General features: G+C 41.9%; 3 protein-coding genes, 8 long non-coding RNA genes and 2 pseudogenes across 20 annotated transcripts in view; 7 read left to right on the top strand and 6 right to left on the bottom strand.

The window, feature by feature from the left end:
* Positions 1-16568, top strand: part of GHR (growth hormone receptor) — a 139700-nt gene extending 123132 nt beyond the window's left edge. The window contains 4 exon segments of the mRNA NM_001003123.1: positions 7617-7782; positions 10730-10820; positions 14982-15051; positions 15579-16568. Of these exon segments, the coding sequence (NP_001003123.1) occupies positions 7617-7782; positions 10730-10820; positions 14982-15051; positions 15579-16550 (1299 nt within the window). The 3' untranslated portion in view covers positions 16551-16568.
* Positions 6251-7220, bottom strand: LOC119871551 (annotated as a pseudogene).
* Positions 16569-52914: 36346 nt separating the features above from the next.
* CCDC152 (coiled-coil domain containing 152) lies at positions 52915-85800 on the top strand. Of its 3 annotated transcripts, XR_005358521.1 has the most exons (9): positions 52915-53429; positions 55103-55208; positions 61807-61875; positions 67400-67464; positions 70892-70994; positions 73242-73369; positions 75289-75372; positions 84507-84721; positions 84851-85800. XR_005358521.1 is itself a non-coding variant. In XM_038535206.1 (8 exons), the coding sequence occupies exons 1-8, from the start codon at positions 53343-53345 to the stop codon at positions 84576-84578; spliced, it is 714 nt and encodes a 237-aa protein (XP_038391134.1). In that variant the 5' UTR covers positions 52915-53342; the 3' UTR covers positions 84579-84740. The 3 variants fall into 3 exon arrangements, 2 of the variants coding, with proteins under 2 accessions (XP_038391134.1, XP_038391132.1); XM_038535206.1 differs by lacking the exon at positions 84851-85800 and having other exon boundaries at positions 84507-84740; XM_038535204.1 differs by lacking the exons at positions 84507-84721; positions 84851-85800 and adding an exon at positions 76461-76721 and having other exon boundaries at positions 52917-53429.
* Positions 76719-87792, bottom strand: SELENOP (selenoprotein P). Its single transcript, NM_001115118.1, is given in 5 exon segments — positions 76719-78181; positions 81901-82018; positions 83306-83518; positions 84256-84471; positions 87745-87792. Coding segments are annotated over 4 exon segments (1182 nt in total). The 5' UTR covers positions 84459-84471; positions 87745-87792; the 3' UTR covers positions 76719-77533.
* Positions 87793-100655: 12863 nt separating this feature from the next.
* On the bottom strand, positions 100656-134306 carry LOC111095619. 5 transcript variants are annotated; one of them, XR_005358514.1, is made up of 6 exons: positions 134133-134306; positions 123034-123450; positions 116165-116282; positions 115523-115600; positions 110195-110293; positions 100656-102602 (listed from the first exon to the last, which is right to left on the bottom strand). It is a non-coding gene; the product is annotated as an uncharacterized LOC111095619 (long non-coding RNA). The 5 variants fall into 5 exon arrangements; XR_005358516.1 differs by lacking the exon at positions 123034-123450 and adding an exon at positions 121245-121405 and having other exon boundaries at positions 134133-134304; XR_005358515.1 differs by lacking the exon at positions 123034-123450 and adding an exon at positions 117201-117321 and having other exon boundaries at positions 134133-134302.
* Positions 124490-138635, top strand: LOC111095620. Of its 3 annotated transcripts, XR_005358519.1 has the most exons (6): positions 124490-124561; positions 127259-127463; positions 129515-129677; positions 136510-136644; positions 137093-137420; positions 138280-138635. It is a non-coding gene; the product is annotated as an uncharacterized LOC111095620 (long non-coding RNA). The 3 variants fall into 3 exon arrangements; XR_005358520.1 differs by lacking the exon at positions 137093-137420; XR_005358518.1 differs by having other exon boundaries at positions 136510-137420.
* Positions 138636-149269: 10634 nt separating this feature from the next.
* LOC102153493 lies at positions 149270-174404 on the bottom strand. Its single transcript, XR_005358511.1, has 6 exons — positions 173231-174404; positions 156072-156204; positions 154396-154623; positions 151678-151891; positions 150696-150812; positions 149270-149529 (listed from the first exon to the last, which is right to left on the bottom strand). It is a non-coding gene; the product is annotated as an uncharacterized LOC102153493 (long non-coding RNA).
* LOC119871550 lies at positions 159986-170575 on the top strand. Its single transcript, XR_005358512.1, has 3 exons — positions 159986-160191; positions 168538-168742; positions 169642-170575. It is a non-coding gene; the product is annotated as an uncharacterized LOC119871550 (long non-coding RNA).
* A 5872-nt stretch (positions 174405-180276) lies between the features above and the next one.
* On the top strand, positions 180277-187046 carry LOC119871549. Its single transcript, XR_005358510.1, has 2 exons — positions 180277-180624; positions 185212-187046. It is a non-coding gene; the product is annotated as an uncharacterized LOC119871549 (long non-coding RNA).
* Positions 187047-194506: 7460 nt separating this feature from the next.
* LOC100687791 lies at positions 194507-201381 on the top strand (annotated as a pseudogene).
* Positions 201382-208347: 6966 nt separating this feature from the next.
* On the bottom strand, positions 208348-214802 carry LOC119876202. Its single transcript, XR_005358509.1, has 2 exons — positions 214459-214802; positions 208348-209866 (listed from the first exon to the last, which is right to left on the bottom strand). It is a non-coding gene; the product is annotated as an uncharacterized LOC119876202 (long non-coding RNA).
* A 5560-nt stretch (positions 214803-220362) lies between these two features.
* Positions 220363-246580, top strand: LOC119871546. 2 transcript variants are annotated; one of them, XR_005358507.1, is made up of 5 exons: positions 220363-221413; positions 238892-239026; positions 240244-240472; positions 242978-243191; positions 246529-246580. It is a non-coding gene; the product is annotated as an uncharacterized LOC119871546 (long non-coding RNA). The 2 variants fall into 2 exon arrangements; XR_005358506.1 differs by lacking the exon at positions 220363-221413 and adding an exon at positions 236157-236433.
* LOC119876201 lies at positions 224592-234647 on the bottom strand. Its single transcript, XR_005358508.1, has 3 exons — positions 234444-234647; positions 225903-226107; positions 224592-225003 (listed from the first exon to the last, which is right to left on the bottom strand). It is a non-coding gene; the product is annotated as an uncharacterized LOC119876201 (long non-coding RNA).
* Positions 246581-272842: the final 26262 nt, after the last annotated feature.

Genomic DNA, 272842 nt, shown 5'->3' with positions numbered 1-272842 from the left:
GATCAAGATCAACAATGAGCTATGGCTAAACATCCTCCCGTGATTTTAGTTGCTACTACTTACAGGATCCTCATTAATGTAAGTTCTTCAGTGACTCCAGGAAGGAAACAGAGGAAGAGGGTTTGTCCCCTAGAGCTTTCAGAAGGTGATTTTGTTACATATCTCAGAGAGGAAGAATCCAGCTTAGAGGTTTTGATGCAGGCAAGCAGCATGGTAGTCGTTGACCTCTGAACTGTTCACCTCCTTGACATATGTATGGGAACTCGGCACTTAGATAAATTCCACATGGCACACAACAAGAAGAAAAACAGGATTATCTTGCTGCTCCAAATATAACTAATTCTAAATCAGTCTAACCACAGAGTCATAGCCCTGGCCAAGTCGTTTCTGGCCAGTCATCAGGTCTTGCCCCGTGGCTTTGCAGATTCACTCCCAGAATTTTGAGACAGCAGGCCTTGTCCATTCAGTGATCGGCTGAAAAGGAAGCCAATTTTGTCATTAAAGTTAAGTTTGGAGCAGCTGTGAGCAGTTAAATAGTGGGCTTTGAGGTGCTGTTTTCAGAATCATTTTATTTATTTATTCATGAGAGACACAGAGCGAGAGGCAGAGACATAGACAGAGGGAGAAGCAGGCTCCCTCTGGGAAGCCTGACGCGGCACTTGATCCCAGGACCCCAGGATCATGACCTGAGCCAAAGGCAAACATTCAACCACTTAGCTACCCAGGTGCCCCTCAGAATCATTTTAATTTAGATATCTGTTCCATTAACTTGGTGCAAAAAATCCCGGTCGGCTGTTGAGTCAAATAAAACTTTCTAAATTCAAGTTTTCAGTGAAACATTTATTCAGCAACTGATATTGAAATAAGTACTGTGCAGAAGGCACTGTGCTGGGTACTCCAGGGCAGAAGTTCTCAGAGTGTGAGAGTCCCTGAGACCCTTTCAGGGAGTCCACAAGATCAAGATTGTCTTCACACAAGTACTAAAAGGTTATCTCCTTGGGACGCCTGGGTGGCTCAGCAGTTGAGTTGAGCCTTTGGCTCAGGGCGTGATCCCGGGGTCCCGGGATCGAGTCCCACATCAGGCTCCCTGCATGGAGCCTGCTTCTCCCTCTGCCTATGTCTCTGCCTCTCGCTCTGTGTCTCTCATGAATAAATAAATAAAATCTTAAAAAAAAAAAAAGGGTTATTTCCTTTTTTCACCATGAGATTTGTATCCATGGTTCAAAAGCTATGGTGGGAACACTGCTGTCACCTGAACACAATCAAGGCGGTCATTCTAAACAACACTGACAGTCACTGTGCTTGCCACCACCGTGCACTTACAGTAAAGGGGAGAAAGCCAGCTTTACATTAGAGTGGTCTTGAGGAAGCTGCACATTTTATTAATTTTATTAAATCTCAACCTTTGATGACATAGCTTTTGAATATTTGTGAACACATGTCAAGTACACATAATACACTTCTGATGCATACTGAGCTATGGATGATTGTCTTAATAAAGCACCCAAATGGCTGAGTTGCCAGCTGAACCAGCTGCTTTTTGCATGAAACACCATATTTACTTGAAAGAACAACTGATAAATTAATAGATGGTTATTCATAGTGAAGTTGGCAAATACTGGGCAAACATTTCTTGAAAAAGAATGAAGTGTGCTTATTAGTTTAAGAAAAACAATGACAGTGGTTGTTACCAATGAAATTTGAGCTTTCAAAGGAAAATTAAAATTTTGGAAAACTTGGATATGCAGTAGTGAGCTTGATAGCTTTCCCAGTCTTTGATGACTTTCCATATGAGATCCATGGTGATATTAGCTAAAGTGGATTTTTATATTGTATAATAAAATGTGTGAACATTTAGAAAATTTGCGCAACTCAATGAACCAATATTTTCCAAATGACTAATACTTGATGTAACGAAAATAATGGGTGGGGAGGTGATCCATTCAAAGTACTAGATAGAAAGGTGGATTTGGGGATGCCTGGGTGGCTTAGTGGTTGGGCACCTCCCTTTGACTCAGGTTGTGATCCGGGGATCCAGGATTGAGTCCTGCATCAGGCTTCCTGCAAGGAGCCCGCTTCTCCCTCTGCCTGTGTCTCTGCCTCTCTCTGTCTGTATCTCTCATGAATAAATAAATAAATCTTTTTTTAAAAGGTGGATTTTAATGTAGCAGGATAGGGAAGATTCATTGATACAGTTTCCGATTCCACATTGCAACTAACCTTTAAGTAACTACCATGTTTACCATCCTAGTTCAATTGGAGTCCTATCTGACTGGATTAATACAGCATTCCCCCAAGCAGGTCTTATGCTTCTGGTGTTTGATGCATATGATCTATTCTTCACACTGGAGCCAGAATGATCATTCTAAAACACACTCCTCACTTAAAATTCTTTGAATAGATACTCAAAAATATGCACATACTTAAATCCACCTTCTACCTGTATGATTCTGTGAGTCTTGACAGACCCATAGACCTTTGTAGCTAACATCACAATCAGGATACAGAACAACTTATCATAACCTTCAAAAAAATTTCCTCATACTGTCCCTTTGTAGTCAAATCCTCCCCAAACCTGAACCCTTGGCACCCACCAGTATGCTCATCTCTGTAGTTTTGCCCTTTCCAAGAAGTCATTGGAATGGAATGATATAATAACCTTTTTGATTCTAGCTTCTTTCACTCCTCACAATGCATACAAGATTCATTCATATTGCTGAGTGTGACATTCCTTTTTATTGCTGAGAGTATTTCATTGTACTGTAAAACTGGTCATGCTCACTTTCTCTGTTTCACATAGTGGTTGTGAGTATTAAAAAAAATACTCCATTTGGTAAAAGCTAGTGGAAAAATAGAAAGCACCGTATTAATGTCAACACATGAGGGCACTTAGCACAGTCTTTCCACCTTGACCTCATTTTTGCATTCCACACTTGGACATATCCACAGGGATGCCTCAGTGGCATCTCAAAAAAGCAACATGTTCAAACCTCCTCCTGCCTCCCTACTCTCCCTCTCTCAGTAAATGACAACATGTCCATACAGTTGTTCAAATTAAAGAGAATATTGTCCTGACATCAATCAGAAACTTGCTCTTATACCTTATATCCAAATAATCACCAATCCCTATTGATTCACGCTCTGAATTATATCATGAACTAGATATTTTTTAAGAGTGTAAAGGAGTCCTGAAACAAAAAGTTTGAGAGTCTAGGAAAAGCAAAGATGTGAATTCATTAGCATACATGGATTTACCTTCATTGGCATCCATAGATTTACTGATCATAGTTTAAGCCCTGAAAGTCCAGTGATAGAGCTGTATTTCAGCTGACGCACAGATACGACACTCGCACTCTGAGCCAGGTCCATGGGAGCATGGGACCATTCCAGGTTGCATCCCAGCTTGACTCTGCTGCACTTACTGCATCTCTGCTAAATCTCATATCTATGTGAGTCCAAAAGGGTCAGTTAACTTTTACTTCACCCACCTTCTATAAGTGAAGTTACATCATCATGGCATTTCTTACAAGTGTCTCAGAGTTGTCATGAATACCAAGGGCTTATCTGTAAGAACTGACCTCTGCTGAGAAAATTCACAATCTAATTGATTATGAGCACAAGTGCCATAAGCTTAAGAACAAGTGAGGTTCATAAATGGGGCAGCGGGAAGCTAGTGTTTGTGGCTTGTATTGGGGATTCAGGTTACCACTGACAATGTGGAATTTTCTATTACTGTGCCTTTAAACAAAACAAAACAAAACAAAACAAAACACGCCTGGGTGGCTTAGTGGTTGAGTGTTTGCCTTCAGCTCAGGTCGTGATCCCAGAGTCCTGGGATCAAGTCCTGCATCAGGCTTCCCATAGGGAGCCTGCTTCCCGCTCTGCCTCTCTCTCTGCCTCTCTCTGTGTGTCTCTCATGAATAAATAAATAAAATCTTTTTTAAAAGTACGTTTTTAATATAAAAGTAATACTAATGATGATATAATTGTTTATAACTATTTACCTGCTAAATCAGGTTAAGGATGTATTGTTTTTTAAAGAAGGAATGGAAAAAAATAAAAATAAAAAATAAAGAAGGAATGGGTGCTATAGAATTATCCATATTGGTTGGGCCATCTCCTGAGCACCCACTGTATACTTGGTACTATGCTGGGCTTTGGAAATGCAAAGATAATGAAGGAATTGTTTGCTCCAGGGAATTTGTGGTGTAATATAGAAATTTGAGCAACGTAATATAAGTATAAGAAGTAATATAAGATGTGACTGTCAGGATGGAGTAGGAAAAAGTGCCAAGAATGACTTCTTAGAATATAAACATACTGGGGTGCCTGGGTGGCTCAGTCAGTTAAGCATTTGCCTTTGGCTCTGGTCATGATCCTGGGGTTCTGGGATCGAGCCCCATGTCCTCTGCTCAGTGGGGAGTCTGCTTCTTCCTCTCCCTCTGCCCCTCTCCCATTTGTTCACTGTCTGAAATAAATGAATAAAATCTTTAAAAAAAAAAAAAGAATATAAGCAATACTTGCACTGGGATTGGCTGAGAATAGACATTCCCTCAAAGGCAGGTGGCAGGGTTCCATGCAGGTAGTAGGAGCCATGTAAATGAAACCGAGTTTGGTGTGACTGCTTTGGAGGGAAGATAAAGAGGAAGCCATAGACCAAATCACTGAGGGCCTCTGTTTGGTCTTGTTATTAGTGAAATCTGTAATGAAATAATATTGGTTATAATAACAGAGAAATTTGGGCCTCAAAACTGGACACATATGTTTCAAAAAATATATTAGGGAAACCAATAAGTTTAAAATTCAGAATCTTGCCTTTTAAAAAGTATTTTAGGCATGCAAATATATCACGTATGAAGAAGTTTCAGGGGTGCCTGGGTGGCACAGTCAGTTAAGCGGTGACTCGGTTTTGGCTCAGGTCATGAGATCCAAACACTCTGTGGTTAGCACAAAGTCTGCTTAGGTTTCTCTCACTCCCTCTCCCTCTGCCCCTCCCTCCCGACCTTGCCCATGCATGCCCCCTCGTGCTCTCTCCCTAAAATAAATAAACCTTTTAAAAAGAAGAAGAAGAAGCTTCAATGAAAGATACAAACTAAACATCCCATGTACATGTGGGAAAAAATAGGGACCTTGTGACTACAAGCTAACTGAGGTGAATGTATATTTATTTTAGAAGCTGCAGGCCCAGCCTCTAACTTAAATTATGAGAATCTTTTTAATGTGAAAAGTCTATGCTGTTGAAAATACACGTTTTCCTAGTTTTCTATAAATGGTAGCAAGGTGTTCTATCTGAAAACATCCAGCTAGACCACCTTGAAAAATCCATATTGAATACCTGCTTTGAGTGTTTGACTTGAAGGAAAGCACTATCATTAGTGGGGTCTACCTCTTTGATAGCTTTATGTCTTAAGGGTCTAACAGTCTTACTACCCTCCCCCTGGCAGGTAAAAGAAGATCCTGACCGTAAGGGTTGTGGGACCTTGGTTTTTATTACCAAGGACTCAGGTGACATTTCTTTATAAATTTTTAATAGCAAACCATTTGAGGTACCTTTAAACTTTCTAGAATAAGCAGAATAAATATGCAATTGCTACTAATAGAATAATTTAGACAACTATGGTTTTTCTAGGACACTTTCCAATTCTGTGATCTTATGAAGGACTACCCAGAATTTCCAAAGAATAGATTGTGTGTGTGTGTGTGTGTGTGTGTGTGTGTGTGTGCGCGCGCGCGTTTGACTATAATTTGTTTTGGTGTGGAAATATGGATTTTTTTTCTGTTCTTATGCCTTCCTACAAAACTGTAATATCCAAAGGGTAAGCAACATGTCTGTAATTTTCTTTATAGTCCCACCATTCTCCCACTATAATTCTATTATGCTTTGTTTGTATAGAATATCTGACAGCCCAGTACAGATAGAGCTACAGTTATTTAAACAAATCTATTTTATGTTTGGGTTTGTACCAAAACAACTTTGAGGACTGTGATCTATGTAACAAAACGTTTCTTTAGAAAGTTATTTGCCTCCATCTTTCTTTAAGTAGCAAACTCCGCTAGTGCACTATATTGTTTTTTTCCTATTAGAACCTTTTATTCTGATTATGTTGGTGCTTCAAGAAAACAGCTTAGCCCATACTTCATTGTGCCCTGAACTTATGACACCAAGTTGTATTTGGCCAATTAGGAACAAGGTCAAGCTGCATTCTTCTTAGGTCTATTCAGTTAATAAATGGCACTTAACTGATGGTTTTCATATAATCTCTAACAAAAACTCATAAGTTGCATTGATTTTTCCCCAAGAGGTGAGACACCAATGTAATTCAGGTGAGCCGCTCTGAAAAGATTCATCAGCTTCCTGTCCCACTCTAGCCAGATTTTCTGGAAAACCATGGGAAAAGACTGAAATTCTCCACCAATCTGGGACTGCAAGTGAGTTGTCACAACATTCACTGGGAAAAACAAGATTCCCAACACGGCACCCAACAGACTTCCACAGATAAAATCTGTGACCAAATGAGTGCTGTGAGTTGTTGTGGTAGGCAGATATTCCTTAATGGGACCTAGAAGGCCAAAGGAAAGGACATTCCTGAATCCATTATGGAAAAGAACAGGTACCAAGCTTCTATAATACTAATTCCATGGCATTTGAGTGCCTTGAAAGCCTGGTAAGTGCTTGTAAATTTGTCATGATGCTTGTGATCTTGAAGCAATATCTGAACTCTTTCCAATGGAATGAAAATTGCTTCTGTTGTACCTGCAAGCACGGTTGCCACACTGTGGGTTGCAAACTCAGAGGTACTAATGCTTTCAGAGAAGGCAAGATAAATCCTCATATGGACCAGACGTAAGTGCCAGCATAGTTGTCTTCTGCATCAGTGGGGGAAGGATTCCGTGGTACAGTTTTCAAAAACCATCCCTCCCCAACTGAAGCCCTGCATCCCAGGTTTTGATTCCATACAGCTTTCCGAGTGGGAAAAGTGATTGCTACGTTGCTGAAAGCTGCACAGTGACCACACAAATAATGCTTCATTTCACCAGCATTTGTAGTATGAGGTGATAGATCTTGTTGGGAAGATGTTAGAAGGGGTAGCCTCTTGTCATGAGCTTCTGAATCCACCATGTTGCTTAAGAGCTTTTTTCTTCATGAAGGATATTTTTAACTTGTAACACTATCTGGGCCTGATGTTTGGGGGGGGTATTTTTTTGATAAATTTCTCCGTTTCTCCCATTGTTACTGGTCTGTTAGGTTCTTTCTTCTAGGAAGAAGAAAACTTTGATACGGGATTTCCTGAAATATCTAGGCTCCATGAGAGTCTTGCCACAAAAAGAAAAATAAAATAGCCAATGACAGCCATCTCCCTGCTAAATCATGCCATTGCAATGGGCACCCAGCTCTGTGCCTGGTTGCCACCAGCCAGCACATCGGAGAGCCTGTGAGCAACGGCCAGTGGCCACACGGGCACTGACCTTGTCCAAACCCCCCCTCAGTGCACTGGAAAATAAGATCCACTTTTCAGAAGTTCATTTTGAATACAAATACAGAAGCACCTTAATAGAGTTTATCTCATTGAGTTGTTGTCTTACTAACCAATAAGTTTTCTATTTTGTCTTGAAAGATGGACCCTGTATTGTCAACATCAGTTCCAGTTTACTCGTTGAGACTGGATAAAGAATATGAAGTGCGTGTGAGATCTAGACAACGAAACTCTGAAAAATATGGCGAGTTCAGTGAGGTGCTCTATGTAACACTTCCTCAAATGAGTCCATTTGCATGTGAAGAAGGTAAAAGATTTAAAATTGCAGCCAACATGGATTTTGTCAATAGAGTAATACATTGCCTACATTGTCAGAGTGTTGGTCAGACCATGATCCATTAGCATCAAAAGTCAGGGTGAGAGACCTCAAGTTCACTCTTTTTAACAGATCTTATTCATTACAAAAGCAGAAGGAGAACTTCGTGTGTGATGATTTAATTCAGGAAATGTCTGGAGGTAGATGTAAGCTAGAGAGGGGAGGACGCACTAAGATATTAATGGGATATCTCTGGATATCAGACTTTCAGATGATTCTTTTGTTTATGTTTCTATATTTCTAAAGATATCTATAATGAGTTTGTTTTGCATTTATAATCAGAAAAAAATGCTTTTTAAATGCATAGTGAAGAAATACTGGATCCATATGGATAGATGGATATATGACATCTAAGAGAAAGCCTAATATTGTGTCAGCATACGTAGTCGATGGCAGCTACTTATTGGTTTCAGAAAGGTTAGGCACGGCTTTTACCTGGAGATAAGCCTGAAAAGTAGTATGCTAGTTATGTGCCAGAATGACATGGAACATTTGAAGATCCTACATATGAAAAATACAAAGATAATTCAAGTTCAAAGAAATGAGATCTATGAATTGAGAATAAAAGAATTAGAACTTTTGATACAGAAATAAAGAAATCTGCTTAACAATGAACAGTAAGTATATAAAGTTGTCACTCCCATGTGGGAATTAGCTGTATTGCATCTATAGTGAAGAACAGAAGGTTTACAGGGCTATGTATGAGGAGCTGAGGCTTGCTGATGAAACAGTCACAAGCTATAGAGAAATTAAATTTCTCTTTCTGCATGGATGCTACAGGTAGAACCCATGATACTAAAGAGCACTTAAATGAAAATGCCTGTAGCATCATTTTTTCCTAAGTTCTAGTTAACAGGCTTGTTCTTTTAAACAATATTTGACATAATGAAATTCTGGTTTAAAAAGCACATTTGCCACACACTCTTTAAGCTTTTTATGATGTCATTTAATTCAGTTAGGCATAGATCTTTTAATTGGTTTTTCCTTCCATGTTTAAAAAAAAAAATAAGTTCTAGCTTTGTTGTATTCCTGAATATGTTACTGATAGAAAGTTACAGATACCACAAGATACAAAATGCCATTCTCTGCTCCACTAATTCTCTATAGTATCCATAATATTTGCCTTGGGGATTTTGATAAAAATAAAATAAAAATAACAAAGGAATATTTCAGCATAAAAAAATCCTACTTTTAATGAAACAACAATAAAGTGAATTTCACTGGTCTTTTCATGTAAAGCAGATAACCCTGATGAAGAGGTGGAGAAAAGAGAACCCCCCTCCTGCACTGTTGGTGGGAAGATAAATTGGAGCAGGCACCTAGGAAAACAGTATAGAGTCTTGAGAATGGAGTATTAAAAATAGAAATACCATTCAATCCAGTAACTCTACTACTGGGTGTTTCCCCAATGAAAACACTAATTTTAAAAAGTATATATACCCCCCCGGCCTCATTGCAATAGCCAAGACAGAGAAGCAGCCTAAATGTCCATCACTAGGCAAATGGATAAAGAAGTTGTGACACATATATACAACGGAATATAGTAAGAATGAAATCTCACTATTCCCAACAACATAGATGAAGCTAGAGGGTATTATGCTAAGTGAAGTAAGTCGGACAAAGAAAGACAAACACCCTGTGATTTCACTGATATGTGTAATCTAAAAAAACAAATCAAATGAACAACAACAAAGCAAAAACAGAAACAGACTCATAAATACAGAAAACAAACTGGTGGTTGCCAGAGGGGAGGGGAGGACATGTGGGGGAGGATGGATGGAATAGATGAAGGGAATTAAGTGATCCAGATTTCCAGTCATAAAATAAATAAGTCACAGGGATGAAAAGTACAACATAGGGAATGTAGCCAGTACTACTGTGATAGCGTTGTAGGGTGACAGGGAGTGACTACAGCTATCACCGTGAGCCCTGAATAATGTGTCAGATTGTTGAATCGCTATGTTGTACACTTGTAATTAATAGAACATTGTATGTCAACTATGTTTCAATTAAAAAGTGGGTAATACTGGGAACCTACTGCAGGCACCTGGTAGGCACTTGGTCTTAAGCAATGAAATTTTATGAACAAATCCCCCCAATTCTGCCATCAAATAGAAGTTGGGGCCCCCAGTAGTGAACTTCTGTCAAGGATATTGTGTAAACTGTAAAATTGATGCCTGCATGTTTAAGAAGTTTTTCATGAGTCAAAAATAGAAACTCTGCTGCCCTCTTTTTGATGGATCCTCAGTCTGGAGGATAAAAAAATATATATTACCATATGAAATTTAAAAAAAAAAGGTGAGAGAGGGAGAGGGAGGGAGGAGGAAGGGGGGAGGAGGAGAGGGAGGAGGAGAGAGGAGAGGAGAGGAGAGGAGAGGAGAGGAGAGGAGAGGAGAAAGAGAGGAGGAAGGAAGGAAGGAAGGAAGGAAGGAAGGAAGGAAGGAAGGAAGGAAGGAAGGAAGGAAAGGAGGGAGGGAGGGAGGGAGGAACTAAGTGGACATTATTTGGGTAAAGTCGTATGTTAACAAACAGCATTTTTTTTCTAGAGCTGAAGCCATTAATGATATACCCTGAACACATCAGATGCTTAAAACAGTTGTTGTGGATTTTTTGATATAAATATGGATTGTGCTTCAACTGTTTGCTTTTTCTTCACTTCGATGTTTTTTCATATATGAAAGGATTTGAAGAAGTGGACAGAGATGTTCTTGGAATAGAAAATACTCCCACGTCATTACATTCTGTTTTAGTGGTTATCAAGAGAAATCACTGACTTCACTAGATGAATACAAATTAAATATTTTTATGTAAAAAAGTGAAATGTAAACTTCAAGTATTCCCAATTCTATGAGTGAGATAATACTCTTTTGTGTTTCAGACTTCCAGTTTCCATGGTTCTTAATTATTATCTTTGGAATATTTGGGCTAACGATGATATTATTTTTATTCATATTTTCTAAACAACAAAGGTAGGTGTGAAATAACCTATGTAGATGTTTTTGCTAGTGTTTAGATTTCCAGATGTGTTTCCATTTGTTACTTGATATCTTTTTTGCAAATCAGGAGTGAAAATTTTAATTAATGCAGTAAAATGTTATCTCTAGTTATACATTTACAGCTTTTTTGTGCCCATCATAGAGAATTCATGGGTGTCTGGTCTATCTGGGAAGATGTATAGCATATTAAGAGGCTAGGGGCTGCATACCTTGTGATAGGCACCCCTTAACAAAACTGTTATCTCAGAGCTGCCCCTTGATCTCTCCAAAGTCCTAAGCAAACTGGCCCATTCATTCTAGGACAACAAGGTTATCCTACATTTGTAAACACAGCTAAAATTCTAAGTTTAAAGAAATTCTGTTCTATATTCTCTTGTTGCCAAAAGACTCAGATTCTAAAAAAAAAAAAAAAAAAAAAAGACTCAGATCCTAGTAATTATTTCTGCAACTGCTGCTTAATCTCATTTGAGTCCCTTAACCTCTCTGGGCTGTATGTTCTCATGGGTAACAAAAGCATGCTAGATTATATGACCCTTAAATTTCTCTTGAGCTATATGAGCTGTCACTCTATTTTTCTTCCTGAAAGAAATTCCACACACAAAAAAATAAAAAATAAAAAAAGAAATTCCACACAGACTACAGGAAATTATAATACAAAATATAGGAAAAGATATTGGTACTGATTGTAAATTTTCTTACATTTACAGTATTTTTAAGTCTTTAAGATTAAGAGGTTGATCTTGCCCCTTCTCCTAGAACTAGGGTAACTAACCCTCCCAGTTTGCCTGGAACTTTCCTGGTATGAGTACTGAAAGTCCTGTGCCTTGAAAAAGCCCTCAGTTCCAGACAAACCAAGATGGTCAGTCACCCTACCTAGAACGGAAGGCACTTTCTGCAGCTGAGCCAGGAGGCATCTACAAATCAAAACAGGATCTATGTAAATACATTACAAAAGCTTTTTAATTAGAGTTGCATCTTCAGTTCTATAATATAAACCAAACGGACAAAATTCATTATGCAAAATTTCATTTTGCATCTAACCTTTGAGCAACATTTTTTTTACAAGCACAAGTATTATACAGTTTTCAATTGTTTGGGGAAAAAGTAGTAAATAAATTTATAGAATTTTAATTTATATATTTAAGTTATGCCAACAACAAAGGAGCCAAATTATTCTGTTGATTTGAATTTATTGATTTATACAGTTGATGGGCAATTTATACATAACTACAGTAGACAGACCCAGTATGTATATAAAGTAATTCACTCTTAACAATAGCTGTCAAAAAAAAACAATAGCTGTCAATTTTTTTTGTTTTTTTAATAGCTGTCAATTTTTAGTCATTGTGAAGACCATGTAAATTTGTTACATTGTTTAATTATATTAATTAACAATATTTCAAAGAAAAATAATTCTCTCAACAAATAGAATTCTAAAGAAAATATAGTAACCATTGTATAAGAGTGTTTTCTGAGAATAATGAAGTTCTTAACTTTGACATTTAGTCAGAATTACCAAATTATAAAATTGTTCTGAAATCTTTATCTCTCAAATTTCCTGTACTAAATTAAGTCCTTTGTAGAAAAGAATTAGTTTTGTTCTTTCATTTACCCATAAAAACGTTGTCATGATCAAAATGTCCATGTTCCAATGAAAGTAAAAAATGGAAGAAAACAGTTGTCAGCAGGTGTGGAACAAACATGAAGTTCTAATAATTAAAATGATTAAAATGATACTCCAAAGAAGGAGGGACTTATGTCAGCTTTCCCCAAAATGTTAGGGCTCTAAAGGGCATCAGGTCCTACATGTTGTTTGAAGTGTTGAGTCCATGCCACTTTTCATTTTCCAGATAATTGAGAATCAACTGTAGCAAGATTTATAATGTAATTTGGATTTGAATAAAATGAGAGCAAAGTCCCATAGTTTCACGCCAGTTCAGCTGCACTTTGTTTTCAGTCATTCCCACCATCCGACTCATCCCAGCCTTCCAGCTATTACTAATCAGGAAACTGGATCAGCATAAAACAGAAGTGGCAAACTGGCCACCCAAAAGCCAAACCCTGCCTGCAGATCCTAATGTTTTGTTACTTGATGTTATGTTGATTTGCTACAAAATGTTGACAGACTAGGGAATTCCCACATAAAAATCCAGATTTCCAGGGCATCTTTAAAAACTGAAAGATCTAGGGAGACTCCGTTGATATTCCTGCATGGCAACATATGCTGAAGCAGGGGGCAACTATTCCTTTTGGTAAGGGCATGTGTTCTGTCACCATTCCCAACCCTCCCTATGACGTGACAGCAGGCCTGCTTCATTCATTTGCATGACCTGCTTGAAGCCTAAAGGCCACCAGGTGTGTCATCCTGGCATGAATTCATTTAGAGATGCAGGACCAAATAACACCACAGCATGACAGAAGGCAAAGGACCTGGGTTTTGGAGTTGGGTACTTTGGATTTGAGCCCCAGCTGTGCCAAGTATTAGTGTATGATTTTAATGCATTCCTTAAATTTCCTAAATCTTTCCACAAATAATGTCATCTGCCTCCCTAGTAGTTGTAAGAATTAAATAAAATGTTTAGTGTATGGCTGACAAACTTGTTTTATAAAGGGCTTCTTAGGCTTCTGGGGCCATGCAGCCTCTGTCACAGCTACTCAACTCTGCCACTGTGGCATGAAAGTAGTCATAACACTGTGCAAACTAATGAATATGACTGTGTTCCAATAAAACTTCATTTATAAAAACAGAGAACAGACCAGATTTAGCTGTCAGGCCATTATTTGTCAGCCCACAGGTTATTGCAAAATATATCTTATTGTGTCTGGTTTATCAGAGGCATTCAAAAAAATGGTAGCAGTTATTATTGATAATTTATATTTTTTCTATATCTTCTATTCATCAGTACAAAGTTGTTTTAACACTGGCCTCACTAAGTAAACCTAGTGGAGGCTACCTACAGCAATTTAAAAAATGGAATTCAGCTTATTCCTTGGTTAAGTAAAAAAGCAGATGGAAATATTCAGAGAATGGGTTCCCTATTGAATAGACTGGACTGTCCATTCACATTAGGTTGAATATCAGCTAATCTCCCAAAAGCAGTTTATCATCCCTGCCCAACAGTGGCATCTCTGACTCATAAAAAACAAATGAGTTGACTGGAATAGCTAATCTCTGAGTTTTTTTCCAGAGCTACAATGTTCATTTTAAGACATAAATTCTAGTTGCACTATTAACAAACTAGATAAGTGAGGCATTCAAATGTATTCAAGATGTGTTTAATTGAGCACCTTCTATGTGTCAGGAATTGTTCTAAGTACTAGGGATATGATAAAATGCAAGACAGGTAGAAGAGACATTGAAATGAATTATGGTCAAAAAATAATTTAAATATTTAGAACAGAAAATTTAAGGGCATCATAGAATTGGGTATTTAGATCCATACTGATCCATGCTGATCCATACTAAAGATATTTCAAATTTAGTATTTCCCAGCCGAAATGAACCTGGCAATGACACCTGGTTTATGATATCAATCTTAGATAATTTTATTTAAGTGAGCCATGGTGTAAACTTAGCTTAGTCCATCCTTTTTTGAGGGTGCAAATAATTTGCATGTTCACTGGCTCTTTCTTTCTTTCTTTCTTTCTTTCTTTCTTTCTTTCTTTCTTTCTTTCTTTTTCTTTTTCTTTTTCTTTCTTTCTTTTTCTTTTTCTTTCTTTCATTTCTTTTTTCTTTTCTTTCCTCCTCTTCTCTGCCAATTACTGATGAGATGTCCATTAAAATTACCATCCTTATAGATGGAATGGAAGTTGACTTCAGATGGAATCAAATTTCTCATTCCCAAATACTAATGCTGATTCTCAATAAAGACATAAGGGGAAAAAAGATTTTAGGAAACCATGTTTTATTTAAATTGACTTCACATAAGGGCTTTTTTTATTGTTTCTTTTTTTTTCTATAGTTTTTCCCCATTATTTACTACTTAATATTTTCTTTCTCATATTCTGCATATGTGGAGCACCAGAATATTTGGAATAAGTAATAATGCTACCAATATTTTATTTCTATCTTTTGAAATAAGAGAATGTATAACTTTACAGATAAGTCAAACCTAAATTTCATTTGTTTTCAAGGATTAAGATGCTGATTCTTCCCCCGGTTCCAGTTCCAAAGATTAAAGGAATTGATCCAGATCTCCTCAAGGTACTAATAAATTATCTAAGAGATCAATAACACTAATCAAATGCTTCCTAAAGACCATTTGTCTTATGTAGAAAGCTTTTGCAAGCTATCTGTATCACATTTCACTTTTTAACCCCTCTGGAGAAAAGTGTTTCAAAGTAATATATCTTAAAATTATGAGAATGTTGGGCAGCCCTGGTGGACCAGCGGTTTAGCACCACCTTCAGCCCAGGGTGTGATCCTGGAGACCCGGGATTGAGTCCCACTTCAGGCTCCCTGCGTGGAGCCTGCTTCTCCATCTGCCTGTGTCTCTGCCTCTCTCTCTCTGTGCTTCTCATGAATAAATAAATAAAATCTTTAAGAAAAAATTATGAGAATGTCTTGTATATTTAAAAGTTCTAAAACATTTTTTTTAGGAAAAGTTCTACACTGTGTTTTTGATTATATGGTTTTGTTACTATTGTTCTTATTGCAACCATAAATTTAGTCTCTGAATGTTGTTTGTGTGAGTTTCTTTTCAGAGATTTCATTTTCTCTCTGTTTCCTAGGAAGGAAAATTAGAAGAGGTGAATACAATCTTAGCCATTCATGACAACTATAAACCTGAATTCTACAACGATGACTCTTGGGTTGAATTCATTGAGCTGGATATTGATGACCTAGATGAAAAGACCGAAGGATCAGACACAGACAGACTTCTAAGCAACGACCATGAGAAATCACTTAACATCCTTGGGGCAAAGGATGATGACTCTGGACGTACCAGCTGTTATGAACCTGACATTCTGGAGACTGATTTTAATGCCAGTGATGTGTGTGATGGTACTTCAGAGGTTGCTCAGCCACAGAGGTTAAAAGGGGAAGTAGATCTCTTGTGCCTTGACCAGAAGAATCAAAATAACTCACCTTCTACTGATACTACCCCTACCACTCAGCAGCCCAGCATTATCCTGGCGAAGGAAAACAAACCAAGACCACTTCTAATTAGTGGAACTGAGTCAACTCAGCAAGCTGCCCATACTCAGCTAAGCAACCCGAGTTCACTGGCAAACATTGACTTTTATGCCCAGGTAAGCGACATTACTCCAGCGGGGAGTGTAGTCCTTTCCCCAGGCCAAAAGAATAAGGCAGGGATATCTCCATGTGACATGCCTCCAGAAGTGGCCTCACTCTGCCAAGCTAACTTCATCATGGACAATGCCTACTTCTGTGAGGCAGATGCCAAAAAGTGCATCACTGTGGCCCCTCACGTCGAGGCTGAATCACGTGTAGAGCCAAGCTTTAACCAGGAAGACATTTACATCACCACAGAAAGCCTTACCACTACCGCTGGCCAGTCTGGGACAACTGAGAGGGCTGTGAGTTCTGAGATGCCTGTCCCAGACTATACCTCCATTCACATCATCCAGTCTCCGCGGGGCCTTGTGCTCAATGCAACTGCCTTGCCCTTGCCTGACAAAGAGTTTCTCTCATCATGTGGCTACGTGAGCACAGACCAACTGAACAAAATCATGCCGTAGCCTTTCTTTGGTTTCCCACGAGCTGCATATTTAATGGTGAAGCGTGGGCTAGGGCGTGAGTGCTTAAACCAAAATAATGTTTAAACCTTTTCGGGGGGGGATGGGGGAGTGGATTCTAAATGCCTTTTCCTGAAATGTTGAAACATAATATTAAAAAAAAAAAAAGAAAATAAGAAGGCCGAATCAGATGGATATTCCTATTGTGAATTGTAAATATTTTAAAGAATTGTCTCAAAGACTGTTTAGTGGCAGTGATTGTCTTGTTAATGTGGGTGTTAATTTTGTGATACTAAGTATTGAATGGCTGTTTTTAATGTATAGTAAATCATGCTTTTTGAAAAAGCGAAAAATCAGGTGGCTTTTGAAGTTCAGGAAAATGAAATGCAAATCAGCACAGGCTAATTTTTTTTTAATGATTGGGAACTAAAATTATAGGTAAGAAGGCAAAAAAGTAGTTTGGATATGTAAAACATTTATTTTGACATAAAATTTATAAAGATATTTTTAATAATTTACACTTCAAGCACGGCTATTTTATATCACACTACACACTGTGTACTGTAGTTCATGCAGACCCATCTAAAGAATGTAGCAACTACAGTCTAAAGCTAGTTTTACTGCTTTGGTCAGTACACCTAAAGAAAAACAAATTAACAAGTTAGTTTTTTACCAGGCCCTTTTTATACCTCCATTCTTAAACAATCCTAAAATGATTGTAGTTACCTGCATTACTGGAACAGGCTCACCTTATTTAAAAAAATTTTTTTAAATGTGTTCATTGAGAAAACTTTTAAGATGGATGTGCAGGTCAACTCATCATGAACCAAAACAACTCTTTCTTACCCACATTTTGGTTCATTGCAGAGAGCTCCACACAAGGAGAAGTAGGAAGGATAGCCAGTCAGTTTGGCAGGCTGCTTGGGTGCTACTGTGGCACGTACAGTGAGCTCTTTAAGGCAGGCCGACCACGAGAGGTAGGCCCCAGAAGCTCTGCAGTAGCATCTCTTCAGATACAACTTGACTTTATTACGTGGTTACCTAAGAAGGGAATAAAGTACAAGAAGCATTTTGTAAGTTGAAGCAGGTCGAAGTGAAGTTAACCAGATCATGGAATAAAAAGGTCAAGAAACAGGTTCTTGTTTCACAGCCAATAACCAGACACATATACCCACTACTCCTGGTAACAAGAAGCAGAAGAAACAAGATTTTTAAATCCCCACAGATAAGTCAAAATTATCCTAAACCCATAGCAGAAACTTTCTCCCTCACCAGACCCTTTCTTTGGTTTATTTAAAGTAGCAATGAAGACGTCTCCTCATTTTGTATTTCCCCTCTGAGTGGCTTGGCCTCAAAGCGGGTAGTCAGAAGAACAAGGGGGCCGAAGTAATGTATAAATTATTATCGTTCAATCCCTTGGTAACCTCAGCACCATTCTTAGGAGCGTTGGGATTGGTCCCCAAAAGGTTTGTCAAAGGAGAATCTCATCTCACTGAAGAATGCTTCTCACCTTAAGTATTTTTTTTTTTTTACATTTAATGAAACTTTAAAGTTCGCTGTAACTTAAATAGTATTTGCCATTTAGCTCAGACCTTTTTAGGAAACAGGCTTAATGGTTGGTAATTTTAAATTCCCTCTTTCTTGCAGGAAGGACAGTGAAAAGCTAGAACTGGGTGTTCCAAGTTCAATATGTTACTTTGTAATAGGTGTTTCATAGATTTTTCTGCTACCTTGCTGCTATGGTTTTCTCTAAGAGCTACATCATTTAGTTTCATATACAATTTCATCAGTGTAGAACCTAATTCAACTTAAAACTGTGTGCTTGGGAAAACTATCTTACTATTTCACAATAGGCTGACAACAATTTCTATAGCCAAAAATAGCTAAATACCTCAATCGGTCTCAGAATGTCATTTTGGTACTTTGCTGGCCACACAAGCCATTATTCACTAGTATGACTAGTTGTGTCCTGCAGTTTATATTTAACTTTCCTTATGTCTGTGGATTTTTTTCCTTCAAAGTTTAATAAATTTATTTTCTTGGATTCGTGGTAGCATGCTTCTTTTGTCAAACACCCACCTGAAGATCACCCTAAGCCAGACTGCATACTCTTCAGTTCTTCTCACTTGAAGGGGAGCTTAGCACAATTGGCTTAAACACATTGGCAATGGATGTGGAGATTTTTGCGACGTGCTGGCAGCTCCCCACCTCTCCTTTTTGAGGAAACAGGAGCCTAGCTCAAAAATATTATTCTGGCTTGCCTGGACTGTGCCTTTCTCCTCAGGCTGCAACACCCCATGGGCGGAGGCTTTTAGCGCCATGTTTTGGATGCGTCCGAGCTTGCATGACACGGGCGGTGGGGGTGGTGAGGGGGAAAAAGTGGTGCTTGAACACTGTCTTTTAGCTTCATCTCTAGCTGGAGCTGTTGCTTGGGAGGAGGGAAAGCAGCTCCTCCTGTACCAGGCACACATTAGCAACAGTTGGTCAGACTGGCTACTTGCCATCATGGGAAGCACATAAGTCAGGCCTGTGTGTGGGAGACAGGGCGGGGTGGGGGCGAAGGGGTCCTGAGGGAGCGGTAAAGCCATGAAGCAACAGTTCCTCCCCAGGACAGGTTCCAGGCAGGTTACCTAACAAATCACAGTCTCTTGTGCAGGCCCTAGGTCTGAGAAGCGAGAGTCTGTGAGGACACCGAGAAGCCCACAAGAACAAGTATTTATTGCTGCAGCAAGTTGAGTGCAAACTGCCACAACTCTTCATTACACTAGAGGGTTTACATTCAATATGGAAATAAAAATTCTCTACCTGCCGCATCTGCCCTTGGAGCAACTATTACCTGAAAGAACCATGGCTGAAGCCTCAGGGTTTCCTGATTTGGAAATAGGGTTTAGACCATCATCTCTCTTCTGTCACTAAGATATTGGAACACACACTGCCTTAACTTACAAAACCAGCAAAAGCTCACCACTTTAAGCACTAAACATTTCTTACAAATGCTTTACAAAAGTCAGCCTTGTGATATTACAGGCTTATCATTCATCTGAGGTGCTTCAAGGTATTAGGAGGGGAGGGGGAGGAGGGCCGGTTTACTTCTCCCTTGGATTAAAAGAGCACAACCCTTACTGATATGTTGAAGGTGGCCATACATGTGCTTCTGTACGTAAACTTCTCAGTGGTTCTACTACGACATGCTAACACTGAGGTCTATTCACAAGGTATAGTATTTACATATTTACATAGTTTTACACCAAAATACTAAATGTTCATGTTCTCTCTGTGTAGGATAAGAAATGGGGGGAAAGTGCACATTACTTAAGTCCAAATGCTTTAGTTTAGAATCCAAGACTCTATATAATTTGCTCAGCCTTCTTTGCTAACTTAATATGTAAAGACTGTATAAAGGGTACAGCTTCTGAATAAGAATTTGACCTTTGGTTAACATTCAAGCCCTGTTCTTTGAAATCTAATAAGTATTATGCCAACTTTATTAACATAGGCAATTAACATCTCTACTCTTTGCTTATACCTCTTCCTGCACCTGAAAAGCTCCCAATTAACCAAACCTGCCTGTCAGAATTTTCCTCATCCTTCATGGCCCACCTCAAACGCCTTCTTTATATAGCCCCCGATTCCCTTCAGCTTAAGTGATCACTACCCCCTCTTAAACCATTTTTTTTAAAAATATTTTATTTATTCATGAGAGACACAGAGAGAGAGGCAGAGAAATAGGCAGATGAAAGAAGCAGGCTCCATGCAGGGAGCCCGACGTGGGAATCGATCCCGGGACTCCAGGACATGCCCTGGGCCGAAGGCAGGTGCTAAACCACTGAGCCACCCAGGGATCCCCCCTCTAAAACCATTTTTAATGATGCTATAAGCATCAAAGTGTTATAAACACTCTGGTCATTAGCTCACCTAACAACCACATAAAATGGATTTACCAACATGTATTCTGGGGCATAACTGTTCTCTGAAATGTTCTTAAATGAGTAGTTCTGTGATCACATAAGTTTGGAAAACATTTCATACTACACTTTCCTTTGGGAGGGCCAGTGTGCCTCTTGACATTTTAAAGCTTCTACAACACGCAAACATATACACACACCTGTTTAAATTTAACACATCACTTCCTACTTTATTTAACAGCGAAAAATATAATGATGAAAGAGTGCCCATTATTGTATCTATTAACATTTGGGGAAAGCTGCTCTGAGAATTCATAGATCTAACATGAAATAAAGTTATAACAAATTTCAGATAAATGTGAATCTGAACAAAGCATCTTTCTGTGATGCCATTAAACTTTCTCCATAAAACTTCTTAAATAAAAGGCAAAGCAGCTATATCTTTGAAATAACCACAGATTCTTTGCAACTCAGATAACATTACTGCTTTTCACATATAGAATGACATTTCCTAAGAGCTCAGAGGTCGTGAACCTTTGTTGTCTGCTCTGTGACAATGACTATCTCCCTGAAACACTGTATTTCTCATCTCCTCAGTGGAAGACTGGAGGAGGAGGATGAACACGTGGGACTTACCAACATCAATAAATTTGCAGTCTCATTTGGTGTACCTAGTTTTGTCTGAAAGGTTTACGACACTAAGAAATTCTTATATCACTCTCTGTGAAGAGGAGCATATTTTGCTGTAAAGCTACAGAATAATATGTATCTGTTATTATGTGAACAAAAATAATTCACGCTTTACTGCTGTCTGCTGAGTTAAAAAAAAAAAATACCGAACAGAACTTCAAACATAATAGACTTTTGTACAGTAGTCCCAGGAAGCCATCTTTGTAGGATGTATAGGAAAGCAATTTTCTATTGATTTTTTTTAATTGTACATGAATTGTCCTGTGGGCATTAGGAGATTTTACTAGCATTTTCTGTGAGGATGAAATAATCTGTCATGAAATTGCACTCTGGCTTTCCCAATATTACTGTGATCAAAAATCCAAAGTAGAAAAATTTGTATTGTTAGCTTTTTTTTTCTTTTTTAATGGTACTGAATAAGAAAAATGATTTGCATAGTATTTTGATTTCATAAGACACTTTCATATATACTATTACATTTAAACATAACAAATCTGTGTTGTAGGCAACTCAAGATACTACTTTAAACATTTTACAGCCTTATAATTCCAGTGCACCATTGAGTCTACACAACCTTATAATGACATTTTTTTTATAATGAGTAGACACCATTTCTAGCTAACATTTATTAAAGCACTTATCATGTACCAGACACTGGTCAAAGCACTTAACGCACATGAATTTAGTTTAATCCTTACAACAATCCAATTAGGTAAATTCTATTATTCCAAGTTTACTGATGTGAAGACTGAGGCACTTAGTTTAATGAATTTTACCAAAGTGACAAAATTAAGAAATATTAGAGGGATGCTTGGGTGACTCAGCCAGTTCAGTGTCTGACTTTTGGTTTTGGCTCAGAACATGATCTCAGGATCATGGAATGGAGCCCCATGTCTGGCTCCTCAGTCAGCAGGGAATCCTTTTGGCATTCTTTCTCTCTTTCTCTCTCAGATAAATCAATCTTTAAAAAGAAAAGAAATACTAGAGCCAAGGTACAAACACATGCACTCTAGCTCCAGAGCCTAAACTTAGTGCTCACCTCCTTCCAGATGATAATTGTGTCCAGATTGGATGTACATAATGAGACAAAGGTCAGCCAACTACTAAGCACTTAGTAATCCAAGCAGATAGTTCACATTCAGAATTGTTAACCTTTACATAACACAGCATCATCCCTCCATGCCCTCAGGGATCACCATCTAGATTTAATATCTAGGGGAAAGTGAGATCAGAAAATGCTATTTCTGAGTCTTCCATATGACCATGGTGACTTCATCTTGGTGCCACTCCCCTTTCCTCCAAGTTTGCTGCTGGCCAGTGAATGGAACTGGACCACAGACCTACTCCTTTCACTAGTGATACCGTGGATTGAGGTAGGTCAAATTTATTGGTACTCTCTGGTCCCTCTGTTTACCAAAGCACCTCCAAACTAGGCTGTGCAGAGAGGTGTGATTCATGGTTCCCTTTTAGTCACTGAATGTGGGGGGTGTTAAGAGAGGACGCAAACTCCAAGCATTCCTACCCTGCCTATGAACTCAAAACTTCCAACTGACAAGCCCTCAGAAGATGATCACAGGCTGGTAGGTAAAATAAGAGGTTATGCAGGCCTCCTCAAGCCTAATCAATGTGTGGGCAGCACCTCTCCTGGGAGGCCAGGGATGGCATGTATCTGGGGGCCACTACAGGTAGGGCAGGGCCTCAGACACCATACCTGGCAGAGTGACATGGGAGAAAACTAACAGCCTGCCTTCCATGGAGCGAGTTGTGGCCTCTCCCTGGGCCTTGCTTTTCCCATTTGTTAAATGAGTGTTCTGGGCAGATAATCCGGAAGTGTGCTGTTTTAGTACAGTGACCACTAGCCAGCCATACATGCCTTATAAGCATAAAATACACGCTGGATTTCTAAGACAGTACAAACAACAAGGAAAGAAAGAACATAAAATATCTCATTCATAAATTTTTATTTTGATTACATGTTAAAAATGATAATATTTTGGACATACCAGGTTGTAAGAAATAGAGTACTAAAATTTTTTTTTTAATTGTAATGAACTGGTGAGAATTACAACATTCCCAAGGAAATCTTATTTTATGGAGCATGTGAGCACATGGAAAAAGTAAACAAGGTTACTCTCATGTTACTCAATAGGGTTCCTCTCATGAACACGCCCAAGCTGTTACTTTCCCACCTTCCTTCCCAAGGCCACCACTTGGGAAGAAGAACCCAACTTTCTTCAAACCATTCAAGTGTGACAATCTCATTTCTTTAGGAAACTCTGCCCTGTTGCTCACAAAGGTTGGTCTCATACCCCTACCTCCACCTCCAATAACTAGGGAGACAATACAGGGTCAGTTACCTTCCTTCCCAGTCGAAAGGTAAAGACATGTCATCATCACAGTGTCAATGAGAGGCAGAAGCAGTATTGTCCCTCCGTCTACAAAGCCAGCCTTCTTGCTGAACCATAATGCATCCGTCATGCCTCCCTGGCTCCAGGGACAAGCATATTCACAGATAATCATCTAGCAGCCAACATCATAAAGAGGTTTTAAGAACAGTTACTGTGTGCCTAATGTGCACCAGGGATTTTCTAGATGAAGAGGATGTAAGTGCAGCACAGGTTCTGCCCTCAAGATCACACCTGAGACAGGTTCAAACAGAAAGACCGCCATGGCACAGTGAGAAATCAGTGTTAGTGCTCTACGCAGAACTATAACAAAAGCACAAATAATCTGGGAAATAATCAGCCTAGAGCATTGGAGAAAGGTTTTGGTATAAGCTAAAGAAAAAAAAGGGATAGCTGTATCCTAGCTGTATCCTGCTTACATTTCTGCCTATTGGATGGCTTTTCTTCACTATTATCTTTCTAGGACACTCCTGATTGCGACTACAAATGTGGTTGGAGATAGTATAGCAAACAAAACCATTTGAACTGGATATGAATTTTTCCCTCCTTAGTCAACTGGTTATGAGAAATTGCCCATGAGATAGGGCACATGGGTGGCTCAGTCAGTTAAGTGATCAACTGTTGATTTTCACTCAGGTCATGATCTCAGGGTCGTGGGATCACGCTCCCCAGAGGACTCCACACCCAGCATGGAATCTGTTAGAGATTCTCTCTCTGCCCTGTTCACATGCTCTATAAATAAATAAATATATAAATAAATAAAATCTTAGAAAGAAGGGAGGGAGGGAGAGAAGAAGAAAGAAGAAAGAAAGAAAGAAAGAAAGAAAGAAAGAAAGAAAGAAAGAAAGAAAGAAAGAAAGAAAGAAAGAAAGAAAGAAAGAGAAAGAGAGAAAGAAAGAAAAAATTTGCCAATGAAAGCATACATGTAGTCTGAGAGACTGAGGGACAGGAATTGGGCAGGAACAGAAGTCATAGAAGTTTGAACCATCAGTTCATGCAAATTACGCTCCAACCCACTTTCAGACCACTTCCATTTGATGGTGCATTGCTTCTGCACACTTCCAAACCTAAAACATGATTGAACTAGTTAACACATAGTTCATGACTGGCAGTTTAGTTCCATGGCCATTTGATGAGCCATAGGCATTCAGACTCCACCAAGATCCAGTATCAAACCAGAAACTGTTTATCAAAAACTAGAGGACATGGTTTGCTCCCAAACCCTAGGCGTCTGTACTCGGATTCTCCTACTGGCACTATTCAGAAACTCCATACACCATCTCCATTTGCCACAGAAACTTTGGGTATTTTTAAATCTGCTGTAACTCCCAGTGGGCAGGGCTGTTTGTACAACATCCTGGAATTGCTGAAGTGCCGTTTCTCACTCTGGGCCCACTAAAATCCAGCAGCCTTACACAATACTAAATAAATGTTTCAGAACGGACATTCAAATGCAATACATGCTGTCTCCAAAATACAAAGGATCCTGTCAAGCATTTTAGGGTTCACGGTTCAAGGTGCAACAATGAGTTTTATATTTTCAAAGGGATAGTTTGACATATTCCAGACCATTGAACCCCACCCCCAAATGTCTTACTATTTTTAGACCATCCAGGCTAAAGGACAATACAAAGTGATATGGTAAGGGGCAGGTAAAAAGAATCTTTTCCTAACACACATTTTCATCCTGAAACTGTTCTTAGGCTTCTTGACACCATGAATGATTATTTGATGTCTTCATGTATCTTTTACTTCCTTCCGTTTGTCTTACCTCATTGGTTCTTTGTTTTAAGTTAAAACTCTTGGTTACAAGGAACAGAAATCAAAAGCTGGCTAAAAAAAAGAGAGAGAGAGAGAGAGAGAGAGACTTTATCTATAAAGGCAAAGTGGTGTCTCATAAAATCCAATAACAGGAATGAAGAGTCTCATGATGAACTGAAACAAGAAACTGAAAAGGTGTCAAAATCCTGAAAGAAATGTCACTCCATCATTGTTTCAGTCTCCCCCTCTCTGTGTCTCTTTCTCTTTCTTTCCCTCACTCCCTTGAAAATTTGAGTTTCTGTTCCCCAGTGCAATCAGAAGAAGGCAGCCTCCATCAGGTCCTTGATTGATATCACTTCTTTTCCAGCCAGCCAGAAAGAATAACTGAGGATGTTTGAATTTCCATTTTAGATATGAGGAGAATGGACTTTGCTCAGTTTGAGTTAGGTTTCCATTTCTATCCATCCGTGTCAGGTTTTGTTTTGTTTAATTTTGTTTTGTTTTCTGAGAGGAAAGGGTCACATACCATAATCAGGGATGTTGAAATTTTCAGAGAAAGCAGGTTGGGTTGACATCAAACAAAACTATCTACTAGAATTATTATTTCTCAGTGAAAAAGTTTCTTTCATTCTAGATTTTCTTTTATTTTTTATTTTCCTCACTGCCTTTTGGTATTAAACAAACATCTATGCCCAGCTTCTTTTAAGTTTACTACATTCTGAATTGACCTTTTGAGATTTACAGAAGGAATCTGTTTTTGGAAGAGCAAATGATTACTAGGGTCAACATACGGAAAGAGGAATTAGCCACTTGCCAAGTTTGGGCTACTGGTACTGGACCACCAGTCTAGAAGAAAACAGAATCCAGCCAGTTTTCTCTGGTGATGCAGTCAAAGGGCATTGATCAAAGCATGTTTTTGTTATTTACATCTGTTCAATTTTAGTTGACTGAAACATTTGATAAAATCGGTTTTTTTTCTGATTAACTTTCCAGAAGTTAAATTCTTTATTTAAGAACAACCTTAATTTATGTGGTTGAATTTACCACAGTAAATTCTTCACCTACCAAGTGTTCCACATCACTACTTAATGTGGCAAGAAGAAAGAGTTTCAAAAGGACTCATAACCCTTACAAAATCAGCATAGTGACACATAAAATCAAAGGAAAGGTTCGTGACTCTCAGCTAAATATTGAGTAGAAAATAAATATTTTGATAATTTGGGTGCATGTGAGGGAATTGGAGTGTTTTAGCTATCATCTCATCTTTGAAGAGCATATATTTGAGAGGTAAGATGCAATCACAGATGAGGAGGATGAAAAACTTAATCTGGCCTGTGGACTGACCAACACATCTTGGACATGCTGCCAAATCTGGACAGTTTGAATCTCTGAGTGCCCAGTGCAGTGGCTGATGCCAGGTAAGTCAGTGCTATGGGCAAGAACTCAGAAAATACAGTAAATGGGAATATTTTTACGATATTTTACCTGTATTTTTATTAACTATAAGTTCTTACTGCAATTAGACTAATTAAAAGCATAGATTAATGTATGTCTTGTAATTACTAACTTGAATATTTTCTTTCACCTGATTAAGTTGACTGAATTTTGTAGTCGTAAAAGTATGTAGTATTTTATAGTTAAAAGTTTACATTTTTAAAGTGACAAGTAAATATTAAGGCAAAGTTAACATGATCACATCTTACACATGAACATTAATTTCATTTGTTTACTGACTTTAGCCAAGCGTTTTCTACTTACTTATGATGTGCATAAAAGAGGAATTATGCTCCTATCAATGCTGAGACAGAGAACTTAATGAACTTGCCTAGAGCCACACAACTAGTTAGACTATCTGGTACTATACTCACATCTTCTCACAAAAGGTTGTGCCTTCTTTACTCATTTAAACTGTATGGACTTGTATGCTGAGACTGGAAAAATTACAACTATCCTAATAACAATAATCAAATGTGAAAGTGTACAGAAAATATGTGATATCTAAATGAATCATTAATTTCAAAAGAAAATACCAACCTACAGTGATTGCATTACAGTTACGGTTATTAAAAAGCATCAGTCCAAATATAGGCATAATAACATTGTATGGAATGTTTGGTCTCTATTGTGATTTTAAATTTACAGGTCTTCATTCCTTTTCTTTCTAACCAGAATATTCTATATCTTAGTAACACTGTTACTGAAATAATGCTGATAGATAAAATAGATGGGGAAATTTGACTTTATTCTCTAGAGTAATTTAAATAGCAAAAGACTTCTTTAAAATTTAGATAGACCTTAATCTAGTGCATTTATGGAAATAGAGTGCTAACAAATTTTGCAGTTTCTTGTACTTTGTTGAACTCAGAGTCAATGTCTATTGTCTATGCTTTTCCAGTATCTTCTCTAAATCTTTACATTGGTAATGAATTTTATCAAATTTATTTAGCTACAGTTATATATTCTTTCTCATGGGTCTGACTGACATTTGTGTTTTCTTTCTCTTTTTTCATCATTGTACTCCTCACATGTTGGTCTATTTTACTGCCCATTTCAAATAGTCACTCTGGGTTTTATTAACAATTTTAATTGTTAAAAAAAAAAAAAAAAACCCTAGAAGAAAACGTTGGAAAAAACTTTCCCAGCGTGGTCTTGGCAATAATTTTTTGGATCTGACATCAAAAGCACAGGCAACAAAAGTAAAAATAGACAAGTGGGATTATAGCAAAATTAAAAGCTTCTGCATGGCAAAGAAAAAAATCAACAAAATGAAAAAGCAGCCTAAGGAATGGGAATAGGTATTTGCAAACCATGTATCTAATAAGAGGTTAATACTCTAAATATCTAAGGAACTCATACAGTAACAAAAATACAAATAACCCAATTAAAACATTGGCAGAGGGGGGTTTTCATGTCTATGTGGATTCTCCATACAAATGCCTATTAAATTTGGAAAAACAAACAAACAAACATGAGCAAATATCCTAAATAGATACTTCTCAAAAGAAGAAATTCAAATAGCTAACAGGTGCTTGAAAAAGTTCTCAACATCTTTCAACACCAGAGAAATGCAAATCAAAGCCACAATGAGATACCACCTCACACCTGCTAGGATGGCTATTAGTCAAAAGACAAATGATAACAAGTGTCGTAAGGATGTGGAGGAAAGAAACCCTTGTTCTTTTAGTGGGAATGTAAATTGGTGCAGCCAATATGGAAAACAGTATGGAGGTTCTCAAAATATTAAAAATAGAACTGCCATATGATCCAGCAATTCAACTTCTGTATTTGAAAGTTATTGAAATAGGATCACAGAGAGATCTGCCCTCCTATGTTCTTTGCAGAATTATTCACAGTAACCAAGCTATGAAAACAACCTAAATGTTCATTGATGGATGAAGGGCTAAAGAAAATGTGAGATATACACACATGCAGAGGACTATTATTCAACCTTAAAAACAAAGAAATCTGCCATTCGTATCAACATGGATGGAACTAAAAGAAATTATGCTAAGCAGGGATGCCTGGGTGGCTCAGTGTTTGAGCATCTGTCTTTGGCTCAGGTCATGATCCCTGGGTCCTGGGATCCTGCTTCTCCTGCCTATGTCTCTGCCTCTCTCTGTGTGTCTCTCATGAATAAATAAATAAAATCTTAAAAAAAAAAAAAAGAAATTACACTAAGCAAAATAAGACACAGAAGGAGAAATACCACATGATCTCCCTTATATATGCAATCTAAAATAGTGAAACTCACAAAAGCACGGAGACTAAGGGGTTGGGGAGAGGGGAAAACAGGCTGATATAAGCCAAAGGTACAAAGTTTCAGTTTTGCAAGAGGAATAATTTTTAGAGATCTAATGTACCACATAGTGATGATAGTTAATAATACTGTATTCCTTACTTGTCATTTGTTAAGATGATATATCTTGAATTTTTTTTTAATTTTTTTTTTATTATTCATTTATTATAGTCACACAGAGAGAGAGGGAGAGGCAGAGACACAGGCAGAGGGAGAAGCAGGCTCCATGCACCGGGAGCCTGATGTGGGATTCGATCCCGAGTCTCCAGGATCACGCCCTCGGCCAAAGGCAGGCGCTAAACCGCTGCGCCACCCAGGGATCCCATATATCTTGAATTAAATCTCTACCCTCCCATTCCTCACACACAAAATGGTAACTATGGAGAGATAATAGATATGTTAATTAGCTTGATTGTAGTGATCATTCCACAATGTATACGTATATCAAAACATCAATTTGTATGTCTTAAATGAAACAATTTTGGGGGGCACCTGAGTGGCTCATTGGGTTAAGTGTCCCACCCTTGATTTTGGCTCAGGCCACAATCTCAGGGTCATGAGATCAAGCCCCGTGTTGAACCCTGCTTAAGATTCTCTCTTACCACATGAGAGACTCCTAACTCTGGGAAACAAACAAGGAGTGGTGAGAAAGGGAAGTGGGCGGGGGGTGGGGGTGACTGGGTGATGGGCACTGAGGGGGGCACTTGATGGGATGAGCACTGGGTGTTATACTGTATGTTGGCAAATTGAACTCCAATAAAAAAATAAAAATAAAAAATAAATTAAAAAAAAGATTCTCTCTTACCCTCTGCCTGTGCCCCTGCCCCACTCTCTCTCTCAAAAAAAATTAAATGTATACAATTTTTATATATCAAATATGTCTCAGTAAAACAGTTAAAAAATAAGTTATTTCAAGGAATCTTGGTGAGATATGTGTTCCCCCGGAATGCAAATACCAGCTATTCTTGAGAAAGGATAGAAATGAACCAATGAAAAGAACTGAAAGTCCTGAAATTACAAATAATTCCTACCCCTTTATTTAATCCAAAATTATCTCCAGGGTCTTTTTGATACCCATACCCTCCATTTTCCTTTCTCTCTATAAATAGCAAGTCTATTTATTATCTCTTCCCTCCTTTTCCCTCTGTGGTTTGCTCACTACCACCATTGCTATAACATCTGTATTCCTACTTCTTTTCTCCTCTATATCCTTGAAGCCAGAAATACCTATGCAGTTTTCAGGTTTCTTCTCTCTCCTTCACATCTATTCCTTATTTTTTTCTCTGTCTCCTGCTGATTCTATAGCAGCCTTGGATTTCCTTCAGAAAATCTGAACTTTTGAGACAGAGACAGACCACTAGAGTTCCTTTTGTTCAGGAAATAATGGTTCAGAATGTATGGTATGTGACTGTCAAGAAAGCTACCTCTGGCTCTTGTATGTTTTTGTGATTGCTGCTGTTTCTTTTTCACCAGAGATATTTTATTTTCTTTGTCTTCTTTCTGTCTACATTCAGAATGATTAAAGATGCTTATAGTTACTGAAACACCAGTCTCTAGATGATTTCAATTTTATATAAAAACAAGAGATGACAAGAGTTAACTAGAATGGTTAACTAGAATGCCTAAATTGTGGAATGCTTGATTATGCTTCCTGTTGAATATTACTAAATACCCTAGTCTACTACTCTGATGTCTCAAAAAGCATCAAGGTCTTTACCCGGGATTTCAATTCAAATTATGTTCCTCTATGTACATACATGTAAGTGGCCTACTAATCATATATATCCTGGACATCTTATAAATTATTGCTATTTATGACAATACTTAGTGGCTAATGGTGCAAGTTCAAAATTGGTGCAACTTTTCTAGATGGATATTTGGCAATATTTATCTTGAACCTTAGCAACATTCATAAACTTTCCCCAGCATTTGCACATCTAGGAATTATAGAACTAATCGAAAAAATATATAAAGAATGATGTGCCTAAAAGTCTATCACATATATTTTGTAAAAGTTAGAACATTATAACCCAACATTAGTTGGATATATTTTGATACACCCATAAAATAGGATGCCATGCATGCAACTATTAAAATTCATATACTTAAAGGATAGAAAATGCTCATAATAAGAGAAAAATAGAGTGTATAAAGCAATATAGACAATATAGTCTAAATTTGGTATAATATATGCATATACATATACACAAGTAGTTGTATATATTATATAACATGTATATGTTATATGGAAGATTTATGGTATATACATCAAAATGTTTATAATGGCTATCTCTGGCAAGTAGGAATATGGGTGTCTAAATTTTCTTATTTTTACTTTGATATAATTTCCTGCATTGTCTATAATCAAAATTTATTATTTTAGGGTCATAAAATAATATGTAGCATATTTTAAATTTCCTACTGAGATGTATTCCTATCATACACCTCTTTCTCCTAAAAACCAAAATGCAGGGAAATGATCTTGAGAGTTCCAGTTTGTGGCTTTTTCTCAATCAAGGTTTTCACATTTTGTTGTTCCAATTATTTTAACTTTCTTTGAAATCTTATATGCACAAACTTATTTGAAATACTGCCTTCACTCATATGATCAGTGCTTTGAAAGGGAAAACCCAAATTATTGCAGAATTTAGGATTTTTCCAGCAATTTCAATTATTGGGATTGCTCAGATCATTGGCACACAAATCTATAATTATTCACAATAGATGAAATATTTGTAAAATGAAAATGCCATCTATAGGCCTGCCCAGGAATGTGACTTGGAAGTCTCTGAAATACCCATTAAACTATCCTCTTAGTAATATCCTCACTTCCACTACTTTAGTTCAGGCTCTGATTATCGCATGCCTTAGTCTCCTAAATCATTCCCCAGTTTGCATCATATTAGGAAAGCTACCTTTCCTCTAATTTGAAAAGGATCATTTCGGGATGCCTGGGTGGTTCAGCGGTTGAGCTTCTGCCTTTGGCTCAGGGCTCAGGGCATGATCCCTGTCCAGGGATCGAGTCCCACATCGGGCTTTATGTGGGGAGCCTTTCTCTCTCTCTCTCTCTCTCTCTCTCTCTCTCTCTCTCTCTCATTAATAAATAAAATCTTTTTAAAAAAGCATCATTTCTGGAAAATGGCAATAAATGAGGGGAAAAAAATAGCCAAACTTCTTTCCATGACAGATACGTTACACTCTCTCATGTTTCAAATAAGAGCAATAGACTCAGACTTTGCTGCTTGAAATATCACTCCAAACCTTGGTGGTTTAAAACAACAATCATTTATTAGCTGGCAGGTTTGGTGGGATTGGCCATTTGGGCTGGGCCCAGCTGGACAGTTTTTCTGCTTGTCTCAGCTAAGGCTTATTCACTCATCAACTGTCAGCAAGGCTGGGGCTGGGTGGTCTAGGATGGACACACCTGTTGGGCACTTGGTAGGCTGTCAGCCAGAGAGGCTCTTCCATATGGCCTCTACAACAGGGTAGTTCAGGCTTGCTTATATGGTAGGAGTAAAAAAAAAAAAGAGAGAGAGAGAGAGAGAGAGAGAGAGAAAGTTGCAAAACCTCCTGAGGACTAGGCTCAAAATCTCACAATATCCCTTCTGCACTGTCACAAGGTTGATCTAAATTCAAGGGAAGAAGAAACAGACCCACTTTTTGAGGGCAGGAGCTAAAATGAATCTTTGGCCATCTTTCATCTACCATACTAAGTGATGAGCCTTACTAATATACATTAAAAAGTAAGGAAGTGTCAAATAACAAAACAAAAAAATTTAGTAATGGATTTGATGTTCTTTATTCAAGAAGAAACAATCCATGGATTGGGGGAGTACAATGTCTCCCAAGCAGTGAAACACTCTTCCCAAGGTATTTTGGGCAAGCTCAGGTTTTATAGAGCCTTAGAAGAAACAACATGGAGGCAACACAGGATTGGCCAGGAGGTCAGAGATTTCCTTATAAGGCCAGCAGGTCCCATTTTTCTAGAGTAAGGTAAGCCAGCTAAAGCTGAGTTGGAGGACTCTGTATGTTAGGTTTCCTCTACAGATGTTTCTTGTAAGAGCAGGCTGAATTAGGTTTACATTTGTGACATGAGCTGTGCCCCTAGGGCAGTCTCCATTTTGTGGGTCTCAATATATAAATTATCTTTATTTGAATCAAAGAAAGTCACACTCTTAGCTACACAATCATACTCCAATGGTGACCCAACAGTTACTCATTAACTCTTTTTTTTTAAGATTTTATTTATTTATTCATGAGAGACACAGAGAGACAGAGGCATAGGCAGAGGGAGAACCAGGACTAGGCTCAAAATCTCACAATATCCCTTCTGCACTGTCACAAGGTTGATCTAAATTCAAGGGAAGAAGAAACAGACCCTGATGCAGAACTCGATCCCAGGATCCCAGGATCGTGACCTGAGCCAAAGGCAGATGCTCAACCACTGAGACACCCAGGTGCCCTCATTAACTCTTATGTTTTCTCAGAAGCATTCATCTGGTGATCCCTCTCCTCTAATCATCCCACCCTATGCCTGTGATTCTGATGCTCTTTTTCTATGTTCAGCCTTTTACTTCCTGACACAGTCTAAGGGTTCTGATTGGTTGGGTAGCCTCAATCCATATAGAACGCACCAATCAGGCAGATCACGCTAGGCCACCTTCATATGGCACTGGCTGCTTAAAGATTTCTGATTCTCAAAGAGGAGGGACTCAGCAAGAACTCTTTGTGGAGAGAAAGCCAGAATCTCCTATTGATATTATGCTTTCACTTATTCAGCCAGAACAATTCTAACCCATCCTTCTAAACTAGGTTGAAACCTACCAGAACTCTATTCATTGTAAAAGCTTCCCAATATCCATTGGCAAAATCAGTGTCTTCCTCCACCGTGGTCTTGGGGTTATCTCAATTTGTGGACTAGTTACATTTAATAGTAATATAGTGGACAGAGTGCTGGGAAGGGTGAGGAAGGTTGTAGAAACATTTCTGGTAGGTAAAATGGGCTCAGATTGATATTTTCTGGAAGGTTGCCTCTTGGGGAGTTTACCTTTAAAGGCCTAAAAGTAGAGTATTGACTTAGCCTCATAGTTTTTGAAATGCTGACAGAAGGCAAGTCCTATTACACTGTTGAATGAAACAATGAGGCCACTGGACTGAGGAGGCCTAAGATTTGTTTCCCTCTCTCTTTTTATCCCCTTCCCATAACATTCATCTATTTTATTCCTAATTTCCACATGAGTGAAATCGTATAGTATTTGTCTTTCTCTGACTGACTCGTTTCACTTAGCATAACACCCTCTAGCCCTCCCTCCATCCACGTCGTTGCAAATGGCAAGATCTCATTCTTTCTGATGGCTAAGTAATATTCCATTGTGTATAAATACCACCTCTTCTTAATCCATTCATCAATGGGCACAGGCTCTTTCCATTGTTTAGCTATTGCTGATAATGCTGCTATAAACATCAGGGTGCAGATATTCCTTCAGTCTGTATTTCTGTATCCTTTGGGTAAATACCTGGTAGTATAATTGCTAGGTCATAGGGTAGTTCTATTTTTAACTTTTTAGGAACCTCCATACTGTTTTCTAGACTGTTGCAAATAGGCATTTATTTGGGCAACGAAGGAGACACAGAGTCAGGTAGAAACCTGAGTTGCTGTCTGTGGAAGTGGGGTTATAAAGGCTAAAGGTTACAAGTGTAGCTCTTAATCAGGCCCTTTATGAAAAACAGAGACTGAAAGCAGGTAAACGGGGATTGGCTGAGTTAATATGTTAGTCAAATTGCATTGGCTCCTTTCAAAGCGAAGAATGCAAATGATTGAGGTGTCATGGTGAGGAGCGAGTTAAGCCTATGCTGAGGGTTTGCAGCTGGCAAAATCTCATGGTTCCTCCAAAGAGGAGGTGCATAAATTTCTCCTCCCTTACCATCCCACCTCTAACCCCATTTTAAAAGAGACTCTCTTAGCTAGGCTTGCGCTAGGCTTGCTTGCTCTATTTTGAAATCTCCTTTGACATACTCAGTAGAGTAGCTTTGCTAGAGTCAGAAAACTCCTCTTTAAAAAGTTAATATTGTTGAGGGGGAAAAATTTTCCCTTCTACTTTTCAAGGTTGTGTGGTCTGGTTAAATTGACACGAATAACAGAGAAAAGTTATTTAAATTAGGTTTGTAGGTACCAGAGCCCTGAAAAAGGCAGCCAGACAATTGAGGCTTATAGACCTTATAGGGGCCTGGGCCTTCAAAGTGGGGAAAAGGCAATTTATGAGGTGAAAAGAAATGTTTGTTAATCAGGGGTAGCCCTGTCAAGTGGTTAAGTCTCTCCAAGGAAGTTATCACTGGTAAAAGCTTTCTTCCTGGTACAGGCCCCCTCTCTGATGTAAAGTTACCCTTACAAAAGTAGGGCAACTTCTGTTTTCAGAACTTTTCCTGTGTCTATGGTTTCCTAAAATAATCAGCTCAGAATAACCCATATGCTGAAGAATACTATGCATAGCATAATACCTTATGTTATTGCAACTTTTATCAGGACTTTTGGGTAGACCTCTGTCTCCGCTATATTCTGATTATTTGGCCCTATTTAAAAGTTTATCGAGCAATGTTTAAACTTGCTCAATGATTTCAAAATTACAATGGGGGGAGGGGCAAGATGGCGGAAGAGTAGGGTCTCCAAATCACCTGTCCCCACCAAATTACCTAGAAAACCTTCAAATTATCCTGAAAATCTATGAATTCGGCCGGAGAACTAAAGAGAGAACACCTGGAATGCTACAGTGAGAAGAGTTCGCGCTTCTATCAAGGTAGGAAGACGGGGAAAAAAGAAATAAAGACACAAAGGCCTCCAAGGGGAGGGGCCCGCGAGGAGCCGGGCTGAGGCCGGGGCGAGTGTCCCCAGGACAGGAGAGCCCCGGCCCGGAGGAGCAGGAGCTGCACCGACCTTCCCGGGCGGAAAGGGGCTCGCAGGGAGTTGGAGCAGGACCCAGGAGGGCGGGGATGCCCTCGGGCTACCTGGGACACTAACAGACACCTGCGCCCGGGGGGAGTGCGCCGAGCTCCCTAAGGGCTGCAGCGCGCACAGCGGGACCCGGAGCAGCTCGGAGGGGGGAGGGCGGAGGAAGAGACTCCGTGCGGAGGGAACTGCGCTGCCGGGAGCAGCTCGGAGGGGCTCGGGCGGAGGAAGAGGCTCCGCGAGGGGATTGCACGGCCGGGAGCAGCTCGGAGGGGCTCGGGCAGAGGAAGAGGCTCCATGCGGAGGGGGCTGTGCGGTTCCAGGAGCAGCTCAGAGGGGCTCGGGCGGCAGCTCCGAGGAGGGGGCTGCACAGCGGGGAGCGCGAATCCAACAGCGCAGGCCCCGGAGCACAGGGCGCCGGGACACAGCCCAGGATCCGGCCTCCCCCGGGACAGGCAGAAGCCGGGAGGGCCCAGGACTGCAAGGACGCTCCTGCCCCGAGCTGAGCAGATCAGCGGCCCCGCCCCGGAGCCTCCAGGCCCCTGCAGACGGAGAGCTCAGTAGTTACTGCGGGGGCTGAATCCAGGGCTCCAGAGCTGGCCCCGCCACTGCGGTTGTTCCTCCTGGGGCCTCACGGGATAAACAACCCCCACTGAGCCCTGCACCAGGCAGAGGGCAGAGCAGCTCCCCCAAGTGCTAACACCTGAAAATCAGCACAACAGGCCCCTCCCCCAGAAGACCAGCTAGACTGACTGACAACTTCCAGGGGAAGCCAAGGGACTTAAAGTACACAGAATCAGAAGATACTCCGCCGTGGTTTTTTGTTTTGTTTTGTTTTGTTTTGCTTTTTGATTTATTTCCTTCCCCTGCCCTTTTTTTTCCTTTTTTGTTCTCTTTTTCTTCTTTTTTTCTTTTTTTTCTTTTTTTTCTCTCTTTTCTTTCCTTCTTTCTCTCCTCTCTTTTTCTCCTTTTCCCAATACAACTTGGTTTTGGCCGCTCTGCACTGAGCAAAATGACTAGAAGGAAAACCTCACCTCAAAAGAAAGAATCAGAAACAGTCCTCTCTCCCACAGAGTTACAAAATCTGGATTACAATTCAATGTCAGAAAGACAATTCAGAAGCACTATTATACAGCTACTGGTGGCTCTAGAAAAAAGCATAAAGGACTCAAGAGACTTCATGACTGCAGAATTTAGAGCTAATCAGGCAGAAATTAAAAATCAATTGAATGAGATGCAATCCAAACTAGAAGTCCTAACGACGAGGGTAAATGAGGTGGAAGAACGAGTGAGTGACACAGAAGACAAGTTGATGGCAAACAGGGAAACTGAGGAAAAAAGAGACAAACAATTAAAAGACCATGAAGATAGATTAAGGGAAGTAAACGACAGCCTGAGGAAGAAAAACCTACGTTTAATTGGTGTTCCCGAGGGCGCCGAAACGGACAGAGGGCCAGAATATGTATTTGAACAAATTCTAGCTGAAAACTTTCCTAATCTGGGAAGGGAAACAGGCATTCAGATCCAGGAAATAGATCCCCCCCTAAAATCAATAAAAATCGTTCAACACCTCGACATTTAATAGTGAAGCTTGCAAATTCCAAAGATAAAGAGAAGATCCTTAAAGCAGCAAGAGACAAGAAATCCCTGACTTTTATGGGGAGGAGTATTAGGGTAACAGCAGACCTCTCCACAGAGACCTGGCAGGCCAGAAAGGGCTGGCAGGATATATTCAGGGTCCTAAATGAGAAGAACATGCAACCAAGAATACTTTATCCAGCAAGGCTCTCATTCAAAATGGAAGGAGAGATAAAGAGCTTCCAAGACAGGCAGCAACTGAAAGAATATGTGACCTCCAAACCAGCTCTGCAAGAAATTTTAAGGGGGACTCTTAAAATTCCCCTTTAAGAAGAAGTTCAGTGGAACAATCCACAAAAACAAGGACTGAATAGATAGCATGATGACACTAAACTCATATCTCTCAATAGTAACTCTGAACATGAACGGGCTTAATGACCCCATCAAAAGGCGCAGGGTTTCAGACTGGGTAAAAAAGCAGGACCCATCTATTTGCTGTCTACAAGAGACTCATTTTAGACAGAAGGACACCTACAGCCTGAAAATAAAAGGTTGGAGAACCATTTACCATTCAAATGGTCCTCAAAAGAAAGCAGGGGTAGCCATCCTTATATCAGATAAACTAAAATTTACCCCGAAGACTGTAGTGAGAGATGAAGAGGGACACTATCTCATACTTAAAGGATCTATCCAACAAGAGGACTTAACAATCCTCAATATATATGCCCCGAATGTGGGAGCTGCCAAATATTTAAACCAATTAATAACCAAAGTGAAGAAATACTTAGATAATAATACACTTATACTTGGTGACTTCAATCTAGCTCTTTCTACCCTCGATAGGTCTTCTAAGCACAACATCTCCAAAGAAACGAGAGCTTTAAATGATACACTGGACCAGATGGATTTCACAGATATCTACAGAACTTTACATCCAAACTCAACTGAATACACATTCTTCTCTCAAGTGCACATGGAACTTTCTCCAGAATAGACCACATACTGGGTCACAAATCGGGTCTGAACCGATACCAAAAGATTAGGATCGTCCCCTGCATATTCTCAGACCATAATGCCTTGAAATTAGAACTAAATCACAACAAGAAGTTTGGAAGGACCTCAAACACGTGGAGGTTAAGGACCATCCTGCTAAAAGATGAAAGGGTCAACCAGGAAATTAAGGAAGAATTAAAAAGATTCATGGAAACTAATGAGAATGAAGATACAACCGTTCAAAAACTTTGGGATGCAGCAAAAGCAGTCCTAAGGGGGAAATACATCGCAATACAAGCATCCATTCGAAAACTGGAAAGAACTCAAATACAAAAGGTAACCTTACACATAAAGGAGCTAGAGAAAAAACAGCAAATAGATCCTACACCCAGGAGAAGAAGGGAGTTAATAAAGATTCGAGCAGAACTCAACGAAATCGAGACCAGAAGAACTGTGGAACAGATCAACAGAACCAGGAGTTGGTTCTTTGAAAGAATTAATAAGATAGATAAACCATTAGCCAGCCTTATTAAAAAGAAGAGAGAGAAGGCTCAAATTAATAAAATCATGAATGAGAAAGGAGAGATCACTACCAACAACAAGGAAATACAATTTTAAAAACATATTATGAACAGCTATACGCCAATAAATTAGGCAATCTAGAAGAAATGGACGCATTCCTGGAAAGCCACAAACTACCAAAACTGGAACAGGAAGAAATAGAAAACCTGAACAGGCCAATAACCAGGGAGGAAATTGAAGCAGTCATCAAAAACCTCCCAAGACACAAGAGTCCAGGGCCAGATGGCTTCCCAGGGGAATTCTATCAAACGTTTAAAGAAGAAACCATACCTATTCTCCTAAAGCTGTTTGGAAAGATAGAAAGAGATGGAGTACTTCCAAATTCGTTCTATGAGGCCAGCATCACCTTAATTCCAAAACCAGACAAAGACCCAACCAAAAAGGAGAATTACAGACCAATATCCCTGATGAACATGGATGCAAAAATTCTCAACAAGATACTGGCCAATAGGATCCAACAGCACATTAAGAAAATTTTCACCATGACCAAGTAGGATTTATCCCCGGGACACAAGGCTGGTTCAACAATCGTAAAACAATCAATGTGATTCATCATCTCAGCAAGAGAAAAACCAAGAACCATATGATCCTCTCATTAGATGCAGAGAAAACATTTGACAAAATACAGCATCCATTTCTGATCAAAACTCTTCAAAGTGTAGGGATAGAGGGAACATTCCTCGACATCTTAAAAGCCATCTACGAAAAGCCCACAGCAAATATCATTCTCAATGGGGAAGCACTGGGAGCCTTTCCCCTAAGATCAGGAACAAGACAGGGATGTCCACTCTCACCACTGCTGTTCAACATAGTACTGGAAGTCCTAGCCTCAGCAATCAGACAACAAAAAGACATTAAAGGCATTCAAATTGGCAAAGAAGAAGTCAAACTCTCCCTTTTCGCCGATGACATGATACTCTACATAGAAAACCCAAAAGTCTCCACCCCAAGATTGCTAGAACTCATACAGCAATTCGGTAGCGTGGCAGGATACAAAATCAATGCCCAGAAGTCAGTGGCATTTCTATACACTAACAATGAGACTGAAGAAAGAGAAATTAAGGAGTCAATCCCATTTACAATTGCACCCAAAAGCATAAGATACCTAGGAATAAACCTAACCAAAGATGTAAAGGATCTATACCCTCAAAACTATAGAACACTTCTGAAAGAAATTGAGGAAGACACAAAGAGATGGAAAAATATTCCATGCTCATGGATTGGCAGAATTAATATTGTGAAAATGTCAATGTTACCCAGGGCAATATACACGTTTAATGCAATCCCTATCAAAATACCATGGACTTTCTTCAGAGAGTTAGAACAAATTATTTTAAGATTTGTGTGGAATCAGAAAAGACCCTGAATAGCCAGGGGAATTTTAAAAAAGAAAACCATATCTGGGGGCATCACAATGCCAGATTTCAGGTTGTACTACAAAGCTGTGGTCATCAAGACAGTGTGGTACTGGCACAAAAACAGACACATAGATCAATGGAACAGAATAGAGAACCCAGAAGTGGACCCTGAACTTTATGGTCAACTAATATTTGATAAAGGAGGAAAGACTATCCATTGGAAGAAAGACAGTCTCTTCAATAAATGGTGCTGGGAAAATTGGACATCCACATGCAGAAGAATGAAACTAGACCACTCTCTTGCACCATACACAAAGATAAACTCAAAATGGATGAAAGATCTAAATGTGAGACAAGATTCCATCAAAATCCTAGAGGAGAACACAGGCAACACCCTTTTTGAACTCGGCCACAGTAACTTCTTGCAAGATACATCCACGAAGGCAAAAGAAACTAAAGCAAAAATGAACTATTGGGACTTCATCAAGATAAGAAGCTTTTGCACAGCAAAGGATACAGTCAACAAAACTCAAAGACAACCTACAGAATGGGAGAAGATATTTGCAAATGACATATCAGATAAAGGGCTAGTTTCCAAGATCTGTAAAGAACTTATTAAACTCAACAGCAAAGAAACAAACAATCCAATCATGAAATGGGCAAAAGACATGAACAGAAATCTCACAGAGGAAGACATAGACATGGCCAACATGCACATGAGAAAATGCTCTGCATCACTTGCCATCAGGGAAATACAAATCAAAACCACAATGAGATACCACCTCACACCAGTGAGAATGGGGCAAATTAACAAGGCAGAAAACAACAAATGTTGGAGAGGACGCGGAGAAAAGGGAACCCTCTTACACTGTTGGTGGGAATGTGAACTGGTGCAGCCACTCTGGAAAACTGTGTGGAGGTTCCTCAAAGAGTTAAAAATAGACCTGCCCTACGACCCAGCAATTGCACTGTTGGGGATTTACCCCAAAGATACAAATGCAATGAAAGGCCGGGACACCTGCACCCCGATGTTTCTAGCAGCAATGGCCACGATAGCCAAACTGTGGAAGGATCTCGGTGTCCAACGAAAGATGAATGGATAAAGAAGATGTGGTTTATGTATACAATGGAATATTACTCAGCTATTAGAAATGACAAATACCCACCATTTGCTTCAACTTGGATAGAACTGGAGGGTATTATGCTGAGTGAAGTAAGTCAGTAGGAGAAGAACAAACATTGTATGTTCTCATTCATTTGGGGAATATAAATAATAGTGAAAGGGAATATAAGGGAAGGGAGAAGAAATGTGTGGGAAATATCAGAAAGGGAGACAGAACGTAAAGACTGCTAACTCTGGGAAACGAACTAGGGGTGGTAGAAGGAAGGGGAGGAGGGCGGGGGGTGGGAGTGAATGGGTGACGGGCACTGGGGGTTATTCTGTATGTTGGTAAATTGAACACCAATAAAAAAATTTAAAAAAAATAAAAATTACAATGGGCTAAATCTCTAAAGATGTGACTGCAATTGGTAGAAATCAAAAATATAAATCTCTTGGTTTGTTACTATCTTTCTATGTAGAACGGAGCCCCCTCTACCTACACTCACCCTCAGAACAGGAATTTTACTGATTTGTCCTTCCTCTGGTACTCCCTGAAGAGGGAGAAGGCAAGCTGAGGACAAAGCACAAGCTGACACCCCGCAATCCACGCCCCACACCCAGGTGAGATATATGTGACATTCCTCAAGTACTCCTCACTGCCCTAAAGGTAAGGGAAAGAAAAACAAATGGTTAACTTACAGAGATCACAGTCCTGCAAGACATAAGTCTCCCTCAGTTTACAAATGTCTTAGTGGTTTACAAGAAAAAAACATTCTTATCAACAACCTAACTTCCAGAAGGAAATGTAAATAAAATTAAATGTCCTTATAACCTGCAGTCCATTGACATACTCAAGGCAGGCAGAGTCGAATGTACCTCCAGGAAGCTCCCAACTGTCTTCATGTTAATGCCTTACTAGAGGGAAAAACAATCTTGATGTGGCAAGGCCTCCAGTATCTTGTAGGTCCTCTCTGGCACATGAAAAATTCTTTTGAAAATCTCCCTCTTTCCTTACCTCCCCCAGCTCCCAAATATATAATCAGCCATCCCTCACAACCTCAGTGCAGAAGCTCTTCCTGCCATGGGTCCTGTTCTTGTGCTTTAATAAAACCACCATTCTAACCAAAGGTGTTTCAAGAATTCTTTCTTGGCCCTGGGCTCCAGGCCTCACCCCACCAAACCTCACCTACATTCCAAAACTCCATCACTCCCTAGATCAAATAATGGTGTCAGCACTTATGATGACCTAAGTTACACAATATCTAAGCCCTAAATACCCACTCTCTGACCTCCAAACACCCATTCCATCACCAAGATTTAACCTCTACGTATTCCTTGAGCTTTATCTTTTAAAAGTTCAGACTTTTATTGTCTGATTTCCCAAACTTCTTTTCCATAAGCTCCAGTCTCGCCAGATTTGTCTTTCTAAAATATAGATGGGATCATGCCAATCCTTTAGTTGTAACAGGTTGCTGACCTTCCACTGCCCTCAAGGTAAAGTTTACACTCCTTAGCCTGATCTTTAAGGCCCATCACAAAAGTGTCCTACTTCTAACTCCTGTCCCAACCCAGCCAATCCTTTTTATTTTTTTAAGATTTTTTTTTTTTGATAGAGAATGAGAGCCAGAGAGGTCACAGAGGGAGAGGGTGGGGGGGAAGCTGACTCACTGCTGAGCAGAAAGCCCGACTTGGGGCTCCATCCCAGGACCCTGAGATCACAACCTTAGCAGAAGGCAGACACTTAACCAACTGAGCTACCCAGGTGCCCCAACCTAGCCAATCCTTAATCAAAAGTCTGAGCTTTTAACTCTGGCCTGAAGATTTTGATGGCCTGAGTGGATTCTATTTTTAATGAAATGACTTAACGATCTTACCCCTTCCGGTATCCTGATTTTGCCTAATGCCATCAAATCTGACCAACAGAGAGAGCAAGGTTTCCACCCCTGATCATAACAAATTTTTGGAATAACCAAATTAATCTGTATCCTTTTGACTAGCTCACTGACGCAATAGTTTCCGAGCTCATTTTAAAGAAATTGTTTGCACTGGTTCATGGCTACAAAACAGTGACTGTAAATAACAAAGCCAGAGAGGGAACCCAGTGCCTGAGTTCCTCTCAGGAGGCTATGCAATGCGCGGAAGTGGCCGACAGGAGGCACTGTATCCCCTCCTCCTCTGCATCTCCAGCATTCTCTGCACACAAGGCTTCAAGTCCTGAACTTACTTCCAGCAAAACAAATAAGCTACAGGGGAACTTGAAAAATGTAAAAACCTGTGGGATGACAGTGCAGGAGTCAGAGGCAGGGCCAACTTCATGGATAGGTGACCTGTGTAGGGGCAAGGGCCAAGCCCCATGTAGAGACCAGCCTGTTCCTGGATTAAGGCTCTGCTATTCTGTCCTGAAATTCTTGGTATTTTTTAACAGGAGCCCCACATGTTCATTTTGCACAAGGCCCCACAAATTATATAGCCATTTCTGGTCAAAAGACTTGAAGCTTGGCACTTTCAGCCACAGTTAGCCTTTCCTTTGGAAAGAGGTGATGTTGAATTTTCATCAACTTTTTTTTGTTGTTGTTAATCTAGGTGTAGTCATAAAATCTTTCAATAGAAGATATTCTGCCCATGTCCACTTCATTTTAGGACTTGCTAACCCTAGGCAGCTGATTTTCTCTGATTCCTTCAGTAAGCAAGAGGATCCAGGAGGGATTTAATTACCTCCATTTGTTTCCTATGTGCTTATCTTCCCGTTCTTCTCCCTGTTTTTGGCAATATTATTTTCCAGTATTTTACAACAGCTGTGATGGAATCAGCTTCATTGTTGGGAGCTGGTTTTGAGCGTTTGGCCTAAAGATCCAGGTAGAGAGGTTGGTGCCTTCAGCCCAACAGCTTAGAGGTACTTAACCCTTCAACCGAGAGAGTCTGTGAGGCCATTGTTACTTAGGTCTCTGTGGTAGGTTCCTGAAGCTGAAATTAGTCATGTTGGTTCTCCACAGTATTTTATTTCCCATTGTCCTGTTTGTCTCAGAACAAGGCTTTGAGAGGGTTCGACATACTTTAGCAAATAAATAAGGCAGCTCCTGATAGAGACCTGGTTGCAAGGGTAAACTACCCAGTGGCCTCCAGACCAGCTGATGAAGGTGTCAAAGGGACGGGTTATGGCTCTAAATTCTCACCTTAAAATTCTAACATAAACTCTGTAGGGATGACTAGATGAACTTAAAAGGAACTGAAAATTGCCTTTTGCAGCAACATCAATTAAGAAACAGACACAAAGTCCTCATAATACATGCCATGTAGCAGAGGAAACAGTGTCACTAAGCAATCTGAGAATCACGCAATGCATATGAAGCCAGTAGAAAAATTGTTTTGTAGGGGTTGTAAATGATATTCAAGTATACTTATCTCCTTAAATCTCTTCAAACTGTATGCACAATTGGCGTATGATTAAATTGCTACTGATGCAATTTGGTAAAATGGGAGATAAGAAATAAATCATAGAATGCCATCACCCCATAACCTAGCAAGATAAACAAAACCTAGATGAAACCAGCGACAAAGTTCAACAAGAACCAGATAAGAGAAAAACTATAACTCTATACCATAAATTTTAAAAGATGACAGCCAAGAGAATAACACAAGCAGGTTAGTGAGGGCTCCTCTACTCACCCTCACCACCCACAAACATAACTGTCGAGTCAGAAAAGTCCTGAGGCTTCCATTTATGCCTTCTAACTATAGAGAGAAATAGACTAAGTGAATACTTCCTCCTGATGGGGTAGGGTGAAGTGGGGAAGTAGAAAAAGCTCCTAGGTGAAATGAACAAAGGAAAACACCTGAGCTGAGTCTCTGAGGGAACACAAGCTCTGGGCTTCCATGAGCAGCCTGAGAAAGAATCTATGTCATGCAGATACTCTCCCACAGGGTGAAATAAATTCTTCCATAAGTGAAGATTGAACACAATCTCAGAGGAGATGGCTAAAGCTCATTTTTCCAATAAAGGCTGCAAACAGCTTCGTCAAAGTTGTTCCCACATTCTAGATACAGGAAAATGGTTAGAACTTTTCTCAGTCTTCAACTATAATTCAGAGGCAAGATAGATTAATGAACTAATTTAAGGCAAAATAGGAGATTTATATTTGAATGTATAATACATATTACTAGAAATTATAACTCTTCAATCTCCATCAAGCTGAAAGCTCCTCTTAACCTAGTCGTGAGATTCAAAGAGTAAAAAGTGCCCGTTGGGGAAGATCATGGAAAAGATGAGACTGCAGATATGACCCATGAGCAGGACCTGCGTACTTAGAGGCCCTTCACCCCTCTCTGCTATCCTCGAAAGATGAATTCCATTTGCCTTTCTCACTCCTGGAAGCTGCATAGCCTTGAGGACACAGCCTTGAGATAGTGACGTGGTGTTAGGAATATCTGCATGGTATACATGACTGAACCTAGTTATGGTCTCTAAACTTCTAAGGTTCATTGGGTGGGTTCAGAGATCCATTCATCTTGCTGCCACCTCATAAGTTCCATTTGCTTATACCATCAACCTGGAATGACTTATTTCTTTCTTTCGTCTCTTTCTGCCCTTGGAATAGGGAGTGGCTGGTTTCAGATTATACCAGGGAAGATCCCTGGACCATTACATGCCAATATTGCCCTAAAACTCAAGACAAGAACCAATTCCCTTGTAAATAGTGGCCATGAAGAATTCCCATGGGAGATCTAGAAGTAAGAGAAATAAGTGAAAAGTAAGAATAAGAAAATGGATCAGGAAAAGTGAGCATTAAAAAGAAAGTGGGCAGGGATGCCTGGGTGGCTCAGTGGTTGAGTGTCTGCCTTCGGCTCAGGGCCTGTTCCTGGAGTTCTGGGATCAAGTCCTACATCGGGCTTCCTGCATGGAGCCTGCTTCTGCCTCAGCCTATGTCTCTGCCTCTCTGTGTCTCTCATGAATAAATAAATAAAATCTTTATTTTTTTAATACTTTTTTTCTTTATTTATTTATGATAGTCACAGAGAGAGAGAGAGAGGCAGAGACACAGGCAGAGGGAGAAGCAGGCTCCATGCACCGGGAGCCCGACGTGGGATTCGATCCCGGGTCTCCAGGATCGCGCCCTGGGCCAAAGGCAGGCGCCAAACCACTGCGCCACCCAGGGATCCCCTAAATAAAATCTTTTTAAAAAAAAGAAGAAAGTGGGCAGAGAAGGGATGAAGGGAATAAAATTTCCAAGGTACATTGCTGAAGGTAGATGGTAGGTTTGCCTGGACAACCACAGCAAGGCTAAGTTAAGAAGAAGTTATATAGGGCAGTGTTTGAGTGCCAATCTATCAGGAAATGTAACAGAATGCAGAAAACCCCTCAGAACTCCTTTTCCAGATAACTATGTGTGATTAGAGGGAATCTTTTAATAATTAACTTGGAGTGGAATCTAAAAGCCTCTAAGAGGGCAGCCCCAGTGGCCTAGCGGTTTAGCGCTGCCTTCAGCCCGAGGTGTGGCCCTGGAGACCTGGGATCAAGTCCCACGTCAGGCTCCTCTACCCATGTCTCTTCCTCTCTCTCTGTCATAAATAAATAAAAAATATTTTTAAAAATAAATAAAAAATAAAAGCCTCTAAGAGATGGTCCTCAAGGAGATGGGATCAGATTAAGAGTGTGACTGAAAATTTGGGGTCAGGCTAGGAGGGGAGGGACAAAGAGGAGGGGCTGAGAACTTACAAGCAAAGAAGTGGCTTTTCACTTTCTCAGCTTGAAAGTGAAATTCAAAATCTCCAGCTAAACTGTCAAATTCTGCCTGAACTGCATCAAGAACATATAATAACATTTTGCAGAAAATTATTAGAGGGAAGCTACCACTTACAAAGGAAAAGAGAAAAAAACCTTCCCAAACTGTCTGAAAACACCAGCTGTATAAATCGGAAACACAATTCCTATAGGGAGATGGCTGAAGACCTGGGGAAAGAATTGGGAAGAATGACTTCCTTCTATCAAGGGCAGATTATCGCCAGTGAGAAAACACCCTAGACGGTTTAGGCTTTATCCTGGGATCATGTCCAAATTCCTCTCTCCAAATAAGGGAAGGATGAGCATGAGTCCAAACAACATGGTTCCGTAGGGTCATAGACCTGGTGTGTGTGGGATGGCTTTTGCCTAATTGCTGAACTCCGTGCTGCAGCCAGGAAGCCACGGGACAGGGACCCAAAGTTGCAATTGAAGCCAAGACAATATAGTTCAGAAGTAGATAACTGAAAAACGAGAATCTGATAAAGAAATAAGAGCAAGAAGTGTGTTGAAAGAACAAGCAGGAGGTAAGAAAGGCAACCCTGGCATTTATCTGTCGTCCACAGCTAACTTTTTGGTGGACGCTCATTTTCATCTCATCTTCTCAGAGTTCCCTTGACCACCATATCTAAAGCAGTTCCCATCCACTTCTTAAGTCAATATACTAGATGTTTCTTTCTTTCCTCTTCTTAAGTCAATATCCTAGATGTTTCTTTCTTTGCTCTTATTATAGTTTTTATGTATTGGTTATTTGCTTGTTGATTATCTATTTCTCTCTCAAAATTGTAAGCCCTCTGGGGTCAGAGACCATGCCTGATTTGTTTACTCCTTTCTCACAGATCCCAGAACAGGTGTGATCCCCAACAAGTATTTCTTGATAAATGGTTGAGTCAGGGCTCATGGTCTTAAGAAGGCAATCCTAAGAGACTTATGGTGCAAATTAGGACAGTATCTCACTTCTCTTTCTCTCTCCATAGTGTCTAGACCCTCAGTAGCTGGTACCTTGCAAGTACTTAACAAATATTTTTGAATGAAATAATAAATGAAGCTGTTTGTAACCTAAAAAAAAAAATCAATGTATCTCTCACATTAAGAACCTTATATGAATAAATCAGTAGCCTTGTTTTTTTGTTTTTTTACAATTGGGTAGGTTCACATGTTTTTTTTCCAAATCAGGGTTTTTTTTTTAATGGATTCAAACACTACTTTCTTTATATTCCCTTTGGTAGTATGCCACAATAATGTAGTTTATTCCTGTCTTAAGTTTTCTAGGCAGTTTCTGAGCAAATATTCAATGAATCCCGTTTCTCAATTGGATGATACTTGATCAATAAAACTGTGAATACAACTGTGAAAGACATGCTGTCTTTAAAAATGAAATCAGGAGAAGCTCATATAGTTTCTCATTGACAGGCATATTTTGAACTCCCTAGACTCTGTGGGGAAAAAAAGCTAGTATCTATAAACTGGAAGAGAAGCTTATGACTTATTTTAAACTAGAAAAATCTAAATTTTTCTGACTTATTTCTGGTGTATTGGTTCATTTCTATTCTATGCTAGGCACTATGGAGAAATATATATATATTTATATATGTATTATATATGTGTGTAAAATATAGAGTTTCTTCCCCCAAGAAGCTGACCAAACAGCAGAAAAGATAGCAATTCAAACAGCCCTAATAAATGCCACAAGAAGGCCAGCATGGTCCAAAGGAGAACTGGAACATACAGCAAGGAAAGGTAGGTCACAGCTGATTGAAATGAGTGAATGCCTTAAGGAGATGGTAGCATTTTTGGTGGGTCCTAAAATGGGCTTACTTCAAAAACGATTATGATGAGTTACATGGAACACTTAAATGTGCTAATTGGATAGAACCAGCAATTCAAAAGGCCATTTTCAATATCCCTATGTGTTGTTATTAATGTCAAGGAAAGCTTACTGAGTGGTCAGAAGTTAAAAATTTAACATATATATATATATATATAAACATATATATGAATAAATAATATACATATTAATAATATATATAGTGTGAAATTAATGAGCTAAAAAACATAAGAAAATGACATTTTAAAAAAAGCATTTTGATGAGCAATATTTTCTCATAAGACCAGTTTAAAACCCTAAAATTTTAGCTTTGTAATTTAGTTCACTGCTCTTATTTTAAAATTGGGGGGGGGGGGGGAGCGTGGGGGGGGTGTAAGTTTGGGAAGATGAATCAACCTTCCCAGATGACTAACTGCAGACAGCCGACTCCACCCCACATTTCCTACTTTCATCTAGTTCTCTGGCCACCATGCTAAACTACCTTTCAAATAATCAAAGTATGGATTATCCTATTACAAGTCTACATCTATCTGCTTGCCAAATTTCGGATTTCACAGGAAACGAAATTAATAAAAATACATCTCTCCTCTCCCACTCAAATAAAGTAGATAGGGCAAAGTTGGCAGTGGGTAGTACACTTTCAAGCGGTTATTGGCCAAAATTTTATAATTGAGCTAATTAATATTTTTGAGCACTTACTTTATGCCAGGAAGTGCTTTCAGCACCTTTTAAAATGCATCAACTCCTTTGATGATCACAGCAGCCCCATGAGGTTAGGCATTATTCTTCATGGCTATTTTACAGATACGCAAGCAAGTGGAGGCAAGTACACTTACAAACTTGCCCAAGATCACCCAAGTTGGTAAACAAAAGGGTTGGGGGGGGCTTGAATCCGCGCAGACCCTATGCCCTTAACCATTAAGTCACCAAGATAAAGCTTTGTAGATGGGGGCCCAGCTCCACTGGGTGATCCGGTGATCCGGCCTGCAGAGCCGGCAGCCTATTCACGCTTGCATCTCCGCCAGCCACGTGGCACAGTCCCTGGTACCTTCCAAGCCAGCTCCGTAGGTAGGCTTACTCCAATACACATGGCTTATTATTTATTTAATAGGGCTGACTCACTGACCAAAACTTAAAGCCAGGGGCACCTGGGTGGCTCGGATCTTGAGTGCAGGGTCCTGGGGTCCGGCCCGCCTGGGCCCCCCGCTGGACGGGCAGCCTGCCTCTCCCTCTCCAACGACTGCGCTCTCCGGCTCGCCCTCTCTCAAATAAATAAAATCTTTAAAACAACCGAAAGCCAATGTGACGTATTCTTTGCCTGGGGAAATCCTCATGGAGCCGGCAGCCACTGGGAGTCTGGGGGTCGAGTCCTGTCCGAGAAACCAGAGAACCTGTCTCAGGAGCACCGGAAGTGAGGGGGGCGCGGGCCCGGGAGCGAGGGGACAACAGGAAGTGCAGCACAGGCCCAGGCACTGGTAGGGCCCGGAGACAGGCCGGCCCGCTGGGGTGGGGAGGACTGGCTTCCGGGGAGGGACAGCTTGTGGGGCGGACCGGGCCCGGGAGGAAGCGACGCTCGGGACTGCGGGGACGCTTGGGAGCGGCGGCAAGTACGCTCCGGACTTCTTGTCGGTGGGTTCGAAGTTCCCACTTTGTCCTTGGAAATTCTTTTCTTCAAGCGTCCTCACAGTCTCCTAGCCCCGGCGGGGTTCTGAGCCAGCCGCTGCCCTCGGGCCCCGCGGTGCACATCCCGCCGAGAGTGGGGCTCCCCTGGCCCCCCGGACGCGGGTGGGCGACGCAGGGCCCCCGGCTTGGGACTGAGCGCGAATTCACGGAGGGCGGCGGGGAGGGGCGGGAACGGGGGCCCGCGGGGCGCCGGCGAGCGGGGAGCGGGGAGCCGGGAGGGAGCCGGGGAGGCCCAGGTGCTACCCCGCGGAAGAGCGAGGAAGACGCGGCTGGCGCCCACCCAGGCGAAGGTCGGTGCTGGGCCACGAAGGTCACTAGGCCGTCCCTGCTTCTCACCAAGGAGTTGGACCAGCCCCGAATCACCCCCTCGTCTCCGAGGTTCACGGACCAGGAAGGCCACGTCCGCTGCGAGAGAACTTGACCAAGGAAGCTGGAAGGGAAGGAACGGAGGATAAGAAGACACCCAGGGGTGGACCAGCGGGCTTTGCAGCCTGTGACAGACGCCTGCGCAACGGAAAGCGCAGCAACAGCCAGTGGAGTATTAGCGATGGTTTTATGAAGAAAGACCCTCCGGAGAGTCTCGTTAGAGGAGAGGAGTTGGGAGAAAACCAAGCTGAAATGAAAATGAATTCAATTCAAGGGGATCCCCGGGTGGCCTGCAGCCCGGGGTGAGATCCTGGAGTCCCTGGATCAAGTCCCACGAGTCCCACGTCGGGCTCCCTGCATGGAGCCTGCTTCTCCCTCTGCCTGTGTCTCTGCCTCTCTCTCTCTCTCTGTGTGTCTCATGAAAAAAATAAAATCTTTAAAAATAAAAGAATGCTCTGGCTTAATTTTTTTTTTAAATGAATTCCATTCAAGAGCTGGCATCTGAGACAGAACCGTCGTAAAACCCTTTTTACTTAAAATGTTAGGAACTGAAAAGAAAAAAAGTCGAGAGGGGAAATTTTGCACTACTTCAGATTATCCTATAGTTCTGTTAAAGAGTAACAACTTCTCAAGTAGTGATGATTTTTGAATTTTACGCGATAGGAATTTTGCTGTATGTATCATGGGATGCAATTAAAGCCATTCACCTGTCTGGAAGATCAAGTTGTGGCTTCTTAAGGGATTTTGTAGAGCGTTTTACTTGAATGTGTGATGGAGAATAATAATATAGTAAACTGAAAAATACAGCTAAAATTCGTTCACTTAAAAACTGCTAATAGTTGTTGATGTCATAGAACATCAAAAAGAGAAAGGAAATGAGATTTCTTTGTGAAATAACAGATGACCAAGCAATGTCTGTTTTGGTGTACCTCATTTTAAAGAAGAATGTGACCCCTGAAATTACTTTAGGAATTGTACTTGCCTTTTTCTTTGGACTAGCTGCCACTACCACTTTCACGCACCAGGCATTGACACTTGATCTTTCCCAATCTAGGATGCCTAAATTTCAAATTTATATTTTCTTCTTCCAATTTGCTTGTGAAAAGCCTAAAGACAAGTGTCTCATACTTTTAGATTGTGTTAATCCTAATTCTTCTAGACCCTCTCCTAGCCCCAAATATAAAATCTGGTAGTTTTGTGAAAGTCAATTTGTTTGTTCATCCTGACTGGATGAGTTTGCCTCTGGAATTCTGTAGAATTTCTTATGATTGGTTCCATAGGACTGAAACTCATTTTTCATTTCAACAGTTAGCTGGCTATTCCCAAAGGAATTTGGGGGGCAGGAGGACACAATTCAGTCCACAGCAATAAGCACGCTTCCAGGAAATCCAGCAAAAAGTATCTGTGGCATTATAGCTAACAAACATTTTAAACATCTTAAATTGAGAAGACCTGTATTTTAAAGTCACACAATCAGATTTAACAACACACCAGATTTTAAGTCCAGTTATACTGATGGCATAGAGATGAGTTGAACGATGGCATAGTTGTTTGGATTTTTTTAATTTTATTCACGAGTGACACAGAGGCAGAGACACAGGCAGAGGGAGAAGCGGGCTCCCCTGGCGGGGGGGGCTGATGTGGGAGTCAATCCCAGGATCACACACCCTGAGCTGAAGACAGACGCTCAACCACTGAGCCACCCAGGGATCCCATGATGGCATAGTTTTTTGTGTAATAGGAACAAATAATTTCTACATATGCATATAACATTGCACTAATTTTAGATTTGTTTAGAGAAAACTTGACTGGGGTGGTATGGAGAGGAAGGAATAGGGAAGGTTTAATGCATTTGTCTGCTATTAATAATGAGTATACAGAAATTTTCAGAGTGCAATGGAGCTCAAGTAGGTACTCTATGGGTGGAATACAGAAACTTTAGTATTTGAGTTCTTACCACTATTGTGGTGCTTTAGCTTTTGTTTATTTCATCCATTTCTAACCCTATTTATTCTTCACTAGTTTAGACATGAATCAAAGCAGCGAAGGATGTATGAAAAAGATTAGCAGTGTGAATCTTGACAAACTTATACATGACTTCTCACAGATAGAAAAGGTATGTAAAGATATAAAACAGTTACAGTAAAAAAGGAAAAGTGAAACAGCTTTTACCAGTGGAAAGAGCTGGGAAGAAAGAAAAATGTACCAAAAAATAATCAAGGTAAAAATAATGGAAATCTATTTTGCTAAGCCCTTTTTCATTTTTAAAATCCATATTTGAAATATTTCATTTTGGATCTTTGTACTACTATATCAAAATGTTTCTGGGACAAGGAAACAGTGGATATACTTTGGCTGAAGTTAAAAGAAAAATACATCCTTAATGTTCAAAATGTCCATAAACCCAGGAATCTTTTAGTAAGAATTGAAATATTCGTACTCAATCCTCAACATCTTACCATTATGACTCATATTTTTTTTTTACTCTGTCCTATTCTGTTCCCTTTTCCTTCTCTTTTTGCCTAAAAACAGACCCATTTGAAGTCCCCCCCCCCCAACTCTGGACAAATTACATGATAGACCAAACCCACAAGTATGTATTAGTGTTTTCCCCCCTTGTCTGCCTTGGAGATGAATAGGAATAGCTGTTGAGAAGATGTAGGTGGGTAAATGAAAGATTTGTGGAGTGGGTTTGTGAAGCAAAAATGGGAAGGGAAATAATACCTACCTCTCTTTAACATTTTTCTCCATTCCTTCTTTTCCTCTGTACGGTATAGTATGGCCATAATAAGAAAATTTCATGACGATGGGTATTTGGAGGTAACATTATGAACTTTTTTAAAGCAATGAACCTCAGTTTTCTTAACCAAATGACTCTTATTAAAAGAGAATAGAGAAAGAAATAAGCATTAGTGGTAGGAGAGGAATTGGTGCAAAGTTTTTGGAGATTATTCAGAAATATCTACTTTAAATATTTTAAATAAATATTAATTTTTTGTGATGTGATAATGGTATTGTGATTATATTAAACATTTTATCTCATATCTCTTAGAGATACATGTAGATGGTGATATTTATGGATGAATTAGTATAATGTCAGGGAGTTGCTTTGAGATAAATTCAGAAGCAGAATAAGGAAGTGGGTAGAGATAGAGATGATACAATTAATTTTTGAAGCTGTTCAAAAGGCATATGGCAGCTATTATACTATGCAGAAAGATACCAAAAAGATGTGTGAAGAATGCTTATTTATCATTCGTAATAGCTGAAAAGTGGAAACGCAAATTCTCAATAGGGAGACTAGTTAAATAAATTACAGTATACCCATAAATGAAACTCAGTGGAGCTCTTAAAAAGAATGAAGTAGTCCTACATGTGCTTATATGACATCATCCCCAAGATAACAGTTCTAAACGGAATATCCAAGGTGCAGAACAGAGTATAATATGATCTTTTCCTATAGTTGATAGTCATAAAATATTTTGGAAATATATAAAAGGAATTGTTAACCATAGGACTGAGAGTTGAATAGTTGGAAAGAAGGGGATTCAAGTTAGGTCATATTTTTTATTTTCATAACTCTTTATAGGTCTGTTTTATATTTTTGCCATGTTACTTTTAAAATTAAAATAATTTAGGAAGTTGACTTACATAAAATACATGCCAGACTTAGTATTAGACTTTTAGGTATTAAATGGTTTATGTTTTCATTAGTCTTCATTTCAATAGATTAAAAAAATCAAAATAGCAGTGTTACTTTGGTAATGATGTATATTATTTCTTCTACAGAAAATGATAGAAACCAGTGGAAAGAATAATATACTAGATATGCAGTTGGAAAAAACTAACTATTTGTTAAAAGTAATGCAAACAAAGGAAGTCTCAATTAAAGAAGGTTAGTACTTTTGCTGCCTAAAGTAATACTAATTCTAATGAGAGTGTTTTTTGATACAACAGTGATTAGTATTATACCATACATTTGTAAAATATTTTAAATTCGTGTAGAACTTTCCGGGTTATTATTTCATTTTATCCTTATATAACCCTGGTAGACAGAGAAGACTGGTATTACTAATCTACCTCAGTAATGAAGAAACATAGGATGAAATAAGCTAATCTGTCTGAGGCCACTAAACTAAGAAATGGCAAATCCAAGGCTCAGTCCAGGCCTTCAAAACCATGGGAAAAACTAGTAGTTGAATTTCTGCCTCATAATTACACCAAAAGAAATTTCAATGGGTCCTAGTCTGAAGCTCTCCTCTCACTTCTGAGATAGCCAGGCCATGTGTGCCTCTCATCTCCCAGCAGCCATACTGGCCTCACTTGTGGTCTATTCTTCTTTGCCCACCTGCTGGCCTGCTGGGACCCTGAGAGCCTGGGCTCTTTGCAGGGTAGGTGCTGCTCTTTGAGAATGTCGCATTGCTTTGAGGCACAGTGGTCTGGAACTACACACAGACAAATGAGCTTCAGCTGTACCTCCAGCCCCAGGGCCCGGTAGTGCTTGGCTTTCCCATGTAACCAGTTCAGTGCATCTGGATGGAGTCAAGAGAACCTGAATTCCCTCAGGTTCACCATGAAGTTCCTGGTGTGCCCTGACAGTGTGACTGTGCCTGACATTGAAACCCTGCTGTCCTGGGCCCAGCTGTACCTTGGATGCCCCTCGTACTCCTGCTGCTTGGGAGGTCACAGTGCTATATCCTCTTGGGGAGAGGGGTGGTTTCCATGATGGAGTTTTCTCTTAAATTTGCATGGAGGAAAGCCTGATGTTTAGGAATGTTCCCCAGGATGGGCACTGACTCTGTTCATCCCAACCACCCTTTTTCCCAGACCAACACTCCTCACTAATCAGTGCCCTATGTCAGGAGAGGTGGAAAATCCAAACATATACAGATATTTCCTTGCTATGTCAATTCAGAGGACCAAAAAACAATAGGGGCAGTAGCAAAAAGAACCCAGATCTTGGTTTCTAATACTATTTTACAATAGAAGGAAGCAGGGCTCCTTAGAGAAATGGCTGATTCTAGGACTAGGGCAGGAAATATATTGAGATGAGCCTGAAGCATCTTGTAGTACCACAAAGCAGGAAAATGCTCAAAAAGATAAAACACTCTACAATGATGGGGATATGTCAAAGGGACACTAGAGCGAACTGAAAGGGTTCTCTATGGCCAAAGCTAGAACAATTTGATCAACAAACTAAATAGTAATATTGGGTTGTAACCCAAAGTATATAATAAATATCTGTGAGCCCATACTGATAAGGATAAATAAATAAGTAAATGAGAAGATACCTCTTTTCTGCAGAATTCCAAATAACTTATGTAAATGGTTTTCCCTCAAGGAGGTAAGTCATAATGCCCCACTCATGAAGAGTGGGTTGTGTATAGTGATTTCCTTCACTGTGTGAAATATACAAAGTGGAAAATGGGGTGGTGGAGAATAACTATACAGTGGAGAAACCTGACATGTGTCACTAAAGGCAAGCAATCAAGGTCAACTTGATGTCATGTTGATAGTATGTACCTTTGATATGATATGATACACATGATACTTCACGTCTGTGATCTTCCTCCCAAAAACCCATTGCCCTGTCTAATTATGAGGTAAGCAAAAGACAAATCCCCATAAAGGGACATTCTACAAAATACCTGACCAGCACTCTGCAAAACTATCAAGGACATCAAAAACAAGAAAACTCTGAGAAACTATCACAGCCAAGAGGACCCTAAGAAGACAAAATGAGTAAATGTGATGTGGTATTTGTGAATGAGATCCTGGAATAGAAAAGGAACATAACATAAAAAAATAAAAATAAAAAAAATAAAAAAAACTAAGGAAATCTGAATAAAGCATAAATTTTAGTTAATAATGTATCAACACTGGTTCATCAATTGTAACAAACATACCATACTAATATTAGATGTTAATAGGGTAAACTCAGTGTAGGATATTTGGCAGTTATCTGTAATACCTTCCTGATTGTTCTATTCATCTAAAACTATAGTTTATCATAAAGGTGAAAAAATGAAACCACAGAAAAAAATAGAAGATAATATGGGTTTTTGTGGATTTTTTTGTGTGTGTTTGTTTTTTAGTACAGATAAGGCCTTTCCAAATGTGACATTCATCAATAGGAACCTGATTAAATGAATTATGACATATTTATTTAATGAAATACTAAGGAGCGATAAAAAGAATAAAATAGCTCCATGTGATATAGAATAATCTCCAAGATACAGTAAATGAAAATAACAGTGTTCACAACAGTATGCTATCATTTTTATAAAAATATTTTTGCATACACAGAACATCTTCTCCCTCATACATTTGTATATCTCTGGAAAGATAAACAGCATCAGCATCCTGGTAATAGTGTTTGCTTTGGGGGAAGGGAAACTGGTCTAGGGGCAGAGATTGGAGAGATAATCATTTTTTACTATTTTATTGTGTTTAATGTGTATTTATTATTTGAGAAAATAATCAAATGCTTTTTAAAAATCGAGTTTTACTTATTCTCAATCTAATGTCCTTTTTACTGGATAATACACAGCAGAAGTAAAAGAACTAATGGGAATGACAGCTTAGAGAGTCAAGTATGTACTAATTCATTTAGAGAGGTAGAACGAACTACATATATGATTGGATTTGCTCAACAATAAAGAACAAGACCATGATATTGTATTGGCTACATTTGATATAAGATAAAGAATTTCTGTGTCAGTTCAAGATGATAATAATATTAGTATTGAGGGCCAAGCGCTAAAAAAAGCCTTTTCATGCATAATTGTATTCAACATTTCCAAGTGCTTTGTGAAATAGATGTCAATACTCAAATTGCTAGTTAATGGTAGAGCCTAAATTTGAGCTCAAAATAATCATTTATTTACTCAATTATACAATATAAAAAGTAGCTTAATATTCTGAACTCTAACTTTTAAGATTTGGAAAGGATAGTATTCATTGTAAAGTCCAATAGAAATGGCGTGGGAAAAGATTTACACAGAATTAAAAACCTTATTCTAAAATAATGAGCAGTATCCTATCGTATGAACGATTTTTTATTGAACCAGTTTCCTTTGGGGAAAAAGAAAGTGTTGAGAGAGCCACCTTGTGTTCATATTTTGAAAATATGCATTTTTTAAAAATTCTGTATACTTTCAGTTTCAGGGCTCTGTTTTCAATTTGCTGATTACAGTTGATTCTTGAACAATACAGGTTTGAACTCCATGACACTTATATGTGCGTGTTTTTTCATAAATACAGTGCAATACTGTAAAGGTATTTTCTCTTCCTTGTGATTTTCCTAATAACATTTTCTTTTCTCTAGCTTACTTTATTATAAGAATATAGGCTATAATACATAACATAAAATATGTGTTAATGGACTTTGTTATTAGGAAGGTTCTGGCCAACAGTAGGCTTAGTATTAGTAGTTAAGTTTCTGAACTTTATTTTTGTCTTAAACTAAACTTTACATCCAATGTGGGGCTCAAACGTATGACCCTGAGAGCAAGAGTCACATGCTCTACAAACTGAGGCAGCCAGGTACCCTAGTAGTTAAATTTTTGAAGAGTCAAAAGTTACACGCAGATTTTCGATTGCTCAGGAGTTAGCATCGCTAGCCCCCATGTTACTCATGGGGCAACTATACTGAGATAGCTTCAGCTACCATATTTCACAAATTGCTGGATTTATTCCTCTAAAAGGCACAAAGAGAAGAGATGGTAGAGTCTATGCCTCCTTAATTTTTTTAAAGATACTAAGTACTCCCTATACTCATGGTGGGGTTCACACTTAACAACCCAAGATCAAGAGTCACATGCTCCACTGACTGAGCCAGCCAGGCATCCCCTTACTTTTCTAATTGTAGCAGCTAACATAGTAACATGTGAAGTAGGCAATGTCAAATATAAGTTAACCATCATTCTATTACTGGGGAATACCGAAAAAGAATAAAAATGGAGGGTGGTGAGATTTTTGAGTGGGTGGTGGGGATGGTAGAGGAGATACACAGTGGAGAGAAAAACCACAATAGTAGAATTTTGTATCTGCATAAAGCTTTTAACTTCTACAAAATACTTTCATTAGTTGAAGAAAGTATGTGAAGACTCAGTGCAGGACCTCTAACTGAAGGCAAAGTTTTGCATTCTCCCCTCACAGTATTGGTTCTTTCCTTTAGTCAATAAATAAAAATATTTCTGAACACCTATGAAACAGTCACCATATTAAGTATAAGAAATATCAAAATTAATAAGATATGATCTTTACTTGAAAGAGTTCACCATCTAGTGGGAGAAGCCACAAATAACTAAAATGAAATGTGAGAAATGGAAAGAAGAGATATATACAAATTGTTGAGAGGAGAGAAATAAAAACAGTAACAATGTTGAATATTTGTGAGTAAATTTAGAAAGTGTTGTGTTCTCTCACTCATTTGGGGAATATAAAAAAAATAGTGAAAAGGAATAAAGGGGAAAGGAGAGAAAATGAGTGAAAATATCAGTGAGGATGACAGAACATGAGAGACTCCTAACTCTGGGAAACAAACAAGGGACAGTGGAAGGGGTGGGTGGGGGTTGGAGTGACTGGGTGACGGGCACTGAGGGGGGCACTTGATGGGAGGAGCCCTGGGTGATATGCTATGTGTTGGCAAATTGAGCTCCAATTTAAAAAAAAGTATTGTTTTCTCGTTTGCTTGTCAGAACAGCCTTATTATATATGAAAACAGTCTTACATGTGAGGAAGGATAGGTATTACCCATACTTTTATTTTGCAGATGAAGAATATAAAGCTCAAATAGGTTAAGTTACTTGTCCATTGTCATAGCTAGAGAGTGAAAAAGAGGAAACTTTATTCTAGTCCCTCAGACTCCAAGTTTCATGGTTTCATCAAAATATCATATAATTAATTCCTGAGAAAGTATTGAATAGCAGATTAACAGCAGTATTTGAAATGAGAAAAACCTATGTTCAAGTCCATACCTTCCATTTACTAAATCCGGAATCCCGGGCAAGTGACCAAACCCCTATGGATGACTGCCCCCTTTGTAAAATCAGGCTAATAATACCAACTTCTCAGCAACCCTTTGAATACTAATTGGGGTAATGTTTATAATGCACTTAGTATAGTGCCTGGCAGAGTAAATGTTCAATAAATGGTATTATTATTATACATAGATAAGTTTTTATTATTTGATACAAATATGGTATTTAATATTTAACCATCAAAACAGATGTTCAATTAGAATGAAAGCCAGTCAATATGTCATACTAGTGCATCCTGGCTAAATATCTATCTTGGGCCTTTAAAACTGAAAAAAAGAGAAGAACAAGGCTCCATATTACTAGCTATTAAGCCAAGCACATAAAGGTGAAGTTGTCCTAATAAAAAAAAAGAAGAAAAAAGGTGAAATTGTCCTTAAATTTTACAAGTTTTAATATTTTAAAATTATTCTTTTGTGACATTTTCATCACTATATATTTGCCTAGTATAATTGTAAGCTTAAACTAGTGCAACCTGTGCTCCCTAACCTTCTAGTAAAAATGCAACAGCAATAACCATCAGCAAGAGTCTTTCTCTAATACTGTTTCTACCCTCTCTCCAGGGCCTCCAACCTACTCATATTACTCTAAAGGAGTGCTCCTTAGCTGGTCTTCTTTGTGGTAATAAAGTAGTTAAATCATAGACTTTATTGCTGGACTGCTAAGGCTCCAATTGTAGCTCTACCACTTATTAGTTATAAATGTGATCTTGGGCAATTTACTAAATTTCTGTGTGTCAGTTTCCAAATATATAAAATGAAGCAAACACTAGAACCTACATAATAGGGTTAGGAGGGATAAATTATTCAATATTTGCAAAGCACTTAGAATACAAATATATGTTATTTTCAGACCAGAGCTTTTCCACTTACCCCTTCTTGCTTCAGTTTACTAGAATATTACCTGTCAATCAATGACTTGGCAAATGTTTATGGAATGCCACTACTCTAAATATTAGGGAGAAATGGTGAACAAACAGAAAATAGCCCCTGATATCCTGGAGCTTACAGCCAAGTGGACTGCTTGGATTACAGAAATTTCCATCTGTGTTGCTACCGACCAAAGGTTTAGCTACTACAAGTTATAACCAAGAATATAATGAAAGCTAATATTCACATATCAGGGGATAAATGCTTGGAATGCAGGCACCCAAACATGCCCAAGTGTGCCTTCCCTTCCAAGGGAAACTATTGCTAAAGCATGTGGAGCGGGAGATCCCTCCTATGCTGAATTTATTGTGCGTAGAAAACTCATGACCAAATCCCAGAATGCATTTGATTTCAAGGGTAATTAAAAAGTACTTATTACATTATTTACTCTGAGATAGGTGGTTGTTTTATTAAGCTCTCATAATTGTTAATTAAGTATTTTATTTAAGTCTTTCAACTTTGAGAGAATAGTTCCAAAATGAAAACAAATAATTTTTGAATAAATATGTCTTTCATATTTTAGAATGTGCTACTCTTCATAGTATGATAAAAGGGCTACAACAGACCATTGAGTCTCAACATAATTTGAAAGGTAAGTTAGAAAAAAATCTTTAAAATTATGTAATATCTGAGTATCTTTAAAAATAGTTTTTACATAATTAACAGTAAGTTTCTTTTAAATCTGGTCTAACATTCATCTGCTAACACCAGGACTCCTCACTACCAAATCCTACTTTCCTAAATTATTATGAAGTAAGAAATACCACTGAATGGAACAATTCAGTCATATTCTTTTTTTTTTTTTTTTTTTTTTTTTTTTTTTATTGGTGTTCAATTTACTAACATACAGAATAATACCCAGTGCCCGTCACCCATTCACTCCCACCCCCCGCCCTCCTCCCCTTCTACCACCCCTAGTTCGTTTCCCAGAGTTAGCAGTCTTTACGTTCTGTCTCCCTTTCTGATATTTCCCACACATTTCTTCTCCCTTCCCTTATATTCCCTTTCACTATTATTTATATTCCCCAAATGAATGAGAACATATAATGTTTGTCCTTCTCCGACTGACTTACTTCACTCAGCATAATACCCTCCAGTTCCATCCACGTTGAAGCAAATGGTGGGTATTTGTCATTTCTAATAGCTGAGTAATATTCCATTGTATACATAAACCACATCTTCTTTATCCATTCATCTTTCGTTGGACACCGAGGCTCCTTCCACAGTTTGGCTATAGTGGCCATTGCTGCTAGAAACATCGGGGTGCAGGTGTCCCGGCGTTTCATTGCATTTGTATCTTTGGGGTAAATCCCCAACAGTGCAATTGCTGGGTCGTAGGGCAGGTATATTTTTAACTGTTTGAGGAACCTCCACACAATTTTCCAGAGTGGCTGCACCAGTTCACATTCCCACCAACAGTGTAAGAGGGTTCCCTTTTCTCCGCATCCTCTCCAACATTTGTTGTTTCCTGCCTTGTTAATGTTCCCCATTCTCACTGGTGTGAGGTGGTATCTCATTGTAGTTTTGATTTGTATTTCCCTGATGGCAAGTGATGCAGAGCATTTTCTCATGTGCATGTTGGCCATGTCTATGTCTTCCTCTGTGAGATTTCTGTTCATGTCTTTTGCCCATTTCATGATTGGATTGTTTGTTTCTTTGGTGTTGAGTTTAATAAGTTCTTTATAGATCTTGGAAACTAGCCCTTTATCTGATATGTCATTTGCAAATATCTTCTCCCATTCTGTAGGTTGTCTTTGAGTTTTGTTGACTGTATCCTTTGCTGTGCAAAAAAATTCAGTCATATTCTGACAGGGACATCAGAGAATGTTTTATAATAGGCCATAATTCTCTTTATTATTTCAAAAGTTTAGAAATATATTTATTCTTGGGAGTACTCTTGGTCTTTAATGTCCTTCTGTTCAGTTTTGAAGGGTAGTTATCTACTAGTAGTTACATGATGAATAAATACACTATTCAAACTGCAGTGATAGTTTAATTTTTTATCATAAACTGAGGCTATGTTTGTGTAAATGAAGCAAACACCTTCAGCTTACCTTATTTTTGCTAGTCATGCTAACCCATATGTGCCTATTCATTGACAAAATGGACAAAGCAACCAAGTGTTTTGTCCTGTTCTGACTTAGCTACAGTGCACTGTTTATGGGATTTTCCTCTACTATATTGTAGATTAGATGAAATTGCCTTCAAAGTCCCTCCCAACATAAAACACCAAATAAGAATGTTTAATTTTAGCCCTCTATTTCTATCATAAAGAAAGTACTTTACAAGTGTAGGTGAAACATAATAATGATCTTACATACCATTTATTTACTTTGGCATAATATTCCTTATTGTCTTTATAATATTCTCATTGAAATCTATCTTTAAGAATTACTATTAGTTCTTACTTCCCCTCCCATTGCCTTACCCTAAGATATTTCTTCAAGTGTTGATGAAACAAATATAAAAATATATTAAAAGACTTCACATTTACATTGTCAAACAGTATCTGCAGTACAGAACAGAAAGGATTCTTTCTACCAACAATACACCACTAAAAGCTGTTCTAGAGATCAAGAAGGGTAATAGATAGAGAATACCATCTCCAATGCCTTTTATTTATTTATTTATTTTTGGCTTAGTCCTGCAGACTTCTGACCCTTATGTCCCATAGATTTTTCACTTTTCTTGGCTCTAGCAGTCTGTTCATTGTTTTCAGCCTTTGAATGCCATCACACGCCTGGTTTGAGCTCTCATTTTGCCATCTCAATGCTGATGGTTCAGAACAACTTTTCCCTTCTCTGTGACTAAATATACCTAACTGCACTTAAAAATTTGTGAATGTTCATTATCCTTACAATCCTCTTATTCTAGGAGCCAAATGGTATTTAACTTGGTTCTTCCCAAGATTTTGTTCAAATAAAACATCGGTCAGATATTAAAGTTATTTTGAAGTCCCAGGAAGTTAATGTTAAAATATTCATTACTGAATTATAGTTATTTTTTGTAAAAAAGATGTATTGACCAGTGGTCAAGGATACAATCTTTTCACAGATATAATATCCAGTCTTTGAAGTAATGTGTGTTTGGAGTTTAAAGCATGGATATAGGTCCTTAGAAATAGAGTATGATTCATCACAACATATCAAAATGATAGGGATTTCTCCTATCTTATATTACTGTATATTATATGCTAGTTTAGGAGAACCCCAGTAATTCATTGTATGACAGATAGTATCATTCTTCCATCTAACCTATGGTTAATTACTATCAGGGCAAAGAAAACAAGATTCAGAGATTTTTGTTCATGGAAAGAGAATTCAGGAATTTAATTTAGGAATTCAAACACATGGTCAGAATGTCATGGAGAAGAGAAACATTAAATCAGCTGTAAACACAAAGCACCTCTAAAATCAGTAGAATTCAAGCTTATTTTTGCCAATTATCTCTAGATAATTTCTTACAATTTAATATTGCTTTTTTTTCCTGTCTGAACTAAACCTGAATTACTTGAATTTATTTAGACCTTTATACTCTATCAGGGTAAGTTTTCAAAAAGATTTTATTATGTATAGTATAACTTTACTATACAGAATCAATCAATCATAGTAAGCAAAATGATTAATCAAAATTGATCACTCACTATAATGTTTTTAAAAAGATAATAGCTATAAAAGAATTATCTGAGAAAGGAAGCTAATCAATGATTAGTTTACTCCTAAAGAAAAAATTATTGCTCAAATTGAAAGTAGTTTGAAAATTTAAAAAATATATGACACAAAAAATATTTCAATTTATTGGAGAAAGAATGGCATGTTAACATACGGTACTGGCACGACTAGCTTTCCATCTAGGAGAAAAGAAAGTTGGACTCTTTCCCACTGCATTAGAAATAAATTCCAGATGGATAAGACTTCAATGTAAAAAAGAGCAATAAAAACTTAAAATTCAGGATAGAACACTAGCTGTATGCAGGATTCAACCTAGAGTTGTGAGGTATCTTTTTAACCAATATGGAAACCTCAGATACTATATAAAGAAATAAAGACTTAAATGACTTTCTTAACAACAACACAACAAAAGTACAAACAACAGGAACACCTGGGTGGTGCAGTCAGGTAAGCCTCTGACTCAGTTTCAGCTCAGAGCATGATCTCAGAGTCTGGAGATTGAGCCCTCCACTAGGCTCAGTGCTCAGAGTAAAGTAGGCTTGAGTTTCTCTCTCCCTCTCCCTCTGCCCTTCCTTCCTGCATGCACATGCACTCCCTCTCTCTCTAAAATAAATAAATAAAACCTTTTAAAAAGTACAAACAAGAATAAAACAATTTTTCATGTTATTTTGTCACACAAAAGTAAAAAAACAAGTAATTCATTTGAAAAAGTGTTTTCAAATACCAATGTAGGTTTTTAAAAAATTTTATTTAAATTCAATTTAGGTCACATATACTGTGTTATTAGTATACATTGGTAGGTTTATATACTACCACAAAGTGGGATTTATCTCAAGTATGCAAGACTGGTTCAACATTCAAAAATCCATTAATTAAAAAAAAATCCATTAATTTAATCCAGAGCACCAACAGACTGAAAAGATGATCTTATTAGTAGATGCAGAAAAACTATTTAACAAGATCCAACACCCGTTCATGATTTAAAAAAAAAAAAAATCTCAGTAAACTAGGAATAGAGGGCATGTACTCAACTTAATTTAAAAAAAAAATCTATAAAAGCCTACAGCTAATACCATACTTAGTGGTGAGAAATTAGAGGCTTCCCACTAAGATCAGAAATGAGGCAAAATAGCCTCTCTCACCATTCCTTTTCAATATTGAACTAGAAGTTCTAGTTAATGCAATAAGACAAGAAAAGGAAATAAAAGGTATACAGATTGGAAAGGAAGAAACAAAACTGTCTTTGTTCATAGATGACATCATCTATGTAGACAATCCCAATATTTGGGGAAAAAAAAAAGAAAAACCTGGAACTAATAACCAATTACAGCAAGGTTGCAGTATACAAAGTCCATATACAAAAATCAATTGCTTTCCAATATACAGCAATGAAATTTGAAGTTAAAACACAATGCTATATACATTGACAGCCCAAAATGAAATATTTAGATATACATATAACAAAATATGTATACGATCTATATAAGGAAAACAAACAAAAAAAATCTGATGAAGTAAATCAAAAAAGAACTAAATAAATGGAGAAATAGTCTATGTTCATGGATAGGAAGACTCAATATTGTCAAGATGTCAGTTCTTCCCAACTTGATCTATAAATTTAGTATGATCCCAATCAAAATTCTGGCAAGTTATTTTATGGATATTGACAACTGATTCTAAATAATTCAGAACTAGAAATATTGTTATCCTGGTCTAGTGTCTGATTCAGCCTTGTCACTTGTCCCAGTTAGTCACTGAACTCAAGCCCTGGACTCTATTTCACAATGGTTTTGAATTACAATCTGGGTGCACCATGCTACTCCTGGCCTAATTTTAGCTCTGAGCACCTTTTATGTCTGTCTTACATACAGATCCTAGCTTTGTTTTGAATCCTCATCACACCTATATCAGAATGGGCTCTTTCCTGGTCTAAGTATATCTGCTTTTCCTTAAAATGCCTAGAAGTTAACAAGAATGAGTACAAAAACTTGTCAAGCACCGCTCCTTCTTTATTATCCTGAGTCAGGAGATGATTTTTGGTTATACACAAAAAGATACCAACTATGGTAGGTCTGAAACAACAGAGCAAATTAAAGATGCAAAACATTAATACATTTCATTCATTTTTTTTCTTATTTAAGTTTTACATGAAAAGACATTAAGTGAATTTAACTATGCTCTCAATAATGTTGCTATAGGATAAAACCTTCCTCCATTTTTAGCTTAGATATCTAGCTTAAAATATCACTTATCTTCTCTTCTGGCAGTGGTTTTATTTCCGTTACCCATTCTGTAATACCAATTAGACTAATCCTCAAATATGGATCAATCTAACCATACACCTGCTTTATTTATAATGTTACAGTTACTGAAGGCTATTGGTAAAAAGTCATATTAATTAAAAAATGCTACGTACTAGGATGCCATCTGGTGATTTTTACACAGGTGAAAATGAACAACTAAAAAGAAATGCTGATCTTATGAAAGAAAAGTTAAAATCTTATGAACAGGTGAGTTTATGTATTTTTATAATCAATGAAATTCCTGTAGAGCATTTGTCTTCTCAAATTAGAAAACAAGGGGAGTTGTTCTCATTTAGGAAGACAGCCAAAATTTGGAGAGGAAATAGATATGTATATATGTGTGCCAGGATTTTTTTTTATGATAGGCACACAGTGAGAGAGAGAGAGAGAGAGAGAGGCAGAGACACAGGCAGAGGGAGAAGCAGGCTCCATGCACCGGGAGCCCAACGTGGGACTCGATCCCGGATCTCCAGGATCGCGCCCCGGATCTCCAGGCGCCAAACCGCTGCACCACCCAGGGATCCCTGTGCGAGGATTTTTTAAGAAATAAGAGTTTGAAGGATTCTGGTCTCTTTGCGGACTATAATACACTAATATATCACTTACATTACTTTTTCTTTTCACAAAAAAGAAATGCAACTCTTTTGTTACATGTTTTTAAATTACATTAATAGAATTTTTACTGTAGCGTATACCCTATTTTTTTCAAAGATTTTATTTTTAGTAATCTCTACACCCAGTGTAGGGCTCAAATCCACAACACCCAGATCAAGAATCAGCATGCTCCACTGACTGAGCCAGCCAGGCACCCCTAGAGTATATTCTATTAACACTTTTAAACTTTTTATTATAGAATAAATAAATCTTTAATCTTTCTAATTTGAGTAATCCATTGCAATTTATCACATCATCCAAATGAAGGGAGATTTTTATGTGTATCACCAATTATTTTATCTCCCAAAGGCTAGCATACTCTCTGTTACTTTTTCTTTTCTTCTGTAGAAATGGCATATGGCAGCAATTATAAAACAGATAACACAATGCCTAGAACATAAAAAGTACTGAGTAAATATCAGTTCCCCCTGCCCTTTGTGAGGCATATTATGATCATTTTTTTCATCTCCCAAGAGCCAATATGTCAAACTCTGACAGACCTAAGATTTCTAAAACTCAAATTGGATCTGTATCAGCCTGAGAACTCCAGCTTGAAGGATCATTTCCAAATTCAACATGCTCCCTCACTTGAGATAATTTAAATATCTATGGAATATATCCCACCCTTTATTTTTCCTTTCCTTTATGCCTTTCTTTTTCTTTCCCATTCTTTTCATACTTGCCTTTAAAGCTCAACTATATATAGTTGAGGGTATATATATTCTGGGGCAGAAAGAGAAATGGGAGAAATTTTTGCCTTTCTCTTCTAAAATATTAAGCCATAGAATGTTGCTTTGCCTAGGGTACTATAGTTTTCAAAGTGGTGGAAATTAAAGAGAAAACACTATAATCCAAGATTCAGAAATTCTTAATTAGCAGCTGTTCAAAGCAAGCTAAAAATAACCTCAATCCAATGAGAAGTCTCTGATACAAAATGTCCAGGCACATCTAAAACATATGGAGAACTGTTCTCTAGGAAAAAACTCAAGAGGTACTGAATGGCCTTATTTTTAAGTCTGGAAGAGGTTTTGTAACTTGTATATAGAAGATCCTTAAGTATAAAAACAAAAACACAACCAGAGGGCTACCCATTGAAATTTATAGTTCCCAGAAGGAAAATGAAAAGAAAGCAACCAAGGATAATTTGTTGCAACTTGGTCCCCTTAGAAAGAATCAGATTCCTCAGAACTAACACAAGCTAAAGTTGGGGGGAAGAACCTAGTCAGGTATAGCGGGCCTGAGCCCATACATTAAAATAACCTTTATGCCTGGAGGCTAGAGTGAAAATCCTGTCTTTCCAAATTAATGGAAGCTTTCCATTTCAGTGGTGGCATCTTCAGGCAGCAAAATCAATGAGGAATGAAAACAGATTTATCTCTTGGGTTTCGCAGAGCAGCAAATGCTTAGTGCATCTAGTTGAGTTGGGAGTAATTTATAAAAGCCACTCTGTAGCTGCCCACCTAGAAATCTAGATACATGCATGTGAAAAATGGCAATTTATGAGATTCACCCCTATATTCATCTACCAAGCTTAAATCAAAGCCAATGATTAGATAGGTTTGCCTATTCCTACAAGTTGCCAGGCAGGATGAGTAGCACAAGTAGGTATCCGCAGTATAACCTCTTGAACTTACATCATCTCGGCAAATATACCTCTATTTTTAGTTATAGATATCTAACCTGCTCAATACCCCCTGAATACCTGTTGAAAGCTGGGAACAGGGATGCCTGGGTGGCTTAGTGGTTGAGAATCTCCCTTCAGCTCAAGGCGTCATCCCGTGGACTTGGGATTCAGGCCCACATCGGGCTCCCTGCTTCTCCCTTTGTCTATATCTCTGCCTCTCTCTCTCTGTGTGTCTCTCATGAATAAATAAATAAAATATTTAATAAGGAAAGAAAGAGAAGATAGGAAGGAAGGAAAGAAAGCCATGAACACTTTCTGAGAAAAAGTGCTCAGTGGTACACATGCATACATACCTGTGTCTAAGTTTCATACGATTTCAGAAAATTAATGGATCTTTAAAAACTCATTTACTGGGTCTAGGCTAGGAGATTTTACTTAAATAATTCTTATTGGCATCTTATTCATTCAACAAATATTATCCAGAGATATACACTAGGAGTTGGAGATACAATGGGGAGTAAAAACAAAGTCCCTGCTTTTATGATGTTTACTTTAGAAGGTTTTCTTGAACCTCTTGCCTTCATTAATGTACCTTTATTAGTATCCTACTTTACTTATATTCTTTCTTCTTTCCTTTTTCCTACCTACATCTTAGGCTGTGAGTGGTTTCTTTATGTAGAAACATCCCTCTGGAAAAATTGTAAATTTTATCTTTGGGGGCTTTCACTTCCCAGCACATCTCTGAATGCCTCTCTCCCCATTAGTGCAATAATCACTTCTGTGCTTCAGCAATCTAAGAAACCAATCTCAGGCACCTGTTGAGAACTTCTCAACTCCCAAATTCATCCTTCTCTAGCCTCCTCCTCATAAAGCTAACCCTTACCATGGATAGTGTTTAACCTCCTTCTGGGAATTAGGAATGTATATATAATTTTCAGAAACAAAACTTAAGACCACATTCACAGGATTCATCCTATGTTAGGTTAGGGTTGCCAGTTACCAAACAGAACCTTCTATTGGCTCTAAAGTATAGCATTGGCTTTAGTGGACATATTTTAATGCTATTGTGGCATTTATTCATACAATTAACAAAATATTTTGAGCATCTATGATAAATAGTGATGACGAGTATTCAGGAAGCAAAGATAAGACATTGTCTCTAGATGGTTTCTATCTCCTTGGACCAGAAATTGATCCTTCTTAAAGCTGATTATTCAAGCAATTGACAATATCTTTCCCCTCTAAATATGATTACATATTAAAAATTAACATAAACTTTGAGAATTTCACCTTTCTAATTAATGGAAAGTTGTGTACACATTTAATTGAGGAATGAATATATATTTTAATCTTTAGGAATATCAGAATAATATTGCCAAACTTTTGAGTGAAATGAAAATCAAAGAGGAGGGACATAAGATAGAAATAAGGAAACTTCATCAGGACATGCAGGAGAAAAGTAAGTTTTTTGTTTTTAGCTGACTGAATATTAAGACATAATTAAATAATTTAAATGCATGTATGGACTTCTTTCAGTAATTGCCAATATTCTTGAATGAACATTGCCTTGATACATTTTTTGAAAGATTTTATTTATTTATGTAAGAGAGAGCAAAAGAGCACATGCATGAGGAGCGGCAGAGGGAGAGGGAGAAGCAAGCTGCCCACTGAGCAGGGAGACTGATGTGGGGGCTCAATACCAGGACCCTGGAATCATGACCTGAAGCTGAAGGCAGGCACTTAACCGACTGAGCCACTCCAGTGTCCCTGCCTTGATACATTTTAATTTAATTTTGTACCTTTCTATATGTTTATTCAATATAAATTACAACATTTCTAAACTAGATTTATGGTTTTTGCACTTAACATTACTTAATATGAAGCAGTTAATGTCCTTACAAGATTATAGTGAAATGTATAATTAATAACTTTGATATTTATACACCCTGCATATGGAATATTATTTCAGTAATGAAATTTCCTTCTCTCACTAAAGCAGGTTTTATGAACTTATTTTGAATTAACTGGTTTCATGAAAATAATAAAAACTTTTCATAGTATGGCTCATACTTCTACATCTATAAACTTCTAGGAGAAAGCATAGGAGATAATCTTTGTGAACCTGAGTTAGCCACAACTTCCTAGAAAGAATTAAAAAACACAAACAATAAAGGAAAAAATTCTAAACTGAATTTTATCAAAGTGACTAACTTCTGTCTTTCTTTTTTCTTTTTCTTTTTTTTTTTAACTTCTGTCTTTCAATATGGTTAAGTACTAGGCCCTGATCCTATAGACTCAATATGGCTCAAATTCATTGGGGAAAATGGAAAAAAGAGTCTCAGCAGAGAGAAAATAAAAGCCAAGACATATAGAGGGGGAGACATAGGACATTCTAGGGAATAATAGTCCATTTCCTACCTCTTCTTTGCTCCCACAGAAAGGTTAGCAAGAGAAGCCTAAAACCGTGGCTAGGGCTGGATTCTTTGATCCCTTAAATTGTAAGATAAAAAATGGGAAGTGATTAAAAGTTCTTGAGAAGGTGATGGCCATACTTTGAGGTGTGCTTTAGGAAGACTAATCTGGCAACAGCATGTAGGGTGTAGGGACTTGTGATTAAGAGCCTGGACACAGTCCAAGTGAGGAAAAACCAGGCTTGAAACTAAATAAGTAGTAGATTAGTCCTGGATGGAGAACCTTTGTTAGTGGAGCTAATCAATAATTGATTTTCTTTTCTTCCTATAGTCAGAAATTTCCTTGAGGCTCCCATCCTGGATGACATGGTGTCATTAATAGGAATAGGAAAGTTGAGAGAAGAGGAAATTTGATGAAGCATAGACATGTGGTGTGACTATGACAGAGGCCTAATCATGTAGAATAGAGTTTAGCAAGGGTTTCATGTAGCTCTAAAATCATCCAGTAATTTGGAGCCCTCTGTACCTAGGAATCCAGGCTTTGTGTCTCTCTCTAACCTCTCTAACCACTAAGTCTCCTATTTATTCTCTCTCATATATGTGTGTGCGTGTGTGTGTGTGTGTATATATATATGTGTATATATATACACTACATATATATATATATAACTGATTTTAAGAATACAGGTCAGTTTATTTGTTCAAAAGCACTTCATGGGACACCTGGGTGGCTCAGTGGTTGGGCATCTGCCTTTGGCTCAGGGCATGATCACCTCGTCTGGGATGGAGTCCTGCATTGGGCTCCCTGCATAGAGCCTGCTTCTCCCTCTACCTATGTCTCTGCCTCACTCTCTCTCTCTCTCTGTCTCTCATGAATAAATAATTTTTTTTAGAAAAGCACTACATGGGGGTGCCTTGGTGGCTCAGTTAGTTAATCGTCTGCCTTTGGCTCAGGTCATGATCCCAGGGTCCTGGGATGGAGCTCTGCATTGGGATCCCTGCTCAACAAGAAACCTGCTTCTCCCTCCCCCCACCCCAACCCCTCTCCCCAGCTTGTACTCTCTCTCTAATAAATAAATAAAATATTTTTTTAAAAAAGCATTTCATGGGTAATCTTTATGTCTCAAGCATTTTGCATGGGCTTGTCAAAAATATATAAAAGCTACCCTGCATACGAATGGTTTCTAAAAGATATGTTTTTATTAATAAAATTTATCTTATAGATTATTTAAAATGCTAAGAAATACAAGCTTATAAGCTTTTTGAAATGTTAAGATGAGTTTATTTTTGTTCAGTTGAGTCAAATGAAGAAAAACATAAAGAACTGATAGAGAAAAAGGAGCTGGAAATTTCAGAGTTAAATGCAAAGTTAAGAACTCAAGAAAAGGAAAAACAAAGTGAAATAATCAAATTACAATTAGAGGTAAGTGCACAAGTCTGCTAAATTTGAAGATGCATCTCTTAGTCGAGACTGGACTTTGGGTTTTTCTCATCACAGTGAGATAAATTTCAGGAGTAGACCCAACTCACACACACACACACACACACACACACACAGCCTCACTCTCCATCACAAGCAGTTCTCAAACATCAGATAATGGTAGCTACCCTGCCTTTCAGCACTTGGCCGGAAGGTAGGACTCTTCAGTTGTTCAAAGGGTCCTGTTTTCCACAGAGGGTACTGTTTCCTCTGAGACTGGAGATTTGTGATTTCCCCACACTTTGCAGCTGAGTCTATGTAAGCTTCATAGGACTACCATTCCAGCAGTGGAGATAATGTTTCTAGTCCTTAACATTTTTCTCTCCTCAGCAGAAACTGTGATACCACAGTAAATCAATTAGAAATTCCTTCAGCTTTTAAAAATTGGTAAGTGGCTCCCTAATAAACGTATAGAAAATACTTATACGGGCAGACAAACCAGTTTTTTTTAATGTTAAAGGGACTTCAAATAGTGCATATCAAAGGCTACAGTTCCAGTTCTAGGTTCCAAAGCCTTTTCAGGAGGTTGTTTAACCTATGTCAGAATCTCAAAGACATAGATGTTTTGACAATATATTTGTTCTTTAAAATTTTTTTCTTGCTTCTAATCATCTCCACTTCCATCATTCTTCCATTGCTCTTTCCCAGCCTGACTCCCACTTTACTTTATGTAGTCAGAATTCACCAGCTTCATTAAGATAACTTCCTATTCATGTTCATGAACGTTTGGTATCTCTTGGTGAGGTACAATGGTGAAATCTGTAGAATCTTTGAGCAAAAGGGGACTGATGTTGACTTGGGAGGCATTTTGCTGCTGCTACCATCTCTGGTCAAGTATGCCCACAACCCACAGAAAGGATGGGCTGAATAGCCCACTGAGATACAATAGGCTATGTTTCAAGATCTACCCACAACCCACAGAGAGGATGGGCTGAATAGCCCACTGAGATACAATAGGCTATGTTTCAAGATCTACCATCAACTTCCAATCCATTTACTGAAAATGTGCATTTTGTTTGATATCTGTACTCTGTCACTGGAGCCCAAGTCTATTGTTATACTGATACATAGAACGCTCTTCATTGTTCATCTTCATTGTAGATATCCATTTCCCTCCGTAAACCAGAACACAATCCAATCTCACAGTTTGTGTTTAGACCACAGAGAGACTACACTGAACTCAGCCTGTAGGGAAGAATTATAATGGAAGATTTTGAAGAAAAAAAATATATATATATACATATATATGCGTGTGTGTGTGTGTGTGTGTGTGTATGACCTGTAAGAATGAACTGTGAGAATTTTTAAACCTGATTCAGTTTAATGTCAAACCAGTAAGAGTTCAAACTAAATCAACAAAATGGTATACAAATTCTACTACTTAGCCTCAAGGGTTTTACAGAAGGGTATAGGAGTTCTTATCCCATGACTGTTGACTACACTATGTTTTCTTTTTATAAAAGGACATTCATGGTAACATGAAAATATTTTTATCCATCTTTAAGTTAACTAGATTCCCAATCCTGCTTATCTAGATTCTCTACCTAATGTCTTAACAAAAAGATTATGCTGACTCTATCCCAGAATCTCTAACGTACTGCCCAGGCATTTGGTACTTTTTAAAAACTCTCCAGGTAATTTTAACATGCAGCAAAATTACTCTTGATTGAGTGTTCTTTGCTCTTTCTTAAAAACTGTTTCTTAAAGAAAGACTTCTGTATCTTATGTTATACAGAGAATATACTTAAATTATAGGTGTGTTAAAAAAATATAATGGATTATGCTAAGAGCTATAGAAATAATTGTTTCTAGTTGTCTAGCTAGAATGTTCTCAATTAACTTTCTTTTTAAACTTGATTCAGTTTGATGCCAAACTAGCAAGAGTTCAAACTAAATCAAAACCATATCCAGATTCTACTATTTTGCCACAGAGTATCTACAGAAGGGTATGTGAGATTTTCTTCCTTAGCTATTGCTTAAGAAAATAATCTTTTTAATGTGTTTCTATAAAAGCTATCTAGTATTTACTATTAATGTACTTAACAGTTTTTCTTAAAATATATCACACAATCAGAAAGGTACTGAGTTTTGAATAATCTTTAAAGGTCACTTTCAATTTGAGGTGCCTGGGTGGCTCAGTTAAGCATCGAACTCTTGATTTCAGCTCAGGTCATGATCTCAGTATCATGAGATTGAACCCTCCATCCAGCTATGCACTCCGCATGGAATCTGCTTGAGAGATTCTCTCTCTCTCTCTCCTCTCCCTTTCCCTCTCCTTCCCTCTCCCCCTCCCAACTGCATGCAGGTAGAAGCATTCTCCCTCCCTCCCTCTCTCTCTCTCTACCTTTCTCTGTGTGTGTGTGTGTGTGTGTGTGTGTAAAATAAATAAATAAAATCTTTAAAATTCACTTTCAATTTAAAATAATAAATCTTAGCAGTAAATTAAAACGTTAGAGAAGTTCTTTGACTCTGGACCATCTAAGGAATTCTATAATATAGTCTGAACTCAAGTTGACCTACTATTCTGAAGTTATTTAGGCACTCAGATAATAGATTTTTGTTCAGATCCTCCTTTATGGTTTATAACTTTCAGCTATATAGAGAGGAGGGAATAAATCAGAAGAAATGGTGCTAATATATATTTTGATATCCTTATTCCAGTTTTACTCCATAAGCCTCCTAAAAATAAATTATAAACCTTTCAAAATAAGCTTTTATTTATTTTTTAAAGATTTTATTTATTTATTCAGGAGAATACACAGAGAGGAGAGAGAGAGAGGCAGAGACACAGGCAGAGGGAGAGCAGGGTCCATGCACAGAGCCTGACGTGCTACCCGACCCCAGGTCTCCAGGATCACACCCCGAGCCGAGCCGAAGGCGGCGCTAAACCACTGAGCCACCCGGGCTGCCCCTAAGCTGTCTTTTAAAATATCTACTTAAACCAGAAATGCAGTTTTTGTTGTTATTTTATTGTGTCTTGTATTCAATCTTACTATTTCTGAATAGCAATAACAAATTTATTTGTTTTATTTAGAAGCTTCAACATCTTCAAGAAGAAAAAAACAAAGAGATTGCAGTTCTCCGTAATACCATTCACGATTTAGAGCAACGCCTCTCTCTTGACAAAGATTCTCAACTTAAACCTATTGGCACAGGTTCTTACCTTAAGCGTAGACGGTTTTGATTAGGGCAGTAAATTCATTAGTTGCTACTCAATTTCTCTAAAAGCAGTTGAAAATTTACCTCTATCATTAACATATTGCCTAAATAATAATGAGAACAGAGAGCTTTAAACTTTTTAAATTGAGTTTATTTAAACAAATCCACATTTGGTCAATTATGCACTACATTCTTGCTTAATAGTATTAACCATATAGGAGTTCAGGTTTATAGGACTTAGTTTACCTATTGAACCATCATTGACTATGGAAATACTTTCTAAGCAATCAAGATATAGACAACATTCTTTTATCTTTTCCATTACAACTTTCAAGATAGACTATCTCAAATTTTAAAGAGGGTGATACAATGCTAGATAAAGAAACAAGATATAAAGGCTTCATGTATATGTGATAGTAAAAACCAAGATATGACTCTTAGATATACAAAGTGTAAATGGATATTTAAAATATTTGTGTCAGTATTTCTGGAACCTAAAAGATAGAATTCACTGAGTTCTTTAAAGGTTTAATCAGTTAAAAATGTAAGATTAAAAAGACTAAATGTTTTTTTGAGAAATAAGTAAAGAAAAAAATGGAAAACATGTCTTTGTTGTTCTTCCTCCATTCTAAATTGCTAACTATCCAACAGAAACCCCTAGGTCATAGTTTATGTCTCTGTTTTCATTAATGCAAGTAGAATGCTGGAAAAAGAAAAAGAAAGACATATTAACCAAATGCTGCAATCACCTTTTATAATAAAATAATGAAAATATGGTTTGGGTCAAAATTTCTCTGACTTAAACTTTAAAATTTGGAGGCCAATATAATAGATTTCTTTGTACAAATCCGATTCTTATTTTTGGATCATTATTATTGTGGTAGCTTGTAAAAAGCTGGAAATGAAATTGTCTAGGCTGACTTGGGGAATATATCCTATTTAAAGTATTTAGTATGTAAGTCATTTTCACATTTTGGTCTTATATTTTCAGCTTCAATTGGTGCTGGCTTCTGTGGGCCTGAGCTGCTGACTTGCTTGTCATGCAGCTGGAGGCCAACGTCACTGTCAAGACTCAATGACGTTCTCCTCTGCCCAAAGTCCCTGTCAGCTGCATAAAGAGGGGAGGGTTTCTTTACATTGTCAGGTGATTGCAGACCCTGTCTTTTCAAATATCAGATGTCGTCAGTGTCAGCATCAGCTGCTAGGGGCCAACCCTGAATCTCTAGGCAATTTGCAGAGTAACTGGTTTCTACATCCCTTTCGTCAGAGCTGATTTTGTGGAACAGAAAGTTGTAAACTTTCACTTCCTGCTGGCATATCTCAGTTGTCTGGGTGGCCCTGTCTCTGGTGGTCCTTGTGCTTATGGTGGCGATGAAGGCCTTGAGGTGCAGGATGCTCGGAAACATCTGGTTCTTCTGGTTGCTGATTCTCTGAAAGCTCATCATTCCCATGAGGCATCAGCCGATGCCAATGCTTGTGATGATGATGATGATGATGGTGAAGGTGGTGGTCATGGGGATGTGGTTGGGGAGCCTCAGTTGTGCTTTCCACGGTGCCTGAAGATACCATTTTACAGACCTCTTCATCTTCCAGGACCTAGAACAAATTTATAATTACTTATCAACAAGTGTATAGATTTAGCAGAAGTGCACAAAAAATTATCTGTAGAGCTAACATATGTAAAATTCAAACCAGCTACTTAGGATTGAACTTGCTTTGTTTTTCTAACCTCTTATTAATGAGATAAAAACTTGATATCAGTTTCAACACCTAGCCTTTTTAAAAAATTTGGTTCCCATTATACCTAATTATAAAGTGCTTCTTGTGCAAAGTTTGCATTTAACCAAAGAATCCTCAAGCATCTCACAAAAGAATTAACATTAATGTTTTGCAAGTAGATAAAATAGAGCATAAGACAATTAAAATTCAGCAGTTCACCTAAGTTTCCATACTGGTTAAATCAACAGCTGAATTCAAATTTTCCTCACCAAGAGAATTTCCCAAATTTTTAAGAATTCTGAAGAATTTAAGAGATACGTAAGGCTTAAAACGAAAGCAAACCACTGAACTTACATCTGCAAAAGTAAAACTAAAACTGGCTAAATAACTTACATTAAACAAATACCAAATCTTAAAAGCAGTAGAACTACATGGAACCTTTTACACCTGTGTCAATCTACTCTTCTGTTCAAATTTAATGTTATATCCTGAAGCAAACCAATTCTCTCTGAGAGCTCAAAAATGCCAATAAACTCTCCTCAAAATGGGTTGTTTTTCATGCCTCAGCTTATGTCAGGAAATGTTTTGAACTTCACTAATTTTGCTACTGTGTCTCTACTGTAGAGCTGTCAGCTGCAAGTAGCAAATTACTGCCCATCTTCCACTGAGCAAAAGATTCCATTCTGCATCAATCTGTTAATTTGCTGCAAGTCTTTTTTTTTTTTATTATTGTTTCGTGTGCCCATACATCATAGGCTCAAAGCTTACAGATACAGCAATATCATATGAAACTTCTACCTAGAGTGATTTGTAAGTAAAGTTAGAGAGTATTTGGTCTCTCAAACTGATTTTCTAAGTGGTATGATTCAGTGTTTTGAAAAGTTAAAAATTCTACTGGATTTTGCGTACAATTATTAAATGCTATATTTTTTGGTTATTTCTGAATTACTTTTGAAAACTTAATGCAATTTTTAAAGTTTTTATTCAATTTCCAGTTAAGACAACAGTGTATGTTGGCAAATCAAACTTCAAAAAATATATACAAAAAAAAAAAAGACAACAGTGTAATATTAGGTTCAGGCATACCATACAGTGATTTAACACTTCCATACAACACCTGGTGCTCATCACAACAAATGAATTCCTTAATCCCCATCACCTTTTTAACCCAATCCATCTGGTAACCATCAGTCTGTTCTCTGTAGTTAAGAGTCTGTTTCTGGTTCTTGGTTTGCCTCTCTCTCTTTTCTCCCTTTGCTCGTTTGTTCGTTTCTTTTTTCTTTTTTTTTTTTTTTTTTTTTGCTTTATTTTTTATTTTATCTTATTTCTTTTTATTTTTTCCAAGTTTTTACTTAGATTCCAGCTAGTTAACATACAGTGCAATATTAGTTTCAGGTGTAGAATTTAGTGATTCATCAGTTACATATAACACCCAGTGCTCATCATAAGTACCCTCCTTAATCCCCATCCCTCCATCCAGCAACTCTCGGTTTGATCTCCACAATTAAGAGTCTGTTTCTTGATTTGCCTCTCTTTTTGTTCTCCCCATGTTCATTTGTATTTCCCTGATGATCAGTGATGTTGAGCATTTCTTCATGTGTCTGTTGGCCATCTGTAATATGGCCATTTCTGGGCTGAAGGCAGCGCTAAACCAGAACCATTTCTTCTTTGAAAAAATGTCCATGTGTACTGCCCATTTTTTAATTGGATTATTCATATTTTTTGGCGTTGAGTTTTAGAAGTTCTTTATATATTTTGGATACTAACCCTTTATTAGATATGTCATTTGCAAGTACCTTCTCCCATTCCATAGGTTGCCCTTTAGTTTTGTTTCCTTCACTTTTGAAAATTTAATAATACACAAAATTTGATAAACTTAGTAACAAGCTGATAAATGTTTAAAATGCACTACATAATGCTCTAAATGTTCAGATTGATAGTAGTCTAATTTCAAAAATCAATTACTATATTTTGTTGATCCTACAATGTATTTTTTTTCACATTTTGTTTTTAAAATCAGAATGCATCCTACTGTTGATGGTGACATTGCATCCTACCTTTACTGATAACATTTTTTAATAGTACATAAATTAAGGTGTCATGATTGATGGCATCTAGGACACAATGAAATAGGAATACTCTTAATTTTTTTTTTGGTATATAAGATATATATGGTATATTATTCCTATTCACAAGTGGTTTGTAAATTTTAAGCATGTTATGGGAAGTGTTTCTGCATTTGTTTCAATATAACTGAGTATAATTATACTATTAGGCACTTGCAAAAATGCCAAATACTAAAATAAACCCAAAATATGAGGAATCAATATAGCTAGCATTTATAAGCACTTAATAGAAGTTAAACATTGAGTTAACTCTTTATTTGCACCTCAGACTTCCCATCTTTAAAAGCGGTAGAATAATTTAAAAAATAATAAATAAATAAATAAATAAAATAATTTTTTAAAAAGCAGTAGAATAAGTTTCACAGGATTATAATTAAGATTAAAATGTGGAAAATTATATAACTATAGTAATTAATCTGTTGTGCTTCATAACAACTAAATTAGTTAATTAATTCATTAAAAATTGAGATTGCTTTTTTTACAACTGGAAAAATCTGAAGGATGTATAGCTCACAAACAAAATTCAGAATTATTTTTAAACCTGAGTTCAAATTTTGCCAATTTGCTCTATTAAGGAAAACTGTTTGGAATTATTTTCAACATTGGACAGGGGGAGGCTAGTTAATATAAATTAAAATCCATTCCTTGAGTATCTTTTTATAAATAGTATTTTAAAAGAGAGCTTCTCCTAACAAGGAAGAAATATTCTCACGGTTAAGAGAGAAATATCGGTAACGAGTAAAAAACCTATTCCAGGGCAGCCCAGATGGCTCAGTGGTTTAGTGCTGCTCTCAGCCCAGGGTGTGAACCTAGAGACCTGGGATCGAGTCCCACGTCGAATTCCCCGCATGGAGCCTGCTTCTCCCACTGCCTGTGCCTGTGTCTCTTTCTCTCTGGGTCTCTCATGAATAAATAAATAAAATCTTAAAAAAAAATCTATTCCACTGTTAAATAAACATGGCGATTCTAACTACAGAATAGGCAGCCAGTGTAAGGGCTTCCTGGAAAAGCTGATAGTTTTACATCCTTGATAAATTAAGTAGCTATCTGGGCCCCAATTCCATTTTGGGTAATGCCATGAATAAGCTTTGCTATCACTATGCTCTTGTGTGAACATATTCAGGCTATTACAATAATGTTATTTTATGTTGGCTGAATTCTTTGACCACTTTGAACACATGCAACATCATTTGGTGGTATTTGAAATATGCAATCTACAAAATCTACACTGATTTTGTCTTCAAACTCCTCCTAGATAAAAGCAGCAATACAGATCTTGTAAAGATGTCTTACAGTATGTTACATAATAGAAAGAGGGGGTAATTATAAAAATTACTGTTGTCGTTTATTTTTCACATACCAACAGAAACATTGATTAGCTAACTAGTCATGAAACACTAACTTATTTAGATATCTCTTAAAAGATTTTCTCTTTTCTCCCAGTGAAAATAATTGAGAAAAATAAAATACCGTGAGAGAGCAGTTTCCACATTTCTCTTCACAGTAAGCCCTCTTAATGGCTTCTTCTACATATGGAAAAGTTAGGAAGGAGTAAGGCAAACCAAGATGATATACAAGACGGCCACATCTAAAAAGAAAAAAAGAAATACAATATCATTACAACATTTTCTGTATCATGATTGTACTCAAGCAGTTTGGGTTAGATATTGTTGGTTTAATGGTCTTTTTTTTTTTTTTTTTTTTTTTTTTTTTTGGTTTAATGGTCGTTTTAACTAAGACCCATTCACAACTTCAGTAAATTTCCTTGAATGGGGTCTCAAATGAGCTCCCTGACACTGAATACCAGCTTAGGTCACAGCACAACGACAGTAAGTCTAACCCTAGCATTTCAAAATGTTATAGATATGCCACTATTAATATCAAAACTACATAGTTTAGCTATTGTGACTTGGTCAAATATAATTTGGTAATAGACATAAAATCTACCAATGCCCAAACCACCAACCTATCATAAATTGGGCTCTGCAAATCACATGAGGTTTTCATAACTGCTATGGCAGCACAAATTCCACACAAGAAAAAAATCACAGTACAACAAAAAAGATCCTCATGTCTTGGTCCCACTTATTTAAAAAATATATCTGATGCAACAAAAAATTTCAGTATAATGAAAGAAATGAAACTATAATACTTGGTATTCTCAGAAATAGTGGAGTTGAAATGTCCTTCTTGCCTACATTTTACCCAGCATATATAATATTATGTGAATATCAAGGAGCTACACTTTGCAACTATCTAAATTAGAAGTTTGCAATCCTAAAAGAATATATAATATTAAAAATATTTAGAATAAGATGAATTAGGGCTTAGGCCTAAACAGAGTCTGGCTTCACCATTTCTGAAAAGTCAGAAAAAAACAGCACCAACTAATCAAATAACGTAAGCACTGAGGTTCCTTCAAAATACAAATGTTTTATTCATTCATGGGATCAAAAGCAGATTTATGCAGATTTGACATAAATGATTAACACACTCTATAGTTCAGAAATTCAGGTATGTAGCTTTTATACTGTTAATCAGAGTAGAGATAAGCAAGTGATCTGCAAAGTATAGTTATTCATCTGCAAAATTCTCAAGTTAGATTTGTACATGATATACAAATTGATCCTTCTTTTTCAAGATGCCAATCTATGGGGGGAAAATGTATAGTTAATTTTCTCTATTTCCCTACAAGAATGGTGAATTCTTTGCACAAAAGAGTCATTTCAAAAACATTAAAACCAAACATTCTAATGTGCTCACTCTGAGTACCTGGTAATAAAACAAAAGAAGATTTCTTATTTCAAATCACTTGCTATTAAATGAAAAGCAGGTTATATTTTAATTTGGGGTGTGTGTGTGTGTGTGTACATACCTGTCATATATGAGGAAGTCATCCTTTTTCCCATTTAAGAGAGTCCAGACATCTGTTTGATTTTCTTCTTGTTGATAAACAGGAATGTGCTCTGAAACCTTATTTTTAAGATACATATATTTTAATTGAGAAGAGAGTCCTTGATGATTAACAACAACATAGGAGATGTTCAAAAATCCTTCTTTCTCCAGCTTTACCCGCAGGTCTTCCAATCTAAAATATTTGGGAAAAATACAAAAAAAGGAATAGTCTCATTTACTCTATTAGAGATTTCTCTCTCCTTGCTATTTTTCACATGAAACTCTTTCACTATTTTTTACTTATCTCTTCTTTGTATTGTCGTAAAAAATTAAAACTTCTGTTTTTTTCGATTTATTGAGCAATTGTGTTCAGTTAATACCAAACACCAAATGGTTGCACAAGAAATAGCTCATTTGGTCCTCAAATTAATAATACAAAGTGTGTATTTTTTAATCCATCTGACAGAATATTCTACCCAATAAATACTGAATAACCCAACAAATAAAAAAACATTTGTTATACATATAATTTATGTACACATATATATGTTAAATGACACAAGACATTTGGTGGCAATCTAGTGTTGATTCTACTCCAGCAAAGCACAGTATTTGCTTCCTGTATAAAAATAACTTACATATTTGCAGGATTATGTTTTAGAATATTTCCTTACACAAGTAATACATATTTAGTAGGACATTTATAAAATATAGGTCCACAAAATGAAGACAATTGTTCTATAATCCCAGGAAAACCACTATAAATTCTTTTGGTGTATATCCCCCTAGTACTTTCTTCTAATATGTTTTATGCAAACTTGTATAGTTTTTCTAATAAACACATCTTTTCCATTTCTATTTTTATTTCATGTATGTATGTATTTAATAGCTTTCCCCTTGAGAAATCCTAGACCACAGAAAGCCTCTCACCTGGATGCCTGCAGTATGCACAGGTATCAGCTGGCTTGAAGAAGAGCAACCACTGTCACTGAACCACTTGAGTTCAGCATTGGATTTTGATCCCTTATGCTCCAGGCTGGAGGTTGCTTACAAAAGGAGCTTTGTCCCTGGCTCTCTGCTCCTCCCCACGGGAGAAGACAGAGAGCCAGGGCAAGCCCCAGGCTTCTCCACATTGCTGGGGTTGTCCTGTAAAAGAGGAAATCTTTCTGTCATCTTCACAGGTGACCTCAAAGTCATCACCAGGAATTTCTATAAAGACAGCCAGTCCAATTCACCTTCCTATCAGTACCTAGCCTGTGAATTCTATCCCAGCGCTGCTAGCCTCATTATGTTGGGTCTCTCTGCACCAAATCTTCCCAGATGGAGTACAAAATCAGCCAGAGGCAGAGGAGTTATCAAAGTATCTCCTAACTACCTGGCTTGGCAAGATATTTTAGTAAGTATGCAATGGAGATTTGCCTGAACAGGCAGCCAAGTACTTGTCTAGGAGAAGATAAAAGTTTAGAAAAATTTTGAGATAGCCCCTATAACCAAATAACATTCTACAAATGATTTTGTTTTTAAGATGCACCAAGTTCTGGCTGCTGCTTTCTATCCTCCACCAATCTAAGAAAAGGAAAGGGTAAGTAGGGAGTCCTGCACAGAAATGGAAAAAGTCAGCATGGAAAGAGAACCCAGGAAGAAAAGAGGTGGCAAAAAGGACAATTTGCCAACCTGAAGGTGGCTTACATGGGGCTCTTCAGGTTCAAGCATTCTGTTTTTATAAGTCTCTTTGGTACAGCTCCCTTCTGTTCCTCTAATTCTTTAAAGTCTAACTCTATGTAAACAATAAAGGATATGAATCTTTTCAGGTATAAAAGCACCTGCCAAAATGTTACTACCACATCCCAGATAAATATGGACCAAAGAAGAAACCTAACCAAGGAAAACAGTTGGAAATAACTGCCCCTCTATCATTCCAAGCTCACTGCAATTTACACTCAGTCTACATACTGACTACCATGACTTTCAGGAAGTTTCTGTGACTAGGTGGCATGCTCTTGGGTAAAAAGATGCCCTCTCTGGGTAGAAAAGTTAAATATCTGACCAGAAATATTACCCCAAATAAGGCTAACTCTCTCAGTAGACAGGTACGCATAAAATAGGTGATTTGTAGAGAGGTTGTGATAATAAGGAAGACATTCAGCAGAGATGAGCCGAAAAGAAAAATCCACCCAGGAACAAGCTTATTCTGATATAAAAGTCTGTGGAGAGCAATCAGGACAACATTCTAGAACTAGGAAGCTGGCACACTTTCAGACTGGGATAAGTAAAAGAACTTTTGTAAGGGGTAGGGGAGGGAATGCGGAATAAGTTACCTAGAGTGAGCCCCAAATTAAGATGGGTATAGAAAGGCTAGAATCAGATTGACTGGAGCTCTCATGCACTGGTACATATAGATAGAAGTTTTAAAAACCTGACCAGGGGGATCGCTGGGTGGCTCAGTGGTTTAGCACCTGCCTTTGGCCCAGGGCGTGATCCTGGAGTCCTGGGATCAAGTCCTGCATCAGGCTCCCTGCATGGAGCCTGCTTCTCCCTCTGCTGTGTCCCTGCCTCTCTCTCTCTCTCTCTCTCTCTCTTCTCTCTCTCTCTCTCTGTGTGTGTGTGTGTCTCTCATGAATAAATAAATAAAATCTTTTAAAAAATAAAATAAATAAATAAACAAAAACCTGACTATCTTTCACATCATTTAACACGAACAAAATTCCTACCTATATAGGATATCTTGATAAGAGCCTAACAAAAGAGAAGAGAGAAAAAAATTAAATGATTTATTAAGGACACCCAACTATTCTAATATTTTTAAGATCCTAATATTTAAAAATAAAGGCTATGTCTGGACTAAATCTAGGGAATTTCTTTAGCTAGTATTTATATTGATGGTGCAAATTACCCTCGTCATAGCTAATCACTCATTGAGCATTTACAGAACTCTACCCAAGTGGTATTAAGCACCTCTGTATATCATGTCAGTTAATCCTTACAACTATGTGACCATCATCCTCCTCTTCTGCAGCTCAGGAAACCATGGCTAAGAGAGAGTTAGGCATCTGGCTCAACTCCACCTAGCTAGTAAGTCACAAAAGAGACTGGATTCAAACCAGTTCTGCTAAATCCAAAACATGATCTCTCAGCTATTAGATAGATCACCTCTAACAACTACAGTAGCCAGGGTTTAGTTAGTTTATGCCCTAGGATGGCAAAGAGAACATCAAAATAATTCAAGCTGTTTTGTTTCTTACTAGAATGGAGAGATTTCCCCTACTTTCTAGAATATAATTTCAGTAATTCTGGAATCTTCAGAATAAATTCAGCACTTGGCATGCTCACTTTACCATATACATAACTTACACACTTTCAAGTGGCTAAATATAAATGAAAAGACTTTTTTCCCTCATTTCGTTTTTTGATTAAAAAAAGGCATAAAGTCATTGGCAGAGAGTAGTGGATTATGGAGTTCACACAAATTTTCTTCTTTTGTTATGATCAATAGGCTGTTCTACTTCATTTTCTTAACATCATTTTTTACATAATTAACATTTGATTATAATTATAGCTATCAGATAGCCATATAAAATAATGAGGATAAGTAAATGGGAATTATTGGAAGCTGTTGAAAGTAGTTGTAAATTTCACTAATCTCAACACTTTTCGATCACAAAACTAGATTTTTTTTTTTTTTTTACCAAATACAGGCTTACATTTGTTTTAAATTCCCCATTAAAAGGCAAAATATGCAGAAACTTTTTCCTGAACTTCAGACTGACATCTGAGGGTCCTTCCTCATTCACCTGAAAGCCCCACTTACCTTGTACACTGCAAAACTTTGCGTTTAATTCCAGGCCACCTGATTTGACATGGGTTTTAACTCTTTTAAGGGCAAGCACTTCTGTACAATGGACAGAACCTGTTCTCTCCCACCTGCCACCCCAGCTCTCTTTATTTTTTCCTGAAACTCTCACAATATCCCTGGACATTTCTACAGCATGTAGAATGGCCATATTTCAGTCTCTACCCTTCAAATCCATGGGCTGATTTTTCCTTAGAGTTCTCACTCTGCTTTTCAGTGGGAGATATTTAAGCTTGAACATGCAATACTGCTTATATAACAACACGACTGTTTGCAGAGTAACAGCATTCCATTTCTCCAGCCTCCCCTGCTCCCATCTTCAAGTGGAAGGCAGGCAGCAATCAGAGGACTGCCTAGTGCCGGGGCCAGAATCTCACCCACCACACCCAATTCCAGACTCTTTTGTTCTCTTTCTTCTATATTATTTCTATTTTATTTACCCATCTCCCTTTTTAAAAAAATCTATCCTGTCTTTAAAAATGACGGAAACATTTCATCAGACTCAAAATCAAATTATTTAGCCAACTCTAAAGGAATCAAATATTGGCAAATGCAAAGTTCCTACTTACACAACCCCTTCTGACCAGGCTGCTTCCCTTCTCTTTTCTCAGCTCTGCAGCTCTTCCAAGCCCCAGCCAGAAGCCCTGGTATTTATAGTCCTGTTGTTTACCTCTCTCCAGCAATAGTCCAAAGTTCATTGCCCGCTCTGACTGTGACCTTGCAAGCAGAGCAAACTCTTGAACTGATTATTATAAACAACTTAAAAGAAAGGATGTGCTGCCAAGCATAAAATAGGGGGAAAGTTTTTTTGCAATTACTGATTTATTTCCTATCCTTTTTAGTCACCCCAGTATCTAGAATTTAATGGTACAGTCGGGGGCGGGAGGAAGGGCTAAGGGTAAAAGGGCCTCCAAGTCATGTTCTTTTTCAAACTATAATAGGGAAAAACATTTGCTGAGCCAGCAAGTTAAGCTGCTGCTTTTTTAAAAAGGAAAAAAAAAGTTTTTCCTTTTGCTCTGTTGTGGCCAGGTTATCCTAACCCAGACTGTGTGAGCTTTGTTAGAAAAGTCACCTGCTGTTCCAGAACTTTCCGATCTCCTGTGGTTACAGACCTGCTTGGATTGTTTTGCTGTGTTTAAAAGTTGGATCTGTGTGGGATCTCAAAGGACCTCTGCTCTTTTCTTTTTCATTTAAGAAAAGGAACAAGAAACGAGGCCTTGTAGTTGAGGGAAACCAAACCTCATATAATCATCACAGACATCTTACTCCTTGGAAGGCCTATGCATCCTGCTGAATTTTTTAAGAATAGAAAGAAATATTTACAAATAAAAGTACCATACAAATAAAAGCTTCTAGAGGAGTAGTTGGACATGGAAAAGGGTATAGAAATTTTAAATTTTTCACAAATTAAATTGAAAATTCTTACTCTTTCAGAAAGAGGTAAATTCTTTCTACTGACTGCTACACGTAAGCACACCATGGTGTATAAGGTAAGGAGAAATGCCAAGTGATGGTATCCCTGGAAAGCGATGGTTTTCAAGTAAGCCTTGCCTTTACTATTAATGTATTTTGTCCAAACAAACCCCTATTGATGATTGTGTGCTGGGTACTGTTGTACCACGTGGCGGTAAAGACAAAGAGACTCACATGTTAGCCTTCCCACAAAGAAACATCAAATGAGAAGCCAAATTGTTTACTTGTGCTAAGTAGTAGCTACTAACCATTTTGGGTTCCAGATCCTTTTGAGAAATGCTTAATTTCTCCCCAGGGGAAAAAAATGCAAACATCCAAACTTGCTTTTTGAAAGACTCTTGTATGAAGCAGATAGTCCCCCCCCCCCCCCCCCCCGTAGCTATTTTCCTTGACAAAGTACCTGAATAGTCATCTTGGGTCTGTCTGCAGCAGGAAATCTAGTATTTTGCCATCACCTCCTTTCTTTACAAGTGGTTTTAGCAGCTGCCTCCTGCCCCAAAAAGGTTTCCCCTCACATGTGTATCTAGCTACAAAGCAAAGTACCCAGGATTGTGTGTGTTCAATCCAATGTGTGTCTAAAACTCCAGGTGGCAAAAGGAGAAGATGAGGAGCTTATGATATCTGAGGGGGAGCCATTCTTAACAGCCTCCCCTGCGCTAGGCAACCTGGGACCAGTCAACATTTTTAAGAGAGCAGAATTTTCAAACAATCCTTGATTTGATGTTAATCAAATTACATTAAATCAGATTAAATCAAACAAACAGTTATTAGGTGCTTATGCTAGGCACAGTGCTAAGTTCCCTTGTTCTCAAGGATCTCAAAACCTAATAGGGTAGGCATACAAGTAAGCAGGAAAACAAAACAAAATGAAAACACTGTAAAGTGTGACAATGTCCAAATGGCTGCATGCACAAGGTCCTGTTAGGAACTTGGAAATTAAAAAAGAAGCATCTTAACCCAGCCTAGAGATAGGGCCAGCATGCTAGATTGGTGAACTTCAAGCAAGTTCAACAGGAGCTTTCTTAGATTTTACCCTCTACTTCAGACTACCCACCAAATCTGACCACAGCACTATCTAGAAAGCTTTTTTGGTTCCAATTTGTTTTTTGTTGTTGTCGGGTTTTTTAAAGATTTTATTTATTTATTCATGAGAGACACAGAGAGAGAGGCAGAGACATAGGCAGAGGGAGAAGCAGGCTCCCTGTGGGGAACCTGATGTGGGACTCGATTCCAGGGACCCGGGATCATGCCCTGAGCCAAAGGCAGACACGCAACCACTGAGCCATCCAGGTGCCTCTCGTTCCAATTTGTATGAATAATTAAAATCTCCTGACCAGTTGCTCCAGCCACCACCACACAATCAAACATTAAGATCACTGACGGTATTCTATCAAGTTCAACTTTATCCTAATGATCTCATCTCTTATGACTTCCAGCTCTGGAACCAAGAACTTTCTTCATACAGTCTCATTCTTCCCCAACTTTATTATTTGTCCCCAGAATATTTATACATTTATTTAAGCCATATTTGTAATAAGCATTTTATAGGTAGCAGATAATTTCCATGGAGGATAGGACCTTACGAATCTGCATCCTAGATATACTTAAAAGAGTGATGAACTATGAATATGATTTAATAAATCAGCTTATTAGCTACAGCAGGTGATCATACGGCATTGATCCATTAACGTTTGTAAAACATTAATGTCTCAAAATATTAGAAAGTGAAAGAATGTTATTATTACATGAAGAGCCTATGTAAAACATTAACCCCCTTAGCTTGACTGTTAGGTGCTGTTTTATGTGCAAAGGGAAATGAAGACCTTCCCAATATTTGGGGGAAATAGCACCTATTGACCTAAGTGATTCTTCCTTTCTGTTGCATGTACAAGAAAGTGCCCTAGACTTTACCTTATGCATTGTTCCAAATATAATATTGTTTGAGCATCCATGTTGAAAGATAAGCCCCTGAGTGTGGAAGAGATATCTAGGAAAAAGAAAGATGTTTTCAAAGTAAACAAGATAAATGAGAACAGTGATCAGAGGAAGGCATTGGAACAACAGCTTTGGTTAGATAAGGACCAATTTGATCCTTTGAGATCTATATGAAACTGAAATATGCTTTGAAGAGAGCTTTGCTTTAAGTTCACAAGTTTACAAATCTTAGAATTGTTTAATATATATACACAGTGCCAAATAACATAATCCCCTGAATTAATGAAACGCCATATTCAAAGAGTATACCTGTTGTATTTTGACCTAAAGCAAGACCAGATACATATTTAAGTATTATAACACTTAAAGCATTATAACACTATTAAAACACTTGAGGGTTTTTTTTTAAAGTATAATTGTCAGGCACTTTTTTAAAAAATGAGGTTAATATTAATGATTTCTAAAATATTCATTGTTTGAAAAAACAAGGAATAAGACATGAACAGAAATTTCACAGAGGAAGACATAGACATGGCAAACAAGCACATGAGAAAATGCTCCGCATCACTGGCCATCAGGGAAATACAAATCAAAACCACAATGAGATACCACCTCACACCAGTGAGAATGGGGAAAATTAACAAGACAGGAAACAGCAAATGTTGGAGAGGATGTGGAGAAAGGGGAACTCTCTTGCACTGTTGGTGGGAATGTGAACCGGTACAGCCACTCTGTAAAACTGTGTGGAGGGTCCCCAAAGAGTTAAAAATAGATCTGCCCTAGAACCAGCAATTGCACTGCTGGGGATTTACCCCAAAGATACAGATGTGGTGAAATGCCGGGACACCTGCACTCCGATGTTTCTAGCAGCAATGTCCACAATAGCCAAACTGTGGAAGGAGCCTCGGTGTCTATCAAAAGATGAATGGATAAAGAAGATGTGGTTTATGTATACAATGGAATATTACTCAGCCATTAGAAATGACAAATACCCACCATTTGCTTCGATGTGGATGGAACTGGAGGGTATTATGCTGAGTGAAGTAAGTCAATCGGAGAAGGACAAACATTATATGGTCTCATTCATTTGGGGAATATAAAAAATAGTGAAAGGGAATAAAGGGGAAAGGAGAAAAAAGGAGTGGGAAATATCAGAAAGGGAGACAGAACATGAGAGACTCCTAACTCTGGGAAATGAACTAGGGGTGGTGGAAGGGGAGGTGGGCGGGGGGTGGGGGTGACTGGGTGACGGGCACTGAGGGGGGAACTTGATGGGATGAGCACTGGGTGTTATTCTATATATTGGCAAATTGAACACCAATAAAAAAATTTTTAAAGAAAAAACAAGGAATAACATATTAGCTAATTTTTTAAAGTGTTTTAGTTAACAAGAAATTTTTAACATTATGATGACATACTAAGAATCACATACTCTGAAAAAATCAATGTTCTATTTTAGCTTATCTTTTAAAATATCAGTATTGTTTCTTATTAGTTTTCTTAAGCCTTGAAGTATTTTCTGTGTTCTAGCATGGAGTCCACTCAACAATAGCTGTATTGGGGCTCTAACAAATATACAGCTTTTGAGCTTAGACAGGTGCTAAGGAGATTCTTGGGTCAATTGCAGCCACACTAGGCAGAGGTCATGTGGGGCAGTGGATCCTGATTCACACCATCTGCCCTATATATCACAGGTGAGGGGGCCCCCAGTCCTCTTGGAAGAAGAAGCGCGCTGATGCCATAGTTAACCAGCACTCCACTGGTTGGAGTGGATTTGATCAACCTGTGGATTTGATATAATATAATAAATGTGTGGATTTGGTCAACGACTCTTCTTGTGAGTCTAATAATAACTTTTAGAAAATTGTTTTTATAAAAAAAATATTCCTGGCAAATCTGGCAATTATTTTTCACTATAATGATATTGATCAGTCCTTATGTCATCGTTTAGATTAGTGTTTGGAGCAGATTTTATGGAATTTCTTCCTAAGTGTCCCATCTAGTTTTCCCAAAATCTAAAATGAAATGCAACTCCGTTCCTATTCTCATATTTTCTAATAAGGGACCCTTGGCCTTTACAGTTTTTCCACTAACCCAGCAGATAAAAGTTCTTGATGGTAGGGCTACCTGAACATCCCTGACTCAATGCTTCAGAAGACATTAAAGTCCAAGGAACCTATACAGATAAAATCTGCATCGGAAGCTGAGGTTCGTAAGAGCCCAAATAGGTCAGCAAACTAAGGGAGCCAGTGGCAGTGCTCAAACGCCAGGTATGGAACTGGGGGAAAGGAACAGAGGGAAAAGATCAGGGAGTTTGGGGTCAAAAAAGTAATCTGGAAGCCATGCCTAGACAGACACCTAAATAGGCAATGTTGACGGTAATGGGCGCTTGCATACTTAACAGGGCAATGTAACAAGGACCAGAGATGGGTCCTAGACAAGCACAGGGACATGCCATAGCCGTCCTCATGGCTCTCGGGGGTTCCAAATCACAACAGTGGACAGTTAGTGGGCAGTTTGATTAATTAGAGATTCATAATAAGTATTTGTGGAAGGAATATGTAAATTAATGATGAATTTTTCCCTGAGACATATGAACTAAATCTGAATTCTCAAATGATGAGATACCATTGAAATCCCTTATAGCCCAAAGAGCCTTCAAACCTAATAAAGTAAATCATTTATTCTTATCTTGAACATTTACCATGATCAGAGCTGCCATGTTGCCAGTGAAGCTCAAGCAAATGTTCACTTCCAAATATCCTAGGGAGAAACACACAGGTCTTCTATCTGATGAGCTCCTTTTCAAAACTAATAATACCTTAGACTGGCTATTAAAAACCACTTATGCCCATTTTCCTTAAAACTTGGAGAGCTTTCTATTGTGTGGCTAACCTGCTGTCTGGTTTACAGCGGGGCTACGTTTATACAGTTGAAACATTTTCTCCAGAACCACTCCTCTCATCTCAATTAAATGGATGTTTCAACTCTATATACATTAATTTCTGGTGATCTTAATTTGCCACTTTTCATTTTACATATGTATGTACTACCAAATATTCTTCTAGGACTTCTGTGTTAATGATTTCTCAAGTCTAAAAAGTTTCTGATAAGATCTTAAGGCAAATTTTAATTTTCTTTTTTTTTTAATTTCTTTCTTTATTTATGATAGTCACAGAGAGAGACACACAGAGAGAGAGAGAGAGAGGCAGAGACACAGGCAGAGGGAGAAGCAGGCTCCCTGCACCGGGAGCCCGACGTGGGATTCGATCCCGGGTCTCCAGGGTCGCGCCCTGGGCCAAAGGCAGGTGCTAAACCGCTGCGCCACCCAGGGATCCCCCAAATTTTAATTTTCTAATAGAAGAACCAATTAAGTATAATAACTTTAGACCAGGTGGGTTTATATAATGTTCTCTAAAAATAATTCAACTTTTCAAAAAAAGAAATGTCATCTTAATTTGTATCCCAAATGGGTAAAAAAAAAACTATATACAGGTTATAAACAGGTATAGTCATTCTCTACATACTCCATACTCTTTCATAACTATTTTTAATTTAACAATATATTGTGGACATCTTCTCAAACCATAGACACCTTATGTCAATGTGTATACCTCATTCTTTTAAAAAATTGCACAAAATCTTATTCATAATGTGTGATCTTTTTTTAATGTAAGTTGTTTCCAGTTTTCTAAGTTTAATTGACCAGATTTATACATACATCTATATTTGTGAATGATATGTAGTATCTGCTGGAAGTAAAATTCTTGGTCAAGGAATGCGTATTTCAAATTTGATTGTTATTACCAAACTGCACTTCAAAGTGCATCAAATTATACTCCCACTCAAAAGTACATTGTAGCACTTGTTTCCATCATCAAATTGTTGTGTAATTTGAGTTTATTTCATACTTTGTAAGTTTATTGACTGATTAGATGCTATAAGTGCTGTAACAAAGTACCACACATTGGGTGGCTTAAGCAACAGAAATAGATTTCCTCACAGTTCTGAAAAGGTAGAAGTCCAAGATCAAGGTGTCAGCAGAGTTAATTTTACTCTGAAGCCTCCTTCCTTGGTTTGTATGGCCATTTTCTCTCTGTTCTCACATGTTCTTCCTCTCTACATGCTTATGTCCTAAACTCTTCTTAAGAGTACACCATTCATGGGACGCCTGGGTGGCTCAGCGGTTGAGCACTTACCTTCGGCCCAGGGCATGATCCTGGAGTCCCCAGGGTCGAGTCCCACATCGGGCTCCCTGCATGGAACCTGCTTCTCTCTCTGCCTGTGTCTCTGCCTCTCAGTGCCTGTGTCTCCCATGAATAAATAAAATCTTAAAAAAAAAAAGGGGGGGAGGACACCAGTCATGAGAATTAGAGCCCATCTAATGACAATTTATCTTAACTACTTCTTTAAAGGCCCTATTTCCAAATCTAGTCACATTCCGAGGTATTAGGGGTTAGGACTTCAACATATGAATTTGGGAGAACACAATTCAGCCCATAATATTGACCGTTTTTATGTCCTCTTCTGTGAAATGCCAGTTCATGCCAGCTGGATATTTTACTATTAATTGGCTCGCCTTTTTAAATAAATGTATTATAAACATTATTTGTACATTTAAGGAAATTATTCTTCCTCTTTGTGTTTTTCTTTGCTGTTTTATGTATCAACTTACATACATGTATCTTTTAAATTCTAGCTTATTAACAGTATAAGCTTAGGTACAGAAGGGATTTTACTTTTCTTATGCCCTTAAAATACCAAATAGAAGCATGATACCCCAATTTTTGGGGGGGGGTTTCAAACTAGGTTTTGCTATAATGGAGTTTCAATGTAATGTTGGCAGCATGAAGACCTCTTAGCTCTAAAATACATAAAGCCAGCACTCACATTTAGCTCCAGGCTCTCCTCTGTTTCTGCATCATTATTAAACCTCCCAATAGTACCAGCAAAGCAATCATTAAAATGGTCATCCTAAAAAGAAAGAAAACAGCAGTTTGTGGAACCAGCTGTTTTTTTAGGCAAGTAAATAATCGTCCATGTGGTTTAGTTTGAGTAGCACAAAAATACTTCCTCTGTACCTTAAATTCTCCCAGTAAAACTGTCCTTGACTCCAGGAAGCACCGGGACATAGCAGAATGGTTAGTGGAGATGAAGGCTACTGTCAGCACAGGGACTCAGCACTGCAGTGAGGTCACAGGCCTAAGGAAATGAGGTCCACGAGGGTCCGATAATGAAACTTAGAGCTTAGAACCTGGAGAATACAGTCACATTGTCATCATCACACATCATTTATCAAGTACTTACTGGGTGATGTTGTTCACCAATGAGACACATGCTCCCTGGGTCTGTGGGAATCCTCATGTGAAGAGGGGAAGAAATTGCACAGAGAATGTTCCTTCTGGAGGATGGGGAGTAAACAGGAGATACACCACTCCACACTACTTCCTGGAAACTGGAAGCGTATCATCCTTCATTCCAGTTTCCCAACTTGTATAACAGTATCTCTGGTTTTCTAGCACCAGAACCTAGAATCACAAACTGTCAGAGAAGGGAGAGACATCACCCTAGGCCAGTTCGTCCCCCTCCATGACAAAGAAGTGAGCAGAGACCTGTGTTATATGAAATGACTTCTCTACCTTGGGAAGGAAGGAGCGGAAGGTGGGAGAAGACCAGATGCATAAAGGGATGCACTAGCAATTTGAGACACTATTGGCAATTTATCAGTAATTTACAATTTACTGGATTTCCCTTTTGAAATGAAACACAGGTTGTGTAAATAGGTATCTGTTTCAGTCCTAAGATCTTCTATGGATATGTAACTCAAAAATATAAATGTTCAGGGATTCCTGGGTGGCTCAGCGGTTTAGCGCCTGCCTTCGGCCCAGGGCGCAATCCTGGAGAGCCAGGATCGAGTCCCACGTCGGGCTCCCGGTGCATGGAGCCTGCTTCTCCCTCTGTCTGTGTCTCTGCCTCTCTCTGTGTGTGTGTGACTATCATAAATAAATAAATAAATAAATAAATAAATAAATAAATAAAGTTTAAAATATATATATATATATATATATATATATATAAATATTCAAACAAAGCAACCAATAGCAGAGTATATACTTTCACTGATCAGAGAATTAATGGGGAAGTGGCATTTTTGAAAAATGACTCCATGATAACTGCTACAAGTTTTGACCTTTTGGTGAATGGCTTAATCCTGGATACATATTTGGGCCAGATTATCTAATCATTAATGCACATATTCTAGCCTTTAAAAGAATCATACAAAAGTGTGAGTGTATGTATGTGCGTGCATGTGCACATGAGCTCAACCACATGCACACCTGCTCTGAGTGTGACTCCAGAGTGAAAGTAAACAGAAGATGCACACGTGAAAAGACTGGGAAGATACACTCATAATTATCAGTTCTCCTTCAGACCTGTGGGTGATTTTTAGTTCTTTGTGCTCCATTGTTTTTCTAACAAATCTACAATAATAACAGCTATCATTTATCATGTGCCAGCCACGACCCTAAGTCTCTTACAGGCCCTAGCTCACTCCATGCTCACGGCAGCCTTGGACTTATGCTTTATAGATGAGAAACTGAAGCAACGAGATATTGAGTAGCCTCCCCCAGACTTGGGTCTAGAAAGTAGAGGGCGCCTGGGTGGTTCAGTTGGCTGCACATCTGTTTGGTTCAGGTCATGATCTCAGGGTCCTGGGATTGAGTCCTGCACCAGAATCCCCGCTCAGCAGGGAGTTTGCTTCTTCCTCTACCTCCCCCCACTGTTTCTCTCTCTCTCTCTTATGCTCTTTCTCATGCTCTCTCTCTCTCTCTCTCAAAAAAATAAAATCTTCTAAAGAAAATAGAAAGTAGAGCTGAGATGAAACTCATCAGCTGCAGAGTTTAAGGGTTCAACTGCTACAACAAACACGAATTTACTTCTTTGTAAAAGTGTGTGCACATATATACATGTGTGTATGTATAGTAGACCCTTAAACAATATGGGTTTGAACTTCATGGGACCACCTATTCACAGATACATTCACAGTCCTGCACTGTATTTATCAAAAGTATTTTCTCTTCCTTATGGCCTTAACATTTTTTTTCTCTAGCTTACTTTATTGTACATGAATATGGTATATAATACATACAACAGATGAAATACGTGTTAATCAACTAAGTTATTGGTAAGGCTTTCGGTCAACAGTAGGCTATTACAGTTACATTTTTGAGGGAAGTCAAAATGAATATGCAGACTTTCAATTGCACAGAGGTTGGCACCCCCATACTCCACATTGTACAAGGGTCATCTGTCTATGTGTGGTTGTATTTAAGGCCAGGTGCATGTATGCTGAGGCTTGGCATGTTTAAATAAGTGCATAACATGTAAAGTTGAATTCCATTTTCTCAGTTGCTGGAAAAGAGTCAACTATAACTATTTCCCCAACTATCTTAACTGGGAGACTTTTTTAACTGAATAAAGAATAAACATGTGGGAAGAAATGGAAGGTTCTGCAAAGCTTCTCCTACTGTTTGGCTGGCAGCCAACTCAGAACAGCATGTTCTCAGATTACTACTCCCAGCCTACAGCTCAGATTGTTTCAGATGAACGCACTGAACAATTATAAAAGATCTGAAGTCTTCAAGCTCTATGCAGGCAGGAAACCACTCTGAAACCTGTTTCCTGGGCTCTGCTTAAACACTGCAGGTGTGGAAAGTCACCACTCAGAGGGGAATGCACGGGCTGAGTCTCCCGTGTCCTAAGTAATGTCTCCTGACATGAACCTGAAGTCTTGTGGCGTAAGCTCCATCCTCAAGAGCTATACAGGAAAGCATACGCTCTAAACCTGATGTGGTTGGTCATTTTGCACAGCTCCCCACTTACCAATTGTTCCTCTTTCTCTGTGTTCCCACTCCAGTTACCCTGTGAGATAACAAAGGTAAAGCTAATAGTTGAAAGTAGTAAGTTCCAATGGAAAACATCGCCTTGGGGTCATGATAGTCTGGGGTCATCGCATCCTCTCAAAGGTTAAGTGCGTGACTATGGAAGCTGAAAGCTAGTGCTAAGTGATGTGCCAGTTATGTTCCAAAGGTGCTGGAATGTACAAATACTGCTGTAAACCCATCAGGCCTCAGGTATGTCATATACTCCAGGTTTCTGGTTCTTCGACTCTCTGACCCCAAACCGTCAGGCCCAGAGACCCTGGCCTCCAGCTCCTACACCCTTTAGACTTTCGTAATCATCACACATCCTGGCCTAACCTTGGCTGTTCCTTCATTCTTCCAACTTCAACTTGGATTTCCCACAAGTTCAGGCTCTGCTGGGTTCAGGCTCTGCTCACATTTGACATCTCTGGATGTCCTATTTGCTGAGTCAGATTTGCCTTCCGGACAGGGTTTTCACTTCTTGCCAGCACTTGCCTATCTACATTATTATTATTTCAGTCTCAGGACTGGCAAGTCTTATGACCCTGACAGCTTAATCAGGCAGGTGAAATGAGCCCAAACCACTCTTCCCATGTTATCTCCCACCACTCCTCAGGGTGGCTCCTCCGATCCAACCTGAGGGCCTCACTCGCACACTATACACCTCTCCACCCCACCCCCACACACACACCTGTGTCAACTCCATCCCCCTGCCACAGAGTGTCCTTCCCTCTGCTCTCTAGCTCAGATCCTAGCACAGGGTTAGAAGTTCAGGCTCCGGAACCAGATTGCTTCTGTGTGTGTGTCCAGCTTTTCTATTTATTAACTATATGACCGTGGGCAAGTTACTTAACACTTAGGTTTTCTCCTGTGGAAAATGAGAACAGCAGTACGCCCTGGGAGGCACTGCTGACGGTCTATCCCACATCCATTTCCTTCCTCTCCCTCAGTACATAGCTCTGAGGTTCTTAAGCAGCTCTGGGCTCAGGCTAAATGACAAAAACAAAAAAGACCTCCATTTCTCAGCCAATCTTGTGGCGGGGAGTCTATATGACCCAGTTCTAACCAATGGGATGGAGGAGAAGTCTGAAGTCAGCTGGGGACCCCCAGGGAAGGTTTTCTCCCCATTAATTAGCACTTGTGGTTTTCTTTATCTTTCTGCTGGGATGCCAATGTCATGCCTGAAATGGATCAGCCACTTTATACCTAGGGCATAGAAACCACAAACTGGTGGAACAGGAAGCTAGAAAGAGCTGGAAGCTTGACCATTTCTCAAGCACCTGCATCAGCCCCCAACTGCCCGCTCCTGGACTCCTTATGGGAGGACAAATAAGTCTCCACCTCATTTTGCTGCTGTGCTCGGGTTACCTAACAGCTTCGTACAGTCATTGTGAGGATTGAATATGAAAATACACGTACGCACCTAGCCCAGTGCCTGAGTTAGTGAGCGCTCACAAAGTGTTGCTGTTGCTATTTCAGACTCCTACTGAGTTCCCAATAGCTCTGGAGCCCACCAGCCTGCCATGAGGTCTCCTTCCTTAAAGGATCCTAAAGGTTACACTTTATACAGCTCACTGAACCTTAGGTGTCTTCTACTGCTGTAATTTTGGTATTGTTGTTATTAAACTTGAATTTCCTAACTCTGCAGGTAGATAATATGTTATAGGGGAAAGGTTTGATGCTCCTAGGTCTCCCCACAATGCTTTGCCCAGTTCTGCATATACAGGTGCTACTCAGTGAATAATCAGATATTTGTTCAGGAACTTTAGGACTGCGGAAGTATTTGAAAAGTTGTTTTCTCAGTTTTTGTTGTACTTTGTGGCCAGATTCTTTAAAACTAAGGAATTCTCTTGATGAATTATACAGAATTATACAGCCAAGAGGTTTTTATGAAATTATCTAGGTAATAAATTTTCATTTTCTTTAGCTTTTGGATACTATAGAACTGATACTCTGTCAATGGCAAGTTATGAAAGGCTACTAACTCAACATAGATTTTAATAGCATTAGCCACAAATACATATTTTCTTACTTATCAACAATATTCTAACAAGTTATGCTCATCCCAGAGATTAGACTATAAATAGACCTAAGACTGGAGGAGAAAATGCACTGTCCAGTGAACTCCTCATATCCTATCCTCTCCTTCACTTGTTTGAGCCTGCAGGGCTCTGAGGGTGGCAGGTCCCACCTGCTTCCCTAAATCTTGCCCTACGCATCTTTTCTATCTGGCTGCTTCTGAGTTGTTATATCCTTTCATAATAAACGGGTAATCTAGTAATTAAATGTTTCTCTGAGTTCCCTGAGTCATTCTAGCAAATGACAAGAAAGAGTCATTGGAACCTCCAACCTAGAACCAGTTGGTGAGACACACAGGTGACAATCCAGACTTGTGATTGGCATCTGAATGGGGGAGAGTGTCTTGAGGGACTGAGCCCTTAACCTGCAGGCTCCGATACTATCTCCACATAGATAAGTGTCAAAATTAAGTTCAATTGTCAGACGCTCATCAGGTGTCAGGAAATTGCTTGGTGGTGTGGGGAAAAGACACACACATTGGAATTAGGTGTCACAACTATACCCTGTTACTTAAAAGTCGTTATAGAAATTAAAAGTAAGGCAAAAACTCAAGAAATCCCAGGAAAGGAACATATGGTGTTTATAGTATCTTGGTCACTGTTCCTAAGAGGTGTTTTTTTATTAGTTCAACAAATATTTATTGAGTATATAAATACTGTTATTCTTCTAAGCACTGGATACATATTGAAAAGAAAAAATAGATCACTCATTCCTACTCTTATGGTGCTTACAGTCTCGTGGTCGAACAAAGGTCAATGAGGGCTAAGTACCAGAGAGTAGAAGACAGGGAGATAACTAGTTCATAGAATTGGTGGAAGTTTCCCTGATGAGGTAGCAATTGATCTGCAACCTGAATGAGATGTAGATGTTAATCAAAAGTGAGATTGGAGGGGCAGCCCAGATGGCTCAGCGGCTTAGCGCCTGCCTTCAGCCCAGGGCCTGATCCTGGAGACCTGGAATCGAGTCCCACATCGGGCTCCCTGCATGGAGCCTGCTTATCCCTCTGCCTGTGTCTCTGCCCTTCTCTCTCTCTCTCTCTCTCTGTGTGTGTGTCTCTCTCATGAATGAATAGATAAAATCTTTTTTTTTTTTTAAGTGAAATTGGAGGAAGATAGCAGAACATGAGTGCAGGCCTATGGAGGGAGGGAGTGTGGCAACTGGACAGAACAGAATATGGCCTGTGTGGCTGAAGCAGAGGGTAGCAATGGGATGGGATATGTGCACAGGGGCCAGACATGCCAAACCATGTAGACCCAATGGGACTTTGTGGGAATCCTATCAGATTCGTATTTTCAAAGATCACTTCAGTGCACAGTGAGGAATGGATTGGAAGGCAGCAAGAGTGGCAGGTGTAGCCTAGTTAGTCAGAAGAGCTTCTCCAAAGGCCAACCGCTGCCTTTTCAGCCATCAGCCCCCTTCTTGCGGGTGTCTAGGGGCTCAAAAAGGAGCTTGGAGAGGCCATTTGCACACTTGGCCAAAATAGCAGGGGGGCTGAAGGAAGGGCCAAACTCTATTTAAAGAGTGGTTCTAAGCTTCTTGCTAGGCACATATTTACCCTCCTGGCTCTCAAGTGAGACTCATGCCTTGCCATCTTGGTGACCACAAATGCATACTATACGGAGCTTGTTGTCCTGAGAAGAGGGAGTCTGTTTTTTCCCCTAAAGTAATACATTTCCTCTATGAAACATAGAAAAGGGACTGATAAGGAATAATCAAGAGACTTCGAAGGTTCTGTGTTTGTGTTGGTAACGGATGTTTTAGTTAAGGAATTTGTGAGTTTGGCATAAAGCCAAGGGGAAAGAGCTGGGGGCCTGGCTTTCTGCAGAGCTCCAAGGACTTCCACCTTTCTGGGTTTCCACTGGCAGTGCCCAGCTACAGCCCCCAGGCCTGCGGTGAGGGAAGCATGTCTTTTGGTGAGAGTAACATAGTGTTCCTCAGAGCTGAAGAAGACCTCACTCAAAATCTTCTTGTCATTTGCTCTGAGTTTCTTGATCTTAGTCCAAGGGTAAGGTTTCCTGGAAAATAATGAGAAAAAAAAATTATGCCTAGCAGCTAGAGGCCTTTAGGGAGGAGAAACAACACATTTCTTTTTCTTTTTTCCTAAAGAAAGCTCCAGGAAGTAAGCTCACGATCCATCTCTCTGGCATTCCTGAGCCCTCTGAGAAGGCACATTAGTCATTTTGTGGCCACACAAGAAGCATCTTGTCCCATACTAACACCATGAAAGCTGGGTCTTCATAAAATACTACAAGTTGCTTCGCAACAAAACAGCCTATATTCCTTCTTTCCTTCCTTCCTTCATTTGTTTCTTTATAAATAACTGAGCTTGATCAAGCAGCCACACTTTGCAACATGTTGGAGATCATGTTGGTGGTGTGTCCCAGGGAAATGTCTCGTGAGCTCTGAGATCTGGGTCCCCGGGAGGGGAGGCCCTGACTTCAGTCTGACAATCACGTTAGACCTGCCTCAGACCCGGTTCTCACAGTCCTTAGGAGGAATCGGTCTTCCGATTGCCCAGGCAGTCTTCCCATCCTGCAAACTCGTGCAAAAAATGTGTCAACGGTCACAACAATGTGGATATACTTTTTTTTAAAAGGTTTTATGTATTTATTCATGAGAGACAGGCAGAGACACAGGAAGAGGGAGAAGCAGGCTCCCTGCAAGGAGCCTGATGAGGCACTTGATCCCAGGACCCCAGGATCACGACCTGAGCCAAAGGCAGATGCTCAACAACTGAGCCACCCAGGTGTCCCCAATGTGGATATCCTTAACTCAACTGTACACTTAAAACTGGCTAAAATGGTAAATTTAATGTTATGTGATTTTTTTTTTAACCACAATAATGTGCTCAAGGTCACACAGCTAGTAAATGACTGAGGTGGCTCCAAAGTCCCTGCTCTTACCCCCTACACTGTACTATAATTCAGAATTCAAGCTTACTCTATAACCTTATCTTATTTTAATGCACAGCACAGCTCACACAATAATTGGATTTTGCGGGTGCTTATTTATTTCTGTATTTATTATCTATCTCTAGCACTAAAATCAGGATCATAGCTATCTTATTTATTTCTGCAGCCTCAGCTTCTAGGCTGGGTGGCTTAAACAACGGGAATCTATTTTCCCACAGTTCTGGAGAGTAGAAGTCTGAGATCAAAGTACTGGCAGGGGGGCCACTCAGCTTATGGTACCTTGTGATGGAAGCCCTAGCAAACTAATACTGAAGTCTTCATAGTTTCACAAACAGAAAAACAGAACTTACTTAAAACTTTAAAAATCATCCTTTCATAGCAAATATATTTTAACTCATCTATAAACTGTTTGGGACAGGTACCCCACTTTTTGAAAGTTTGCCTTACACTTCTTCACTTATACAAGAGGCTTGCATTAGTACTTTTTTTCGCTAACCAAAAGAATCCTAAGAGGATTTTTGCTTTTATGGAAAAAGGCAAAAAGTGACAGAAGTGCACAGCATTGGTTTTGCAACAAGCCTTATAGAGTCAGCACACCCCAAGTAGCAAGAATGGTGCCATCCAGTTCCTTCACCTCCGGAGCTGTGCTCAGCATCTCAGCATCAAGCCATTAGAGATTTGAACTGTATCTGTGAGCATCTGTGTTTTATCTTAATTCTATGCATCTGTTAGTAAGATGTGTTATAAAGTATCAGAAAAACCCAGAAGAGATTATTTTGGAGGTCTATGAGTGCTCCAAAATGTTTCCATATAAATTAATGGCAATTGCATCTTCTCTTTATGACATTTTGGCTATGGAAGGTTTTTATGGAAAAGTTTGACTTTTGGATGGTGAGGGAAGCCTCTATTTGGTATAAGTTTCTTACTTAAGGAATAACTTTGTTAACAAAAGATATGCATTGGAAAGAGATTAGATAATAAACATAAGCAAAATGAAGAAAATAAAAATTACTCATTATCCTCTACCAGCTTATATTCCGATGAAGCACCAGTGATTTATCTTTACAGATTGATACAGTAAGGGTTCACAGGGTTCTAGTGGGTCATGGACTTTTCCTGCATATTATTGATGTGACTTTAGTCAAGTTTGACCAAGTCAGAACCTCCATGAGCTCATCTGTAAAATAGGGATAATAAGAATGGCCTTCCCAGGTTTTTGTCAATTATATATAATAAAGTACTGTGTATAAAACACCTGGCTAAGTGCCTGGCACACAGTAAGCACACAAAAAATACTGTGTATGTTTTTACATAGCCTATATTTTACCAAAATGGGGTAATTCTGCACATGTTATTTTTGCACTCTGGCTTTTCTCATGTTTGGTATATAGTTTCATTACTAGCTATCAAGTTTCCTTTCTGGATATATAAATGCCCCAGCTCCTTGTGTTCAGGACAACTTCCAGAAGCACAGTCGGGGTTAAGATTGTGTTCAACTTTGAGACGTCTCCAGGCAGCAAAAAGCAAACAGAATTGTTCCTGCTGACTCTACATTTTGCTGCCAGATGCCTTAGTTAACTTGTGGGGAAAGGAAACAAAATGGAATTGTGAAATGAAATGCTTTGGAGCTTACAAAATGGTGGTATAGCCAAGTAGACATTTGCTCCTCTGGTGCTTTTAGCAATGGTTCTAAGGGTCAACTATGCCCCAAGTCCACATGTCTGAACCAGACCTAGGCTGCCAACAGATGGAGGAGGCCTATAAGAGGCCTATAAGAGGAAACTCCAGTAGTGGTGAAGGGTACCAAGAAGTTACCCCCTCTGTGCCAGTATCCTGACACTACCACCAAAAAGCAACCTCATTCACCTGAAGTTCTGTCCATGGAGTTTTCCTAAAATGCAAAAACTCATGAGACTATTTAAACCTGAAGCTCTTAGAACAAATGAGTCAAGTTCTTTCCTAAAGCAGCCCTTAACGGGGGAAGGGGAAGAGCTCGAGAGATCATGTGGTGTGTGAGGCTAAGAAAGACACCAATTCCAGGGGAGGCTGGAAGTTAAGTCCTGTTTATATCCAACTGTGCAAGGACTAGTCTAAGCTATCAGGGCAGTAGGGTGGTGTGATTGGTCTCTTACAAATACCCTACAACTATCACGAAGGAAAGTCTACATTCGGCCTGGGCTTCAGGGTACCTTCCAAGGACATGTGGACCAAGATGGTTTCCATACAGAAAACACTTGCTTTGGGGCTCTTGGGTGGCTCAGTCAGGTGGGTGTCTGCCTTCGGCTCAGGTCATGATCCCAAGGTTCTGGGATCAAGGCCCGTGTCGGGCTCTCTGCTCAGCGGGGAGCCTACTTCTCCCTCTCCCTCCCTCTGCCTCCTGCTCAGCCTACCTGTGTGCTCGCTCTCTCGCTCTCTCTCAAATAAATAAAATAAAAATCTTTTAAAAAAGAGGGCAGCCTGGGTGGCTCAGCAGTTTAGTGCCGACTTCAGCCCAGGGTGTGATCCTGGAGACCCGGGATCGAGTCCCACGTCGGGCTCCCTGCATGGAGCCTGCTTCTCCCTCTGCCTGTGTCTCTGCCTCTCTCTCCATCTGTGTCTCTCATGAATGAATAAATAAAATCTTTTAAAAAAATAAAAAGAAAAAAGAAAAAAAGAAAAGAACTGCTTTTACCAAGTGGCACTTTGTGGAGTGAGCTTGAGCTCTATAGAAAATATAAAACAGAGAGGGCTGTGAGTGCTGCCTACCTGTCAGCAGCAGTTCTTTCTTCTAGTAACTCTATCACATCAAGTCAACTCAACAAATATTTGCCAGGTGTCACTGTGAACAGGACATTGCATCAGGGGTAATCTGCCAAATGAAGGAGCTCTCTCATGCAGCAACTACCAGCCTGCTTAAAAACTGGAGGCTGTGAGGAAGTCAGCAATAGGAAGAGTGACCAAGGAACCCTCGCCCTTCCCCGCATACCCAAAGGTCAACTGCTGTGCCCCCCTGCACCGAAAAGGAAGGATCACCATGTATCATCATAGGCTAGCCCAAGAGTGATTTTCTGCCAACCAGCTTTTTTAAAGACAAAGAAAGAATCTCTCTAAGGATAAACAATTTAACATAGATCTTTAAATAACCCTAAGAAACAGATGTGACTGTTTATTTCATAAGAGAGAGATGTTGCGAAACAGTATGTTGAAGAATTTGGGTCAATGACAAAATATTGCTGCAACCGGTCACATACATTTTAATGCATTTTTTTTCCTGCTTGTTTTTCTACCACAATTTGGAAGCACTGAAAGTTGTCAACATAAACTTTATGCTCTCAAGATGGCCCCAAGAGAACCCCTAAAATGACACAATTCCCAGAGTATTGCTCATAAGTATAACTAAGCAATCTTACTCATTTTTTTGTTCAGGATGTCTGAAGACATGAGTTTATTGCTTCGTGTGAAAAATGTACACTGCCCACCAAATGGATCACAATGCCTCCCAAGGCTATAGTCTCCTTCTAAAGGAAACTGCCGCCTAGAGCCTTATGCTCCAGGCCATCGATCCCGATTCTGACTACACATTAGAATCACTGGAGAGCTTTGAAAACATGTCAGGGATGCCTGGATGGCTCAGTGGTTGAGTGTCTGCCATCAGCTCAGGTCGTGATCCTGGGGTCCTGGGATTGAGTCCCACATGGGCTTCCCCTAGGGAGCTTGCTTCTCCCTCTGCCTATGTCTCTGCCTCTCTCTCTCTCTCTCTCTCTCTGTGTCTCTCATGAGTAAATAAATAAAATCTTTAAAAAAAAGAAAAGAGAGCATTCCACTATCTAAACCCCACTCCCACAGATTCTAATTCCAAGATTCTGATTAATCTTGGATGGGATCTAATTTCTAATTTTTTTTTAATTTTTTATTTATTTATGATAGTCACACAGAGAGAGAGAGAGAGAGGCAGAGACACAGGCAGAGGGAGAAGCAGGCTCCATGCACCGGGAGCCTGACGTGGGATTCAATCCCGGGTCTCCAGGATCGCACCCTGGGCCAAAGGCAGGCGCCAAACCGCTGCGCCACCCAGGGATCCCGGGATCTAATTTCTAAAGCCATCACAGAAGCTTCTGTTCTGCCAATTGGGTTGAGAACCACTGTTCTAGACCATTCCATAAGCTGGAGTAGCCAGGCTCAGCACAATCCTACATTCCTCCCCCATATGCAATTAATTGGACCAGTGTTTAACACTTGGCCCAAGGACAGCCAATACCTAAGCTGGCCTGGGCCATTTGAGGTGGTGTGGGTTAGGATCTCCAAGACCATCATCCCTGTATTTAGAGATTTGCTAGGAGAACTCATGGGATCCAGCACATAAGCTGGACTCATGGCTAAGATTTATTACAATGACAATACAGATACACCATCAGATTATAATGGAAAAAGACACAGGAAGAATCTAGAGAAATCCATAGTCTTCCTATGCTCTCTCCTTCTGTGAGGGGATACACATGAGCATACTACTTTCTCCACACTGAAAAATGCAGTAACATGTATATGGTGTTTTTGCCCAGAAAAGCTCATTAGAGACTCAGCATTCAACATTTTTCTTGGGGGCTGATCACATCTGCACTCTGCCTATCACATTCCAAATTCCAGACTCCCAGGAGGAGCTCAGGTATTCAGCATAAATCACATTGTTCACGCAAACAGTCTAGCACAGAAAACCACCCTTATCAGTTATGAGAATGTTGGAAACACCCAGACACCAGCCAAGGGCCAATCTTGTAAACCCGCCCTTCTAGAGATAGCAGTCTCGGGCCTGCTATGTTAACTCTTTTCTGCACATGGCCCAAAGCAGAGATGGTAATTATTAGCTATACTGATAAACTCTGTCTCAGGAATATGACTTGGGAAACAAGAATAGCCTCAGACTGTTGATTTTGAGGGGAGAAATGACCAGCCACAAAGAAAAACAAAGATAAGGGCATGGCTGAGTCACACCGATGGTGACGCTCTAGTGAAGAGAACAAAGTCCTGTGCCAAGGGTTCAACAGGATGATATAGCTCTTCAGACTCTGATGGTTCTTCTGTTTCCCAAATATTGTCCCTCTTCTCTCCCTGAAACATATCACCCCCAACTTCTCCTGGTTTTCCATGCATTTTTTTGTGTCCCTTAGAGGCACTTTAGAAGTTTATCCACTCTACTTGTGGTTCAGCCTCTCTAAAAAAATTGCAATCACTCAGCCAGAGTAAGTCTTGTTAGCGCTTTTAGTCAAAAGATATTAAGCCCACTCACTGCATGATGCTGACCCAGGATCGCCTCAGTCATAGGCAAACCTCAAAGAGGGAGGGGAAGGTGTGTGAGTTCATCACCCTGACCAGGCTTGATAAAATCATCTCAAGAATACTAGTTTATTCCTCTCCACCCTGCAGCATGTCTTCCCAGTGCTAACACTTTCTGTTACCACTCTGTATTCTTACCAACATGGTGGTTATTGATTCCAATAAATAGTAGACTCTTAGACTTGCAAGAGACATTACAAATCGTTTGAAATTCAATCCTCTGGCTTTAAAGATGAAAAGCTATAGGCTCAGTAGGATCTATAGACTTATCCAAGGACTCACAGCTGGCTTGAACCAGAGAAGAACTAGAAATCTAATCTCCTGACTCACAGGAGATTTAATTTATTGCCATCTTAGGCTTTTCATCCTGGTCTTTTCCTGTGCAATAGACTTCAGGTTTAAAACTGTGGGTAACATCGAACTATTTCTGCAGCTTTTATCTTTTCAAAGTCTGTTGTCATTCCCATTAAATATTAACATATTAACAAGGCTGTGGATTTGTGATTGTGAAATAAGTAAATAAGACATCATTCTCCAGCATGCTAATGTTTACAGACTAAGATCACATGTTCCTAAAGAACAGGAGGGTACTCTCAAATTTTGTATTTTTGAGTCTCTAAGAACAAGTCAGCACAATGTGTTATTTGCTGGAGTTATGTCTAAAGGAGAATTTACGGGCAGCCCCAGTGGCTTAGCCGTTTGGCACCGCCTCCGGCCCAGGGTGTGATCCTGGAGACTCTGGATCGAGTCCCGCATCGGGCTCCCTGCATGGAGCCTGCTTCTCCCTCTGCCTATGTCTCTCTCTTTCTGTGTCTCTAATAAATAAATAAAATCTTCAAAATAAATAAATAAATAAATAAATAAATAAATAAATGAGAATTTACCCTTTACTCACTCATTTACTTTTAAAACTACGTCAAGTGACAGTATTCGACTCAAAGAAAGTAAATGCTACCTGCATAACAACTTTACTCAGAAGTTAGGCATCAGTTAATCTATCAGTAATCAGTGAAGGAGGACTTAGTTAACCACTATTAAAATCCCAACACTGGGGATGCCTGAGTGGCTCAGCGGTTAAGCATCTGCCTTTGGCTCAGGGCGTGATCCCAGGGTCCTGGGATCGAGTTTCACGTCGGGCTCCCTGCGTGGAGTCTGCTTCTCCCTCTGCCTATGTCTCTGCCTCTCTCTCCGTGTCTCTCATGAATAAATAAATAAATAAAACCTTTAAAAAAATAAAATAAAATCCCAACACTGTGCCAGAGCTGAGTATAATGGAGGGAGGCAAACCAATACAAAATAAGATATTCTCAGAACATTTAAAATGCAGAAAAACATTACAGAAAAATATTTAAAATAATAAGCACTTAGATGATACAGTAACTTACCATGTCACAAGAACTCAAGGATGAGACAGATCGGCAGATATAGGGCAAGTCCAATTCACATTTTCTGACTACACCTTTGTCCTTGGAAGTTGAAGAAACCTAGTAGAAAGGCAAGCCAGCTTTGATGTCCATCTGATTTTTATTTGTAATTCTTTCATGCATACGAATGTTTATTGAACACATTTTTATGTGCCTAACAGTTTGCTAGCCACTGCAAAAGATCCAACCATGGGCATATTGCTGAAACTCTTAAGACCTCAATTTTCTCATCAGTGAAATATGATCAATGGACCAAATAATACTAGCTCCCTTCTAGTTTTTATGTTCTGTGAGTCTAACATCTCCAAGATGAAGAAAGAATTTCTGCTAACTTCTTACAATCTATCAGAAGCAACAAGATTTGTGTGTGTGTGAAATCATTAAATAGGAATATCAGATTTTCAGGGGTTCTGGACTTTTGACCCTTCTAACAAACAGGAGGGTTATGATATATTTCCTTCAGTAGCTCAGTCAGTACACCTCACAGTGGATCAGTCACCTCTTTGCACAATTAGGAATCACTGGATTCAGTGTTCAAATGAATGGAAGAGTTGACAGAGGAACTAATGAGCAGAAATGGCAAAAACAAACAAAACACTTTTCTTCTTTCATTCAAAAGAGATTCAACTACTTACAGTGTTCCAGGCATTGTGCTAGGCACCCCAGATTAAAAACAAACCACAAATCCAGCCCTTAAGGGACTTAAAGCATTATATCCCAGATCAACTATAGGACACTATAGACTACAGATACCAGAAAACCTGATAGACTTAACCACTAAAAACTATTGGATGATGTAACTAGAATCCTAAAAGTACAGCAGGCATCACAGTTGTGTTAATCTAGTGACTCCAACTAGGTTTCAAAGAAACTTGGTTCAAGGTTCCCAGCTCTTGTGCTGAGTAGCAATGGTAATAAAACACTTACTTAACCTGTTTATTTTTATCCATTGTCATAATTAAACTGGTTAACTATGTGCAATAGTTAAAATTTTTTTAAAAAAACACAGGACTTGGAGCATCTGAGTGGCTCAGTCGGTCAAGTGTCTGCCTTCAGCTCAGGTCATGATCCCAGGGTCCCAGGATTGAGCCCCACGTCTGGCTCCCTGTGCAGAGGGGAGCCTGCTTCTCCCTCTCCTCACTCTGCCTGCTGCTCTGCCTACTTGTGCTCTCTCTCTCTTTGTCAAATAAATAAATAGTTTTTTAAAAAACAAACACAGAATTTTATAACCCACAGCTGATTTTGTGAAAAAAAAGATTTTTAAAAAATTGGTTGAAAGGTGATTTGAGAGTAATAATCCATAGAATGTAGTGGAAGCTCTTTTTAAAAAGAAGCATTTAGGGGCTCCTGGGTAGCTCAGTTGGTTGAGCAGCCGACTCTTGGTTTCAGCTCAGATCATGATTTTGGGGTCATGAGATGGAGCTCTGCATTTGGGCTCCACAACCAGCGGGGAGTCAGCTTGAGGATTCTCTCTCCCTCTCCATCTGCCCCTCCTCCCGCACACTCTCTCAAGAAGAAAGAAAGAAAGAAAGAAAGAAAGAAAGAAAGAAAGAAAGAAAGAAAGAAAGAAAGAAGAAAAAGAAAATTTGACTGAGAAAGGAAGATAAAAAGGTGATAACTGGAAAAGACCTTGAGATAACAGAGATAGAGCTTTCTATGTTGAAAGACAAGAAACCCAAATATTTGTATATCCTGTGAGGCAGGCTCTAGGGGAGTCAAAGAAGTTGAAAATACAAGAGAAAAAGGATTCTGCACATTGCAGAGCTGGATACTGAATGCAGGTGCAGGAATTTGCCTTGATCAGATGACACGAGGAGGACGATTTTAATTATTTCATTTTATTAAATGCCCACTAGGCCAGGTACCAGCCTAAGTGTTCTGCACATTATCTAATTTTACCTTCACAACAAACACAAGAGGCACATACTCTTTTTACCTCCACTCAGCACCCTCCACTCAGGCTGAAACTGAGGTTTGGAAATTATTAAATAACATCTGGTAGGAATAGAACACAAATGTGAACCTGAGTTTCACACCAAAGTCTACGTCCTAATACCTATGTAAACAGAAGTAAAGAAACGAGAATAAGTGCAAATATTGAAACATCTATAGGTGATGGGGTAGGAATTTGTAAGAATTTATGTTGGATAGAATCCGAATTTTCCATGAAGGATATGAAATTAACCACAGAGACAGAGGAATTTGGACAAGATCTACAGGCTACAAAGGAGGGAATCGAATGACTGGCAGGGAGGGAGATGCAATATTCAATGAGAATTTTCCAGAATTAATGAAAGACTTACATTTCCAGATTGAAGAATCACAATGAATACTAAATTAAACAAGTAAGAATGAATCCACACCTACACTCCTCTGAGTAAAACTGCAGAACACCATTGATAATGAGATAGATCCTAACAGTAATCAGAACAAAAAGATTATCTACGGAGTTACAATTAGACTAAAGTAGGCTTCCCAACAGAAAAAAAAAAAAAAAAAAAAAAACTAAGCCCACAAAACAGAGAGTGCTGAGGAGACCTGTCAGCTACATTATCATTCAAGAGGAGAAAGAAAATTGAATAAGCAAAGTCTGAGTGTGTGTGCCATACACGATGAGTGGCATACTTGTTCAGATAGTCCTTGAAGGAACCCCTGAAGGATGTACTTTGGGAAACGGAACTGAAAAGGAAAGAATAGCGTTCAAGGAGTCAGATAAGTACTCAGGTAAATCCTCATTGACTCTTTGAAATAACAATGATAATAATGACTGAGGATGGGGATTTAGACACGGTAAGATTAAAACGTTAAAACATTAGAAGGTGGGAAGCTGATTGTTTTGTTCTAAAAAATTCTAAAGTCGTTGCTTTGTTCAGAAAAAGTATAGATATATTGATTTTTTGACTCTTTAGGGGATTTTGTTGACACAAGAGTAACCATTATAGAAAGAAAATTACGATCTCTCATTTCAAAGTAAGAGAACTTAAAAATCGTGGTGGGTGTGACTAATTGTAGGTGTACTTAATTTCCATAAACACAAAGAAGGATTGGGGTGCCCAGGTGGCTACGTTGGTTAAGTGTCTGCCTTGGCTCATGTCATGATCCCTGGGATCCTGGGATGGAGCCCGGCATCAGGCTCCCTGCGCAGTGGAGAGCCTGCTGCTTCTTCTCCCTCTGTCCCTCTCCCTACCCCACCATGCTCTTGTGCTCTCTCTCTCTCTCTCAAATAAATAAAATCTTTTAAAAAAAAAAAAAAGATCTATAGGAAATCTGACAAATTATTATTTGTTAGTTCCATAGGTATATCTATAATTTCCCCTTTTTAAAATTTAAAATTACAATTAAGTTTTTTTTTGTTTGTTTGTTTGTTTTTAAAGAGTAAGCTTCCTGTGCTCTGAATTGTCAGTTTTTACCTGATCATGTACTCCATAATCACTCACCCTTCACTGAATAAGGACTAAGCTAGCAGCCCTCCGTTTTGCCTCTCCTACAGAAGCAGAAGTAGAGGATATTTACCTTTCTGTTTTTCCTGGAAGCCATCTGAACTTTTTTTTTTTAAGAGCTTTTTTATTTATTTGAGAAAAAGTGAGAGAGAAAGATCACAAACAGGGGTAAGAGCAGAGGGAGAAGTAGATTCCCTGCTGAGCAGGGATCCCAGTGGCGGACTTGATCCGGGACTCTGGGGTCATGACCTGAGCCAAAAGCAGACACTTAAGCAACTGAGCCAGCAGGTACCCACGCCATCTGAACTCCGAGCTCATGCACCAGCCTCCCAGCAACAGTCACAGCCTGTCCTGCCAGGTCCCAGTGACCTCCATGCTCTAGTTGGTGATTATCACTTAGATTCTCCTGGAAGAGTAATCTTAACCTTTCAAAGGCCTCTTCCAGAGACAGACTGTCTCTGTCTGTCTACATTTATCATGTTCATGGTCTACTTGGGCAACTGTCATAAACTGATACACAATGTGTCTGATAATCACAGTCACACTTTGTATCGGTTGTAAAGAGAGATTATTGCTGGAGCCGAGCCCGGCTGATCCAGATGATCACAGACTGTGCTCCTTGCCCCTTGCCGTCTTTGCCAAGGTGCTGGGTGTGTCCTCTTCCCGGTTGTCAACAATCCCAACGCTAGTCTGGCCTGAGCATGTGACCAAGATGAATAGGACATGAGCAAAACAATGAGACCTATTCAATATCCAAGCTAGTTTTGAGTTCTGCTAAAACAAATCAAACTATTCCCACTGCAGTACTGACTTAGAGGAGAAAAGCAATTTATTTAAAACAGACTCTTCAAAACTTCAGACAGACCTCTTTTAAGGAAAAATAATTTACAGATTTCCACTACTGATATAAATTACTTTCTTTTTTTTTTAATTTATTTATTCATGAGAAAGAGAGAGAGAGAGAGAAAGAGAGAGGCAGAGGGAGAAGCAGGCTCCATGCAGGGAGCCCGACGTGGGACTCGATCCCGGGTCTCCAGGATCAGGCCCTCGGCTGAAGGCGACGCTAAACCGCTGGGCCACCGGGGCTGCCCCTATAAATTAATAAATTACTTTCACTGGTATGTTCTCTCCCTCTTTTTTCTTGTGCTCCCAGCTTACTGAGATTCTTAGATCTTGAGTTTCTGCTTAAAAAGAATCAAATTTGGAAAAATCTCAGTAATTATTTCTTTTTTGCTTTGATTTCCCCTTCCCTCCAGTTAATCCAACAACACATATAATTAGGTTGCTCGGAGTTGTTCCAACTATAGTTGGAACCCTGGGGCAGAGAAAATGCCACTTTCATCCCTGCTTCTTGGTGTTGTTGACAGTCACGTAGTGACAGAGAATGACAAGCAAGGAAGGATGATGTGCCCAGAATGAGGGCGATGATGGCGAGCAGCACGTCTGTGGTCCGTGATTGTCCTGATCAGCCGGGCTCGGCCCCAGCAATAATCTCTCTTTACAACAGCGATAAAGATGACCGTGATCATGCCGACGCACCGGGTAACAGTTTATGGAAAGGCAGCCCGTCACATGGTCTGTTGCACCCCAGCTGCCACCCTGTACTCCTGCACCGTGCGTGTTTAGGGCCTTGATTCCCATCCTGTAAGACCTCCTGCAACCTATTCTGAATAAAAATTTGGTGAGAAACTCCTTTCTGTCTTTGTCTTTCTGTCTTTCCTCCTGGCTCTTATCTCACCATAAGCAAGTAAACAGTCCTCTCCTACCCGCCCATCTCTGGTTAATGAAGTTCCCTGTTCTTTCCCCACCCAGCCCAGGGCCTCTCAACCAGGCAGTTGTTTCCACTTACACTGCAAAGGGCGAGTCCAAATGCTCAAAGTTTGGCGTTCCTTCCTTGTCCTTCCTGGGTGTGACTGAGGAATAAAAACTGGGGAGGAGGCATGATAGAAAGTTCAAGTTTCTCATTTAGATCTAAAAAATCTCCATTCTGGGGGCACCTGGCTGGTTCAATCAGTAGAGCATGTGATTCTTGATCTCAGGGATATGAGTTTGAGCCCCACATTGGGTATACAGATTATGTATAATAACACTAAGTACAAATAAAAGATCTCAATCCTAGTAGACAAGCCCTTCACAAACTATCAATCAGAAAAACTGCGTGTACCTCTCGCACCTAGCCCATTGCCAAGGACACATTGGTGGTACTTGTTCAATACTGAGTATATGAATGAATCTATGCATTTCCATGGGTCTCTGACTTCAGCAAATGTCATCATGCCTTTTGATCACATAATACATTATATTTTTATATTTGTACTTTAATGGGAAATCTGGAGGCAAAACAAATTATTATTGCTGTGAAATGCCATGGCTATTTTAATAAGATTTCAACACTGGTCAGTCACATTTACTGTCTAAGGCTGTCCTAGTCAGGGTTATTAGTGCTACTAGCTTCCCCCAGAAAAATCCTAAAACTTTAGTGACTTAATACCGCTGTTTTGTTTCTAGTCCACTTTGCATTCTGATGCTGGTTAGGTGGCTTTCCCAGGTGGATTTCTTCTAAGTCTTGACTCAGGATACAGGCTCCCTTCCAACCGTGGCTCCGCCTCCTAAAAAAGGGGAGAGAATTGAAAATCTGCAAATGTTGCTGGCTTGCGTCATTACTGCTAATGTTCTTTTGGCCAGAACTAATCATCTAGTCCCAAAGCACTGGGAAAGGCAGTTTTCTTGAGTGCTCAGGAATTGAATATATATGGTTTGGCTTTTATTATAATCAGAATACAGTAAAAACACTCTATAACTAACTAAGATTATTCCAGGGACACCTGGGTAGCTCAGTGGTTGAGCATCTGCCTTCAGCTCAGGGCATGATCCCAGAGTCCCAGGATTGAGTCCTACATCGGGCTCCCTGCGTGGAGCCTCCTTTTCCCTCTGCCTGTGTCTCTGCCTCTCTCTCTCTCTCTCTCTCTCTCTCTCTGCGTCTCTCATGAATAAGTAAATAAAATCTTTAAAACAAAAAAAAGATTATTCCATATAAATGGTCTGGTTTTAAAATCCAGGGGTATATTACTTATGAGATAAAAATTGTCTAGAGATTTAGTAAATAGTATCTATCTATTGATGGTGAAAGTGATAGCAATGATTTCTCTGCTTCATCTCTGCCCTTACCCCTTTCTATCTCAAAACTCTTCATACCAAGTCCTGCTACTTTTCACTCTGCTCAAGTTCTCAATCCTACTGCAAGAAGTGAAGTCCTTTCCATAGCCTCAGGCAAAGCAAGTCAAGATTTTTGGTGCTAATCCTAATCATCTATAGGTATTCCCATATCTTTTACTCCCATTCATTACGTACATGACTTCTTTCCACTTCTGGATGAATAATTTCTTTCTTACATATGGCCCACCACAGATCTGCAGGCCAAAGGGCCACATCTGGGTGGCACAATCAACAGCATACATTGAAGGGGTCGCTTATCATTAGAACCTCAACACTTATTGGATGCCTCCTAATCAGCTGTTTTCACTGACCTCACCATCTTCAGGAATTTCCAGAAAGAAGAGGATTCTGTTGACAAATTCTTTTTCTCCACTTCCCAGTTAGCTGCTTATACCCGTGGCCTCCCGGACCCCAAGTCGGTGATCAAAGGGCCTTGGGGAAATCCAAAGAGGTTATCAGCAGGAGGAGCAGTGAGTTTTATCAGCCTTCTCTGAGAACCTGCTGTTGCTAGACACCGTTCTAAGTGCTCTCAGTGGATGAGCTCAAGGAATCCTGAGGATGCTTCAGGACTATTATTATTTCCTTTTTACAGATGAGGGAACTAGAAAGTTAAGTAACTTGTCCAAGGAACACACTAATGGTCGGTAGAACAGTACCCAAGCCCAACTCTGTACAGGGGTAGGTATGGCTGCCACAGAAAGAGAGAAGCAGGGAAAGGAGGAGGATATCATTCCCCTGTTCTAGCAGTGGGACAGCTGAGCAAAAAAGCGGGGGGGCAGGAAGACTCGAGAGCCCTGCTCCTCCTCCTCGCCCCCCTTCATCACTGCACCCTCCACCTGCTGGTGCCCAGAGACCCCCCCTGCCATCGCCCCGCCGTGGCAGGCCCAGCTACCTTTCCATGGGCTCTTTGTCAACTCTCCATAGCTAAGTGGGTTAACACGATTCAAAGGAGAAAACAGAAGGAAACTGTGTTTTGGCATTTAGTCCAAACAGCATTCCTCCACCCAGTGTTTCCACTAATAATACTGGTACTTTATAACCCTCGGATTTAAAAAAATAAATAAATACATGCCATTCACAGTCATGAAAAGAAAGTCCGCAAGCCTTAAACTATCAGCATGCTGACTCTGATGACTCACTAAGGGGTCTCGGAAGACAAACCACAGACTGGTTCCTGAACTATGTCCTCAGGTCTGTGGTGTATCTCCTTCTTCTCAGGCCCCTGGTGACAAGGACCAGCTCAGCTCTCCCACACCAAGCAGCCCAGCGGCTGGAAGAAGAAGCGCCCTGAGAACCTGCACCGCCACCCTTCATACTCCTAGGAGTGCTTGTTTGTTTAGCAGTGTGTATACCCATGTGCTGTTTGCTAACCCGGGGCTCCTTTCCCCTACATCCCAGCCAGAGGAACTTTCTATGGTACACCTCTATAGTATGCCCCCCAAAAGCTCAGTCTTAGGTGATTGAAAACAGCAGCTTCTGAAAACAAGGTCAGACTAGAAAGCCTGTGTTCCAAACAGACCTGACACAGGTCCTGACACAGGTCCTGACACAGGCACCCACCTCCACATCTCCTTTCATCCTAACAGAGACTTACCGAGATGAGAAGGGAATAATCTAACACCAGGGAATTATGTAGATCTACACAATCCACATAATTTGTCTTTGTTTATGTATTTAAAATCATACACACACACACACACACACGTATGTGTGATATTTACCCTGTGGCCACATAGAACTGTGACAGGTTTCTTAAGTTCAGTAATGTCATGTACATATCACGTACTATCTTGTTTCACATTTCATTATGTTTCCTACAGTGGCCAACCGTCCCCCTCTCTGAGATGACAGGACATTATGAGTTGGCTTGGCCCATGGTGTGGGAGGTGAGTAGGGGTGGGTCCCTCCTCCGTTCTGCTCTGTTACTGCAGACACCTTTTGTCTTATTTATTTATTTTTTGAGAGGAGGGGAGGAGCAGAGGCAGAGGGAGAGAGAAAATCTTATGTGGACTCCACACCCCACATGGAGCCCAACGTGGTACTCAATCCCATGACCCTGAAATCATGACCTGAGCTGAAATCAAGAGCTTACACTCAACCAACCAAGTCATCCAGGTGCCCTGCAAACACTTTTTAATGCTTTTAGCAAAACAGTTTATACTGACAAGGAGAACAGGTTGCCAAATATCTAAGAGTCAGGGCCTCCACTTCCCTAACAGGATCCCGTCAGAGAAAGAGACAAGAACGGTGTTGCATATCAATATCAGGTTTTTGGCTCAACCACCACTGTTGAATAAAGCCATGTTACGTGTAAGGATTCCAGCTTCACAATTGATTTGGAGTTGTCATTTGCTCTGTCATAAGACAGCCACTATCCAGACGGTGATGCTAATCTAGCTCTAGTCTTTATCATGCTTTCCCAGAGTTACTGACTTTGTTCTTCTAGAAGGGGCCGAGGCTCGCCTACTATGCCCCTACAGCACCTCGCTGAGAGCCTGCCACGTGGCCGGGTCCTGTCATGGACATTCTCCACCTTCCCCTCCAGGTCTACTCTCCACCTCTCCCCACCCTTCTTCACCGGCTCTGTGCCTGCATCACCAGGGGTTCTTTGCCTTCAGTTTTTGGCCGGATACCAGAATGGAGAACATTGGCAGGAGATGGAAGAGGCAGAGATCAGAGCCCTGATCTCTTTGGACCAGGCAGCAGCTGCATTCCTCTGCTAACAGCTACAAGGGCTATCAAGCAGTGTCTCCCCGCACCACACCACGGGTCTCACCAAGTTAGTTTCCTTTTATCACGGCCCCGCCTTTATAACCACTCCCCATTAAACTGTGCTCACTCACCCCTTTTCACAAATTCCCTTTTGTGTGTTTTATGATAGGGCCCTAACCAGTAAGAATGCACATAAATATTTATACAAACACATAGAATTTTCTTTAACATGATATAATTCAGGAAAATACACAGGTAACAACTTAGAGACGAGCGCTGTCTCAGAGGCCAAAGTCTCCCCAACAGCACGACTCTTGAAAAGCAGACTTTGTCTCGAACCCCAGCTTTGTACTTTGCCAGGCTATGTGGTCAGCCCTCGACAAATCCCCTTCCGTGACAGACACACACACACACACATACAACCAGGATGCTGACTTCTGGTCCAAAGGAAACAACCCTCTGTACCACCAGAGAAACTCCTTGAGGCTGGAGGACTCCACAGTCTCCCCTGGATTTTGGTGTCTCCTGCTCTTTCCCCATACACACGCACACTCACACAGGCACACTCTCACAAATATACACACACTCATATACATATTACACACTCATACTTCCACCCCCAAGATACCTCAAAAACACCAGATCAAGAGGGACTTCCAGCCTCAGTAACACGTGTGGCTGACCTCCCATGCTTATGGTGTTCCCCAGTCTCCAGGGCCAAGAAGGCACAAATGACACAAAATACCACCACATTTTCTGCTGCAATGTGAATAGCACTTATTTCAGTCAAAAGCCCACCCACATACCGTCTTCATTGAAATTTTTTTAATAAATGATTCATGAAAGATGAAATTATTTTTATAAGTTTCTGTCTTGCCCGTGGAACTAAAATATAACTGTAACCAAAAAATTTTTAAATTTTTAAATGAGAGTGATGGAGCACCTGGGTGGCTCAGTCCGTTAAGCGTCTGCCTTCAGCTATGCAGCGTTAGGCACTATAAATGCCTTGATGTCAGGATCCTTGTCTATAACGTTGACTGAGAACCCCAAAGTTTGGAAGAAGCTGGACACAAGATAGACTTTTGATAAATATCTTTTGAAAAAAATGAACAAAAATTTATTAACCCATTTAACCCTCACAGCACCCTATAAAAAAGATGAGGCAGGTATTTTCTCCCACGTTTACAAAGGAAGAAACTCAGCTTCAGAGACTTGGCCAAATGCAGGCCGTCTGTGCCTGCTTGAGTTTGGTATCAGTGGTTTATTAAGAGTAAATACACCTGTTGCAGGGGCGGGCGTGCTGTGTTTGTGCCTTCTCCTGACACATGGGAAAAGGTGCCCAGAAATGAATAAACAGCAAAAATGACTTAGAAAATTTGAGTATTTCATGGATTGGAAGATCAACATATTTGAAGTTAGTAACCTGGTGTAAAATTTTAATAAAAACCTCTCATCCATCTCGAGGGCACCCTGGTGAACCCTCTATGGGCAGAAATGTCGCCCTTTTCACCCACTTCACTGGGTCTAGGACACAGGTCCCCTAATCATAATGCTGCAACCTCTTTGACCAGATCCTATTGGTCTGATTTCCTTGTCCTTTCCTCTGCCCCCAGATTCTCAAACATTTAAGATCCAGAATTTACCCTCGGGATGTCCACTCTCTGCTCCAAGAAGTGCTAAGTCTTACTTAAGCCTCTGGAGGCAGCCCAGCTTCTGTTTCCTCTGGGGAGTCACCTTTCCTCTTCCCGTGCTTCCTCTTCTTCAGGTCACAGACGTAAAAGAGGAAGCAGTGCCCAGGCTCTAGCTAAAAATGGGAAGTGGTTAGGTACAGGTCTTTTTCTGTTTAAGATTTTATTTATTTATTCATGAGAGACACAGAGAGAGAGAGGCAGAGACATTGGCAAAGGGAGAAGCAGGCTCCCTGTGGGCAGCATGATGAGGACTCGATCCCAGGACCCAGGGATCATGCCCTGAGCCAAAGGCAGATGCTCAACCACTGAGCCACCCAGGTGCCCCAGATGGCACAGACCTTAATCTACCCTGGGGTCAGAAACCAGGAGTCAGTCCAGGGAAAGCAATCTTGGTGAGGAGACCACCAAGCCATTACTTTAAGGACCCCTCAGAGCCCAGGCCACCTGCCTCATGTATAATCCAGAAGATAACTGAACGAGGGCAGGGAGGTCTCAGCATCCATGGGTTTGTAACCTCTTCCTTCTTCCCCGGCAAGCTCATGGGCTCTCTCCATCTCTCTTCCTTCCACCAATACTCCCTTTACTCCTGGGGTGCATGGATGCCTACCCAATATGTGATTTCAGAGGAATTAGAAAGTGGCCCCCCCCCAAAAAAAGAAAGTGGGCCCAGCAAGAAACCCACCAATTAGAGGTTCCATTGGGGGTTAATTACCCTCCTTTACAAAGCTAATTATTAAAGGGAAAAAAGAAATGGACAAGCAATCACATGGTGCTGAATTGTCTATAGTGTAGACAAAGGGAGGCTTTGAATCAGCTGTGGAGAGGAAGAGGGGAGCCAATAGGAAACTTGGATCTTTTGTATGCTGCTCAAGAAGAGAGAGGGGAAAAAAAGAGTTCTTGTCAAGTTGGCAATTACATGTTAAAATTCCACATAAAAATAGTAACGGGAAAACAGGAAAATCTTTGAAGCATTCCATAATTTGAGGCAGTCCATTGCTCACACCAGAGGGAAACAAAACACAACTCAACAGACACAACAGCCTAACAGGGATGACTTATTTCATCTCGTTGCTTCCTTTGTAACAGCTAGCTAATATCTATTAGGTTGAAGCATGCAGGAGATTGGACAAGAGGTTACTGTGAATAGGGGTCAGTCAACATGTCTCCCTATTCATTTAGGACAATCATGACTTCAAATAAGCTATTGCAAGGCCCCATTGCACACTGAATCTGATTTGAATTCATATATTAATTTTTAGCTAAGAAAGCAAGGTCATAATTAATAGCCTTGGAAAGGCAATGTTTTTCTTTCAATCAGAAATACTGGGTTTGAATATTTTCTCTTTTACTAGCTGGGAAACTCAAACTCTCTGAGGAAACAATTTTCTCATAAGCAAATGGTGTAATGCTAGCTAACTAATAAGGTGATGAGGAAGTAGCCAAGTTAGATAACCTACCTAAGGCTGCTGTTACAGAGCCTGGGACTTTATTTATTTTTATTTATTTATTTTAGTGCCTGGGATGTTAACAGATCTTAAATAAATGGTAGCTTTTACTCTTACTGGGGCATTCAGAAAGCAGCCTATGGGTGTGGGACACAGACTTTAGGAAAAAGCTCTACCCGGGGAGTTGTATAGACCTCATCACCCATAAATTAAAGTAATGATCTTATTGGTTACTTGAGGATGAAAAGAGATTGCATACAATATAGCTAGTGTATGCTCCCCAACACCATACGTACTCAGTGCTGCCTCCTGTCATCATTAATTAAGCTGTGTTCAATCACTGCACTTCAGATTGCTGGAGAAAGCTTGATGGTCCAGAGAACTTGAGAAAGAGGACCTTTCTGAGAAGGCAAAGGCCAATTAGCTTCTTGTCTTTGGTCATTCTGAGGCCTGCTAAACTCAAGTGTACATGGGATTCAGGTCAAAGCCCAAAGGAGACCAAAGAGTTCAGATCTTCGTGTCCCTCTTGACTGTTTTATCAAGTTATCTCTCAAGCATTTGACCTTCTAAATAAAAACTCAGGGTCGGTAGAAGGAGCACAGAAATTGGCAAAGTGCAGAAGAGCTGTCCTTCGGATGGAAGCAGAATCCTTGGGATACAGCATCCTTGCCAGGATAGGATGGGTCTAATAATCTTCATACAATGACTCCAAACTTAAAAAAAAAATTAGACAAGAGGAAGAAAATTAACCCTGAAAAATTATTCGATGTCAAATTCTAACAACTGACCCTTTGTCAACAGCCAGAGAGTTAACAAAACAAACAAAACAAAAGCTACTGAAACAAATGATCTCTACCCCATTGACAGATTTTATGCTGGAAATCTGCTCTATTCACATATTCACATATTGTTTTTGAATGATTATAATCCTAAATTTACTACCCAAAATGCAAAATGAACTCTTGGGTGTTTTCTAAAGGGAGGACTGGAAGGGGAAAAACTCATAAATTTTATTTTAAGGACAAAGCCAACTACTCAAATATCTGAGTGTTAGACCTAGAAAAAGATGATATGGCTTCATTATAAAAATTGTGAATTCAGGGCACCTGGGTGGCTCAGTCAGATAAGCATCTGAATCTTGATTTCAGCTCACATCATGATCTCTGGGTCCTGGAATCAAGCCCTATGTCAGGTCCCACACTGAGCATGGAGTCTGCTTGAGGATTCTCTCTCCCTCTCCCACTGCCCCTCCCCCTGCTCATGTTTTCTCCCTAAAGTAAATAAATAAATAAATCTTTTTTAAAAATTGTGAATACAGTGTTTAGCCTTCAATGAGAAAGAAGAGAGTATTAGGAAAGAAGAGTATTTGTCAAGATATTTAGCTCTTCTCCAGGATAACCCACACCTGGAAGCATTAGATATCAAACATGAAAAAGTACATTATAGGCCTATACTTAATGGACTGTGTGCTCAAGTCCATTTTCCTACTCCTAAGCACAAGTGTATGTGTGGGGTCTGGGGGTGTATGTAGTATGTATGTCAGGGAGAGGAGTTTGGGGATTTAGGGGCAGAAGAGTAGAGTGAAAAGCAGAAAAACTGAGATTTCTCTATCTCAGAGCTTGAAATAAAGCTTGCTTCTGATCTACCACCAGGTTAAGATCTGGCCGAGCACAGGCAGGACAGCAGACAGGCCTCCGACCTCACAAATGGAAGGTTTGATCTAGAAATTCTAATCAAACATTTTCCATGCAGAATCCACTGGTAAGAGAGTAACCTCCAGCGTGGACTTGGCTGTGGACTTGGCTATGAACTCATCTCTCAGAGGTCAAGGCCCTCTAAGATGGTTTTATGATCTTTAGGTTACCAGATAGTCCAGCATTAGAAGGAAGATAATTCTGGATTACCAGGGCCCTCCGCTTGATTCTCACCAACTATCCCAGACAGACTTCCAAGAAATAGAAGAATGACCTAAACAGGGGGCTCTTAATCTAGGGACTTCAGATACCCAGATGGAGTAGTAATGGAGTCTGAGAAATTTCTTTACAATTGTATTTCAATGTCAAATATACTTCAATAAAATAGATATATAAATATTTAGAATATAAGTTAGGCTAATATGATTATGTTGAATTTTACTATGCTCATACAAACAAGCCATTTCTTTGTTTTTTTTTTTTTAAACAAGCCATTTCTTGGTATTCCATCACATCCATTTGAATTTTTTAGTTCATGTTATGATACAAATATCTCATATATTCAAGTTAATTGTATTTTGGCAAATAAAAATATGCCAAATTCATTTATTTATGTAATTGAAAATATAAATAAATTAGTCATGGGGACTCTTAAAAAATTGTATCTCAAAAAAAAAAAAAAAAACCTCTTATTTTCATTTGCCTACCCTAATGGTACAAATATTTACCAGATTCCTAAGGTTTTTCTGTTTGGTGGGGTTTTTTTTGTTTTGTTTTGTTTTCCTTTAGCTAAAATTATGTCAATTCATTTTAGTAATACAGATAATTTGTGATTCAGCAGAAAATCCACTATGTGAAAAATCCAAACATAAATTAGACTGGTTACTTACATGATAGAAGTATTTTTTACCTCACTAAAATATTCAGTGTTTAAATATTAGTGTCTTTTTATACATTCATCTTAACTTTTTAATATATACCGAGTCACAGCAAGTTTATATAGTTTTGTCAATTCCCTGTCATTCCCTTGGGAATGTGTTTTCAGTTAAGTTCTGACACAAAGGTTTTGACAGACAGCTGAACCAAAGACTGGCTTTGGACTTGGAATGTTGAAAATTTTAATGAGAATAAAGTCTAAATCTAAAGCTATCCCATCTCCTCATGAGTAAATAAACACCTTCTTCCTCCTCCATTTTTATAGTGATTTTATTTCCAAAAAATTTACATACATAAAGCTATACATAATTAGCATATATAACTTGATGAGTTTAGAGTTAAGTATAGTGATTTTATTTATTATTTTTTAAGGATTTATTTATTCATGAGAGACATAGAGAGAGTGAGGCAGAGCCTGATGCGGAACTCGATCCCGGGACTCTTGGATCACGCCTTGTGCCCAAGGCAGTTGCTCAACCACTGTGCCACCCAGGCATCCCAAGTATAGTGATTTTTTTTTATTATTTTTTTAAGATTTTATTTATTTACTCATAAGAGAGGCAGAGACATAGGCAGAGGAAGAAGCAGGCTCCATGCAGAGAGACCTGTGTGGGACTCGATTCCAGGACTCTGGGATCCCGCCCTGAGCTGAAAGCAGACGCTCAACCTCTGAGCCACCCAGGCACCCCCCCGCCAAGTATAGTGATTTTAAACAGTAATATGATTTGCTCAGAACTTTTTCATTTAGATTTCCATTGCATAAAGTAAGGCATACACATAACTTGTAAAACTATGTACAGAAAGGACAAAGGACATTATGGAGCAGATGCCTTACCTCTCTTCCTCCCATAAACCCAAAGTGATTTAGATTTGACTTGAAGCCATGTACCTAGCAATGGATTGTGCATAAAGTGCTGGGGGTTGGTACATGGCCAACCCACAGGACTTTAGACTGTTTTTTGTACTGTATTAGAACTGACACATTACGAAGTTGAAAATTGTCCTGAATAGTAGCTTTGGTGTGTTCCACATCTGGACCAAAGATGGTGTGGTCAGTGTAAGCTCTTCCTGCTTAAAATGGAGACATCCCATTGCTTAGTGGCCTTGACCTTCCATAGGAGCTAGAAGCCTTGGTTCCCCAGGAGAGAAGATGCCACAGATCGTGGATCTTAACTATTCTCTTTTTTCTGGAGGAGAAACTATTGTGATCCTTTGAAATATATAGCTTAGAAAACTATCTGGGAGGCAGTGGTTTCTATTAGTATCTATTAACATAGCTTGTTGTAATGTGTTTAGTAAAGGAAATAAGGAAATGATGTTTCTTTAACCCAAAAGCACAATAAGACGGGTTATATATACCATGTCCCATGTACTTCATAGGATAGCAAAGAATCCTTGATCTTTTCTGGAACTTCACCAGTTTAGTTCAACAGAATGATTGCTATGTAATTTTAGAACCAAACTGATTTATTTAGTATTTCCTTGAAATCAGACCCCGAGTTAAGCACTTGGTGCAAGGAGTTTATTGGAGACGTTATCCCAGGAAGCACGAGCAAGTGAGCTTGGTGAGATAGGAAAGGTGGAAGAGTTCACATAAAGGTGTGTTATTGAGGTTCCTGCTAGACTTCTAATTTTTTTGTTGTTTTAAACTGCTAAATTTTGAGGTAATTTGTAATGCAGCAATAGATTACCAATACAGTGTTCATATAAAGTAGAACACTATGTGGCAATAAAATATCAGATTTTCAAAGAATACTTGATGGCATGAAATGTGATGAGTATGCAATATTAAGTGAAAATAGTGGGAAGCAGATCCATCTGTGCAGTGTGTGTTGCGTCTCTGTGGTTTTCGTCTGATCAGCAAATGTCCTTCCCCTCCTTCTGCTAATAGAACTTCCCCTTCTCAGAGAGAAACAATTGCATGTGTTTTAAGTGGTGCTGACTCCAACCCATGTATGTCAAAGAAGTGAATCTGATCAAATCTAAGTACCTGGATCCCTTGGCACAACGTAAAATACAGGCTAATGAGGACAAGCCCTGGAACTTCTCTTCCCTGAGTCATTAAAAGAGAGAAGGTCCTTAACTTCCAAATAAAGGTAAAGGTGGTAAAGGTACCAGACACCCTAGCTTGAGTTTTCAAGCCCCATGTTTGGCATCCTGTTCAGTGGGGAACCTGCTTCTCCCTCTCCCTCCTCCTCTCTCCCCGTCTTGTGCGCTCGCTCTCTCTCAAATAAATTAAAATCTTTAAAACAAATTAAAACACAGATTCTCAGGCCTTACACTTGGAAACTTTAACTCAGCAGTTCTGTATTAGAGACCAGAAACATGTACTCTTAACAATATCTCCGTATAATGATGAACGGATAGCACTGGAAACTACTGAGCCCAGCTGAGTAGATTATAAGTGGATATTTCTGTTCCTTCTAAACATAATTTCTAATTTTATAATGACTAGGTATCATTTGGGTAATGAGTACATTTCTTAAAAGTACAATTGTTAGTCACTAATTATCATATTGATTCTAAAGAAAGATATTACCCAAGTCTCAACCAGGGTTTCAGGGTTGCATTTCATCCTGAAATAGACCATTAACCTTTAACACAACACTCCATTCCCACTGCCAAGCTCAGTCAGTGTCCTCACTGGGAAGGGATAGATGGAAGGGCCAATAGAATGGAAAAAATATAGAGAATGGCAAAAGGAGAAGTGGACTCCTGACAGGCTAGAGCAACTAGCCAACTAGGATTGGGAAGAGGCCTCTGCAGAGGACCCGGGAGGAGTGTCGGGGCTCTCAGCACCAAGGAAAGGAGCTTGGATTCAGCACGGTGGTTCAAGGGCAACCAAGTAACTGTAAAGTGGGAGGCTAGATTTTAGAGCAAATAGAATCCCAGGTAGATTATAAATGTAGTCGTTCAGCCAAAGGCACTTGGTTGGGCAAGATGCTGACCTGGTATGAAATAGGGGCTTAGTTAGATTCAGGAACAAAACAGAAGGCTGGTAAGAGGACCCGGGTATGATGTCTGAGCAGAACCAGCTGCCAGGTCAAAATGGTGCTCTGCCATGCACCATGGCCTAGGGATCCTAAAATTCCTGAGGATATATCAGATTGCCTCGGGCAAACATGTATGCACAGAAGGAGCCAAGTGGGCTACATCATCAGGGACTGAAGGATTTGGGGGGGGGGGGGGGGGGCGAGCCCTGGACAGATCAAATCTATACAACTTTAGTGAAAGGAAGCTGCAGCGGAGGCTCAAGTAGATAAGAAATTAGCAGCTTCTGGTCACTCAGATGGGAAATGTAGAGAATTGGGCTCAGAGACATAATCAGAGGGAAGAGGCCTCTCAACAGCAACCATGAGGCCTTTGATGGTTTCAGCTTCCACTGGCAGTAGCAATAGGTGTTTCTGAATTGAGGCGAGGCCTCTTCAACTGTGAAGGCCATTCACTCCTAAGGCCAGGTTAAGGTACGCATTGCACAGGAAACCACCCACAGCTGCATGTTTTTAACTGAGTTTACAGCTGACAAACAGTGCTGACAGCTCCTTCGGAATGTGCTTGTGTCTCCTTTTAGGTTCCAGCACTGACGGAGGAACAGAAATCTTGCAGTCTGCCTCTCCTAGATCTAGAGTCAACTTTTAAGGTCCCACTAATTCCACAAATTCAGAAGGAGCAAATTCCCTCAGGGAATTCCAGGTCCCGAGGTCAGGCCTAGGCTGGATCCCAGCCCCCACAGTTGGCCTTAGGCCCCAGGAATGTCTTTTGAGAAATGTAAACATGAGGGAATTAGAGCCATGATCTCTAGAAAAGTAGAAGCCCAACTTGGGTGCATGCCTCACTTTAAATGGTAAAACTCCTGTCACAAAGACAGAAGTGTGTTTCTCCTCTGGGTAAATAAAGCCAATGAGCTAAGGCAGGTGGTTATCCCAATTACCAGGTGAATTTAGGGTGGACTGCATATGACAGACAAATGGAGCTAAATCCTCTTACTTCAGGACTAGTTATTATCTAGACAGCACATCTAAAGGGCTGTATCCTCTTAACTATATAAAAGAGGAGATTTCTTTCTGTCTTTCCAATCCCTTGGATTGCTTGTGATGCTTACTGAATTCTGGTTTAATGGGTTTTTTTCTCTCCTATTTTTGTGGAGAGATTTTCTAGCATCATGGAGCGAGAATTCGTGTCCCCTCAAAGGTCCTTCCAGCCCAACTAAGAATCAAATAGACACGAGGCAGACCAACAGGAGATCAAATAGTGAACACAAAGGGAATCCACATAGACATGGAAATTCCAAAGACGGTCAGGAAAACAAGGTATGTATGTCATCCTGAACTACAGAAAAGGGTAAAGGTCTGGGACTTCAGAGGAAAGGGATGCACCTCACAGGGCAATAAGAGATGTTTAGTAACGAGATGTTTGCCCTACCATACAGATGAGTCACTAAAATTTATCTCTGTTGATAGCCCTTCCTCTGGGTAAGATCCCCAATTTAGATTCTTCTGTGTAATTAAGTGATGGGCAAAAGTTTCTCTTGAGCCCGCAGGGACTTGAATCCCTTTGGTCAAAATGACCCACATTCCAAAGTGGCACATGTAGGGTAGAGGTGCTGTCCTGAACCCCTTCACCAGCTTGGGCGATTTTCTTTTTAATTATATTTCCTCAACAGCAATTATGCCTGTACACGTGAGCAGTCATTACTGTGCCTGCTTCAGAGGGAATCACGTACACAAGACATCCATTGCTTTGCATCACTGAGGTGGAATTTGATCTGCTGAGAATGCAAACTGGGACACAGTCTCATCGAGCCACGTAGGCGAGCTGTACACATTATCAGGGGCCATCATGCTGCATGATTGTGTGTCCCTCAATCAGATTTCCATGAAACTTGAGGATACTGGTAGGAGACTAAAATGTTGTAGTAAGTGTGCTGTGGACAGTTCATGAAGACAGGAGGGTTTTTTAACATACAAATTCTGGGTTGTTTGGAGGGATGGTTTAAATTATAAGAGACTATATTTATTATAGAAATATTTTGAAAATAATAGAAAGGTATCTACTACTCATGGATAACCACTAGTAACACTTAGATGCAAATCATTCCCATCTTCTCTCATAGTTTTGGGCTCATTCTTTGTTGTTTTGGGTTTTTTCTTAAGATTTTTTTAAGTAATCTCTACGCCTAACATGGGGCTCAAACTCACAAGCCAGAGATCAAGAGTTCCATGCTCCACCTTACTGAGTCAGGCACCCCTGGGCTTGTCTTTTATTGTTGTAAAACTGTCATCAGATTGTATACAAGTGTGTACCTTTTTTTTTTTTTTTTGCTAACTATTGACATAAGTCTTCTTTCATGTATCCAAATCCTCATTGTATCTGTTTGAAAATCCATTGAGTGGATGTAATTATTTAACCATTCCCCTACTAGGGAACACTCGAATTATTTCTAATTCTGGTGCTCTTTAATACCAGAAATTAAACTGACAAGAAAGTCTGCATTGCATAAAGCTAAATCTTGGCATACACGTACAGAAGTGCTATCATCAGCGATTTTCATTTTTGTTTTCTAATAAACAGAGTATGTTTAGCATGTTTCTTGTATTCTCTCTTTACTCTTGAGAAATGCATGGCCATTCCCCTTAGACATTGTTCTTGGGATTCACAAAGCTGGTTCTTCACAAATTAGACTTCCTACCGTGACAACCTGATACTGCAATTTGATTTTAAAACTCATTTTAGGGAACTCCAAATTCGCGGTCTCCAGTAGATGTCAGCAGAGCTCTAAACAACCTCCTCAACTTTGCTTTGCTAGGGAGTCCCCTGAGAATCTTGCTAAAATGTAAATTCTAATTCAGTGGGTCCCTGTGTCTAATTAGCAACCAAGGGATGCCTATGTTGGCTCGTGAACACACTGAGAGAAGCCAGGCTCTCATGCCGTGCTTCTCAGCCTCAGCGCCTGCATGTTGCAATCAGCTGGGAGTGCTTTATGAACAGAGGATATGACACCTGCATTGTGGCCTCAGGAAATTTTAAAGATCCTCTGGAGGGTTGCCTGGGTGGCTCAACGGTTAAGTGCCTGCCTTTAGCCCAGGATGTGATCCTGGAGTCTTGGGATCGAGTCTCACATTGGGCCCTGCATGGAGCCTGCTTCTCCCTCTGCCTGTGTCTCTGCCTCTGTGTGTGTGTCTCTCTCATGAATAAAGAAAGAAAATCTTTTAAATAAATAAATAAATAAATAAATAAATAAATAAATAAATATCCATCCTCTGGATAATTCTACTGTGCAGCCAAGGTTGAGAACCCCAGCTCTATCACACTACAACTTCAAAATTTAGACATCATAGAGCTAGAAACTGTTAAGCAAATGGGACTTTAGATACTGTCTTATCCTGCCCAAACTCTCATTTTGTAGGTGACAAAACTTAGGTCCAAAGATAACACACTCAATCAAGGTCACACTATGATTGTAGGTGTTTAAGATTTTATTTATTTATTCATGAGAGACAGACAGAGAGAGAGAGGCAGAGACACAGGCAGAGGGAGAAGCAGGCTCCATGCAGGGAGCCCAACATGGGACTCGATCCCAGGTCTCCAGGATCTCGCCCTGGGCCAAAGACGGTGCCAAACCACTGAGCCACCCAGGTTGCCCATGATTGTAGTTTAATACAATTTCCACAATGACACAAGATAACTGGGATGTTCTATTCTCATTCGAGTGCTTTAATCATACTCTCTGGTGGGATTCTCATGACCTCACAGAAGATCAGTCCATGTCAACTTTTCACGTATGATGAGGGTACAGAGGGCCTGCTTCTACATCATCTTCAAAAACAAGGCAGAGAGGGGAAAGAGATGGAGAGAATAGCACCAGTAGGTCCTTCTTTGTTTTCCTCTCTTGAGAGAGACATGAATGTGCCCTTTGCCCCTGTACTCACCTTGCCCTGTCATAGTCTGTAGACTTCAAAACCACACATCAGCTGCTTAGACCCAATTTCACCAATAACTGGGGGATAACACATGTGTGGTTGCTGACTACTACCCAATTAGAAGTTCACAATGAAGGGCACCTGGCTGGCTCAGTTGGTGGAACATGTGACTCTTGATCTTGGGGTTTTGGGTTTGAGCCCCACATTGGGTGTAGAGATTATTTTAAAACAATGTCATTTAAAAATTCACTATGGGGCAGCCCGGGTGGCTCAGCGATTTAGTGCCTGCTTTCAGCCCAGGGCGTGATCCTGGAGACCTGGGATCGAGTCCCACGTTGGGCTCCTTGCATGTGCCTCTGCCTCTCTCTCTCTCTTTCTCTCTCTCTCTCTTTCTCTCTGTCTCATGAATAAATAAATATTTTTTTAAATTAAAAATTCACTATGAAGCTTCAGGACAAAATGGAGATCTGCTCCCCGCAAGACACCCAGCAGCGTTGTTTATGCCGCCCCAGCCAATGGGCTTCATCCCTTCTAGCCAAGGGATATTTTCAGGCAAAAGTCTCCTCCGAGTGCCCCCTGCCGGGAGCAAGGAGCAAGCTCTATCCAACCAGTCCTGAGCTCTGAACCTGGAACCACGCTGCAATACCTCTCATTGTAAGCAGGCAAAGATCCCTCTCTAGGCCCCTCATCCCCTCCAACTGCTGCTGCTTTTCTCAACTTTTCCTTACCACAAACCTTCTAAATAGAGTTGTCTATACTTACATCCCCACTTTCTTACTTCTCATTGTGGTTTCAACCCACACTGATTAAGTGGTCACCCCTACCATTCCCTTGAACTTGATCTTGTTCAGATACCCACCTTCTTCTTCCAGCATCTCAGGGCTCAGTCTTCAATCCTCCTATGAACCTCCCTCCCCTTAGATGGTCTCACTCAGAACCAGGTGTGAGGAACCAGCTGCAGAGTGTGTCTGAGAACTGAATCTCATAGTCCTCAGCACACTGGGGACACAGGAGGTCCTGAGTCCACACACTGATTCTTGACTACATTGTTCAGATATGGCTCCTCCACTCCCCCCTTCTTGAGTCAATAGCCTATTATTCTTTTACCTTTTGAAGTAAACATGTTTTTCTCTGCTTCCCAAAGTTAATCATTCCTATAGCCAATCTGCTAGCTCTCTTAATAAAAACTGGAGGAGACAAAGCCTCGGGGTCCAAGTCCATTTTGAGTCTGAGTCTCGGTACCCCTGTCCCCCAGATTAAAATTCAGTGAGACTCCGAGTCTTTCTTCATATCGTTGTCTCCAACTATCCTGGATCGGTAGCAACCAGGCTTTACAGACATCTAGATACAGAAGAATCTCATACCCACATCTGAATCCGACCCTGAATTCCCACCTCATGTCTCCAGCTGTCTGTGTTTGGTGAAACCCTCACCCTGATCAGTGCCCCCTCCAGCCTTACTCATTTCAATAAATGGCCCAAATACTCCAACAAGTTGTTCAGAATCAAAATATGAGACCTTTACTTTTTTTATACCCAACATCTAATTCATCAGAAATTTCCATTCGCTCTACCTTCAAAATTTATTTCAAATCCATCACACTTCCCCACTTCCACTGCTATCATCTAGACCAAAGAAACCATCCTCGTCTACCTACATTATGACAATGGTTTTACACCCATACTCCTGATTCCTTTTTCACTCCTCGGTGGTCAGCTCTTCAGATAGAAAGAATGCTCTTTCTAAAGCAGAAGTTAGATCTTATCTCACCCCTGCTTCAGTGGCTTCTTGTAACATTTTGAATAAACTCAAACTCCTTATCAAGTCCTATAAGGTCTAGAATACCTGGCTCTTGCTTAGTTCTTCAGCTTTATCTCCTTTCACTCTTTGCCTTATTCAGTTTGACCAAGATGACCTGCTTGCTTTTCCTAGGATGAGCCAAGTTCACTCTTATGCTCTTATGTTGGTTGGCCTGTTTGCCTAGAACATTCTTCTCCCTAGACATACACAGTCTCCCATAGTTCCAATCTCTGCTCAACTGTCACATTCCCAGAGAGACTTGTCCTGACTCCTCTATCTAAAATCACTACACGTCTGTCTTCTTACTCTCCATCCTATTCACATGTTTTTATACCCCTTCTTACTTTTCCTGACATTATCTGATACATGTATTTGTTTATTGTTCCTCCTCCCCTGCTAGAAAATATAAGTTCTCCATGGGCTGAGAGATTTTGAATTGTTAAATTCTACATGCCCAGCACCTAGAAGTGAGCCCGGCACCTAGTATGATGTGCACAATAAGTATTAGTGCAGGTGGGGACTCTGAAGGTAGATCCAGAGAGAAATGAACTCCCAAGAAACAAGTCACAAACTCATCTCTCCCTCTGATTTTCTTTTTTTTTTTAAGATTTTATTTATTTATTCATAGACACAGAGAGAGAGAGGCAGAGACACAGGCTTAGGGAGAAGCAGGATCCACGCAGGGAGCCTGATGTGGGACTCGATTCCGGGTCTCCAGGATCACACCCCAGGCTGCAGGCGGCGCCAAACCGCTGCGCCACTGGGGCTGCCCTCCCTCTGATTTTCAAAAATATTCTCCTTTCACTGAAATTTCACTTGGGGATTTCCAGTGAAATGTGCTTTAAATCAGTCTCTGAATGTTGGCCAAAAGCCAAGATATCACATATGCTTTTCAGAGAATAACAGGAACTAGAAGCAGCAGTCAGGTGGCCACTGTCAGAACAGCTCAGTAACAAAGGACAAACAGGAAAAGGGACTTGGAGAAAACCAGATGAGCTAAGATTCTGGGGAAAGGAGAACTGATCTGAGATGTGCTGACAGTATCAGTCACCAATCTCCCAGCATACACACATACCCTACAGGGATTTGTCAGTCCTGAGTGGAGACAACAGGCTTGACCTTGGCCCAGGCTAATTCTACAGGAGACTAGGACAAAAATAACAAATGGAAAACTTGATGTGCCTCAAGTACATAACCTTTCCTCCCTAGGTGACATTTGCTAAGTGCTGGGGCTCTATGAGAGGCTGAAGAGCTATCCAGAAAGCTTCTAGAAGGCAGAGTGTTTTACCCCTTTCAGGAAATAAGACCCATGAGCAGAGAAGGCCAGTCTCAAGCCCATGGCCACTCCCTCTCTCCAGATACTTGATAGGAGCAGCAGAGAGCAGGAGGCGCTAGAGCAAGGATGAGAACTTCTAAAGAACAGAGCAGGTGTCCTCAGTTCTCTAGGGCTGATGACAGAGATTAGCATGGTCCTCAACGAAAGGACAAAATGGCCCTTCCTGTGAAAGTACAGCAAAGACAGATTGCAACCCAGCCTCAACCTTCCTCAAACCCTGTTACGTCCTCATTCTATCCGCCTAAGAGAAGAGAGAGGGAACCCTCTCTGGTGGAAGATCACATCATATGGAGGCTCCACCTATCTTTTTTTAATGTTTCCTGGATACAACAAGATGATACGTAACAAGCCAAGTCCATAATTAAGTGGGGGAAAAAAGATAATAGAACTAAACCCACAGATGATCCAGCCATTGATGCTAATAAAAAGGAAAACCAATTGACAAAATCAATATCTATTAGACTAAGTCTAATTTGAATATTTTTATCCCTTACATAAACACTAAAAGAGTAGTAGAATAATGTATAACCAATAGGTCAATAGAAGAAAACATTGGAAGGATAAAAATGTTTAGATATTCCAATAGATAAAAAAGGAGGAGAAATAGAACTAAATTTATGGGCCAAATAGAAAACATATTAAGATGGTAGATATACACCCAATTATATCAAGTTATATCAGTTCATCACCAAGGCCTAACTATTTTATGTGCTATATTCTCCTGTGGCCTCTTCTCTATTCCCACTACTACAGCCCAAATTCAAATTTACGGTAACCTATTACCTGGAGTATTTCAATAAATCCCTAACAATTTTCCTTATTTCTGCTATGGCCTCCTTCAATCCATCCTCCTTAGATTTTTTTTTTTTTTGATTTTGTGCATGCCCTTCTTCTGCCTAAAATGTCTCAGTGGCTCCCATTAACTTACGAAAGACATCACAAAATGAGTATTTGCTGAAGAGTCAGCCTCCTGGAAAAAATAAGAGGATGCAATGGCTCCACCTGGTGGCAGCATGAAGAGCTGCCTTGAGACCAGCCAGGAAGTGGAGAATGTTCCTAGTTTTTATTCTTGCCTTCCTCTTCCAGGAGATCATGATTACCTGCCTTGAAGAAGGTTGGACCTGAACTTCTCCTTACAGGCAAAGAGTGAGGACACTTTTGTTCCCAAGGAAGAAAGGGGAAGCCCCATATTGTGGTTTGGGAACTGCAGATATTGGGAAGGTAGGAGTGGATCTAAGTGGGGGGAAAAGGGTAAAGTTTTAAAACACAGACTTATGCATCTTCTTAGATACCCCCAACTACCCCCCACTTTCCCTCTTCTTGGTTGCCATGCCTCTCTGGGTTGTGGGTGAAACACTGGCCCACCAAGTATGGGATCCAACATCCTGAAAAGCCTGGAAGCCAGGATGAAGCAATCCAAAGTGCAAGAGTCAGCTCCCCTGAAGGTAAAATTGGACCAGGGAAAAATGGAAACTTCAGGGAGCCAGGCAAATAAGCTACTTCTCCTTTCTTTCTTCAGCAAACTATCTGAGGCATGGTTTCTCCTTGCCAGTCCTGAGCCACGTCACCCTTGCCGGTGCTCGGTAAAGGCACAGACAGCACAACAGCATCCCATCGCCTTGCTTAGTCTTCCCCTTCCTCACTTTCTTTCTTCCCTGGCAATCACCAGGGCTTACACAACCTGAAGGAACTGCCGGCATCTGGACTGGACAGCTGTGGCCAAGAGCACTCACCCCGCCAGCCACATTCCTCGGAGTGGGAGCTTCAGGGAGGTTCTGTGGGGAAGACAAGCAGCATGTCCCCGTGGCCATGGGCCTCGGCCTCCTGGGAGCTTCCCGAGGCATCAGCCGCTCAGGTCCTCTGTGGCCTCAAGCCTCTCCCCCCTGCCACTGGATCCATTGGAGCAGCTTTCACAGCTTTCCTTGAACAAACCTCCAGATCCTGAGCTGTTCCAGCCTGACAGGCCGCAGAAGATGACAAAGGGGGAGCACAGAGGGGTCAGTCATTCATGAAAAAGGGAAGACAGGCTAAACCTGAGGGGGAGGCACACCCAGCCCCACCTCGAGCCAGTTCCCAATTGCCTTCAGACCTCTTTCCTTTTGCCCAGTGTTTATCAAACTCAGTGGAGATACAAATCACTTAGGGATCTCGTTAAAATGCAGATTGTAACGCAGTAGATCTGGGGCTAAAGATTCTGGGTTTCCAATGAGCTCCAGTTCTGGTGATGCTATTTGATCTCAACTTTGGCTACATGTTAGAACCCCCTGTGGAGCTTTGCAGCCAAAACCAGTGCTCAGGCGTCCCACCAACCAGTGACTAAATCTGTAAGCATGGTGCCTGGGCACCAGTGTTCCTAGAAGCTCAGAAACTCCCTCAGATGACTGTAGCTCCAGCAAGTTCTAGAGAAATATGATTCCCAAGTCTCATTTCTTCCTGTGTAAATGCTCCCCAACCTCCTTTATCCTTCTCTACCACTGCTTTCTACGCTAGTTCTCCTAGAGGCCCCTCTAACTCCCCTGCCAGATTAGCTTCTCTTCCTCTGTTCTCAAGCTACCTAAGATTGGTGACAGGCTGGGAGCCAAGACAACCCCAGTCCTTTATTGCTTCCCCCACTCCAGCCCCATCTAACTTAACTGGGCTTAATTAAGCCTCCTCCTTGCCCTCCTTCCCCCAGGATGTTGGGATGACCAGGGGTGAGTAACCAGTGCTGACCCCAGCTCTCAACTTGCTCTTGCTTCTCAGCTCACTCTTGCACCTGCTCGATAGAGGACAATAAACTGCCACAGGTAGGTTCCTAATCACTTAAACCTCAGCCCTAACAACATAATTTTATTTTTGTTCCCCATGTACCCCTAGGTCCCTTCCAGGACTTGATTTGATGCTTAAAGAATAAGATAGTGAAGGATGAGCCAAGAGATGTAGTATATACCAAGAATCTATGGAACATCATCTTCTCCTACCAATGGAGCTGCCAGAAAAAAATACATTGAGAAAGCATCGCAGTCCCTCTCCAGAGTCAGTTGAATTACGAGGGATGGTGGTTGACAAGTATAGAACCATATCTGTATCATTCTCCATTGTTTTCCACTGCATAGCTCAGTGCGTGGAATATGATGTATAAGTATGTGTGTATGAGTGGATATAAATATTCGTGATTAGAGGGATGGCTGGGTGGCTCAGTGGTTGAGCATCTGCTTTCAGCTTAGGGCATGATCTCAGGTCCTGGGATTGAGTTCCACATCAGGCTCCCCACAGGGAGTCTGCTTCTCCCACTGCTTATGTCTCTGCCTTTTTCTGTGCGTTTCTCATCAATAAATAAAATCTTTAAAAAATATATTCATGATTGGAGAACTGAATTTTTCATCTCTGACCCTCAGTTGATTGATAAATAAATCGTAGACAAATGATGGTGAACATTTGTTTTTGACTTGTTAGCAGAAGCTGTTAGATACAAATGAAGATAATATATATATATATATATATAAGCTTAGACAGAGAAATTTCTTGCTTGAGTGGAAGACATACAGAATTGTATCCCTGCAGTGCTAACATTCACTGGATGTGCTATAGAAATATGACAGCAGTGAATAAAATTTTTTCACAGATATAGAGCAAATTTTGCTAGTTTTCTAAAAGACTCTCTAAACTGTCCTGTTTCTCTACCTTTCCTGCCCGCCAGAGTCCTCCAATGCCATCTTTGTGGGATGATGTGGCTTCTGGCCAGCATGTGACACAGTGTGAGGATTGGAGGGAAGAAATGATGGGGAGCTTTTCAGGGAGAGCTGGGGATTCCAAAGTGAAGAGCTGGGCTACAATTCTCTGTAGAAGAGTGCTACTGGGGAAGGAAGGCTTTAAAAAAAATTCTTAAGATGTTACTTCAGAGCTTAAGGACTATAGGAAACCAGCCTCCAAAAGCAACAATCACACCATTTCACTCCCCTGTGTCTCCACCAGCTTTTTCTGCCTGACTTACTAGATTAACCACCTGCCTATTTGGGGGCTCTTCCACTTGCAGTTCCAGAGGAGATGAAGTGGAGACCTCCTTGCTTACGTTATTGACTATTCTTTAGTTGTTAAGAAGAAATTGCACTGGGGGGCACCTGGGTGGTTCAGTCAGTTAAGCATCTCCCTTGGGCTCAGGTCAAGATCTCAGGGTCCTGGGATGGAACAGAGTCTGGCTCCCTGTTCAATGGAGGGTCTACTTTACCCTCTACCCTCCCCCCATGCTCCCGTGCTCACTCCAGTGCTCTCGCTCTCTCTCTCCCTCCCTCTCAAATAAATAAATAAAATCTTTTTTAAAAAGAAGAAATTGCACTGAGGAAAGGAGTCACCTGGCAAGAGTAGGCAGAAAATGTCCTAGAGAGGGTAAATATGGGACCAATGAAAAGGAATGAGAAAGAGGGAGGAAATGTTCTGGTGAATCTGTGGCCCAGTTAGGACTCACATGCTCCTTCTGACTTTATCTGAGTTCAGAGGAAATGTTTCAAATTTGTCTTGATTATTTCAGCTCTTCTCGTCGGGCTGCATATCTCAGCACCTGGAGCCACCAGAGGTGTGGTAGGATAGCTAAACATTGACTGGGACTTCTAGCCAGCAGTAAAGTCTCTTAAAATTACTAATTCCAGTATTTTTTAAATGCTTCTGTGGTTTAAAGTCACATAATAGTTTGTACTCAGTAATAGTGCAGTGACCACAGAAAGCATTACTAGTTGTAAACACACATTCATCCTTGCAGAGATTCCCTTTTTTCATAAAAATGGAAATGGATGAGGCAGTTGTTTTCCTAAGTCAGAAAAGTTACAATTATATGAGCAGTTTTGAAAAATATGTAATAGAAATATAGTTTGTAACTAAGTTGTAGTATAACCTCACACAACACTTCTCAGTGTTTTTATATCCTGGCACACAATGAAGAAAATATTTGGCACCTAGGCTAAAATGAAGAAGATTAGGGAGAGGTTTATGGGGCTTGGTTTTAAAAATCATTACTTTTTAATGTTATGATTATGAAAAAAACAAACTATTCAGGAAAACAATAAATATTAAATTGTATTATATTTCCAGGTATAATACCTTCAAAATTTTATGATAAATTTGAGTTTGTTTCTTTGTATCAGTGAAATTACATTGTGACTGATTCTTGTTGTTAGAAAAAAAAAAACAAGGTCACTGAAAAAAATAATTTGAATTCACTGTGCGATGATTCTATTTAAGTCACAAAGTATATTACAAGACCATGGTTCTGGATATCTCTTCACATTACAGATTTAGCCATGTTGACATTCATGGTTCAGAATGTATCCACCCCTACCCTGGCAAGATCTGGGGCTGGAGTCCAACCAAGTCTGGCGGTTTACCAGGACTGATTGACTTCAACATCATCCCTCTGAGAAGCCAGCTTTTTAAAGGAAGAAATAACTGTATACTTGCACAAACTTCCAGAGAGCGGAGAAAGAGAACATTTCCCTCCTCATTTTGTGAAGCTATAGTAACTTTGATACAAACCCTGAAAAAGATATAGCAAAAAAGGAAAACTGGCCAATCTCAGTTATGAACAGTAATACAAATATTCTAAACAAAGTAATAGTGATATAGGCTGGTTGAGTCTGAGGACCAGAGGGGGTCCCTGCAAGACTAGCCAAGAGGATCCTTGGCTTCGCACAGGATAGAAATCAAACTTGAGCCAGCAGGAGTGAGAGCAGAGTTTGTGGAAGGTGTAAAGAGAGTACAGGTACAGACAGTATCTAGGAGACTCAGCACAGAAAGGAGAGACAGTTCCCCTTTGCTTGGGGTCTGGGGTACTTATAGAGGATTGTGGTCTGATATACGTGTCCTTCAGGCATTTAGGAACCAGTTAGAACAAGGACGGGAGTCCAGGTGTCCTCCTTGAGTCATTTATTCCTTGGAGCCAGGGGGTCCTGTGTTAAGAAGCCTAGTGCCAGTAATCTAGAATACACACATATTGGCTCCATCTGCTCTTTCTTGCCTGGTCCTCCTTAGGTGTTATCTGTTGTGCTGGAAGGTTCTAAAGAAATCATTCAACTCCTTGTCCCTGACAAGGAAGACATACACTATTTGTACTATAAAGCATATGTAAGGTGGGGGTGCTGGTCCTGGCAAGAATAGAGCAGGAAAAGAAGCAAAAAGCAGATTTTTATGGAGTCCCTTCAGCTTCTCTTTAGGAAACTGAAACCAGAAATATGCATAAAAAAGAAAAATATGGAGACCAAACTGGGCACCAAGGAACAGGTTGAGGAATGCTACTCCATGCATTGAAAGAATAAAAGAAAAAAACCTTATGATCATCTCAACAGACATAGAAAAATCATTTGATGAAAATTCAAAAGTCAGGAGCACCTCAATGGCTCAGTGGGTTAAGGGTCTGTCTTAGGCTAAGGTCATGATCTTAGGGTCCTGGCCAGGCTTTTCTGCTCAGCGGGGACTCTGCTTCTTCCTCTGTCCCTCCTCTGCTGAGTTCTCTCTCTCTCTCAAGGAAATAAAATATTTTTAAAAAGAAAATTCAATGTTCATTCATACTAAAAAAAAAATCTATTTTAGACACTCATAAGGATCTTGCCAACTGCCTCTGGATTCAACCTCTAGTTCAACAAGAATCAAACAATATTACTTAGTGTAATAAAGTATCATGGACTAGTAGTCCCACAATAATTCCCAATAACAAAAATAACTGTCCTCACATTTGGAGAGAGAGGCACTGCAGTACTTCAGGCCACAGCTGCCTGGAGGTTACCTCCTAGAGATTACCAAGAAATGACTCTTGCTTCCTCTAGTTTGGAATCATGGGATCAGTTTGGCAGCTGTTGTGCAGGAAGCAGCCCCGACCTCTCCCAGGAACAGTGATTCCAGGCTGAGCAGCAAGCGTGCCATCTGTGTTCCAAAGCCTGTGATCGAGGATCTGACGACCACATTGAGCCCGTATCCCCCAGACCTCTTACAAGGAGCTGGTTCCCAAACTCCCAGAACCCAATCTTGAGGAGTGTTTCTCACCTCGAATGTGAACACAAATCACCTGCCACGGATGAGATTCAGATTCAGTAGGTCTGGGGTGGAGCCTGGGAGACTGCACTTCGAAGCAAGCTCCCAGGTGATGCTAGTGCTGTCGGCTGACCACACATTAAGTAGCAAGTTAAACTATAAATCCTAGCTTACTTCTGGCTCCGCTGGGAGGGAAGGGTGGGAGGAGGAGGGGGGAAAGAGCTTTTTTTTGTTCTGCTTTCCATGAACATCAAACTAAATCAAACCTATTGGCGATTGCAGCAGCACTGACTTGCCAGCGCAAAGAAGAGAAGGGAAGATCTTTGCCAGGGGAGGTATGAAGATGTGTTTGGAGCGTGGCGGTTGGGCATTGGGAAGTGGATAATATCTAGGTATAAGCAGAGCTCTGCATGCTCCTGGGAACTGGTCAGAAACACTCGCCTTCAGGACACTAGGGCAGAGACAACAGTCAGCCTGCTGTCTGAAATTTCTGAACGCACTCCAAGGTTTTAATGATGTTGGAGTTTAAGGCAGTGAAAACTTTTTAAATCTCAGTAGAGATGTTTTAGGTTGAGTCATCTGTAGAGTGATTAATAATAAACATACTTTATGAATCATCATTACCTTCCACCCTAGCCAGGTTGGTTTTTTTTTAATTGGAGTTCAATTTGTCAACATATAACATATCACCCAGTGCTCATCCTGTCAAATTCCCCGCTCAGTGCCCATCACCCAGTCACCCCAACCCCTCACCCACCTCCCCTTCCACTACCCCTTGTTCATTTCCCAAAGTTAGGAGTCTCTCATGTTCTATCACCCTCACTGATATTTTCACTCATTTTCTCTCCTTTCCCCTTTATTCCCTTTCACTATTTTTTATATTCCCCAAATGAATGAGACCATATGATGTTTGTCCTTCTCCGATTGACTTATTTCACTCAGCACAATACCCTCCAGGTCCCTCCACATCGAAGCAAATGGTGGGTATTTGTCGTTTCTAATGGCTGAGTAGTATTCCCTTGTATACATAGACCACAGCTTCTTTATCCATTCATCTTTTGATGGACACCCTAGCCTAGGTTTTAAATATATTTCCCTATTTTCTAAAACATCTTTTCAGAAACTTTTGATTAATAGTTAAAAGCATCCAGATAAATGGATTCTACTTTTCTGGTTTCCTACCGTTGATCTCTCATTGCTTATTATTATTTTGAGAGATCAAGAGAGCTGATCTCTTTGCATCAAATAGTAGGAAACCAGAAGTAGAATCCATTTATCTGGATGCTTTTATTTATTTTTTTAAGATTTTATTTATTTTTTCATGAGAGAGAAGCAGAAACATAAGCAGGGTCCACACAAGGAGCCCGATGTGGGACTCGATCCCAGGACCCCAGGATGATGCCCTGAGCCACAGGCAGACGCTCAACTGCTGAGCCACCCAGGCGTCCCTATCTGGATGCTTTTAACTATTAATCAAAATTAAGTTCCTCATTCTAGAATGGGAGTCCCTTTTCTTCCGTTCCACTCTCTGCCTTTACCCCTCCAATTTTCTCATTCTAAATCAGTAAAACAGGTGGGGAGGGAGAAATCTCAATTCTCCATCACAAATTATGTCCTTTGCTAACAAAACGTAGTGAGAACTCCCTTATGGAATCCTGAAGATGGGGAAAGGATTGCAGCCAAGGGAGAAGCTAGTGCTGGAAATATTAAGTGAAGAAAAGCAAGGAAATGAATATTCTCAGTCTCTCCCCTCCCTCTTCCTCCCCTCTCCTTTTCCCCCTTCCTCCCTACCCTGCTCTATGTGAATACAACAGAGTGGAGGATGCTTGAATAGAAGCTCTGAATATAATTTGTAGATTTGGTTTGGGAAAATTTTTAATACTTTAAAAAACATAGAATAGGGATCCCTGGGTGGCGCAGCGGTTTAGCGCCTGCCTTTGGCCCAAGGCGCGATCCTGGAGACCCGGGATCGAATCCCACGTCGGGCTCCCGGTGCATGGAGCCTGCTTCTCCCTCTGCCTGTGCCTCTGCCTCTCTCTCTCTCTCTCTCTCTCTCTCTCTCTGTGTGTGACTATCATAAATAAATACAAAAAAAATTTTTAAAAAAAGCATAGAATAATTCTTTAAGAATTGAAACCAAAATGAACAACAGAGGTCCTAAATGTGTGTTATAACCACACCAGGAACTATTTCAAGTGACTTTAAAAGACAGTAATATTATTTCTCTCTAGTGGGATAGACCAAAGACTTTATAGAACTCAAAAATTATGATGATTTTTGGTAATCACATTATGGTGTTGGAATTGTTATTGTGACTATGTGGGTGCATAGTGGGATGAAAGATATAATTAATGGTGTTGCTGGAAAGTACTGGGCCATAGGAGGGAGAACAGGGTAGAAACGTTTCATCTGGAGGAAATTTCTCTTTGGTTTAAACTCCTTTCTATGCTCCATTCTTCTTTATCTTAAAATTTTTTATGTACAACGTAATGATTTAATCTATGGGAAATGATTAGCACAATCAAATTAACATATCAATCACTTCACACAGTTACTTCCGTGTGTGTGTGTGTGTGTGTGTGTGTGTGTGTTGAAAACACTTAGAATCCACTCTCTTTGGCTCTCTATTCTTGTGTTAGGTTTCAACTTTGTTCTCTAATGCCTAGTAGCTGCCTGCTGGCTTTTAATGCGAGTGTCTTGTTTCTTTTCATTAGCTGGTAATGCTGCTCCCTTGGGCCACTAGTCTTATTCTAAGCACACTTAGGTGTGAAACCCATGCAGACTTATATTTGAAACGCGTGTCAGGGCTTAACCTGGAAGACCAAAGGTGGGTGCAAGGGACTTGCATTTTCCCGGTTTACTGAGGGGTTTTTTTGGCTCTTGTGCTTCACAGCTAAACGAATAAATTAGTGAAATAACTGTTACTGTGGGGGCGGGGTTTAAAATTTCCTTGCAAAACATTCCCTCACCATCTCTAAAACCCCTGAAGGCCAATCCTGTTGCCTTATTACTGACCCGAAGTGGATGATTTAATTCCCAAGACTCTAAATGCGTAGAAAAGGAGGGGCCGGGAAGGGAACCCCGGGCTAAGGCCCCAGGCGGCGGTGCACCCAGGGCCCAGCTCCCCCGCAGCAGGAGAGGGGGCCGCGCGGGGCGCTGCCGAGGGGCTCAGGGCGCGGGCACCCAGTGGGCGGGGGAGACCTCAAAAAGCGATGGATGGTAATGGGAGACAGCCCAACCCGAGCAGGCTGCCGGAATCCCCCTGGGTGCACGACCGCCCCGCAGCCCCCCCGCCTGCCCGGGGCCCTGCCACTGGCCCCCCGGGGCCGCCTCGCGCTCCCACACCCACACCCAGACCGAGCTTGGGCCCCCGCCGGCCTGGCACACCGCAGACCTTGCAAGGGAGGCTGGCTGGGGAGCCCATCTGCTCATTGCTTTTTAGAGACCGGGTCCCCAAGGGAGCAAACCCCTTCCAGGCTCAAGTCCTGGGGCTGCAAGCTCCTGCACCTGCTTCAGGCCGGAAAGGGGAGATGGGTCTTCACTGCCTTTCGCAGCACCTGGCAAGGGGGAGGCTCTGGGCACATGCCTACTGGGGTGAGGATGCAAGGTTGATGACCTTGAAGAAGAACCTTGGATCACGCAAAATGCAGAACAGAGGATAGTGTATAGTGGCTAGGATTTTACTCCAGAATCCAAGAATGTAAAAATTACTCACGTGAGAGATGTTTCTTAAAAGCCACGTTTTCCATTTGTTTTATGGGAATAAAGAACTATAATTGGGGGCACCTCAGGGCCTCAGCCGGTTAAGCACAGGAGTCTTGATTTCAGCTCAGGTCATGGTCTCAGGATGGCGGGAATCGAGCCCCACCTGGGCTCAGCACTCAGGGGAGGCTGCTTCTCTCCTGCTCCTCCTCCTCCCTATGTCTGCTCTTTCTCTGTCTCTCTTTCTCTCTCTCTCTCTCTTTCTCTGTCTCTCTTTCTCTCTCTCTCTCTTTCTCTGTCTCTCTCTCTCTCTGTCTCTCTTTCTCTCTCTCTTTCTCTCTCTCTCTCTTTCTCTCTTTCTCTCTCTCTCTCCTTCTCTCTCTCTCTCCTTCTCTCTCTCTCTCAAGTGAATCTCAAAAACACACATGCACACACACAAAAACCATGACAGAACCATGGACTTCTACCCTCATATCTTTGATCAAATAATAATGATTATACCTTTACAAAGGTTATTAGTTGTGTGTCAGGAACTGTCACCTTACCAATATTTTATTAAATCCTCACAGCTGCCTTTTGAAATCAGTATTTTTTGTCCTCCCTTCACAGTTTAAAAAAAGCAACTGGCAGGGGAATCCCTAGGTGGCTGAGCAGTTTAGGGCCTGCCTTTGGCCCACGGCCTGATCCTGGAGACCTGGGATCAAGTCCCGCGTCCGGCTCCCTGCACAGAGCCTGCTTCTCCCTCTGCCTGTGTGTCTCATGAATAAATAAAATCTTTTAAAAGAGCAACTTAGTTTAATAATTATATACACTTGGTAAAGGTTGAAATAAGAATTGGAACCCAACATGTAACCTTTTGATATCTAAAGCTCTTTTGTCTCTCTCTCCTCTCGGTTGTCATTTAGGAATCCAGAAGTAGAGGACCAAAGCAGGAAGTTGAGAGTTCAAATCAAGACCGGAGAATTGATGAATCACTTTGGTCCTTACCGCCTCTCCAAACCAGTCCCCCTACAGAAATCTCTCTGGAGACCCAGGTTTTCACCTCCACTCTAGCAAAGCCTGTGCTCTAACTTCAGGTGATGATGAGAATATCCAATATCACATATGTAAAGGACACAGAATGTATCTGGTTTTTCACACAGAGTAACCCCATTTGTGATCTTTCTTGTTTTTAACTTTAACCCTATTAATCACTGATACCAGTTCAACTTTATAGAATTGGGATCAATATGATTCTACTTTTGACTTAACATCATCAGACTCAGCCTTCTGAAACAATTTGTCTCAAAGTAATGTCACCACCCTACCTAATGCACTGTAATTTGGGACTGCACAAGAGACCAAACAGTATATGAAGTCCCATGCTAGAAGTAGGGATGGAGGCACAGGGGAACTGAGCAGGAGTCTCTGCACAGTACAGACGGGTGCCCTCCCTTCCTGCTCTCCCCGCCCTTCCCTCCCCCGAGCTGTAGAAGTGGGTTTAGGTGCCTGGTAGCCTGGTCACTGAGAGAAGCAGGAGAGGACTTCCTACTCCTGTGAGCCCATTTATATTTGGGAAATGCTCAATACACCGGGGACTGCCTGTATTTGGAAGGTTCATTAACTCAGCATCCTGTTCTCAACCTCTAAGCTGCATTTTGGAATCCTTAGTCTGTATTTTTATTAAGCCTTAAAACTTCTTTTAATGTGCATTTGGTGCCAACTTTTTTCTAGAGCTGTATCAAAAACGAGAAACCTGTACTCACATCACAATGTAGTTTTGATAGGGGTGTTTTGGTTTTACAAGACAGGATTGGGTATAACCATTGAATTAAACGTAGCAATCATGTCCTCGGAAAAAAAAAAAGCTCCATGCTAAGCTCAGTCCTTTGCCTCTTCTCTCCGTCTAGACACTCCATTTCTCCAGATTCAGAGGTGGAAGTCATGGACCAGCCTTTTTGCCACTGTGTGAAGAAGGCTTGGGAATCTGCAGAGGTGGTGCTAGAACCCCCACTGCCTTTGCCTCTGAGCTCAAAAGATTTGGGGCCATGGCCTCTCCCTTTCTACCCTAAGCTGGGGGAGCCCTGGTGGGACAGTATATATTTCAACTGGGAACTACTTTCTAGTCTGTGTGGGCTACTGAGCCACACCTGCCCTCAACACAGCCACTCATCTGGAACCCAGAACACTTTGGAGCCAGACTTAGATCTGTCTGCATAGGAGCCATCATCCACGAGCCAAAAGGAGTCAGACAGCCCCCAGAGAACATGGTACTACAGAACACTGGACAGCTACCTGCCATGGCTGGCTCTTAGCCACATCCATCCAGCTCTGGACACACACCCCAGAGACGGAGATCTGTGGTGGTGGAGACCTCCAGAATGATGCTGTCCTCCCCTACCCCACCCTGGATACATGCTACTTTTGAACCATGAGGCCTTAGGACCATATGGCCTTAGGAAAGCTGAAGGATCAGCCTGGGAACTTGTCTCTTCATGTAGTCCCTAATAAGACAATAAATGTTGTTTTTAGAGGCCTTTCATAAATGTTTTGTGCCCTTTCTCAATAGTAGACAGAATTACAAGAGTAGAGGGAGGGTGCATATGTGAGGAAGTCCTTTTTCTCTCCCATTAGTACTCTGAATAAAGGTATGGAGCTGGAGAAGGGAGAAGAGTGAAGGGTGAAGGGCCGGGGACAAAGCTCTGATCCTGAGCTACCCTTGGGACCTACTAGCGGTAGGAATTTAGAGCTCTCCTCTTCTTTGGTCCTGGGCAGGGTTGGGTTAGAAGTGTTCAAGCTGACCAGGGACAAAGGAGTGCCAATTTTAGCCTCATACAAAGTCAGCCTTAAAATCTGGGTGAGTCGGGGAGTGGATATACAATGAGGCAGGGATCTGAGAATCTGGTTAAGTAGGATATCTTTCTGCTTGAACAATTCTTCTGAGTTTAGCCAAGGAACAGTTCCTACATCTTTAGTTTCTCTGCGGTTCTACTCTACCCACCTTCCCCACCCCAACCATAGAGCTGGGCTCCAATCAGCGTGTGATCTGGATCTGTAGACATCCCATCAGGATCAAAAGAGGTCCTGGGAAGCAGCCCTCCTGGCTCCTGCCCCAAGATTCCTGTGTGAATGAAATTAGCACACATGTAAATGATCAAAATGTCTTTATTTAAATAATTCTTGATGGAAGGGCTTATAAGGAAAAATGTAAAATTTCCAGATGTGACGAGGGGAATTTGCTTTTTCTTTTATATTTACCCTTTTTCTCATCTAAAAATCCTGGACAATGGCAAACTAACATTCTTGAAATAGGGATACCTGGCTGGATCAGTTGGTACAGCATGCTACTCTTGATCTCGTGGTCGTAAGTTCAAGCCCATGTTTGGTGTAGAAATTACTTGAAAATAAAAATCTTGAAATATCCTGAAACTAGAAAAAAAATCCTTCAAATACTTAATTATTTTATGAGGAAAAATCTAGATTAATTCTACCCAGGTTGCTACAAAGAAAAGAGATTACATTAAGCTAAAGTATGAAGTTGAATGTGAGGTCACTGTTGTTTCTTTTTCTGGTTTTGGTGTTTTTGCATTTGGGATTTTTGGTTTTTGTGCTTTTTGTCTTTTTTTGTGACAGAAACTTAATAGTTTAAGCATAAAGGGTTTGAGCAAATTAAGATAGCTTCAAATCCAACAGAAAGGTGAACAGAGATTTTTCTATTGAACATCAGAGAATGGCTCTCAAAGCACAGTGCAGACTGACACACCAGGACAGACCCTGGCAGCAGTCAGAACAGACTGAATCAGGTGGCCACCACCACAGCTAATCGCCACCCCTAGTGAGTGTTCTAATGCCCGCTAGGCCTCTCCAAGGGCTTGTGAGGAATGTGTGCATGGAATAATCTTCATGCACTGTCAGAAGGTAAATGCTGCTTTCGTGCTAACGCACAATCTGGAAGAACTCAGGAAAATTAGGTTTATATACTTGCTATGGTACAATTCTGCTCACCAGTTCATAGCCTAGAGAAATTCTCTCACAGGTCTGTAAGGGACTAGTATAGATGGTGATGGTGACCGAGTGGCAATCTGAGTGTCCACTGGGGACAGCAGATGGGTAAGGAGTGGCAGAGACTCATCAAAGGCTAATACACCAGACTGGGAAGCAATAGATCAAAGTCCATGTAAAGATCCTAGGAATTGGCAAATGAGTGCAAAATGATAAATAACATACAATCTAATAGTTTTTACATGAATTGAAAATAGAAGCACATGGAAAAATAAATCACATGTTACAAGACTGGTTGATAGGAAAATACACATTTAAAGTAAAATAGTATGCAGTGGAAGAAGGGAAAGCAAATAAGGGAAATAGCTTATAATGCACACGATTGCATTAAAATGGATAGGGTTCAGCAAAAACACTACTGAGAATGTGACTTTAAGTCAATCCATTTGCCCAAGAGGTATGAAAATCATAGCAATTTTGGATGTTCCTTTCAGGTAGTTTAGTGTAGACAAAAATAGAAAAATTACAACTCTAAGTAGGTATGAGGCCCCCTTTTCCCTACCCTGCCTCACTATCCTCTGCTCACTCCTTACCTGATACACGTGCGTAAGGCCCTGGTTCTCAGTCCATCGCTAACCTGAAGGAGCTCTGCGATCTCGGATTATGATCCGGCTTCACCGGAGTCTCGTCTCCACTGCCAGGCAATGCCTCTGTGTTAAGGGAAGAGAATTAGTTTAGTAAGTGTGACTCGTCTAGGCTTGTCTGCAACCGTCTATGTCGGGTGGAAGCTGTCAACACTGGACCAATCTCCCCACCCACCAGCCAGGCCTCGGCCTGATCCAATCATCAAAACCCAATTTCAGCAGCGGCTCCCAGAATGACGCAATTTTCTCCTTAATCCTACGGAGCTCGGAGGCACTTTGCAAGGCAAATGAGGATCCGCCCCCGGGACTGGGACCGTCCTTCGCACGCGCCGGGCCCCAGAGCAGCGCCCCGACCCGAGCTGGGTGCCCCCCCCGCCCCGGGCGGCTCCGGAGGCCGAGGCGAGGGATCCCCGCCGGCCGCGGCTGGGGGAGCTGCCTCGCGGGGGCAGGTCCAGAGCCGCTCCTGCCCCCGGGCGCCCGCGCACTGCCGGGGGCTCAGCCGCGCTCCTGCCGGCGCCCCCAGGCCTGCGGGGACGGGCGCCGCGGTGCGGGCGGGAGCCCCGGGCCCCACCTGCCGGGGCCAGAACCGCGGCCGAGCGCGCGCGTCCAGGCCCGGACGGCCACGGAGCTGCGGGCACCGCGACCCGAGGCGGCGGCGGCGGGCCCGGATAGGGGACACCCAGCGCCTCGGCCCGGGCCCTGCAAGGAGCCTGCGACCCGCCCCTGGAAGTTCTTCCTGCCATACAGAACCTTCCTGATTTTTCCTCTCCTGGATGACTTACAGATTTTTTTAAGTTAGGAGAAAAACGCTCTTAATGGGATCTATGATGTGCCAAGGAACTTTTACCTCTACTTACACTTGTCACGGTTCTCTTACTGTGTATGTATACAGCAATTGAACCCTCCTTCCTACTTTCCAGTGTGGGCTTACCTCTCAGAGGGTGGCATCAGGCTCAATAGGAATATAGGTGGCCTTGGGGCAGGAAGAGCTGGAGGTGAACTAGAACACTTTGCCCGAAGTCAGAGGTATTCTTGGCGAGGGAGGGAACAGCAGAGGACACCTGGTCAGGGGTCTGTCTCCCTTGAAGCTGAGTGTGACCCTCCAGCTGAGTGCGGACAGCAGATGTCAGCGTTCCTTGAATGTTCTGGAGGATGCATTAGCAAGGGGGAAGGTACAGGTTAAGTTTAGGGGGATAAATAGAAAAAGGAAGACCTTAAGCCTTGTGCTATCTGAATTGACAGCTGTGGGGTTCCAGGGCATCAGCCCCAGGTCAGACAATTCTAGCAGCTACAGAATCCGCCTCTCCCGCCTTCTCCTGGGACCTGCCTTGTACCAATATCCATATGGACTCTAGTAAAGATCCAGCAAACGTGAAGGCTCCTGAGTGCAGCCATTTGGCGTGGTGAGGCTGTGGCCTCGGAGTCTTAGATGCTGCAGAGAGTTACTCTTTCCTGTTGGTGTCCTAGGAGAAAGATTTCTACTTCTTCAGTCCTGCAGCCTGCACCCTACATGGAAATGGCTGCGCTGGGAGATGTGAAAAAGCTTGTAGTAAGGACACGTTTGTCTTTTAAATTTTTCTGTCCCCTCAGATGTTAGAAATCAAGACCCAGAAAATGGGCGCTGGCATTAATTTAGTCTTCCTATGAGGACATTTCTCCTTTCGCACAGACAGTTCTACATTTCAACACAAACCATTCTTCACTATGATGAGGTTATGTCCCAATAAACTCATCATAAGTTGAAAATACCAGAAGTTGAAAAAGCATTTTATACGTCTAACCTACTGAACATCACAGTTTAGCCAGGCCTACCTTCACTGTGCTCAGAACACTTCCATTAGGCTACAGTTGGGCAAAATCATCTAACACAAAGCCTATTTTATAACAAAGTGTTGACCCTCTCACATAATTTATTGAATGCTATACTGAAAGTGAAAAACAGAATGCTTGTGTGCAAACACGTATGAGAACAGAATGGTTGGAAGCACGTGGGTTCCTGACCCTCGTAATCATGGGAGCTGTGGGGGTCACTGCCCAGCATCACAAGAGAGAATCGTACCATGTATCACTAGCCTGGGGAAAAAATTCAAATTCATAACTCAAAGTACAATCGCTATGGAATGTGTATCACTTTAGCACCACCATAAAGTCAGAAGATCATAAGTCAAACCACCGTAAACCACAGATATCTGTGTAGAAGAGCTGGAGTCTTGCGATTGCTTCAAAAACGAAGACAAACCCACATTTGCCTTGCCCGCCTTGCAGAACTGAGTAAGCACGCTCGGTCATTGGGATCAGAGAATGGAAGTAGGTGGTCAGGGGCACCTGGGTGGCTCAGTGGTTGAGTGTCTGACTTGGCTCAGGTCGTGATCCCCCGGTCCTGGGATAGAGTCCCACATCAGGCTCCTGCTGGAGCCCTCTGCCTGTGTCTCTGCCTCTCTCTTTCTGGTCTCTCATGAATAAATAAAATCTTAAAAAAAATAGTAGATGGTCAGAGAGGAGTTGGAGTGGCTTTGTGGTTTGGATGTGGAGGGAGCTTCCCCATCTGACCGGCCTCCCTTCCAGTCCAAAAGTCTCTCTTTCTGCTCTTCTTCCCCTCCCTCTCGTTCAGATTTCTTTTTTTTAATAATAAATTTATTTTTTATTGGTGTTCAATTTACCAACATACAGAATAACATCCAGTGCTCATCCCGTCAAGTGCCCCCCTCAGTGCCCGTCACCCATTCACCCCCACCCCCCGCCCTCCTCCCCTTCCATCACCCCTAGTTCATTTCCCAGAGTTAGGAGTCTTTATGTTCTGTCTCCCTTTCTGATATTTCCCACACATTTCTTCGCCCTTCCCTTATATTCCCTTTCACTATTATTTATATTCCCCAAATGAATGAGAACATACACTGTTTGTCCTTCTCCGATTGACTTACTTCACTCAGCATAATACCCTCCAGCTCCATCCACGTTGAAGCAAATGGTGGGTATTTGTCGTTTCTAATGGCTGAGTAATATTCCATCTTTTAACGACAAGGAGGCAGGTTGGCCTCCACAGTATGGAAAAACATGAGTCCCATAGGGGAGGAGTGGCTTTTACCCTGCATCAGCCCTGGGACCGCCAGGTTTGAGGGCCCAACAGAATCAAGTTGTGGGCAAGAATGGGAAAGATCAAAGAGGACATGAGCTTGGAAGACAGTGAAGCATGGGAATCCAGGCGCAAGAACTAGAAATTGCAAAGAAAAGAAAATCTCAGGGAAAAAAAATGAGATGAGAGAGGAAATGATCCAGGTATAGAACAGTTTCAGAATATGACTGAGAAAGGCTGACAGAAAACAATAGAATGAGGAAAAGAAAAAACAGCACCATAAAAGGGCTATTGTTGAAAGAAATTCAACAACAGGAACTGGATCCCGTGTGTCTCTGGGACTGTAATTGTTGAAAATTAGAGTCGTATAGATCTTGTTCCCCTGTTACACCTGCTGAATTTCTGAATTTCCACTGCTCCAGACTCGTCTACCCGACTATGTATCCCAGGGCCCAGAGCAGCTATCTGCCTTGGGCGCCAAGGAAATCCCAGCCAGTGCCCGGAACACTGGAAGAGAGGACAGACATGCCAAAACCAGACAGATGACTCCAACTCCCATGGGACTCAAATCACTACCTGGAGAGTTGGCAAAGCACAGGAAGCCGACAGACTCCCTTCCAGGTATACTTTCCTGGCCAACCTGCTCCAGCTGGTCCACAGACAGCTTGAGAGAGTCCTCAGAACCGGGACCTTGTGAGCACCTCCTTCCTCTGGGGCCAGCTAGAAGAAGACACTGCCAAGGTTCCTCCATCTGATGGAGTGGGTTGACTCCTCCTTGTCTTCCTGCTCGTGGGCAGCTGCCACCTGTCATTTGACAAACAGGAACTTTGAGATCTCAGCTTGGAAATCTTGATTGCATCTCCTTTAAAAATATTCTCATTAAAAGCTCTATTATTCTTCTTATTGGATCTTCCTCTTAAAAAATTATGGCTCGGGATCCCTGGGTGGCGCAGCAGTTTGGCGCCTGCCTTTGGCCCAGGGCGCGATCCTGGAGACCCGGGATCGAGTCCCGCGTCGGGGTCCCGGTGCATGGAGCCTGCTTCTCCCTCTGCCTGTGTCTCTGCCTCTCTCTCTCTCTCTCACACTGCGTGCCTATCATAAATAAAAATAAATAAATAAAAATTAAAAAATTAAAAAAAAATTATGGCTCAATTAAGATATCTCCAATTTGCTCAGTAATGATGTAAGAAGTTTTTGTCTTTGTTGTCTTTATAAAATTTTTGTTCTTTTTTCAATAAAACTGTACACAAATGCCAGCGTCTTTTTGTGTGTGTGTGTGTGTGTGTGTGTGTGTGTGTGTGTGTGTATGTAGGGGAACTGGACAGCTGTTGGAAAGGGATGCAACTTAGGGTCAGTGTGTAGCTCAATGAGGTCTTATCTGGGGTCCATGACACTCTGGGTTTGAGCAGCAGGAACAACCAAAAATCACCTTTGGATAGGGACTATGAGTGAGTGATCCTGGTCATTAACTGGAGCAGCTGCCACCTTGCTGGCCTCAAAGACAGCCTTGAGATTTGGCAGATAGGACAATAGATGAGAAAAGAGGGTATTGGAAAAATACAATTGAGAGGTAGTCCTTGGGCAGCACGGGTGACTCAGCGGTTTAGCACCGCCTTCTGACCAGGGGGTGATCCTGGAGACCTGGGATTGAGTCCCACGTCGGGCTCCCTGCATGGAGCCTGCTTCTCCCTCTGCCTGTGTCTCTGCCTTTCTGTGTGTGTGTGTGTGTCTCTAATGAATAAATAAATAAAATCTTTAAAAAAAAAAAAAAAGGTAGTCCTTGGGCAGGCCTAAGATATTTTTTTGAAGTCTACATTAGGGGCTCTCTCTCTAAAATAAAGTCTTTTTTAAAAAAAAATTTTTAAGGGATCCCTGGGTGGCGCACTAGTTTAGCACCTGCCTTTGGCCCAGGGCGCAATCCTGGAGACCCGGGATTGAAACCCACGTTGGGCTCCCGGTGCATGGAGCCTGTTTCTCCCTCTGCCTGTGTCTTTGCCTCTGTGTGTGTGTGTGTGTGTGTGTGTGTGTGTGTGTGTGACTATCATAAACAAATAAAAATTAAAAAAAAATTTTTAAGTAATCTCTATACCAACTTTGGGCTCAAACTCACAACCCCAAGAGTAAGACTCCCATGCTCCACCGACTGAGCCAGCCAGGCACCCCCTTCTTTATTTTCTAAGATATCACACCACGTTTCCCCCTGTTACAAGATTCTCTGCACCACCCTTCCTGGAGTCAAGGCTATAACTTACCCAGGAAGTAATGTTTACTTGATCTTTCCACGGAGAATTGAAAGCGTTGTTTGTATCCACCTATTAAACCCAGGATGATATTATTTCAGTCCTGTAACTTCAGTCAATTCCAATTCCTTCGATTAGGGCTAGCCTGAAAAACATAAATCATACTACTTTGAGCAGTTGATATACGCTGGAGACACTGGTGAGCCTTTCCTTAAATACTTCAATATTTTTGGTTTAATTTTTACTTCTAAGAAGTGCAAGTTAAAAAAAAAAGACAATTGTTGAAGATAAGAGATTGCCAGAAATTCCATCTTTACTTTTCACTTTTAACCTTACTGTTTATTTTCTTCTTTCCAAATTAATAACTGATCACCAGGAAAGGGGAATGAAATGTGGATAAATAGTCCCTGAATGGACTATGGTAGATAGTCTACAATCCTCCTTGCCAATGACCACAGACAGAGATGAGAGCACAACTTCTTATTAGCAGCTCTAAGGTCCAAAACTTCTTAAAGCCTAGTCTTTTTATTTCACAATTCAGTCCACCAACTATGAGGTAACAAAACAGATCTGAAGTAAATATATATCAAGCTCTTTATTACAATCATCATGAATATTTTTTAACATCATGATTAGTAATGCTACGTTACAGAATGCTACCCCAGACCAGGATGGTCACAGTTATAATATCTCAGAATATGCACCTTCTAGTCCACTAAAATCCTCTGCATTCTGAATTCTAAAGCACATCTGTCCCTAATATTTCACAAATACTATTGAGGTACTATGTCTTTCCTAGTTATATATAAATATGAAATTATACTATACATTACGATTTTAAGATTCATCAATTTAGCTATATGTACGACTTGTTTTTCCAATTGCTACAGACCGAGTTCTAGAATGAATACAGGACATTTTACAGAAACCTCACAGTTGCCTCCAACCCCTCTCCCTCACAAACAATATCGAGATGAGCAGCATCTTGTAGGAATCCCCAGGGACCTAGAGGAGACCCTTTCTGTGATATGGGTCCAGGAGTGGGGTTTAGAGGAACAAAGGACACGACCTTCCACAAACACTTCCATCATGCCTTTCAGAATTAACAGCAATACCAGCCTTTTGACAGGTCTATTCACTTCAAATCCTTACCACCAGAGCAATGAGTCACCCATGTTTCTAACTTATGTCTACTTGATAGTTTCATAGTTTTATTTAGTGTGTTACCTTCTCAAGAATGATTTGCGGCTTCTCTCCATGTTCACTTTAGCCATTCTATATTAACCTTCTATTTAGTGTCATCTATCACTTTTCATGTATCCTTCAATGAATGGAAGCTTTTCTTCTTTCCATAAACTGTCCCTTTTCCCAGCCATTGTCCATAGTGAAGCATGTCGGGATTTCCACATTAAGCTACCAACCTTCTTCTCATCCTTTAGTCTTAGCTGTAGGAGATTCTCCTACTGAAGCCGATCCTGAAGCACGGTTCTTACCCAGGAGCTTCTCTAATAATTTCTGACTCTCACTAACAGTGGGACCCACGAACAGGGGGATAGAATACAGGCTACATGGCCCCTAATTAAAAGGAAACACAGCACCACATATGAAGTATTCTTGTCCCTAAAAATTCAGTCTAAATGCAATCACATCACTAAATCTAACAATATACAAGAGTTATGAGGGGGACGCCTCAGTGGCTCAGTAGTTGAGTATCTGCCTTCAGCTCAGGTCATGATCTGGGATCCAGGATGGAGTCCGGCTTCGGGCTCCGCATGGGGAGCCTGCTTCTCTCTCTGCCTATGTCTCTACATCTCTCTCTGTGTCTTTCATCAGTAAATAAATAAAATCTTTAAAAAAAGAGAGAGAGAGAGAAACAGGGATCCCTGGGTGGCTTCGTGGTTTAGGGCCTGCCTTTGGCCCAGGGCGTGATCCCGGAGTCCCAGGATCAAGTCCCACGTCGGGCTCCCGGCATGGAGCCTGCTTCTCCCTCTCTCTATTCCTCCCCCCTCTTGCAGTCTTTCTCTCTCTGTCTCAAACAAATAAAAATAAAATCTTTAAAAAAGAAAGAAGAAAATCTATTAAAATGAACAAACAAACGTGTTTTACAGGAAAGAGTTGGGGAAAACTATGGTACATCTGAAAACCCAAAACTATGTAGCCCTTCAAATGAAATGAAGTAAATGCTTTTGAAAAGCTGTCCTACAGTACCACGAACCCAGCACTGGGTGGGCTGCCGGCTCCAACAGCAGGACTTGGAAGAAGTGGAAAAGCCAGGCTGGAGAGGAAAGCGCTGTGGCTAAGCCACCAGGTTCAGGTTAAAGGGGGCAGAGTTCCAGGATCCCTGCCTGAATGGAAATCAGGTCACAGGACTCTCAGCTTCCACCAGCAATGACCTGTCTCAGCGTTTCTGGGTCCCATTCAGCCACATGGTCTAGAGAACTCAGGAAAGCTTTACAGGTCTAACTGATTGGGTCATAGCATTACGTGGTCATAGCAAGTTTACTTGCATCTTCTGAGAAGCAAAATGAAACAAAGGAACAAAGGCTTCCAAGGAAGATATCTACACCTGCCCTTCCTCTGTTGAGCCAATGCCTGGAGATTATTTTGCATACACTCCTTCCTTTTTCTTTTTTTTTTCTTTTTAATTTTTTTTTAATTTTTATTTATTTATGATAGTCACAGAGAGCGTGAGAGAGAGAGGCAGAGGCATAGGCAGAGGGAGAAGCAGGCTCCATGCACCCGGAGCCCGATGTGGGATTCGATCCCGGGTCTCCAAGATCGTGCCCTGGGCCAAAGGCAGGCGCCAAACCGCTGGGCCACTCAGGGATCCCCAACTCCTTCCTTTTTCATTCATGAATACCTACTAAGTGCCTACATTATGCTACATGGTGATCAAGGCCCTGGAGATACAGTGATTGACAACACAGATGTGAATTATGTGTGATGTGCCTGACACATTCATGGGAGGAAACAAGCAGGAAACATGCTCACAAATTAAAAAAAAATATATATATATGTGTGTATGATAAGTACTATCAAGAATATTAAACAAGATAAGAAAGACTGTAGCTGGGAGGGTGCTATCTAAGCTAGGGCAGTCAAGGAATTGTCAGATATGGCGGTGTCCTTTCAACTGAGATCTGAATAATGTAATGGAGGAAGCCGTGCAGAGTCTGAGAGAGGTGTTATCAGAAAGAGAGAATATAAAGTACAAGGGCTCTGAGTCTAGAACAAGTTTAATACAATCATGAACAGATAGAAAGCAACTGGTGACCCAAGTGGGAGGTATCTGGACTGGAACCATCCTGTCCAAGAGGGCTTCTTGGCCTCCAGACAACCGTAAAATGTGATTTGGATGAAAGATGGAAATTTCAATTCAGTTTCAATTGATTGCTGACAATAAGACTACTCAGATATATGATATTGATCCAGTATATTATGAGATTGGCCAGAGATGTACCCAAGAGATTGGTAAGGGAGATCCAACCAATTGTGTGTAAAGGTGTGTTTTTGCATTTTCTTCCTAAGTGTATCAGATTATATTACCCCATATCATTTGGGCTGCTTAGTTTCTAAATTATGACACACTAACGTCTTCCAGGACAGAATAGAAAAGAAAAAATGTGTAAGAGCAAAACATTGTAAGTGATCTTTCAAGGAAACTTTCACAGTCACTGGAGACCAGTAACATTTTGATTTAAGAATAAGTGTAACTTTAGATTGTATAAATCAAGATTCCCTAATAAAATCTCCTGACACAGTGAGTAGTTTCTGGTTTGGGGAGTTAGATGAAACCAAGGCTGCTCAGCAGGTTTCTGCCTTGGGAATGTGAGTCCCCACTGCGAAACCCCACTGCTCTGGGTGTGACAGCCCCCCAGGTACCACCCACTCTGTACAATGCAAGTGAAATACACTGTTCACACCTGGGAGATACATTCTGCTCCTTAGCCCAGGAAATGCTGAAGCCACTTTCCTGGGGTCACCACTGGAATCCTCAGTGATCCCTTGCCAGTTGGGCTTACTCTTGCTCTCAGGGTCCATCCTCCAGACACCTAGAGACCACCCCTAGGAATTCACATTTCTGGAGAGAGTTCCCATTCTTGTTTTCAAGGAAGGCTTCACATGCGCTAATGTAAGTATTTTTTGTCTCTTCCTTCTCTAGACTTGACGTGGCAGTCAATTGCGGAGGTTCACTTCTCTGGATTTAGCACTCCAGGGGGTGCCTCTTTTGTTCCTGGGTTTGTTTGTGGGGTTTTTCCAGTGGAAAAAGGCGGTTTTAAAGAATGGGGCAGTGTCCTCGGGCAGAAAGAGCTGCTGCCATTGAACTCTTCTGAGGCCACATTATTTTTCCCCATATCTTACCAAAAATGTATATCATTTTTTTAATCTTCCTTAAGAGCAAATTGAATAGGTTATATATCCACTCAGTAGCCACGTGATTTTGGATAAGTCTCTCCAGGTGGGAAAGTATTGGTTGTTGTTTTTTTTTTTTTTTTAAGATTTTATGTATTTACTTAGTTGAGCGAGAGTAAGAGTGAGAGAGAGAACAGTGGGGAGAGGAGCACAGGGAGAGGGAGAAGCAGACTCCCCACTGAGCAGGGAGCCCCACGGGGCTTGATTCTGGGGCTCAATCCTCAGACTCCATCCTCAGACTCCATCTTCAGACTCCAGGATCATGACTTGAGCCAAAGGCAGATGCTTAACGGACTGAGCCACCCAAGGGCCCCTCCAGTGGGAAAGTGAATGTGAATGCTTGGCCGTGGTGACTATAACACACAGAGCTGTGGGGTGTCCCAATGGGGAGCTACATTACCAGACTAAACACTTGCAAAGCAGCCCCTCATGCAAACAAATTACTCAGATTCTGCAAAGCTACATTTCCTTACCAGTAAATTGTACATAATAATAGCTAAATAATAAATACATAAATAAGATACTAAAAATAAAACTTATCATATAGTACCTATCATATATCCATTCTTCATAAATATCAGTAGAATTCTTTAAAGTGAATAGCATTAGAATTCTTTTATTTTTTAGTTATTCTTAATATTCTATAATCAAAATGATACATATTTCTTTCCAAGTGAAATAAAACAGGGGGATCCCTGGGTGGCTCAGCGGTTTAGCACCTGCCTTCGGCCCAGGGCACGATCCTGGAGACCCGGGATCGAGTCCCACATCAGGCTCCCTGCATGGAGCCTGCTTCTCCCTCTGCCTGTGTCTCTGCCTCTCTCTCTCTCTCTCTCTCTCTCTCTCTCTGTGTGTGTGTGTGTGTGTCTCATGAATAAATAAAATATTTTTAAAAAAGAAATAAAACAGTAAAGTATAAAGTGAAAGCAGAAGTTCCATTCTCACTTTCCCTACCGCCCAAATGATAAGCAACCACAATGGATATATTTTGGAGGCTTTCTATAATTTTACACAAATGTAAACATACTATTTTTACTTCCCTCCAAAGAAATCCTATTATAACAGGAATCAACAACTTGTCATTTATCAATATTTTGGATATCTTTCTTTCTTTATTCAAAAATACTGTCCCTCTGGGCACAAGGTGGCTCCATAGTTGAGCATCTGCCTTTGGCTCAGGTCGTGATCTCGGGGTTCTGGGATCAAGTCCTGCATCAGTCTCCCGGCAGGGAGACTGCTTCTCCCTCTGCCTGTGTTTCTGCCTCTCACTGTGTCTCATGAATAAATAATAAATAACTTTTTAAAAACAATTGTGTCTTCTACTTAAAGCAGCATGGTAACCCAATTTATAAACTGTACTCTAAAAGACTTTCCTAGATGTAAACTTATCTAGAGAAAATAAACCTCTTTAAAATTAGTTTACTTATACGGCACAATAATGGTTCAAATTAGAACCACAATATTTACAGGAGATTTGCTGTATGCACCACATTACACCCTTCCTGTCAGGCAGGTGGAACCACAGCTGCCACCTACTTGTGCTACCAGGGTGAGAAAAACAACTGTAGTTTTCTTCTTATGAAACCTGCATTTTATCTGATCTCTTTCTCAAAAACAAAAGATTAGCAATAAGAAGGCAGTCAGTCAGCAAGACCGTCTCACCAAAGCTGTCGCCTAAGATCCGAGAGATAGGACAACATGATGGGAAGAGCAGAGGGGCAAAAAAATCAATCAAGAAACAAATGTTCTTATGGTTTCATTCATATGCAGAATATAAGAAATAGTGAAAAGGACTATCAGGGAAAGGAGGGAAACTCAGTAGGGAAAAATTAGAAAAGAACAAACCATGAGAGACTCCTAACAAACTGAGGGTTGCAGAAGGAGAGGCAGGTGGAAGGATGGCGTGATTGGGTGATGGGCATTGAGGGCATTTGATGAGATGAGCACTGGATGTTATACCGTATGTTGGCAAATTGAATTGAAATTAAAAAAAGAAAAAATTAAAATAAAAAAAATAAATAAATTTTTATTAGAACAGAACCGCAAGGGCAGCCCGGGTGGCTCAGCGGTTTAGCACCGCCCTCGGCCAAGGGCCTGATCCTAGAGACCCAGAATCGAGTCCCACATCAGGCTCTCTGCATGGAGCCTGCTTCTCCCTCTGCCTGTGTCTCTGCCTCTCTCTCTCTCTCTCTCTCTCTCTGTGTGACTATCATAAATAAATAAAAATTTTTTTAAAAAATTTTAAAAAAAGAATAGAGCCACAGAAAAGAAAGAAAGAAAAATAAACGTTCTGCTGCTAGGCCTAGGATATTTTCCCTCAGAGTCTGTCTTGAGGTACCTCCTAGTATCTTCAGATAGCTTGTCATCGGCACCAGTGTTTCTTGAATTTCCTCTCTCCCACCAAACACACAAACCAGATGAGGGCTTGTTTGGTATCTGTCACCTTGGGAACTCAGAGGAGGTCCAAGGAAGAGGAGTCTCTGCATTCCCAGGATGGGGCAGCGGGCAGGTGGGAGGGAGTCCAGTGACCATGGAGGCCCAGACAGCTGGGCTATGTAGGCTGATGGTTTTAGAATCAGAAGTCTGCTGTAGTCATTCTTCAAATTTCTCACCTCTTGACTTTCAAAACTTACTTTATCCCTTCTGCCTCTTTGTCCTCATTAAGGAAAACAGGGTTTGGTTTGGTTTGGTTTTTAATGATTTCATGTGTTCATTTGTGAGAGAGCACATGCACACAGGTGGGAGGAGGGGCGGAGGGAGACAGAGAGGGAGAAGCAGATTCCCCACTGAGCAGGGAGCCCGATTCGGGGCTCAATCCCAGGACGCCCGGGATCACGACCTGAGCAGAAGGCAGACGCTTAACCGACTGAGCCCCCCCGGGACCCCGGGAACAGGGTTTAATTACAGTTCCCACCCTAGCGATGTGTTTAGAGGGTGCACTCCCTTAGGCATACATGCAGCACCGTGTAAAGTCAATAAATGTTAACTGGGATTTGATGCCAGTTGCTCTTTTCCAGCAATTCTGGAAGGGCAAAGTGTCCAACTCTATTAGCTCTGTAGTACTTGAATGCTCCGGGCTTTCTTCCCCAAGAGCTATTTCCTAAACCCTTTCCATTCCTTTCTTTTCTGATATATCCATCCCCCCCTTTCCATCTTTCCCTGTCACCGAGATTCACCGCGTCACCCTCACTGGTCTGAGGCTGTCGCTTATCCTGTCACTGTTGGCCTTTCTGGGAGAATTGGAAAACATTGTTTACGTCCATCTGTTTGACTGCAGGTTGATATTCCTGTTACTACAGATTCAATTCTGATTTCTCCAACACAGTTAGCTGTGAAACATACATTCTAGCACCTGAGGAATTGAAGACATTGGGGTATGTTGGAGGTGCTCGGTGCCTTCATTTAAATACAATAATTTTTGGTTCCAAGGATTGTATGTAAGAAAAGTGACAATCACTGAAGATAAGAGTTTGCCAGAAATTAGAGTTTCTTTTTCCTCTACTTTTCTGTTTTTGTTTCCAAAACACTGACTAATCAATGGGGGTTGGAGAAAGGGATAAATAGCTCCTGTATAGGGGCAGCCAGGGTGGCTCGGGGGGTTAGCGCCGCCTTCAGCCCAGGGCCTGATCCTGGAGACCCGGGAGTCCCACGTCGGGTCCCTGCATGGAGCCTGCTTCTCTCTCTGCCTCTCTCTCTCTCTTTTTCTCTCTCTCTCTCTCTGTGTCTCTCATGAGTAAATAAATAAAATCTTAAAAATAAAATATCTCCTGTATAGACTGAGACAAGGAAGTATTCTACAATCCTGCTTGCCATTAAACACGATAGCCTGTGGAGTACAGTTCTATACTGTCTCACTAGATATTCTAAAGTCCAAAATTTATTAAAGCCTGAATTCCCACCCCCCAACCCATACACAATTGGCCCCAAGACTATTTTCATCAAAGCAGATCTGAAGCCAAGTGAAGGCGTATTATGCTCTTTATTTCTCCCAATTAACAGAAATAGTGATACTTTCCACAATGGAAATACCATGTTACAGACTGGTACCCCAGGCAAAGGTGCTCAGGGTTCTATCAGGATGGGCACTCACTTGCCTGTGTAAAATTTTCTACATTCTGAATTTTACGCCAAACATGCCCTAAGTATTTCTTAAAAACTGTAGAGCTTCCTGTATTTTTTCTAGTTATATACAAATACTTTATCATGATCTAGGGATGCCTGGGTGGCTCAGTGGTAGAGTCTCCCTTCGGCCCAGGACATGATCCTGGAGTCCCGGGATCGAGTCCCACGTCAGGCTCCCTCCATGGAGCCTGCTTCTGTGTCTGCCTGTGTCTCTAATGAATAAATAAATAAAACCTTAAAAAAAATCATAATCTAAAAAAAAAAATCATAATCTAGATACCATTGTGACTCTCTTTTACCTCTTAACATCCTTAATATCCAGCCAACTTTTATTATGGCTATAGTGACTGCTCACTTTTTTTTTACCAACCATATATGTCATTTTAAGGGGAATGTTTATTTCCAATTTCCTATGATTAGACATTTCCCAGTTTCGACTCTTTAGCTTAAGTTATCTTTATCGTATGAAATGGTGAAATATATTGCTAAAAGTTAAATTTATATGTTGTATAAAGTTCTGTGTGTTATAAAGTTAGTTCATTTAGCTTTATTGTCTTCAAAATACAGTAGCAACAAATTCAACTTGAAGTATATGAGAGTGTCTACTGCCCTACACTCTTAATAACATGGGGTATCAACAACTTAAAATACCTATGATAGGTAAAATATATATCCCAATTTTAAATTTCTATTTCTTTAAATTTGGAGCGGTTTTATATGGTTTGTAGGAACTTTTGCTGCATTAATGATATTATACCTCTTGAGAATTATTATGTAACTACTTTTCTTCATCTGGACTAAACTTTAAAGTAATGTGATAGCCAGCCTCCAAGATGGCCAGCAATGGTTCTGGCATGTACACGTTTATGTGGTCCCCTCGCACATTGTTCTGAGATTGATCTGTATGATCCATAAATATGATGAAAGTCGTGACATATCACTTCTAAGTTAGGTTATAAACAATGCTGCAGGTAAAATTTTGGCTTACAAGTAGTTATCTATGTATTGTATAGAATTTGTAGCTTTGGGTGTGTAAACATTCTTCACATATAGAAATGTTATTCTGGTACAAACTTCTATTTAATAATTCACTCCTCATTAGGATTTTAAGATTAATCAATTTAGCTCTATGCGCAACTTGTTTTTCCAACTGCTACACGCCGTGTTCTAGAATGAATACAGGACATTTTACAGAAACCTCACAGTTGCCTCCAGCCCCTCTCCCTCACAAACAATATCGAGATGAGCGGCATCTTGTAGGAATCCCCAGGGACCTAGAGGAGACCCTTTCTGTGATACGGGTCCAGGAGTGGGGTTTAGAAGAACAAAGGACACGACCTTCCACACACACTGCCATCATGCTTTTCAGAATTAACAGCAATACCAGCCCTTGACAGGTCTATTCACTTCAAGTCCTTACCACCAGAGCAATGAGTCACCCATGTTTCTAACTTGTGTCTTCTTGATAGTTTCATAGTTTTATTTAGTGTGTTACCTTCTCAAGAATGATTTGCAGCTTCTCTCCATGTTCACTTTAGCCATTCTATATTAACCTTCTATTTAGTGTCATCTATCACTTTTCATGTATCCTTCAATGAATGGAAGCTTTTCTTCTTTCCATAAACTGTCCCTCTTCCCAGCCATTGTCCATTGTGAAGCATGTCGGGATTTCCACATTAAGCTACCAACCTTCTTCTTTTCCTTTAGTCTTAGCTGTAGGCAGTTCTCATACTGAAGCCGATCCTGAAGCATGGTTCTCACCCAGGAGCTTCTCTAATAATTTCTGACTCTCACTAACAGAGGGACCCATGATTAGGGTGATACAATACAGGCTACATGGCCCCTAATTAAAAGAAAACACAGCACCACCTATGAAGTATTCTTGTCCCTAAAAATTCAGTCTAAATCCAATCATACCTATAAATCTAACAGCATACAAGACTTATGAGGAATAAAAGAAAAAGCAACACATAGCAATCAGTCAGTCAAATCCAGAATGTGGATGATTCTACTGGATACATTACCCTGCTTTTTCAGAAATGAAAGGCAAGGAAAAAAAGGTGTACTGGGAATCATAAATCAAGAGTGTCAAGAGATATATTAACCATATGCAGTACATGAATCCTCATGTAAAGAATTCAAATATAAATAGGTACTTTTGAGGATGCCTGGCTGGCTCAGTTAGTAGAGCATGGGACTCTTACTCTCAGGGTTGTAAGTTTGAGCCCCACTTAAAAATAAAAAAGTTTTTTAAAAAAAATATTGGGGTGCCTGGGTGGTAGTCAATTAAGCATCCAACTCTTGGTTCCTGCTTGGGTTGTGATCTCAGGGTTGTGAGATTGAACCCTGGGTTGGCTCCATGCTCAGCACAGACTCTGCTCAGGACTCTCTCTCTCCCTCTTCCTATCCCCCCAGTGCTTGCGAGCTCATGGGTGCGCTGTCTCTCTCTGTCTCTCTCTGTCTAAAATAAATAAATATTTTTTTAAAAAAAGATACTTTTGAGGCAACCAGAAGAGGATGAAATGAGTACTGACTGCCAAATGGTATTAAAGAATTCCTGTTAAAGTTATAAGATATGATGATGGCATTATGAACAAAGTCTGATCTGTTCTACATAAATGCTATAGTATTGACAGGTACAATGATAAGATGTTTCTGATCTGGTTTCAAGCTTTCTACCTGAGGGGCCCCTGGGTGGCTCAGTCTGTTAAGCACCTGCCTTCTGCTCAGATCATGATCTCAGCTTCAGGTCGTGATCTCCAGGTCCTGGGATCTAGCTCTGAATTGGGCTCCCTGCTCAGCAGGGAGTCTGCTTCTCCCTGCTTCTCCCTCTCCCTTTGCCCGCCCCCCACCTCATGTGCTCTTTCTCTCTCTCTTGCTCAAATGAATGGAATCTATAAAATAAAATAAAATAAAACATTCTACCTGAAATCTGGGACACATAGATCAAATGAGATTGCCAAAGGTCGATCATGGTTAAAGACTGGGCAATAGGGAATCCCTAGGTGGCTCAGCGATTTAGTGCCTACCTTCCACTCAGGGTGTGATCCTGGAATCCCAGGATTGAGTCCCACATTGGGCTCCCTGCATGGAGCCAGCTCCTCCCTCTGCCTGTGTCTCTGCCCCTCCCGTCTCTCTCTGTCTCTCATGAATAAATAAATAAAATCTTCAAAAATAAAAAGAAGACTGGGCAATACATAAGGGTTCCTTGTACTTTTTTCTCTATTTGTACATAGAGTGTGTACTTGAATTTTTCCAAATAATATTTGAGGGGCACCTGGGTGGCTCCATGGTTGAGCACCTGCCTTCGCCCAGGGCATGATGCTGGGGTCCTGGGGTCCAGTCCCCACATTGGGCTCCCCGCAGGGAGCCTGCTTCTCCCTCTACCTATGTCTCTACCATTCTCTCTGTGCCCCTCATGCATAAATAAATAAAATCTTTATAAATAAAAATAAACAAATAATAAAATAAAAATTTGAATTAAAAAAAGGACCACATCCAAAGGTGTCTGACACATACCAGGATAAATTCATTCAAACTTGAGCATTCAGACAGTGTGTTTATGATGAAAAATCGTGTGCAAAATAGATACATGTGCAAAATATTTTCAAGAATCTGTTTGGGCTGCCAATGTCAATTCAGTAAATTTTAGCATGAACATGCTAGGATTACCTTGCGTCAGGATTCTCCCAGAACTTTAGAGCCAAAGGTAATCCAAGGAGACACTCTGTCAATATTTACACTCGAGTCTATTGCCTCCTTGATTCTGATCTGCTATTCCTGTTATGTACTTTTACTAATGCACTTTGTCGGTACTTGATGCTGATCATCCTTTTTTACTGTTTCATTATTCCTCATCTATTATTCTATAACTGCCTATTTTTCTCAATCCGTGGGGAAAAAAAAACATATTCAGTACCATTTCTTTCTGGTCTTTAAACAGATAGCCTGATGCACATGGAGTTGGCTGTACTCAAGAGAGCAAGGTCTCTTGACTATGTCTTTGCGCTCTCACTAGTTTGCAAGGTCTGTGAAGGCTGCAGGCACTTTTTCATCTTTGTGTGTGTGGCTCCCATCACAGCACCTACAACATGGAAGACTCTCCCAACTTGCCTGTTAAATGTTGATAATCATCAAATTTCATTACGGTAAGCACTAATATCTGAACGAGAAATTCCATTTGTGTCCATCAATGTTGTGGTACACTGACTCAGATGAAGAATGTATTACAACACAGTCTCATCACGGTTAAGAGAAGTAAAAATAACGCACTTACAGAATGAGTACATCAAAAAAGTTGCCATTTTACATTTGTTCCCATTGAGATCATCTTTCTGTGCCTTGTAAAATCAGTAATAATGATATTAGGAACAACTGAGGAAATTATTTTTTGCCAGACACCGTCAAAACTTTAACGAGTACTATCGAATGCATTCATGAAAGCTACCTTGTGAAACAAGAACAAATTTGGCTTCCTTTTCAAATATTATAAAATAAGGCCTAGAGAAATTAGAAAACTTGCTGAGGGTCACTTGTTTAGAAAGACACAGAACTCATCTTAACTCGGCCTTCCTCTGGAGCCTGAGATCTCGGCTTCTGGCTGTTACACACATGCACACCTTCTGAAGGCCTTTCAATTTAGCAACTCAGACATAGAAGTCAAAGCTGGGAGAGTGAAAGACCCCGCTAGGACCTGGGCAACTACTCCTTCCCTGCTCCTCATTGACATCTCAGATCATCCCTGAGGGGCTACCGGCCAGCATTACTCTGCTGGCAGTACAGGGATCTAGTCTCTGCTCCAGGATTACCAGTAGGATTCCGAGCAGTAATAATCTCTGTATAAACCAGGGTCCCCTTAAATAGTCCTCTCCCCCAAGCCCAAAGTACTTATTTTCAGCCACTATGCCAATCTATTAGCCACAGAGTTTGACTCAGGATAATTTCAACCAACATGATAGGCTTTTATGCTAATATCTCTAATTCCATCTTCTGTTGCACTTTGCTCCTAAGCTTCTTGTCACCATCCTGCTTCTTTCTATCCATTTAGGACTGTTCAAGAGGCCAGGAAATCACTAAACCCCATGGGCTGGCAGCTTCTGAAGCCACCGCCAAGACTTCCACTGGGATATGCTTACCCATCTGTGGGCTGCTATGCTGGCACTGCCCAGTAACAGATGTGGAGAGCCTGGAAGACCCGAAGCGGGGCGCCCCCACCCATCAGGGGACCCATGAGGAGGGGCACCCGGGTGGCTCAGTGGTTGGCCATATGCCTTCAGCTCAGGTTGCCATCCCAGAGTCCTGGGATTGAGTCCCACATCGGGCTCCCTGCGAGGAGCCTGCTTCTCCATCTGCCTATGTCTGCCTTTCTCTCTGTGTCTCTCATGAATAAATAAAATTTAAAAAAAAAGGAAACCCACAAGTAACCCAAGGCACCCCCAGACCATCCAGACCCACTGAGGAGCCTGTAGCCACCTGCCTCTTTGCGGGGGCGGGGGGGGGGTTCCTTGAGACTGCTTTGTACATTTTCCTCTTTTTCTCAATTCCCACAGAAGGGAAATTCTTCCTCCCATATGTTCCTGGTTTGTCTATTGGAGAAGGACCAGGTTTAGGGGTGGCTGTGGGGATGCTGTTTCTAGGCAGGACTCTTGGTCACCTGGCTTTGCTGGTGGGGGGGCACCCAGACATCAGAGCCACAGAGGTCAGGACGACCCCTGGTCAAACTTGCTCTCAAGTACTGGGCCTCCAAGAGGTCCAGCAGCCAGCAGCCCCAAGGACTCCATTCAGCCAGGGAACTTTCCTGCTCCACTGTGCTGGCCCTTCTCTCCAACTTCATCTCAGGGGCCCACGGATCACTTCAAGTTGTTATGCTGCATCTATAGTATCTATAGCATCTCTCACTTTCTTTTTTTTAAAGAGATAAATTAAGGGAAGAACTTTCTTTTTTAAGATTATTTATTTATTCCGGGGGCGGGGGGCAGAGACACAGGCAGAGGGAGAAGCAGGCTCCATGCAGGGAGCCTGACTTGGGACTGGATCCCGGGTCTCCAGGATCACGCCCTAGGCTGCAGGTGGCGCTAAACCGCTGCACCACCAGGGCTGCCCATCTCTCACTTCCTAAAAGCCCCAGGTAAGCTTTGGCTTCTCAGGGCCAGGGTTCTGTCTCTCTCTCAGGTGCAGACAAAAATCCCAAGAAGTGCTCCTTCGGTCTCACACTCTCCAGATCTGGATTTGATATGTGAGCAATGGAGTTCACAGACAGGAAGAATCCTGGGGTGCTGTGGGAAGGCAGATGTGGCCTGGGCAAGGGGAAACAAATCACAAGCCACCACCCTTGACAGTGTTGCCTTTATGCCCTAAGGTAAGGAGTGGGTGTGCTGGCTTCAAATCTCCACTCTGGACTGCTGGTCTTCCAAAGCACTCCACCTCTTTATAGGAAAGGGAATGGAGGGATCCCTGGGTGGCGCAGCGGTTTTTGCCTGCCTTTGACCCAGGGCATGATCCTGGAAACCCAGGATCGAATCCCACGTCAGGCTCCCGGTGCATGGAGCCTGGAAACGCAGGATCGAATCCCACATCGGGCTCCCGGTGCATGGAGCCTGCTTCTCCCTCTGCCTATGTCTCTGCCTCTCTCTCTCTCTCTCTCTGTGTGACTATCATAAATAAATAAAAATTAAAAAAAAAAAGAAAGAAAGGGAATGGAATTAGTTTATTGGCACTTTTCTGGGGTTCAAAGGGAACAGTGGCTTAACAATTCCCAGCACGGTCATCAGTGTTAAGTGTGTGCTTAAGTATAATAACTCTTGAAATCCTTCTTCTGCCATTTCTCTAGAACAAGAAAATTCACTGGGATTTTGTGCTGTGTGGTATGAAAGTTCGGACTCTCTTGCCCTGGGTTAATTCTCTGCTTCCTTCACCTCACCTCTTCAGTTCCAGGATCCCACCTTGTGCCCACCCTACCCTCCTCTCTGTCAGGATTTCCTGGGCCACCGTGGCTGATGTGGATGCTGTTGCTAGACTCCTGTGAACATCACGTCTGCAGGGAACTGCAAAGTACCTGCTTATCCACCTCTCTTGGGCCACAGGGTGATATTTTGGCCTTTTCAGTCTCAAAAAAAAAATATTTAAGGGGATTGTTTTCAGTAAGAGCTAGCTCACCACTCTAGGAACTGTTAACTTAGATGTGTGTTGGAGACATAAATTACTCAAAGTCCTTCATTTTCTTTTTTGGCCTTTTTTTCTTGGGAAGTGTGTTTAAGAAAAAAAAAATGAGTAAAGATGGGATATAAATTATTGTTCAGAATTGTTTCTTTATCTCATCCAGAACTTTTTCTGGAGTGATTCCAATAGAAACACTTCGTGGAGGGGAGGGGAGGGGGTTAATAAGTAAAACACATCTTGAATTCATTGAGAGAATAATAGTCCCCTAAAAACTCTCTTATCAGCAGCTGGTCAAATTCAGAGTATAATCCACATTTTAGCAAGGCTAAAATCCTAACAGTTATGCCAACCTACCCCGCAAAATGTAAATGGGACTGCAAAATTCACTGGGCAGCAAATCTACCCTGAATGAAGTTCATTCTTTTGCTAATGCCGGTTGCACAAATATACTTAGGAAGAATCGGTTACCGGATGCTGTCCATCTATTTCATTCAGAAGAAAAGTTTTTAATGGGAAAACTTCACAACTTCCCTCCTTGGGGCAGAATGGGATTGGGATCAGGATAAGAAACATAAAGTTGAGCTATTGTTGAATCCTTTGCCTGCAGCTCTGCAGGAGCTGTGGTAGGACAGCCTCTGGGACTTGCAGTTCTGCATAGGGTAAAGCCCCAAAGTGGCCATCACTCAAGAGGAGAGACCCTCTACTCCCTCAACCCCTGGCTCTGCTGAACCCTCAGGGCAGGGCTGGATGCGATACAAAGTCCCTGCTCTCTGGGGCCCTGGGAGTGAGGGGGATAGAGACAGAGACAGAGCCAAGCCCAGAAGAGGCCCCAGCTCCTGCCTTGGAGCCTGAAGCACCAAGGGGAGGGCTGGTTCTGTCCCAGCAGGCTATGGGAATTACAGAGGCCACCTTTGTGCAGCGCACAGCCTGGGGCCCCAGGGGTCTCCCAAGACTGGGGTGCCAGTGGACCCTGGCTGGCTGCAGTGGGCCCTGGGACTCTGGCTCCAATCTGCCAGGACCTCCTGCAGCCAGGGACCCTTGAGGGCTCCAAACCCAACCTGCCTTCTGGACTCTTCCTAGGTTTATTTTTATTTTATTCGGTTTAGTTGTATGTTATTTAAATCCAATTAATTAACATAGAGTGTATCATTAGCTTCAGAGGTAGAGTTCAGGGGTTCATCAGATTCATAGAACACCCAGGGCTCATTACACCCCCAGTTACCGCGGCTCCCCTCCCCCCTCCCCACCCCTCCAGCAACCTTCGGTTTGTTCCCTATGGTTAAGAGTCTCTTATGGTTCGTCTCCCTCTCTCATTTCCTCTTCGTTTATTTCCCTCCCCTGCGAGGCGAAATCACCTCCGTTTGCAGTAAAGAGAATTTTCCAGGATTCATCTTTACAATTAATTGTCGTTCAGGGAATTGAGGAACTGTTTCTCCATTCCTTCTGCAAAATATCAGAGTCTGAAAAATCATTCTTACCCAGGGGCCTGGGTGGCGCGGTGGGTTCAGCGTCTGCCTTCGCCTCGGTCACCATCTGGGGGGCCTGAGCTCCAGCGCCTTCCCCCGGGTCACCGTCTGGAGAGCCTGAGGTCCAGCGCCTTCGCCCCCCCGCCCCCGTCACCATCTGGGGCGCCTGAGGTCCAGCGCCTTCGCCCCGGGTCACCGTCTGGGGGGCCTGAGGTCCAGCGCCTTCGCCCCGGGTCACCGTCTGCGGGGCATGAGGTCCAGCGCCTTCACCCCGGGTCACCGTCTGCGGGGCCTGAGGTCCAGCGCCTTCACCCCGGGTCACCGTCTGGGGGGCCTGAGGTCCAGCGCCTTCGCCCCGGGTCACCGTCTGGGGGGCCTGAGGTCCAGCGCCATCACCCCGGGTCACCGTCTGGGGCGCCTGAGGTCCAGCGCCATCGCCCCGGGTCACCGTCTGGGGGGCCTGAGGTCCAGCGCCTTCGCCCCGGGTCACCGTCTGGGGGGGCCTAAGGTCCAGCGCCTTCACCCCGGGTCACCGTCTGGGGGGGCCTGAGGTCCAGCGCCATCACCCCGGGTCACCGTCTGGGGGGCCTGAGGTCCAGCGCCTTCCCCCCCGGGTCACCGTCTGGGGGGCCTGAGGTCCAGCGCCGAGGCTCCGGCTCAGCCGCGGGGGAGTCGGCTTCTCCCCTGCTCTTCCCCTGCTCGTCCTCTTCCCTGTCACTCCCTCTCTCTCTCCAGGTAATGAAGTCTTAGAAACTTCTGGCCCAGGTGAAGGCGCTTTTGCTCACGTCGGGCTGGGGCTGCGGGGTGGCGCCACCCAGCTGGGGAGCAAAGGAGTCTGCGGGCGGAGGGGCCCGAGGACCCGGGGAGGGGGGAGGGGGCCTCGCTGCCTCCTGGTGGGATCTGGCGGGTGGAGGAATCATAAAGGATCCCTCACTGGTCTATTTTTTAACGGGGGAGGGGGGGACCCAGGAAACAGGTTATCTGATTCGGGCGAAATTGCCAGCCTGTGCGCCCTTTGCGCCCACCCCGAACCTGGGACCCGGGCGCCGTGGGGGTGGGGGGCCCAGCTAGCGCTGGGGGAGCCGCCTCGCCTCAAGGCCCCTCTTTCCACTTGCTGAGGGCTGGGAATGTACTTTTTAAAGGTCACCCACAGTCCCTGGGCGGCATCAGAGGTGCCTTTTCCACCTCCGTCCTTGACACCTGTGAGCACTTGGCTCCACCGCTCAGAGCAGCGGGCAGGCAGGCGGGAACCACGGCGGTTCTAGCGGTTTCCTGCGGAAATGTGAGGCGGGTAGCTGATTCCCGGCTCTCTCCCAGCTGGTGCATCAGGTAAATTACATCTTCTAAAGCCAAAAGTGTTGTGAAGTGGCCATCTCTTCCAGCACTTTCTTTGTACAACAGCACTCCTCCTGCTGTTGTCTTGTAGGGTGCTAGCCTGGGGTGCTTCCCCATCCACTGTGGTCTCCCTTTCTACCTGCCCACGCCCACCCTTTGTAGCTGGGCAGCGGGTCCCGCCACCTTCTCAATTACCACTTGGGAGCGTGCCTTTGTTGTGCCTGGCCACGCTGATTCTTATAGGCCCCACTTACAAGTATACAATCACACCAAAATACTTAGTAAACCAAAATATTTAGTCCTGGGGCATTCCAGAAGCAGAGCATAGAAAGAGGTTTCCTGCCCAGCCAACTGAGAATGGGTGTCTGCTGAAGTAAGAGGAAAACAAAGACTAGGGGATATCCTGGAAGCCAAGGAAATAGGCTCCCTAGGAGGACCCTGAGGATGCAGAAGTCTAATTGTGGAAATGAAAATCCCATTGTAGAGGTTTAGGAGAGGAAGGGAAGGTGGAGATGATGAATATAGGTAGCTAAAGTGACTTTTTTTTTACTATAAATGTATTTTTTATTGGTGTTCAATTTGCCAACATATAGAATAACACCCAGTGCTCATCCCATCAAGTGCCCCCCTCAGTGCCCGCCACCCAGTCATCCCCACCCCCCGCCCACCCCCCCTTCCACCACCCCTAGTTCCTTTCCCAGTTAGGAGTTAAGGGAAGGGAAAGGTGGAGATGATGAGTATAGGTAGCTAAAGTGACTTTTTTTTTTTACTATAAATGTATTTTTTATTGGTGTTCAATTTGCCAACATATAGAATAACACCCAGTGCTCATCCCATCAAGTGCCCCCCTCAGTGCCCGCCACCCAGTCATCCCCACCCCCCGCCCACCCCCTCTTCCACCACCCCTACTTCCTTTCCCAGTTAGGAGTTAAGGTGACTTTTTTTTTTTTTAAAGATCTTATTTCTTTATTTGAGAGGAGACAGAGCACAAGGGGTGGGGAGGCAACGGAGGGTGAGGGAGAGGGAGAAGCAGATGGCAGGCTGAGCAGGGAGCCCTACTTGGGCCTCAAACCCAGAGATCCTGACCTGAGCCCAAGGCAGCTGCTTAACCACCTGAGCCACCCCAGCGCTCACGAAGGTGACTTTTTAAAGATTTTCTCTTGGAAATAATCTAAACTTTGCAGGAATAGAATATAGAAATCCAACACACCTTTTATTCCTATGCCTCCGTTTTCAATATGCCACATTTGATCTCTCTCTATCTCTTTCTTACTCTTTCTCAGTCTCTCAGGCACATATACACACAATTTGCATGTAGTATGTCCAGCTATAGGTTAAGGTTTCAGTTCTACCTTACTTAAGGCTCTGCCTTAAGTACAGTACAATTATCAGATTCAGGACATTTAACCTCTATACTATACTTTTATGTAATCTAAACTCCAGAGTCCAATTTTGTCAATTTTCCCAAAAATGTTTTTTTTTAAGATTCTATTTACTGATTCATGAGAGAACCAGAGAGAGAGGCAGAGACACAGGCAGAGGGGGAAGCAGGGTCCATGCAGGGAGCCTGATGCGGGACTACATCCCAGGACCCAGGATCACGCCCTGAGCCAAAGGCAAATGCTCAACCACTGAGCCACACACGTGCCCCCCAAAAATATTCTTAATGTCATACTTATTCCTCCAGTTCATAATCCAGTCCAGAATCAAATGTTGCATTTATTTATCCTGCTTCTTCTTTCTTGTTTAAGACAGAGGAGTTCCCTACTCTCTCATGGCCTTGACAGTTTCAAGAATAGGGCCAGTTATTCTACTGAATAGTCCTCAATTTGGATTTGTTTGATGTTTCCTTACAATTAGATTGGCATTATGCATCTCTGGCTAGAATACTGTATAAGGGATTTTGTGTAATTTCAAAGCATCACACTTGAAAGTATACAATCTCTGTGTGCCTCCCACTGGCAGTGTTAACTCTCATAATGCCAACAAGGTGTTATATGATGTCTCCACTGCAGACTTACAATCCCCACCACCCCTACCCTACAACTAATAAGCAATCTGAAGGCAGACAAGTTGAGATAAAGCAAATATTCTGCTTTCATTAAAGTCCCCCCTCCATATTTAGTATCCTTTGGCAACTCCTGTCCAAATAAACTTTTAATGTAGTGGTTGCAAAAAGATTTTCCAATGGTAGCACTCTCTACACATTTGTCCATTGGAATTTTGCTTTAAGAAAGATCTTCCCAGGTGCCTGGGTGGCTCAGTCCGGTTGAGTGGCTAAAGGTCTGCTTTGGGTTCAGGTCTTGGTCTCAGGGTCCTGGGATGGAGCCCGCATTGGGCTCCCTTCTCAGCGAGGAGCCTGCTTCTCCCTCTCCCTCTGCCTGCAGCTCACTCTGCTTGTGCTTTCTCTCTTTCTCAAATAAATAAAATCAGAAAGAAAAGAAGAAAGAAAGAAGAAAGAAGAAAAGAAAGAAAGAAAGAAGGAGAAAGAAAGAAAAGAAGGAAAAAGAAAGAAAAGAACGAAAGAAGAAATAAGAAGAAAAAAAACTCCCTCCCTCACAGTCGCCTCCATAAAACTACCATAACGAACGAAAAAAAAGAAAAAAGAAAAAAGAAAAAGAAAAGAAAAAGAAAGAAAGAAAAGAAGAAAGAGAAAAATTCATCCATTCTTCTCTTTCTGATTATCTATTTTAGAATTAGGGATCCCTGGGTGGCTAAGCTGTTTAGCGCCTACCTTAGGCCCAGGGTGTGATCCTGGAGACCAGGGATCAATTCCCACATTGGGCTCCCTGCATGGAGCCTACTTCTCCTTCTGCCTGTGTCTCTGCCTCTCTCTCTCTCTCTCTCTCTCTCTCTCTGTGTGTGTGTGTGTCTCTCATGAATAAATAAAATCTTTAAAAAAATAAAAATAAAAATGGTTATAAGTGAAAACTGACAGGAATGTGATGCTAACTGAATGTAGAGTTTAAAGTGGTACACAGGCCAGGAAGAAGTGGAAGGACTGGCCAAGTGAGGCCATTCTGGGCAGTTCTAAGTAGTTGTGTCCATTAGAGAACTCACCTGTGTTTCAAGTGTTATGCTAGGTACACTGCCAGCATCATTTCTAATTTCCCCAGGCACTGGGCCCAATACACCTTTATCATGTACATATTATCATTATGTTTGTACATATGAGGCTCAGATCATATGATTCAAATTCATATTAAAATCCACAGCAATAAGCAAAGATGTAGTGGTAGGTTTGAGAAGGGAAATATTTAAGGCACCAGGGTAGTAGGTATACAGCCTAGCAAGTGGCAGGCAGTGGGGAGGACACTTGGGAGTGGGGAGACACCTGTCATTTGAGCAAGTGGTTTTTTTAATTTGGTACAACATTTTAAAGAACAATATAGAAATATTGATCAAACAGGTAGCATAAAGATTCTTATGAAGTAAATTTTCCTCTAGAACTGATTTCTTAAAAAAAAAAAAGATTTTATTTATTTATTTGAGAGAGAGTGAGAGACAGCAGGAGCAGAGGGAGAGGCAGAGGCAGAGGGAGAAGCAGCTCCCCCACCAACAGCAGGGAGCCCAGTGCAGGGCTCCCTCCATCCCTGAGATTATGACCTGAACCAAAGGCAGATGCTCAACCAACTGAGCCACCCAGGCACCCCAAGAACCATGCCCCTATAAAAGTATTCCAACAGGGACACCTGGGTGGCTCAGCAGTTGAGCATCTGACTTTGGCTCTGGGCATAATGCTGGGATCCGGGATGGAGTCCCATATTGGGCTCCTGGCAGGTAGTCTGCCTCTCCCTCTCTGTTTTGTTTCTCATAAATAAGCAAATTTTAAAAAGTATTCCAACAAACTGAAAATGGTCATAATTTAGAGTGTGGAATATCAACAATTTTTTAAAATTGATAAATAAACACTGTACATAGCCTCATCACATATCAGGTCAAGCTTTCTTTACCAATGAGTTTATTTATTTATTTGAGAGAGAGAGAGTAAGGGAAAGTACAAGGTGGGGAGGAAGGAGGAGGAACAGAGGGAGAGGGAGAAGTAGACTCCCAGCAAGACCCTGGGGCATGACCTCAGCCAAAAGCAGTTGCTCAACCAACTGAGCCACTCGGGTACCCCTACCAATGAGTTGAAATACATAATGTAGGATCCCTGGGTGGCGCAGCGGTTTGTCACCTGCCTTTGGCCCAGGGCGCAATCCTGGTAGACCCAGGATCGAATCCCACATCGGGCTCCCGGTGCATGGAGCCTGCTTCTCCCTCTGCCTGTGTCTCTGCGCCTCTCTCTCTCTCTGTGACTATCATAAATTAAAAAAATTAAAAAAAATTAATAAATAAATACATGATGTATATTCCCCAAAGAATAAAAGTATTACTCTTAAAACCTAGGGGGAAAGGTCAAAATAAAAACAAATTCCTGGCAATGCATCCACTTCAACTTTAGGCCATCCCTTTCTTATATGCTTTCATTTGAAATAAAAGCCAATCAGAAAGATCAAATTACTTAAATAAAGAACCGCTAATGTCCTTGGCATATACTGATTTCATTAATTCCTTAAGCCCTTGGTATATATTGATTTCATTAATCCCTTAATTGTCAATGTGCTCCAGGCAAAGACCACCAGGAATACACATGCAGTTGAATAAGGTGGTTTATTACTCATTACACAAGATGAACTTATGCCATGGGGGAACCATGAGGTGCCTCAATATGAGGGTTTTGACATGTTATAGGATGTGTTGGGGTTGTTTAGTGACCTTGTGGAGGGTTTCAGCAAGCAACTTTTTTTCTGCATTATATCCCTGTGTGGAGTCAGGGGTAATTTTATGATTTACTATATTTTTTAAAGATTTATTTGAGAGAGAGAGAGAGAGTGAGAGCATGTGCAAGCAGGGAGAGAGAGGGAGAGAGAGAGAGAGAAAAAATCCTCAAGCAAACTCCCCACTGAGTAGGGAGCCTGATGTGGGGATCACTCCCAGGACTCTGAGATGATGATCTGAGCAGAAATCAAGAGTCAGATGCTTGGCCAACTGAGCCATCCAGGGGCCCCCGATGATTCAATATCTTAATTAATCTCTCTGGAAGGATAGAAGTCCAGACAGAGAGCATGCCTAAAACTGGTAAAAAATAATATAATAAAATAAAATAAAATAAAATAAAATAATAAAATAAAATAAAATAAAATAAAGGCAGTCCACTTGGTATCATCAAAGACAGGCATCTTTGTTTCTTTTTGTGGTTAGGATAATATTCACATTTTTGCCTCTGATCAGATATGATTAGAGAGTATTTTTGTCTTGATTATTGACACAGGATGACCCTGTGTGATGGTGATGTTCTAGGAAACTGTTTATATTCAACCTAAGAACACCAGTGCCTACCTATGATTCTCAGGCTAACTCATGGCAACACAGGCATCATACATAGCAACATCGAGCTCTTGGATGTCAGGGCTGCTTTTGTCTTTCGAGGTGCTAAAATATAATAAAATAGAGACTAGGTTTGAAAATCTCCCAAGCAAACCTAACAATTAGCCACATAAGCAAATTAAATTAACTGATGCCATGAACATCAGCAAAACTTAGGTTATTTCTTACAAATGTGTCTGGTTTTCATAACTGAAGCATATCTTTCCAATACGGTATAAGAGTCACTTAATCAACCCCCAGCCACCTGGAAACCTCCATTGTAAGAACCAATCATTGTAAAGGGCAGGTTCCTCACTATCATTTTAGAAACCACCCTGTAACACTAAAGCCCTGAACCTCAGACCACATTTGCCCTTGAATTTTCCTTCTTTATGAACAGTTTGCTTCTTACTCACGAAAATATTTATATTGACTTTTTGGTAAAAATTTGTGTGCAGCGACTGGCGCCAGAAGTGGGATTTGGAAAAGACTCCGGGTTCCTCAGTTACTACAGTGAGTAACTGAGTGCTGTACGTGTGGAGTCCGTAGTACTCACTGCTTCCTTGCTGATCCTGGAGTTCCAGGTGATCTCTCCCAAATCCAAGCTCCATTCCCTGTGTGGTGACCTCTGCAACTGACTGAGCAACTTCCTTGCTTTGTTGGTAAGTCACACTCCTGTCTGTAAGGAGAGAATGCCCTTGCTTTCCTGGGTTTAGGGGCAGTGGAATATTCCTGGGTTCTCCACTGATTTGTTGTCTTAGGAAATGGGTTCCACCTAATCCAAAACTTGGAGCAGGATCTTGTGCCTTTTTGAAAAATGGGTAAACTTGTGGATAGTTTGAAGTTGCAGCAGCCACTTTGGGGAAGCATTAATTTTGATAAGTAAGTCTGTTTCAGGGATACTCTTAAAAAGAGAGAATCCAGGGGCACCTGGGTGGCTCAGTGGTTGAGCATCTGTCTTTGGGTCAAGTCAAGATCCCGGGGTCCTGGGATTGAGTCCCACATCCAGCTCCCTGCAGGGAGTCTGTTTCTCCCTCTGCCTAAGTGTCTGCATCTCTGAGTCTCTTATGAATAAATAAATAAAATCTAAAAGAAAGAGAATCCCAAACCTCTCCAAGACAAAGGAATGCATTCTCTTATTAGTATACAAAAATTTCTAAAAAAAAAAAAAAGCTCCGAAAATAGGTTCCTCGAAAAATATAACAGTATATTAAAAAGCTTTACTGAAGGGACACCTGGGTGGCTCAGTGGTTGAATGTCTGCCTTTGGCTCAGGGCATGATCCTGGGGGTCTAGATGGAGTCCTGGATCCAGTGCCGCCTGGAGTCACAAGTCCTGCATTGGGCTCCTTGCTGGGTGGAGGGGTAGGGGCGGAGGGGGGTTACTTCTCCCTCTGCATATGTCTCTGCCCCCCCCCATGTGTGTTTGTGTGTGTGTGTGTGTGTGTGTGTGTGTGGAGTCTCATGAATAAATAAATAAAATCTAAAAAAAAAAAAAAAAGCTTTAATGAAAACCTGTACCCATCCCAGCAGTTAAGCTTAACTTATACCATCTGCCAAAAATGCAGTTTGGACCCAGCTATTTTTTTTTAAAGAGTTTATTTATTTATTTATTCATGACAGGCAGAGACAGAGACATAGGAAGAGGGAGGAGAAGCAGGCTGATAGGAGACTGGATTCCAAGACTCCAGGATCATGCTCTGAGCCAAAGGCAGCCACTCAACCACCTAGCCACCCAGGCGTCCCCAGCTATTTTTTTGAATTTTGAATTATTATACCTGACACATGGCTAACATTTGTAGATGGTTGCTGTAATATTTGCATTGGGCATTTATGTATACCTATGTATGGATATATATTATTGTGCACTAAAACTGCTGATGTTAGCCTTCTGTGGGCCATTTCAGGTGATCTCAAGGAGATATTGAAAACAAACTGGGAAAAAGGTTAAGTGGAGGCATACAAGCAATATTTTTCAAAATCAGATATGACAGAAACATATGTTAAAATGATCTGAGGGTCTTTCACATGTCTCTGTGGAACTTAGTAAGCCTTCATCTCTACAACCAAACAAATTATACCTTGTATGACCAAGTATTGGTCAGAGACAGTTTGCAAGTACCACTCTCCCTTTGCCTTCTTCCTATGTATAATCTGCAACAGCGAACAAGCTCCGGAGCAGTTCTTCAGAGCACTTGAAATATGGTCTCTGGGTGCCTGGGTGGCTCAGGGATTGAGCATCTGCCTTATCTCAGGTCTCGCTCCTGGGATGGAGTCCCGCATCAGGCTCCCCAAGGGGCGCCTGTTTCTCCCTCTGCCTGTGTCTCTGCCTCTCTCTGTGGGTCTCTCATGAACAAGTAAATAAAATCTTAGAAAAGAAAAGAAGGAAAGAAAGAAAAAAAAAAGAAAAAAGACAAGCCGATCTCCTCCGGGGCTAGAGAGTCCTCAGTAAGACGGGGATCAAAGCATTTACTAAGATATTTGCAGGTTGGCTTTCTTTCAGCTGGCATGATGTATATGTGATATTTTTTAAAGAGCTCTATTTAATAACCAAAAAGGGGGGAATGTCTGTATAAATTATATCTCAGCGACACCTGGGTGGCGCAGGGGTTGCGCATCTGCCTTTGGCTCAGAGGGTGATCCCAGGGTCCTGGGATGGAGTCCCGCATGGGGCTCCCTGCACGGGAGCTTCTCCCTCCCGCCTACGTCTCTGTCTCTCCTGAGTAAACAAACAAATAAATGATCTTTTAAATAAATGAATTCTTTCTCTGTCAGAACTTTAGACGCAAACCCAGATGTGTTTCAGGCATGCAAGACCCGAGATCATCTGTGACTACAAGCCGCGATTTCTCTGGATCCCTAACGCCGGGAGCGCGAGCCCAGCGGCGGGGCGGGGGCAGCACAGCGCCCTCCGCGGAGCCCGACCCCTCCGGCGCGCGCCCGGCTCGGGGCTCGGGGCTCGGTGCCCGGGGCTCGGGGCTCCACGCTTGATGCTCGGTGCTCGGCGCCGGCCCTGGCTGCCCCCCGCGCGGTCCGCTGCCCCCTGTCGGCTCGCGTCCGCCCCGGCCCCCCCGGCCCCCCCGCTTGCACGGCCGCAGGTTCCAGCCCGCAGAGCCCGGCTGGCGCGTCCCGGCCGCGGGGACTCGGTGGCGCAGAGCCGGGGTGTTCTGCGGGCTTCGGCCCTCTTCGCTCAGCGGGGTGTTTGGTTCGCGGCCCCAGCGGAGCCGCGAAACCCGGGGGCCGGGGGTGGGGCCGGCCGGGGCCCTGGGGGGCCGCCCTGCTCCGGTCCCCGCCGCCGGTTCCTCGGCGCCACTTTCGCCAGCAGCGTCCGGGTGCGGACTGCGGGGCCTCCGGCCAGCCCAGGGCACCGTCGCGGCCCCCGGGTCGGGCCCTGGCCCCGCCCAGGGCCGCCAGCGCCGGCCTTGTGGTGCCCGCACTTCCCAGCCCTCCCGGAGCCGCCCTCCGGCCGGGACGCGAGCCGCCGGCGCGAGTCACAGCTCGGACCCGGGCCGCGTCTCGGCGTCTGCCAGCGGGGACGCTTCTCAGCCGCAGCACCGCCGGCCGCACAGCGCGGGTTCTCGCGGCCAGCACCGCCGCTCTGGCCCCGTTGGCATCTCTCCGGCCACGCCGCCCGGGCCCTGTCAAGGTGCAGCTTCCCTCCTGTCACCGACCGGCTCTCTCGGGGGCGGCTGCGCGGCGCTCGGTCCCCGAGCCGGTCGAGACGAGCCCGCGCGCTCCCTTTCCCCGCGAGCGCGGCGACGTCCCCGCCTGCCCCCACCCCCGACCTTAGGACGGGCACCGCTGGAGCCGCGGGGCTCGGTCTCGGGGGCTCCAGACCTCGCCGTCCTCGTCGACTTCTTCCCTTTAGCAAATGTGGACTGCGCGGCGCGGGGCGCGGGATTTCCTGGTCGCCGCAAGTCGGGCTCGGTCGCTCCACAGCTTGTACAAATCGGGGAAACCGGCGAAGGACATTTCTCAGCCGCAGCAGATCCCGCTTAGGGAGATCAAGGGCTTTGCCACGCCCGCAACACCTTAGGAAAAGGAGTCCACGTGGACTCTGGGCAAATCGGTATTTAATCCTGCCTTGGAGATTTCTCCCTCCCACCAGATCCCAGTTTAGAGATTAGCATAAGGCTGGGAGCTTTAGCTGAGCCCCACTTTTCCAGGTGCAGTGAGTCCCAATGAACCGTGCCTGGGATAGCTAAGATCCCGGGAATTCAATTCAAGAGAGAATATGTCCAGATTTTCCAGGACGCTGTGCCTGTTTCTGAGGCCTGTCGTTACTCGAAGGTAGCAAAGTGTGGTTTGGAAACAAGTACCCTTGTTGTTGGGTCCCACAGAAGTACGAGTCTATCGGCAAAACCCATTCTCTTGTCCTGTTTAGCTGGTTTTCTATGGTTTTGCTTAGAATTTCTTGCTATAGAAAGCCCACCTTGGCCATGCTTTTTTTTTTTAATTTATTTATGATAGTCAGAGAGAGAGAGAAAGAGAGAGAGAGAGAGGCAGAGGGAGGAGCAGGCTCCATGCACCAGGAGCCCGACGTGGGATTCGATCCCGGGTCTCCAGGATCACGCCCTGGGCCAAAGGCAGGCGCTAAACCGCTGCGCCACCCAGGGATCCCTTGGCCATGCTTTTTATCACTAAATCCAGAAGCCCACATCAACAGACTACAAAAACTTCACACTCATACGAACTTTTGGAAAATTCGGACTTTGCTGTTTTTGATTGTCAGGCTCACAGAAGTCGATGTGTATTTGCTAAAGCCCTTTCTGATTTGCAGCAAGCTCTGGGGTGTTCCGCCTGAGTTATGGTTGCATCCTTAAGCTCTTAGAAGTCGATGTGTGCTGGCAAAGCGATTTTTAAATCCTACCAATGCTGGATTTGCCATGGGAGAGACCCTGCCCCCATTTACTAAATCCCCTCGAAGTTGATATAAATTGGGGAAAATATTGTCTTCTTCGTAGCTACTTCTGTAAATCTAGATTTATCTGCATCTCTGTTTATTATGCCATCAAAGTCGGTGTATATGGACAAACTCTATTTCTTAGTCATAATAAGTGAGGAGTTAGAAACGAGAGGTCGGTCCAGCATTTATTACACGAAATCCTGTAAAATCGGTATATACCGCTGAAAACAGCTTCTTCATCGTGAGAAGTTTCGGCGGTGCAACAGAGCCTGCCTTGTCTAGTCACTCCTAGGAGTCATGTTTTTGTAATAGGAAGTTTGAACTTCTTTGTGTTTTTTATTCTAGAGTCCAGTAGAAGACAGCGTCCACTGGCTGAAAAGATTCCTTGTGCACAAATTGCTCCAGGAAATCTTGATTTGGCTATGCTCTTGTTTAATGAGCCTGGAGAAGTCGATTTGTTAATCGTGGCGACGCTGTCTGCCTGTGGAGATACCTTTAGGTGGAACAAATACCGGTTTGGTTTAGTCGTTGCAGCCGTCTCTCAGATCGACCTCCTCTGGGACTGCGGGTAAGAAGACCGGATTATCGTAGGCGGCACGATTTAGACCTACTTTCTTTCGGTTTAGAACTTTGGCTTGAAAACTATCCTCTTTATGCTTTTAACACATTATACTTATTTTTCAGGTTCATTTCGGGTTTTTTTTTTTTCTTTTTTGTCTGTTTCCGCTTTGATTTGATCAGGGGGGCGGCGGGTTCTAGGTATCCTCACCACCTTATCTGTTTCGTTGTGTCCTCTGATTAGTTAGCGCTCAGCTTCCCCTTGTCCCTGGCCCCGCCCACCAGCCCAGGGGGGCATAAGTACCCGGGCTGTAGGAGCGCTGTCGGCTTTGCCAGTTTAATCTGTGCAAAGCTCAAGACCTGATCTGAGGCCTCCTTGGTGAAACAGCATTTTCTTGGCTGGGTGAAAAAAAATCACATGAAAAAAAGATAAAATTAAAAATTAAAAAATGAATATCACATGGACTTGTTTATTTTTTGTCACATTCAACAAGTCGATATACCCTGTGGAAAAGCGACTTCTAAAAAACAAAGTGAGAGAGACAAGAGAAAAACGACTTCTTTGTCCTACCACTTATGTGATATCCAGATTTAACTTTACATTTGCCACCTCGCTGAAAATCGTTGTATACTATTGAACTCCGTATCTTTCTGTTAAAGTCATTTAAAAAATCATATAATATCGTGTATTTCCTTCAAACATTCAAGACGTTGGTATACACTGCAAAAAAACGACTTTTAGCAAAAAAGAATTATAAATAAAAAATTAAATTAAATTATAAAGGTGAGTGAAAAAAAAAAAAACAAAAACGTCTTTTTCCTAGCCAGTTCTGAGAAATGATAATTATGTAATTGCCACGACTCTGGAACCTGTTGTATATGTATGAACTTGGAAATTTCTGCCAATAATGTAAAAAAAAATCATATCAAAAAAACAGAAAATAAATGAAACTATAAATAATAAAAATAAATAAGTAAAATAAATATTGCATGAACTTGTTTATTTTTTCTCACATTCAACAAGTCGGTATACACTGTGGAAAAACGACTTTCAGCAAAAAAAGAATTATAAATAAAAAATTAAATTAAAGTATAAAGGAGAGAGAGTGAAAAAAAAACCAAAAACGTCTTTTTCCTAGCCAGTTCTGTGAAATCATGATTAAATTATGTGATTGCCACGTCTCTGGAACCTGTTGTATATGTGTGAACTTGGATATTTCTGCCAATAATGTAAAAAAAAATCATATCAAAAAAACAGAAAATAAATGAAATTATAAATAATAAAAATAAATAAGTAAAATAAATATTGAATGAACTTGTTTATTTTTTCTCACATTCAACAAGTCGGTATACACTGTGGAAAAACGACTTTGTGTAAAAAAAGAATTATAAATAAAAAATTAAATTAAATTATAAAGGAGAGAGTGTGAAAAAAAAACCAAAAACGTCTTTTTCCTAGCCAGTTCTGTGAAATCATGATTAAATTATGTAATTGCCACGTCTCTGGAACCTGTTGTATATGTGTGAACTTGGAAATTTCTGCCAATAATGTCAAAAAATCATATCAAAAAAACAGAAAATAAATGAAATTATAAATAATAAAAATAAATAAGTAAAATAAATATTGCATGAACTTCTTTATTTTTTTTCACATTCAAAAAGTCGGTATACCCTGTGGAAAAACGACTTTCAGCAAAAATAGAATTATAAATAAAAAATTAAATTAAATTATAAAGGAGAGAGAGTGAAAAAAACAACAAACAAAAACGTCTTTTTCCTAGCCAGTTCTGTGAAATCTGATTAAATCGTGTAATTGGCACCACTCTGGAAGTCGTTGTATACTAATGAACTTGGAAAATTTCTGCCTATTATGTAAAAAATATCATATGAAAATATATATCTATAAATATTAAAAATAAATAAATAAATAAATAAATAAATAAATAAATATTACATGAACTTCTTTATTTTTTTCACATTCAACAAGTCGGTATACCCTGTGGAAAAACGGCATCTAAATAACAAAGAGAGATAGAGAAGAGAAAAACGACTTCTTTGTCCTTCCATTTATGTGATATCCAGATTTAACTTTACTTTTGCCACCTCACTGAAAATCGTTGTATACTATTGAACTCGGTATCTTTCTGTTAATGTCATTTAAAAATCATATAAAATCGTGTATTTTCCTTCAAACATTTAACAAGTTGGTATACACTGCGGAAAAATGACTTTCAGCAAAAAAAGAATTATAAATAAAAATTAAATTAAATTATAAAGGAGAGAGAGAGATGAAAAAAAAAAAAAACGTCTTTTGCCTAGCCAGTTCTGTGAAATCGTGATTAAGTCATGTAATTGCCACGTCTCTGGAAGTTGTTGTATATCTGTGAACTTGGGAAATTTCTGCCAATAATGTCAAAAAAAATCACATCAAAAAAACAAAAAATAATTAAAACTATAAATAATATAAATAAATAAATAAAATAAATATTACATGAACTTGTTTATTTTTTCTCACATTCAACAAATCGGTATACACTGTGGAAACAGGACTTTAGTCTACGGCCATACCACCCTGAACGCGCCCGATCTCGTCTGATCTCGGAAGCTAAGCAGGGTCGGGCCTGGTTAGTACTTGGATGGGAAACAGGACTTTAGCATAAAGAAGAGAGTGAGACATAAGCAAACTGTCTCCTTGCCAGTTCTGAAAACATGATGAAATCGTGTAATTGCCACCACTCTGGAAGTTGTATACTAATGAACTTGGAAAATTTCTGCCAATTATGTCAAAAAATATCATATGAAAAAATATATGTATAAATATTAAAAATAAAGAAATAAAATATCAAATGAAATTCTTTATTTTTTTTCACATTCAACAAGTCGGTATACCCTGTGGAAAAACGACTTTTAGCAAAAAAAAGAGAGAGAGACATAGATAGAATGCGGGGGCGTTAGTCCACGTGGACCGACCCGGCCGCCGAAGGGTGTCGCAGGCTCCTTGCAGGGCCCGGGCCGAGGCGCTGGGTGTCCCCTATCCGGGCCCGCCGCCGCCGCCTCGGGTCGCGGTGCCCGCAGCTCCGTGGCCGTCCGGGCCTGGACGCGCGCGCTCGGCCGCGGTTCTGGCCCCGGCAGGTGGGGCCCGGGGCTCCCGCCCGCACCGCGGCGCCCGTCCCCGCAGGCCTGGGGGCGCCGGCAGGAGCGCGGCTGAGCCCCCGGCAGTGCGCGGGCGCCCGGGGGCAGGAGCGGCTCTGGACCTGCCCCCGCGAGGCAGCTCCCCCAGCCGCGGCCGGCGGGGATCCCTCGCATCGGCCTCCGGAGCGGCCCGGGGCGGGGGGGGGCTGGGGGGGAGGGGAGCAGCCAGCGCAGGAGACGACGCGGCGATGGGGCCGGTTCGGTCTAAGTGGACTAACCACCCCGCATTCTCGGCTGGCCCCGAACCGATTTGCGCCTTGGGGTCTTTACGGTGGAGAGCCTTCCTTGACGCTTCCTTTCCTTAATAACCTACAGGTTTTTCAGTTAGCAAACACTCTTCATGTAATCCGTATCTTTAAAAACTTTTCTTCTAGATCTACTGAGAATTTACACAATTCTTTTTTTAAGATTTATTTATTGATTTATGATAGACACACAGAGAGAGAGGGAGGGAGGCAGAGACACAGGCAGAGGGAGAAGCAGGCTCCATGCAGGGAACCTGACGCGGGACTCGATCCCGGGACCCCAGGATCGCACCCTGGGCCAAAGGCAGGCGGCAACCCGCTGAGCCACCCAGGGATCCCCAATTCTTATCCTAATTGCACATGAGGATTAAAGCCTTTTTTCCTTATTCTCAGCTTGTGGCTTTGATTTGGGGCGGGCGCTGTCTGGACCAGAGGAGTATTGGTAGGTTTGGGGCCAAAAGGCACTAGGGAGACTCAGGTCAGAACACGTTAAAATCAAAGAAATGCAAATGAAAACAATGATTACCTTGTGGGAGGTCGATGCGTGGTGGGGGGGAGGTGGGTGAAACAGTGAAGATTGAGAGCACACTTAAGAGTGATGAGCACTGAGTAACGTACATATTGTTGAATCACTGTTACACACCTGAAATAATATAACACCACGTTAATTATACTGGAATTAAAACAAAATTTAAAAATCTATGAAAACAATGGGATATAGCTCAACTACTACAGTGGCACACATTAACATTTTTCATTTTATCCAATGTTGCTAAACATATAGAAAGTTGTAACTCTCAGCCATTTTGGGAATGGATTTGAAGAGCTCTTTGGAAAGGCAATCTGGCTAGTAAACATTCCAATGTGAGCATTCTGTGGGTCCAGAAATTCCACTTCTAGGGATCCCTGGGTGGCGCAGCGGTTTGGCGCCTGCCTTTGGCCCAGGGCGCGATCCTGGAGACCCGGGATCGAATCCCACGTCGGGCTCCTGGTGCATGGAGCCTGCTTCTCCCTCTGCCTGTGTCTCTGCCTCTCTCTCTCTCTCTATGTGACTATCATAAATAAATAAAATTTAAAAAAATAATCTTTAAAAAAAAAAAAAAGAAATTCCACTTCTTACAGGCAAGAAATTATAACTTTAAAAACAAGCATGCTTTTCAGTAAAAAAAAAAAAAAAAAAAAAAGATTAGAAAAAAAGAATCATTGTATAGCTGTACAATCCCCAAACTATGCAGCCCTAGGAAATAAAATGGAAGGTGGGATTTTGAAAAGCTATCCTGGGACTCCTGGGTGGCTCAGCAGTTGAGCGGCTGCCTTTGGTTCTGGCGTGATCCCGGACTCCCGGGATCGAGTCCCACATGGCTTCCTGCATGGAGCCTGCTTCTCCCTCTGCCTATGTCGCTGCCTCTCTGTGTCTCTCATGAATAAATAAATAAAATCTAAAAAGGAAAAGCTATCCTATTACTCAGCTATCAGAAAGGATGAATACCTACCATTTACTTCAATATGGATGGAACTGGAGGGTGTTATGATGAGTGAAGTAAATCAATCGGAGAAGGACAAACATTATATGGTCTCATTCATTCGGGGAATATAAGAAATAGTGAAAGGGATTATAGGGGAAAGGAGAGAAAATGAGTGGGAAAAATCAGAGAGAGTGATGGAACATGAGAGGCTCCTAACTCTGGAAAACGAACAAGGGGAAATGGAAGGGGAGCTGGGGGGGGTGGTTGGGGTGACTAAGTGACAGGCACTGAGGGGGGCACTTGACGGGATGAGCACTGGGTGTTATGCTATATGTTGGCAAATCGAACTCCAATAAAAAATATACAAGAAAGAAAAAAAAAAGAAAGATTTTATTTATTTATTTATTTATTTATTTATTTATTTATTTATTTATTTGAGAGAGAGCACACCCACAAGCAGTGGGGAGTGGCAGGCAGAGGGAGAGGGAGAAGCAGGGAGCCAGTTGCAGGGGCTGGAACCCAGGACTTTGGGATCATGACCTGGGCCGAAGGCAGATGCTTAACCGACTGAGTCACCCAGGTGGCCTGAAATGGAGCTTATTTTATTCTAAAATCCATCTACATTTATTGCACATCAATTTCAATTATCATTTATGAACTCTATAAAATATTCCTTCTTCCTTCTTTTTGAAAGCTCCTCATTATTGTCTTGAGAAAATAACTGCCTAGATAATTCCTTGCTGTTTCACATGCCCAAGATTGAAGGATGAACTTGCTCCATCCCGACACACAGAATTGGTGGAACATTCCCATTTTTGATGTTCAGAAAGGTTGTTTACTAATGAAACTTTTAAAAATAGGTGAGATGCTGTAATTGACATGTGCTTTCCTTCACAAAATAAAAGGAAAAAGTAAAAGAGATGGGGATCTCATAAATTAAAAGAGATTTTAAGACATCTCGACTATATGTAGTGAATAGATCTGGTCTGAATCCAGGTGATCCCTACCTTGAGAATGATGCTAATCATCTGCATTCTGGTCACACTGCTGGGTCTCACTGTAGTGGCTTCTTTCTCATGCATCTACAACACTGACTAGCTGCCGCTAACCTCTGGTCGAAATCAGCTGTCACTGTGGTTCAGGCAACTCTTGGGGAAGGTTCTACACCACTAAATCCAGTCTGCTCCAAGCTGAGCCCTCAAGGGGATCATGGATCTTGAGCCTATGTTTGTCCCACTCATACTCAGCTCAGTAGAGCATTCTGTCTTGAGTATCTTTATCCCATGCCCTTAGATGCAAAGATTCCACGTTGCTCCAGTGAACTCCTTCAGCTTAGCATTGTTGGCTCCCTTGACCAGTTTCCAATCCCCTGCTTCTTCTGTTGTGCATACTTTTATCTTCTTTCATTATTTCCTTATTTCTCCCCAACCAAATCTCTCTCTCTCTCTCTCTCAGCTTTGAGTGCCTGTTCTCTCTCCTTTTTTTCCTATTTATTTCTCATTTTACCTCTACCATTGTCTTTTTTCCTCAGTTCATGCAGAAAGACTGTCTTTGGTGGGAGCCATCTCAAACATTAGAAATTTTCTTTCCTAGCATGAAATCAACCACTATGGGTAATAGAAGTTGAGTGTATCCTCATGGTTTCTTGAGAATACCACAGAGCAGAGCACCTCTGTTCTCCCCCTAAAATTTGACCTTTGCAGAAGCAGGAGGCAGTTCTTTAACTCTCCCTGTGTAGCACCAATCATGAGCACCTTGCTCATGACAGGTGATCAAAACATACTTGTGAAGCTCTTTAAATTAAACTGACTGTGTTATATTGAAGATAAATGTCTGATCAAGGAAATGTAGGCTTGGATGTATTGACAAATTTACCAAGAGAAGATCTGAAACTTTTGAAAAGGATACATCCTACATCCTATCCTGTAATAGGATGCGATTTCACTGTAGATATGATACAAGGAGGAAAAAGCAATCCACCAAGAGAAAACACACACAAAAAGACATTATATATTTTTTCATTGATGTCATGTTTATACCCATGGCCATATCACCAAAAATGACAATAAAAATAATAATTGTAACAGAACAAACTTATATTCGACCAGGGGTATCTAATTACTTAGCCTTTGTTATCAATTTAATCATAAAGGCTAGCTCATAAAATATTACGTTTTACCTCCAATCCACAGATGAAAATATGTGGACAAGAGAGGCTAGGAACTGAGAGTCACATAAATGGAAATGAGGGAGGGGTGCCTGGGTGGCTCAGTCAGTTAAGCATCTGACTTTAGCTCTGGTCACTCTTGGATTGGAGCCGTCCCACTTCTGCCTCTCTGCTCAGCGGGGAGTCTGCTTCTCCGTCTCTCTCTGTCCCTCCCCTCCACTCCTGCTGTCTCTCAAACACATAAATAAAATCTCAAAAAAATATGATGGACCAAAGTTGAACAGAAACTGTGCATCTAGACCTTGACCCCTCCCCATCATAGCGTTGACTGAAATTCTGAAGCTATTTTAACTTAGACAAATACAAGACCAGGGTGTGAGTCTGACATCTGTCACTGGCCAGCAGTGTGATTTCATGCAGAGATGGCCACTTCCCACTCTGGTCATCTGGGTAAAATCTGCTGGTGTGTTCCAAGCAGAAGGGCCATGAGAATCAATGGATGTAAAGTTGCATAGCATATAGGATTTTTTTTTTTTTTGCATATAGGATTTTTAAAATAGAAGAATAACCTCCCGAATAGCATGTATTGACCAAGGTCCTCTACCCAAAGTTTCTTTTAAAACAACTTTTATTTTTTTAAGATTTATTTATGATAGACCTAGAGAGAGAGAGAGAGGCAGAGACACAGGAGGAGGGAGAAGCAGGCTCCATGCCAGGAGCCCGACGTGGGACTCGACCCCGGGTCCCCAGGATGGAGCCCTGGGTCAAAGGCAGGTGCTAAACCGCTGCGCCACCAGGGATCCCCTAAAACAAATTTAATCTTACCAGTGAACAAAGTTCAACTCCACACGAGATGATTGCATTTTCCCTTAATTTCACCAGGTTCGCGTCTCCTGAAGCACTTTGCATCTCGGGACCCCACGCAGCCTAGCGCCCTGGGGTGGCCCTAGCGCCCCGGGGGGACACCCGCGGCCAGGAGGCCCCGCAGCGGCCCGCGCTCCCGGCGGCCGAGGCACGGAGCGGAGCCGGCGGGCGCCCGGCGCGCGGCCAGCCTGGGCCTCGGGCACTCGGGGCCCCGGCCGCTCCCTTCCCGCCCGAGCTCGCCGCCCCTCGGAGACGCCCTGTGTCCCGGCGGGCTTCTGCGCCGACGCTGCCGAGACCTGCCCCCGGAGTCGCCCCAGGACTCTCAGAGCGTCACCGTCCTCCTGCCCGGGGGATCGCCCCTCGCCTTTCCGAGGCTGCCCGGGTTGGGGCCTCGGAGCTGTCGCCGCCGCCGCCTGGAGCGCCCGGGGCCCCTGCGCCCGCCTCTCGGAGCCGCCGCCGCTTCTCCTGGAGCCAGGATGCTGCGGGGACAGCGCCCCGCCCAGCGGTCCCTTATAACTGAGCAGTTTACGTTTGTCCTTCATAGAGACTTTCTCTTAGCTTCCTTACCAAAATTATACGAAAATGCTCAAGTCCTTCTTTCTTTTTTTTTTTTAATATTTATTTATTCATGAGACACAGAGAGAGAGAGAGAGAGAGTCATAGGCAGAGGGAGAAGCAGGCTCCATACAGAGAGCCAGACATGGGACTCCATCCCGATCCCATGGGACTGGATCCCGGGTCTCCAGGATCATGTTCTGAGCCACCCAGGCGTCCCCCCCCCCCCGCCCCCCCCCCCTTTTTAAATGAGAAACAGAGAGGCAGATCAACCATACAGTGCCTTATAGAAGAGGTGACTGTCTTGAACATACATGTTGACTGTTTGGCTCCAACTCCAGCAGGATCAACGGGGACCACTTTAGCTGTCCAGGACACCTCTCACACTCTGGCAAGACATGGCCTGTCCAACTTGAGGGAAGTTGCCATTCCAACCCATTCAAATGTCCCCTCCCCCATGACAATGGACTGAGGAGCACAGAACCATGGTTGTTTCTGGCCTGCTTTGAGCTTAGGAACCAGGGCCTCAGGCCTCATTTCCCAGACAGGAACAGTCAGAGGCATGCTGGTTTTGGCTCCTAACTTCCTATAGGATGTGGCCACAGGCTGTCAAATTTAACAAGTGTATGGCCTCTGGCAAGATATGCAACTGTGATGTCCCTAAGAGGGGCTCTCAGTTGAGTTTTAAGAATGTCATTCTTCCTTTCGGTGAGTCCAGCAACTTGTGGATTATAGGGTAAATGAAACTGCCAATGTACGTCCTGCTTATGAGCCCAGCCCTGCACATCATGACCAGTAAAATGTATTTCCTATCCCTGTCTATCCTTTGAGGTTATCTATACATGACACTAAGTTGTTCTAGGCCATTGAGGTTGGCATTTTGATTAGCCCTTTTACAGGGGAAGACTTGTGTCAGCCCAGTGGCTGTATCAACACAAGTTAGGATGTACTGTTTTTCCTGACTCATGTAGAGGACCAATAGAATCAATTTGCCAGTCGAAAACTGGTTGGATCCCAAGGTGAATGCATGGTGTATGGAAACTTCCTAGGTCTCAGATGGTAGGAGATCAGGCAAGTTGCTGACGGCCGCTAGGACTTCAGTACAGTCAAGTGGGATGCCAGCTCCCTTCAGTATGTTCCAGTCTACCCGAGCGCTGTGATGCCCACTGGGCTTATCAATCCCATGCAACCAATTCTGAACTTTGTTGGGGGTAAAGGCCCTGATCTTTGCTAAGGTGTCTGTCTCAGTGTTGTAAGGGGGCAAGGTAGGCCTATGCTCTGAGACATGGAAAACAGTAAATGAGGCAGTGGGGTCCTCTATCCTTTCTGATATATTTTCCCATGATTCTGTTCTCTATAATGGTTTCTGTAAAACTTTCTAGTTGTCCCTAGCCTATTGGGCCACCCAGGTTGTCAAAGCCTTGCAGATAGCCCAATTGACAATGCAAAGGGAAAGAGCCAAGGTTCATGTATACTTATACCATCCAGGCTGCCCTCAGTTCAGCCCAGTGGCTGCTTTGACTATTCCCAGTCTCAAACCAGATTGTATCAGTCTGGGGTTGGATTACTACTGCAGTCCAGTGACTAGAATTTTCTCTACTAATAGAGCCATCTATATACCAAGCATCTTTAGGAATAGGGTATATGCCTTCCTTTACTTGTGAGGGGGTCTCCATAGGAGGCTGGGGGGGGGCATTAAAGGTTTTATATTCTACTGGCCCAAAGATAGCATGTAATTCAGCTCCCAGTGGACTAGTGGAAAGAACACTCCATTTTTGTAAGTAAGCATCATAGAGGCTTGTGCTATGGCAATTGCCAGTCTTGCCAACAAACCATTTAACTACCCCTTTATAGGCGAACCAGTCCAGTCATTTACCAGAAGAGTGGTCATGAAGGGCTCTCCCTATTAAAGGTTCTTATAGACTCAACACTTGTTCAGTAGGAGAATATCAGATCTCTGCCAGCATTGTGACCAAAAGCCCAATGGAGTTAACTTCCGCTGTTCCTGCCGGAATGCCTAATTCATCTAATCTGGTGTAGCAGCCACATCTAGGGTTCAGGGATACCAGGTAGAGGTGTCCTAAGGCCTGTTCTTTTACAACTAATATCTTAGTTTGGTCAAAGGTAGCTTGATGTTCTTTTACCCAATGCCAAGTCACTCCTTTTTTTTTTTTTTTTTTTTTAACCAAATGGTATAGAGAGTGCAGATACACGAAATGTAGTCCTAAAGGGAGACCACCCAGGAGGAAATGTTTGAGAATCAGAGTCATATCTCCAGGAGAGATCAAGAATATTATGCCTCAAGACTACCTAAGTGTGTTACTAAACAGAAAGAGAAAATGGAGAGGGTGCTATGCTCAAGAAGCCTTCAGGTCATGGACTGGTCATCATAGTGGGTTTGTCCAAGAGAGTGTTAGTCTAGTTTACACACTGGGTAAACACAGTTATTATTGGAGAAAGGTAAAAACAAGACCCTGGACATTCTGGCCATAAAAGTTGAACTTAGTAAGAGACTTCTAATTGATTGTATTTTGATTGTACTTGATTGTATTTTGCAGTGACCTTGGGAAAAGAAGAGAAAATGGTCACAGGGAGGATGAGAGAATGGATCTCAAGCATCATAGATAGATCAGAATCTTTGATGACAAATCCAACAATTTGAAGGCTTACTCCCCTTAGAAATGGTCTGGGAGATATGAATGAGGGTGTTCTTTCCAGGCCAATGCCAAAGGAAAGGAAAGGAAAAGATGGAGAAAGTACTTCATGTTTAAAGTATCAAGCCGTGGGGCACCTGGGTGGCTTCAGCAGTTGAGCGTTTGCCTTTGGCTCAGGTCGTGATCCCTGGTCCTGGGATAGAGTCCTGCATCAGGCTCCCTGCAGGGAGCCTGCTTCTCCCTCTGCCTGTGTCTCTGCTTCTCTCTGTGGGTCTCTCATGAATAAATAAATAAAATCTTTAAAAACATAAAAATAAATAAATTGGAATCTGGGGAGGCTTCTTTAACCTGTTGATGAAAGACTTTAGCACAAGACATTAAAAACTTAAACAGTAGCCAGTCATATTAGCAAGAGATAATAAAGGGTCAGAAGAAAGTTGTATACCAGTAGACGTTGGTCTGCTGGTGACAATCTAATGTGGAATGAGTTTATGTTTCCCAAAAGGGATACCATGAGCAGTCAGCAAAATCAAAACCATACATACCATACATCAGGCAAGTCCGATTGTTTTGGCAAGTTTACAGGTTTTAAGTTTGAGGATCCCATTATTTCTCTCAATCTTGCCTGAAGTTTGAGGAGAATAGGGACAAGGATAATTCCAAGAAGTTTGCAAGGTTTTCATTAAGGTTCATATGATTTGCCTGGTGAAGGTGGGTTCTATGATCACTTGAGACTGGGAAAGATATACCAAGTGGTAAACACATTTTCTAAGAATTTCTTTGCTGCCATGAGGACATCAGCCTGGCAGCAGGGGGAACTTTCAGCCTATCTGGAAAACCACATACAATAACATATTCATAACCCATAAGAAGTGGCAGGTTCAAAAGGTCCAGAAGGAGGTCTGAAGCCTCTGGAATAAAAATTTACAGGATTATGGACTATGTCCCAGGATTATTGCTGGTAGACTGTTTTTGCAAAGTTATGGAATTTTTCCCACCAATGTCTATTCACAATTTGAGTCACTTTGAATGGACTAGGGTAGGAGAAGGAATGCAAAAACCAAAAACCAAAAAATGGGGTTTGCCAGGGAGTTGGGAAGAACCAAGCTGGTGTCTTGGGTTTCCCATAGCCCTGACTGTTCATTTAATTTTGTTTTTAATTTCTTTTAAAGATTTTATTTATTCACGAGAGACACACAGAGAGAAAGAGGCAGAGACTCAGAGGGAGAAGCAGGCTCCATGCAAGGAGCCCAACATGGGACTCGATCCTTGGTCTCCAGGATCACACCCTGGGCTAAAGACAGCGCTAAACCGCTGAGCCACCCGGGCTGCCCCGTTCATTTAATTTACAACTATTGTTCATCCATTTGAATTTCTCTGATTTAGGAGCAGTGTTGCCACATTACAAAGACATCAAGAAGGCAAAAGTTGGGCAATGAGGGGCCATTTCTTGCAAGAGAATGGACTTATCCACATGTACCACAATCTTACAAGTACAATATAAAGAAGTCTTAGTATTACTTATTTGACAATACTTCCTATGGAATTGACATATCAAATAAGCCTAATTTAACATATACCTTCCATTTATTTACATTTCACACAAGCATTGTTTAGCAAACACTTTGAAATGCTGCATGTCAAAAAGACTTCATTTACAATTTGACTTTGAGAAGTTTGTAAAGAATATTTAAGAAAAGGTTTTAAAGTGCTTGTCTAAATAGGACCACAGATTATTATGAAACTTAAAAGTTAAAGAAACTGGGCAGCCCAGGTGGCTCAGCAGTTTAGTGCTGCCTTCGGCGGCCAGCCGAGGGCCCGATCCTGGAGACCTGCGATTGAGCCTCACGTCAGGCTCCCTGCATGGAGCCTGCACCTCCCTCTGCCTGTGTCTCTGCCTCTCTCTTTCTCTCTCTCTCTCTCTATCTCTCATGAATAAATAAATTTTTTAAAATCTTTTTTTTTAAAGATTGGGAAAAAGCTGGATTTCTTGAGTTGAAAATTGAGAAAACCATGAAAGAATAAGACCTATTAACCATCAGAAAGAAAGATGTGGCCAACTGCAAGCAGAACAAGGGGGTCTTGTCAAAGTACCAAAAACTTAAAAATGGAAAACGAAGAATTTAAGAAGAGATACAATGATGCTACATCCAAAGCTCTCCAGCTTGAGGAAGATACGGTGTCAGTGACACACAAAGCGACTGAAAAAGAAATTGAATTAGACAGTTTAAAGGGCAAACTCAGGAAGGCAGAATATGAAAGAGAACAACCGGAATGTCAGTTGAAGATGGAGAAGAATGACAAGGAACTTTATAAGTACAGTTGAAGAATACTGAAACAGGAAATACCAAGTCCCTGTCAGAGATGGGGACTTTAAGGAATTTAGATGAGAATGAAGGTAGCATGACTACTAAGGAGCACCTGGCTAGCTCAGTCAGGGGAGTGTATGCCTCTTGAGCTTGGCATTGTAACTTTGAGCCCCATTGAAGTATAGAGATTCCTTAAATAAATAAACTTTTGGGGATCCCAGGGTGGCTCAGCGGTTTAGCGCCTGCCTGGGCACCTGCCTTTGGCTCACAGAGTAATCCTGAAGTCCTGGGATTGAGTCCCACATCAGGCTCCCTGCATGGAGTCTGCTTCTCTCTCTGCCTCTCTCTCTCTCTCTCTCTCTCTATCTCTCATGAATAAATAATTAAAGTATTTTTAAAAATAAATAAATAAACTTTTTTTTAAAAAAAGCATGAGGGCAGCCCAGGTGGCGCAGCGGTTTAGCGCCGCCTGCAGCCCAGGGCCTGATCTGGAGACCCTGGATCGAGTCCCACGTCAGGCTCTCTGCATGGAGCCTGCTTCTCCCTCTGCCTGTGTCTCTGCCTCTCTCTCTCTCTCTCTCTGCATATCTATGAATAAATAAATAAAATCTTTAAAAAAATAAAAATAAAAAATAAAAAAAGCATGATTACTCATTTCCAAGAAGAGATCAGAGCACTATTGTTCTGTTTGGCTGAAATGGAAAATCCACAAAGGGCTTTCTTGTTTCCAACCTCAAGTAAGGAAAAAAATATATTTTAAAAGGTTTTATTTATTTATTCATGAGAGACAGAGAGGCAGAGGGAGAAGCAAGCTCCATGCAGGGAGCCCGACGTGGGACTCGATCCCGGGCCCCCAGGATCACACCCTGGGCTGAAGGCAGGCGCCAAACTGCTGAGCCACCCAGGGATCCCAAAAAATATATATATTTTAAAAGGAGTAACTTCATAAAGCAGAGGGACAGGTTCAGGCAAATTGGCAAGAAGTTGTCTTTCTGGCCAAAAAACTTAGTGATGCTGTAAAACTGCAAGATAAAACAATGACAGATCTGCGTAGTGAGTGCACACTTGGAAAATGAGAAAGTAAAAAAAAAGCAGTTAGCTGATGCAATGGCAGAAAAACTAAATGCTATGACAAAAAAAGACAAGGGAAAGACTGATACACTGAAATTCGAACTGAGAAGAGAGGTTGAAGATTTGAAGCTTTGCCTTCAGATGGCAGCAGATCATTATAAAGAAAAAAATCAAGGAATGCCAGAGCCTCCAAAAACAAATAAATAAACCTCCAGACCAATTAGCCAATAGCAACAGTGTCTTCACAAAGAAAATTGGGAATCAGCAAAAAAAGTGAGCGGTGCCTCAATAAACACAGGCCCAGCTTCTGCGGGCTTTACTGTAGATAGAAAGCCGCCGCTATCTGCAGGGAGACAGATTCGAACATTGTAACAAAGGGGCAAATCTGTGATGTGACCAAAGAAATTGCTGACCAGACAGAAAAATATAACAAAGGTAAATGACTCTTGCAGAATGAGAAAACAAAATTCAATAAATACGCTGATGAACTTGGGAGCATGGAGCTGAACTACGGGAAAGAGCAAGGGAAGATCGCAGGAAATACAACTGAAGTAGAGGACGTTTACAAACTTCAACTGGCAGAGAAAGACAAAGACAAAAGTGGTCTAACTTCACATTTGGGAAACCTGTCCAGGGAGAAGGAACTTAAAAGGAGACTAGAAAATCAAGCAGAGAGGAAAAATGGAAGGTCAGAATTCCCGGGGTCCTCAGCAGATCTCAGAGCATCTCAACACCTGCTCCGAACAAACTGGTCCTGTTGCTGCTGTGCCAAACACACAGCCAGTTCTGCAGGATGGTAACCCGTCTGGAACACAGGGAACAGATGGTGGTTTTTACCCAGATGAACCCTGAAGGCCACCTGTGAAAGTACCTTCTTGGGGACTGGAAGATATGTCTGCAGCCAGTCTCCAGGAAATCCTAGTGAGCCTGATGGTTTAGAAGACTCTGAGGATAGTAAAGAAGGTGAGAATGTACCCAGAGCTCCTGATCCTCCAAGTCAGCATTAGTGTGGGCACAGAACAGGCTTGTGCAAGACGCCTGGGTGGCTCAGTGGTTTAGCTCCTGCCCTCGGCCCACGGTGTGACCCCGGAGTGGGAGTGGGAGTCCCAGGATCAAGTCCCACTTTGGGCTCCCTGCATGGAGCCTGCTTCTCCCTCTGCCTATGTCTCTGCCTCTCTGTCTTTCATGAATAAATAAACAAAATCTTAAAAAAACCCAACAGGCTTTTGCTTTGATTCCAGCTTTGACCTTCAGGAGAAGTGCCCCCTCTGTGAATTAATGTTCTCTCTCACCTAGGATCAGAGTGAATTGGAAGAAGATGTTGAAAGTCACTGGAAGGTGTGCCCCACATACAGGGAGCAGTTCCCTCCTAACTATGACCAGCGGGGCTTTGAAAGGCCCGTGCAGACCCATTTTGCTTTAAATTTTGACTAGTTACTTTTTGTCATGAGTTAGTAATATAGGTTAGCAATTTTTAAAAATCACCTCAAATAGACCACCATAGGGACAATAAGGTATCACTTCCATGCACCCTCTACCACACTTTTCTGAACAAGAGCTACTTTTGAGTTTGGTGTGACTAGGGTCAGGGTCAGTCATTGGCTTATCACTAAACATAGCTGTAATCTTTGTTAATCCTACCAGTTTAAGAAGTTTTTCTGTGTTTGTATCCTTATTTACTCCCCAGTTTGCAAAACCACGTGAATAAAGGAAATGGATTATTTCAATGTTACACACTGAAAAAGTACATATGTAGGGTATATTATTTAGCAGAATATTTACAAGGTTTTTTTAAATTTATTTATTTATGAGAGACACAGAGAGAGGCAGAGGGAGAAGCAGGCTCCACGTGGGGAGCCTGACGTGGGACTCACTCGATCCCATGTCTCCAGGATCATGCCCTGGGCTGAAGGCAGGTGCTAAACCGCTGAGCCACGCAGGCTGCCCTAATATTTACAAGTTTTTGTTCACCTTCTTGATTGAGAATAACTAAATATTATGTACTAAAAGTAATTTATCATAACTTTTTAAATTGTGTAAAGAAAATGTACACATTCTGTTATCAAAAGCATACCCAAAATTCCAAGAAAACTGTCCTTTTTAAAAGAGAGAAAAACCAAATTCTAATTTTGCGCCAGGTTACTTTTGATATTAAAATTCATTTTTAAGTAAATTAATTTAAATCTTAGCCAGTTTGACCACACAATAAAATTGTTTTTCAAAGATTCCTCTTCTGAGGCATCTGGGTGGCTCAGCAGTTGAGCATCTGCCCTTGGCTCAGGTCTGGATCTGGGATCCTGGGACTGAGTCCCACATCAGGCTCCCCACAGGGAACCTGCTTCTCCTTCTGCCTACATCTCTGCCTCTCTGTGTCTCTAATAAATAAATTAATAAAATCTTTAAAACAAAAGAAAAAACAAAGATTTCTTTTCTATAATCTTTCTCCAATATTCTTTTCTACATTCCAATTTTGTTGTGTTTTGCTTCTTTAAACAATCAGCCTTACTTTAAGACAAAATTACCTTCTTTTCCCTCAAGAAAAAATGCACTTGCATTCTTTACATCTTTTTTTACTGAGAATACTGGCATATGAAGATGCTTCCCTTATTATTTTCAGGAGGTTTAATTACATATTATTTAGAATTCTTAACCCTTTGGAACCTTAATTTTTAATGAAAACTACTAAGAAGTAATTGATGTAACTGAGTGTTACATCGGCATTCTTCAAATTTGCAAATCTATAAATATATTTCATAACTTTTTTTTTTTTTTTTAGAGAGACGAGGGAAACGGAGAGGGAGAGACAGATTTTTAAGCAGGTTCCACGCCCACCACAGAACCCAATGTTCAGCTACACCTCACAACCTTGAGATCACGTCCTGAGTTGAGATCAAGAGTTGGATGCTTAACTGACTGAGCCACCCAGGAGCCCCTACATTACATAATTCCTAGAAGCATATGCCTTTTTCAATTTTCCCATAGAGGATTAACACAGCCAAATGCCTTTTATTATGAAAACTTGACAGATAAAACTGGGCCTGCATAAATGTGAGGTGTAAATGTGAGAGTGCGAATCTGCCTATCCTGCCTCCTCAGAGGGAATAATGTCATAGTGTCCCTCAGCATAGTGTCATCAATGTAATGCCAAAATGGCATCTTTCCCATTGTAAGGTATTTAATTCCTACAAAACTTGATAGCAGAGATTATGTGCAATCACAGGACTATTTAAACCTCCCATTGGGAACTGAGTAAATGTATACTGAGTCTCTTCAAAAGTGAAAGAAAATTGGGCCTGGGATTCCCACACAGTGGGGACAAAATAGAACATACTAGCTAGGTCAATGACTGCAGAGGATGTTGTTTGCGCCTGTTTCATGTCCTCAGTCAGTTCTATAATATTAGGAATTGGAGCCTTAATCGGGGAACTGGAGCAGTGGGGTTTGGATAGAGAGTCAATGGTGAGGAGTCATGCATTAGTGGGTGGCTTAAATACTGGCCAAACGGGGCGACTGAAAAGGGAGCTTTTGGGCTAATGACTCTTGTCTGAAGCATATCTTTAATGACCAGGCATAGGCCTTCAGTGTTCTGTTTAAGGCATTGTAAAGAGTGTTCACCATCTTGACTGGAGAAGAGGAATCACAGACATCCATTTGGCAGTCCCACTAGGAAGTAAAAGAGCTTGGGCTATTTATTTCATGTGGCATGGCATCCTGTTAATGCATCCATGCCTACAGTAAGGAAACAAAGAACCAGGGGGGCCACTGTCAGAGGAGGCCATTTGAAGTGAATGGTTCCAAAGGTTACATCCCAATGGGGCTATACATCTTTGATTATCATATCAGAAATGCCCTATAAGTAGAAGGACTTTCCCTTTGGGAATTGAGAGGGATTTCCTGGAATGACAGTGACTTGGGCCTTCTAATAGGGGAAAAAAGACAGATTTTTTTTTTTTTAAGATTTCATTTATTTATTCATGAGAGACACACACACACACACACACACAGAGAGAGGCAGAGACACAGGCAGAGGGAGAAGCAGGCTCCATGCACCGGGAGCCCGACGTGGGATTCGATCCCGGGTCTCCAGGATCGCGCCCTGGGCCAAAGGCAGGCGCTAAACCGCTGCGCCACCCAGGGATCCCCTCCTTCTTTTCTTTTCTAAGATTTTATTTATTTGTTCATGAGAGACCCACAGAGAGAGGCAGAGACACAGGCAGAGGGAGAAACAGGCGCCCCTTGGGGAGCCTGATGCGGGACTCCATCCCAGGAGCAAGACCTGAGATAAGGCAGATGCTCAATCCCTGAGCCACCCAGGCACCCAGAGACCATATTTCAAGTGCTCTGAAGAACTGCTCCGGAGCATGTTCGCTGTTGCAGATTAGATTTACGAAGAGCGCAAAGGGATAGTGGTACTTGCAAGCCGTTATATTAATATACTGTTATATTTTTAGAGGAACCTATTTTGGGAGCTTTTGTTTTTTAGAAATTTTTGTATACTGATAAAGAGAATGCACTGCTTTGTCTTGGAGAGATTTGGGATTCTCTTTCTCTTTCTTTTAGATACAACAACTTCAGTGAGGTGGCTATTGCAAAATTAAATCCTGATTTCACACGACCGAAAGTAGAAAGAAGTCGCTTTTCTCTTCTCTCTCTCACTTCATTTTTTAGAAGTCCTTTTTCCATCGGGGATACCGCCTTGTTGAATGTGAGAAAAAATAAACAAGTTCATATGATACTGATTTTTTGAAATTTTTTTGTTTTTCATGTGATTTTTTTTTGACATTGACAGAAATTTCACAAGTTCAAGAGTATACAACAACCACTAGAGAGGTGGAAATTACACGATTTAATCACGATTTCACAGAACTGGCTGGGAAAAAGACGTGTTTTTTTTTTTTTTTTCCATCTCTCTCTCTCCTTTATAATTTTTTAGTTATAATTATTTTTTGCTGAAAGTCGTTTTTCCGCAGTGTATACCAACTTCTTGAATGTTTGAAGGAAATACACGATTTTATATGATTTTTTAAATGACATTAAAGGAAAGATACCGAGTTCATAGTATACAACGATTTTCAGTGAGGTGGCAAAAGCAAAATCAGGATATCACATAAATGGAAGGACAAAGAAGTCGTTTTTCTCCTCTCTATCTCACTTTGTTATTTAGATGCCGTTTTTCCACAGGGTATACCGACATGTTGAATGTGAAAAAAAAATAAACAAGTTCATGTAATATATATATATATATATATATATATATATATATATATATTTATTTATTATATTTATAGATATATATTTTCTTATGATATTTTTTGACATAATTGGCAGAAAATTTCCAAGTTCATTAGTATACAACAACTTCCAGAGTGGTGGCAATTACACGATTTAATCATGATTTCACAAAACTGGCTAGGAAAAAGACGTCTTTGGTTTTTTTCTCACTCTCTCTCCTTTATAATTTAATTTAATTTTTTATTTATATTTCTTTTTTTGCTGAAAGTCGTTTTTCCACAGTGTATACCGAGTTGTTGAATGTGAAAAAAATAAACAAGTTCATGCAATATTTATTTTACTTATTTATTTTTATTATTTATAGTTTCCTTTATTTTCTGTTTTTTTGATATGATTTTTTTTGACATTATTGGCAGAAATTTCCAAGTTCACACATATACAACAGGTTCCAGAGACGTGGCAATCACATAATTTAATCATGATTTCACAGAACTGGCTAGGAAAAAGACGTTTTTGTTTTTTTTTTCTCTCTCTCTCCTTTATACTTTAATTTAATTTTTTATTTATAATTCTTTTTTTGCTGAAAGTCGTTTTTCCACAGTGTATACCGACTTGTTGAATGTGAGAAAAAATAAACAAGTTCATGCAATATTTATTTTACTTATTTATTTTTATTATAGTTTCATTTATTTTCTGTTTTTTTGATATGATTTTTTTTTACATTATTGGCAGAAATTTCCAAGTTCACACATATACAACAGGTTCCAGAGACGAGGCAATTACATAATTTAATTATGATTTCACAGAACTGGCTAGGAAAAAGACATTTTTGGGTTTTTTTTCACTCTCTCTCCTTTATAATTTAATTTAATTTTTTATTTATAATTCTTTTTTGCTAAAAGTCATTTTTCCGCAGTGTATACCAACTTCTTGAATGTTTGAAGGAAATACACGATTTTATATGATTTTTTAAATGACATTAAAGGAAAGATACCGAGTTCAATAGTATACAACGATTTTCAGTGAGGTGGCAAAAGTAAAGTTAAATCTGGATATCACATAAATGGAAGGACAAAATGTCGTTTTTCTCTTCTCTATCTCACTTTGTTATTTATTTATTTTTTTTTTTTTTTTTTTTTTTTTTTTTTATTGGTGTTCAATTTACTAACATACAGAATAACACCCAGTGCCCGTCACCCATTCACTCCCACCCCCCGCCCTCCTCCCCTTCTACCACCCCTAGTTCGTTTCCCAGAGTTAGCAGTCTTTATGTTCTGTCTCCCTTTCTGATATTTCCCACACATTTCTTCTCCCTTCCCTTATTTTCCCTTTCACTATTATTTATATTCCCCAAATGAATGAGAACATATAATGTTTGTCCTTCTCCGACTGACTTACTTCACTCAGCATAATACCCTCCAGTTCCATCCACGTTGAAGCAAATGGTGGGTATTTGTCATTTCTAATAGCTGAGTAATATTCCATTGTATACATAAACCACATCTTCTTTATCCATTCATCTTTCGTTGGACACCGAGGCTCCTTCCACAGTTTGGCTATCGTGGCCATTGCTGCTAGAAACATCGGGGTGCAGGTGTCCCAGCGTTTCATTGCATTTGTATCTTTGGGGTAAATCCCCAACAGTGCAATTGCTGGGTCGTAGGGCAGGTATATTTTTAACTGTTTGAGGAACCTCCACACAGTTTTCCACAGTGGCTGCACCAGTTCACATTCCCACCAACAGTGTAAGAGGGTTCCCTTTTCTCCACATCCTCTCCAACATTTGTTGTTTCCTGCCTTGTTAATTTTTCCCATTCTCACTGGTGTGAGGTGGTATCTCATTGTGGTTTTGATTTGTATTTCCCTGATGGCAAGTGATGCAGAGCATTTTCTCATGTGCATGTTGGCCATGTCTATGTCTTCTTCTGTGAGATTTCTGTTCATGTCTTTTGCCCATTTCATGATTGGATTGTTTGTTTCTTTGGTGTTGAGTTTAATAAGTTCTTTATAGATCTTGGAAACTAGCCCTTTATCTGATATGTCATTTGCAAATATCTTCTCCCATTCTGTAGGTTGTCTTTGAGTTTTGTTGACTGTATCCTTTGCTGTGCAAAAGCTTCTTATCTTGATGAAGTCCCAATAGTTCATTTTTGCTTTTGTTTCTTTTGCCTTCGTGGATGTATCTTGCAAGAAGTTACTATGGCCGAGTTCAAAAAGGGTGTTGCCTGTGTTCTTCTCTAGGATTTTGATGGAATCTTGTCTCACATTTAGATCTTTCATCCATTTTGAGTTTATCTTTGTGTATGGTGCAAGAGAGTGGTCTAGTTTCATTCTTCTGCATGTGGATGTCCAATTTTCCCAGCACCATTTATTGAAGAGACTGTCTTTCTTCCAATGGATAGTCTTTCCTCCTTTATCGAATATTAGTTGCCCATAAAGTTCAGGGTCACTTTGTTATTTAGATGCCGTTTTTCCACAGGGTATACCGACTTGTTGAATGTGAAAAAAATAAAGAAGTTCATGTAATATTTATTTATTTATTTATTTATTTATTTATTTTTAATATTTATAGATATATATTTTCATATGATATTTTTTACATAATAGGCAGAAATTTTCCAAGTTCATTAGTATACAACGACTTCCAGAGTGGTGCCAATTACACGATTTAATGAGATTTCACAGAACTGGCTAGGAAAAAGACGTTTTTGTTTGTTTTTTTTTTCACTCTCTCTCCTTTATAATTTAATTTAATTTTTTATTTATAATTCTATTTTTGCTGAAAGTCGTTTTTCCGCAGGGTATACCGACTTTTTGAATGTGAAAAAAAATAAAGAAGTTCATGCAATATTTATTTTACTTATTTATTTTTATTATTTATACTTTCATTTATTTTCTGTTTTTTTGATATGATTTTTTGACATTATTGGCAGAAATTTCCAAGTTCACACATATACAACAGGTTCCAGAGACGTGGCAATTACATAATTTAATCATGATTTCACAGAACTGGCTAGGAAAAAGACGTTTTTGGTTTTTTTTTCACACTCTCTCCTTTATAATTTAATTTAATTTTTTATTTATAATTCTTTTTTTACACAAAGTCGTTTTTCCACAGTGTATACCGACTTGTTGAATGTGAGAAAAAATAAACAAGTTCATTCAATATTTATTTTACTTATTTATTTTTATTATTTATAATTTCATTTATTTTCTGTTTTTTTGATATGATTTTTTTTGACATTATTGGCAGAAATTTTCAAGTTCACACATATACAACAGGTTCCAGAGACGTGGCAATTACATAATTTAATCATGATTTCACAGAACTGGCTAGGAAAAAGACGTTTTTGGTTTTTTTTTCACTCTCTCTCCTTTATACTTTAATTTAATTTTTTATTTATAATTCTTTTTTTGCTGAAAGTCGTTTTTCCACAGTGTATACCGACTTGTTGAATGTGAGAAAAAATAAACAAGTTCATGCAATATTTATTTTACTTATTTATTTTTATTATTTATAGTTTCATTTATTTTCTGTTTTTTTGATATGATTTTTTTGACATTATTGGCAGAAATTTCCAAGTTCACACATATACAACAGGTTTCAGAGTCGTGGCAATTACATAATTTAATTATCATTTCTCAGAACTGGCTAGGAAAAAGACGTTTTTGGTTTTTTTTTCACTCTCCTTTATAATTTAATTTTTTATTTATAATTCTTTTTTGCTAAAAGTCGTTTTTTGCAGTGTATACCAACGTCTTGAATGTTTGAAGGAAATACACGATATTATATGATTTTTTAAATGACTTTAACAGAAAGATACGGAGTTCAATAGTATACAACGATTTTCAGTGAGGTGGCAAATGTAAAGTTAAATCTGGATATCACATAAGTGGTAGGACAAAGAAGTCGTTTTTCTCTTGTCTCTCTCACTTTGTTTTTTAGAAGTCGCTTTTCCACAGGGTATATCGACTTGTTGAATGTGACAAAAAATAAACAAGTCCATGTGATATTCATTTTTTAATTTTTAATTTTATCTTTTTTTCATGTGATTTTTTTTCACCCAGCCAAGAAAATGCTGTTTCACCAAGGAGGCCTCAGATCAGGTCTTGAGCTTTGCACAGATTAAACTGGCAAAGCCGACAGCGCTCCTACAGCCCGGGTACTTATGCCCCCCTGGGCTGGTGGGCGGGGCCAGGGACAAGGGGAAGCTGAGCGCTAACTAATCAGAGGACACAACGAAACAGATAAGGTGGTGAGGATACCTAGAACCCGCCGCACCCCCCCCCCATCAAATCAAAGCGGAAACAGACAAAAAAGAAAAAAAAAAAAAAACCCGAAATGAACCTGAAAAATAAGTATAATGTGTTAAAAGCATAAAGAGGATAGTTTTCAAGCCAAAGTTCTAAACCGAAAGAAAGTAGGTCTAAATCGTGCCGCCTACGATAATCCGGTCTTCTTACCCGCAGTCCCAGAGGAGGTCGATCTGAGAGACGGCTGCAACGACTAAACCAAACCGGTATTTGTTCCACCTAAAGGTATCTCCACAGGCAGACAGCGTCGCCACGATTAACAAATCGACTTCTCCAGGCTCATTAAACAAGAGCATAGCTAAATCAAGATTTCCTGGAGCAATTTGTGCACAAGGAATCTTTTCAGCCAGTGGACGCTGTCTTCTACTGGACTCTAGAATAAAAAACACAAAGAAGTTCAAACTTCCTATTGCAAAAACATGACTCCTAGGAATGACTAGACAAGGCAGGCTCTGTTGCACCGCCGAAACTTCTCACGATGAAGAAGCTGTTTTCAGCGGTATATACCGATTTTACAGGATTTCGTGTAATAAATGCTGGACCGACCTCTCGTTTCTAACTCCTCACTTATTATGACTAAGAAATAGAGTTTGTCCATATACACCGACTTTGATGGCATAACAAACAGAGATGCAGATAAATCTAGATTTACAGAAGTAGCTACGAAGAAGACAATATTTTCCCCAATTTATATCAACTTCGAGGGGATTTAGTAAATGGGGGCAGGGTCTCTCCCATGGCAAATCCAGCATTGGTAGGATTTAAAAATCGCTTTGCCAGCACACATCGACTTCTAAGAGCTTAAGGATGCAACCATAACTCAGGCGGAACACCCCAGAGCTTGCTGCAAATCAGAAAGGGCTTTAGCAAATACACATCAACTTCTGTGAGCCTGACGATCAAAAACAGCAAAGTCCGAATTTTCCAAAAGTTCGTATGAGTGTGAAGTTTTTGTAGTCTGTTGATGTGGGCTTCTGGATTTAGTGATAAAAAGCATGGCCAAGGGATCCCTGGGTGGCGCAGCGGTTTAGCGCCTGCCTTTGGCCCAGGGCGTGATCCTGGAGACCCGGGATCGAATCCCACGTCGGGCTCCTGGTGCATGGAGCCTGCTCCTCCCTCTGCCTCTCTCTCTCTCTCTTTCTCTCTCTCTCTGACTATCATAAATAAATTAAAAAAAAAAAAGCATGGCCAAGGTGGGCTTTCTATAGCAAGAAATTCTAAGCAAAACCATAGAAAACCAGCTAAACAGGACAAGAGAATGGGTTTTGCCGATAGACTCGTACTTCTGTGGGACCCAACAACAAGGGTACTTGTTTCCAAACCACACTTTGCTACCTTCGAGTAACGACAGGCCTCAGAAACAGGCACAGCGTCCTGGAAAATCTGGACATATTCTCTCTTGACTTGAATTCCCGGGATCTTAGCTATCCCAGGCACGGTTCATTGGGACTCACTGCACCTGGAAAAGTGGGGCTCAGCTAAAGCTCCCAGCCTTATGCTAATCTCTAAACTGGGATCTGGTGGGAGGGAGAAATCTCCAAGGCAGGATTAAATACCGATTTGCCCAGAGTCCACGTGGACTCCTTTTCCTAAGGTGTTGCGGGCGTGGCAAAGCCCTTGATCTCCCTAAGCGGGATCTGCTGCGGCTGAGAAATGTCCTTCGCCGGTTTCCCCGATTTGTACAAGCTGTGGAGCGACCGAGCCCGACTTGCGGCGACCAGGAAATCCCGCGCCCCGCGCCGCGCAGTCCACATTTGCTAAAGGGAAGAAGTCGACGAGGACGGCGAGGTCTGGAGCCCCCGAGACCGAGCCCCGCGGCTCCAGCGGTGCCCGTCCTAAGGTCGGGGGTGGGGGCAGGCGGGGACGTCGCCGCGCTCGCGGGGAAAGGGAGCGCGCGGGCTCGTCTCGACCGGCTCGGGGACCGAGCGCCGCGCAGCCGCCCCCGAGAGAGCCGGTCGGTGACAGGAGGGAAGCTGCACCTTGACAGGGCCCGGGCGGCGTGGCCGGAGAGATGCCAACGGGGCCAGAGCGGCGGTGCTGGCCGCGAGAACCCGCGCTGTGCGGCCGGCGGTGCTGCGGCTGAGAAGCGTCCCCGCTGGCAGACGCCGAGACGCGGCCCGGGTCCGAGCTGTGACTCGCGCCGGCGGCTCGCGTCCCGGCCGGAGGGCGGCTCCGGGAGGGCTGGGAAGTGCGGGCACCACAAGGCCGGCGCTGGCGGCCCTGGGCGGGGGCGGGGCCAGGGCCCGACCCGGGGGCCGCGACGGTGCCCTGGGCTGGCCGGAGGCCCCGCAGTCCGCACCCGGACGCTGCTGGCGAAAGTGGCGCCGAGGAACCGGCGGCGGGGACCGGAGCAGGGCGGCCCCCCAGGGCCCCGGCCGGCCCCACCCCCGGCCCCCGGGTTTCGCGGCTCCGCTGGGGCCGCGAACCAAACACCCCGCTGAGCGAAGAGGGCCGAAGCCCGCAGAACACCCCGGCTCTGCGCCACCGAGTCCCCGCGGCCGGGACGCGCCAGCCGGGCTCTGCGGGCTGGAACCTGCGGCCGTGCAAGCGGGGGGGCCGGGGCGGCCGAGGCGGACGCGAGCCGACAGGGGGCAGCGGACCGCGCGGGGGGCAGCCAGGGCCGGCGCCGAGCACCGAGCATCAAGCGTGGAGCCCCGAGCCCCGGGCACCGAGCCCCGAGCCCCGAGCCGGGCGCGCGCCGGAGGGGTCGGGCTCCGCGGAGGGCGCTGTGCTGCCCCCGCCCCGCCGCTGGGCTCGCGCTCCCGGCGTTAGGGATCCAGAGAAATCGCGGCTTGTAGTCACAGATGATCTCGGGTCTTGCATGCCTGAAACACATCTGGGTTTGCGTCTACAGTTCTGACAGAGAAAGAATTCATTTATTTAAAAGATCATTTATTTGTTTGTTTACTCAGGAGAGACAGAGACGTAGGCGGGAGGGAGACGCTCCCGTGCAGGGAGCCCCATGCGGGACTCCATCCCAGGACCCTGGGATCACCCTCTGAGCCAAAGGCAGATGCGCAACCCCTGCGCCACCCAGGTGTCGCTGAGATATAATTTATACAGACATTCCCCCTTTTTCGTTATTAAATAGAGCTCTTTAAAAAATATCACATATACATCATGCCAGCTGAAAGAAAGCCAACCTGCAAATATCTTAGTAAATGCTTTGATCCCCGTCTTACTGAGGACTCTCTAGCCCGGGGGAGATCGACTTGTCTTTTTTCTTTTTTTTTTTTTTCTTTCTTTCCTTCTTTTCTTTTCTAAGATTTTATTTATTTGTTCATGAGAGACCCACAGAGAGAGGCAGAGACACAGGCAGAGGGAGAAACAGGCGCCCCTTGGGGAGCCTGATGCGGGACTCCATCCCAGGAGCGAGACCTGAGATAAGGCAGATGCTCAATCCCTGAGCCACCCAGGCACCCAGAGACCATATTTCAAGTGCTCTGAAGAACTGCTCCGGAGCTTGTTCGCTGTTGCAGATTATACATAGGAAGAAGGCAAAGGGAGAGTGGTACTTGCAAACTGTCTCTGACCAATACTTGGTCATACAAGGTATAATTTGGTTGTAGAGATGAAGGCTTACTAAGTTCCACAGAGACATGTGAAAGACCCTCAGATCATTTTAACATATGTTTCTGTCATATCTGATTTTGAAAAATATTGCTTGTATGCCTCCACTTAACCTTTTTCCCAGTTTGTTTTCAATATCTCCTTGAGATCACCTGAAATGGCCCACAGAAGGCTAACATCAGCAGTTTTAGTGCACAATAATATATATCCATACATAGGTATACATAAATGCCCAATGCAAATATTACAGCAACCATCTACAAATGTTAGCCATGTGTCAGGTATAATAATTCAAAATTCAAAAAAATAGCTGGGGACGCCTGGGTGGCTAGGTGGTTGAGTGGCTGCCTTTGGCTCAGAGCATGATCCTGGAGTCTTGGAATCCAGTCTCCTATCAGCCTGCTTCTCCTCCCTCTTCCTATGTCTCTGTCTCTGCCTGTCATGAATAAATAAATAAATAAACTCTTTAAAAAAAAATAGCTGGGTCCAAACTGCATTTTTGGCAGATGGTATAAGTTAAGCTTAACTGCTGGGATGGGTACAGGTTTTCATTAAAGCTTTTTTTTTTTTTTTTAGATTTTATTTATTTATTCATGAGACTCCACACACACACACACACACACACACACACAAACACACATGGGGGGGGGCAGAGACATATGCAGAGGGAGAAGTAACCCCCCTCCGCCCCTACCCCTCCACCCAGCAAGGAGCCCAATGCAGGACTTGTGACTCCAGGCGGCACTGGATCCAGGACTCCATCTAGACCCCCAGGATCATGCCCTGAGCCAAAGGCAGACATTCAACCACTGAGCCACCCAGGTGTCCCTTCAGTAAAGCTTTTTAATATACTGTTATATTTTTCGAGGAACCTATTTTCGGAGCTTTTTTTTTTTTTTAGAAATTTTTGTATACTAATAAGAGAATGCATTCCTTTGTCTTGGAGAGGTTTGGGATTCTCTTTCTTTTAGATTTTATTTATTTATTCATAAGAGACTCAGAGATGCAGACACTTAGGCAGAGGGAGAAACAGACTCCCTGCAGGGAGCTGGATGTGGGACTCAATCCCAGGACCCCGGGATCTTGACTTGACCCAAAGACAGATGCTCAACCACTGAGCCACCCAGGTGCCCCTGGATTCTCTCTTTTTAAGAGTATCCCTGAAACAGACTTACTTATCAAAATTAATGCTTCCCCAAAGTGGCTGCTGCAACTTCAAACTATCCACAAGTTTACCCATTTTTCAAAAAGGCACAAGATCCTGCTCCAAGTTTTGGATTAGGTGGAACCCATTTCCTAAGACAACAAATCAGTGGAGAACCCAGGAATATTCCACTGCCCCTAAACCCAGGAAAGCAAGGGCATTCTCTCCTTACAGACAGGAGTGTGACTTACCAACAAAGCAAGGAAGTTGCTCAGTCAGTTGCAGAGGTCACCACACAGGGAATGGAGCTTGGATTTGGGAGAGATCACCTGGAACTCCAGGATCAGCAAGGAAGCAGTGAGTACTACGGACTCCACACGTACAGCACTCAGTTACTCACTGTAGTAACTGAGGAACCCGGAGTCTTTTCCAAATCCCACTTCTGGCGCCAGTCGCTGCACACAAATTTTTACCAAAAAGTCAATATAAATATTTTCGTGAGTAAGAAGCAAACTGTTCATAAAGAAGGAAAATTCAAGGGCAAATGTGGTCTGAGGTTCAGGGCTTTAGTGTTACAGGGTGGTTTCTAAAATGATAGTGAGGAACCTGCCCTTTACAATGATTGGTTCTTACAATGGAGGTTTCCAGGTGGCTGGGGGTTGATTAAGTGACTCTTATACCGTATTGGAAAGATATGCTTCAGTTATGAAAACCAGACACATTTGTAAGAAATAACCTAAGTTTTGCTGATGTTCATGGCATCAGTTAATTTAATTTGCTTATGTGGCTAATTGTTAGGTTTGCTTGGGAGATTTTCAAACCTAGTCTCTATTTTATTATATTTTAGCACCTCGAAAGACAAAAGCAGCCCTGACATCCAAGAGCTCGATGTTGCTATGTATGATGCCTGTGTTGCCATGAGTTAGCCTGAGAATCATAGGTAGGCACTGGTGTTCTTAGGTTGAATATAAACAGTTTCCTAGAACATCACCATCACACAGGGTCATCCTGTGTCAATAATCAAGACAAAAATACTCTCTAATCATATCTGATCAGAGGCAAAAATGTGAATATTATCCTAACCACAAAAAGAAACAAAGATGCCTGTCTTCGATGATACCAAGTGGACTGCCTTTTATTTTATTTTATTTTATTTTATTATTATTTTTTACCAGTTTTAGGCATGCTCTCTGTCTGGACTTCTATCCTTCCAGAGAGATTAATTAAGATATTGAATCATCGGGGGCCCCTGGATGGCTCAGTTGGCCAAGCATCTGACTCTTGATTTCTGCTCAGATCATCATCTCAGAGTCCTGGGAGTGATCCCCACATCAGGCTCCCTACTCAGTGGGGAGTTTGCTTGAGGATTTTCTCTCTCTCTCTCTCTCCCTCTCTCTCCCTGCTTGCACATGCTCTCACTCTCTCTCTCTCTCAAATAAATCTTTAAAAAATATAGTAAATCATAAAATTACCCCTGACTCCACACAGGGATATAATGCAGAGAAAAAGTTGCTTGCTGAAACCCTCCACAAGGTCACTAAACAACCCCAACACATCCTATAACATGTCAAAACCCTCATATTGAGGCACCTCATGGTTCCACCATGGCATAAGTTCATCTTGTGTAATGAGTAATAAACCACCTTATTCAACTGCACGTGTATTCCTGGTGGTCTTTGCCTGGAGCACATTGACAATTAAGGGATTAATGAAATCAATATATACCAAGGGCTTAAGGAATTAATGAAATCAGTATATGCCAAGGACATTAGCGGTTCTTTATTTAAGTAGTTTGATCTTTCTGATTGGCTTTTATTTCAAATGAAAGCATATAAGAAAGGGATGGCCTAAAGTTGAAGTGGACGCATTGCCAGGAATTTGTTTTTATTTTGACCTTTCCCCCTAGGTTTTAAGAGTAATACTTTTATTCTTTGGGGAATATACATTATGTATTTATTATTTTTTTAAATTTTTAAAAAAAATTTTTTAATTTATGATAGTCACAGAGAGAGAGGCGCAGAGACACAGGCAGAGGGAGAAGCAGGCTCCATGCACTGGGAGCCCGATGTGGGATTCGATCCCGGGTCTACCAGGATTGCGCCCTGGGCCAAAGGCAGGTGACAAACCGCTGCGCCACCCAGGGATCCTACATTATGTATTTCAACTCATTGGTAGGGGTACCCGAGTGGCTCAGTTGGTTGAGCAACTGCTTTTGGCTGAGGTCATGCCCCCAGGGTCTTGCTGGGAGTCTGCTTCTCCCTCTCCCTCTGTTCCTCCTCCCTCCTCTCCACCTTGTACTTTCCCTTACTCTCTCTCTCTCAAATAAATAAATAAACTCATTGGTAAAGAAAGCTTGACCTGATATGTGATGAGGCTATGTACAGTGTTTATTCATCAATTTTAAAAAATTGTTGATATTCCACACTCTAAATTATGACCATTTTCAGTTTGTTGGAATACTTTTTAAAATTTGCTTATTTATGAGAAACAAAACAGAGAGGGAGAGGCAGACTACCTGCCAGGAGCCCAATATGGGACTCCATCCCGGATCCCAGCATTATGCCCAGAGCCAAAGTCAGATGCTCAACTGCTGAGCCACCCAGGTGTCCCTGTTGGAATACTTTTATAGGGGCATGGTTCTTGGGGTGCCTGGGTGGCTCAGTTGGTTGAGCATCTGCCTTTGGTTCAGGTCATAATCTCAGGGATGGAGGGAGCCCTGCACTGGGCTCCCTGCTGGTGGTGGGGGAGCTGCTTCTCCCTCTGCCTCTGCCTCTCCCTCTGCTCCTGCTGTCTCTCACTCTCTCTCAAATAAATAAATAAAATCTTTTTTTTTTTTTTAAGAAATCAGTTCTAGAGGAAAATTTACTTCATAAGAATCTTTATGCTACCTGTTTGATCAATATTTCTATATTCTTTAAAATGTTGTACCAAATTAAAAAAAACCACTTGCTCAAATGACAGGTGTCTCCCCGCTCCCAAGTGTCCTCCCCACTGCCTGCCACTTGCTAGGCTGTACACCTACTACCCTGGTGCCTTAAACATTTCCCTTCTCAAACCTACCACTACATCTTTGCTTATTGCTGTGGATTTTAATATGAATTTGAATCATATGATCTGAGCCTCATATGTACAAACATAATGATAATATGTACATGATAAAGGTGTATTGGGCCCAGTGCCTGGGAAAATTAGAAATGATGCTGGCAGTGTACCTAGCATAACACTTGAAACACAGGTGAGTTCTCTAATGGACACAACTACTTAGAACTGCCCAGAATGGCCTCACTTGGCCAGTCCTTCCACTTCTTCCTTGCCTGTGTACCACTTTAAACTCTACATTCAGTTAGAAAGCATCACATTCCTGTCAGTTTTCACTTATAACCATTTTTATTTTTATTTTTTTAAAGATTTTATTTATTCATGAGAGACACAGAGAGAGAGAGAGAGAGAGAGAGAGAGAGGCAGAGACACAGGCAGAAGGAGAAGTAGGCTCCATGCAGGGAGCCCGATGTGGGAATTGATCCCCGGTCTCCAGGATCACACCCTGGGCCTAAGGTAGGCGCTAAACAGCTTAGCCACCCAGGGATCCCTATTTCTAAAATAGATAATCAGAAAGAGAAGAATGGATGATTCTTTCTCTTTCTTCTTTGCTTTCTTTCTTTTCTTTCTTTCTTTCTTTCTTTCTTTCTTTCTTTCTTTCTTTCTTTCTTTCTTTCTTTCTTTCTTTCTTCCTTTCTGATTTTATTTATTTGAGAAAGAGAGAAAGCACAAGCAGAGTGAGCTGCAGGCAGAGGGAGAGGGAGAAGCAGGCTCCTCGCTGAGAAGGGAGCCCAATGCGGGCTCCATCCCAGGACCCTGAGACCAAGACCTGAACCCAAAGCAGACCTTTAGCCACTCAACCGGACTGAGCCACCCAGGCACCTGGGAAGATCTTTCTTAAAGCAAAATTCCAATGGACAAATGTGTAGAGAGTGCTACCATTGGAAAATCTTTTTGCAACCAATACATTAAAAGTTTATTTGGACAGGAGTTGCCAAAGGATACTAAATATGGAGGGGGGACTTTAATGAAAGCAGAATATTTGCTTTATCTCAACTTGTCTGCCTTCAGATTGCTTATTAGTTGTAGGGTAGGGGTGGTGGGGATTGTAAGTCTGCAGTGGAGACATCATATAACACCTTGTTGGCATTATGAGAGTTAACACTGCCAGTGGGAGGCACACAGAGATTGTATACTTTCAAGTGTGATGCTTTGAAATTACACAAAATCCCTTATACAGTATTCTAGCCAGAGATGCATAATGCCAATCTAATTGTAAGGAAACATCAAACAAATCCAAATTGAGGACTATTCAGTAGAATAACTGGCCCTATTCTTGAAACTGTCAAGGCCATGAGAGAGTAGGGAACTCCTCTGTCTTAAACAAGAAAGAAGAAGCAGGATAAATAAATGCAACATTTGATTCTGGACTGGATTATGAACTGGAGGAATAAGTATGACATTAAGAATATTTTTGGGGGGCACGTGTGTGGCTCAGTGGTTGAGCATTTGCCTTTGGCTCAGGGCGTGATCCTGGGTCCTGGGATGTAGTCCCGCATCAGGCTCCCTGCATGGACCCTGCTTCCCCCTCTGCCTGTGTCTCTGCCTCTCTCTCTGGTTCTCTCATGAATCAGTAAATAGAATCTTAAAAAAAAACATTTTTGGGAAAATTGACAAAATTGGACTCTGGAGTTTAGATTACATAAAAGTATAGTATAGAGGTTAAATGTCCTGAATCTGATAATTGTACTGTACTTAAGGCAGAGCCTTAAGTAAGGTAGAACTGAAACCTTAACCTATAGCTGGACATACTACATGCAAATTGTGTGTATATGTGCCTGAGAGACTGAGAAAGAGTAAGAAAGAGACAGAGATAGAGAGAGATCAAATGTGGCATATTGAAAACGGAGGCATAGGAATAAAAGGTGTGTTGGATTTCTATATTCTATTCCTGCAAAGTTTAGATTATTTCCAAGAGAAAATCTTTAAAAAGTCACCTTCGTGAGCGCTGGGGTGGCTCAGGTGGTTAAGCAGCTGCCTTGGGCTCAGGTCAGGATCTCTGGGTTTGAGGCCCAAGTAGGGCTCCCCGCTCAGCCTGCCATCTGCTTCTCCCTCTCCCTCACCCTCCATTGCCTCCCCACCCCTTGTGCTCTGTCTCCTCTCAAATAAAGAAATAAGATCTTTAAAAAAAAAAAAAAGTCACCTTAACTCCTAACTGGGAAAGGAAGTAGGGGTGGTGGAAGGGGGGGTGGGCGGGGGGTGGGGATGACTGGGTGGCGGGCACTGAGGGGGGCACTTGATGGGATGAGCACTGGGTGTTATTCTATATGTTGGCAAATTGAACACCAATAAAAAATACATTTATAGTAAAAAAAAAAAAGTCACTTTAGCTACCTATACTCATCATCTCCACCTTTCCCATCCCAGCCTCTCCTAAACCTCTACAATGGGATTTTCATTTCCACAATTAGACTTCTGCATCCTCAGGGTCCTCCTAGGGAGCCTATATTCTTGGCTTCCAGGATATCCCCTAGTCTTTGTTTTCCTCTTACTTCAGCAGACACCCATTCTCAGTTGGCTGGGCAGGAAACCTCTTTCTATGCTCTGCTTCTGGAATGCCCCAGGACTAAATATTTTGGTTTACTAAGTATTTTGGTGTGATTGTATACTTGTAAATGGGGCCTATAAGAATCAGCGTGGCCAGGCACAACAAAGGCACGCTCCCAAGTGGTAATTGAGAAGGTGGCGGGACCCGCTGCCCAGCTACAAAGGGTGGGCGTGGGCAGGTAGAAAGGGAGACCACAGTGGATGGGGAAGCACCCCAGGCTAGCACCCTACAAGACAACAGCAGGAGGAGTGCTGTTGTACAAAGAAAGTGCTGGAAGAGATGGCCACTTCACAACACTTTTGGCTTTAGAAGATGTAATTTACCTGATGCACCAGCTGGGAGAGAGCCGGGAATCAGCTACCCGCCTCACATTTCCGCAGGAAACCGCTAGAACCGCCGTGGTTCCCGCCTGCCTGCCCGCTGCTCTGAGCGGTGGAGCCAAGTGCTCACAGGTGTCAAGGACGGAGGCGGAAAAGGCACCTCTGATGCCGCCCAGGGACTGCGGGTGACCTTTAAAAAGTACATTCCCAGCCCTCAGCAAGTGGAAAGAGGGGCCTTGAGGCGAGGCGGCTCCCCCAGCGCTAGCTGGGCCCCCCACCCCCACGGCGCCCGGGTCCCAGGTTCGGGGTGGGCGCAAAGGGCGCACAGGCTGGCAATTTCGCCCGAATCAGATAACCTGTTTCCTGGGTCCCCCCCTCCCCCGTTAAAAAATAGACCAGTGAGGGATCCTTTATGATTCCTCCACCCGCCAGATCCCACCAGGAGGCAGCGAGGCCCCCTCCCCCCTCCCCGGGTCCTCGGGCCCCTCCGCCCGCAGACTCCTTTGCTCCCCAGCTGGGTGGCGCCACCCCGCAGCCCCAGCCCGACGTGAGCAAAAGCGCCTTCACCTGGGCCAGAAGTTTCTAAGACTTCATTACCTGGAGAGAGAGAGGGAGTGACAGGGAAGAGGACGAGCAGGGGAAGAGCAGGGGAGAAGCCGACTCCCCCGCGGCTGAGCCGGAGCCTCGGCGCTGGACCTCAGGCCCCCCAGACGGTGACCCGGGGCGAAGGCGCTGGACCTCAGGCCCCCCCAGACGGTGACCCGGGGTGAAGGCGCTGGACCTCAGGCCCCCCAGACGGTGACCCGGGGCGAAGGCGCTGGACCTCAGGCCCCCCAGACGGTGACCCGGGGCGATGGCGCTGGACCTCAGGCCCCACAGACGGTGACGGGGCGGGTGGGCGAAGGCCCTGGACCTCAGGCCCCCCAGACGGTGACCCGGGGTGATGGCGCTGGACCTCAGGCCCCCCAGACGGTGACCCGGGGCGATGGCGCTGGACCTCAGGCCCCACAGACGGTGACGGGGCGGGTGGGCGAAGGCCCTGGACCTCAGGCCCCCCAGACGGTGACCCGGGGTGATGGCGCTGGACCTCAGGCGCCCCAGACGGTGACCCGGGGGGAAGGCGCTGGACCTCAGGCCCCCCAGACGGTGACCCGGGGGAAGGAGCTGGAGCTCAGGTCCCCCAGATGGTGACCGAGGCGAAGGCAGAGGCTGAACCCACCGCGCCACCCAGGCCCCTGGGTAAGAATGATTTTTCAGACTCTGATATTTTGCAGAAGGAATGGAGAAACAGTTCCTCAATTCCCTGAACGACAATTAATTGTAAAGATGAATCCTGGAAAATTCTCTTTACTGCAAACGGAGGTGATTTCGCCTCGCAGGGGAGGGAAATAAACGAAGAGGAAATGAGAGAGGGAGACGAACCATAAGAGACTCTTAACCATAGGGAACAAACCGAAGGTTGCTGGAGGGGTGGGGAGGGGGGGAGGGGAGCCGCGGTAACTGGGGGTGTAATGAGCCCTGGGTGTTCTATGAATCTGATGAACCCCTGAACTCTACCTCTGAAGCTAATGATACACTCTATGTTAATTAATTGGATTTAAATAACATACAACTAAACCGAATAAAATAAAAATAAACCTAGGAAGAGTCCAGAAGGCAGGTTGGGTTTGGAGCCCTCAAGGGTCCCTGGCTGCAGGAGGTCCTGGCAGATTGGAGCCAGAGTCCCAGGGCCCACTGCAGCCAGCCAGGGTCCACTGGCACCCCAGTCTTGGGAGACCCCTGGGGCCCCAGGCTGTGCGCTGCACAAAGGTGGCCTCTGTAATTCCCATAGCCTGCTGGGACAGAACCAGCCCTCCCCTTGGTGCTTCAGGCTCCAAGGCAGGAGCTGGGGCCTCTTCTGGGCTTGGCTCTGTCTCTGTCTCTATCCCCCTCACTCCCAGGGCCCCAGAGAGCAGGGACTTTGTATCGCATCCAGCCCTGCCCTGAGGGTTCAGCAGAGCCAGGGGTTGAGGGAGTAGAGGGTCTCTCCTCTTGAGTGATGGCCACTTTGGGGCTTTACCCTATGCAGAACTGCAAGTCCCAGAGGCTGCCCTACCACAGCTCCTGCAGAGCTGCAGGCAAAGGATTCAACAATAGCTCAACTTTATGTTTCTTATCCTGATCCCAATCCCATTCTGCCCCAAGGAGGGAAGTTGTGAAGTTTTCCCATTAAAAACTTTTCTTCTGAATGAAATAGATGGACAGCATCCGGTAACCGATTCTTCCTAAGTATATTTGTGCAACCGGCATTAGCAAAAGAATGAACTTCATTCAGGGTAGATTTGCTGCCCAGTGAATTTTGCAGTCCCATTTACATTTTGCGGGGTAGGTTGGCATAACTGTTAGGATTTTAGCCTTGCTAAAATGTGGATTATACTCTGAATTTGACCAGCTGCTGATAAGAGAGTTTTTAGGGGACTATTATTCTCTCAATGAATTCAAGATGTGTTTTACTTATTAACCCCCTCCCCTCCCCTCCACGAAGTGTTTCTATTGGAATCACTCCAGAAAAAGTTCTGGATGAGATAAAGAAACAATTCTGAACAATAATTTATATCCCATCTTTACTCATTTTTTTTTTCTTAAACAAACTTCCCAAGAAAAAAAGGCCAAAAAAGAAAATGAAGGACTTTGAGTAATTTATGTCTCCAACACACATCTAAGTTAACAGTTCCTAGAGTGGTGAGCTAGCTCTTACTGAAAACAATCCCCTTAAATATTTTTTTTTTGAGACTGAAAAGGCCAAAATATCACCCTGTGGCCCAAGAGAGGTGGATAAGCAGGTACTTTGCAGTTCCCTGCAGACGTGATGTTCACAGGAGCCTAGCAACAGCATCCACATCAGCCACGGTGGCCCAGGAAATCCTGACAGAGAGGAGGGTAGGGTGGGCACAAGGTGGGATCCTGGAACTGAAGAGGTGAGGTGAAGGAAGCAGAGAATTAACCCAGGGCAAGAGAGTCTGAACTTTCATACCACACAGCACAAAATCCCAGTGAATTTTCTTGTTCTAGAGAAATGGCAGAAGAAGGATTTCAAGAGTTATTATACTTAAGCACACACTTAACACTGATGACCGTGCTGGGAATTGTTAAGCCACTGTTCCCTTTGAACCCCAGAAAAGTGCCAATAAACTAATTCCATTCCCTTTCTTTTTTTTTTTTAATTTTTATTTATTTATGATAGTCACACACACAGAGAGAGAGAGAGAGGCAGAGACATAGGCAGAGGGAGAAGCAGGCTCCATGCACCGGGAGCCCGATGTGGGATTCGATCCTGCGTTTCCAGGCTCCATGCACCGGGAGCCTGACGTGGGATTCGATCCTGGGTTTCCAGGATCATGCCCCGGGTCAAAGGCAGGCAAAAACCGCTGCGCCACCCAGGGATCCCTCCATTCCCTTTCCTATAAAGAGGTGGAGTGCTTTGGAAGACCAGCAGTCCAGAGTGGAGATTTGAAGCCAGCACACCCACTCCTTACCTTAGGGCATAAAGGCAACACTGTCAAGGGTGGTGGCTTGTGATTTGTTTCCCCTTGCCCAGGCCACATCTGCCTTCCCACAGCACCCCAGGATTCTTCCTGTCTGTGAACTCCATTGCTCACATATCAAATCCAGATCTGGAGAGTGTGAGACCGAAGGAGCACTTCTTGGGATTTTTGTCTGCACCTGAGAGAGAGACAGAACCCTGGCCCTGAGAAGCCAAAGCTTACCTGGGGCTTTTAGGAAGTGAGAGATGGGCAGCCCTGGTGGTGCAGCGGTTTAGCGCCACCTGCAGCCTAGGGCGTGATCCTGGAGACCCGGGATCCAGTCCCAAGTCAGGCTCCCTGCATGGAGCCTGCTTCTCCCTCTGCCTGTGTCTCTGCCCCCCCGCCCCCGGAATAAATAAATAATCTTAAAAAAGAAAGTTCTTCCCTTAATTTATCTCTTTAAAAAAAAGAAAGTGAGAGATGCTATAGATACTATAGATGCAGCATAACAACTTGAAGTGATCCGTGGGCCCCTGAGATGAAGTTGGAGAGAAGGGCCAGCACAGTGGAGCAGGAAAGTTCCCTGGCTGAATGGAGTCCTTGGGGCTGCTGGCTGCTGGACCTCTTGGAGGCCCAGTACTTGAGAGCAAGTTTGACCAGGGGTCGTCCTGACCTCTGTGGCTCTGATGTCTGGGTGCCCCCCCACCAGCAAAGCCAGGTGACCAAGAGTCCTGCCTAGAAACAGCATCCCCACAGCCACCCCTAAACCTGGTCCTTCTCCAATAGACAAACCAGGAACATATGGGAGGAAGAATTTCCCTTCTGTGGGAATTGAGAAAAAGAGGAAAATGTACAAAGCAGTCTCAAGGAACCCCCCCCCCCCGCCCCCGCAAAGAGGCAGGTGGCTACAGGCTCCTCAGTGGGTCTGGATGGTCTGGGGGTGCCTTGGGTTACTTGTGGGTTTCCTTTTTTTTTAAATTTTATTTATTCATGAGAGACACAGAGAGAAAGGCAGACATAGGCAGATGGAGAAGCAGGCTCCTCGCAGGGAGCCCGATGTGGGACTCAATCCCAGGACTCTGGGATGGCAACCTGAGCTGAAGGCATATGGCCAACCACTGAGCCACCCGGGTGCCCCTCCTCATGGGTCCCCTGATGGGTGGGGGCGCCCCGCTTCGGGTCTTCCAGGCTCTCCACATCTGTTACTGGGCAGTGCCAGCATAGCAGCCCACAGATGGGTAAGCATATCCCAGTGGAAGTCTTGGCGGTGGCTTCAGAAGCTGCCAGCCCATGGGGTTTAGTGATTTCCTGGCCTCTTGAACAGTCCTAAATGGATAGAAAGAAGCAGGATGGTGACAAGAAGCTTAGGAGCAAAGTGCAACAGAAGATGGAATTAGAGATATTAGCATAAAAGCCTATCATGTTGGTTGAAATTATCCTGAGTCAAACTCTGTGGCTAATAGATTGGCATAGTGGCTGAAAATAAGTACTTTGGGCTTGGGGGAGAGGACTATTTAAGGGGACCCTGGTTTATACAGAGATTATTACTGCTCGGAATCCTACTGGTAATCCTGGAGCAGAGACTAGATCCCTGTTCTGCCAGCAGAGCAATGCTGGCCGGTAGCCCCTCAGGGATGATCTGAGATGTCAATGAGGAGCAGGGAAGGGGTAGTTGCCCAGGTCCTAGCGGGGTCTTTCACTCTCCCAGCTTTGACTTCTATGTCTGAGTTGCTAAATTGAAAGGCCTTCAGAAGGTGTGCATGTGTGTAACAGCCAGAAGCCGAGATCTCAGGCTCCAGAGGAAGGCCGAGTTAAGATGAGTTCTGTGTCTTTCTAAACAAGTGACCCTCAGCAAGTTTTCTAATTTCTCTAGGCCTTATTTTATAATATTTGAAAAGGAAGCCAAATTTGTTCTTGTTTCACAAGGTAGCTTTCATGAATGCATTCGATAGTACTCGTTAAAGTTTTGACGGTGTCTGGCAAAAAATAATTTCCTCAGTTGTTCCTAATATCATTATTACTGATTTTACAAGGCACAGAAAGATGATCTCAATGGGAACAAATGTAAAATGGCAACTTTTTTGATGTACTCATTCTGTAAGTGCGTTATTTTTACTTCTCTTAACCGTGATGAGACTGTGTTGTAATACATTCTTCATCTGAGTCAGTGTACCACAACATTGATGGACACAAATGGAATTTCTCGTTCAGATATTAGTGCTTACCGTAATGAAATTTGATGATTATCAACATTTAACAGGCAAGTTGGGAGAGTCTTCCATGTTGTAGGTGCTGTGATGGGAGCCACACACACAAAGATGAAAAAGTGCCTGCAGCCTTCACAGACCTTGCAAACTAGTGAGAGCGCAAAGACATAGTCAAGAGACCTTGCTCTCTTGAGTACAGCCAACTCCATGTGCATCAGGCTATCTGTTTAAAGACCAGAAAGAAATGGTACTGAATATGTTTTTTTTTCCCCACGGATTGAGAAAAATAGGCAGTTATAGAATAATAGATGAGGAATAATGAAACAGTAAAAAAGGATGATCAGCATCAAGTACCGACAAAGTGCATTAGTAAAAGTACATAACAGGAATAGCAGATCAGAATCAAGGAGGCAATAGACTCGAGTGTAAATATTGACAGAGTGTCTCCTTGGATTACCTTTGGCTCTAAAGTTCTGGGAGAATCCTGACGCAAGGTAATCCTAGCATGTTCATGCTAAAATTTACTGAATTGACATTGGCAGCCCAAACAGATTCTTGAAAATATTTTGCACATGTATCTATTTTGCACACGATTTTTCATCATAAACACACTGTCTGAATGCTCAAGTTTGAATGAATTTATCCTGGTATGTGTCAGACACCTTTGGATGTGGTCCTTTTTTTAATTCAAATTTTTATTTTATTATTTGTTTATTTTTATTTATAAAGATTTTATTTATTTATGCATGAGAGGCACAGAGAGAATGGTAGAGACATAGGTAGAGGGAGAAGCAGGCTCCCTGCGGGGAGCCCAATGTGGGGACTGGACCCCAGGACCCCAGCATCATGCCCTGGGCGAAGGCAGGTGCTCAACCATGGAGCCACCCAGGTGCCCCTCAAAATGTTATTTGGAAAAATTCAAGTACACACTCTATGTACAAATAGAGAAAAAAGTACAAGGAACCCTTATGTATTGCCCAGTCTTCTTTTTATTTTTGAAGATTTTATTTATTTATTCATGAGAGACAGAGAGAGACGGGAGGGGCAGAGACACAGGCAGAGGGAGGAGCTGGCTCCATGCAGGGAGCCCAATGTGGGACTCAATCCTGGGATTCCAGGATCACACCCTGAGTGGAAGGTAGGCACTAAATCGCTGAGCCACCTAGGGATTCCCTATTGCCCAGTCTTTAACCATGATCGACCTTTGGCAATCTCATTTGATCTATGTGTCCCAGATTTCAGGTAGAATGTTTTATTTTATTTTATTTTATAGATTCCATTCATTTGAGCAAGAGAGAGAGAAAGAGCACATGAGGTGGGGGGCGGGCAAAGGGAGAGGGAGAAGCAGACTCCCTGCTGAGCAGGGAGCCCAATTCAGAGCTAGATCCCAGGACCTGGAGATCATGACCTGAAGCTGAGATCATGACCTGAGCAGAAGACAGGTGCTTAACAGACTGAGCCACCCAGGGGCCCCTCAGGTAGAAAGCTTGAAACCAGATCAGAAACATCTTATCATTGTACCTGTCAATACTATAGCATTTATGTAGAACAGATCAGACTTTGTTCATAATGCCATCATCATATCTTATAACTTTAACAGGAATTCTGTAATACCATTTGGCAGTCAGTACTCATTTCATCCTCTTCTGGTTGCCTCAAAAGTATCTTTTTTTAAAAAAAATATTTATTTATTTTAGACAGAGAGAGAGAGAGAGAGACAGAGAGTGCACCCATGAGCTCGCAAGCACTGGGGGGATAGGGAGAGGGAGAGAGAGAGTCCTGAGCAGAGTCTGTGCTGAGCATGGAGCCAACCCAGGGTTCAATCTCACAACCCTGAGATCACAACCCAAGCAGGAACCAAGAGTTGGATGCTTAATTGACTACCACCAGGCACCCCAATATTTTTTTTAAAAACTTTTTTATTTTTAAGTGGGGCTCAAACTTACAACCCTGAGAGTAAGAGTCCCATGCTCTACTAACTGAGCCAGCCAGGCATCCTCAAAAGTACCTATTTATATTTGAATTCTTTACATGAGGATTCATGTACTGCATATGGTTAATATATCTCTTGACACTCTTGATTTATGATTCCCAGTACACCTTTTTTTCCTTGCCTTTCATTTCTGAAAAAGCAGGGTAATGTATCCAGTAGAATCATCCACATTCTGGATTTGACTGACTGATTGCTATGTGTTGCTTTTTCTTTTATTCCTCATAAGTCTTGTATGCTGTTAGATTTATAGGTATGATTGGATTTAGACTGAATTTTTAGGGACAAGAATACTTCATAGGTGGTGCTGTGTTTTCTTTTAATTAGGGGCCATGTAGCCTGTATTGTATCACCCTAATCATGGGTCCCTCTGTTAGTGAGAGTCAGAAATTATTAGAGAAGTTCCTGGGTGAGAACCGTGCTTCAGGATCGGCTTCAGTATGAGAACTGCCTACAGCTAAGACTAAAGGAAAAGAAGAAGGTTGGTAGCTTAATGTGGAAATCCCGACATGCTTCACAATGGACAATGGCTGGGAAGAGGGACAGTTTATGGAAAGAAGAAAAGCTTCCATTCATTGAAGGATACATGAAAAGTGATAGATGACACTAAATAGAAGGTTAATATAGAATGGCTAAAGTGAACATGGAGAGAAGCCGCAAATCATTCTTGAGAAGGTAACACACTAAATAAAACTATGAAACTATCAAGAAGACACAAGTTAGAAACATGGGTGACTCATTGCTCTGGTGGTAAGGACTTGAAGTGAATAGACCTGTCAAGGGCTGGTATTGCTGTTAATTCTGAAAAGCATGATGGCAGTGTGTGTGGAAGGTCGTGTCCTTTGTTCCTGTAAACCCCACTCCTGGACCCGTATCACAGAAAGGGTCTCCTCTAGGTCCCTGGGGATTCCTACAAGATGCTGCTCATCTCAATATTGTTTGTGAGGGAGAGGGGCTGGAGGCAACTGTGAGGTTTCTGTAAAATGTCCTGTATTCATTCTAGAACATGGCGTGTAGCAGTTGGAAAAACAAGTTGTACATAGAGCTAAATTGATTAATCTTAAAATCCTAATGAGGAGTGAATTATTAAATAGAAGTTTGTACCAGAATAACATTTCTATATGTGAAGAATGTTTACACACCCAAAGCTACAAATTCTATACAATACATAGATAACTACTTGTAAGCCAAAATTTTACCTGCAGCATTGTTTATAACCTAACTTAGAAGTGATATGTCACGACTTTCATCATATTTACGGATCATACAGATCAATCTCAGAACAATGTGCGAGGGGACCACATAAACGTGTACATGCCAGGACCATTGCTGGCCATCTTGGAGGCTGGCTATCACATTACTTTAAAGTTTAGTCTAGATGAAGAAAAGTAGTTACATAATAATTCTCAAGAGGTATAATATCATTAATGCAGCAAAAGTTCCTACAAACCATATAAAACCGCTCCAAATTTAAAGAAATAGAAATTTAAAATTGGGATATATATTTTACCTATCATAGGTATTTTAAGTTGTTGATACCCCATGTTATTAAGAGTGTAGGGCAGTAGACACTCTCATATACTTCAAGTTGAATTTGTTGCTACTGTATTTTGAAGACAATAAAGCTAAATGAACTAACTTTATAACACACAGAACTTTATACAACATACAAATTTAACTTTTAGCAATATATTCCACCATTCCATACGATAAAGATAACTTAAGCCAAAGAGTTGAAACTGGGAAATGGCTAATCATAGGAAATTGGAAATAAACATTCCCCTTAAAATGACATATATGGTTGGTAAAAAAAAAGTGAGCAGTCACTATAGCCATAATAAAAGTTGGCTGGATGTTAAGGATGTTAAGAGGTAAAAGAGAGTCACAATGGTATCTAGATTATGATTTTTTTTTTTTTTAGATTATGATTTTTTTAAGGTTTTATTTATTTATTCATTAGAGACACAGGCAGACACAGAAGCAGGCTCCATGCAGGGAGCCTGATGTGGGACTCGATCCCGGGACTCCAGGATCATGTCCTGGGCCGAAGGGAGACTCTACCACTGAGCCACCCAGGCATCCCTAGATCATGATAAAGTATTTGTATATAACTAGAAAAAATACAGGAAGCTCTACAGTTTTTAAGAAATACTTAGGGCATGTTTGGCGTAAAATTCAGAATGTAGAAAATTTTACACAGGCAAGTGAGTGCCCATCCTGATAGAACCCTGAGCACCTTTGCCTGGGGTACCAGTCTGTAACATGGTATTTCCATTGTGGAAAGTATCACTATTTCTGTTAATTGGGAGAAATAAAGAGCATAATATGCCTTCACTTGGCTTCAGATCTGCTTTGATGCAAAATAGTCTTGGGGCCAATTGTGTGTGGGTTGGGGAGGGGGGGAAATTTAAGAAATTTTGGACTTTAGAATCTCTAGTGAGACAGTATAGAACTGTACTCCACAGGCTATCGTGTTTAATGGCAAGCAGGATTGTAGAATACTTTCTTGTCTCAGTCTATACAGGAGATATTTTATTTTTAAGATTTTATTTATTTACTCATGAGAGACAGAGAGAGAGAGAGAGAAAAAGAGAGAGAGAGAGGCAGAGAGAGAAGCAGTCTCCATGCAGGGACCCGACGTGGGACTCCCGGGTCTCCAGGATCAGGCCCTGGGCTGAAGGCGGTGCTAAACCCCCGAGCCACCCTGGCTGCCCCTATACAGGAGCTATTTATCCCTTTCTCCAACCCCCATTGATTCGTCAGTGTTTTGGAAACAAAAACAGAAAAGTAGAGGAAAAAGAAACTCTAATTTCTGGCAAACTCTTATCTTCAGTGATTGTCACTTTTCTTACATACAATCCTTGGAACCAAAAATTATTGTATTTAAATGAAGGCACCGAGCACCTCCAACATACCCCAATGTCTTCAATTCCTCAGGTGCTAGAATGTATGTTTCACAGCGAACTGTGTTGGAGAAATCAGAATTGAATCTGTAGTAACAGGAATATCAACCTGCAGTCAAACAGATGGACGTAAACAATGTTTTCCAATTCTCCCAGAAAGGCCAACAGTGACAGGATAAGCGACAGCCTCAGACCAGTGAGGGTGAGGCGGTGAATCTCGGTGACAGGGAAAGATGGAAAGGGGGGGATGGATATATCAGAAAAGAAAGGAAAGGAAAGGGTTTAGGAAATAGCTCTTGGGGAAGAAAGCCCGGAGCATTCAAGTACTACAGAGCTAATAGAGTTGGACACTTTGCCCTTCCAGAATTGCTGGAAAAGAGCAACTGGCATCAAATCCCAGTTAACATTTATTGACTTTACACGGTGCTGCATGTATGCCTAAGGGAGTGCACCCTCTAAACACATCGCTAGGGTGGGAACTATAATTTAACCCTGTTCCCGGGGTCCCGGGGGGGCTCAGTCGGTTAAGCGTCTGCCTTCTGCTCAGGTCGTGACCCCGGGCGTCCTGGGATTGAGCCCCGAATCGGGCTCCCTGCTCAGTGGGGAATCTGCTTCTCCCTCTCTGTCTCCCTCCGCCCCTCCTCCCACCTGTGTGCATGTGCTCTCTCACAAATGAACACATGAAATCATTAAAAACCAAACCAAACCAAACCCTGTTTTCCTTAATGAGGACAAAGAGGCAGAAGGGATAAAGTAAGTTTTGAAAGTCAAAAGGTGAGAAATTTGAAGAATGACTACAGCAGACTTCTGATTCTAAAACCATCAGCCTACATAGCCCAGCTGTCTGGGCCTCCATGGTCACTGGACTCCCTCCCACCTGCCCGCTGCCCCATCCTGGGAATGCAGAGACTCCTCTTCCTTGGACCTCCTCTGAGTTCCCAAGGTGACAGATACCAAACAAGCCCTCATCTGGTTTGTGTGTTTGGTGGGAGAGAGGAAATTCAAGAAACACTGGTGCCGATGACAAGCTATCTGAAGATACTAGGAGGTACCTCAAGACAGACTCTGAGGGAAAATATCCTAGGCCTAGCAGCAGAACGTTTATTTTTCTTTCTTTCTTTTCTGTGGCTCTATTCTTTTTTTAAAATTTTTTAAAAAAATTTTTATTTATTTATGATAGTCACACAGAGAGAGAGAGAGAGAGAGAGAGGCAGAGACACAGGCAGAGGGAGAAGCAGGCTCCATGCAGAGAGCCTGATGTGGGACTCGATCCCGGGTCTCTAGGATCAGGCCCTTGGCCGAGGGCGGTGCTAAACCGCTGAGCCACCCGGGCTGCCCTTGCGGTTCTGTTCTAATAAAACTTTATTTAATTTTTTTATTTTAATTTTTTCTTTTTTTAATTTCAATTCAATTTGCCAACATACGGTATAACATCCAGTGCTCATCTCATCAAATGCCCTCAATGCCCATCACCCAATCACGCCATCCTTCCACCTGCCTCTCCTTCTGCAACCCTCAGTTTGTTAGGAGTCTCTCATGGTTTGTTCTTTTCTAATTTTTCCCTACTGAGTTTCCCTCCTTTCCCTGATAGTCCTTTTCACTATTTCTTATATTCTGCATATGAATGAAACCATAAGAACATTTGTTTCTTGATTGATTTTTTTGCCCCTCTTGCTCTTCCCATCATGTTGTCCTATCTCTCGGATCTTAGGCGACAGCTTTGGTGAGACGGTCTTGCTGACTGACTGCCTTCTTATTGCTAATCTTTTGTTTTTGAGAAAGAGATCAGATAAAATGCAGGTTTCATAAGAAGAAAACCACAGTTCTTTTTCTCACCCTGGTAACACAAGTAGGTGGCAGCTGTGGTTCCACCTGCCTGACAGGAAGGGTGTAATGTGGTGCATACAGCGAATCTCCTGTAAATATTGTGGTTCTAATTTGAACCATTATTGTGCCGTATAAGTAAACTAATTTTAAAGAGGTTTATTTTCTCTAGATAAGTTTACATCTAGGAAAGTCTTTTAGAGTACAGTTTATAAATTGGGTTACCATGCTGCTTTAAGTAGAAGACACAATTGTTTTTAAAAAGTTATTTATTATTTATTCATGAGACACAGTGAGAGGCAGAAACACAGGCAGAGGGAGAAGCAGTCTCCCTGCCGGGAGACTGATGCAGGACTTGATCCCAGAACCCCGAGATCACGACCTGAGCCAAAGGCAGATGCTCAACTATGGAGCCACCTTGTGCCCAGAGGGACAGTATTTTTGAATAAAGAAAGAAAGATATCCAAAATATTGATAAATGACAAGTTGTTGATTCCTGTTATAATAGGATTTCTTTGGAGGGAAGTAAAAATAGTATGTTTACATTTGTGTAAAATTATAGAAAGCCTCCAAAATATATCCATTGTGGTTGCTTGTCATTTGGGCGGTAGAGAAAGTGAGGATGGAACTTCTGCTTTCACTTTATACTTTACTGTTTTATTTCTTTTTTAAAAATATTTTATTTATTTATTCATGAGACACACACACACACACACACACAGAGAGAGAGAGAGAGAGAGAGAGGCAGAGACACAGGCAGAGGGAGAAGCAGGCTCCATGCAGGGAGCCTGATGTGGGACTCGATCCCGGGTCTCCAGGATCGTGCCCTGGGCCGAAGGCAGGTGCTAAACCGCTGAGCCACCCAGGGATCCCCCTGTTTTATTTCACTTGGAAAAAAATATGTATCATTTTGATTATAGAATATGAAGGATAACTAAAAAATGAAAGAATTCTAATGCTATTCACTTTAAAGAATTCTACTGATATTTATGAAGAATGGATATATGATAGGTACTATATGATAAGTTTTATTTTTAGTATCTTATTTATGTATTTATTATTTAGCTATTATTATGTACAATTTACTGGTAAGGAAATGTAGCTTTGCAGAATCTGAGTAATTTGTTTGCATGAGGGGCTGCTTTGCAAGTGTTTAGTCTGGTAATGTAGCTCCCCATTGGGACACCCCACAGCTCTGTGTGTTATAGTCACCACGGCCAAGCATTCACATTCACTTTCCCACTGGAGGGGCCCTCGGGTGGCTCAGTCCGTTAAGCATCTGCCTTTGGCTCAAGTCATGATCCTGGAGTCTGAAGATGGAGTCTGAGGATGGAGTCTGAGGATTGAGCCCCAGAATCAAGCCCCGTGGGGCTCCCTGCTCAGTGGGGAGTCTGCTTCTCCCTCTCCCTGTGCTCCTCTCCCCACTGTTCTCTCTCTCACTCTTACTCTCGCTCAAATAAGTAAATACATAAAAACTTAAAAAAAAAAAACAAACCAACAACCAATACTTTCCCACCTGGAGAGACTTATCCAAAATCACGTGGCTACTGAGTGGATATATAACCTATTCAATTTGCTCTTAAGGAAGATTAAAAAAATGATATACATTTTTGTAAGATATGGGGAAAAATAATGTGGCCTCAGAAGAGTTCAATGGCAGCAGCTCTTTCTGCCCGAGGACACTGCCCCATTCTTTAAAACCGCCTTTTTCCACTGGAAAAACCCCACAAACAAACCCAGGAACAAAAGAGGCACCCCCTGGAGTGCTAAATCCAGAGAAGTGAACCTCCGCAATTGACTGCCACGTCAAGTCTAGAGAAGGAAGAGACAAAAAATACTTACATTAGCGCATGTGAAGCCTTCCTTGAAAACAAGAATGGGAACTCTCTCCAGAAATGTGAATTCCTAGGGGTGGTCTCTAGGTGTCTGGAGGATGGACCCTGAGAGCAAGAGTAAGCCCAACTGGCAAGGGATCACTGAGGATTCCAGTGGTGACCCCAGGAAAGTGGCTTCAGCATTTCCTGGGCTAAGGAGCAGAATGTATCTCCCAGGTGTGAACAGTGTATTTCACTTGCATTGTACAGAGTGGGTGGTACCTGGGGGGCTGTCACACCCAGAGCAGTGAGGTTTCGCAGTGGGGACTCACATTCCCAAGGCAGAAACCTGCTGAGCAGCCTTGGTTTCATCTAACTCCCCAAACCAGAAACTACTCACTGTGTCAGGAGATTTTATTAGGGAATCTTGATTTATACAATCTAAAGTTACACTTATTCTTAAATCAAAATGTTACTGGTCTCCAGTGACTGTGAAAGTTTCCTTGAAAGATCACTTACAATGTTTTGCTCTTACACATTTTTTCTTTTCTATTCTGTCCTGGAAGACGTTAGTGTGTCATAATTTAGAAACTAAGCAGCCCAAATGATAAGGGGTGATATAATCTGATACACTTAGGAAGAAAATGCAAAAACACACCTTTACACACAATTGGTTGGATCTCCCTTACCAATCTCTTGGGTACATCTCTGGCCAATCTCATAATATACTGGGTCAATATCATATATCTGAGTAGTCTTATTGTCAGCAATCAATTGAAACTGAATTGAAATTTCCATCTTTCATCCAAATCACATTTTACGGTTGTCTGGAGGCCAAGAAGCCCTCTTGGACAGGATGGTTCCAGTCCAGATACCTCCCACTTGGGTCACCAGTTGCTTTCTATCTGTTCATGATTGTATTAAACTTGTTCTAGACTCAGAGCCCTTGTACTTTATATTCTCTCTTTCTGATAACACCTCTCTCAGACTCTGCACGGCTTCCTCCATTACATTATTCAGATCTCAGTTGAAAGGACACCGCCATATCTGACAATTCCTTGACTGCCCTAGCTTAGATAGCACCCTCCCAGCTACAGTCTTTCCAATTATCTTGTTTAATATTCTTGATAGTACTTATCATACACACATATATATATATTTTTAATTTGTGAGCATGTTTCCTGCTTGTTTCCTCCCATGAATGTGTAAGGCACATCACACATAATTCACATCTGTGTTGTCAATCACTGTATCTCCAGGGCCTTGATCACCATGTAGCATAATGTAGGCACTTAGTAGGTATTCATGAATGAAAAAGGAAGGAGTTGGGGATCCCTGAGTGGCCCAGCGGTTTGGCGCCTGCCTTTGGCCCAGGGCACGATCCTGGAGACCCGGGATCGAATCCCACATCGGGCTCCGGGTGCATGGAGCCTGCTTCTCCCTCTGCCTATGCCTCTGCCTCTCTCTCTCACGCTCTCTGTGACTATCATAAATAAATAAAAATTAAAAAAAAATTAAAAAGAAAAAAAAAAGAAAAAGGAAGGAGTGTATGCAAAATAATCTCCAGGCATTGGCTCAACAGAGGAAGGGCAGGTGTAGATATCTTCCTTGGAAGCCTTTGTTCCTTTGTTTCATTTTGCTTCTCAGAAGATGCAAGTAAACTTGCTATGACCACGTAATGCTATGACCCAATCAGTTAGACCTGTAAAGCTTTCCTGAACTTGCTTTGATTAATGTCATGCAGAAAGAGCATATTTACCCGCTTCCTCTCACCACGCCAGGCTTTCTGAAGCAATCCAGTTTTCAGCATTGGGTTTTTGCTAATTAAAAGTGCTAGACTGGAAGACCGCTCCTTCCTTCTCTCTCTTGGCCCAGACACTGTTTTGCCATCCAGGAGCCTGATGGATGAGAGCTTCATCTGTCTTGCTGAGAGGGTTTGGTTGTCTGCCCGCAAGAGGTGGGAACCCTGGTTACTGTCGCAACTGCACATGATAGAAGCATGGGCCTGCAGCATCCAGGTACTGAGAAGAGGCTCAGCCGAAGGCCTCAGACTGCTGAGAATAAGGGAGATCTGGAGACTTTCTTCGTGCTACCAGCAGTTTGAAAAGCCACCTAGATAAGCTTACCTGGGAGTTGATACTGAGTTTCCAACTGGGCCATAGCAGATCCAGGGGAGGGGAGTTCTCTAGACCATGTGGCTGAATGGGACCCAGAAACGCTGAGACAGGTCATTGCTGGTGGAAGCTGAGAGTCCTGTGACCTGATTTCCATTCAGGCAGGGATCCTGGAACTCTGCCCCCTTTAACCTGAACCTGGTGGCTTAGCCACAGCGCTTTCCTCTCCAGCCTGGCTTTTCCACTTCTTCCAAGTCCTGCTGTTGGAGCCAGCAGCCCACCCAGTGCTGGGTTCGTGGTACTGTAGGACAGCTTTTCAAAAGCATTTACTTCATTTTATTTGAAGGGCTACATAGTTTTGGGTTTTCAGATGTACCATAGTTTTCCCCAACTCTTTCCTGTAAAACACGTTTGTTTGTTCATTTTAATAGATTTTCTTCTTTCTTTTTTAAAGATTTTATTTTTATTTGTTTGAGACAGAGAGAGAAAGACTGCAAGAGGGGGGAGGAATAGAGAGAGGGAGAAGCAGGCTCCATGCCGGGAGCCCGACGTGGGACTTGATCCTGGGACTCCGGGATCACGCCCTGGGCCAAAGGCAGGCCCTAAACCACCTAGCCACCCAGGGATCCCTGTTTCTCTCTCTCTCTCTTTTTTTAAAGATTTTATTTATTTACTGATGAAAGACACAGAGAGAGATGTAGAGACATAGGCAGAGAGAGAAGCAGGCTCCCCATGCGGAGCCCGAAGCCGGACTCCATCCTGGATCCCAGATCATGACCTGAGCTGAAGGCAGATACTCAACTACTGAGCCACTGAGGCGTCCCCCTCATAACTCTTGTATATTGTTAGATTTAGTGATGTGATTGCATTTAGACTGAATTTTTAGGGACAAGAATACTTCATAGGTGGTGCTGTGTTTCCTTTTAATTAGGGGCCATGTAGCCTGTATTCTATCCCCCTGTTCGTGGGTCCCACTGTTAGTGAGAGTCAGAAATTATTAGAGAAGCTCCTGGGTAAGAACCGTGCTTCAGGATTGGCTTCAGTAGGAGAATCTCCTACAGCTAAGACTAAAGGATGAGAAGAAGGTTGGTAGCTTAATGTGGAAATCCCGACATGCTTCACTATGGACAATGGCTGGGAAAAGGGACAGTTTATGGAAAGAAGAAAAGCTTCCATTCATTGAAGGATACATGAAAAGTGATAGATGACACTAAATAGAAGGTTAATATAGAATGGCTAAAGTGAACATGGAGAGAAGCCGCAAATCATTCTTGAGAAGGTAACACACTAAATAAAACTATGAAACTATCAAGTAGACATAAGTTAGAAACATGGGTGACTCATTGCTCTGGTGGTAAGGATTTGAAGTGAATAGACCTGTCAAAAGGCTGGTATTGCTGTTAATTCTGAAAGGCATGATGGAAGTGTTTGTGGAAGGTCGTGTCCTTTGTTCCTCTAAACCCCACTCCTGGACCCATATCACAGAAAGGGTCTCCTCTAGGTCCCTGGGGATTCCTACAAGATGCTGCTCATCTCGATATTGTTTGTGAGGGAGAGGGGTTGGAGGCAACTGTGAGGTTTCTGTAAAATGTCCTGTATTCATTCTAGAACTCGGTCTGTAGCAATTGGAAAAACAAGTCGTACATATAGCTAAATTGATGAATCTTAAAATCGTAATGTATAGTATAATTTCATATTTATATATAACTAGGAAAGACATAGTACCTCAATAGTATTTGTGAAATATTAGGGACAGATGTGCTTTAGAATTCAGAATGCAGAGGATTTTAGTGGACTAGAAGGTGCATATTCTGAGATATTATAACTGTGACCATCCTGGTCTGGGGTAGCATTCTGTAACGTAGCATTACTATTCATGATGTTAAAAAAATATTCATGATGATTGTAATAAAGAGCTTGATATATATTTACTTCAGATCTGTTTTGTTACCTCATAGTTGGTGGACTGAATTGTGAAATAAAAAGACTAGGCTTTAAGAAGTTTTGGACCTTAGAGCTGCTAATAAGAAGTTGTGCTCTCATCTCTGTCTGTGGTCATTGGCAAGGAGGATTGTAGACTATCTACCATAGTCCATTCAGGGACTATTTATCCACATTTCATTCCCCTTTCCTGGTGATCAGTTATTAATTTGGAAAGAAGAAAATAAACAGTAAGGTTAAAAGTGAAAAGTAAAGATGGAATTTCTGGCAATCTCTTATCTTCAACAATTGTCTTTTTTTTTTAACTTGCACTTCTTAGAAGTAAAAATTAAACCAAAAATATTGAAGTATTTAAGGAAAGGCTCACCAGTGTCTCCAGCGTATATCAACTGCTCAAAGTAGTATGATTTATGTTTTTCAGGCTAGCCCTAATCGAAGGAATTGGAATTGACTGAAGTTACAGGACTGAAATAATATCATCCTGGGTTTAATAGGTGGATACAAACAACGCTTTTTCAATTCTCCGTGGAAAGATCAAGTAAACATTACTTCCTGGGTAAGTTATAGCCTTGACTCCAGGAAGGGTGGTGCAGAGAATCTTGTAACAGGGGGAAACGTGGTGTGATATCTTAGAAAATAAAGAAGGGGGTGCCTGGCTGGCTCAGTCGGTGGAGCATGGGAGTCTTACTCTTGGGGTTGTGAGTTTGAGCCCAAAGTTGGTATAGAGATTACTTAAAAATTTTTTTAAATTTTTATTTGTTTATGATAGTCACACACACACACACACACACACACACACACACAGAGGCAAAGACACAGGCAGAGGGAGAAACAGGCTCCATGCACCGGGAGCCCAACGTGGGATTCGATCCCGGGTCTCCAGGATCGCGCCCTGGGCCAAAGGCAGGTGCTAAACTAGTGCGCCACCCAGGGATCCCTTAAAAAATTTTTTTTAAAAAAGACTTTATTTTAGAGAGAGAGCCCCTAATGTAGACTTCAAAAAAATATCTTAGGCCTACCCAAGGACTACCTTTTTTTTTTTTTTTTTAGATTTTATTTATTTATTCATTAGAGACACACACACACACAGAAAGGCAGAGACACAGGCAGAGGGAGAAGCAGGCTCCATGCAGGGAGCCCGACGTGGGACTCAATCCCAGGTCTCCAGGATCACCCCCTGGTCAGAAGGCGGTGCTAAACCGCTGAGTCACCCGTGCTGCCCAAGGACTACCTCTTAATTGTATTTTTCCAATACCCCCTTTTCTCATCTATTGTCCTATCTGCCAAATCTCAAGGCTGTCTTTGAGGCCAGCAAGGTGGCAGCTGCTCCAGTTAATGACCAGGATCACTCACTCATAGTCCCTATCCAAAGGTGATTTTTGGTTGTTCCTGCTGCTCAAACCCAGAGTGTCATGGACCCCAGATAAGACCTCATTGAGCTACACACTGACCCTAAGTTGCATCCCTTTCCAACAGCTGTCCAGTTCCCCTACATACACACACACACACACACACACACACTCACACAAAAAGACGCTGACATTTGTGTACAGTTTTATTGAAAAAAGAACAAAAATTTTATAAAGACAACAAAGACAAAAACTTCTTACATCATTACTGAGCAAATTGGAGATATCTTAATTGAGCCATAATTTTTTTAAGAGGAAGATCCAATAAGAAGAATAATAGAGCTTTTATTGAGAATATTTTTAAAGGAGATGCAATCAAGATTTCCAAGCTGAGATCTCAAAGTTCCTGTTTGTCAAATGACAGGTGGCAGCTGCCCACGAGCAGGAAGACAAGGAGGAGTCAACCCACTCCAAGCAGATGGAGGAATCTTGGCAGTGTCTTCTTCTAGCTGGCCCCAGAGGAAGGAAGTGCTCACAAGGTCCTGGTTCTGAGGACTCTCTCAAGCTGTCTGTGGACCAGCTGGAGCAGGTTGGCCAGGAAAGTATACCTGGAAGGGAGTCTGTCGGCTTCCTGTGCTTTGCCAACTCTCCAGGTAGTGATTTGAGTCCCATGGGAGTTGGAGTCCTCTGTCTGGTTTTGGCATGTCTGTCCTCTCTTCCAGTGTTCCGGGCACTGGCTGGGATTTCCTTGGCGCCCAAGGCAGATAGCTGCTCTGGGCCCTGGGATACATAGTCGGGTAGACGAGTCTGGAGCAGTGGAAATTCAGAAATTCAGCAGGTGTAGCAGGGGAACAAGATCTATACGACTCTAATTTTCAACAATTACAGTCCCAGAGACACACGGGATCCAGTTCCTGTTGTTGAATTTCTTTCAACAATAGCCCTTTTATGGTGCTGTTTTTTCTTTTCCTCATTCTATTGTTTTCTGTCAGCCTTTCTCAGTCATATTCTGAAACTGTTCTATACCTGGATCATTTCCTCTCTCATCTCATTTTTTTTCCCTGAGATTTTCTTTTCTTTGCAATTTCTAGTTCTTGCGCCTGGATTCCCATGCTTCACTGTCTTCCGAGCTCATGTCCTCTTTGATCTTTCCCATTCTTGCCCACAACTTGATTCTGTTGGGCCCTCAAACCTGGCGTCCCAGGGCTGATGCAGGGTAAAAGCCACTCCTCCCCTATGGAACTCATGTCTTTCCATACTGTGGAGGCCAACCTGCCTCCTTGTCGTTAAAAGATGGAATATTACTCAGCCATTAGAAACGACAAATACCCACCATTTGCTTCAACGTGGATGGAGCTGGAGGGTATTATGCTGAGTGAAGTAAGTCAATCGGAGAAGGACAAACAGTGTATGTTCTCATTCATTTGGGGAATATAAATAATAGTGAAAGGGAATATAAGGGAAGGGAGAAGAAATGTGTGGGAAATACCAGAAAGGGAGACAGAACATAAAGACTCCTAACTCTGGGAAATGAACTAGGGGTGATGGAAGGGGAGGAGGGCGGGGGGTGGGGGTGAATGGGTGACGGGCACTGAGGGGGGCACTTGACGGGATGAGCACTGGGTGTTATTCTGTATGTTGGTAAATTGAACACCAATAAAAAATAAATTTATTATTAAAAAAAAAAGAAATCTGAACGAGAGGGAGGGGAAGAAGAGCAGACAGAGAGACTTTTGGACAGGAAGGGAGGCCGATCAGATGGGGAAGCTCCCTCCACATCCAAACCACAAAGCCACTCCAACTCCTCTCTGACCATCTACTATTTTTTTTAAGATTTTATTTATTCATGAGAGACCAGAAAGAGAGAGGCAGAGACACAGGCAGAGGGCTCCAGCAGGAGCCTGATGTGGGACTCTATCCCAGGACCCGGGGATCACGACCTGAGCCAAGTCAGACACTCAACCACTGAGCCACCCAGGTGCCCCTGACCACCTACTTCCATTCTCTGATCCCAATGACCGAGCGTGCTTACTCAGTTCTGCAAGGCGGGCAAGGCAAATGTGGCTTTGTCTTCGTTTTTGAAGCAATCGCAAGACTTCAGCTCTTCTACACAGATATCTGTGGTTTACGGTGGTTTGACTTATGATCTCCTGACTTTATGGTGGTGCTAAAGTGATACACATTCCATAGCGATTGTACTTTGAGTTATGAATTTGAATTTTTTCCCCAGGCTAGTGATACATGGTACGATTCTCTCTTGTGATGCTGGGCAGTGACCCCCACAGCTCCCTTGATCACGAGGGTCAGGAACCCATGTGCTTCCAAGCATTCTGTTCTCATACGTGTTTGCACACAAGCATTCTGTTTTTCACTTTCAGTATAGCATTCAATAAATTATGTGAGAGGGTCAACACTTTGTTATAAAATAGGCTTTGTGTTAGATGATTTTGCCCAACTGTAGCCTAATGGAAGTGTTCTGAGCACAGTGAAGGTAGGCCTGGCTAAACTGTGATGTTCAGTAGGTTAGACGTATAAAATGCTTTTTCAACTTCTGGTATTTTCAACTTATGATGAGTTTATTGGGACATAACCTCATCATAGTGAAGAATGGTTTGTGTTGAAATGTAGAACTGTCTGTGCGAAAGGAGAAATGTCCTCATAGGAAGACTAAATTAATGCCAGCGCCCATTTTCTGGGTCTTGATTTCTAACATCTGAGGGGACAGAAAAATTTAAAAGACAAACGTGTCCTTACTACAAGCTTTTTCACATCTCCCAGCGCAGCCATTTCCATGTAGGGTGCAGGCTGCAGGACTGAAGAAGTAGAAATCTTTCTCCTAGGACACCAACAGGAAAGAGTAACTCTCTGCAGCATCTAAGACTCCAAGGCCACAGCCTCACCACGCCAAATGGCTGCACTCAGGAGCCTTCACGTTTGCTGGATCTTTACTAGAGTCCATATGGATATTGGTACAAGGCAGGTCCCAGGAGAAGGCGGGAGAGGCGGATTCTGTAGCTGCTAGAATTGTCTGACCTGGGGCTGATGCCCTGGAACCCCACAGCTGTCAATTCAGATAGCACAAGGCTTAAGGTCTTCCTTTTTCTATTTATCCCCCTAAACTTAACCTGTACCTTCCCCCTTGCTAATGCATCCTCCAGAACATTCAAGGAACGCTGACATCTGCTGTCCGCACTCAGCTGGAGGGTCACACTCAGCTTCAAGGGAGACAGACCCCTGACCAGGTGTCCTCTGCTGTTCCCTCCCTCGCCAAGAATACCTCTGACTTCGGGCAAAGTGTTCTAGTTCACCTCCAGCTCTTCCTGCCCCAAGGCCACCTATATTCCTATTGAGCCTGATGCCACCCTCTGAGAGGTAAGCCCACACTGGAAAGTAGGAAGGAGGGTTCAATTGCTGTATACATACACAGTAAGAGAACCGTGACAAGTGTAAGTAGAGGTAAAAGTTCCTTGGCACATCATAGATCCCATTAAGAGCGTTTTTCTCCTAACTTAAAAAAATCTGTAAGTCATCCAGGAGAGGAAAAATCAGGAACGTTCTGTATGGCAGGAAGAACTTCCAGGGGCGGGTCGCAGGCTCCTTGCAGGGCCCGGGCCGAGGCGCTGGGTGTCCCCTATCCGGGCCCGCCGCCGCCGCCTCGGGTCGCGGTGCCCGCAGCTCCGTGGCCGTCCGGGCCTGGACGCGCGCGCTCGGCCGCGGTTCTGGCCCCGGCAGGTGGGGCCCGGGGCTCCCGCCCGCACCGCGGCGCCCGTCCCCGCAGGCCTGGGGGCGCCGGCAGGAGCGCGGCTGAGCCCCCGGCAGTGCGCGGGCGCCCGGGGGCAGGAGCGGCTCTGGACCTGCCCCCGCGAGGCAGCTCCCCCAGCCGCGGCCGGCGGGGATCCCTCGCCTCGGCCTCCGGAGCCGCCCGGGGCGGGGGGGGCGGGGGGGCACCCAGCTCGGGTCGGGGCGCTGCTCTGGGGCCCGGGGCGTGCGAAGGACGGTCCCAGTCCCGGGGGCGTATCCTCATTTGCCTTGCAAAGTGCCTCCGAGCCCCGTAGGATTAAGGAGAAAATTGCGTCATTCTGGGAGCCGCTGCTGAAGGTTTGAAGAATTCCCCAGGAGTGGATTAAGGGAAGGGCAGGGAGAAAAAAGATGGTCTTTGGGGAGAGAGATACAATTCCTGGCTGTTTCCTTTTACCGTAGTAAACCCCTGCGGGCGCCTGGGTGGCTCAGTCCGTTAAGGGTCCGCCTTTGGCTCAGATCCTGATCCCTGTGTCCTGGGATCCTGGGATTGATTGAGCCGGAGTCGGGCCTCCTGCTCCGAGGGTGAGTGTGCTTGTTCCTCTCCCTCCACTCCTCCCCCATTGGTGCTTTCTCTCTCTCCCTCCTTCCCTTTCCCTCTCCCTCCTCCCCCGCTCTGTCTCTCAAAGAGACAAAATCTTAAAAAGAAGGAAAGGGAAAGGGAGAAAACTGCTGTGCTTGTCAGGCACTCGTGGACAGATCACACTTTTGGCACATCAGAGAAGATTGCCGGGTTTTTAGAGGTGAGAACAGCACGGTTAGATCCTTACAAGGTCCCAAAAATGGTTTATGCTAGAGCTGAATGGAGAGTATAGGTCTTCGTGTACACATATCAAGTAGGTAAATGAGTAAAGAAGTAATTAGGTATAGATGGGAAAAGGAAAGGTCCTGCGCCTTTCTTAGAATTATATTTTTTCTATTTTTGTCTTCATCCAATTATTTGAATCAGAGAGTCAAAGAGAGACTTCAAATACTCCATGCTTTTCAGACGCATTGGATAAGTGCATTGAGTTAATGCCACAGTTTTTAGTGATTTTTTTTTCAGAACCTCTATCCAGTTTTATGTGATTATGTGCATTCTGTCATTAGTGATTGCTTTCTCTCTGCTCTCTGCTCTCCCTACAATTTGATTGTAATTCTTCCCATTACAAACTTTTTATTTGTGTTTTTGTTTTTAAAGATTTATTTATTTATTCACAAGACAGAGAGAGGCAGAGACACAGGCAGGAGAAGCAGGCTCCCCACAGGGAGCCCGATGTGGGACTCAATCCAGTATCCCAGGATCACACCCTGAGCCAAAGGCGGACACTCAACTGCTGAGCCACCCAGGCGTCCCTTTTGTGTGCTTTTGTAGCAGTCTTGTAATGTATGACATTCTTTTAAGTCTGTATATCTTCAATTCATGTATGGTTATTAAATTATATATCTAATTTAGTACGATTTTCCATTCAACTGCAAGTTTCTAAGATTGTTACCTCTACATTTCTTTTTCTTTTTTTCAAGAATTTATTTTTTATTTGACAGAGAGAGAAAGAAAGCACAAGCGGCCAGAGTAGCAGGAGGGAGAGGGAGAAGCCAGCTCCCCGCTGAGCAGGGAGCCTGATGTCGCTGGATCCCAGGATCCTGGGATCCTGACCAGAGCTGAAGGCAGATGCTTAACTGACCGAGCCACCCAGATGCCCCTGTACACTTCTTTTTAAAAATGTTTTTAAAGTTTATTTTTTAGTAATCTCTACACCTAAGGTGGGGCTCGAACTCGTGACCCAGGATCAAGAGCCGAATGCTCTTCTGACTGAGCCAGCCAGGTGCCCCTGCTACATGTACATTTCATAGGTTGTTTCCAATGCTAATATATTACCTTCTGATGAACCCTGCCACATTTTACCTCTCTGCTGCCCGCAGTGGACATTTGGAATGTTAACTACCCACCCTCACCACATATGATAACTCCTCGTGAGAGAATTTCCCTTGTATACCCATGACTAGAATTATTCCATAAAAAAAGTACAAAAGCCTAACTTTATTGAGTAATGCTATATTTTTCTTCAGGATACATGCAACATTCACCCCTCGACAATAATGCATAAGGATTATTCAATGTGCACATTCCCCGCAAGTATTTGGAATGACCCAATAATCTAACATTTGCCAGGGGCTTGGGGATTCTGAACAGATCAGCAGTGGTGGTAGCTGAGGATTCAGTGTTTTCCGCTTTCTCTTTGGGAGCCACTTTGCTGCATGGTACCGAAAGCCATTCCTGATGTTCAGGCAAAAATCTCTGTTCTCATTATTCCATGAAATTAAAAAAAAAATTATCCCCTAATAAATTATGTTATGCTTACACTATTTGAGCATATTTCATTTCTGTTCCTTTTTTTTAAGATTTATTGATTTATTCATAGAGACAGAGAGAGAGAGAGGCAGAGACACAGGCAGAGGGAGAAGCAGGCATCATACAGAGAGCCTGACGTGGGACTCAATCCAGGGTCTCCAGGATCACACCCTGGGCTGCAGGCGCTGCTAAACCACTGCGCCACCGGGGCTGCCCCCTCATTTCTGTTCCTAAAAAAAGCATAAAAAGAAATACAACAGGGAGGCACCTGGGTGACTCAGTCGGTTAAGCATTCCACTCTTGATTTCAGCTCAGGTCATGATCACAGGGTTGTGAGATCTAGCCCCAAGGGTTGGGCTCCAGACCTCCCCTGGGAGTCTGCTTGAGATTCTCTCCCTCCCTCTCCCACTGCCTCTCCCTCTCTAAAATAATAATCTTTTAAAAAAAGAAATATAACAGTGATATCACATTCAACATTACATTAACTTATTACAATCTTTTCCCTTTGACAATCTTAGGAGAATGAATCTAGATTTCCTTAATAATATGTAAATATTTAGTTTTTCTTTCTGTTTTTAGGATATTTTAATAATCTTTGTTTTAAACTAAAAGACAACCTATAGAATGGGAGAAGATATTTGCAAATGACCTATCAGATAAAGGGCTAGTATCCAAGATCTATAAAGAACTTATTAAACTTAACAGCAAAGAAACAAACAATGCAATCATGAAATGGGCAAAAGACATGAACAGAAATCTCACAGAGGAAGACATAGACATGGCCAACAAGCACATGAGAAAATGCTCCGCATCACCGGCCATCAGGGAAATACAAATCAAAACCACAATGAGATACCACCTCACACCAGTGAGAATGGGGCAAATTAACAAGGCAGGAAACAACAAATGTTGGAGAGGATGCGGAGAAAAGGGAACCCTCTTGCACTGTTGGTGGGAATGTGAACTGGTGCAGCCACTCTGGAAAACTGTGTGGAGGTTCCTCAAAGAGTTAAAAATAGAACTGCCCTACGACCCAGCAATTGCACTGCTGGGGATTTACCCCAAAGATACAGATGCAGTGAAAGACTGAGACACCTGCACCCCAATGTTTATAGCAATAACGTCCACAAGAGCCAAACTGTGGAAGGAGCCTTGGTGTCCATCGAAAGATGAATGGATAAAGATGTGGTCTATATATACAATGGAATATTACTCAGCCATTAGAAACGACAAATACCCACCATTTGCTTCAACGTGGATGGAACTGGAGGGTATTATGCTGAGTGAAATAAGCCCATCGGAAAAGGACAAACATTACATGGTCTCATTCATTTGGGAAATATAAAAATTAGTGAAAGGGAATAAAAGGAAAGAAGAGAAAATGAGTGAAAATATCAGTGAGGGTGACAAAACATGAGAGACACCTAACTCTGGGAAATGAACAAGGGGTAGTGGAAGGGGAGGTGGACGGGGGGTGAGGGGTGGGTTGGGGTGACTGGGTGATGGGCACTGAGGGGGGCACTTGGTGGGATGAGCACTGGGTGTTATGCTAAATGTTGGCAAATTGAACTCCAATAAAATAATTTTTTAAGGGCAGCCCCGGTGGCGCAGCGGTTTAGTGTCACCTGCAGCCCAGGGTGTGATCCTGGAGACCAGGGATCGAGTCCCACGTCGGGCTCCCTGCATGGAGCCTGCTTCTCTCTCTGCCTGTTTCTCTGCCTCTCTTTCGCTCTCTCTGAATAAATAAATAAATAAATCTTTAAAAAAATAATTTTTGTTATTTGTTTTATATTAATCATGATTTTTAGATGAGACCATAAACTTAAAAAGAGGAAAAATTTCAATATACCATCTTGAAATTTTACATCTTTCCTTTCTTACACATCCATCAAGAATTAAATGAGCCACTTTTTTTTTTGAGATTTTATTTATTCATGAGAGACATAGAGAGAGGCAGAGATATAGGCAGAGGGAGAAGCAGGCTCCCCATAGGAAGCCCAAAGCAGGACTTGATCCCAGGACCCCAGGATCATGCCCTGAGCCAAAGGCAGATGCTCAGCCACTGAGCCACCCAGGTGCTATTAAGCCATTTTAATAAAGAATTTGAATCTTTTCTGTATGTGTTAATAGGGTTCCTGAGACAGAGCAAGGAGCTTCTCCAATCTATGGGCACAAAGTAGTCCAGAGATTGGGGCATCCAAAATCTGATTTGGTTAGGGGCTGACACTGGTGCTGGCTGTGAGGTGAAGGGTTGAGAGGACTCTGAAACTAAAGACCAAAGTATAGCACCTTAGCTAGACCAAGCAAGAAAATTGTCTAAGAAAAAAACTTCATGCTTAACCTGATTCCTGCCTCAGCCTACTCATACTCTCTCTCTCTGACTCTTTGCTCATGCTTGCTTTGCTGATGCTGGATACCTTCGGCTAGCTGACCTCTGCAGAAGCCCACTTGGCAAAGAACTCAAGGCAGCTCCCAGTAAACATCAGTCAGGGAATTTAAACTGAATCTCAAACTAGTAAAATTTAGCTACTTGGTTATGTTGAAAGCAAAATACCATTCATATCACATACATTTCTCTTTGTTTTAAGTTTATTAAGCAAGGTTCAAATTCCTAAAAAATAAAAAAAAATAGAAATTGAAACCACAGCATGTATCTTTCACCTACCAAATTGAAGATATTGTACATCGATATTACCAATGACCTTGACATTGTAAGGTAATATATACTTCATATACTGAAAGTGGGGCTGTATTTGGTAGTCATACAGTGAGATAAAGGGGCAAAGAAACTTACAAAGCATATATCCTCTAAAAACAAAACTGAATTGGCAGCCTCTTACACACAGCACACAAACAAGCACACATCTCCCCCCTACACACATAGTATGCCCGCAAGTTCAGCATGCTTACAGTCAAAACTAGGAACTGGAAAGAGTGTAACAACAGGAAATTTGAAATAAATCATTTCAAACCCCTACTGGGTAAATGAAATTAAGAAAATTCATTTTGGGGGCAGGTAGGTCGTTCAGTGGGTTAAGCCTCTGCCTTCCTCGAAAGTCATGATGTGGGGGTCCTGGAATGGAGCCCCACAGCGGGCCTCCCTGCTTATTGAGGGTCTGCTTCTCCCTCTCCCTGTGGCTCCCCCAGCTTATGCTCTTTATCCCTCTGTCAAATAGATAAATAAAAGTTTTTTTAAAAAGTTCATTTTGTAGCTACAAGAAATGAATGAAAAAGCTAGCTACATAAGGGAATTATATTATTGCTCCATTTAAAAAATGATTGCATTTATTTTTTAAAAGATTGACTGATTGATTGATGAGAGAGACATAAGCAGAGGGAGAAGCAGGCTCCCCACAAGGAGCCCGACCGGAGACTCGGAGACTCGATCCCAGAACCCAGAGATCCCAGGACCACGACCTGAGCCACCCGGGCTGCCCTATTGCTCCATTTCTGTTACGTATTTATATGCATATGTATTGTAACTAGAAAATCGACAAGTTTGCAATAGCTTCTCGGAAACACTGGGGCCAGATGCGTAGTCTGATTCTAGTCTTAGAATTCATCTAGTTGGGGATCCCTGCGTGGCTCGGCGGTTTAGGGCCCCCTTCCGCCCAGGGCGTGATCCTGAAGACCCGGGATCCAGTCCCATGTCGGGCTCCCTGCATGGAGCCTGCTTCTCCCTCTCTCTCTTTCTCATAAATAAATAAAATCTTAAAAAAAAAAAAAAAAAAAAGGAATTCATCTGGTTCGGGAACTCCCAAGGGGTCGCACATGCTGAGCCTGATCCGTTCTCAAGGGCAGGCCCTCTCACACCGGGTGGGAGTGGGTACTCTAATTCGAGTCCCTCGGTAGCGGCAGTCACGGCCCTCGGGAGTGCAGGCGAGCCGGGCCTGCACCTTAGAGACCTTGCGCGGGTCCGCCCCGGGCCTGCACCTTAGAGACCTTGCGCGGGTCCGCCCCGGGCCTGCACCTTAGAGACCTTGCGCGGGGCCCGCTGGGCAGGGAGCTCGCAGAGCCGGAAGGTGGGGGGCACTGGCTGGGATTTGGCCAGCGCCCGAGGAGCCCTGACCTTCTGGGTGGGCTCGGAGAGGAGGAGGAGGGGGTGGGGAATGCGGAGGCGGGGGGGGGGGGTGCCCCGGGATGGAGGCGCCCCCGGGATGGAGGCCACGCGGCTCCCCGGCGGCCCCCACCGCGCCCCTCTCTTCCCCGGCAGGCAGACCGCGGGCGCCCGGGGGGAAACACGGGACTGGGGCCTTGTTCTCGGCCCCCGGGCAGCGGGATGAAACCATCTAAGGACTCAGATGACAAAATTGCTTCCGCGGTTCTGGTGCACGCGCAGAGCTGTCGCTCGCCGAGGATGCTGCGCCGAGAAGGTCTCCGCGGACACCGCAGGGCTCCCTGGTGGCCAGGGCCGTCTGGGCCACCGCGCCCCGGACCCTGGGTCTTGGCACCCGCGGTGGCGGCCCTCCGGAGAGCCCCCGGCCTCGGTGGCCCTGGAGGGAGGCTCCGCGGGTGGGGGCAGGTGGCTGCAGGCTCCCCAGGGGCGTCCCGCTGGCCTGGGGGCGCCTCGGCTGCCTCGTGGGTCCCCTGATGGGGAGGGGGGGCGCCGGGCTTCGGGTCTGCAGGCTCCCCGCGGCCGTCACCGGTCGGGACGGGAAAGCCTTTCCCAGTTGGAGTCTGGGCGGTGGGTCCCGAGCGAAGGGGGGCGGCCTCCGCGGAGGCGCGGAGCTCGGGGCCGGCGGCGGGGCCCGGGGCGCTGGGGCCTGCGCTGCGGCGTCCCGGGGCCCCTGCCCACGGCCGGGGAGGGCTGCGGGGTAGCGGCCAGCTCACGCCGCATAGTTGCGTCCGAAGACCCGATGATATGCCAATGAAAACCAGTCACCTCGGATGAACATATCCAGGGTCAAAGTCTCTTCGTGGTTGATTGAAAATAGAAAGTATTAGTGCATGTGGAAAAGAAAACTGTTTGGGGGACACTGGGTTGTAGTGTTGTAGCGGGAACACAAACCCAGGTCTCCAAGCAGAGCGATGAATGGGAGGAGGGACAAAAGATCATTTGTGATACGAAGGAGGTTGCAGGGGGGGTGACCCAGTTCTTTTTTTTTTTTTTAAGACTTATTTATTTATTTTATGAGAGAGAGAGAGAGAGAGAGAGAGAGAGGCAGAGACACTGGAGGAGGGAGAAGCAGGCTCCATGCAGGAGCCTGACGTGGGACTCGATCTTAGGTCTCCAGGATCAGGCCCTGGGCTGCAGGTGGCGCTAAACCGCTGAGCCACGGGGGCTGCCCGGGGACCAGTTCTTAAAATGGATTTTCACTTTCCCGCTGTTGCCTTCTCCTGACGAATTGCTTAATTCAAGACTTCAGACAGTGTTTGAACCAGTGTGTGTTACTGCCAGAAGCTCCAGAAAGGGACTGCTTGGGTCAAGGGGGACGTCCCACCGTTTTCTAGATGAGTGACCCTCCGCAGACCCTCTCACCTCTCTATGTCGTCTCTGAAATGGGGGGCAGATCATTTCCTCATTACTAGGTAGCTTTCATCAATTTATTTATTTTTAAAGACTTTATTCATGAGAGAGAGTGAGAAAGAGAGAGAGGCAGAGACACAGGCAGAGGGAGAAGCAGGCTCCATGCAGGGCAGGGACCCCCGACCCCCCCCCCCCCCGTGGGACTCGATCCCGGGACCCTAGGATCACGCCCCTGGTGGAAGGCAGGCGCTAAACCGCTGAGCCACCCAGGCGTCCCAAGGTTTCATGACTTTAATTTGCTCAATTATTACCGTGATTATCATTATTCTCAATATTATCATGGATAGAACGATAATCTCAAGGAGAACAAATGTTAAATACTGCTTTTTTTGGGGGGGGGGTTCTTTCTCTAAATGAATTATCTGTTTTCCTGAGTAAATCATAATCTATAGTGTATTGCATTGTGATACATCCCTCCTCATCTGTGTCAAGCAACCTATTGACAGAAGAACCCGTGGATACGTTATGGATTTTCTCCGCTAAACATTTATCTAGTTATCCCCAACACTGAGGAAGCACATCTTGATACCTTTCCATGTTCCAGGTGTTCTACGGGGAGCCACACCACACAAAGATGAAGAAACTGCCTATAGCTTTCAGACCTTACGTCCTAGGGAGAGAGCAAAGACACAGTCAAGAGACCAACCATTCAGAGCACAGCCGAGATGTGAGCATTGCCAGAGATGGTTTGATGAGCAGAAAGAAATATTTTAAATGTGATACCTCCCTTCAAAGCCAGATTTTTGTTTGCTTAACTGTAGGGGGGGGGAATAGACTACAGTAGAAATAATAAATGAGAAATAGCAAAATAGAAAAATTGAACAATAGTAAAGATGGCAGATGATTGAGAGCTCTAGTTAGTTGAAAGGTATTATGGGAGCAATTTAGGATTCTCACAGCTGAATTGAAGATCTGAAAAAGATTCACAAATAGAAGAGCCCTGCCTGGGTTGTTAGTGGGGTGAGGCCAACTCAGAATTGTTTGAACCTAGTCACAGCTGAAATCTAAGGGAGAGGGGAAGAACAGCTAGCCTGTGTTGTGGGTGCACCAGAAAGAAGTTGCTCCAGGGAAAATCAGCAATGGGGTGCATCTGCAGATGCTCAGCATCCATTATCAACAAGGTACAATGGCAAAATATATGATAATGTTTCAGGGTGAGAACAAAGAGGTATATCGGCCCTCATACGTGGTTGTAAACATCAACCAAATCTCCCCCTTGGATTAGCTAAGGCTCTGAAGTTCAGAGAAAATCCTGATGTATAGTAAATGCATATGACATTAAGCACATTTCATGTCAGATATTTGCTGAATCTGACATTAGGAGCTCAACTGATTTTTTAAAATGATTTAATTACTTAACAGCATGCTGTGGGAGTGCACACATGAGCTAGGGGAGGGGCAGAGGGAGAAGGAGAAGAAGGCTCAAGAAGGCTCCCCACTGAGCAGGGAGGCCAACATGGGGCTCAATCCCAGGACCCTGGGATCATGACCTGAGCTGAAGGCAGACGCTTAACCAACTAAGCAACCCAGGGGCCCCTCAACTGATTTTTAAACATATTTGGAATGTATATTTTATATATACACGGGTAAACTATCATCAAGTTTTGACTGACTTATATTCATATGTGTGGGACACCTTTTGATTCAGTTCTATTTTTATTTTTAAAATTTGTTATGGAAAAATACAACTAGGGATGCCTGGGCGGCTCAGTGGTTGAGTGTCTGTCTTTGGCTCAGGTCATGATCCCAGGATCCTGGGATTGAGTCCCTCATCCTGCTCCCTGCAGGCAGGCTGCTTCTCCCTCTGCCCAAGTCTCTGCCTACGTCTCTGCCTACGTCTCTGCCTCTCTCTGTGTCTCTCATGAATGAGTAAATAAAATCTTTAGAAAAAAAAAAAAAAGGAAAGAAAATACAAGTATATCCACAGAGGAAGATAGTTTATTGAACCTTATTGTATCCATCCACCAGATTTTAACTTTACAACATTTGGCAATTTTGTTTCTTCTAGCCTTTGTATTTTTTACCCTCAGAGTATTTTTTTTTTAAGATTTTATTTACCCATTTGACAGAGAGAGAGAGAGAGAGAGAGAACACACACAACTGCAGCAGAGGGATAGGGAGAAACAGACTCCCCACTGAGTGGAGAGCCTGATGCTGCTGTGGAGCTTGATCCCAGGACCCTGAGATCAGGATCCAAGGCAGATGCTTAACCAACCAGCCACCCAGGTGCCCCACCCAGAGTATTCTAAAGCAAATAATAGACATTGTATCATTCACTCTCAATTCTACAGCATCTATATAACACACCAGGACTTTTCCCAATAATCATATTGCCATTACTATATCTTATGTTTTAACAATAATTTTAGTATTATATAATAATCAGTATATGTTCAAATTGCCCCCAGTCTATTTTTTTTAAGATTTTATTTATTTATTCATGAGAGACATTGAGAGAGAGGCAGAGACATAGACAGAGGGAGAAGCAGGCTCCTCGTAAGGAGCCCAATGTGGGACTTGATCCCCAGACCGGGATCAGGCCCTGAGCCAAAGGCAGATGCTCAACCAGTAAGCCACCCAGGGGTCCCGAATTGCCCCCAGTCTTTAAAATGCCCTTTTTTCAGTTGATTTTTTAAAATCAGGATTCAGAGAAGATCTACACATTGCATCTGGTTGATTTGCCTCATAATTTTTTTAAAGATTTTATTTATTCATGAGAGATAGAGAAAGAGGCAGAGACACAGGCAGAGGGAGAAGTAGGCTCCATACAAGGAGTCCCATGTGGGACTGGATCCCAAACCCTGAGGCACTGAACCACCCAGCATCCCTTTTATTTGTACCAATTTACCAAGGCCCTTTTTCTTGCCTTTTATTGTTGAAAAATGTAGGTAATTTACCCTGTAGAATTTTCCATTTTTTGGATTTGACTGATCACTTCCTGTGTGCTGTTTAATTATTCTTTCATTACTCATAGCTCTGTGAACATAGGATCTTGATGTTTGTTAGATTTAGTTTGAATTTTATTTTATTTTATTTTTAAAGATTTTAAAAATCTATTCACGAGAGACACACAGAGAGAGAAAGAGAGGCAGAGACACAGGCAGAGGGAGAAGCAGACTCCATGCAGGGAGCCTGATGTTAGACTCAATCCCAGGACTCCAGGATCACCCCCTAGGCCGAAGGCAGGCACCAAACTGCTGAGCCACCCAGGGATCCCCTAGTTTGAATTTTATAGGCAAAAATACTTCATATGTGATGCTGTGTCTCACTGTTAATTAAAAGGCACATAATATCTTATGGTGAGATTAATCATTGTAACTGGAGGGCAGTCCCAGTGGCTCAGTGGTTTAGCGCCACCTTCAGCCCAGGGCGTGATCCTAGAGTCCTGGGATCAAATCTCACATCAGGCTCCCTGCATGGAGCCTGCTTCTCCCTCTGCCTTTGTCTCTGTCTGTCTGTCTCTCTCTATGTCTCTCATGAATAAATAAACAAAATCTTGAAAAAAAAATTGTAACTGGATTTAAGTGATATAGGTTTGATCCTTCTTCTGTTGCATTTGCTCACATTAATGTATTACTTGGTGATAATTGATGTATTACTTGGTATTACTTGATCTAGGTTAATGATTATCACCTAGATCCATTATATCATTTGGGGGTTGCAAAATGATGATCACTTCATCCTACCATTTCTCTTCATTTATCATTAGATGTCTACCATAAGTACGCACTTTCGGTAATTGTTTTCTTAGACTACAATGCAATTCATATGGCAATGACTGAATAAATGTTTAATTCTTGCCCTTTGTCAATTTGCAGAGAAAAGGTATGCCTAGCAACATCCAGTGGTGATTAATAAAGATTTTGTTAGTTTTTAAGTATTTGGCATGAACACTGGCTTTTTGGTATATTTGATTTGTTTGATACTAACCGTTCAGTTCTCCCTTGAATAAAAGGACTTGATGCCCAGCTATGAGGAGCATAGTTATCTGACAGCCTCCAGGTCTCAGCTTCAGCAAAGCCTGACTCAGCTTTTGACTCCACCCAGCTATATTTGGAAGGAAATCACCAGGTCCAGCCTGCACTTAACAGAAGATTACAAGAGAGACATGAATACTAGAAGGCAGTGATGATTAGGGACCATTTTTAAACCTGCCCAATGGGCAACGTTCTAATCCCGAGTGGTATGAAAAGAACATCCATTCATGGAGAGCAATAGGATATGAAGTCCACTGGGCTGGGAAGGACTGGGAGTGCCATAGAAGATTGGGCATTGGTTATATATATGCAGAGGGACTCTAAAATTTTTATTTTAACATACTGAGAATCAGGATATATCTCACAAATAGTGGTGTTTATAGCCTTTGAGACATCATGGCTTCCATACTCTACAGAGTTGTTTTTAGGCTCAATCTTGTCTTCTGTTGGTTGGTCATCCCTCTCCATTTATATCACTGAAACTATTCACTTCCATGACAATGGACTTGGGTGTATCTGTGAGAAGCAGAGAGGAATGATGAAAAGAACAAGGGAGAATATGAGCTCATTTTATTTTAAAGATTTATTTTATTTATTTGAGAGAGAGAGAGCGCGAGAGTGAGCGCACATGCAGGGGTAGCAGCAGAGGGAGAGGGAGAAGCAACTCTGCTGAGTAGGGAGCCTGAGGTGGAAGCTAAGTTGAGGGGCTTGATACAGGACTAGATCCCAGGACCCTGAGATCTCGACCTGAGCCAAAGGCAGATGCCCAACCATCTGAGCCACCCAGGTGACCCAATATGGGCTCATTTTAAATACACTGGTATTTATGCCACAGTCCTCCAAGGCTGCATGAGTCTTGGTTCTAAACTTGGAAAGATGATGACACAGAGGTTTATTTTTTTAAAGATTTTTCTTTATTTATTCGAGAGAGAGAGAAGCTCCCTCCATGCAGGGAGCCTGACATGGGACTCTATCCTGGGTCTCCAGAATCAGGCCCTGGGCTGAAGGCGGTGCTAAACCACTGAGCCACCAGGGCTGCCCGATGACACAGAGGTTTAGAGCTATCAGAGCAGGTGAATCCAGGGAGAAAAATAAGGTGAAAGAGAGAGAGAAAAAAAAAAAAAGAGAGAGAGAGAGAGAGAGAAAAGGAAACTGTAACCAGGGCGAAGGGGTCCAAGAGCATCTGGATCTGGCGGTCCCAAAAGGACCAGATTTGGCTACTCTCCTCAGACAAAATCCAAAGGAATATTATATCAGTGAAGCCAACAGTGAGAAGACAGTGGACTAACATCACAGACTGTGTCCATGGGCAGCCCTGGTGGCGCAGTGGTTTAGCGCCGCCTGCAGCCTGGGGTGTGATCCTGGAGACCCTGGATCGAGTCCCACATCAGGCTCCCTGCAGGGAGCCTGCTTCTCCCTCTGCCTGTTCCTCTGCCCTCCGCCCCTCTCTGTGTGTCTCTATGAATAAATAAATAAAATTAAAAACAAAGACTGTGTCCAAAGTGCTGAAAATACTTCTAGATTTATATAAGGAAAATGTGAGGCAGAGGTCATTGGGCGGAAAACACCTTATTGCTTGGGGGTAGAATTTCAGTTCCTATCACAGGGTGCTTTCTCCAGAGTCTTTTGTCTGAGTTAAGAGATAAGCTGGAAAGAAGAACTTCCTCAACTAGAAAGTGCAGACTGAGGCCAAAATGGGGGTCGAGGAAATCCTCTTTCAAAACCTTGGGTTGGGAAACAAAAAACAAGCAAAACACCCAAAACTAAAACAACCAACCAAAACACCTGTAGAATTAAAAGAGGAACTCAACTGTGATGGACATGTCACCCTTTGTCTACTAGAGACACCCGCCCCTCTCCCCCAAACCAAGGGTCACCTAAACTCATTTTTTTTTTTTTAAAGACAACTTGGCCCTGGGTCGCTGCTGAAAGTCCCACTCTATCCTCTTGTCCTCGTTGTGTTCATTTTGCATCCACAGTAGGGGAATGGCATTGACGGGGAAAGTGCTGGGATCCTGACTCTCGGCTGAGGGACATCCCAGTGCAGGGCCTCCTAGTGCAGGGCCTGACATCCCTCCTGCCTCCTGCATTATTTCCGGCGGCTGGAAGGCAGGACGAGAGCCCGCGGCTCGTTTCAATAGCCCCGCCAATTCCAGCCTGGGAGGGAAGCCGGGAAGCCCGCCGGCTCGCTCACCGCTGGGGGGCAGCAACACGCCGAGCTTCCGCAGGACCTGGAGGCTCCGAGACGGGCCTGCAACTTGCAGGTGCCTAACGTTGCACCCGGTCTTGAGGATTGATCAACAACCGCCTTTCTAGGTACCGCCACTAGGAGGCGACACTGCCTTCCTCCCGAAGAGTGGAATTTGAAAACTCCTTTTGTCTTTTCTAGCTTTATTGAGCTGTAATCGCTTTATGACATTGTGTGAGTTTAAGGTGCACAAGATATTGCTTTGATTTATATATTGCAAAATGATTGCTACCATAGCTTTAGTTAACATTCTCATTACCTCACATAATTACCATTTCTTTTTTGTGGCGAGAACATTTAAGATTTACTCTCTTGGCAACTTTCAGTATTCAGTACAGTACTGTTAACTGCAGTCACCATGCTGAACATTAGATCCCCAGAACTTTTTCGTTTCTAACTGGAAGTTTGTAGCTTTTGACTGCCATCTCTGTATTTCTCGCAGGCCCCACAGCTCCTGGCAATCATCATTCTACTCTGGTGGTTTTGTTTTGGATTCTACATCTAAGACCATACAATATTTATCTTTCTCCACCTCACTTATTTCATCTAATATAATTCTCTCGAGTTCCATCCATGTTGTTGGAAATGGCAGGATTTCCCCCTTTCTTTCATGACTGAATCATATTCCTACATAATACATACACCTGGTCTTTATCCACTCCTCTGTTGATGGACATTTTGGTTATTCCCGTAGCTCGGCTGTTGTGAATAATGTTGCAGTGAACATAGGAGTGCAGATATCTTTTGGAGGTCCTGATTTCACTTCCTTTGGATATATATAACCAGAAGTGAGATTGATAAATCATATGATAGTTCTTCTAGTTTTGATTTTTTTGAGGAATCTCCATACCATTTTCTATAGTGGCTGTACCAATTTACATTCCCACCAAGAGTGCACATCCAAACCCTCACCAACACTTACCTCTTGTTTTTTGATGATAGCCATTCTAACATGTGTGAGGGGATAGATCATTATGGTTTTGGTTTGCATTTCCCTGATGATTAGTAGTGGAGTATCTTTTCACACACCTAATGGCCATTTGTGTCTTCTTTAGAAAAATGTCTATTGAATTCCTCTGACCATTCTTTTTATTAAAAGATTTTATTTATTTATTCATGAGAGACACAGGGAGAGAGAGAGACAGACACAGACAGAGAAGCAGGCTCCATGCAGGGAGCCCGATGTGGGACTCGACCTCGGGTCTCCAGGATCACGCCCTGGGCCGAAGGCAGACACTTAACCACAGAGCCACCCAGGCATCCCTGACCATTTTTTTTTAATTGATTTTTTTTTACTGTGTTGTATGAGTTCTTATATATTTGGATATTATCCTCTTTTTTTTTTTTTTTTTTTTTTTAAGATTTTATTTATTTATTCATAGAGACAGAGAGAGAGGCAGAGACACAGGCAGAGGGAGAAGCAGGCATCATACAGAGAGCCTGACGTGGGACTCGATCCAGGGTCTCCAGGATCACGCCCTGGGCTGCAGGCGGCGCTAAACCGCTGCGCCACCGGGGCTGCCCTGGATATTATCCTCTTATAAGACATATAATTTGCTAATACTTCAAGTGTTATGTTTAAGTCTTTCATCTACTTTGAGTTAATTTTTGTGAGTGGCATAAGAGAGAGATCCAATTTCATTCTTCTGAATGTGGTTATCCAGTTTTCCCAACACTGTTTATTGAAGAGACTGTCCTTTCCCCATTAAGAATTCCTGGCAGCTTTTTCAAATATTAGTTGGCTGTATATGCTTGAGTTTATTTCTGGGCTCTCAATTCTGCTCCACTGGTCCATTTTTGTGCCAGTACCACACTATTTTTTATTACTTTATCTTTGTAGTATAGTTTGAAACCAGGAAGTGTGATACCTCTAACTTTTTGTTTTTCTTTCCCAGGATTGCTTTGGTTACTTAGGATCTTTTGTAGTTCCATATCTTTAAAAACAAGATCAACTCTCAATTTCATTGATCCCTTTTGTTGTTTTTTCTGATCTGTTTCATTCTTTCTGCTCTGTTCTGTTCCTTCCTTCCTTTGCTAGCATGAGCTTAGTTGGTTTTTCTCCTTCCTGAAGGTGTGAGTTAGATTGCTTACTGAGATATTTCTTTTTTCTTAATGTAGGCATTTATGACTACACACTTCCCCTTAGAACTACTTTTGCTGCATTCTACAAGTTTTTGTATGTTGTGTTTCATTTTTGTTTGTTTCAATATTTTAAAAAAGTTTCCCTTTTAATTTCCTCTTTGATCCATTGGTTGTTTAGTTGTGTAAGGTTTAACTTCCACATATTTGTTAATTTTCCAGCTTTCATCCTGTTACTGATTTCTAGTTTCATACCATTGTGGTTGGGAAAGAGATTTAATATGATTTAAGTCTTATTAAAATGTGTTAAGACTTGTTTTGTGACATATCATCTGGTCTGCCCTGAAAAACATGCCACATGTGCTTGAGAAGAGTGTTGGCTGGAATGTTCTCTATATGTATAAGGTTCATTTGATCTAAAAATATAGTTGAAGTCTAATGTTTCCTTAGTGATTTTCTGTCTGGATGATCCATTGTTGAAAGTGGAGTATTGAAGTCCCCTCCTATTACTGAATTGTTGTCAGTTTCTATCTTTAGATCTGTTAGTATTTGGTTAATATATTTAGGTGCTTAATGTTGGATATAAGATATTTAGTTGTTATAGCTTCCTGATGAATTGATTCCTTTAAGATTATATACTGCTCTTCTTTGTGTCTTGTTACCATTTAGCTTAAAGTCTATTTTGCCTGATGTAAGTATAGCTAGTCCTGCTCTCTTTTGATTTCCACTTGCGTGGAATATCTTTATCAATCCTTCACTTTGAGCCTATGTGAATCTTTAAAGCTGAAGTGAGTCTCTGGTAGGTAGCATATAGTTGAGCCTTGTTTTTTGTTTTGTTTTGTTTTTTATCCATCCAACTTCTCTATACCTTTTGTGGTTTGTTTTGGTTTGTTTTGTTTTAAAGATTTTATTTATTCATGAGAGACACAGAGAGAGAGGCAGAGACACAGCCAGAGGGAGAAGCAGGCTCAATTAGTTTTGTTTTTTTTTTCATTTTGGATTGGTTGATTTTATAAGATAAAAGTACATTTTAATAAAGAAAAAAAATTCAACATTGAAGGCTCAGACATTCTTGGGGTACTGGGAAGGGGAATTCCCACTTCTTCCTCCCACCTCCCCAGCATCATTGTGGAGGTGGGGTGACAAGGTTTTCTGATCATGGAAGGAATGGGGGGCAGGGAGACTTTCCTCTGTCTGAATGTCTCTCCTCAGGGGCTGCCTGGCTGCCAGTTGGTTTGTTTCTGTGTGACTCTCGCCTACCTTCAGCACCCTTGCCCAAGTCCCCTGTGGAATGCAGGGATGGTGCTGTGCAGGGGGCAAGAGGGCACGTCAGCTGGTGAAGAGACAGGTGATGGTGGTGGTGGCAGCGATGAGAAGGGGTGCAGGGGTGGGCCAGCCAGTGGGAAGTGGGGAGGAGGGAAAGGAGGGGAGAGAGGGAAGAAGACATGGGACTCCATCCCTGGTCTCCAGGATCCCACCCTGGGCTGAAGGTGGCGCTAAACCACTGATCTACCAGGGCTGCCCTCTCTATACCTTTTGATTGGAGAATTTGATCCATTTACATGAGTAATAATTGATAGGCAAGAATTTGCCAATGCAATCTAATTGTTTTCTGACATTTTTATAGTTCCCTTGTTCTCATCTTTCTCTCTTGCTGCCTTCGTGAATTGATGACTTTCTGTAGTGCTATGCTTGGACTCCCTTCTCTTTATCTTTTGTGAGTCTACTATAGATTTTTGTATTCTGGTTACCATGAGGCTTATGTAAGACATTGTATGGCTATAACAGTATTTTATAATGACAAGTTAACTTTATTCACATACAAAAACTCCACCCATTTATTCCATTTTATGTTTTTGACGTCACAATTTACTTCTTTTTATGCTGTGTTCATTAACAAATTACAACCATACCTCATGTTGTTGCACTTCACTTTATTGTGCTGCACAGATACTGTGCTTTCTACAAATTGAAGGTTTGTGGCAATCCTATCTTGAGCAAGTCTGTTGTCATTTTTCCAACAGCTTTGCCCACTTCACATTTTTGTGTGAAAACATCTTCACAACATCTCAAACTTTTTCATTATTATTACATTTCTATGGTCATCTATGATCAGTTTTTCAGATTTGCTGAAAGCTTAGATGATGGTTAGCATTTTTTAGCAATAAAATATTTTTAAATTAAAATATGTACATTGCTTTTTAAATATATAATGCTATTGCACACTTAATAGACCCCCATAGAGTGTAAACATACCCTTTATATGCGCTGGGAAACCAAAAACTTTGACTTGTTTTATTGTGATACTTGCTTGATTGTGGCGATCTGGCCCTGAACCTGCGGCATGCCTGCATTTAGCTACGGTTATTTTTCATATGCTCAGCATCTACACTGGAGTTAAGATGCTGACACACCACCCTATTACAGTTTTAGAGTTTTCTGAAGTTGACAGTGTGTGTGTGTATTTTCATACATTTTCATGTTACTCATTAGCACCCTTTCATTTTGGCTTGAAGAACTCCTTTCAGCATTTCTTTTAAGACAGGCCAAGTGGCGATGCACTCCCTCAGCTTTTGTTCACCTGGGAATATCTTTATCTCTCATTTCTAAAGGATAACTTTACCAGATATGCTTGACTGGCAGTTTTCTCTTTCAGAACTTTGAACATATCATCCCACTCTCTCCTATAATGTTTCTGCTGAGAAATCTGCTAAGAGCCTAAAGGGGTTCTCTTGTAAGCCATGTTTCATTTCTCTTATTGCTTTGAAGATTCTCTGTCTTTGATTTTTGGTGTATTTATTCTAATGCATCTTGGAGAACATCTTTTTAGGTTGAACTTGTTTGGGGTCCTGTGAGCTTCCTCTTTTTAACATTTTATTTATTTATTCATGAGAGACACACAGAGAGAGGCAGGCAGAGGGAGAAGCAGGCTCCACGCAAGGAGTCCAATGTAGAACTCAACCCCAGACCCCAGGATTATGCCCTGAGCTGAAGGCAGACGCTCAACCGCTAAGCCACCCAGGTGTCCCTCCTATGAGCTTCTTGAATTTGGATGGACAAATCCCTCCTCCAGATTTGGGAGTTCTAGGCCATTATTTCTTTACATTTTTAAAAAATTTTTATTTATTTATGATAGTCACACACAGAGAGAGAGAGAGACATAGGCAGAGGGAGAAGCAGGCTCCATGCACTGGGAGCCTGATGTGGGATTCGATCCCGGGTCTCCAGGATCGTGCCCTGGGCCAAAGACAGGCGCCAAACTGCTGTGCCACCCAGGGATCCCCCATTATTTCTTTAAATAAACTTTCTGCCCCTTCTGGTTCTCCAATAACTTGCAGATTACTTCTACCAAGAGAAAGCTTTCTTCACACTTTAATTCTTCTGCCTCTGTCCTCCTCTGAATGTCTCCTGTTTTCTACCACACAGATTTTCTTTTCTGCTTAATTCTGCTGGTGGTGCTCTCTGTTGCATTTTTTCATTTTATTTGCTATATTCTTTACCTCAAGAATTTCTGCTTTGTTCTATTTTATGTTTTTTATCTCTTTATTACACTTCTTGCTTGGTCACACATCGTTTTCCTGATTTCCTTGAATTATCTCTGTGTTTTCTTGTAGCTCATTGAGCTTCCTTAAAATAGCTGTTTTGAATTCTTAATCAGGTAAATCACAGATCTCCATGTCTATGGGGTTAGTTATTGAAGGATTACTGCGATCCTTTGGTGACATCATGTTTTATTTTTCATGTCCTTCATGTTTTGCACTGCTGTCTTCCCATTTGAAATGGCATTCACCTTCTCCAGTCTTCACTACCTGCTCTTGGGAGAAACATGCCTTGTTAGCTCTGCTGGAGAGTCTGAAGCTCTCTCAACCTCCTAAGGGTCCACGTGCTTCATGCTTCTTGCTCCCTCTTGTGGCAGAATTCTTAAGTTTGTATGCCTTCTTCAGATCCTGCAGTGAACCTGGCCCAGTGCTGACAGCTTCTCCTTTGTTCCCCCCTCCACCCCCCCAAGGTGAAGGTGGCACTAAAGCTCAAGTTGAGGGTCTCTGGCTTGCAGGTTCGGGCGGGATTTCAGTGCATGCACACTAGCCATCTGTCAAGGCTTGTTCTTGCTCCACAGTAGGGAGAGGGCCTCCCGGTCAGCATCCAGCACAGCGGGGGGGGGGGGGGGGGGGGGGGGCAGTGCTTGCTCACTCTTGCTTCCCACTCCCACTCCAGAGAACTCACAGGCCAAGGCCTCCTCCCCAAGCTGAGCTCTCCTAGGGGAGGGAAGATGAAGATAAAATCAAGCTGTTTTCTTACTCTCTCCAGTGCATCACATCACGCTAGAACATCTTCAGAAACCTGGACTTTCACAAAGGCTCTTTTCATCTATTGATTATCTAAGACAGTGTTTTCCAGGGGCTCCAGGACCACAGCTGAGAGGGGCTGGAGCTGGTTCATGGACCATTGTAGGGTTCACAGTCAGGACCAAGGTATATATATGCCTATTACCTGACACAAAGGTGAACAAGACTTCTCCTGGGTCCATTAGTGTATGGTGCTTCATCCCACAGCTCCCACACTTTTGTTTGTGGATGGATGTTAAATTAACGTTGTTGAGGGGGCAGATGAAAAGGAGGGAAAATCTTATTCTACCATGATGCTGATGTCACTTCTCTAGAAACTCATTTTAGACCCAGTCCGCTTAGCAATGTCTATTGAAGAAGGTGAAAGGAAGAGATAAGGGATGCCTGGGTGGCTTAGTTAAGTGTCTGTCTTTGGCTCAGGTCCTGATCTCAGGATCCTAGGAGGAGCCCTGCATTAGGTTCCCTGCTCAGCAGTGAGTCGGCTTCTCCCTTTGTGGTCTCCTGGTCCCAAATAAATAAGCAAAATCTTGAAAAAAAGAAAAAAAGAAAAAAAAGAAAAAAGAAAAAAAAAGTAGAGGGCAAATCTTTATAACGTTGGAGAAGGGGGGGAAATCAAGAACCAGGAACAACTTCTGAAGGTGTGGCCACTGAGGACCATTTCAGCTACAGGTGATCTAAAGCAAAGGATGAATAATATATTAAAATAAGATACAATCCAGGAAGAGGAAGAAATGGAATTTTAATACATTTAATCCTTTTCATATGATTTTTTACATGATACAGATTCATTCATTCAACAAAGAAATATTAAGCACCTACTATATGTAAGTTCTGGGAACTTCAAATACATAAGTGAACAAAAAAAAATATATCTGTCTCCATGGAGCTTATTACCCTTAATGAGAACACATGCTTAGTGCAAAAACCTTTAGAAAATACCGAACCTTTTAAGGAAGAAAAGAAAAATATTCTCTCATTCCACCATCAAAAGAAGGCCAGTGTTCATATTTTGTTGCATTTTCCTTTTCACTTTTGTTATGCCTATATTCACACAACTATATAATTCAAAAATCGGGAGATTCCATTGTACCCGACTTACATAATAGTATACAACTTATGAAAGGATATGAAACTGTCAAGTTTTCTCCATTAAAAAGGCCAAATATCTTTCCAGAAATATTGTTTAGTCAGTTGTCTGAAAGATACTAGACTTTAAAATCACCAGGACTTGGGGGGACACTAGGCTGGCTCAGTCAATAGAGCATGCAACTCTTGATCTTGGGATTGTAGGTTCAAGCCCAATGTTGGATATAGTGATTACTTAAAAAAAAAAAAATCAACAGGATTTGGTAATACATGAATTCGATTTTTTTGTGTGTGGGAGAAAAAAAGTATTTCAGGTTTATGAGTTGTTCTACTAATGGGTAGATGTAGGTATCAATAACCAAGATTATAATTTCTGTGGGGGAGGAGGTGCCTGGGTGGCTCAGACAGTTAAACATCTGCCTTTAACTCAGGTCATTATCTCAGGGTTCTGGGTCATGGGATCAAGTTCCAGTTCGGGCTCCCTGCTCAGAGGGGAGTCTGCTTTTTCCCCCTCTACCCCTCCCCCCGCTTGTGATCTCTCTCGCTTTCATGTTGTCCCTCAAATAAATAGATAAAATCATTTAAAAAATAATAATTTCAGTGAGGGGAATAAATCCAATGTACAGATGTGGTTTTTTTTTTTTTTTTTTTTTTCAGATGTGGTTTTGAGGTAACTTGGGAGCATCCCAGTAGAGCTCTGGAGCTGAATATCAATGCCTAAGCTGGAGATAGAGGTGTGGATTGCAAGACCAAGAGTGAGATCACCTAGCTAAAATGTGTAGAATAAGAAGATAGAAGCTGAATTCCAGGGAATTCCCACTATCCCAAAGATTTAGGTCTTGGTCTTCCCAGTGTAGGGGAGCCTGGGATGGCTAGGATGTATCTAGGACATTCCAGAGTTTTCACCTACTTTAGCATACACCTAAGATGGCTCTCATTGAGTCATCCCTTGGGTTTATCCCTAATAAAATGGGCTCATGGGGGTCAAAGTTGAGGTATAGATTTCTGTGTTTATCTTTCCCATCTTCCTCCCTCTACAGTCCTTGGATTCAGCTTAGATTTTTCCATAAGCTAAACAATATTTCACAGCTTGCAGTATGTGAAAAATCTTAGAATTTTGAATCATGCTAGGAAAGCCTGAAGAAAAGTCATACACTGGAAGTTTAGTAAAAGCACTGCAAAGTCTCAAAATTATGTACAGAATGGAACTTTAAGAGTCCTAATAGAAAACTCACATTCTGGTAACTTGACTTTCAGAAGTCAAATGAATCATTCTTAAAGAGTTTAGCTTTAGGGATCCCTGGGTGGCACAGCGGTTTGGCGCCTGCCTTTGGCCCAGGGGCGATCCTGGAGACCCGGGATCGAATCCCACATCGGGCTCCGGTGCATGGAGCCTGCTTCTCCCTCTGCCTATGTCTCTGCCTCTCTCTCTCTCTGTGTGTGACTATCATAAATAAATAAAAATTAAAAAAAAAAAGACATAAAAAAAAAAAGAGTTTAGCTTTAAAAACAAATGTCAACATACATTTGTTGAATGTCTGCTCTGAACCAACCACTGTCCTAGGCTCAAGAGTAGGTGCCAGGGGAGGCAGGAGGCCCCTCTGAAGCAAGGCTGCATATGCCTGAAAGGCCTCAACCATAGAACTGCAGTGACAGGAATGAAAGATAATTCTACAACTTTATGCTTTTATCCCTGCTTGCCACTATGAATTACTTTCTCCTCCTCCTCCCTCCTCCTCCTTTTTCCTCCTCCTCCTTCTTCTTCCTCCTCCTTCTTCTTCTCTCTCTCTTTTTTTAAGAGAAGGAGAAGTAGGGGGAGAGGGGCATAGGGAGAGGAAGAGAGAGAATCTTAAATAGGCTCCGCCCAGTGTGGAGCCAAATGCAGATCTGGATCTCATGACCCTGAGATCAGACCTGAGCCAAAATTAAGAGTCAAACACTCAAGGGACTGAGACACCCAGATGCCCGTAGTCACCAGCTTCTATTGATTCTATTGTTGATACTGTGGTATTACTATGTCCAAGATCCATTTCAGATCTTTTCCATTTAGTTCTGTGATAGGCAGCTTCTAAGATCAATCCCAGTGATCATTACTCCCAGCACATACATTCTTTTGGCTGTGGGCTACACCTGGTGACTTGCTTCTAACAAATAAGAAACAGCAACAGTTGTGGAATGTCACTTCTGAGATTAGGTTAAAAAGAGACTTTGGCTTCTGTCTTGTTCACTTTCTCTGATGGAATCTAGCTATCAGTAACCCACATGGAGGGAGGCCTTGCAAGAAAATTGAAGTCTTCAATTTTCCACATAGCGGGAACTGGACTCTATCAACAACTATCTGCCCAAGTGACCTTGGAAGCAGATCTTCCCCCAACCAACCCTTGAGATCACAGCGACTACAGCTGACATCTTGACTGCAACCTTGTGAGACACCCTGAAAATGCAGGGTGTCTAAGTATCATCCACACTCCTGACTCACAGAAACAGTAAAATAATGTTGTTTTAAGCCACACCATCTGGGGGAAATTTGTTACGCGCCTTTAATAACTAATACATCTTCCAATCTCAAACTTCTCCCCAACACACACACACACACACACACACACACACACACCCCTCCTAATTTTGGCTTTTAGTAGATAAACTGGCCACCTATTTCATGGAGAAAATAGGGGTTTTCAGTTATGCAGGAATCTCAATTTTTGGAAGCAAATGTAACTCCTAAGGGCAACCAATCTATTAATCCTTCAAGTGATAATACAAGAAATGTCCTTCCATCTATATCTAAGTCTGATTCATTCACATATCCTCTCAACTTAATTTTCTCTAGCCTCTCTTGCACACTTAGCCCCTTTTCTTCCTGTATTTTTATCATGTCTAGCAGATCCTTCCCCATCAGCATTTAAATTACTTAAGTCTCTCCCATCCCAAAACACAATACGTAAAATTGGCTTGATTCATCACCCTCTATAAGTACTCCTTTCTCTTCTCCTTTATTTTTTAATGAGAATTCTATCATTATTATCTCATTTTATTTTCCTAATTATTCCTTAACCTACTTGGATATAGACTTTTTAAAAAAGATTTTATTTATTTGAGAGAGAGAGCACAAGAAAGGGGAAGAGGCAGAGGGAGAGGCAGGCTCCCTACTGAGCAGGGAACCCAATGCAGGGTTCAAACCCAGGACCCTGGGACAATGACCTGAGCTGAAGGCAGACCCTTAACTAACTGAACCACTCAGGCCCCTGGATATAGGCTTCTTACCATCCCAACTACCTTTCACAGAACTTAATTAAAAACTGTTCTGTCTTCTACCGAAGACATCCATGATGCCAAATCTAATGGTCCAACCATTCCTTTTCTTTAAAAAGATTTTATTTATTTGAAAGAGAGAGAGAGCACGTGCACAAGCAGGGGGAACAGCAGAGAGAAAAGGAGAAGCAGACTTCCCATTGAGCAGGGAGCCCAACATGGGGCTCGATCCCAGGATCCTATCTTAGCCAAAGGCAGACGTTTAACTGACTAAGCCACCCAGAAGCCCCAGGACCAACCATTTCTAATCTTTATTTAGCTTGACCACTTGGCAGCATCTGGCACTGCTGATCACAACCTCTCTTTTAAAATGTTGACCTCCTTGATGTCATATTCGTCTGTTCTTCCTCCTTTCTCCAGCAACCACATTGTTCTTTCAGGTTTTTCCTTTGTATTCAACCCATAAACACTGATAATGTTCAGGGGTAAAGTTCTTCCATCTTGACACTGTGCACCAAGAGTCCAAACTTTTTTTTTTTTTAAAGATTTGATTTATTTATTCATGAGAGACACAGAGAGAGAAAGAGGCAGAGACACAGGCAGAGGAAGAAGCAGGCTCCCTGCAAAGAGCCCAATGTGGGACTCGATCCCAGGACTCCAGGACTATGCCCTGGGCCGAAGGCAGGCACTAAACTTCTGAACCACCCAGGGATTCCCCCAAGACTTCAAACTTAAATGCTTTAGGAACAAGGCAAGCAAAGATGAATGATGTGGAGTTAAATCTAAGACATTAGAAAGTGATAAAAACTGAACTAGATAGCTCAAATCCCACATATATAGAGAGGGCAGGTTCCCTTTGGCCTAGCCCAATTGTTGTATAGGAAAGTAGTTCTATACACTAGAATTTCCAAAAAGCCTATTTCTGGGACGCCTAGGTGGCTCAGCAGTTGAGTTGACACAGCACAGAACTTGACACAGGACTCAATCTAACAATCCTCAGATCATGCATGACCTGAGCCAAAATCAAGACTCACACACTTAACCAACTGGGCCAGGTGCCCCCTGCCTACTACTTCCAAGGGCAAGGGATGTAACTGACTTTCCTAAGACAAAAAGCAGAGAGGTGGGCACAGTGAGGAGACCGAAGAGTATGTCACAAATGAAAGAACAGGACAAAACCATAGCAAGAGAACTTAGTGTAACAAATATAAGTAACATGCCTGATAGAGAATTTAAAATAATGATCATAAAGACATTCACTGGACTTGAGTGGAGGACATCCGTGAGACCCTTAAAAAAGAGATTAAAAAGAGCCAGAGATAAAGAACACAATAAATTAAATTAAGAATACACTTGATGGAATAAATAGCAGGCTGGAAGAAGCAGAGGAATGAATTAATGAACTAAAAGAGTAATGGAAAGTAATCAAGATGAACAAATGAGAGACTTACGTAAAATGAGAATAAATTTAGGGAACTCAGTGACTCCATCAAGCTTAATAACACTTGCATTATAGGGATCCCAGAAGGACAAGAGAGAGAAAAGGGGGTAGAACATTTATTTGAAGAAATAATAGCTGAAAACTTCCCTAATTTAGGGAAGGAAACAGATATCCAGATCCAGGAGGCACAGAAATCCCCCAACAAAACCACAGCAAGACACATAGTAATCAAAATGGCTAAAAGTAGTGGTAAAGAAAAAATTTTTAAATCCGCAAGAGAGAAGTTACATACAAGGGAAACTCCATAAGGCTATCAGAGGATTTTTCATCAGAAGCTTTACAAGCTAGAAGGGAGTGGCATATCTATTCTAAGTGCTGAAAGGGAAAAAAATCTACAGCCAAGAATGCTCAATCCAGCAAGGCTATCATTCAGAATGGGAGAGATAAAGAGTTTCTCAGACAAACAAAAACTAAAGGAGCTCATGAACCCTAAACTAGCTCTATAAGAAATATTAAAGGGTACTCTGTGTATGGAAAGGAAAGATGGTGAGAGCATGAAAAGAAGGAAACACAAAAACAGTAATAAAAAAAAAAAAAAAAAAAAGCATTTCTGGGACACCTGGGTGGCTCAGTGGTTGAGCATCTGCCTTCAGCTCAGGCCATGATCCCTGGGTCCTGGGATGGAGTCCTGGATCAAGCTGCCCGCAGGGAGCCTGTTTCTCCCTCTGCCTATGTCTCTGCCTCTTTCTATGTGTCTCTCATGAATAAATAAATAAAATCTTTAAAAAAATTATTATTTCTGTAAAGCACCAGTCAAGGATTCATAAAATAAAAGGGTGTAAAATATGGTAACAAATACCTAAAACTTCAGGGGGAGAAAGGAGGAAAAATGTGTTCAACCTTAAGCGACCATCAACTTAACAGAGACTATTATATGCAGATGTTATATACAAACCTAATGGTAACCACAAATCAAAAACCACTAATAGATCTGCAAAGAATAAAGAGAAAGGAATCAAAGTATATCACTAAAGAAAATCAGCAAACTATAAAAGAAAGAGAAGGATCAAAAAAACACTATAAAAATAAGTAACAGAACAGCAACAAATACATATCTAGCACTAAGTACTTTGACTGTAAATGTACTAAGTATTCCAATCAAAACACATAAGGTGACAGAGTGGGTAAAATAAGACCTACCTATATGCTGCCTTTAAGAATCTCATTTCAGACCTAAAGACACTTGCAGACTAAAAGTGAGGGGGATGGAGAAACATTTATCATGCACACAGATGTCAAAAGAAAGCCAGACTAGCAATAGTTAAACAAAATAGAGTTTATTTTTTTAAAAATATTTTATTTATTTATTTATTTATTTATTTATTTATTTATTTATTCATGAGAGAGAGAGAGAGAGAGGCAGAGACACAGGCCAAGGGAGAAGCAGGCTCCATGCAGGGAGCCCAACGTGGGACTCGATTCAGGGACTCCAGGATCATGCCCTGGGCCGAAGGTGGCACCAAACCGCTGAGCCACCCGGGCTGCCCACAAAATATACTTTAAAACAAAGACTAGGGGATCCCTGGGTGGCGCAGTGGTTTAGCGCCTGCCTTTGGCCCAGGGCGTGATCCTGGAGACCCGGGATCGAATCCCACGTCGGGCTCCCGGTGCATGGAGCCTGCTTCTCCCTCTGCCTATGTCTCTGCCTCTCTTTCTCTGTGTGTGACTATCATAAATAAATAAAAAATTTTAAAAAATCTACATATTCTCCTCTACCAGATGACTATAATTGCAAAGTAGAGCTTGCTTTGACATCTGATGGCAGGACGATAGTATGCTACCACTCTTCTGTGGACATTCCATATGAGCATACAAAACCTATCCCTCGGCCAGATCCTGTGCATAATAATGAAGAAACATATGACCAAGTGCCGAAAACCAGACTAGAAGAAAAAAATGAACACTTTGAGTAAGGACTCATGATAGAACCACCTAGCAAAATGTTCTTTACTACTAAGCACCGTTGGTATCCTCGTGGATGTTTCATAGACGTCGTAGGAAACTGAATCCTCCAAAAGACAGATGATACTGAGGTTTTCAGGAATCAAAAAGATGTTATCTTGTGTCTCATTTGCCATTTGAGAAACGCAATGGTGTGTATTCACTAATATGTTATATAGGAAAATAATAATAAAATGTCTTTTCGTATGTTAAAAAAATAAAATAAAATAAAAAGTAAATCTTGGGCAGCCTGGGTGGCTCAGCGGTTTAGCGCCTACCTTCATCCCAGGGCGTGACCCTGGAGACCCCAGATGACTGGCATGTCGGGCTCCCTGCATGGAGCCTGCTTCTCCCTCCGCCTGTGCCTCTGCCTCTCTCTCTCTGTTTCATCTCTGTGTATTCTCATGAATAAATAATAAAATCTTTAAAAAAAAAATAAAGAGTAAGTCTTAAATTGTTACTATCCTGCTCAACCTTCAAGGTTTCCCATTTGCGATTGTAAGAAAACCTATCACCTTTAGCACTGTTTACAAGGCCCCTGTGGGTCTGTCCCACCAAACTTCCTTTAGTTCCCGAAATGCTATGATCTCGGGGCCTCTGGATGCGCTCGCTGTCCACCTGCTGACGGACACCCACAGACACTGGCTTTCCTGGCCGCTCCCCACCCCCACCCCATTACCTTGTTCTTCACATCTCATAACACCCAGAAATGCACCCAGATAATTAACTGTCCAAAAATACCTATCAGACTAAGTTTAGGAAGGCAGAAAACACATTCGCCTTGCTCACCAGTGCCCACCCCGGCGCTGGCGCCCTAGAAATGCCTGTTGAGATAATGATGCCACTCACCCTTGCATACAGACTGCTATTTTGGGTCTTTCCCTGACCCCCACTCTATTTTCTTGTGAGAAAAAAAAAGTAAATCTCCACTCGTGA

This window comes from Canis lupus, chromosome 4, assembly GCF_011100685.1.
Source record: "Canis lupus familiaris isolate Mischka breed German Shepherd chromosome 4, alternate assembly UU_Cfam_GSD_1.0, whole genome shotgun sequence".
NCBI lineage: Eukaryota > Metazoa > Chordata > Mammalia > Carnivora > Canidae > Canis > Canis lupus.
Note: the sequence above shows the minus strand (reverse complement) of the source record. Positions and strands in the feature narration are given on the sequence as shown.

What these genes read in the sequence shown, in the direction of transcription:
- CCDC152 (XM_038535204.1), top strand. Translation starts at nt 53,343, where the DNA reads ATGAATCAAAGCAGCGAAGGATGTATGAAAAAGATTAGCAGTGTGAAT. An exon ending in TCAGGACATGCAGGAGAAAA is followed by an intron (nt 70,995 to 73,241) that starts GTAAGTTTTTTG and finishes ATTTTTGTTCAG; the next exon opens with TTGAGTCAAATGAAGAAAAA. An exon ending in TAATCAAATTACAATTAGAG is followed by an intron (nt 73,370 to 75,288) that starts GTAAGTGCACAA and finishes AACTTGATTCAG; the next exon opens with TTTGATGCCAAACTAGCAAG.